Raw genomic sequence first — 288,358 nt, 5'->3', positions numbered from 1 at the left:
AAGATCATCTCACTTGTATACATTCAGATGAATCCACAGAAGAGATATCAGATATGACAGAATACATGGATGTAGGACAGTTCAAAGGGATCAGATGACAGTTCACAAGTAAGCTTTGCCATCAAGTCCAAAGGGGGAGATTGTTGGCATTATGGCTAAAGTGTTGTCCTTGATGGCAACTTATACAGGTGATGGATCACAGTACAACCAGTCAGTAGCAGAGATTGATGATCAGCTCTCAAATATTGAAGAAAATAAGGGGTACGCAGGTACACCGTACAAAAGGTGCGGACATGCAGGCATGTCTTAGATAAAGTGCGTACATACACGCAGGTATCCCGTGTAAAAGGTGCGGACCCTAGTTCACGCACTTTCATGCAGTGAAAAAGTATTCTCACGTGGGAATCCAATGGTGGACCATAGTATTTAGCCCGACGTATTTGATCCTATGGTTTGGTCAGTGGTATTGTTTTATATTATTATTATTATTATTGAGCCCCATGTTTTTGGGCCCCTTGTTTTGGTTATCTATGGTATTGATCCATGATTTTAGGAAGAGCTTGCCTATATAAAGCAAAGGAGATCATTTGGCTAGACACTGGTGAAATTAGAAGATCTTAAGAGAAGCTAGATCTGAAATTCTTGTAATCGGTTTGTGAGAGAAAGTTGAATCAATATCAAGGAGAAACATGAGAATTACAAGTCGGATCTACTAATGGGTTGATATCTCCTTGGCGCATGTTTAGATCTGTAGATCTGACAGTCTGGGTTATTCTTGAAGTCTTGAAATTATCTATACCCGCAGGTACGCAAGTACAGTGAAAGAAAAGTGCGCAGATACGCAGGCGCAGAAGCGCTGCAGGTGCGTAGATACGCAGGCCCAGAAGCGCTGCAGATGTGGAGGTGCGCAGGCAGTTCATTGGACACAGAGCGCAGGTACGCAGGAAGTCCGTGAGGCACAGTGCGTGGGTACGCAGGAACACAGTTGGAAACAGTGCGGATGTACGCAGGTGGTCTATGGGTGAAGCTGCGGACTTTTCATGAAATCTATTTAGCTGCCCCTGTTTATTATTGTTGTGTTCTGGGTTTTTGAAGTGATGTCTGGTATTATGTTCTGATAACAGCAGTGATTGATTGAATGATTATGATTAGCTTCAGTATTGATAGATGAATGGATCAGGTTCATAATGACTTATCCTTATATGATCTGATGGACTAGATCTGGTTGATAACTCTCATTGTATATGTATTGATCTAGTGATTGGGTGATTCAGAAGGTTGTTTGATTATGAGCTTCAATGTTGTTGTTGGGTCCAGTATGAAAATTGGATGAAATGTGGCCTTTCAGATTATGTGTTGTGCTTCAGTGTATCCAGTCTGAAAATTGATGAAACGTGGTACCTGGAGGAGAAGAGATTGTAGGCCAGCACCTACGTACTAGTATCTAAGCTAGTACAAGAGCTAAAGGAAATCTTTGGAGCATTGTAGCAGGTAGCAGCCTGCGTACTAGTAAATGGATCGGCTAGTACAAGAGCAAAGGGGGTTGTAGCTCCCGTACTGGTATGAGACTGCACCAGTACAAAATATTGTAAAAGGATTTTCTTATTAAGAAGAAGATTGAGATGACTTGCAGCAGGTGGTTTTCTCCCGCATTGGGTTTCCACCTTATATCATGGTGTTCATGTGTGTGCCTTATTTGTGATGATCTACTCTATGTTACTGCATCTGTTAACTGATAATATGGTTGATAATGTTCTAATGCACTCATTGAAGATCAATTAACTTAATCATAAGAAGTTGTGGAAGTAGCATATATGAATCTGATTATGGAAATGAAAAAGTTTTATTAATGTGATAATACTGATTCACCCCCCCTCTCAATATTATTTCCAACAATTGGTATCAGAGCAGGTCCTTTTGGTAGAAGCTTGATCGCTTGAAGGAGATCCGTGGAACAATGGTAAAGAAGCTTAAGGAGAAAGCTCATAAGAAGAAGAAGACATCTCAGAGGAACTATGACAGTGGGAGAATCGATTGGGGATTAGGTATAAGAAGCTCTTCAGATTCAGAATCATTTCAGAATGAAGATGAACTATCAGGTATGAATTTGATATCCTCTGATGTTCCAGCTATCTTTCCTTTTGGAAAAGATGAAAGTGATAGTGAGACTACTGAATTTGCTCTTATGGGTGAGAAAGAAATATATCAAATTGAGGCAGAATTTAAAAGTCTTACAGACAAAATTAGAACTCAGCAAGATCTGTTGGACAAAATGAACTGTGCTTTTGAAAGGGTAACTGCCGAACTAAAAGCTCATCAAGAAAGAGGAAGCAAGGTAAGGAAGCTATTTAAGGACAAATATCAAGAGTTGTTGGATGAAGTAACATTACTAAGAAATGAAGTCATTGAAAAGAACATAACAATCAAGGAGCTCAGAGATTGATCCAGTTATTATGAAAATCTTGAAGCCACGATCCTCTCACTAAAAGGAGATCTTGAAGAATCAAAGAAGTAGAATGAATATCTACACCAAGCAATTGAAAAACAAGACAACGAAGTCATCAGCTTAAAATCCCAGCTGGAATGTGCCTTTAGAATTCGTCAAATGCAGCAGGATCTGAATGAAGAACAAGAAAAGGAGATACTCAAACTAAGGCAACAAATGGAAGAAGGAAGAAAAGCTGAAGAAGACATGAAGAAGCAATGTCTAGAAAAGGAAGAACAACTTCAAGTTGAGGTAAATATCTTGAAAGGTAAATTAGAAGAAAAGGATAAGCTCTTACGATTTCAAGATAGTACTAAAGTCTTGGATGATATTCTTAATAGTCAAAGGTCTCCTGCTATAAAGACTGGTCTTGGTTTCCATGAATCTGTTGAAGGTGAATCTAGTTCACAAGGTGAGGCAAGGAACTCTAAAGAGAAATCTAAAGTGATCAACGAAGAAATGAAAGATCAATCTCATCATCAACCAAGGAAAGAGATTCCTCAAAGAAAATCCTTTACTCCTCCTATGAATAATGTTGAATGTTATGTATGTCATAATCTTGGACATGTTGCAGCTAGATGTAGAAGAAGAAGGGTTCAAGACCATTATGCAGAAAGATCATCACATTCAAGGTACTTTAATGGATATTGCTTTGCTTGCAATATGTATGGTCATAAAGCTGCTGACTGTTACAAGAGGAATATGAAACATGTAAGATGTTATGCATGTAACAATCTTGGACATATAGCTAAGGAATGCAGGAACAAAGTGTGGGCACCATATCAAAAGGAGAAAATATCATCATCACGCTTGAAGATATGGAAGAAAAAGGAAGTACAGTCAGAAAAAGGCAGCACAGCACAACGTACAGAAATACCAGAATCAGAGGGAGCTGAAAGTACAAAACTTCAGTGTCCTGAATCTCATATGCAAACTCCATAAAGGGAAGTCGTGTATATACGCAAGTTGGATACTGCACAATCGCATATATGATTGTTTGAAGAAAGGCAGTAGGGAAAGTGAAGTTGAATCTATGAAGTATGATCTCTCGAGCACAAGATCAGAACTGGGAATCTGACTGTCAGTGGCACAGAGGAGGAATGTTAATTGGGTTCTAATCAGTGGTACGCAGGTGATACACAGTGAAAGTGCAAGGATACGCAGCGAAGGCACAGTCCCAGTGCGGAGGTACGCGGTGTGACAAGAGGCTCAGGTGCGGAGGCTCAGTGAAAGTACGCGGAGCTACAGAAGCAGTAAAGTGCATAGATACGCGGCGCGATAGCATCTGAGGATGCGTGGCTACAGTATATGTACGCGGCGCGACAGAAGGTGTAGGTGCGTAGATATGCAGTGCAGCAAAAGGCTCTCTGCGGGTATACGCAGGGGAGCAGAAGGTGAAGTGCGGAGCCACGCAGGCCATATAATGAGAAACTGCGGATCTGTCTTAAGGCATTTATTGACTGACTTTTCTTGTTGATAAGATCTGACAGATGGCACCAGTTTAGGGGGAGCATATGTTTTTAATGCATTGTTGGCATTATGGGCAATAGTCCTTGGTGATGATGCTTATAAATGATTCATCTTGCTATGAGATGTTCATGAGTTGATGCGGACATACCTTGATGATTCTTGCACTAATACAAGTTGCTGGTGACAGATGCTATGGAGCAGATCATTCAATGTTGTTGCTGATGTTTATCATGATGTTTGTCATGTATATCATTCGATGTAAAAGTCATATCAAGTCTCATGATGTAATAGTATATCTATTATAGTCATTTGATGAGATCTCTTCAGGTCATGTAACGGCCTATGTTGGTTTCCCCACTATGCCTGGGATGAATGATGTTATTCTTTTATGTTATCATATGTAAACTTTTGGTATATCACCATTGTGATGGGAGATAGATGTATGTATGAGTCTTTGGTGATAGGAAGGTCTTTTATGATATATAGAGTCATGTTCTTCTTGTAGAACATCTTTTTGCAGACCTTGCTTACAGTCAGGGGGAGCTTGAGCATGAACAGCACTATAGCAGAACAGACATTTTAGCTTGTTCTCAGAAAGAGCATGATCAGATTGGTGCACCATGGCATATACAAAGGGGGAGCTCATTCAGAGACTTCAGCAGATCTGTTTTATAGTCAAGAGGAGCATGTTCTTAGGGGGAGCAAAACCCTTTGCCCTTGATGTCAAAGGGGGAGAGTGATTTGGTGTTGTTGCCATCAAGTCCAAAGGGGGAGATTGTTGGCATTATGATGCATGTGTTGTACTTGATGGCAACCCTCTCATAGAAGATCATCTCACTTGTATACATTCAGATGAATCCACAGAAGAGATATCAGATATGACAGAATACATGGATGTAGGACAGTTCAAAGGGATCAGATGACAATTCACAAGTAAGCTTTGCCATCAAGTCCAAAGGGGGAGATTGTTGGCATTATGGCTAAAGTGTTGTCCTTGATGGCAACTTATACAGGTGATGGATCACAGTACAACCAGTCAGTAGCAGAGATTGATGATCAGCTCTCAAATATTGAAGAAAATAAGGGGTACGCAGGTACACCGTACAAAAGGTGCGGACACGCAGGCATGTCTTAGATAAAGTGCGTACATACACGCAGGTATCCCGTGTAAAAGGTGCGGACCCTAGTTCACGCACTTTCATGCAGTGAAAAAGTATTCTCACGTGGGAATCCAATGGTGGACCATAGTATTTAGCTCGACGTATTTGATCCTATGGTTTGGTCAGTGGTATTGTTTTATATTATTATTATTATTATTGAGCCCCATGTTTTTGGGCCCCTTGTTTTGGTTATCTATGGTATTGATCCATGATTTTAGGAAGAGCTTGCCTATATAAAGCAAAGGAGATCATTTGGCTAGACACTGGTGAAATTAGAAGATCTTAAGAGAAGCTAGATCTGAAATTCTTGTAATCGGTTTGTGAGAGAAAGTTGAATCAATATCAAGGAGAAACATGAGAATTACAAGTCGGATCTACTAATGGGTTGATATCTCCTTGGCGCATGTTCAGATCTGTAGATCTGACAGTCTGGGTTATTCTTGAAGTCTTGAAATTATCTATACCCGCAGGTACGCAAGTACAGTGAAAGAAAAGTGCGCAGATACGCAGGCGCAGAAGCGCTGCAGGTGCGTAGATACGCAGGCCCAGAAGCGCTGCAGATGTGGAGGTGCGCAGGCAGTTCATTGGACACAGAGTGCAGGTACGCAGGAAGTCCGTGAGGCACAATGCGTGGGTACGCAGGAACACAGTTGGAAACAGTGCGGATGTACACAGGTGGTCTATGGGTGAAGCTGCGGACTTTTCATGAAATCTATTTAGCTGCCCCTGTTTATTATTGTTGTGTTCTGGGTTTTTGAAGTGATGTCTGGTATTATGTTCTGATAACAGCAGTGATTGATTGAATGATTATGATTAGCTTTAGTATTGATAGATGAATGGATCAGGTTCATAATGACTTATCCTTATATGATCTGATGGACTAGATCTGGTTGATAACTCTCATTGTATATGTATTGATCTAGTGATTGGGTGATTCAGAAGGTTGTTTGATTATGAGCTTCAATGTTGTTGTTGGGTCCAGTATGAAAATTGGATGAAATGTGGCCTTTCATATTATGTGTTGTGCTTCAGTGTATCCAGTCTGAAAATTGATGAAACGTGGTACCTGGAGGAGAAGAGATTGTAGGCCAGCACCTACGTACTAGTATCTAAGCTAGTACAAGAGCTAAAGGAAATCTTTGGAGCATTGTAGCAGGTAGCAGCCTGCGTACTAGTAAATGGATCGGCTAGTACAAGAGCAAAGGGGGTTGTAGCTCCCGTACTAGTATGAGACTGCACCAGTACAAAATATTGTAAAAGGATTTTCTTATTAAGAAGAAGATTGAGATGACTTGCAGCAAGTGGTTTTCTCCCGAATTAGGTTTCCACCTTATATCACGGTGTTCATGTGTGTGCCTTATGTGTGATGATCTACTCTATGTTACTGCATCTGTTAACTGATAATATGGTTGATAATGTTCTAATGCACTCATTGAAGATCAATTAACTTAATCATAAGAAGTTGTGGAAGTAGCATATATGAATCTGATTATGGAAATGAAAAAGTTTTATTAATGTGATAATACTGATTCACCCCCCCTCTCAGTATTATTTCCAACATTGGGGAAGTTTTGCTAAGCTGACACCCCGTTTCTGTGGTCCTTTCCAGATCTTAGCTTGAGTCGGGCCAGTGGCATATTGTTTGGTAATTTAATTAACTTTAAATTACTTGCATAAATTATCGACCAGAGCTAGTAAGCTTATGAAGTGTAAGTGCATTGTATGTGCTAGAAGTCCTTGATTATTCACACCTCTAAATCAAACTGAGTTATTGAAATGTGGATTCTAAATTAAGTTATTGGAATGAACATGAGTAGAGAAATTTCTCCAAGAAAATAAAATGATCACACTCTTTTATCAATTGCTTCAAAAGAAACTTTCATAACTCTGAATAAAACTAAATCAATCCCATGAAAATTAATTCTAATTATGAAATCCATACAACTTATGAAAATTTCATAATTATAAATCAATCTCACACTTGTAAAATGAAGTTTAACTCAGAGAATTACACTCTCTCTCTCTCTCTCTCTCTGTTTTATGTCTGAATTATGCTTTGAAAGAAACTCAATCCTCTAAAGGAATCAAGTCATCTATCATACTAACACACTCTTGCATGAAAATCCAAAATGAATTGAAATTATATTCTCACTTGCTCAAAATCATAAATCATTCTTGCTTGAAATAAAACCTGTAATCAAATCCTTTGTTTTTGAGAATAACAATTTTAATTTTAAATCTAAACTCTCACTGTTGTTATGATTACTCCTTAAACTCAATTCATGTTCTCCTAAACCAATAAAGAAAATTAGTTAACAAGACAATCACACTGTTGTTATTTAACTCAGAAATCAACAAAGGAAAACGATAAAAAAATTATATAGGATGCATCCAGAAAATAAACTTACAAAATGTTATAAGGAAATTCACTTAAAAACATAAAATAACCTTACTACTTGAGGGGGGCCTCCACAAGCAGATGGTCATGAGATCCAATTGAACAATCAACCACGCATCAAAATAAGAAGGATTATTTATAATTGAATTGAAAATAGAGTTTTAATTCTCACTGTCACATAATAAAATCACTGTGTTTTTGCTTGCTTACGAAGTCTTTTTATAAAGCCTGTATCATTAAATGTTCAGAGCTTCATGCCTAGCTTTGCTTAACAAAATACTAAAATTAACTATAAAATATACCATAATGAAATTTGCTAAGGATTTTATATTTAACAAAGCAAATCGTTAACCATATATATCGTTCCTCGCTCACCTGTATAGTTGACAAAGTTGACTTTTTCCTTTGACCATGTAACTGGAAGCTTCCTTGATCGATCTGGTTCATGAAGGTAGGAAGGAATCATGGAGTGCATTGATTTCTAGCCTCCCATATATTTCTCGCTCCAGATGGCACCTTAGAACCTATGAAAAAATGGACTTAGCTGCAGAATTAGACATTAGTTGCAAAAGCATCCCAATCTAGTAGCTAAAACAAATATTAGACTAATAATAAAGAACATTATTAACTTATGAAATACAAGAGTTTCATATACCTGTCATGCCATGGATTATGTGATTTGTTTCCCATTAAATGATTATGATGATAAAAAGGGAGTAAAATAGGTGGAAAAAGGGTGTCAAAAAGAAGCAATTATGAGGTTCAACATTCCCCCATACAGAGGTCATTGCATGTCCTCATGTAAAAATTCAAAAACAGATAGTCTTTCTCTGTCACTGCACTCCTTCAAAATCTTGAGCTAAAACATCCAAGTTTGTTTTCTTTACCTTCTTCTTAGCAATTTCCATCCTAAGCTTCTTCATCAAAATTTTGTATTTCAAACGTATGACCTTTCTCTTGATAGACTTGTTCTTCTCCTTTAACTTTTTGTTATTTTTATACCATAAGCCTAGATGCAACAAAATGTTATCATTATTGGTTCTTTGAATTTCATTTCCACCTTTAATGTCTCATGTTCTTGTTTTAGATGTCTATTCAGTGTCTCTAATTCAAATTTTTCTTGCTTCAAAGTATTCACAATTAAAGGTTCTTGTGGACTGTCAGACTGAATTTATTTTCCTTGAATTGAAGAAGAAGATACCTTTCTTGTATCCTTTTTCTCTAGAGACTCAAGATAGTCATATATTTCCTGTTGCACTGGATTAATCTATGGTGTTCTTCTCACTGAATTATCAGTTGCTGATGACACTGGTAATAAAGTTGGTGATGGAACCTTTGGTTCCTCTTCCTTTTCCAAATTAACAAACTTTGTGAATTGTTGAGATGACTCCTTTACCATTTTGTTAAGTCCTGTGGTTCTCCTTATGGTAGATGAGAGAGAAGTTTGTTTTTGAGTTTTATTTTATTCTATAGTGGCCTTATTTGTTTCCTTTGTTTTCTCCTTAGGTGTATTTCTTCTTTTTCACTGACTTTCTTTCTTCTAACAATTTTCTTCTTTAGATTTTCTAAAACATTTGCAAGAGGAAGTTCATCTTCTGAATGCTACTCTAGTTGAGGTGGGTTATCAGTAGGGTTTTCAAACAATTTTCTTCTACTTCTCCTTATCTTATTGCTACTTGGTTCTCCTTGCTCAACTTCTTTAAAATGATTTCTAATTAAGAAATTCTCCCAGTTATCTCCTAGATTCTCAAGATGGGCTTCAATGAGCATGTATACAAGACCATGATGATATAGAGTGTTTTCAATGGAATGAATTTTTCTTTGTGTATTTCCAGACATATTTCTCAAGCTATTAAGTAGAAAATAGGTTAAATTGATTTCATTTCCTTCAAGAAAGTTCATCATTAAACGAACATGGTAGAAAAACATGCTACCAAATCTACCCTCACAAGTAATGAACTTCTGAATTACTAACAATAAATTCCTCCATTTACTCTTTAGAGTTGTGCTCAGAATACCCTTTTTAAAAATAGTAGTATCCATACCTGGATTCTTTAGAAACACCTTCCATTCATTCCCTTCAATACCTATGTTTTTGAACCACCTTTCGCCAATTCTGGGTAGTCCAGTCACTTTGGCCATGAAGGACTCTGTCACGACAATTTTGATGTCCCCAATTTCTACTTCAGTTCCATCAAAGGCCCGAGCAAAAGATTTGGTTACCTCTCTATCACAGCCATCAATTTTTCTATAAAACCTAGCCATTGTGCTTGTTGTAGCATTTTCTTGACCTGTGGGTAGCCTTCCATAAATTTCTTCCCATTCCTTTCTACTTTAACAATGACTCCCATGTTGACAAAGTCTCGCTTCACAATAGCTTCTTTACATGGTTTTGGAATGGTATTAGGTTCAGAAATATGAGTATGGATAAGAGAGTGAAATGGAAAATGGAGATGAGTGAGATGGCTTAGGGAAATGAGTGAAATAGCTCTTGAGAAACAGAGTATAATGGACACGAGCGAGCGGAATTATCAATGAAGCAGGGTTTCGAAAATGATGTGTTTGCGTGATGATGATGAATAGCAAATGGGATTTTCAAACTAACTTCATTGATATGACATGATATTTATAACTCAGTCCGAAGTTAGAACAGTAATCATTATTTTGAATGGCGGTACAACGTCTATATTATTTCATAATGTAATGTTTTTACCTTTATTATTAAATCCAATATTTGCATACCTTCAACTTGTGATTCTAATACTTGATTGTTCTTATGAAATTATCTTCAGGTGCTTCCATTGTGGACTTGATCATTTCCTTCTGCTACAATCTTCAATCATTCCAGTCGGTGATTCCTATCAATATTAGCTGCAGAATTTCATCAAAGTTGTAGATTCTCAGCAATTATGTAGCTACTTATTCTGAAAATAAAAAGAGGGACATAAAAAAAATGGGAATTAGAATAGAATTTAAGAATAAAATTTAGGGTGCCAAAACTACTTGGTTTTCGCCCTAGATTTTTTGTATAAACATGCCAACAAAGTTGATTTTCATGTTTATACAATTTTATTATATTTTTTATTTTTATTTTTTATATATATAAACAAAAATATTTACAAATCAAGTTGGAGAGGAAGGAAAATCCTTCCTAATCATCTTCAAATCAATATTGTCTTGCAAGTTTTTAACAAATTCCTCCTTTGTCAATGGCTTGTGATAAATTCTCAATCGATGACCATTTACAAGGAAGGTCACTCTTTCTTCATCAATGGTTCTGATCTTGACTACACCATTATCAAAGACAGTTTCAATCTCATAAGGCCCAAGCCAATGAGTTTGAAATTTTCCTTGAAAATCTTTAAACTTTGAGTCAAAAAGTAATGCCCAATCTCCTGGCTGAAATTTCCTTTCCTTTATGTACTTGTCATGCCACCTGGATCTTTGTTGTTGAACTATGTTGGTTCTTTGAATAACATCATGTCTTATCTCATCTAGTTCATTCAACTGCTCCATTCTTTGTTTTTGTGCTTCAGATAGATCAAGACCTAATTTAATTGTTGTCTTGAAGGTCTTTACCTAGAACTCAATAGGAAATAAGACTTGCTTCCCATAAACAAGTTCATAGGGAGTATGTCCTATAGTGTTTCTCCATGTGGTATGGTATGCCCATAAATCTTCTGGAAGCTTTTCTGCCAAGTCTCTTCTATGCAAATGCACAGTCTTGGTAAGAATTGCTTCAATTGCTTTATGGGTGGATTCCACCTGCCCATTTTCCCATGGATGATATGGAGTGGACTTTTGATGTTTGATTTTACATTCCTACATTACATTTTGTACCAACTTGCATGTAAATTGAATTCTTTGATCTGTCACAATCTCCCTTGGGACACCAAAACAAGTAAAAATATCCTTGAAAAGAAATGAAACTACAACATTTTCAGTTGCAAAAGAAAGTACTTTAGCTTCTACCCATTTTGTAACATAATCAGTGCAAACAAGAATGTACCTTTTTTGTCTGGATGGTAGATTAATTGGACCAACAAAATCTAGAGCCCATTTCTCAAAAGGTTTAATGAGTACCTGAGGTTGTAGAGGCATTTCATCTAAAGGAATAGGTTTCCCCATTCTCTGACAACTATCACATCTCTTTAAATATTCTTTGGCATCCTTGAAAAGGCGAGGCCAATAATATCCTAAGAGAAGGACTTTGTAAGTAGTTATTTGTCAGCGAAGTGTCCTCCACATGGCTCATCATGACAAGCTTTTAGTATTTCTTGGTACTTCATATTCTCTGATACATCTTCGAATAATCAGATCTAGCCCTGTTTTGTACAATTCTCCATTTATCCATGAGTAAGATGCACTAATTTGAATTACCTCTCTTTTCTCTCGAGGAGACAAATATAATGGTAACTTCCATGTAGACAAATAGATAGGAATATTTGCAAACCAAGGAGATTTAGTAGATACTGCAAATAAATACTCATAGGGAAAATTGTCTTCTGTAGGTACATCGTTATTATAATTTTGAATCCTAGATAGAAAGTCAGCAACTATATTTTGTTTTCCAGGTCGATCCAAAATAGTAATATTGAATTCTTGTAACAACAATAACCATCTGGTAATTCTGCCATTAGTAATTGGTTTATTCATTAAGTACCTAATTGCAGAATGATCAATATGTACAAAGGTTTCGTAGCTAGTGATGTAATGTCTGAATTTGTTGATGACTTGGGAAACAACTAAAAACTCATTTTCTGTTACAGTATAGTTTAACTCTGAAGGAGTCAAATTTTTACTCGTATAATAAATGGCATAAGGAGTTAAATTTTTTTGTCCTAGTACAAATCCTAATGTTGTATTTGAAGCATCTGTTGAAATTTGAAAACGTAATTTCCAATTTGGTCCTCTTAGAATAGGTGCTTCAGAAATCTTTTCTTTCAATGTTTCAAATTCTTTTTAGCAATCAGAACTCCATATGAATTCACAATCTTTTGTGAGCAATTTGAAAAGTGGAGATTCAATTTTTGTAAAGTTTTCTATGAATCTTCTATAGTAACCAGTAAAACCAAGAAAACTTCTAACATCTCATTGACAAGTTGGAATTAACAATTTAGAAATAACTTCTACTTTAGATGTGTCCACTCTAATTCCATTTCCTGAAATATGGTGTCCTAAAACAATCCCCTCAGTAAACATCATAAAACATTTTTCATGGCTTAATGAGAGATTTTCTTCCTTACATCTAATGAGAACTTTTTCCAAATTTTTAAGAGCTTCTTCAAAAGAATTTCCATAAACCATAAAATCATCCATGTAAACTTCCACACAATCATGAATTAGATAATAAAAAAAATCCTAAAACTGCCCTTTGGAATGTTGTAGGTGCATTACACAACCCAAAAGGAAGTACTTGGTAAGCATAGGTTCCCCATGGATAGGTAAAAGTGGTTTTATCTTGATCTTCTGGAGCTACTTGGATCTGGTTATATCCACTAAAACCATCTAGAAATGAGAAATATTTCTTTCCTGCCAATGTGTCTAAAACTTGATCTATGAAAGGAAGTGGAAAATGATCTTTTAAGGTAGCTTTATTCAATTCCTTATAGTCAATGCATACTCTCCATTTTCCATTATTTTTATGAACAATTACCAATGGTGAAACCCACTCGCTATCTGATATTGGATAAATGAAATTCACATTTAACAATTTTTGTAATTCCTCTTTAACAATTTCTCTCAAATTTGGATTCATTATTCTTTGAGGTTGTCGGATTGATTTAGAATTTTCTTCAATGTAAATATGATGTATACAAGTATTAGGATCAATTCCTTTCATGTCAGTATACTCCCATGCATAAGCAGCAGAATGTTCTTATAACATCTTTATCAAAAATTTCTTTTGAAATTCTTCAAGATTATTATTGATATTCAAAGCTTTTTTTAGGAAGATTTCTATTGAAGAGTTGCCAAATGTTTCCATAGAATGTAAAGATATTTGACAAGATGATAAATATTCAATATTTCATTGTTCTTGAAAACTTTGATTAGATTCACAATATGAGGAAAACTCATTATTTTCCATTAAATTCAAAATCTGATCTTCCTCATCTATTTGTGAAGTAACAAAGACTGGTCGTATATCAATATCATCATTTATCCATTCTTCACTTTCTACTTCTATTGTTGTTTTTCCAGGAGGATATAACATGAATTTATTTGTTTAACTTCCATAAAAAATAAACATATCACCAGATCTACAACTTATAAATGCATCAACTGTAGTTAACCGTGATCTTCCTAGAATCAATGGATGTGCTCCTAAATTACTCTTGGGTATTAGAATCATAAATCAACAGGATACTCCCGGGAATCTAAGGATACAAATATGTCTTCTAATACACCATCAGGTTTAATAACAGATCTATCTGCTAATTGCAACATGTAGGTGTATATTGAAGATTAGGAAGTTTCAATTGATTCATAGTTTGTTTACTCATGATGTTTATAGCTACTCCTAAATCAACCAGTGTATTTGGAATTTCAATTTCACTTTGTCCCTGGTCTTTTAATACTCAACTCCCTAAGTGTCTTTGCAAAAATTGGTATTTCCTTAATGGCTTGTAGCAAAGAAAATTTTATACAAATATTCTTTAGCTCATCTAACATATCATAATCAAGCAATAAAATATGTTTTTCTATACCTTCATCTATTTTTAATCTTTCATGAAAAGGTGGTTTTGAAACAGATATTGAAGGTTGATCCATAATAGGAGTTGGAATGTCATCATAATGTGTAGGGGTGACTTGCTTTTGAAGGATTTTTTTTCATTGAGAGGCTCCTCTTTTTCAGAGGCATTTTCTTTTTTAGATTCCTAAATAACAACTGTCGGGGATTTCTTTTCTAATACTCTACTAGATCTAAGTTGGACATTGTTTAGATCTTGTGGACTTATCATGTAGGTTTGGAAATTTTGTGCTTCCATGTTGTAAACAGGTCGTATATTTTTATTATTATTCAGATTTGGAAGTGGTTGAGCAGGCAATTGATTTGGTCTTTGCAGAAATAGTAATCAATGTTGTGGATTTGGATTATGAGGTTGAGTTGGCTGAACATGTTGAGGAAAATATTGTGGTGGAAAGACATGATAAGGTTGTTGATATTGAGGATATTTTCCATAAGGATTTTTCCATCCTTGTGCCCAAGGTTGAGGCCAAGATTGCTAAGGCATGGTTGCAGTCCAATTGTTTGTGATGGTTATGCAAATGTTTGAGTGTTAAATCCCTGGGTCATATTTGGTTGCGAATTTTTCCATGGTCTCTTAGCAATAAAACAAAGAGGAGCTATCCGATTTGCTATCATTTCCTCTTGATAAATTGCTTTAAGACCTGGTATTAAAGGACATTCTTTTGTATCATGATTTTCTGCACATATAACACATGTTTCTATACTTTTTAAATCAAGAGGGAATTCTCTCATAGCATTGGGACAAAAGATTGACAATGCAACATTTTCAACATTTTGCTTGTTTTTCACTTTAAGGGTATCTATTTTCTCACTAAGACTTCCCAAAATGTTTGTTTTAAAGTTGTCAAGAAAATTACCTAATTCAGCCCTACTTACAGTCCTAGCTACAGATTTATTAATCCTAGACATGAGAGGATCTCTTGGATTTTTCCTAGTTCTTGCCTTACCTCTTGAAATGTGTATGCACAACTCACAAATGTCTCCAAATGATAACTGAGAAATATCTCCCTTACCCATCAAATTGAGGAGATCAATCCACTCATCTCTGATGGATTTTAATAAGAGAGCTTTCAAAGTTTCTTCATCTAGTTCATGCATTTTAGCCCTTTTAACATTATAAGAAAATATTTCAATGAAATATTCAAGATTTTCATCTTCTTTCTACATCATTTTAAAGAATTCATCCTTAATATTATGGGGCATACAATAATCCTTATATTTCTCTAAGAATGTAGTTTTCATTTCTTCCCATGTTCTTATAGAGTGTGCTCCTAAGCCCATGAACCATTTTAATGTTGCATCCTTAAGAGTTGCTGGAAACAATTTCAACTTTTGAGGGTCAAGCAGATAATCATAAGATCTACACAAGACTTCAAACTCAAAGAGAAATGTTTCAGGATCCTCACTTCTTAATCCATGAAAGTTTGGAAGGATGGAGGGTGAGATGTTTTTCATTGTAGTTGTTGTATCTTCATCGAGGATAGGAAATCCAAAGGGTTTTGGATCTCCCCTACCTCCTCCTCTCCCTCTTCCTCCACCTCTATTTCCTCCTCTTCCTCCTCCAATCCTAGGTTGTTCACCATTAACATTATGTACCTCCCCTTCCCCTTCTCCAACCATTGTAGATTCTTCAGAACTAATATAAGGTTCCAAAATTGGGTTTTCTGGTTCTTCTTCTAGCTCTTCTAGTTCTTGTTCTTCTATCAATGGTAATTTAAAATAAGTTTCTTCCTCCTCTTCTTCAGTAGGGATCTCTAGCTCTTGTCCTAAAAGTCTTTCTCCAGTTGAAGATAGGAAAACTACTTCTTATGTTTGGGATGTCGGATCTTCTTCTTCTATTACTGCTTTGGTTGATGAGGTTGGTGAATCTCTAGGTTGGATTTCGGATCTAAGTACCTCATGAAGTTTATGTTTACCTTAAAATGATGGAAAATGAGTTTGAGTGGGTGGTGTGGCACTACGAGGTCATTGTAGTATAGTGGTGAGTATTCCCCCCTGCCACGTGGGTGACCCAGGTTTGATCCCCGACAAGGGCGCCAAAATTTTTGGTAATTTAATTAACTTTAAATTAATCGCATAAATTATTGACCATAGCTAGTAAGTTGATGAAGTGTAAGTGCATTGTATGTGCTAGAAGTCCTTGATTATTCGCACATCTAAATAAAATTGATTTATTGAAATATAGATTCTAAATTAAGTTATTGGAATGCACATGAGTAGAGCAATTTCTCCTAGAAAATAAAATGATCACACTCTTTTATCAACTGCTTCAAAAGAAACTTTCACAACTCTGCATAAAAGTAAATCAATCCCACACTTATGAAAATTAATTCTAATTATGAAATCCACACAACTTATGAAAATCTCATAATTATAAATCAATCTCACACTTGTAAAATGAAATTTAACTCAGAAAATCACACACTCTCTCTCTTTGTTGTATGTTTGAATTATGCTTTGAAAGAAACTCAATCCTCTAAAGGAATCAAGTCATCTATCATACTAACACACTCTTGCATGAAAATCCAAAATGAATTGAAAATACATTCGCACTTGCTCAAAATCATAAATCATTCTTGCTTGAAATAAAACCTGCAATCAAATCCTCTATTTTTAAGAATTACAATTTTAATTTTAAATCTAAACTCTCACTGCTATTATCATTACTCCTTAAACTCAATTCATGTGCTCCTAAATCAATAAAGAAAATTAGTTAACAAGACAATCACACTAATGTTATTTAACTGAAAAATCAATAAACGAAAACGATAAGGAAATTCTACAAGATGCATCCAGAAAATAAACTTACGAAATGATATAAGGAAATTCACTTAAAAACATAAAAGAACCTTACTAATTGAGGGGGCCACATGCATATGCTAGTGACATATCCAAGCAATCCTCCATGCCAATGACAGATCATGACCAATAAACCACATGTCAATCTAGGCAATCCTCCATGCCAGTGATAGATCATGACCAATAAACCACATGCATATGCCACACATGCCAAAACTAGTGAGGAAAACATACATGCAACTAGGTACTTGCAAGCCAAATCCATTGTAGATGTTGATCTAGATGTCCTCTTGCGCTTTCCTGCTCTTCCTTTACCTTCTTTCTTCAAAACTCCAAGTATGCCACACTCCTCCAAGAGTTCCCCAAGAAAACTATGTGTCCAAGAATAAGAGAGAGAGAGAATAGGGAGAGAGTTCCAAAACTAAACTGAAAAAAGTTTGTGTACTAATCCTCAGAAGCCTTTTTATTAATGAGGCCTCTATTTGCTTCATTTTCCATTATTTTCCTTCATTTTCCTCCTCACATGCAACCTGTGACCTTTCACCTCCATTTTCTCCTAATTTTCATAATTTTCATAAATAAATGTGTCCAAAATGCCATTTTTCATTTCTAAAGCCTTATCCATTTCCTTTGCCAATTTCCTTAACCATTAATTAACCAGAATTGGTCCCCATCACTATGATTTTGACAATATTTAACTTGGAATAAGTGTCCCATCAACCATTACATGGAGTTTCACGAGGGATGTTACATAACCCTTCCCCCTTGGGGGAACACCATCCTTGGTGTTCAACAACACCTATAACCACAATATTGATGTAAGAAAAATATATTGCCTTGGAGCTTTATAACTTATCTCGTTGAAGTATTTACAATGATCATCCTACTGAGAAGCAAACCAACATGACAACATAACACCCATAACATCATAATGGTATGACACCCATACTGCTTATTGGAGCTTTATAACATACCTCATGGATGTATTTACATCCATATACACATGGACATATACCAAACATCACCTAAAACATGTACCAAAACATATACTAAAGAAATATACCAAAACATCCGCTCAGCTAGCGAATAAGGAAGGATACATAGCCTGCATCTGATCTTCCATCTCCCATGTAGCTTCATCAAGCCCAAAGTGCTTCCATTGCACTTTAACCTGCTCGATTTTTCAGTTCCGGAGCATGAGAATCTTTCTCTGAAATATACATTGAGGCTCGGAATGGAATTCTCCACCTGGGTCCACATGCAATACAGACCAGTCAAACACGTGATCAACATCTTTAACATACTTCTTAAGCAATGATGCATGGAAAACATCATGGAATTTCACTGTCAGAGGCAGTGCAAGGCAATAGGCTACTGACCCGATCCTCTCAATAATCCTAAAACGTCCATAAAACCTGGGTGCCATCTTGGCACATGATCCAATCCGCAAGGAGCTCTTCTTTGGTTTGATGCACAAGTACACCTGTTCCCCAACCTGAAATTCCTTGAACAACCTATTCGATATGCATATCTCTTCTACCTATCTTGTGTTGCTTTCAAGTTCTTCTTGATTACCTGCATTTCTCACTCCATGTCTTTCAGCATGTCTGGTCTAATCAATACCCTATTAACTGAATCACTCCAACTGATGGGAGTATTGCAACTCCGCCCATATAATGCCTTGAATGGACTCATCCTCAAGAATTCCTGATACCCATTGTTGTAAGCGAACTCTACCAGTGGAAGGTACTATTCCCACTTCTATTGTTGATGCATCACATACACCCTCAACATGTCCTCCAATATCCTTTTGACCCTCTCAGTCTGCCCATCTATCTGTGGATGATAAGTTGTACTGAAGGCCAACTCTATGCCCAAACCTGCAAACAACTCTTTCCAAAACTTGGAAGTGAATTGTTCATCCCTATCTGACACAATATTCTTTGGAACTCCATGCAATCTAACCACATCTCTAATGAAGACCTGTGATACATCACTCACTGAGAATGTAGACTTCACTGGAATGAAGTGCGCTACCTTTTTCAACCTGTCCACCACTACCATGATGGAATCATGATGTCTCACTATCCTCAGCAAACCTGTGATAAATTCCATGGAAATGACCTCCTATTTCCACTTTGGAATCACAATCAGTTGCATCATTCCACCTGGACGTTTACACTCTGCCTTTACCCACTGACAATCTAAGCATCTAACCGCAAACTCTGCTACATCTCTCTTCAAATTTGGCCAATAATAGAATTTCAATGTCTTATGGTAGCCTGTGTGACCTGAATATGGTTTCACAAGAAACTCCCTCAAGATCACCTTCTTGAGCTCATTGTTGTTTGGTACATATATCTTGTCCTTGAATCTAACCAATCCATCCACTGTGAGACAATAGTCCACATCCTATGCACCTGCACCTGAACCTGTACCACTATCTGTACCTATACCTGTACTACTACATGTACCTATACCTATACTCTACTTCAACTTGTGCATAATATCCATATATCTGACACCCTGCTTGCAAGATCCTATCCTGTAAGTTTGTCCCATAGGATCTCATAATTGCTATGTGATTTACCTGTATTCGCCTGCTAAGAGCATATGCGACTTTGTTCTCCTTTCCTTTGATGTACCTAATCTCGAAATCAAACTCACTAATCGTGGCCAACCATCTAGCCTATCTTCCATTCAGATCTAGTTGATCAAATAGATACCCCAAACCATAGTGATCACTCATCAATACAAACCGCCTGCCCAGAAGATAGTGCCTCCACATCTTCAATGCATGTATGATCGCTACCAACTCAAGATCATGTGTGGGGTAGTTCTGCTTGTGCTCATTCAGCTTATGTGACTCATAGAATACCACATGTCCATGTTGCATAAGGACTCCACCAAGTCCTCTCTTGCAAGCATATGTACATACTACAAACTCTTTGTCGAGATCTGCAATCTTTAACACTAGTGCATGTGTCAACAATTGCTTGAGCTGCTCAAAACTAGCCTCACACTCCTCTGTCCATTCAAAATTCTTACCCTTCTTGATGAACCTCCTGTAATAGCTTCCAACCCCATGAATGATCTCACCTCATCTACATTTCTAGGAGCTTCCAAATCCATGATAGATTTTATCTTTTATGGATCCACTTCCATTCAATCCTTGGAAACCACATGTCCCAACTAGTGTACTTCAGTTTGAAAGAAACTTTACTTGTTGAGCTTAGCATACAATTAATGTTATCTCAACAACCTCAACACTGATGTTGAATGATCAGCATGCTCTTCTTCATTTTTAGAATATACCAATATGTCATCAATGAACACAATAACAAACTTATCCAAATACGGACACAACACTCTATTCATCAAGCACGTAAAAGTAGCTGGAGCATAGGTCAAACCGAATGGAACTACAACAAACTCATAATTCCCATACCTAGTCTGAAAAGATGTCCTGTAAATATATTCTTCCATAATGCATACCTGATGATATCCAGATCTCAAATCAATCTTCGAGAACATTGCTCCTCCCTTCAACTGATCGAACAAGTAATCATTCCTTGGTAACGAATACCTATTCTTGATGGTCACTTTGTTCAACTGCCTGTAGTTAATGCACAACCTCATAGTACCATCCTTATTCTTCACAAACAATACCTGTGCACCCCAAGGTGATACACTTGGCCTAGTGTATCCCTTATCCAATATTTCCTTCAACTGCAACTTCAACTCTACCAACTCAGGTGTACTCATCTTGTAAAGTGCTTTTGATGTCGGAGCTGCCCCTGGCACCAACTCAATAGAAAATTCTACTTCCATATGAGGTGGCAACTCTAAAATATCCTCAGGAAAGACATCTTGAAACTATTGTAGAACTGGTTACCTACTCAAAACATTTGCATCCTCAACTTCCTTACCTTTGTCACTAGAAATGTGCACTATAAATAATACACACCCTTTCCTGCGACTATGCTTTGCCTGCATAGTTATCACCATCCTAACTGATGCCACTCTCTTCTTACCTCGCATAACTCTTTGTTCCCCATTTTCATCCAAGCACTCAATGGATTTTTCATAACAATCCACCTTGGTTATATGAAGGTATAACCAATCCATGTCCAACAACATATTGTATGATCCCAACGGTAATACATTCAAATGTGTTGCGATAGGGATACCATTCAAATCAAATGCACAAGCTCTTACCCAGTGATCAACTCACTTCTTAGTACCTGTAGGTAGTTGCATTAACCAAGACTTTGTATGCACTTCTTTATTCAAACCACAATTTCCACCAGGTCAGGATTAACATAAGTATAATTAGATCTAGGGTCAATCAAAATAGAAACAAATTGATCCCAAAGCTTACCATCCATCTCAATGATAGATTCCTGATAGTATGCATGTTTGATATCCAGCACTGCATAGATATAAGTAATGCACTTACCAACATCCCCAACAGTCTACACCTCCTGTGCACTATATATTTAAGGCCTACCACCCTAATTTTGAAGATAATATTTCCTGCAATGATCTTTGCCACAAGTCCAACACTCTATAGGCTTCCAGCTTGCATCTTTGTTCCGCTCCTCAGATCAATGTCCATGTCCTCTGTCAGATGCATTGAACTTCTTATATGGCGCTATATTCTCTTTATTACCTAAATCCAGAGGTCTCATTCTTTTCTTGTCCCATTTTCCTTTGTTCTTTGCATTACCTTTTCAATCCTTCTTAGTCTCATATATGCGCTTTGATTTCTCATAGTATTGCTTTAGCTTTCAGATGGCCTCCTCCAATGATCTAGGCTCATCGAATTCAATCTCATCTTTCAATTCCATTGGTTACCCACTAGTAAATATTTGAATATTTTCCTTATCCTCCTTGAGGTAAGGCACATACCTCAGTAGCTCCAAGAACTTACTAGTGTACTCCTCATCTATCATTGATCCAATCTATAGCTCATAGAATTTTTTTGCCTTGTCATCAAAGTATCTATCTGATAGGTACTTCTTCTTGAATAGTCACTCGAACTCATTCGAAGTCAATTCCTCCTCATGAATACCTCTGACATACTTCACGTCTTCCCACCAAATGTTTTCTTTACCTTTGAGACTAAATGTAGTTATTTTGGCTTTCATGTTCTCTGAATAATCATGCAACCTAAATAAATTCCTTGTGTCAATCAACCATGCCTCAAAATCCCATGATTTCTTCATCTCTCCATCAAATGTAGGTGTTTTGGCTTTCTTAAACGCGTCCGACAAATATCCCTTGCCACTTCTCTTGTAAAGATGATAACGATGTTGATAATCATGCCTGTCAGAACCAAAACTAGAATAATACTTGTATCTGTCACCTCTCCTATCTGGAGTATCCAATGATTTTCCATCTCTAACTGTGTCATCTCTATCTTACCTATGACCACCATGATACCTAATTCCATATGCCCCTTTGGTTTTTTCCTCCTACTCATGGCTGATCCTAAGTGGTCCATGTCATTGCAATTCTGACAAAGTCTGAAGTATCACTGCATTTAACTCTGCTTGTTTCTCTCGTGCTTGTATGATTTTGTCATTGTTTTCCTTGCAACTCCTTATTTTTGCCTTTAAGCTTCTCAATGTGTCTACCAAATCAGAATAGTGCCCAGCACCACGTTGCTCATCTTATCCATAAGGAGAGTCTCGAGAAATGTAGTCTACCATCTTGCTAGTCATCTTTGATATTCTTCCTACAAGGTATATCATGTCAGCTAAACCAAATCATAATAAACCGACGTACCTTAGCATAATTCGGGGAGGATACCTCGTCTGCAAGATCAACTAATCAGCATAATACATGTATAACATTATCATAACAACATCTATACATATAATACATAAGCATATAACCATATAGATTCTAGCTAGATTCCAGTCATCAATGCATGACCATATCAACTAACATACTATGACCTCATGCATGACAACAACCACTACATCATTGTACACTTGACCACATGTGAACACTAACATGCATAAATGATTCATAATCAACCATACACTCATGACAACGCACTCTACAACAACACTATTAACTTCCCATGGTGACATCACAATAACCATGACCCATACCATACAAATGCAACAAGCACATGGTCTTACAACACAAGAAACACATATGCAACTAACATGAATTCATGACCAACACACAAGCCATCCAGTCTGAGGGGTGAACCATGCTTTGATACCTCTTTGTAACACCCTCCTCCCACATCTACCCAAGTAACCAACCAAGCTAGGTAAACATGTGACGAGAAGTTATTATGATATGATTCGACCTCCTAAGTCACATTAAGGAAGTGGAACCAACGTAAACACACCATACAAACCTTCCACATCAGCAATACGACTCCTAGGAACCATCCCAACCTTTCTGGTAACCAACCCCTGGGTCCCACCAAGATTTTAGACCACTTAACCCCTGGACTCTCCCATTCTATGAGCATGCCAGCATCCAAAGGGCTCTTGATGCTCCCACAACATGACATGCCAGTGTCCACGGACTATTTTTTTCAGTGTTGTACCAACGTCCCAGGGATTTGATCCACTTTTTTAGGCCCAGAACCAGGTCACTGCCCATAATTCATTGAAGCCTTTAGAACAAAAAGATAAAAAGGGAATGAAGATACAAATGAAATTACTTAAACAAACCCTTGAATGGACCCCTACTAACCATGACAGGCATTTCATCAAACATGTCACAAATAGTAATCTACATGTGTAAACAACAAATATAAGCATAGAGGTCTCATACTTATCTGATAATCGATAAGGAGCATTGTTCCCCTATCTCATTAGCCGCATTATCATCTATTAGGTCATAGATACATTGTTCATTCATTCACAAGTAAAAACATGATGAGATCCATACATAGCCACTGTCATAAAACATATACATAACCAAAATAGTAGCAACATAAATACCAAGGAAATCACAACCATATGATCCACATATAAACCAATATAATACTCATGAAATAAGAAGGAGAAATAACCTCTTATTAATGATGCAAAGTCCAACCAATTGTGGGACTTCCATGAACCACCCGACCGTAGACATGGCTAAGACAAAACTCCCTTCAGCCAGTCACCCCCATGCCATATTCTAAGCATGAATGTGGTATCTCATAAAACACATCAATCCAAAACCATCTAGAGCTTATAGATACCCACCACCTCAACCTATCAAATAGTGATTCCACCTCATGGTCGAAAATCACCAAAACCATAATCAGATTGGTCTCTACCCAAGCCTTCCAGGGCTCCAGAGTGTTTGTCCCAACCAAGGCTTCCAGGACTAATAACTCAACCCACAGCTTATTCCGAGCTTCCAGAGCATTTGTTGAACCAAGGCTTCCAGGACTAGTAACTCAACACACTAAGGGATTCCGAAGCGTTTTTCCAACAAAGGCTTCTAGGACTAGTAACTCAACCCAAGCTATTACAGGGATTCCAAACCGTTTTTCCAAACAAGGCTTCCAGGAACTATTAACTCAACCCAAGCTAAAGCAACATGAGAACCAACCAGAAAAACAAAGAAATAAATCCACAACACCATGGCTATCCAGGAAATGACAAGGCTAGGAAAATCCACTGTCAATCCAGGCAATCCTCCTTGCTAGTGACAGATCATGACCAATAAACCACATGCATATTCCATGCATGCCAAAACTAGTGAGAAAAACATACATGCAACTAGGTACCTACAAGCCAAATATGTTGTAGTTGCCGATCCGAATGTCCTCTTGCGCTTTCATGCTCTTCCTTTGCCTTCTTGCTCAAAAAATCCAATTATGCCACACTCCTCCAAGAGTGATCCAAGAAAACTCTAAGTGTCTAAGCATAAGAAAGAAAGAAAATAGAGAGAGAGTTCCAAAACTAAACTGACAAAAGTCTGTGTATTGATCCTCAGAAGCCTTTTTATTAATTAGGCCTCTATTTTCTTCATTTTCCATTATTTTCCTTCATTTTCCTCCTCACATGCAACATGTGACCTCTCACCTCCCTTTTCTCCTAATTTCCATTGTTTTCATAAATAAGTGTGCCCAAAATGCCATTTTTCCTTTCCAAAGCCTTAACCATTGCCTTTTCCAATTTCCTTAGCCATTAATTAACCACAAGTGATCCCCATTACTATGATTTTGCCCAACATTCAGCTTGGAATAAGTGTCCCATCAACCGTGGTTAGTATTTTTCCTTTATTAACTTTTATTACATGGAATTTTCACCAGGGTTGTTATAGAAAGCTCACCCTAGGTAGTTGGGCGGTTACAAGTGAGGTGGTTACCTACCCAATCTCTCCATGGGAAATAATAAATCTCACGAAGATAAAGTTGAGAGGGTATTAGGAACCTGAGGTAAGAGAGGAGAGTGATCAAAAGGAAATATGAAAAAAGGGTTTGAAGGAAAACTTCGACCGAAAAGAGGCTCTAGTGCTGGTTAGCTAGTGGATTTAGTCAGGAGCTTGGAAGCTTAGACCTTACTATTAGCTAAGTCTAGTTATGATTAGATAACCAGGTTCAGTATTTCCCTGTAAGCTACTATGGGTGTGAAGCGAGCTCAGGGAGAGACGCAATGAGAAAAAGACTAATCTCAAGGCTAGATGGAGCATTGCCTTCCCAATGGTTGGGGTTCGTTGTTGACGAAACCGACCAGGATTCAAATAAGTACCCATAAATAATTCTGTAGTTTCTCTTAATATGATGATATATTAATAGAGTAATGTTTTAGTAGGAGAAATACAACTAATATAGGAAATAGTAAGGGCTTGAAGCATTAGGGCTTGTATAAGCTGAATAATTCATTCTAGTAAACAAACTATAAACATAACAAGGTTTTATTATTAAAATGTGCATGTCGTAGGTGATATAGTAAATGTGTTTAATACCTTAACGGTGGGCGAAGCCTTGGGAGGTGGGTTAGTCCCTGGCCGGTTTCTGCAAAGGCAACGACTCGGGGAATAGTCCCACTCCTACGAGGTTAATCACAAAAAAAGAAACTATGAATGTAAGTTATGTTAAATCAGTAAAATGTGGAATTATAACAGAAAGAGAATAACCTAGTAATCTAGGGTTCTATAAGAGGAAATGTTAGTTTCCAGGTCTGACCAAGGGTTCACAACCCAAAAATATTCCTTACCTCGCCAAAATGGAGGGAACCAAGGGAAACTTATCAGGAATTCCAATATAATGTAAAAAAGACAAGAATCCAAATATAAGTTAACTAAAAATCAAACTGGCAAATGTAACTTTCGACAAAACAAATTATTCATAAACTGAGATTTGTCTTCATAATTTTCGTGATGGTTTATCATAAATTGATAACTGCAAAATAAAAATCACATAAACAGACACTAAAATTTATGTGACGATTGAGTATCTACACAGTTACTGGAAAGGGTTGAACTCAAAAAAAGAAATGTACATAATTTAGAACAACCATCAATATTGAAGTGTAAAAAAAAACGATAGTGTAACAATTGCAAGCTTTACTCTCTAGATTAATATGCGATTCTTATAACATGGTGAGAGTCGAGCTCAAAAAATTAAACAGTAGTACACACATTTTCCTTTAACAAGAGTCCTCTTCAATATGCGACACCAAGTTACATTTGAGGGTTGTTAAACCCTTGCTACCTCTAATCTAACCTTCAAAACCCCGTAAAGAGGGATAATTAGTAGAGACAATGATATTTAACCTAACCTTGTTAGGGTTTTTCCTAAGATATAAACTGTAAAGATATATATATCTCAATCGGGAGCCAAAAGAGGAAATCCACACCTAATACAAAAGAAGGTGTTGGTCACTTCTTAGGATGATGGAATGATTAGATATGAACTGAAAAATCCTTAGAGAAATCATACCTGTGTAGAGTCAAGAAAAAAAAAGAGCAAGATTTTAATTGTCAACCCTATAACAATGAAAAATTAAGGAAGTCATTATAGGAAGGTAGTAAAATAAGGAGCTCACACTCACCTCACATACTTGCGCACTTACTAAAGGAAACCCAGGCTGAGAAAGTTGGGTCTACAACCAAATACTCACCAAACACATGAATTATAAGGAATACCCGATGTAAAGAACATAAACTCCATTTGCTAAGCAAGAAAGCATATAAATGCAAAGGCGTAGGTTCCTTGGGTACCGTGTGTCTCGTTGGGGAACCAAAATGCAAGAAGAAAATATCTTTGCAAGGAAGACCAATCCAGTTATCAACGGGAGAAATGAAAAACGAACAAACAATCCCAAATAAATTTCAGTAACATGCAAGAACAAGGCCTTGAAACCTTACTAGATAATTGGATTCCACACCATTCCATCTGTAGATTCTTGGGTTGAAGAGAAAGAAGTCAAAGAAATATGGCTGAGACAACCTTCAAAACAACAAACCTTCACTGGTAGCAGAAAGAAAGAAATTGGTTCAAGAGACGAGTAACTGAGGTCTGAAAGTGGGAGAGGGGTAGGTTAATTGCTCTATTACCTCCTCGATCAATCGACATTGTTCATTGAGCTAGATTGTGGAGAACCATTGATCGACCAACACATCTTGAGAAGCTACTTGCCAAATGGACAAACACAATGCACCATCTGGAGAATTCAGAGATATGTCGACACATGGGCAAGGCACCATAAATATATTTTGATGTTAACTTTACCCCATCATGAACCATATCATAGAAAGATTAAATGACACATGAAGTAGTTGAATAACCATTAGTTATGTGGTTATGACTTATGCAATATAGAGTACATGTTTATCGTTATGTTAGCATATGAAATTTTTTCAGCTCGTGTGTTGGTACTATTTTATTGCCATCCTTTTTCTTCTAAAAATCCATCATTCATCCATCATTTTCTTCCATAAACCCCTCATAGTCCATTGAAATTGATCAATTAAGCATTATAATTGTTATTTTACATTAAATTTAATTTGTGGATTTTTATGTTAAAAATTAGAAATTTTCAACAAAATTACGGGATGTCATGACTTCCTGTAATTGGTTTATGTTGTGACACGTGGCATGGCAGGAAAATCAAAACCGAGGATAGGGACGTGATCACAGATGTACATACATGGCGAAAGATCTATTTGGCATCGCATCTGGAGCTCCTGGATACATGGTCAATGCTGGTCAAACCCAGCCTTTTTGGTCATAAAAGCAGCAAAAAGCCAGAGTTACCTAAACTGATTTCGTTTTGCTTTGGAAATCAGTTAAGATTAGAAAAAAAACAAAAATCGCCTTTTGATTGTAAAAGCAGAAACATCTGCGTGATAATGTATGTACATTCGATTGCAAATCGGACTGCGTGATAAGAGACATTAAGCGTATCATATTGTATGGTATTGTTACCAGAACTCTGTTCTTGCATGTAATTGATTTCCAGACTTTAATCACAGGCAGCGTTTTATCATTCTAGTGTTTTATGTGTTAATGTTTTCGACATCTGAAGCTTCCTAAGTGTACCATCAACGCGTGGATGGGCCCTACGTGGGGACTGGTATACTTCCATTTTATTTTCATAGCATTTAGACTTCAGATCTGAATAGCGTTTAATGCCATTTCTTTGCTTGTGAATTCATTAATTCGATTAGAAGTTCTTGGGTTATTGTATGATTCATGGTGATCGCTTGAAACTTCAATTGCTAAATTATTGAACAAGATCTTGTAAAAGATTTAATTGAGCACTGAATTTTGAAGTATCTCTGTGGACTCTGTTTTCATGCATTTGAGTCTTAGTATGCTTAAAAGAGTTTTTGGTTTTCATGAATGCTTAGTGTGTTAGCTGGAAAGAGTTTTTGTGAGCGATATCCTTGTAAGAGGATTGAAAACTCAGACTAGTAACACTTTGTTTCCTTAGAACAGTTGATTAAATTAGGTAATATAAGTGTTTGAATTGTGAAAGGAAACATATTCCAATCTCTTGTAAAAGAGTGTTGTAGCCTGTCACAGTAGACACTTATCTAGGTAGATGAGATCATTTTAGGTCTATAGATTGTAGACACATGCCTCTAACTTTACCTACCTTGGTTGACATTAAATTTAGTCTAATCTAGACCCCTGGATTGGTCACTACATTTTGGCGCTGTTGCCGGGGAGGCGCATCTAGAGGATTTCTAAAAACAAAATATAAAAAAATAAGTAAATAAATAAACAAAAACATAGATTTAATTTTAATTCATTATTTTAGAAGTCATGTTTACTTATGTCTAGATCTAGAGATGATAAAGGTAGATTCATAAAAACCCCCCATCCAAAAACTAACCTACCACTAGGAGCAGACCCTTTAGGAAAAGTTGAACACACAACACCAGATAGGAAAGTCACCATACAAACACTAGAGGATAAACAGAAATCAGGGAAAAGACTTACACTCATTGAGAGGCTAATTCTATTAGCACACGAATCACAGCAGAAACATCTCCCTGAATCCTCTATAAAAAGAGAAAGTAGCACAGTAACTCAACAATCTCTCCTTGAACTTCTCTTTGAAACAAGTTACATTGAACAAGAAACTAAATAAACAGAGGAACCTATCAAAATGGCTGAGGAAGGAGATGGATCAGCAAGAGGACCACCAAATCAAGGTTGAAGAGAGGAGGAAGAGTCAACCTTTAAATTTCCTATTCAAGAACCAGAAGAAGATGACGAAATAAAAATGAAAAACATACCTCCATCTGTGCTACCAAGCTTTTATGGCATGGCTTCAGAAGACCCAGATTCATTCTTGTTTGAGTTTGACATAGTATGTTAAACATATGGTTACACTGATGATGCCCATAGGCTCAGACTCTTCCCAGCAACATTAAAAGCATCAGCATTAAGATGGTTCATGGGACTTGGGGAACATGCAATAACTGATTGGGATGGCATGAGAAGAATATTCCTAAAGAAATACCAACCTTATTGCAGATCGAAAGATTCTAAAGATGATATCTTTAGGATGAATCAACAAGAGGATGAAAATTTAGAGGAGTATTTGGAACGATTTGTTTACAATTTGCAAAAATCAAAACATAGGACCATGTCTCTTGATCTGATTCGAACAATATTTTTGAAGGGCATTCGAGAGGAATACTTAGATGATCTTAATTTGATGGGCAAAGGTGATATTTCCACTTTACCTTTCGAAGAAATTGCTGATTTATGTGAAAAGTACTCAAGGAGCAAAGCTAGATATGGAAAAAGAGCTCTATCATCTAAAGCCACAAAATCTACTTCAGCAAGTGTCACAAGGGCTGAAATAGGAAACCTGTTAGAAGAATTCAAAACAGATCTATTAAGTACCTTAGGAACTCAAATTGACACTCTGAAAGCTAAGAAAAGACAAGAAGAGGAAGATCAAATAATGGTTGTATTTTGTCCAAAGTTCCGCAAGAAACATGCCTTGAAAGACTGCCCATTAGAAAACATTCAAGTTTGTGCCTTTTTTACTAAAAATCATGATATATTTCATTGCTCTAAATTCAAGATTTTTCATAATTGTAATGTGGAAGCAGCTAATACTGATATGGAGAATGTGTATTTCATGGGCGCTAAGAGACCGTGGCAACCTAGACCTCCACCTCCAGGTATGTTTCCAAACCAAAATTTTCAATTTCCTGCACAAAATCATATGTATGCTCAGAATTCTTGGAATGTGCCCATGCCATGGCAACACCAAAATTACCCACATCAACCATGGAGACCATTTTAGCAATACTCTCAACAATATCAACCATATCCTCAACCATACCAACAGTATTCTCAGCCATATCAACAGTATCATCAGCCACATTCGCAATATCCTCAAACATATCAGCAATATCCTCAGCAGCAAGTTGTTTATCAGCCCCAAAACACTCAACAAGCATTGCCTGCTCCTCCACCAATAAATCCACCCCACTTACAACTTCCATCTAATCAACAACCTCCTAGACCCACTCAGATTCCTGCTCAGCCTGTACCAAATCCAAATATCAGAGCAGAGAGACCAGCCTATAATGTAGATGAGGGACCATCATATCCCACATTACCTTTACAAAATATCAATCTGAGGTCTGGTAAGGTACTTCAAAAGGAACCTCCAATAGCTGAAAAACAAGAAGAAAACGAAGAAAATGAAAATGAAACTCCAACTCAAAAGAAACAAAATGATGACATCAAAAATAAACAAATGCAACCGTTGCATCCACCACCTTTTCCAGAACAATTGGTCCAAGCAAAACTTCCCATGTCTATACCACAGTTTGATGTTTTAGATGAGCTAAAGAATGTCTATATAAAAATTCAACTATTGCAAGCCATAAAAGACATTCCCATATATACTAAAGCAATCAAAGAACTGTGCCTCAAGAAACCTACTAGGAAAATAATTGATCCACAAACTATTCGTGTTATTGGACATTTAGCTGGCCTTATGACAAACACCATTTCAATGGAAAAGTATGTTGACCCTGGTATTCCTAGAGTCACTACAATCATTAACAACATACATATTCCAAACACCTTAATTGACCTTGGGGCCGCAATAAATGTGATGACTCTTGAAACAATGAAAACACTGCAGCTCACAAACTTGCAGCACACAACAATTGTTCTAGAACTAGCTGATAGGTCTAAAGTGATTCCTGAAGGGATTTTAGAGGACATAATTGTCTCATTGGACTCCTGGGAGTATCCAGTGGACTTTTTAGTTCTTCAACCAAAATCTAATTTAGGAGGACACCCCATCATCGTTGGTAGACCATGGTTAGCAACTGTTGATGCATTCATAGGATGTAGATCGGGTAATATGATTATTTCACGAGGAACTGAAAGAAAACAACTCACCCTTTACCAATCAGCACAATCACCAGCAGTAGCACACAATTTATGGCTTGACGATAAATACAATGACAAGGAAGAAGTTCAATATGTTTTCAACATCAATCAAATCTATGATTTTCAAGAACATAATAATGATGATTTGGTAGAATTGTTCCTTTCTCAACCTGATATTTCTGAAGAATTAAGAAATGAACAATACCATGTTGCAGATGAACTTTTGGCACAGAATTTTCAGGAAACATGCACTATTCAATCTTTGCAAACAAAATTTCAAAACATTTTTCCCATTCAATCTATCACAAACACACAAAGCAAGACCATAGAGATTAGTCCAGGAAAAACTTTGAATATTAGCACTCACCTAGACTCATCTCAGGAGGAAAAATTGATCCAATTATTGAGAAAATACCAGAGAGAATTTGCTTGGGACTACACCGATATGCATGGAATTCACCCTGAAACATGCACTCACCATATTTACACGGATAGTAATATCAAACCAGTGAGGCAACCGCAAAGAAGAATGAATCCTATGCTTCAGGATATTGTTAGAGATGAATTACAAAAACTATTGAAAGTCAATTTTATTTATCCTATCTCTGACAGTCAGTGGGTATCCCCATTGGTAGTAGTGCCCAAGAAAAATGGCAAGTGGAGAATTTGTGTTGATTACAGACAATTGAACAAAGCAACCCTCAAAGATTATTTCCCACTACCATTTATTGACCAAGTGCTAGACACATTAGCTGGGAAATCATCATTCTCTTTTCTCGATGGTTTCAGTGGCTATAATCAAATCAGGATAGCCTTAGAGGACCAGGACAAAACCACTTTTACTTGTCCCTGGGGCACTTATGCCTATAATGTTTTACCATTTGGATTTTGCAATGCTCCAGCTATATTTCAGACAGTTGTATTAGCTATTTTTGCTTATTTAGTTCATGACTGTGTTGAAGTTTACATGGATGATTTTTCAGTGTATGGTAATTCATTTGAGCATGCATTAGAGAATCTTGAAAAAGTTTTGAAGAGATGTATTGAAGCTAATCTATCCCTGAGAAATGAAAAGTGTTTTATGATGTTAAATGAAGGGATAGTATTAGGACACTATATTTCTTCTCAAGGCATTAAAGTTGATCCATCAAAAATCCAGATCATTGTCAATTTGCCAATTCCGAAGACTCAAAAAGAGGTAAGAAGTTTCCTTGGGTATGCAAGCTATTACAGAAGGTTCATTGAACATTTTAGTAAAATAGCTTCACCTCTGTTTAAGCTTCTAGCAAAAGATACACCTTTCAACAGGAATGAGAATTGTCAGCAAGCTTTTGAAACACTCAAAGAAAAGTTATCAACCACACCAGTCTTAAAAGGACCTAACTGGACCCTACCATTTCACATCTTTACAGATGCATCTGATACTGCAGTAGGTGCCTCATTAGGCCAAAAAGAAGAGTCTTTCAATTATGCCATCTATTTCATTAGCAAAAATCTAACACCTGCAGAATTAAACTACACAGTCACTGAAAAAGAAATGCTTGCCATCATACATGCTGTAAATAAATTTCGACATTACATCACTGGTTATGAGGTTTTTGTACATACTGATCACTCTGCCATTAAGTATTTAATGAATAAACCAATCACTAATGGCAGAGTTACCAGATGGTTGTTATTATTACAGTGTTGGATAAACCAGGTAAGGAGAATCAGGTGGCAGATTTTCTTTCTAGACTGCAAATTTCAGGTGAGGTTGTTCTGGTTGAAGATTCTTTTCTAGATGAAAATTTATTTGCAATTTCAATAGCGAATCCTTGGTATGCTGACTTAGCCAATTATTTATCCACAGGAAGAACACCTCCATATTTTACTCCAAAGGAAAAGAAGAGGCTGATCAAACAAAGTGCTAGATACTCATGGGTTAATGGCGATTTATTTTACACTGGTTATGATATGATTATTAGACAATGTGTAAGAAATGATGAAATAATTGATATTTTAAAATCTTTCCATGATGAACCGTGTGGTGGGCATTTTGCAGCCAAAAGAACAGCATTCAAGATTCTCAGTCTTGGATACTATTGGCCATCTATTTTTAAGGATTCCAAGAAGTATGTGAAAAGTTGTGATAGCTGTCAAAGAATGGGCAGACCAACAGCTACAGATGAAATGCCCCTTCAGCCTCAAATACATTTAGAGCCATTTGAAAAATGGGCTCTAGATTTTATAGGACCCATCAATCCAACTTCAAAAGGTAAAAAGTACATCCTAGTATGTACTGATTACGTGACAAAATGGGCTGAAGCCAAAGCACTAGTCCGGGCAACTGAACAAACAGTGGTAAACTTCCTTTTTGAGGAAATTTTTGTAAGGTATGGAGTACCAAGGGAGATAGTGACGGATCAAGGTACTCAGTTTACCTCAAAGCTGGTCAAAGACATCACAGACAAATATAAAATCAAGCACAGGAAAAGTATACCTTACCATCCACAGGCCAATGGCCAGGTGGAATCTACCAATAAAACATTGGAAGGAATTATCACCAAGACAGTAGTAATGAACAGAAAGAATTGGGAAGAGAAGCTCAAAAATGCACTCTAGGCTTACAGAATCACGTGGAAAAACACTACAGGATTTACACCATATCAGTTGGTGTATGGAAAAGAGGTAATGCTTCCTATTGAATTTCAAATACATACTTATAAGATGGCTGCAGATTTAGGAATTGATCTCAATGAAGCACAAAAACAGAGAATTATGAAATTGAACCACTTAGATGAAATGAGGCAGCAAGCAGAGGAGACAGTAATCCTAATGCAGAAACAAAGGAAGCAGTGGCATGATGCACACATCAAAAAGAAACAGTTCAAAGAAGGAAACTAGGCTTTACTGTTTGATTCTAAATTCAGAGATCATAAAGCCAAATTTACCACACACTGGATGGGCCCATATGAAATAGTTCAAGTCTATGAAAATGGATCAATCAAGCTTACTACCATTGATGGAGAAGGCAACACCTTTCTTGTCAATGGCCACCGGTTGAAACTCTATCATAAGCCCATCAACAAGGAGGATTTTATTCACACTGTATCTCAGCAAAGGGAGGTTGAGATATTGCAGCCTTCAGCTGTGATATCTCTACCTTAGTTCATTCAACTTCATTTTATTTTTTTAAACACATAAAAATAAAAAATGTACATATAAAATAAAATAAAATAAATAAATAATAATAATGGTTTAGATGTGAAAACCAGACTCTGGCACACTCTAACGGAGAATTCTTACTGGAAAACCATTCATTTGGCTGGTAAGAATTCCTTGTTCTTCTTATTTACTGTTTTGTTCATCACTTCAATAATGACTTGAGGACAAGTCAAAGCTTTAGTGGGGGAGAAGAATCAGAAGAATCAGCATTTTGTTTTCCCTATCTCATCTCCTCATTTGTAAATCTTCAAAGAATTTGTTTCAGTACTTCAGTATTCCAATAAAAGAGTTGTTCTTGTTTTTTGTTCTAATCAAAGGGACCTGTTCAAGCAATATGTAGTGGGACCTGTTCAGAAGACTATGTTACCAGTACCAATATTAGAGGGACCTTTTCAACAAATATCAAAGGGACCTATTAAAGATTGCATTCAAGATACATCAGGCTACTTAAACAAAGTTTTCAAAGGATGCTTATCATCAAGGCTACATCAACAACAAGGATAAAAGAAGCTGCACAAACATAGTTCTTCAGAGTTCTTTAGAGTTCTTCAGATTTTAAAGGGACCTGTTATATCCAATTTCATTTCAAAGGGACCTGTTTTGGACAGTGAAGACCAGTCATATTTGGACAATGAAGATCAGTCCTACCTGTGCACGCCAACTCAGCCATTGTCAACCAACAAGTGTAATGTATTGGTGAAGTTTTTATTTTTAACATTTAAAATTCTTGAATTATTTTAGTGTTAAAAATGATGATTATGATTGCTTGTTATCAATTTCAAAAACCCCTATACCCATCACCCTTGTAACATTCCTAACTACTCAACTCTGCTATCACTCTGCTATCATAGCCTATTGCCATATTCCTACTATGATTTTCAAACCTTTTCTTACACCACTCTTCAAACCTTGTCATCAACTCCTCATTTTTTTAAAATCGGCCATCAAACCTTGTCATCGATCCATCATTTTTCAATCGGCCAAGTACCAACACGTAGTAGACAAGTGGCAAACCATTGGAAAGACAAGTGGTAAATCATTGGAAAGACAAGTGTTAAATGGTTTCGTTCATTTTTGAATGTGGGAATTATAAATAGTCTTTTGACCCAAGGCGGCAAGGTGGCTCATGAAACATATATCCGTTATCATCACCAGAGCACTCCTTACATGTATATGGTGTTCTCATGATTGTACCTATGCAAATCAGTACCACTCCTCTGTCTTTATGATGTGAATGCGCCTTCAAATCTACATTATCATTATAGCAATTGGGTGTCGGCTGTTAAGTTTTCATTTTATAAAACATCAGCTCATAAAAGTGCGTTACCATGTGAATGTTTAAACTCTGAGTTTTCAAAGAGGCTGAGCGTTACCATGTGAGTGTTTACACTCTGAGTTTTCAAAGAGGCCGAGACAGCAGGTGCTACAAAGGGATGCTTACCACAAGTTTCTACCATTGCCCAAGCAATTAAAGAAGGAAACCCTAAGAATCGAGGGCGTTACCAGGTCGGCCAAGTGGAACGCAAGAAAAGAGGTAACACGTTACAAAACCCTGATTGAATTGCTAAGCATAAACAAAAGGGTTAGAACAGAGATTTTTTTTTTTTAAATGACCAATAGAGCAGAGCCTGAAACGTTTGATAGTTCACAATATCATGATGACTGTGTCACGATTTTAAGGGAAAAACATTGGTTACCCTTTCTATAGAAATTCAATGGAAACAATGAAGAAGTGACAAAGCAGTTTGCATTCACATACAATGGAGAAAAAGAATTAATAGGAAACTTCTCTTTTAGAATTTCAGAGGATGCCATCGCACAAACATTGGGAATCAGTCTAGAAGGGGAAAAGTATTTCAAGACCAAACAGTTTAAGGAAAAATCATGGACCCAATTTATGTCTAGGTCAAGGGTTTCCTCTGTCAATTGGAAAAAGGGTGTTCCCAGAAGTTGGCTAATTCACCCTTGGGACGAAATGGTATACATTATTCAGAAATTTGTTACATGTGAAGGGCATTATAGTATAGTGTACCTATATCACATCAAACTTCTGTTGCACTTAAAAGGTCAATGCACCATCAGTTTACCTTACTTCCTCTTACAGAGTTTGACTAAAATGGAAAAGACCATTCAGAAATGAAAGGGTAATGAAGATAAGAGTTTATGTCATTTTGGGTTGATCAAAATTCTAATTGAATTTGAGTTGCAGAGGAGAGGAAAAACATGGAAGGAATTCTTAATTGCCAACCAAATTAAAGAAGATGAACAGGAACAGCAGCAAGAACGCACTGAGTTTATGCTTGATATTGATGAGGAAATCCCTGAGCGTAAGTCAAGCAATGTTCCTCAACCCAGCAGTGGTGTAAGGACAAGAAAGATGAGGCAAGAAACTGCCAAGAAAATTGAACAAGACAAAATCTTCACTACTTATACAAGAAGATCAAGGAGAATACAAAAGAACCAAACACAAGATGATCAACCGGAGTCAAATGCAAATGCACCAATGGACATTGAAAGCAGTGCTCATTCACAGCCAGAACAGGAAGTAGAAATGGAAATTGAGAGTAGCAAGGGAGAAAGGAAAGAGCCAGTACCTACAAACAAGAAACAGAGAAGGTTAGAGAAACAAATTGAAGAGCTAAAAGAGGAATTGATGGAAGCAAACATGCTGGAGAAGGTCATAAAGAAGGAGAATGAAATGCTGAGAGCTCAGAGCAAGAAGATTCAGCAGAAAAATGAGAAACTGAAGAAGCAAATCAAAGAACTTAAGGTTGATCAAACTGAAACATGCAAATGGGCAACAAAATGGTACACTCAGAAAAAAGCTCTCAAAGAAAAATATAAGAAACTGAAACATGAGCTCCAAGTTCAGAAGAATGCCCAAGTTCAGAGGAGTATAGATGTCTTGCTACAAGCGGCAGAGGCACAAGCAGGAATAGAATATAAAGGGAGCACATCAGGAGCACATCAGGATTAGCATGAGGACATGCTAAATCATTGAACTTGGGGGAGATGTTGGTACTATTTTATTGCCATCCTTTTGTGGTTTTTTATGTTAAAAATTAGAAATTTTCAACAAAATTACGGGATTTCATGACTTCCTATAATTGGTTTATGTTGTGACACGTGGCATGGCAGGAAAATAAAAACCGAGGATAGGGACGTTATCACAGATGTACATACATGGCGAAAGATCTATTTGGCATCGCATCTGGAGCTCCTGGACACATGGTTAATGCTGGTCAAACCCAACCTTTTTTGTCATAAAAGCAGCAAAAAGCCAGAGTTACCTAAACTGATTTCGTTTTGCTTTGGAAATCAGTTAAGATTAGAAAAGAACAAAAATTTCCTTTTGATTGTAAAAGCAGAAACATCTGTGTGATAATGTATGTACATTCGATTGCAAATCGGACTGCGTGATAAGAGACATTAAGCGTATCGTATTGTATGGTATTGTTACCAGAACTCTGTTCTTGCATGTAATTGATATCCAGACTTTAATCACAGGCAACATTTTATCATTCTAGTGTTTTACGTGTTAAGGTTTTCGACATCTGAAGCTTCCTAAGTGTACCATCAACGCGTGGACGGGCCCTACGTGGGGACTGGTATACTTCCATTTTATTTTCATAGCATTTAGACTTTAGATCTGAATAGCGTTTAATGCCATTTCTTTGCTTGTGAATTCATTAATTCGATTAGAAGTTCTTGGGTTATTGTATGATTCATGGTGATCGCTTGAAACTTCAATTGCTAAATTATTGAACAAGATCTTGTAAAAGATTTAATTGAGCACTGAATTCCGAAGTATCTCTGTGGACTCCGTTTTCATGCATTTGAGTCTTAGTATGCTTAAAAGAGTTTTTGGTTTTCATGAATGCTTAGTGTGTTAGCTGGAAAGAGTTTTTGTGAGTGATATCATTGTAAGAGGATTGAAAACTCAGACTAGTAACACTTTGTTTCCTTAGAACAGTTGATTAAATTAGGTAATATAAGTGTTTGAATTGTGAAAGGAAACATATTCCAATCTCTTGTAAAAGAGTCTTGTAGCCTGTCACAGTAGACACTTATCTAGGTAGATGAGATCCTTTTAGGTCTATAGATTGTAGACACGTGCCTCTAAGTTTACCTACCTTGGTTGACATTAAATTTAATCTAATCTAGACCCCTGGATTGGTCACTACATCATGCAACTAATATTTATGTAATAGTTATAAAATGCTCATAAATCATTCTTTTTATTATATTTAAATTGTTTTATAGTTGACCTTTGTTCTCTATGCATATGAATTTTGTTGTTGAACTTAAGTAAATTTTGGAGTATCATAAAGGGATGTGACAACCAACTTCTAAAACAATATGTTAAAAAAAATAAAAATGAAAGAATAATAATAAATAGGGTGTCTTATTGTCTCATATAAATATTTGATGGTACACAGACACTTGGCTTGAATTCAAATTATATTAGCCCACCCTATATAAAAATGGCGTAGTCTAACTTATAGACGAAATAACCTTTTTCACCGGAATTCACCAAAATCCGGCAATACAATTTCAATATTTTTTGTTGTTTAAAATACATTTTTGAATGCATAAATGGATGCAGCACCCAAAAAAACCTCTAGGGCACTCAAATTATGCAGATTAAATAATTTAAACTCTAAGTTTTTAAAAATCTCTCTCTCGAATTTTCAATAAAATTAACTAGAAAAATGGTTGTGAAAAAGGTCATTTCATCTATAAATTAGGCTATGCCTATAAAAATTTGATGATACACATAATTAATAGTTAAGACACGTGGTGATAATAGATTTTCTTAAAAATAATTTTAATTTCCGACAATTCTATTTGAAGTTACATAAAAATAGTCATTTCTTGTGCATCCCCCAATCAAATGATAGAAATTTAAATTTTAAAAGTTTAAAAACTAATTTTTAATTTCTAAAATATTCAATTTAATATTTAAATTTTAAACTATTTTAATAGACTTTAAAGTTTCTTTTCAAAATTTTAATAAAAATAGTTCCCCTTCATTTTTAAGTGGTGGGAAAACCTATCATAACTCAGTTGTCAAACCAGCAGTGAGGACAACCATATCTAGTTGCTAATTGCGAGTGTAGGCTCACTCATCACCGTTATTCAAGGAAACGTACGCCACCTGGAATAACATGTTGGTGGTTCGTAAGGTGACAGGCTTTCACTCCTGCCACATGCCTCTAGGTCTTGGGCCATTAACCTGTTTCCTTACGTCCGAGGAAGATGAGCTCTTAGCCAAGCAGAAGCAGTTTTAGGGCACACTCCAGGCCCTAATAGGTACCCTTGATATTAACAAGTAGAAATCATTTCTATATTCCAACCACATATTAAATTATAACCCACATTGAATTGTGAAAATTAAGATTTTCACATTTGGAAATCATGTTGTTAAAATTTTCCTTCTAGAAGGACCTGTGTAGTTTTCATAAAACAACCACATTGAATTTTTTGGTTATTAATATTTTTTAAATACCACATTTATTTATAGTCCATATTGAATATTTTATTATTATTATTATTTTTTAAATATCACACATCCTTTTCATACTAAAAATTGAATAAACTAGCACAATCACATTAGTAAATACGGTTGATATACTCATATGGACTTCTAAATGCCATTTGTTATTTGTTGCCATTTACCATTTCTTTACCATGATGTAATATGCTATTTGATAATTTGCATGGTAATCTCATAATTGTATTTAGTAAATGTGAAAAGGAAAACATAGATATAAAAATGCATGATAGTTAATATTTGAATTTTTTCCCCTTGATATAGAGGAGATAATGGTAATACACTGTAGCAAGCTTTGTGGAAGCCCTAAGCCCCTGCTGAAAATTGGTATCGGAGCCAGTAACGTCTGGTTCAAGAGGTTGGTATTCTAAATCATCACTCATATTAATGGATCCATTTAGGAAGTCTATATCCTTCCATGAATTAGAAGACAGAGAGTCATCCGCTACAGAGAATCCCCTTAGGGATATGTTTGCATCAAGTTCTAGTCGAGTCTTAAATCAAGCAGAACTTGAATATGAAGAGCCACAACCGTCTGCTCGATGGAAATTACCTAGTATCTCTGCATCAGAAGTTTATGATGATTTGTCTATATCCCATTTAAAAGCCACCACTAGAATTAGTATAAAAGAGTCTATTAGTCAGGTTTAGGAGAAGTCTGGCAATATTCAGTCTATCCCTCTTCTGGATCCAAAAACTTTATAGGCCGAAGCTAAAAGGTTAAAAACAAAATATTTGCACTTGGGATGCATAAGGATCGGGATCAACCCTTTGACTCATCAAGGGTTAAATACTTTTGTGCTAGCCACAGTCCGAGATCTTACTCATAATAAGTATACCGATTCCTTAATAGGAGGTATAGTTTCCCCTCTGTCACATGGCCCAATATACTTTGACTGTTATCCTAATTTTTCAGTCTATGTCTTTGACAAAACAATAGATCAGATCTTGCAGTTGTAGATCCAAACTTCAGGGTTTGATATGCACCAGAAAAGACATAACATAGCCATACAATCCAGAGGATGTTTCTAGCACACAAATACCTTATGGCCAGCCATATGCCATACACCCAGTCAGGATTCAAAAGCAAGTGTCGTTGTTCTAACAGATTCAAAGAATCAGAAAATAGAACATCAGACAATTCGATGGGAAGATCTTACATTCCCTGAACACTGGGTAGTTTCTAATCCCAAGCCTCCAGCACTTAAAAGAATAACCTCTGCTGATATCCAAGAGAACCAATCCTCTGCTATTTTTTCTTTCCCTAGAAGATCTACTATTGATTACAGAGGAATTGAAAGAGCCTGCAAAAGTTCCAAATTTTATAAAGATCCATCCACTGTTGATACCGCTTGTTCTAGCTCAATTTCTTGTAAACATATTTCTTTGTTTGAATTTGCCCAGCTAGTCAATTTCAATTCCCTAGAAGTTACATGTCCTGAATGTAAAGCTGTTGTAAATTTATGTACCCTTGTTGAATCTGTCATCCATGAGAATCACCATCCAAGAACTGGAGAAGCTCCTCATTCCACATCAGTTAATCCATGCACGAACCCAAAATGTTCAGACATCCCTTTTCCCCATGAGCCGGAGTCTGACCATGTTCTAATGATGCATGAGATTATCACCCTAGAAGGGGAAGATCCCAGATTGACAGAAATGTTCAATATAATGAGGCCAGCCAAGCCCAAATATGGACTAGGCTATCTTGAGCAAGCAAAAGGCCTGATTCCTTCATGTAAATTTGGTCCTTTTCCAGATGACTGTAAAAAGCCTGCAGTCATGGAAATACAGAAGTTCTTTACCTTGATGAATGGCTGCTTAAAATCATAAATAAGCTCTAAATGGATGAAAGCCATGTTGAACTGGGACTTATTTACCAATCCAGAAGCAGAGCAGTTTGGCCTTAGTCATACTATTGAGGAGAAGATTAAATTATCTAAAGATTGGAAACATTATATGGAAGTCACAAATTCTTGGATTTCCTTTTATGAATGGAAGAAAAATGTTTCCCCTGAAGTTGTGTTGACAGGATCATCATCTTCATCATGCACCAAACATGCTTGGATTGCTTTAGATGGCAGTAGAGTAGAGACTCCATGTACTTTTCCTCCCTACAGAGGAATTATCATCGGAGAAAATCAAAATGCAGCAAAGGAAATTCCTTTGGTTCAAAAGGATGATAATACATTAGGCATAGATGGAAGGATTCAGAAAGCCAGTGAACAAATCAACTGGACTAATACAGCAATAAAGGGTCTAGAGATAAATATAGCAAAAACGGTAGAAATAAAAGAACAGTTTGACACTGTTCAAGGCTCTTTAACAAAAACCTCAATGATGTACAATATAGTTCATCTGTTGTTAGATCTTATGCCAAAGAATCTTTAAATAAGATAGAGGAAGTGGAAGAAAAGATAGTAGATCATATTGATACTACTAAAAATTTGATATCTGGTTTAACCGAAAAGGTTGAAAAGATAAGTCTGTCAAAAACAGATAAACCAGTTCCCACCTCTTTTCTCTACAAAAGAAATATAAAGATTCAAGATCCTGTTAAACCAATCAACATGTTCCCGGCATTGTTTCCCAAGGAAGTAGCCACATCTTCTACTCCAGAGGCTACATAAAAAGTCACCATTGCTTCCTTATTCAAGGAAGAAGAAGATGAAAAGAAATAATCTGAGTCTCAGATATTTCCCATATATGAACCACTTGAAAGTAGGTTCAATAAATATCCTACACCTGATCTTGAAGGCAAAGGCAAGCTTCCTGAAGCTCATACATTTTTCCCTGAATCACACAGAGAGTGGAATATTGATAATCTGAGTGTTGGTCAGATTAGACAATTAATTGATATGATGTTCACAGAATATAAACTCATGTGTCTTAGAGGAAAAAGTGAAATAGAAGCATGCAAGACTATTATTCAGTGTTTTACAGGAACACTGCTCAGGTGGTGGGAGACTGAATCATCTCCAGCACTATTGATAAAAATGGAAGCAGAAGTGCTTAAAGATGAAGCAGGAGATGTGATTCACAATTCAGATGGCTCAACTACAAGCAACATGATAGGAGCTCTGACATCTATGATCTTGGAGCACTGGTGTGGCAGTGAAACAGAGATTGCAGATAAGAATGAAGTTATTCTCATGAATCTCAAGTGTCACAAGATGTCACAATATGAAGACTTTCATAGGGATTGGATGCAAAGAATCTATGAAGTGAAAGATTCAAAAAATCTGCTATGGAAACAGGTTTATCTTGCTGCTCTTCCATCCAGGTTTTTTTATTATATCAGGTTGCAAGAGATTTTTCAGTTGCCATTTGAATCATATACTTGGGGTGCAATTTATTCTCACATTACAAAAACAATAGTGAGCTTATGCACAAGTTCCAAAGTAAACAAATCTTTGGAAAAACTTTCAAAGCTCCCAGACTAGAAGTCCATTTGCAGCAAATATGGACTCGCAGTCGATGACCCTTTGGTCAAGAGAAGAAAAGCAAAGAAAAGGGATAAAAAGGAGTATAAACAAAACGCTAAAGGCTATAAAGACAGAAGAAAGCATTCCCAGTGATCTAAAGGTCACTCCTCCAAATCCAGAAAGGGCTACTACAGGTATGTCCCCAGGACACATTATTATAGACCCTCTGACATTCATCTGCATACATCCAAACAAGAGAAATGGAACAATCTCACTTGTTGGTTGTATGTCAAAACTGGACATACATCCTCAAGATGTCCAGAAGGAGAAGAAGCTAAGAAAAACAGAGGGAAGAAGTCCCAAGCCTCTTTTAAGAGAGGTAAAAATATCAAGCAAGAGGTACAAATACAATGCATGAAGTGTGGTGCCCGCTCTCACAGAACAGAACACTGCCCAAATGTGGTAATTAAAGACCAAATTAAGCAGCAACAACTTGAAGAATCATCTTTTGATTCTTTTAGTTCTTCGTCTCAAGAAGAATTACAAGCACACATGGAAGATTGTTCAGATTCTAAAACAACATCTTGTTCTTGTCCTGAATTTGAAGAATGTGCTTGTCAGATGCATTATGATTCTGATTCAGAATCATACAATGATTCTGATTCAGAATCATACAATGATTCCAGCTCTGAAGAAATATCCTTCAGACCACAGAAAGAGAAAATCTTAATGGCGGCCACAGAAGAAGATGAGATAAAAAAAATTTCTTAGATTCGAGCAATGGAAGATGGAGAAATGAAGAATTGACTAACAGAGGCATTCATGGACCAGCTCAAATCCAGTTCTTCCAGAAATACAGGTAAAAAGCCATTATTTGTTGATGCTTCTTTTGAAAGGAATACCAGATCCTTCCAGCGACATCAAGAGAAGCCAGACAAGGTGCGTTCACTCACCTTGGGAGAAGTAAGTAGAGAGATCCATAATATTAAATCTGAAATCTCTGCCTTGAAATCCCAAATTGCTGAAATAAAGAAAGGTAAGCAAGTTATAGAAGAAAATTCTCATTCATGGGACACAGCAGAATATGCCAAAAATCTTAATCCAAATCTTGAAATTGTTGAAGGAAAGAAAGACCCTGTCTTTGGATTTCAAGAAATGAGAATTCTCGCCATCTCCTACCAGCAACATCATGTAAAAGTGAACATCTGCATAAAGGGATAAATGTTTGAACTCACAGCACTCCTTGACTTAGGAGCTGATGTGACATTTAAATAAGAAAGTGATACCAGCAAAATATTAGGTTTCTGCAAAAATAAATGTTGTAGGATTGGGTAATAAAACGCTCAAGTATGAAGTTCCTAAGGCTTCTATTTTTTTTGAACAATCCCAGTTGACTGTATTCTAGGAAATATATTCCTAGCAGCTGTTGAGCCACATGGGTCAACCAGATTAAAAGAAAACAAAGTTGGTTATTTTATTTCTGTTCCTACTTGAAAGGAATAACAAAAAGGATTGAGTTGCCCTATATATCAAATCCTAGAGTCTCTACAATGGTCCAGACTGTCCAAGATTTGGACAAAGCAGAAGCCAAACTGACAGATCTGAAAGATCTGAAATCTACACTTAAGGTAGAAGAACAGCTGAAGGATCTTCAGGTTAAGAGGAAAATTGGGGAACGAAAGAAACAAATTAAAGATGAATGTTGCTCAGAAGAACCAAATGCATTTTGGCACCGAAAGCAGCATACTATTGAGCTCCCATACAAAGAAGGATATACAGGTAAGCCCTGTAAAAGTAGAGCTATTCCTATCAATAAGGAATATAGAGATCTCTGCGAAAAAGAGATCAAACAGCTCTTAGAAAGAAAGCTCATTAGAGAATCCGACAGGCCCTGGAACTGTTATAGATTTTATGTCAACAAAAGAGCAGAACAAATCAGAGGTATCCCAAGGCTGGTAATAAATTTCAAACCTCTAAATTTTGTTCTTGCAGATGACATCTATCTGATTCCTCACAAAGGAGACCTAATGAGTAGGATAGCTAGAGCTAAAATATTTTCAAAGTTTGATTTGAAAGCAGGATTTTGGCAAGTTGCCATTTCAGAAAAAGATAAGTTCAAAACTGCTTTCAGTATTCCGGCAGGCCACTATGAGTGGAATGTCATGCCTTTTGGTTTAAAGAATGCTCCATCAAAATTCCAGAAGGTAATGGATAAAAAATTTAAGCCATATTTTGATTGGCTTATAGTTTACATTGATGATGTTCTAATCTTCTCCAAGAACATCCAAGACCATTTTAAGCATGTTCATACATTTAAATAGCTGGTAAAACATAATGGTCTAGTTTTGAGTAAGAAAAAGATATAAGTCTTTCAAACTACTATCAAATTTCTTGGCCATACCATATTCAATGGCCAAATCTCTCTACAGAAGCATGCGCTTAAGTTCGCTGACAAATTCCCAAATGTTATTACAGACAAGAAACAGCTTCAGAGATTCCTGGGGTGTTTGAATTATCTCAGTAATTTTTACAAAGATTGTGCCGCAAACAGAAGTGTGCTAAATCAAAGACTCAGAAAGGAGCCACCTCAGTGGACAGGAGAACACACCAAGGTTGTTCAGAACATCAAAGCCAAGGTAAAGTCTCTTCCCATTTTATATGTCTCTAATGATAGTGCATTCAAGATTGTTGAAATAGATGCCAGTAATATAGGATGGGGAAGTATCCTGAAACAAAGAAAAGATGGCACTGAACAAGTCGTCCAGTTTGCATCAGGCACCTGGAATCCTGCTAAACAGAATTATTCCACGATTGAGAAAGAAGTAAAAGCTGCATGGAACTGTATCAACAAATTTGATATTCATTTAATAAACAAACAGTTCTTGCTTCAAACTGATGCTTCAACCTTGCAGAAAGTCTTAACTAAGGTCATCAAGAAGCTAGGAGAGGCCAAATTTTCCAGATGGCAAGCACTCTTTGCTAACTTCGACTTTCAAGTCGAACATATAAAGGGCACAAAGAACTGTCTCCCAGATTTTCTCAGCAGGGAGTTTATCCAGCCACAAGAACATATCATGGTCATAGCCATAGAATGGGACCAAAATCAGAAATGAGAAGTCATGCACACCATACCAGACAATTAGGACTGGGAAGAATACAGGGTCAAGTGGAAGCCAACATGGCAGTTGAGAAATACCAAGGTGTTAGATGCTAATCTACAAGCACATACTGACATTCAGCATCTTGTACCAGAAAGAAGGGTGTATCCAAAAGGGAGTAAATGGATACATGACATGATCTACACAAAAGCCAAAAGGGATGCATTATATGCAGAAGATGCTCTTCAAAGAGACTTTCATGATATTTCAGGAATTTGGTATCATGGAGGTAACTGCCGAGGAATTTATGAAAAATATTTCTACATCAACCAAACCAGGAATCTGGCAAGGCCTATGCCTACTCAGACTTCTGCATTATGGCCAACAGGAGATCCTAAGCTAATCTTTCCAGACACAGTGTATGATTTTGCAGCATATAAAAAGCTATGGTGGGATTTTCTGACTATAGATGACAAGGAAGAAACCCATTATACTAAATTAAAATTTAGTACAACGGGAATAATGCAAAGAAATCAACAATGTGAATGGCTGCAAAATTGGTGGACTGATTTCGACGTTAACAGGACAGCAATGGATCCACTCTATCATGACTCACACTGTAGATTCCATTATGACATATGTTTCGAACATAACATCCCAGATTGCTTCCACATCCCATACAAAATTGTCAAAGAAATGACAGCAGGAGAATGGTCACCTTTTCATGATGACAATAAAACTCTAAGAGAATATATGACCCGTCATTATCAATGGCTAGTTTTAACCAAGGTTAAGCATCAATTCATTTTGGGGAAACCTTTGATTGTTCGGAGAATTTTTACCAAAGCATGGAACATGTTATTGTACAAAAAGCATAGATTCCCTGAATTCACTGTATTCTGACAGTTCTCATGGGCTTGACCAACAAAAGCATCCATTATTGTAATAATGTTGTCCAGTCACAAGGACTTAATTCTGGCCAGCTTTTCTCGTGGGCTTTGTTGTACAAAAGAATCCACTATGTAAACAATACAGACAGTGTATTTTCCCGTAGGATTTACTTTTCTGGACTGGAATCTTTGTGCGGATGTCACCTCGGTGTTACCCGAAAGCAATGATTCCATCCAGTTGTTTGATACTCAACATGAATGTTTGTCCACTCTCATTTGTTATAAATTGAGGGTAAGGCTCATTCTTGAGGCATGGTCATTTTGGAGAGTCTTAGAGTCTTAGAGATCTGAGAAGTCTGCATATCAGTGTGCTCGACACTGGTAAGAACCTAAAGTAGCCAGATCTATTAGAAGTCTGAAATCAGTCAAGTCAGTATATCAGTCGAGTCTGTATATTCTAAGGCAAAGCCTATCTGTTGCTAGGAAGCCTTCGGTATTGCTTTTTCCTCTGTGAAAATCAAAAGTCTGATAAATGCAAAAATAGTCGATCTCTGATAAAGAATACTCTTTGTAATCTGTAATCTATACCCATTTTTGAGAAATAATATGAGAAGGCATTTTCCGCATTTGAATACCTATGCGCTTTTTTATATCATCTGTTGTGTAGTAGCATGTAGCAAGCTTTGTGCAAGCCCGAAGCCCCTGCTAAAAATTGGTATCAGAGCCAGTAATGTCTAGTTCAAGAGGTTGGTATTCTAACTCATCACTCAGACTAATGGATCCATTCAGGAAGTCTGTATCCTTCCATGAATTAGAAGACAGAGAGTCATCTGCTACAGAGAATCCCCTTAGGGATATGTTTGCATCAAGTTCTATTCGAGTCTTAAATCAAGCAGAACTTAAATATGAAGAGCCACAACCGTCTGCTCGATGGAAATTACCTAATATCTCTGCATCAGAAGTTTATGATGATTTGTCTATATTCCATTTAAAAGCCGCCACTAGAATTAGTAAAAAAAGAGTCTATTAGTCAGATTCAGGAGAATTCTGACAATATTCATTCTATCCCTCTTCTGGATCCACAAACTTTACAGGTCCAAGCTAAAAGGTTAAAAACAAAATATTTGCACTTGGGATGCATAAGGATCGGGATCAACCCTTTGACTCATCAAGGGTTAAATACTTTTGTGCTAGCCACAGTCCGAGATCTTACATTCCCTGAACACTAGGTAGTTTCTAATCCCAAGCCTCTAGCACTTAAAAGAATAACCTCTGCTAATATCCAAGAGAACCAATCCTCTGTTGTTATGTCTTTCCCTAGAAGATCTACTATTGATTACAGAGGAATTGAAAGAGCCTGCAAAAGTTCCAGATTTTATAGAGATCCATCCACTGTTGATACCGCTTGTTCTAGCTCAATTTCTTGTAAACATATTTCTTTGTTTGAATTTGCCCAGTTAGTCAATTTCAATTCCCTAGAAGTTACATGTCCTGAATGTAAAGTTGCTGTAAATTTATGTATCCTTGCTGAATCTATCATCCATGAGAATCACCATCCAAGAACTGGAGAAGCTCCTCCTTCCACATCAGTTAATCCATGCCCAAACCCAAAATGTTCAGACATCCCTTCCCCATGAGCCGAAGTCTGACCATGTTCTAATGATGCATGAGATTATCACCCTAGAAGGGGAAGATCCCATATTGACAGAAATGTCCAATATAATGAGGCCAACCAAGCCCAAATATGGACTAGGCTATCTTGAGCAAGCAAAAGTCCTGATTCCTTCATGTAGATTTGATCCTGTTCCAGATGACTGTAAAAAGCCTACAGTCATGGAAATACACAAGTTCTTTACTCTGATGAATGGATGCTTAAAATCAGAAATAAGTTCTAAATGGATGAAAGCCATGTTGAACTAGGACTTACTTACCAATCCAGAAGCAGAGCAGTTTGGCCTTAGTCATACTATTGAGGAGAAGATTAAATTATATGAAGATTGGAAACATTATATGGAAGTCACAAATTCTTGGATTTCCTTTTATGAATGGAGGAAAAATGATTCCCCTAAAGTTGTGTTGACAGGATCATCCTCTTCATCATCCACCAAACATGCTTGGACTGCTTTAGATGGTAGTAGAGTAGAGACTCCATCTACTTTTCCTCCCTACAGAGGAATTATCATCGAAGAAAATCAAAACGCAGCAAAGGCAATTCCTTTGGTTCAAAAGGATGATAATGCATTAGGCATAGATGGAAGGATTCAGAAAGCCAGTGAACAAATCAACTAGACTAATACAGCAATAAAGGGTCTAGAGATTAATACAACAAAAACTATAGAAATAAAAGAACAGTTTGACATTGTTCAAGGCTCTTTAAATGAGGTTAACAAAAACCTCAATGATGTACAATATACTTCATCTGTTGTTAGATCTTATGCCAAAGAATCTTTAAATAAGATAGAGGAAGTGGAAGAAAAGATAGTAGATCATATTGATACTACTAAAAATTTGATATCTGGTTTAACTGAAAAGGTTGAAAAGATAAGTCTGTCAAAAATAGATAAACCAGTTCCCACCTCTTTTCTCTACAAAAGAAATATAAAGATTCAAGATCTTGTTGTGGAGTACTAAAGAAGGTATGTTTTTGGTAATTATTTCAGCATCTTTTCATTAGAACTTACAAACCTTTTGCATCATGGACTAGGAAAATGATAAGGAATTGTAATAAAACCTATGAGATTAATGTGCAAAACGAAAACACTGACAATTGTCATGTTCTTATGCAGGAAGAAGGAAAAACGAAAAAATGTCGTTCCAAAGGAAAGGACAAGGATGGGTTAACCGTTGTGCCTTTGACGGGGAACCGTATGCAAACAAGGCAAAACAAATCAAAGTGAATGAGCCCTGGAAAGGAAGTGGAGATATCAGCTCGGCGCAAGAAAGAAAAGAGATAACTGAGGACTAACGGTTCGGCAAATCCCTCAGGATCCTTTCATCCTGAGGGATTGCTGCTTTAACTATTTTTGCACCTAGACACCTCCACCTTCACCATTATAAAAGGGGAAGCACTGTTAGCTCGAAGGGTCTGTCGAGTCTGTTATGTTTTATGTAATTCTCTTAAGATTGAAACTTTGATCATCGAGTCTCGTTGAGAACTGATCTACTGTAATTCCGCCTTATGCGTTAATACAAACTTGGTTGCTATTTCATCTCTGAGTCTGGAATAACTTCAAGCGGTGTACCCCTGGAGGCTAAGGGCCCGGCCTTGGAGGACACTTGCTCCTGTACTATTACGTTTGGTTTATGCGTGGTTTGCTTATCAGTGTTATTTGGTAATCTGATGTGTTTTGTTATTTTGCATTGCATGCTCTGTTATGTTTAATTTACTGAGGTTTCTAAAGACAGAACTATTGTATTAACTTTGCAACGTATCACTATTCTTTTAAGTGTTGATATAATATTGCCGGTCTTTACAGAATACTGTTGTTGTTTAATTACAGAGTATCTGTGTTGTACACTTATTTCATTGGTACTATTGAACTCATCTTAGGGATTATGTTCTTTGCGATTGTTGAATCTATAGACCTTACTGTTCCATTCTGAAATACAGTCGTAATATTTATAACTGAGATTGATAACTGGTTTACCAAGATCAAGTTACTATTAAGGTGTGCCGTGTGCATATATGGTTTTCAAGCGCTGTTCTATAGTCCAGCATTAATCAGTGTTGTTCCATTTTTGTGTGTTGTTCAATTCGTCCTTAAAAGTGAAGGATTTCCATTTGATTCCTGTAGGTCACGATTAGTGCATTTGATCTTGTAGGCTAAGGTATTCCTGCTTGTTAGACTTAATTGTTGTTACAGTTTCTCGTTTGTTGTTCCATTTCAGGTTTGTTGTTCTATTTCTTATTTGTTGTTCCATTTCTTATCTATCGTTCCATTTCCTGTCATTTGTTATTTTGGCGTGAAGAATGACCTAAGGCTGTAATGAGCATTGACATTTACTGTCCGGCTCCCAGATCCACGATCTGTTCCCTGATTTCCTTTAGTTCCATCAGTTTACAAAGGGATGAGTTACTGCTACTGAACCCTTGACTGATAAATTTCTTAGTTTTCTGAAGGTGTGGTTTAATCTTTTGAAGTAGTTTGCTGTAAACAAGCATCCGTTTACTATTGTATTTTTTAGCACTGTACTACTAGCATTACTCTGGCAAATGATAGCCTTAGACTGAGACACTCTTTGAAATAACAAAACGTTCCTGGATTGACAAACTAATGTGAGGTAATTAGAGGTGAAAGAGACCCTTTTTATAGCTCGACATTTTGGCGTCGTTGCCGGGGAAAGAGTGTAGCCATTTGTTCTTTTTCAGAGTAGTGTAAGAACCTGCTAGGGAAGAATTGGGTTTTAAAAACGGAAGGTAAGAACCTACATGTGGAGCATGTAACAGCCCTGCTCCTCTGCCCGCTTTCCTACAGATTTGCTGTTGTTTTGTTTGGGTAGAATCTAGCAGTTGATTTGTGTGCATGACTAAGTAGAAAAAGCCAGAAAAGAATTCCAAACCTCTACCCAAGCCAGAAAAAGCTAAGGGGCCGGTGACCCTTGGCCGATCAACCTTCATAGACGAAATCTTCAAGAAAGTAGAATCTCAGCCTTCAGTAGGACCCAGAAAATTTATTTCTAGACAACCTACTAGTTCCCTTCAGGCCACAGGATCACCATCTGTAGCCTTTGCTGAGGTGCATAGTCAAACTGAAGAGCAAGACTTTCAAGAAATTGAAAATTCTACTCCAGAACTATTGCAAGAAGGGAATTTCAGCAATCTTTGTGAAGGAGGAGGAGAGACAGGGGAAACTGAGGAATCGAGGTCTCCTCTTGGGACAACTCAGCCATTGAACAGCCTAGACAAGGGAAGTGCTGCAAAAATCATTGTTGAAGAAACTCAATCTCCTCAGACATTAGGCACTCTCATTATCCTAGATAGAGGAAGTGCTATTAAAACCATTCCTGTTAAAGCCATTCCCTCTCAACCTAGGAATACCCTCCTAGATATCCCAGAAGGTTATTGGCATATATTCGACCAAATGGCTCAAAACCAGCCAAACACCCAAACCTCTACATTACAATACCCCATAGTGGATACTGCAGCAAATGCGCCTATGAAAGCGATCCCTCTTCAACATATCCCTACATTCCATGGTCTTACATCAGAAGATCCGGATTCATTTCTATTTGAGTTCGATGTGCTGCGTAGGGGATATGATTACACCACCGACCCCCAGAAACTGAAATTATTTCCCTCTACATTAAAAGGGGCTGCCTTAAGATGGTTTATGGGATTAGTTGGCGGGGTTGTAAATAACTGGGATCAAATGAAAGAATCTTTTCTAAAAAAAGATCAGGACTATTGCAGGTCTAGAGAACTGAAGGACAAAATATTCCAGATGGTAGCTAGACCAAATGAAACATTAGAGGAGTATGTGGAACGTTTTCAGTATAATCTTCAAAGATCTCCTTATGCATCACTATCTTTACCTGATAATGTGTCAAAAACAACATTAATTAGGGGCATGAAGGAACAATGGATTGAAACATTAAAAATTATGGGAAAAGGAGATATTTATCAGGAAAATTTTGCTGACATTATTGATTTATGTATCAGGAGCTCGAGAGGCAGCACAAGATTAAAACCGGTAGAACATGATTGGTTTTTAAGAGATAATAAGATTCAACAAAAGGAGTAACACGTGCAGAAATTGGAAATTTATTGGAAAATTTTAAAACTGATATGCTAGGGACACTAACTACACAACTTGATATTATGCAGGCCAAATAGAAACAAATGGAGGCAGAACAGAATTTGGCGATCTTCTGTCCCCGATGCAGGAAGAAACATAGCCATAAGGAATGTCCACTAGATGCAACCCAAACATGCGCCATCTGCACAAAAGATCACCTTACGGAAAGTTGTCCCTCACTTCCCGGATTAAAAGCAGTATATAAGGAAGTAGAAGAAGAGCCAGAATCGGTGTATTTGCTCAACCAGCGCCGTCAGTGGCAGCCACGACAGTCTGGTATGTTTTCGGACCCAACCTCTTCTTTTCAGTCTCTGCAGTATAATTCTCAACAATATAATATGTGGCAAAGTCAATCCCAACCCCCGTTTCCAAACTGGTCACCATAGTCGTTTCCTTCATCAACCCCGTGGCCGAATCAGGCAAGCCAATCTAGTTGGCCGAATTTTCCCTATGCCCCACCATATTGGAAAAATAATGCATACCCACCACAATGGACTCCCCCTACTTCACAAAGTCCAGCCTGGCAAACAAACTTGCAAAGACCGATGCATCAGCGAGTAGGAACCATTCCGCTCCCTCAACCTACATTTCCAGCCTTACAACCAAATCCCCAGTCTAATCTGAGACTGCAACTCCCAGCCCAACCCAACCCCAATCTAAATAACGGACCGGTCCAATCTGTCCAAATAGTAGAAACATTAGAAATAGGAGCTAATCTGTGGGAGTGTAATGATCTTCAGCTAAGATCTGGGCGTATTATTGAAACTGAGGGAGATAAGACAGACCATGCTGAAAATCAGTTACCCAGAGAACACCTGTCACAAGAAGAGGATGTGAACAAACAACAAACTTATAACCAAGTGACCACATCCTCTCCCTCGTTCCCAGAACGATTAATCATACCTCGACCTACACAATATTCTGATTTTGACATTCTGGGAGAATTACAAAATTTGTACATAAAAATTCCATTCCTCCAAGCCATTCAAGACATCCCGATATATGCAAAGACTATCAAAGAATTGTGTGTAAATAAACCAAGGAGGAATATGGAAAATAATCCAAGAGTCCAATTAGTTGGCACTCTATCTGACTTATTATCAGGAAAAGAAACACCCATTAAATACGAAGACCCAAGAAATCCAATAGTTACCGTACAAACTTATGGTCAAACCTTCCTAATGCCTTAGTGGACCTAGGAGCTACAATCAACATCTTAACAACTACTACTTGCCAAAATCTAGGCATTACATCTGTAGAACCCACCTCTACCTTGCTAGAACTAGCTGACCGATCTGTGGTTAGGCCAGAGGGTACACTACATGATGTCATGGTATCTATTGACTCCTAGGAATATCCGACCGATTTTCTGATAATAAATCCCAAAAGCCGACTTGATGGACACCCATTGATTTTAGGTAGACCTTGGCTTGCAACTGTCGATGCCTATATTGGCTGCCGACAAGGCAATATGACCATAACGAGGGGAGCGAATATCAAGAACTTAGCCTTATATCCTCCAGCACAGCCAAGTGTCACAATGATCAAAACTAATAAGCACCCTCTATCATACCTTACTAATAACATTAGATCTCCATTAACTATACAAGAGGCACTTGATTTTAAAGACCAGACAGAGGACGATGCCATTAATAAATTTATTAGTCAAACTGAATTCAGATCCCGCACACAGTGTCACATGATAGAGGCAGCATTCGATAACGAATTAGAAGAAGATCCTCTTAAAGATACACATGATCAAACAATACCTGTTACCTCTGTTGCAAATAGTAAAATTATGGAAATCGAACCGGGAAAAACCTTAAACATTAATGCCAACCTCACCTCTGAACAAGAAACGAAGCTCATCCATTTGTTGAGGAGAAATAAAGAAGCATTTGCATGGGACTACCCTGATATGAAAGGAATTGACCTCCAATTATGTACACACCACATTTACATAGAAAAAGATGCGAGACATGTTCGCCAGCCTCAGAGGAGACTTAATCCTCATCTAAAAGATGTGGTAAAAGCTGAACTTCAAAAACTTTTAGATGTAAATTTCATCTATCCTATTTCCAATAGTAAATGGGTCTCTCCGCTTGTGGTGGTACCAAAAAAGAATGGGAAATGGAGAATTTTTGTGGACTACAGAGAACTAAACAAAGCAACACAAAAAGACCATTACCCTCTCCCATTCATCGACCAAGTATTAGACACTTTGGCAAGAAAGAAATTCTTTTCTTTCCTGGATGGCTTCAGTGGATACAATCAGATTCAGATTGCCCCTGAAGACCAAGACAAAACCACTTTTACTTTTCCTTGGGGAACATTTGCCTACAGAGTTCTACCTTTTGGCTTATGCAATGCTCTTGCCACATTCCAAAGGGCTATCCTCAGCATTTTTGCAAACTTAATAAATGAAGGACTTGAAGTATACATGGATGACTTTACACCATACGTAGACGATTTCGATCTAGCATTGGATACACTGGAAAAATTCCTACAACGCTGCATTGCTACCAGGATTTGTTTAAGCCATGAAAAATGCTATATGATGATGACTGAAGGACTTATTCTAGGACACTATATTTCAGCAGCTGGCATTCAGGTAGACCCAGCCAAAATCCAAATAATTTTGCTTATTCCCACTCCTACCACTCAAACGGAGGTACGCAGTTTTCTTGGATTTTCTGGTTATTATAGGAGGTTTATAGAACATTTTTCGCATATTGCTGCACCTCTGTATGCACTAACTGGTAATGTTGATTTTCTTTGGACATAAAAATGTGAACGTGCTTTCCAGGATCTGAAGAAGCTTGTGTCCACAACCCCAGTCCTTCGAGGACCAAATTGGGATTTGCCATTTCAGATATCATCTGATGCCTCAGATACAGCCATTGGAGCAGTCCTTGGGCAAGAAGAGGATTAAAAACCATATGCAATTCATTATATCAACAAAAATTTATCCCCTGTTGAATTAAATTACATTGTTACTGAGAAAGAATTTCTAGCTGTAATACATGCTGTCAATAAGTTTAGACATTACATTACTGGATATCCTGTTATCTTATATACAGATCATTCTGCCATCAAATATTTAGCAAACAAGCCTATCACAAATGGCAGAATAACTAGATGGTTGATTTTATTGCAGGAATTTGATATTACAATCAAGGATCGACCTGGAAAAGAAAATCCTGTAGCCGATTTTCTCTCAAGAATTCCAAAGCCAATCAATGTAGCAGCAGTTGAAGATCAATTTCCGGACGAGCATCTATTTGTTGTGGCTGTTCAAACACCCTGGTATGTTGATGTTGCCAATTACCTAGCAGTAGGTAAACTACCGAAACATCTAACCCCTAATGAGCGGAAACAGATTGTTCAGCGGAGTGCTCAATTCTCTTGGGTTGGAGGCTACCTGTTCCACACAGGGGCAGATATGCATATCAGAAGATGCGTTCGAGAGGATGAAATCTTCGACATTTTAAAAACATGCCATGACGGACCATGTGGCGGACATTTCGCCGATCACAGAACTGGACATAAGGTGCTGCAAACAGGGTATTATTGGCCTACAATTTTCAAAGATGCAAAGAAATTCATCCAAGCTTGTGACAGTTGCCAGAGAGCAGGACGCCCTGGTCAGTCCGATGAGATGCCCTTGAACCCACAGCTAGTCATTGAACCATTCGAACGATGGGCCCTTGATTTCGTTGGACCAATTAACCCACCCTCAAACTAGAAAACATATATTTTGGTGGCAACAGAATATGTCACCAAATGGGTTGAAGCAGAGGCATTGCCGAGAGCTACAGAAGATTCTGTCATACAGTTCTTGTTCCATATATTTGTGCATTATGGCCTTCCAAGAGATATAATTACAGACGGTGGACCACAGTTTGCTGGGAACAAAATAGCTGCAACACTCAAAAACTATCATGTCCAACATAAAATCACTACTCCATACCACCCACAGGCAAATGGTCAGGTAGAAAGCAGCAATAAAATAATAGAAGCAATCCTAACAAAAACAATTGCGTCACATAGACGTGATTGGGCTGCCAGACTACCAGAAGCACTGTGGGCTTACAGAACAACATGGAGAAGTACCACTGGTTACTCACCTTATCAATTAGTGTTTGGAAAGCAACCCATTTTTCCCATAGAATTTGAAATCCAAACATTGCGAACAACACAGGAAGTTGGCTTAGATCTAATTGAGGCACAGATTAATTGATTACAGCAGATCAATGAGCTCGATGAAATCAGGCTCTCTGCACTCCAAAACACTGCACTTATCCAACAGTAGCGAGCTAAATGGCATGATGCTCTCATTAAAAATAAAGTCTTCCACGAAGGAGACTGGGCACTTTTGTACGATTCCAGGTTTCAGGACTTTCCCGGGAAACTTTAGACTCGTTGGTTGGGACCATACGAAATCCAGAAGGTACATGACAATGGTACTCTTACTCTAATCACTATTGACGGTTCTGGATATGCCTTCAAGGCAAATGGCCACCGAGTTCATCTTTATCGCAAACCACTCACTCGGGAGTTCTTCTGCCAGCAGCTACGCCAAAACTCTGATATGGAAATTTTGGGGGAGGGAGAGAAGTCTTCCTCACCTGTGATCCATTAAGTAATTTATCTATTTTCACAGTTTGTACATAAATTCTTTTGTTTTGTTGAATCATTTTTGTACATATTTTTGAATCAATGCTTTGCCGTTACTTTTCGAAGCAGCAGCAATGTTATTATTTTTGTTGTTCCTTTTCTCAAAGGGACAGCATTTTCGTTCTGCTGTTCCTTTTTCAAAAGAACAACACCTTTTGGATCAGCCGTCATTTTGCTTTAATTTTGTTCTTTTTCTTTACTTTTGCTTTCTGTTGTTCCTTTTCCAAAGGAACAACACTTTTGCTTTTTGTTGTTCCTTTTCCAAAGGAACGACATTTGTGTGTTTTGCTGTTCCTTTTCCAAAGGAACAACATTTTCGATTTTTTGCTGTTCCTTTTCCAAAGGAGCGGCACTTGGGTGTTTTGCTGTTCCTTTTCCAAAGGAACAGCATTTTCGATTTTTGTTGTTCCTTTTCCAAAGGAACAGCATTTTCGATTTTTGTTGTTCCTTTTCCAAAGGAACGGCATTTCTGCGTTCTGCTGTTCCTTTTCCAAATGAACAACATTTTCGATTTTTGTTGTTCCTTTTCCAAAGTTTCCAAAGGAACGACATTTGTGTGATTTGCTATTCCTTTTCCAAAGGAACAGCATTTTCGATTTTTGCTGTTCCTTTTCCAAAGGAACGGCATTTGTGTGTTTTGTTGTTCCTTTTCCAAAGGAACAGCATTTTCGATTTTTGTTGTTCCTTTTCCAAAGGAACGACATTTGTGTTTTCTGTTGTTCCTTTTCCAAAGGAACAACATTTTTGATCTTTGTTGTTCCTTTTTCCAAAAGGAACACCACTTGTATTCTTTTGCTCTTCCTCTTTGAAACAGCAACATCCTCGTATTCCTTTTACTTATGCTTGCTCCCCTTGCTGTTTTAAATTAAGGATGCTTACTATTCCTGTTCTTTCAAGTCTTTTGGAATACAGCTATGCACTTATGCAATGGATACAAAATCACAACATACTAAAATCGGTGAATTATAAAATCGTTATTTTTATAAGAAATTGCTCTGAATTGGTAAAAGGACAGAGGGAAGGACACACTTACCCATTATCTTTTGCTGTCATTGTTCCACTAACTCTGCTCTGATTGGTTATCTTTATCATGTTGGTTCCTTTTAAATCCTCTTTGATTATTATTCAAGAATAAGAGCAAAGGGTTTATATCTTCCTATTGAGATGTTAAGACTTCTTCCACCATTCCTACTCTTAAGGAGTGTTGAACCACCCTTTGTGTATAAATGGGAAAGTACTTTATGAAAAAGAAAGAAAAAGGAGCAAACTGACTTGTTTATATAAGTTGTCAAATGCAGGATAGGGGGTCTCATCAAAGAGCCAGCCTACCATGATCATGAGGAAGAAAGTGAAGTGGCATTCCCACTATGGCCACCACACTAGGGATATGGTCCAAAAGGTATATCAAATAAAGAACCCTTGGAACAGGAGGTCTCATCACGAGCCGGCCTGCCCACCTTTCGCTCCTTCCTCGTGAATGGCATTATGGCTAACTGGTCACCAAGCCAGCATAATGGCCTACATTTTGACATCACACAACATTTCCTAAGCATACACAAAGGATCATGGTTCCATGGGTGAAATAAACAACTCTGCCAAGGTTATGGACACCTGTCGGCAGCAGAGCACTGTTAATGGTATTGAAGTCACATTATTTACACCAATAGGTAGTTATTAGCACCCTTCTGTTTCTTATACCTTAGTAATCAATCACATAAGAAGAATATATATTATTTTTCGAACCATAAAACGCATGTAAATCTATTATCACCAATCATGACAGAACAATTGACAATCACCGCATGGGACTCCGTATCCACAGCAGATGTCCTATCCTCCCAGCCTCACATCATATCACAGCAGTTTCTTACGTATTAAATGATCCGACTCTATGCCTCGATTTCGGTAATCTGCTACTTTTGTAAACATGGCATATTGCCATACACTGTTCCTTTATGACTCTGCTCCAGAACAGAACGGCACGCCGCTCCTTTATTTGACGACCGGAACGGCCTATCACATTGCGGGGGGGGAGGTTAACCTCATCATTCCTTGGATTACGTGTCAGACCACTATTCGGGAAACTGCGTAGTTGGGAATAGCACGGATCAACGATATACTATTTTTTATTTTTTGCATGACTTGCTGTTCCTAATCCATTTCCATTGTATACTTTGCGGCATTAGATTTTGAGCAAGTCTTGCGTCTGTCAGCCTCTTTGTGTTTTAACAGCGTGAACAGTTGTCGTTCCATTGTCAAAATTCTTAGATTTTACAACGAAACCATAAACATGGGAGGAAGATCGATTCGGAGAGAACCACATGTGTTAACAGTCTCTGGTGCTGCATGGGAAATCCTGGCAAGAGCAGGGTAGCTAACTTATCTCAATCACTTACAGGAATCCAACGAGACTGTAGCAATTGAATTCTTGCAGAACTTGCAAGAGGATCACTCCACAGTGAGGGGGAGACACATAGCAGTCACCGATGACATAATCGCAGAAGTCTTGGGACTGCCAGCCGCTAGACCTGTATGGACGTTAAAGAAGGAGAGATTGCAGAAGATCATAGAAACCTTCCAAGAGGTAGGCAAGAGCCTCACAATTAGAGGAAAGGGGGTTTTGCCAGCAGCATTAGGAGAGCCATGGGCGGAATTGGCAAAGACCATTCAAAGCTACATCACCTGTGCAGGCAGAAAAGACGTGGTAAGACCACGACACCTTAAACTCTTAGCTGTATTAAAGCAAAAATGCTCAGTAAATTTACCTACATTTTTGAATTCATTACTTCATGACGTTGCACGGAGCATAAAAAAGGCACAGCATGTAGAATCAGTTGTTAGTCATCATGGGTTGATACGGTTGATAGTCAGTCATAGCCTTACCCAGCAGCAGAGCAACTAGAAAGAGCTAATTGCCATGATAGATGGAGGATTGACCACACCATCCCCAAAATGTAAACATGCCACCAGTACACCTAAGAGTCCAAAAAAATGAAGGAAATCGGACTGACTAGCACGGCTAAGAGGGAGGCTGGAGAATCCCCAAGGAGATACCAGCCAACCGGTAGAGATAGAAGATACAGGGGATGAGCAACCCCCACGATTAGAAGAAGAAGACAACGAGAAAGGAATGCAGGAAAATGAGGAAGGAGAAATGGAGGAAGAAACCGAGCAATCTGAGCAGGAGGAGGAAACGAAACATCAGGAAGGAAGCATAGTGCAGAATCCATTGAGAGAAGAGGAACTAGCCAAAATTCTGGCCAATATGGGCGAATATGGCCAACCTTCCAGCACATCATATCTCCATGCTGAAGAAGAACCAAAAGAACACTCTGCTCAGGAGGGAAATGCACCTGAAGAATTACATGCAGAGGAGGTAGAAGAGGAGAGTCAGCCTATTCACGATGAAAATATGACTGGAGATGCAGAACACGAACAATTCGTTCCTAGCCAGACGACACCAGAAGAAATTCCAGAAGAAGAGGGGGCAGAAAAGGAAGTCACCCAAGAAATAACAGAACCAGCTAGGGTTCTTACCCTGGAGCAACCAGAGCAGAGCAACAAAGAAGCACCCCAGAGAGAAAATCAGGGAATTAATCCAGGTCATAGTCCAGGCCGCAGTGAACAGTCTGTTGTTCCTTCTAAGGAAATTGAGGAAATTAAGAAATTACGGAAAGAACAGCAAAGACTACTGAATGTAATAGTTCAGCTTCGACAGCAGATCAGGATTTTGAAAGCAAGGAAAAGGGTAAAAAGGACTTCGGGAAGGAAACATGCAACCACTCCAGCAAAACCCCTCAAGACAAAGGATCGGAGGACCAGAGTCCATCCTGCTGTTCAAAACCCTGTCGAAAAGCGGGTTGTTGTTCCAAATGTTGTTGAGGAACAGTCTGTTGTTCAAAATCAAAAGGAACAGCATTTGACTGTTACCCATGTTGAAATACAAACGGATGATATATTGACCTGCGATAAAGAAATTCAGACAGAGGCACCACCCTCGGGAGTGATACGGGCCATGAACGCAAGACAACGCAATAGGAAAATTCAGGTAAAACTCCCGGTCTCCACCGCCGCATGGGAAAGAGATCCGAGAATGGTAACCCTACGAGAGGGTTTGACGCAAGCTCAGCAAGCAGCAGAAAAGCTCATAGAGCAAACGGTCCCTCGAGAAAGGTATGAAGAGCTACAACAACAGCTTAGGAACATCAATCTATCCGAAAGCCAGGCCTTTGAAGGGTGGCGAAGGGAAGAAGAAAAAGTCGTGAAGGTAACTCGTAGGTTAGATATAGTTATCAAGCAGATGGATACCTTATGTTCTTTGTACAATGACGTCCTAGCATGTAGAGCCCCTGCTAAGAATTATGCCTTGTTTTTAATGGAACGATATTTGCAATTGAAAATAAAGGCTATTAAAGCAGGTTCTCCCATACAAATTAATACCATCGATGATTTTATAAACTGTTGTAAGAACTACGGGGTAAAAGTTCAAAGACTACTGTGTGAGTTTTATTTGCATAACCTTGTATTAGACCAGGAGACCGAGCTGAACCCTGGCCCTTTTGTTGGGGATATCCAATTACAGGCATTTATTTCATTTGGGGTTAATCAAATTAAATGGCTTAAAGCCTATAATGCTTTCCAAAGGCAAGAAAACGGATTAGATTTGTGGGTAAGAGCTGAGCCTAGGGATCTAGTACAGTTGTGGAGAGAACATAGGAACCTCATGAAGACTCCAGGTGTAATTGAAGCATTAGGACCCATTCATACAGCAATCAATCGGCAGGGAATAGAATACTTTTTCACTATCAAAGACCTTGCCATTGATGCGGCTAAATTTCGATATCAGATCTCTAATCCGAATATCCAACTCAGGGAACCATTTAAGTATGAAAATTTTAAGTTAGTCGCCAACCGCTTGCACCTCTATGGCGAAGTCATTTTGAGGGCAGGGCCATCCTAGTTAGGATATAGGTTCCGGAGTCCAATTATTTGGCACCCTGCACCTGGATACCAAGCCCTGTATGAGATGCCTGAGGGTCAGACAGGCCATTTCTTTGAACACCTAGTTATGCATCATGGCTGTAGACCTCCACATGAGATTCCATCTCCAGCCTACTCTCTCACTGCCTTACATGTCAACTACAATGTTTTCATGAGGGCATGAAAAAGGGTAAGCAGGGGGGTGTGTGGAGTACTAAAGAAGGTATATTTTTGATAATTACTTCAGCATCTTTTCATTAGAACTTACAAACCTTTTTCATCATGAACTAGGAAAATGATAAGGAATTGTAATAAAACCTGTGAGATTAATGTGCAAAACGAAAACAATGACAATTGTCATTTTCTTATGCAGGAAGAAGGAAAAACGAAAAACTGTCATTCCAAAGGAAAGGACAAGGACGGGTTAACCGTTGTCCCTTTGACGGGGAACCGTATGCAAACAAGGCAAAACAAATCAAAGCGAATCAGCCCTGGAAAGGAAGTGGAGATATCGGCTTGGCGCAAGAAAGAAAAGAGATAACTGAGGACTAACGGTTCGGTGAATCCCTCAGGATCCTTTGATCCTGAGGGATCGCTGCTTTAACTATTTTTGCACCTAGACATCTCCGCCTTCACCATTATAAAAGGGGCAGCACTATTAGCTCGAAGGGTCTGTCGAGTCTGTTATGTTTTATGTAATTTCTCTTAAGATTGAAACTTTGATCATCGAGTCTCGTTGAGAACTGATCTACTGTAATTCCGCCTTATGCATTAATACAAACTTGGTTGCTATTTCATCTCTGAGTCTGGAATAACTTCAAGCGGTGTACCCCTGGAGGCTAAGGGCCCGGCCCTGGAGGACACTTGCTCCTGTACTATTACGTTTGGTTTATGCGTGGTTTGCTTATCAGCGTTATTTGGTAATCTGATGTGTTTTGTTAGTTTACATCACATGCTCTGTTATGTTTAATTTATTGAGGTTTCTAAAGACAGAACTATTGTATTAACTTTGTAATATATCACTGTTCTTTTAAGTGTTGATATAATACTGCCGGTCTTTACAGAATATTGTTGCTGTTTAATTACAGAGTATCTGTGTTGTACACTTATTTCATTGGTACTACTGAACTCATCTTAGGGATTATGTTCTTTGCGATTGTTGAATCTATAGACATTGTTGTTCCATTTTGAAATACAGTCGTAATATTTATAACTGAGATTGATAACTGGTTTACCAAGATCATGTTACTATTAAGGTGTGCCGTGTGCATATATGGTTTTCAAGCGTTGTTCTATAGTCCAGCATTAATCAGCGTTGTTCCATTTTTGTGTGTTGTTCAATTCATCCTTAAAAGTGAAGGATTTCCATTTGATTCTTGTAGGTCATGATTAGTGCATTTGATCTTGTAGGCTAAGGTATTCCTGCTTGTTAGACTTAATTGTTGTTACAGTTTCTCGTTTGTTGTTCCATTTCAGGTTTGTTGTTCTATTTGTTATTTGTTGTTCCATTTCTTATCTGTCGTTCCATTTCCTGTCATTTGTTATTTTGGTGTGAAGAACGACCTAAGGCTGTAGTGAGCATTGACATTTACTGTTCGGCTCCCAGATCCACGATCTGTTCTCTGATTTCCTTTAGTTCCATCAGTTTACAAAGGGATGAGTTACTGCTACTAAACCCTTGACTTATAAATTGCTTAGTTTTCTAAATGTGTGGTTTAATCTTTTGAAGTAGTTTGTTGTAAACAAGCATCCGTTTACTCTTGTATTTTTTAGCACTGTACTACTAGCATTACTCTGGCAAATGATAGCCTCAGACTAAGACACTCTTTGAAATAGCAAAACGTTCCTGGATTGACAAAATAATATGAGGTAATTAGAGGTGAAAGAGACCCTTTTTATAGCTCGACACCTGTTAAACCAATCAACAGGTTCCCGGCATTGTTTCCCAAGGAAATAACCATATCTTCTACTCCATAGGCTATAAAAAAAGTCACCATTGCTTCCTTATTCAAGGAAGAAGAAGATGAAAAGAAATAATCTGAGTCTCAGATCTTTCCCATATATGAACCACTTGAAAGTAGGTTCAATAAATATCCTGCACCTGATCTTAAAGGCAAAGGCAAGCTTCCTGAAGCTCATACATTTTTCCCTGAATCACACAAAGAGTGGAAAATTGATAATCTAAGTGTTGATCAGATTAGACAATTAATTGATATGATGTTCACAGAATATAAACTCATGTGTCTTAGAGGAAAAAGTGAAATAGAAGCATGCAAGACTATAATTCAGTGTTTTACAAGAACACTGCTTAGGTGGTGGGAGACTGAATCATCTCCAGCACTATTGATAAAAATGGAAGTAGAAGTACTTAAAGATGAAGCAGGAGATGTGATTCACAATTCAGATGGCTCAACTACAAGCAACATGATAGGAGCTCTGACATCTATGATCTTGGAGCACTAGTGTGGCAGTGAAACAGAGATTGCAGATAAGAATGAAGTTATTCTCATGAATCTCAAGTGTCACAAGATGTCACAATATGAAGACTTTCACAGGGATTGGATGCAAAGAATCTATGAAGTGAAAGATTCAAAAAATCTGCTATGGAAACAGGTTTATCTTGCTGCTCTTCCATCCAGGTTTGTTGATTATATCAGGTTGCAAGAGATTTTTCAGTTGCCATTTGAATCATATACTTGGGGTGAGATTTATTCTCACATTACAAAAACATTAGTGAGCTTATGCACAAGTTCCAAAGTAAATAAATCTTTGGAAAAAATTTCAAAGCTCCCAGACAAGAAGTCCATTTGCAGCAAATATGGACTCGCGGTCGATGACCCCTTAGTCAAGAGAAGAAAAGCAAAGAAAAGGGCTAAAAAGGAGTATAAACAGAATGCTAAATGCTATAAAGACAGAAGAAAGCATTCCCAGCGATCTAAAGGTCACTCCTCCAAAGCCAGAAATGGCTACTACAGGTATGTCCCCAGGACACATTATTATAGACCCTTTGACATTCATCTACATACATCCAAACAAGAGAAATGGAACAATCTCACTTGTTGGTTGTGTGGCAAAACTGGACATACATCCTCAAGATGTCCAGAAGGAGAAGAATCTAAGAAAAACAGAGGGAAGAAGTCCCAAGCCTCTTTTCAGAGAGGTAAAAATATCAAGCAAGAGGGACAAATACAATGCATGAAGTGTGGTTCCCGCTCTCACAGAACAAAACGTTGCCCAAATATGGTAATTAAAGACCAAATTCAGCAGCAACAACTTGAAGAATCATCTTTTGATTCTTTTAGTTCTTCATCTCAAGAAGAATTACAAGCACACATGCAAGACTGTTCAGATTCTGAAACAACATCTTGTTCTTGTCCTGAATCGGAAGAATGTGCTTGTTAGATGCATTATGATTCTGATTCAGAATCATACAGTGATTCCAACTCTGAAGAAATATCCTTCAGACCACAGAAAGAGAAAATCTTAATGGCTGCCACAGAAGAAGACGAGATAAAAATTCTTTCTCAGACTCGAGCAATGGAAGATGGAGAAATGAAGAATAGGTTAACAGAGGCATTCATGGACCAGCTCAAATCTAGTTCTTCCAGGAATACAGGTAAAAATCTATTATTTGTTGATGCTTCTTTTGAAAGGAATACCAGATCCTTCCAGCGACATTAAGAGAAGCCAGACAAGGTGTGTTCACTCACTTTGGGAGAAGTAAGTAGAGAGATCCATAATATTAAATCTGAAATCTCTGCCTTGAAATCCCAAATTGATGAAATAAAGAAAGGTAAGCAAGCTATAGAAGAAAACTCTCATTCATGGGACACAACAGAATATGACAAAAATCTTAATCCAAATCTTGAAATTATTGAAGGAAAGAAAGACCATATCTTTGGATTTCAAGAAATGAGGATTCTCGCCATATCTTACCAGCAACGTCACGTAAAAGTGAACATCTGCATAAAGGGAGAAATGTAAGAACTTGCAGCACTCCTTGACTCAAGAGCTGATGTGAACATTTTAAATAAGAAAGTGATACCAGCAAAATATTGGGTTTCTGCAAAAAGAAATGTTGTAGGATTGGGTAATAAAACGCTCAAGTATGAAGTTCCTAAGGCTTCTATTTGTTTTGAACATCACTGCATCAATTTGAAATTTGCAGTAGCAGACATCCCAGTTGACTGTATTCTAGGAAATATATTCCTAGCAGCTGTTGAGCCACATGGGTCAACCAGATTAAAAGAAAACAAAGCTGGTTATTTTATTTATGTTCCTACTTCGAAAGGAATAACAAAAAGGATTGAGTTGCCTTATATCTCAAATCCTAGAGTCTCTACAATGGTCCAGATTGTCCAAGATTTGGACAAAGCAGAAGCCAAACTAACAGATCTGAAAGATCTGAAATCTACACTTAAGGTAGAAGAACAACTGAAGGATCCTCGGGTTAAGAGGAAAATTGGGGAACTGAAGAAACAAATTGAAGATGAATGCTGCTCAGAAGAACCAAATGCATTCTAGCACCGAAAGCAGCATACTATTGAGCTCCCATACAAAGAAGGATATATAGGTAAGCCCTGTAAAAGTAGAGCTATTCCTATGAACAAGGAATATAGAGATCTCTGCAAAAAAGAGATCAAACAGCTCTTAGACAAAAAGCTCATCAGAGAATCCGATAGTCCCTGGAACTGTTATGGATTCTATGTCAACAAAAGAGAAGAACAAATCAAAGGTATCCCAAGGCTAGTAATAAATTTCAAGCCTCTAAATTTTGTTCTTGCAGATGACACCTATCTAATTCCTCACAAGGGAGACATAATGAGTAGGATAGCTGGAGCTAAAATATTTTCAAAGTTTGATATAAAGGCAGAATTTTGGCAAGTTGCCATTTCAGAGAAAGATAAGTTCAAAACTGCTTTTTGTATTCCAGCAGGCCACTATGAGTGGAATGTCATGCCTTTTGGTTTAAAGAATGCTCCATCAAAATTCCAGAAGGTAATGGATAAAATTTTTAAGCCATATTTTGATTGGCTTATAGTTTACATTGATGATGTTCTAATCTTCTCCAAGAACATCCAAGACCATTTTAAGCATGTTCATACATTTAAACAGCTGGTAAAACATAATGGTCTAGTTTTGAGTAAGAAAAAGATAGAAGTCTTTCAGACTACTATCAAATTTCTTGGCCATACCATATTCAATGGCCAAATCTCTCTGCAGAAGCATGCGCTTGAGTTCGCTGACAAATTCCCAGATGTTATTACAGACAAGAATCAGCTTCAGAGATTCTTGGGGTGTTTGAATTATGTCAGTAATTTTTACAAAAATTGTGCCGCAGACAGAAGTGTGCTAAATCAAAGACTCGGAAAGGAGTCACCTCGGTAGACAGGAGAACACACCAAGGTTGTTCAGAACATCAAAGCTAAGGTAAAGTCTCTTCTCATTTTATATGTTTCTGATGATAGTGCATTCAAGATTGTTGAAACAGATGCCAGAAATATAGGATGGGGAGGTATCCTAAAATAAAGAAAAGATGGCACTGAACAAGTCGTCTAGTTTGCATCAGGCACCTGGAATCCTACTGAACAGAATTATTCCACAATTGAGAAAGAAGTAAAAGCTGCGTGGAACTGTATCAGCAAATTTGATATTCATTTAATAAACAAACAGTTCTTGCTTCGAACTGATGCTTTAGCCTTGCAGAAAGTCTTAACTAAGGTCATCAAGAAGCCAGGAGAGGCCAAATTTGCCAGATGGCAAGCACTCTTTGCTAACTTCGACTTTCAAGTCGAACATATAAAAGGCACAAAGAACTGTCTCCCAGATTTTCTCAGTACGGAGTTTATCCAGCCAAAAGAACATATCATGGTCTTAGTCACAGAATGGGACCAAAATTAGAAACAAGAAGTCCTGTGCACCATACCAGACAATTAGGACTGGGAAGAATACAGGGACAAGTGGAAGCCAACATGGCAGTTGAGAAATACCAAGGTGTTAGATGCTAATCTACAAGCACATATTGACATTCAACATCTTGTACCAGAAAGAAGGGAGTATCCAAAAGGGAGTAAATGGATACATGACATGATCTACACAAAAGCCAAAAGGGATGCATTATATGCAGAAGATGCTCTTCAAAGAGACTTTCATGATATTTCAAGAATTTGGTGTCATGGAGGTATCCGCTGAGAAATTTATGAAAAATATTTCTGCATCAACCGAACGAGGAATTTGGCATGGCCTATGCCTACTCAGACTTCTGCATTATGGCCAGGAGGAGATCTTAAGTTAATCTTTCCAGACACAGTGTATGATTTTGCAGCATATAAAAAGCTATGGTGGGATTTTCTGACTGTAGATGACAAGGAAGAAACCCATTATACTAAATTAAAATTTAATACAACATGAATAATGGAAAGAAATCAACAATGTGAATGGCTGCAAAATTGGTGGACTGATTTTAGTGTTAACAGGATAGCAATGGATCCACTCTATCATGAGTCACACTGTAGATTCCATTGTGACATATGTTTCGAACATAACATCCTAGATTTCTTCCACATCCCATACAAAACTGTCAAAGAAATGACAGCAGGAGAATGGTCACCTTTTCATGATGACAATAAAACTCTAAGAGAATATATGACCCGTCATTATGAATGGCTAGTTTTAACCAAGGTTAAGCATCAAATCATTTTGGGGAAACCTATGATTGTTCGGAGAATTTTTACCAAAGCATGGGACGAATTATTGTACAAAAATCATAGATTCCCTACTGTATTATGATGGTTCTCATGGGCTTGACCGACAAAAGCATCCATTATTGTAATAATGTTGTCCAGTCACAAGGACATAATTGTGGCCAGCTTTTCTCGTGGGATTTGCTGTACAAAAGCATCCACTATGTAAACAATACAGACAACATATTTTCATGCGGATGTCACCTCGTTGTTACCCGAAAGCAATGATTCCATCCAGTTGTTTGATACTCTACAGGAATGTTTGTCCCCTCTCATTTGTTATAAATTGAGGGTAAGGCTCATTCTTGAGGCATGGGCATTTTGGGGAGTCTTAGAGTCTTAGAGTCTTAGAGATCTGAGAAGCCTGCGTATCAGTGTGCTCGGCACTGGTAAGAATCTAAAGTGGCCAGATCTATTAGTAGTCTGAAGTCAGTCAAGTTTGTATATCATTCGAGTCTGTATATTCTGAGGCAGAGCCTATCTGTTGCCAGGAAGCCTTCAGTAATGCTTATTCCTCTGTGAAAAACAAAAGTCCGATAAATGCAACAATAGTCTATCTCTAATAAAGAATACTCTCTATAATATGTAATCTATATCCATTTTTGAAAAATAATATGAGAAGGAATTTTCTGCATTTGAATACCTGTGTGATTTTTTAAATCATCTGTTGTGTAGTAGTTGTCTCATAATCGTCACTCGAAGTTCATTAAGGGTTCGCCAAAGGTTCGAAGGGACGCCAGATCGTTGAAAGGCGAGGAAGTCGTGTGTAAGGTCATAGAGCGTGAAAGATCCGAGTAGGTTCGCACTAAGTTTACCAGAGGTCGATCAGTGAAGACAAAAGAAGAGACACAGCAAGGCCAAGACAGTAGAGCACAACAGCATAGCACGCGGAGCGCGCAACACTATAGCAGCACTGTAGCAAGCTTTGTGGACGCCCGAAGCCCCTGCTGAAAATTGTGTCCATATTTGGGCTTGGCTGGCCTCATTATACTGAACATTTATGTCAATCTGGGATCTTCCCCTTCTAGGGTGATAATCTCATGCATCATTAGAACATGGTCAGACTCCAGCTCATGGGGAAAAGGGATGTCTGAACATTTTGGGCTTGGGCATGGATTAATTGATGTGGAAGGAGGAACTTCTCCAGTTCTTGGATGGTGATTCTCATGGATGAAAGATTCAGCAAGGGTACATAAATTTACAACAACTTTACATTCAGGACATGTAACTTCTAGGGAATTGAAATTGACTAGCTGGGCAAATTCAAACAAAGAAATATGTTTACAAGAAATTAAGCTAGAACAAGCGGTATCAACAGTGGATGGATCTCTATAAAATCTGGAAATTTTGCAGGCTCTTTCAATTCCTCTATAATAAATAGTAGATCTTCTAGGAAAAGACAAAACAATAGAGGATTGGTTGTCTTGGATATCAACAAAGGTTATTCTTTTAAGTGCTGGAGGCTTGGGATTAGAAACTACCTGGTGTTTAGGGAATGTAAGCTCTTCCCATCGAATTGTCTGATGTTCTATTTTCTGATTCTTTGAATCTATTAGAACAACGACACTTGCTTTTGAATCCCAACTGGGTGTATGGCGTATGGCTGGCCATAAGGTATTTGTGTGCCCGAAACATCCTCTGGATTGTATGGCTATGTTATGTCTTTTGTAGTGCATATCAAACCCTGAAGTTTGGATCTGTAACTGTAGGATCTGATCTATTGTTTCATCAAAGACAGACTGAAAAATTAGGATAACAGTCAAAGTATACTAAGCCATGCAACAGAGGGGAAACTATACCTCCTATTAAGGAATCGCTATACTTATTATGAGTAAGATCTCGAACTGTGGCTAGCACAAAAGTATCTAACCCTTGATGAGTCAAAGGGTTGATCCCGATCGTTATGCATCCCAAGTGCAAATATTTTGTTTTTAACCTTTTAGCTTCGGCCTGTAAAGTTTTTGGATCCAGAAGAGGGATAGACTGAATATTGTCAGAATTCTCCTGAATCTGACTAATAGACTCTTTTATACTAATTCTAGTGGCGGCTTTTAAATGGAATACAGACAAATCATCCTAAAATTCCGATGCATATATACTAGGTAATTGCCATTGAGCAGACGATTGTGGCTCTTCATATTCAAGTTCTGCTTGATTTAAGACTCGACTAGAACTTGATGCAAACATATCCCTAAGGGGATTCTCTGTAGCGGATGACTCTCTATCTTCTAATTCATGGAAGGATACAGACTTCCTGAATGGATCCATTAATATGAGTGATGATTTAGAATACCAAACTCTTGAACCAGAAATTACTGGCTCTGATACCAATTTTCAGCAGGGGCTTCGAGCTTCCACAGTGCTTGCTATAGTGCCGCGTGCTTCGCGCGCTATGCTGTCGTGCTCTGCTGTCTTGGCCTTGTTGTGTCTCTTCGTTTGTCTTCACTAATCGACCTCTGGTGAACTTAGTGCGAACCTACTCGAATCTTTCACACTCTGCGACCTTACACATGGCTTCCTCACCTTTCAACGGTCTAGCATCCCTTCAAACCTTTGGCGAACCCCTAATGAACTTCGAGTGAAGATTATGAGACAACTACTACACAGTAGATGATTTAAAAAAGCACACAGGTATTCAAATGCGGAAAATTCCTTCTCATATTATTTCTCAAAAATGGATATAGATTACAGATTACAGAGAGTATTCTTTATCAGAGATAGACTATTGTTGCATTTATCGGACTTTTTCTTTTCACAGAGGAATAAGCATTGACGAAGGCTTCCTGGCAACAGATAGGCTCTGCCTCAGAATATACAGACTCGAAATATACAAACTTGACTGACTTCAGACTATTAAATGATCTGGCCACTTTAGGTTCTTACCAGTGCCGAGCACACTGATACACAGGCTTCTCAGATCTCTAAGACTATAAGGCTCTCCAAAATTCCCATGCCTCAAGAATGAGCCTTACCCTCAATTTATAACAAATGAGAGGGGACAAACATTTCTGTAGAGTATCAAACAACTGGATGGAACCATTGATTTCGGGTAACACCGAGGTGACATCCGCACAAAGATTCCAGTGCGGAAAAATAAATCCTACGGGAAAATATGTTGTCTGTACTGTTTACATAGAGGATGCTTTGTACAGCAAATCCCATGAGAAAAGCTGGCCACAAATAATATCCTTGTGACTGGACAACATTATTACAATAATGGATGCTTTTGTCAATCAAGCCCATGAGAACCGTCAGAATACAATGATTTCAGGGAATCTATCCTTTTTGTACAATAATTCGTCCCATGCTTTGGTAAAAATTCTCCAAAAAATCATAGGTTTCCCCAAATGATTTGATGCTTAACCTTGGTTAAAACTAGCCATTCATAATGACGAGTCATATATTCTCTTAGAGTTGAATTGTCATCATGAAAAGGTGACCATTCTCCTGTTGTCATTTCTTTGACAGTTTTGTATGGGATGCGGAAGCAATCTGGGATGTTATGTTCGAAACATATGTCACAATGGAATCTATAGTGTGACTCATGATAGAGTGGATCCATTGCTGTCCTGTTAATGCCGAAATCAGTGCACCAATTTTGCAGCCATTCACATTGTTGATTTCTTTGTATTATTCCTATTGTACTAAATTTTAATTTAGTATAATGGGTTTCTTCCTTGTCATCCACAGTCAGAAAATCCCACCATAGCTTTTTATATGCTGCAAAATCATACACTGTGTCTGGAAAGATTAGCTTAGGATCTCCTCCTGGCCATAATGCTGAAGTTTGAGTAGACATAGGCCATCCCAGATTCCTGGTTTGGTTGATGCAGAAATATTTTTCATAAATTCCTCGACGGATACCTCCATGACACCAAATTCCTGAAATATCATGAAAGTCTCTTTGAAGAGCATCTTCTGCATATAATGCATCCCTTTTGGCTTTTGTGTAGATCATGTCATGTATCCATTTACTCCCTTTTGGATACACCCTTCTTTCTGGTACAAGATGTTGAATGTCAGTATGTGCTTGCAGATTAGCATCTAACACCTTGGTATTTCTCAACTGCCATGTTGGCTTCCACTTGTCCCTGTATTCTTCCCAGTCCTGATTGTCTGGTATGGTGCACAGGACTTCTTGTTTCTGATTTTGGTCCCATTCTGTGACTATGACCATGATATGTTCTTGTGGCTGGATAAACTCCCTGCTGAGAAAATCTGGGAGATAGTTCTTTGTGCCCTTTATATGTTCAACTTGAAAGTCGAAGTTAGCAAAGAGTGCTTTCCATCTGGAAAATTTGGCCTTTCCTGGCTTCTTGATTACCTTAGTTAAGACTTTCTACAAGGTTGAAGCATCAGTTCAAAGCAAGAACTGTTTATTTATTAAATGAATATCAAATTTGCTGATACAGTTCCATGCAACTTTTACTTCTTTCTCAATCGTGGAATAATTCTGTTCAGCAGGATTCCAGGTGCCTAATGCAAACTAGACGACTTGTTCAGTGCCATCTTTTATTTGTTTTAGGATAGCTCCCATCCTATATTACTGGCATCTATTTCAACGATCTTGAATGCACTATCATCAGAGATATAAAATGGGAAGAGACCTTACCTTGGCTTTGATGTTCTGAACAGCCTTGTTGTGTTCTCCTGTCCACTGAGTTGGCTCCTTTCTGAGTCTTTGATTTAGCACACTTCTGCCTGCGGCACAATATTTGTAAAAATTACTGACATAATTCAAACACGCCAAGAATCTCTAAAGTTGATTCTTGTCTGTAATAACATCTGGGAATTTGTCAGTGAACTCAAGCGCATGCTTCTGCCGAGAGATTTGGCCATTGAATATGGTATGCCCAAGAAATTTGATAGTAGTCTGAAAGATTTCTATCTTTTTCTTACTCAAAACTAGACCATTATGTTTTACCAGTTGATTAAATGTATGAACATGCGTAAAATGGTCTTGGATGTTCTTGGAGAAGATTAGAACATCATCAATGTAAACTATAAGCCAATCAAAATATGGCTTAAAAATTTTATCCATTACCTTCTGGAATTTTGATGGAGCATTCTTTAAACCAAAAGGCATGACATTCCACTCATAGTGGCCTACTGGAATACTAAAAGCAGTTTTGAACTTATCTTTTTCTGAAATGGCAACTTGCCAAAATCTTGCCTTCAAATCAAACTTTGAAAATATTTTAGCTCCAGCTATCCTACTCATTAGGTCTCCTTTGTGAGGAATTGGATAGGTGTCATCTACAAGAACAGAATTTAGAGGTTTGAAATTTATTACCAGCCTTGGGATACCTCTGATTTGTTCTGCTCTTTTGTTGACATAGAATCCATAATAGTTCCAAGGACTATCGGATTCTCTGATGAGCTTTCTATCTAAGAGCTGTTTGATCTCTTTTTCGCAGAGATCTCTATATTCCTTGTTCATAGGAATAGCTCTACTTTTACAGGGCTTACCTGTATATCCTTCTTTGTATGGGAGCTCAATAGTATGTTGCTTTCGGTGCCAAAATGCATTTGGTTCTTCTGAGCAGCATTCATCTTCAATTTGTTTCTTCAGTTCCCCAATTTTCCTCTTAACCTGAGGATCCTTCAGTTGTTCTTCTACCTTAAGTGTAGATTTCAGATCTTTCAGATCTGTCAGTTTGGCTTTTGCTTTGTCCAAATCTTGGACAGTCTGGACCATTGTAGAGACTCTAGGATTTGAGATATAAGGCAACTCAATCCTTTTTGTTATTCCTTTCAAAGTAGGAATAGAAATAAAATAACCAGCTTTGTTTTCTTTTAATCTGGTTGACCCACGTGGCTCAACAGTTGCTAGGAATATATTTCCTAGAATACAGTCAACTGGGATGTCTCTACTGCAAATTTCAAATTGATGCAGTGATGTTCAAAACAGATAGAAGCCTTAGGAACTTCATACTTCAGCATTTTATTACCCAATCCTACAATATTTCTTTTTGCAGAAACCCAATATTTTGCTGGTATCACTTTCTTATTTAAATTTTCATATCAACTCCTGAGTCAAGGAGTGCTGTGAGTTCAAACATTTCTCCCTTTATGCAGATGTTCACTTTTACATGATGTTGTTGGTAGGAGATGGTGAGAATTCTCATTTCTTGAAATCCAAAGACAGGGTCTTTCTTTCCTTCAACAATTTCAAGATTTGGATTAAGATTTTTGTCATATTCTGTTGTGTCCCATGAATGAGAATTTTCTTCTATAGCTTGCTTACCTTTCTTTATTTCAACAATTTGGGATTTCAAGGTAGAGATTTCAGATTTAATATTATGGATCTCTCTACTTACTTCTCCCAAGGTGAGTGAACGCACCTTGTCTCGCTTCTCTTGATGTCACTGGAAGGATCTGGTATTCCTTTCAAAAGAAGCATCAACAAATAATGGCTTTTTACCTATATTTCTGGAAGAACTGGATGCCTCTGTTAGCTGATTCTTCATTTCTCCATCTTCCATTGCTCGAATCTGAGAGAGAATTTTTATCTCATCTTTTTCTATGGCAGCCATTAAGATTTTCTCTTTCTGTGGTCTCAAGGATATTTCTTCAGGGCTGGAATCACTGTATGATTCTGAATTAGAATCATAATGCATCTAACAAGCACATTCTTCCGATTCAGGAAAAGAACAAGATGTTGTTTCAGAATTTGAACAGTCTTGCATGTGTGCTTGTAATTCTTCTTGAGATGAAGAACTAAAAGAATTAAAAGATGATTCTTCAAGTTGTTGCTGCTGAATTTGGTCTTTAGTTACCACATTTGGGCAGTGTTCTGTTCTTTGAGAGCAGGCACCACACTTCATGCATTTTATTTGTCCCTCTTGCTTCATATTTTTACCTCTCTGAAAAGAGGATTGGGATTTCTTCCCTCTGTTTTTCTTAGATTCTTATCCTTCTGGACATCTTGAGGATGTATGTCCAGTTTTTCCACACAACCAACAAGTGAGATTATTCCATTTCTCTTGTTTGGATGTATGCAGATGAATGTCAGAGGGTCTATAATAATGTGTCCTAGGGACATACATGTAGTAGCCCTTTCTGGCTTTGTAGGAGTGACCTTTAGATCACTGAGAATGCTTTCTTCTGTCTTTATAGCCTTTAGCATTCTGTTTATACTCCTTTTTAGCCCTTTTCTTTGCTTTTCTTCTCTTGACCAAAGGGTCATCAACTGTGAGTCCATATTTGCTGCAAATGGACTTCTTGTCTGGGAGCTTTGAAAGTTTTTCCAAAGATTTATTTACTTTGGAACTTGTGCATAAGCTCACTAATGTTTTTGTAATGTGAGAATAAATCTCACCCCAAGTATATGATTCAAATGGCAACTGAAAAATCTCTTGCAACCTGATATAATCAACAAACCTAGATGAAAGAGTAGCGAGATAAACCTGTTTCCATAGCAGATTTTTTGAATCTTTCACTTCATAGATTCTTTGCATCCAATTCCTATGAAAGTCTTCATATTGTGACATCTTGTGACACTTGAGATTCATGAGAATAACTTCATTCTCATCTGCAATCTCTGTTTCACTGCCACACTAGTGCTCCCAGATCATAGATGTCAGAGCTCCTATCATGTTGCTTGTAGTTGAGCCATCTGAATTGTGAATCACATCTCCTGCTTCATCTTTAAGCACTTCTGCTTCCATTTTTATCAATAGTGCTGGAGATGATTCGGTCTCCCATCACCTGAGCAGTGTTCCTATAAAACACTGAATAATAGTCTTGCATGCTTCTATTTCACTTTTTCCTCTAAGACACATGAGTTTATATTCTATGAACATCATATCAATTAATTGTCTAATCTGACCAACACTCATATTATCAACATTCCACTGTCTTTGTGATTCAGGGAAAAATGTATGACCTTCAGGAAGCTTGCCTTTGCCTTCAAGATCAGGTGTAGGATATTTATTGAACCTACTTTCAAGTGGTTCATATATGGGAAAGATCTGAGAGTCAGATTCTTTCTTTTCATCTTCTTCTTCCTTGAATAAGGAAGCAATGGTGACTTTTTCTGTAGCCTCTGGAGTAGAAGATGTGGCTACTTCTTTGGGAAACAATGCCGGGAACCTGTTGATTGGTTTAATAGGATCTTGAATCTTTATATTTCTTTTGTAGAGAAAAGAGGTGGGAACTGGTTTATCTGTTTTTGACAGACTTATCTTTTCAACCTTTTCAGTTAAACCAGATATCAAATTTTTAGTAGTATCAATATGATCTACTATCTTTTCTTCCACTTCCTCTATCTTATTTAAAGATTCTTTGGCATAAGATCTAACAACAGATGAAGTATATTGTACATCATTGAGGTTTTTGTTAACCTCATTTAAAGAGACTTGAACAGTGTCAAACTGTTCTTTTATTTCTACAATTTTTGTTGTATTTATCTCTAGACCCTTTATTGCTGTATTAGTCCAGTTGATTTGTTCACTGGCTTTCTGAATCCTTCCATCTATGCCTAATGCATTATCATCCTTTTGAACCAAAGGAATTGCCTTTGCTGCATTTTGATTTTCTCCGATGATAATTCCTCTATAGGGAGGAAAAGTAGATGGAGTCTCTACTCTATTTCCATCTAAAGCAGTCCAAGCATGTTTGGTGGATGATGAAGAGGATGATCCTGTCAACACAACTTCAGGGGAAACATTTTTCTTCCATTCATAAAAGGAAATCCAAGAATTCGTGACTTCCATATAATGTTTCCAAGCTTCAGATAATTTAATCTTCTCCTCAATAGTATGACTAAGGCCAAACTGCTCTTCTTCTGGATTGGTAGATAAGTCCCAGTTCAACATGGCTTTCATCCATTTAGAACCTATTTATGATTTTAAGCATCCATTCATCAGAGTAAAGAACTTGTATTTCCATGACTGCAGGCTTTTTACAGTCATCTGGAACAGGACCAAATCTACATGAAGGAATCAAGCCTTTTGCTTGCTTAAGATAGCCTAGTCCATATTTGGGCTTGGCTGGACTCATTATACTGAACATTTCTGTCAATCTGGGATATTCCCCTTCTAGGGTGATAATCTCATGCATCATTAGAACATGGTCAGACTCCGGCTCATGAGGAAAAGGGATGTCTGAACATTTTGGGTTCGGGCATGGATTAACTGATGTGGAAGGAGGAGCTTCTCCAGTTCTTGGATGGTGATTCTCATGGATGACAGATTCAACAAGGGTACATAAATTTACAACAGCTTTACATTCAGGACATGTAACTTCTAGGGAATTGAAATTGACTAGCTGGGCAAATTCAAACAAAGAAATATGTTTACAAGAAATTGAGCTAGAACAAGCAGTATCAACAGTGGATGGATCTCTATAAAATCTGGAACTTTTGCAGGCTCTTTCAATTCCTCTGTAATCAATAGTAGATCTTCTAGGGAAAGACAAAACAACAGAGGATTGGTTCTCTTGGATATCAGCAGAGGTTATTCTTTTAAGTGCTGGAGGCTTGGGATTAGAAACTACCTAGTGTTCAGGGAATGTAAGATCTTCCCATCGAATTGTCTGATGTTCTATTTTCTGATTCTTTGAATCTGTTAGAACAACGACACTTGCTTTTGAATCCCGACTGGGTGTATGGCGTATGGCTGGCCATAAGGTATTTGTGTGCCAGAAACATCCTCTAGATTGTATGGCTATGTTATGTCTTTTCTGGTGCATATCAAACCCTGAAGTTTGGATTTGCAACTGCAGGATCTGATCTATTGTTTCGTCAAAGACATAGACTGAAAAATTAGGATAACAGTCAAAGTATACTAGGCCATGTGACAGAGGGGCAACTATACCTCCTATTAAGGAATCGGTATACTTATTATGAGTAAGATCTCAGACTATGGCTAGCACAAAAGTATTTAACCCTTGATGAGTCAAAGGGTTGATCCCGATCCTTATGCATCCCAAGTGCAAATATTTTGTTTTTAACCTTTTAGCTTCGGCCTGTAAAGTTTTTGGATCCAGAAGAGGGATAGACTGAATATTGTCAGAATTCTCTTGAATCTGACTAATATACTCTTTTATACTAATTCTAGTGGTGGATTTTAAATGGAATATAGACAAATCATCATATACTTCTGATGCATAGATACTAGGTAATTGCCATCGAGCAGACGGTTGTGGCTCTTCATATTCAAGTTCTGCTTGATTTAAAACTCGACTAGAACTTGATGCAAACATATCCCTAAGGGGATTCTCTATAGCGGATGAATCTCTGTCTTCTAATTCGTGGAAGGATACAAACTTCCTGAATGGATCCACTAATATGAGTGATGATTTAGAATACCAACCTCTTGAACCAGACATTACTGGCTCTGATGCCAATTTTCAGCAGGGGCTTCGGGCTTCCACAAAGCTTGCTACAGTGCCACGCGCTATGTTGTCGCGCTCTGATGTCTTGGCCTTGCTGTGTCTCTTCGTTTGTCTTCACTGATCGGCCTCTGGTGAACTTAGTGCAAACCTACTCGGATCTTTCACGCTCTGCGACCTTACACATGGTTTCCTCGCCTTTCAACAGTCTGGCATCCCTTCGAACCTTTGGCAAACACCTAATGAACTTCGAGTGAAGATTATGAGACAACTACTACACAGTAGACAATTTAAAAAAGCACGCAGGTATTCAAATGCGGAAAATGCCTTCTCATATTATTTCTCAAAAATGGATATAGATTACAGATTACAGAGAGTATTCTTTGTCAGAGATAGACTATTGTTTCATTTATCAGACTTTTTCTTTTCACAAAGGAATAAGCATTACCGAAGGCTTCCTGGCAACAGATAGGCTCTGCCTTAGAATATACAAACTTGACTGATATACAGACTTGACTGACTTCAGACTACTAATAGATCTGGCCACTTTAGGTTCTTACTAGTGCCGAGCACACTGATATGCAGGCTTCTCAGATCTCTAAGACTCTAAGACTCTCCAAAATGCCCATGCCTCAATAATGAGCCTTACCCTCAATTTATAACAAATGAGAGGGGACAAACATTCCTGTAGAGTATCAAACAACTTGATGGATCATTTTCATTTATGACCATAAAATAAAGATTTGGATTAAAAGAAAGATTACTTAATCTGCATATTGAAATATTTTATTTATAACTCACATTGATTTTTTTTGTTATTAATATTTTTTAAATACCACATATTTATATATAACCCACATTGATTTTAATATCAAATGTTAATTTCATATTAAGAATTGAAGAAACTAACACAAACACATAAATATGGTTGATTATTATTATTATCCAATTATAAGGTCAGGGCCAAGATATACACCAAATTGGTGTATGAGACCCCCTTATTTGTGGGACAAGGGACACACCAAATTGGTGTATGAAACCCCATTGTTTGTGGGACAAGGGACCCACCTTCGCGCATTGATTTGACTGCCAAGTCTACAAAGGCATACATACTCTACCTCCCTCAGGTTTTGAACCTGTGACCTCTTAGGAGGAAACACATGCTCTTAACCGTTAGGACCACTCAAGCTGTATACTCAAATCCACGCCATTTCACCCTTTTTAAATACCACTTGTCATTTGTTATTTAATGCCTTTTACCATTTGTTATTTTATGTCATTTTCCATTTATTGTTCAATAATTTGCATGGTAATTTCATAATTGTATTAAGTAAATGTGAAAAGATAAATATGGATTTAAAGATGCAAGGTAATAAATATTTGAAATTTCATTTAAAGAGGATGGAGAGAATATGCCAACATTTTCATTCATCACCATAAAATAAAGATTTAAATTAGAAGACATATTACTTAATCCGCATATTGAAATATTTGATTTATAACCCAATTTGTTTTTTAATTTTATTTTTATTTTTTAAATATTTGTTTTTTGCCCAAGTTGTGTGAATCTTGAGATGACCGAGCCTTCAAAATCACTGGGGTATCGCACCCAGCCTGAGCCACACTAGCCCTTAACAAGGCTAGATTTTTTTCCCACGGAGTTTCGAACCAACAACCTTCACTTTTTTTCCCATGGAATTTCGAACTAAAAACCTTCACATCATGAAGTTCCTTAACACTACACCCCATCACCATCTATTCTATTCCGCGTGGACTTTTTAAAAACCACATATTTATTTATAACCGACATTGATTTTCTTTTGTTATTAATATTTTTTTAAACGCCTAGTGTAACTAATAGACGAAATAACTTTTTTCATGCATTTTTTTCGTGGTTAATTTTAATTAAAACCTAGAAGATTTTTTTTTAAACTTAAGTTTAAGTTGTTTAATCTATAGAATTCGAGTGCCCTAGGGGTTTTCCAAGGTGTTGAATCCACTTATGCATTCAAAAATGTATTTTAAATAATAAAAAAATACAATCTTGCTTGAAATTGTATCACTAGATTCCAATAAAAAATGTCATTTCATCTATAAGTTAGATTACTCCATTTTACGTATCACATATCAATTTCATATTTAAGAATTGAATAAAATAGCACAACCACATTAATAAAAACTGTTGATGTCATTTTCCTCCTTTTTAAAGGCCACTTGCCATATGTTATTTGATGCCATTTTCCATTGTTTTACCATGATGCCATTTGTTATTTGATAATTTGCATGGTAATTTCATAACTGTATTTAGTAAATGTGAAAAGGTAAGCATAGGGGAGAGATGTCTAATGTTGTGGAGGGACCAGTAATTGATATAGTACAGTCCCACCAAACCACCAGAAGTTGAGACTTGTGCAACCAATATTTAAACAAAAATAAATAACATTAAGTGCAAATATGCTTTAATTTATGTCCAAAATTTCCCAAAACATTGACTGCGCCACAACTTTCCATAAATAGTATCTTAATACTTAAGAGTACAAATCATATTGACCCAACTAGAAAACAGATAAAACCATAAATCCTTCCAAAATGGTATATTCCAGAAGTACAAAGTAGCAGTCACTTCAACCCCCACTCATCAGAACTGAAGCTATGTATCCCAAATAAATATCCATACCTACACATAATAAAAGTGAATGTATGTCAGCCATAATTGTTGTGTTGTTCAACATTTAAACCCACCATGTTCAATAAATGACACACAACCCAATAACATTTAAACCCAATGTGTTCAATAAATGACACCCAACCCATTCTATTTCCCATTAAAACATATCAAAGCACATGGATCAACAAAAAACAAATTCCCAACCATTGGATCACACATTCAAAATGAAGCCATTGCAATCCATGTCCAGCCTTTCAACCAATTAAATTCAAGTGCAAAAAACTATAAAAGAAGTTCAACCACTACTGAAGTTGCATGTTTAACATTCAAACTATTCACCAGCCCTGGAGACAAACCATCACAGAACATTTGATAGTATATTTAGGTTAGTTATTTCAATTACAACACATTTTTCTTATAGTTTTATTTTCATTTCTCATAGTTTTTATTTCAGTTCTTATAGTTTCATTTTCATGAAAATATATATTTTTTCTATTTTTCTATATTCTAAATCATTTTAAAGTTGATTGGAAAATATGACACAACCATAATGAAGAGTATTGGCTAGTATGGCTAGCTACAGATGAAAAAGAACAAAACTCGTGGAGATAAGCTTTAAATTGAATTGACAATTACAATAACATATTCTAATTCAAATAACAATTTATAAAAGGGGACTAAACCATACCGACATCTTAACTAGAAATATCACTTTGTTTAGTTGAAATTCCTAGGATGTTTGTGAGTGTCTCCAAAAGTGTCAGACTTTACAGTTTTCAACATTTAAGGATTAAATATGATTTAAACAATAGTAAGTCAATGCACTTTATAACTAGGTCTAAGAACACAGCGAAGTCTACCCTCAGCAGCCAAACGAAAGAGAGAATTTGTCAAATTGATGTTGCATGGATTGGGATTGCACGGTGTCATTTCACCGTCCCTTGGTAGCCTATCATTATTACACACTCTAGATCTTTCTCAGAATAAATTGATAGGAAGAATTCCAACAAATATTGGGCAGTTAAAGGCGTTGGAAGTTCTCAACCTCAGCTTTAATTTTCTCTATGCTTATATTCCAAAAGTGCTATGTAATTGTACAAAGCTGCAATTGATCTAATTCTTAGTAAACAACTTGGTAGGGAGTATACCAACAGAAATTGGTCATCTAGTCCAGTTGGAACAACTCTGCCTGAGCAACAATAATCTTAGTGGAAGTATTCCAACTTCTCTGAGCAGCTGCACTTCTCTCCATGTGTTTTCCATTGGATAAAACGATCTCACTGGTCCAATCTCCTCTCTACCCTAAACCTAGTTGAAAATAGCATGATGGGTAGCATACCTGAAGCTATTAGCAATTTGACTAGGCTCATCTACCTAAATCTTGCTCAAAATAACTTTACTGATAGCATACCTCAAGCCATAACAAAATTGAGACAATTGACCACCTTAAATTTAGGGACAAACAATCTAACTAGAAAAATACCAGAGGGCATTGCCACTTTGAACCATCTTCAACAACTTTTTTTAAATTACAATCATTTGACATCTACAATTCCAAACGGCATAGGAAAACTTCATTCTCTTACAAAATTATTTTTGAATTCAAACAATATTTATCGGAGCATTCTTGAAAGTATTGGTGATTTGGTTTCACTTCAACAATTAGATATATCTAAATTGAGTTCATGTATTGCTGGTGTTGAGACCTCTAAATATTTTTTGGGGAGGATGGCAGAGGAGGGTTTCGTTCCTGAAGCCCTAGGCCCTAGGCCTAGGTAGAGCAGGCTTCCGCAGGCGACACGCAGGTACGGCGAAGGCAGCGCTGGCGAAAGTACAGTACTCAGCGTGGTGGGAAGCCGATGGCGACAGCTAGGAAGGAAAAACCCCTTTTCAAACGGTGGTTTGTTGATTTTGCTTTACCTGGTCACGGGGGCGGTTTCAATACTTTTAACCTTTCAGTAATTTTCGTGGAAGTTATCACTGTTCTGGCCAGCTGCAACCCTAAGAGCATAAGCTGTAAGCGGTTTACCAAGCGACTGTCTCGGGCTGTGGTTGGAAGGCTATATTCCCGGTCAAAACCAAAACAATGGTAAACTCGAGCGAAGCGTTGGAGCTGGAACCCTCTCCGGAAGACCTGATAACCGTTTGGGGAAGGGAGTTTGCTGCACAGGCTCTGGGAGAGTCGTTTGGCAAGAAGAAAGAAGGGTCAAGAGTTGCTGCGGGCGTGGGGGATACAACCAGAGCCACAAGTTATGTCAAAGTTCTGTCGGAAGCAAGTTGGGACCTGTCGGGGTTGTTGGGAACTCCTGGGAAAGAAGCTGTAAAAGGCTCCACCTTTGACACGAAGCCATCATGGGAAGACGAGGGCACTCATCCGCAGTCTGGTAAGTTACCATCCCCTTCAAAAATTTTCTCCCCATCTGGGGGTTTAGAAGATATTATAAACTCGGTTCAAAATGTCGGTGTCTGGAGACCTGTTGGGGGTATAAAATCCTCTGGAATCGAATCTGGGAAGAGTTCACAGCAGTGTGCGGTCAATAAGGACCTGTTCCCTAAAAATTTGGATCAGGGTTTTTTGGGGCCGAAAGTAGGGGAAGCGGCCAGAGAAGTCAGGCATATTTTGGGTGAAAGCCCCGGTTTGCCTCATGTTCTTGCCGGGGAAGGGAATAGAGGCAGTCCGATTGAAGGGCTTGTCGAGACCCAGACAAGTAATAGGATCGAGCATGCAGAAGGAGCGGATAATGGAGACCGAAGGAGGTATGAAGAACAATCTCAGGAGCCTGGAGACAAGTTCGAGACATCTGATGTTAGAAGATTAGGGGGAAACGCAAGAAATCAAAACCTTTAAAGACAAGGGAGTTTGAAGAGGTGGTTCTGGGGATGGATATGCAGGTTGAGGATGTTTTAGATGTGGATGGGGTCACGCTGGTGGGCAGAATTAGAGGTCAGCCTGTTTCAGGTGTAGCCTTTAGGCGTTGGGCGGAGAATCAGTGGGCGGGTTCGATGGCGGCCACCTTCAAATCAAATGCGCTGGTCAAGGGTTGGTTTATGGTCAAATTCGACTGTAAGGAGGCTATGGAGTGGGTCGAAGGACAGAATTGGGCATATGGGAATAGGCCGGTTTTTTTCAAGAGATGGACGCCTCTCTTTGATGCTGAAACAGAAAGGATGGACGAATTTCCGGTTTGGGTAAGAATACCAAATCTTCCCCCATACCTCTGGGCGGACTCGGTCTTCAGGTCGATTGGGAATGTGTTGGGGACTTATCTGGATGCAGATAGATCCTACCTACAAACCTTTGAGAAAAGGGTGGCACGGATTCTGGTTAAACTCAATCCAAAGGAGGGCCTAGCAAAATCTATTCCTCTTCGTTATAAGGATTACAGAATTGAGCAGAAACTCGATTACGAACATCTCCCGTTTCGCTGTCACTGTTGCCACGAATATGGTCATTTGGCGCGTGATTGCCCGCTGGGAAGACGAAGGAGGAGGTTTCAAAAGGAGACAGAGGGCTGGGAAGAGCCTATAGGGCAGGATGAGACTCAGGTAGAGGAGCCTGTGCGCGCGGGGACTCACGGGGAGGACCATTCTCATCAGACAGAGGCAGTTTTTTCCAAGGAGGAAGGAGAGCCGATGGATCTTGCAAACAATCAGCCGATGGAGGACACCACCATGGAGCCGAATGTCGAAACAAACTGCAATCAATCGGGTATGCCGTCCACAGCTTTAAAGCATTCCTCTATTATATCTGATTCTTGTATTGGGGGGCTTTCTGTTTTGAACACATGTAACGATGTGATGAAAAAAATTGATAACCTTTCTATTGAGTCAGTCTCCATAAATCTGGGTGGTGAGGACTTTCCCCCTTTGAAGACTGGTGGTGAACCTAGCTCTGTATCACGGCCCTATAACCTGAGATCCTCTAGCAAAAAACCGATTGTCCCGAATGAGGTCATGGAACCGGTAGGAGGATTAGGGTTAGAAACTCCAAAATGCCACACAAAAAAGAGCAGAGGTAGAAAATCGAGATTACACATTACTCAGGAAAAAGCAATTTTTGATGTTGCTGATGGGAAACAGATGACAATCCCTGGGGCGCTTAGAGCAGCAAAACCCCCTGAGACGGTTATCAAATGATCTGCCTCTCTTGGAACTGTAGGGGTTTAGCTAGTAAACCTAAAAAACTAGCTCTAAAAGACCTTATTTCTCGCTGCAACCCTGATATTGCTTTCCTCCAGGAGACTTTAGGAAAGAGTATGGAAGTTGAAGCAGCTCTCTGCTCCCTTCTCCCGGGATGGGTTTTCATGGCTGCAGATGCCTCTGGTCACTCGGGAGGTATTGCTATGGGTTTCAAAAAAGGAAAGTTGAAAGTGCTATCCTCATGGGGACTCCAAAATGTCCTGGGAATGGAGGTTGTATCATCAGAGTTTGATTTCCCTCTGACAATTGTAAATGTCTATGGACCATGTCAAGGAAGGGCAACGTTCTGGAATGAGTTTCTCTCCAAAAGTTTGGTACAGGACAAGAATCTCATCATTGGAGGAGACCTTAATTTTTCCATGGGAACTTCGGAAGCCTGGGGACCTCTTGCAAGGGAGGATCCTTTGACGGATTTCTTTACAAATGCTCTTTTGTCTCATCAGCTGATTGATGTAAACATCATAAAAGCTAAACCTACTTGGAGAAACAGGAGGACTGGGGAGCATAGAATTGCTAAAAGGTTGGATAGGTTCCTCATCAGCGAGAGATTGGCATCTCTGGTTCCGTTATTCAGGCAGTGGGTAGGGGAAGGTGGAATTTCAGATCACTTCCCCATTCTCCTTGAGTTCTCAAAGCCCCCTCATAAGCCGGCCTCGCCTTTCAAATTCAATGCTCTCTGGCTCCAGGAGGAATCTTACATAAAGCTTTTCCATGAAACTTGGAGGCACCCGAGACCTGACCTTGAGGGGAGCAAAGCTGGGAGGTTCATGGAAAATTTAAAAAGGTTGAAGAAAGCAACCATTGTCTGGGCCTCTGAAAGGAGGAGGAAACAATCTGAAGATTTAGTAAGCATTGATGAAGCCCTGAGGGTTCTGGAAGAACCAGAGGCTGACGCCTATGCATCTTTGGAATCTAAAGAGAAAATTTTGGAGTTGGAAAAGAAGAGGGCGAAGATTTTATTGGATAAAGAAGAAGAGTGGAGGTTGAAAAGCAGAGCTATCTGGCTAAAAGCAGGGGATGAAAATACAAAATTTTTCCACAACTATGCAAAAGGGAGGAGGAATGCAAACACTATTTGGAAGCTGAGGGACTCGGAAGGTAGGGAGGCATCTTCGTTCGAAGATCTGTCTGCTATGGGGAAAGATCACTTTCAGTCCCTCTTTGCTGATCCGGGGGATATTAATCTACCAGAAATCATCAGAACTGCTCAGGCCTTTCCTCGTTTTGTGGAGGAGGAGGAGGCAAAAGACCTCTTTAGAGAGGTGACAAAAGAGGAGGTTGAGAGTGTTATAAAGTCCATGGCCAAAGACAAAAGTCCTGGACCTGATGGCTGGTCCATAGAACTTTTCACTCATTTCTTTGAATCCATTGGGGCAGAACTTTCTGAGGTGGTGGAGGAGTCTAGAATTAAAGGAGAAATATATGGGCCGTTCAATGCAACTTTCATTGCCCTCATTCCGAAAAAAGAGGATCCTGGCTCCTTTGAAGATTTCAGGCCTATCTCTCTATGCAATACCATCTACAAGATTATAGCAAAGATTATTGCGGTACGCCTGAAACCTATCCTATCCTGCTATATCTCAAAGGAACAATTTGGCTTCCTAAACGGGAGGCAGATCCATGAGGCTATTGGAGTAGCACAAGAAACAATACACAGTCTCAGGCAGGCAAATAAGAAGGGGGCAGTGCTTAAAATTGATCTAGCCAAAGCTTATGACAGGGTCAATTGGACATATCTCAAGATGCTTTTGATGCACCTTGGTTTTCAAGCAGGTTTCATTAGATGGATCATGGGATGCATCACAAATGTAAATTTTGCTGTTCTGATAAATGGAGCTGCTTCCCATTTCTTCAAGAGCCAAAGAGGACTTCGCCAAGGGTGCCCGCTTTCCCCTCTGCTCTTCCTCCTTGCGGCAGAAGGTCTAAGTAGGCTTATCTCAAAGGCTAAAAGTTCAGGTTTGATCAAAGGTTTGGAAGTTGCTGTTAACCTTTTCATCACCCATCTGCTTTTCGTTGATGACATTCTGTTGTTTACAAATGGGAATATATCTGAAATATTAGAGCTAAAGTCTATACTTGATCTGTTTCTAAAAGCAACAGGACTTAAAATAAATGACAGAAAGTCTCAGCTGATTTTTGAGGGTTTCAGTAGGCAAGAGGAGACAACAATTGAGACTCAGCTGCCCTTTGGAACATGTAATATGGAGCAGCCCTTTAAATACCTTGGGTTTTGGCTCAAGCCAACCTCCTACAGGAAGCAGGACTGGAATTGGTTAGTAGCAAAGATTGAACAAAAAATTGCCCATTGGAGTTTCAAATGGCTGTCGAGGGCTGGAAGACTCACTTTGGTGAATTCAGTACTGCAGGCTATACCAGTTTTCTGGGCAGCCTTGACATGGATACCCAAAGGAATCCTCCACAAAATAAAGCAGCTTTGCAGTAGATTTCTTTGGTCGGGGTCCAAGGAAGAGTCTGTTCTCCCATGGGTGGCATGGGACAAAATCGCAAGGCCAAAAGATTGGGGAGGTTGGGGGCTAAAAAATCTTGTAGATTTTAGCCAGGCTCTAGCTGCTAAATCAGGATGGAGAATCATAACAATGGAGAATCTTTGGACGAAGGTGGTAAAAAGGAAATACATTGATCCCATCCCGATTGAAGATTGGATAAGAAGGCCTAATAAGAAAGGGAGGAATTGCTCAGTCATTTGGAAAGCCACTTCGGAGGCTTTTAAGGTAATTGAACAAGGTTTGGCATGGAGAGTTGGGAATGGAGAAAGTCTGAGGATTGGCAGAGACCCTTGGGTAGGTTGCAGTGAAGATTTTGCCCTTTCCCCGGAACTGATTACTCATCTGGAGGGCATGGGTATAAAAAGTTTAAATCAGATAGCTAGTATGGAGCAGACTTCTATTTGGGGCCAGGCCTGGAAGACTGGAGAGGATATTGGTCTAAATGTCTTTTGGCGAGATGATTGGCAGCGTTATATTCAGGAGTTGAGAAGATCAAATGTCAGAATTATGGATAGGCCAGATTCTCTGGTCTGGGCACATGCTGAATCAGGACTCTACTCCCCAAAGGCTGGCTATATCTTCTTGGTGAAGAATAAAGGATGGACTCCTCCTGTTTGGTGGTCAAAACCTTTGTTTAAGCTAAAATGCCCAAAAAAATCTAGGATTTTTTTCTGGTGTGCTTTAAACCATAAAATCCCTTCCTGGGATGTTCTGCAAGCTCGGTTTAAACAGGGACCAGGCAGATGCCCTCTGTGTTTCGCGGATGAAGAAACCATTGACCATCTTTTCTTGCTATGTCCGTTCACAAAACAGATTTGGATAGAGGCAGAAAGGCTCCTGAATGTAAAACTAAGATGGGAAGGGGTCGATTTAAATGCAACCTGGGAATACTGGTGGAATCATTTTCAGGAGAGGAACTTGAGGAATTTGCCCCCCATCATCTGCTGGGGTGTTTGGCTTGCAAGAAATCGTAGCATTTTTAGAGAAAAGTTATCTCCCGTGGCTGCAGTGGCCATTCAAAGCATCGCCATTCTTGATAGCATTCCCTTGAATGAGCAGCAAAACAATCGAAATCAGAGAACAACACCAAATATTCGGGAAGGGATCCCGTGGGCTTTTTTCGACGGTGCTACTCAAAATAACATTACGGGTGCTGGGATATGCATTCACATTAATAACGCTCACACTCTCAAGGCTGCGGTTGGAACTGGAACGGGATCAAATAACTTTGCCGAACTCTCTGCCTTAAAACTTCTGCTCTGTTGGCTCATCCAAAAAAACATCCACACCATTCAGATTTATGGAGACTCTTTGAATGTTATAAACTGGGTCATTGGGAAATTCAGATGTCAGAATTATATGTTGTTGCCCCTTTTAGAAGAAATACAATCTTTAAAACAGCAGTTTAATGTCTTCTCCATTGAACATATATACAGGGAATTCAATGAGGTCGCAGATGGGCTTTCTAAGGTAGGTCTACAACAAGATCTGGGCTCGTGGAGAATAACTGAGCAGATCCAGGAACAGATCCGTGTGTCGGATCTCCCTCCATATGCATAGCTTTTCTTTTTGCTAGTTGCTCTAGAGTTCTTTCTGTTGTTTTTTCATGGAAATCTAGTAGCACTAGTCTAAAAAACTCCTGTTTATTTTACTACTTTCAGATGCATTGATGCTCCGTTTTTGTTGAGTTGTTGTGTTTATGATACTTGGGTATGGATCAGCTGGGTTGTTTTCCTTTTGAAAGGAGGCCCAGCTGGATCTGGGTCATCTGGACTATGTTTTCATCCTTTGGTTTCGGCTGTCTAGGCCGAGGGCTTGTGTTTTTACTTCTGGGCAGCACGAGGTAGGTGTGCTGAGGATCCTCTCTAGAGGAGGCTGGCCTTTTATTAGGCAGACATTTCAGAATGTTAACTCATCTGCATGTAACTTTTTTTACTTCTTATAAAAAAACAATTAGATATATTTGAAAACAATCTAGAGGGACCAATCCCAGATCATATTGGCCAATGTGTGGGATTAGAAATGTTAGATTTGTCCAAAAACAAGTTGAATGGAAATATTCCTTCATCTTTAGGAAATTGTAAATCTATGAGGAATTTATTACTGCACCAAAACAACTTGTCTAGGATATTACCACCAACTTTAAGTAAATGTACTATTTTACAAAGGTTAAAGGTGTCAAAAAACAAACTGAGTGGAAATCTAGAAATAATATTTCCAATTTCTATGGAAGTTCTCTCTGCTTATTCTAATAACTTCTTTGGCCCAATGTACCCAACTTCAACTGCTAGATTTAAGCAAAAATAGATTAACAGGTCAACTACCTAGCTACCTTGTAACTTTGTATGAATTAAGAGTTTTAAGTGTTGGTTATTTAGATGTTTCATCTAATGAACTCTATGGAAGAATCCCACTAGGAACACAATTTGACACTTTCAACGCTACTTCATTTCAAAGAAACAAATGTTTATGTGGTTTACCTTTACAAATATGCAAGTTAATAGAAAAATAGTTTATAAAAAAGAACTAAACCAGATCAACATCTTAACTAGAAAAGATCACTTTGTTTAGTTGAAATTCCTAGGATGTCTGTGAGTGTCTCCAAAAGTGTCAGAATTTACAGTTTTCAACATTTAAGGATTAAATTTAATTGAAACAACAATAAGCCAATTCACTTTATAACTAGGTCCAAGAACACAGCTAAGGCTACCCTCAGCAGCCAAACAACTTGCAAAATTACCATCTCTTCCCAATCCAAACCTAGGATGTATATGGTCACTATGAATAACAATAATGACAAACATGAGTCTAAACAAATTAATTCAAACAACAGTAACTACTAGATCAACATCTTAACCAGAAAAGGAACCAAGTGACACTTTTTATAGTTGAAATTCCTCTTAGAGCTTCCTTCATGTCTGAAGAGTGTTAGTTATAGGAATAACAACAATATTGACATTAGGTCTCTAAGTTGCCAAAGAACACAAATGAGAATTCAAGGATAGCCCCAAAGAAAACAAGCAATGTAGAAGTACCTGAAGCATTACAGTCAATAATAAGTAGAGGGGTCTTACTCATAGTACCAAAAGAAGGTGGAAACCTAGGGAAAACAAGAAATGCAGAAGTTTATGAAGCATTACAGTCAACAATAAATAGATGGGTCTGCTCAGATGACAAGAATGTAGAAACCCAAACGATCTTTTGGGCAAATTCAATACTAAAAGCATGCAAATATGTGAGTAGAGGCAGACATGGTACTTAGAGACCTAATGAAACTAAACAATATTGACAAACATGAGGCTAAACAATTTAATTTAAATAAAAATTTATAAAAAAGAACTAAACTAATTGTTTATAAAATAATAGTTGAAATTCCTAGGATGTCTGTGAGTGTCTCCAAAAGTGTCAGACTTTACAATTTTCAACATTTAAGGATTAAATTTAATTGAAAAAACAGTAAGCTAATGCACTTTATAACTAGGTCCAAGAACACAGTTAAGGCTACCCTCAGCAGCCAAACAACTTGCAAAATTACCATCTCTTCCCAATCCAAACCTAGGATGTCTGTAGTCACTATGAATAACAATAATGACAAACATGAGTCTAAACAAATTAATTCAAACAACAGTAACTACCAGATCAACATCTTAACCAGAAAAGGAACCAGGTGACACTTTTTATAGTTGAAATTCCTCTTAGAATTTCCTTCATGTCTGAAGAGTGTTAGCTATAGAAATAACATCAGTATTGACATTAGGTCTCTAAGTTGCCAAAGAACACAAATGAGAATTCAAGGATAGCCCCAAAGAAAACAAGCAATGTAGAAGTACCTGGAGCATTATAGTCAACAATAAGTAGAGGGGTCTGCTCATAGTACCAGAAGAAGGTGGAAACCTAGGGAAAACAAGTAATGAAGAAGTTTATGAAGCATTACAATCAACAATAAATAGATGGGTCTGTTCAGATGACAAGAATGTAGAAAGCCAAACGATCTTTTGCACAAATTCAATACTAAAAGCATGCAAATATGTGAGTAGAGGAAGACATGGTACTTAGAGACCTAATGAAACTAAACAATATTGACAAACATGAGGCTAAACAATTTAATTTAAATAACAATTTATAAAAAAAGAACTAAACTAATTGTTTATAAAATAACAGTTGAAATTCCTAGGATGTCTGTGAGTGTCTCCAAAAGTGTGAGACTTTACAGTTTTCAACATTTAAGGATTAAATTTAATTGGAAAAACAGTAAGCCAATGCACTTTATAACTAGGTCCAAGAACACGGCTAAGGCTACCCTCAATAGCCAAACAACTTGTAGAATTACCATGTCTTCCCAATCCAAACCTAAGATGTTTGTGGTCACTATGAATAACAATAAACACAAACATGAGGCTAAACAAATTAATTCAAACAACAGTAACTACTAGATCAACATCTTAACCAGAAAAGGAACCAAGATAGCGCCAATAGAAAACAAGCCTCACTTAGAAGTTTATGAAGCATTAGAGTCAAAAATAAGTAGAGGGGTCTTCTCATGGTACCAGAAGAAGGTGGAAACCAAAAATAGTTTTCCAAGTACAAATGCAGTCATGGTATTTTAAGTGTAAAAACAAGTTATCAAAACAACAATCAGTAATAATTTTGAAGACACACAACAAATTCATTTTATAGATTTGATTTTTAAAGGACACTAACATACATGTTGATAATTGCCTGTAATAAAGCAGAAGTATTTTTTCCTTGTATGAAAACATAATTTTCAAATATTCTTAACTAAATGCATGCAATAATTTTGCAAGTTGTTGCATATATGGCAAGAGTTAGTTATGTTGTTCATATAAGGAGAAGTGGCAGGAGAGTGACAAGGGGTGCCCAACTGCGATGCACATCGTCAGATGAGGACATGACAGGTGATGTGAATGTCAACAATGCCCCAAACAACGTTGTTGAGGATGACCATGCGACTAAAGTTAATGTTGTCACACCATCACCCACAGGGCCATCGTCAACAACAGTCCAAGGGTCAAGTTCAACTAAAAAGATCAATCATATAAGAGGTTGGGAAAAAAGAAGAAATGTTAGTTGGAATTGACGACATAAAGCTTAATGAATACTCAGTTCAAGCATCCGCAAAAAAACATGGTATTCCTCCCTCATTAATACATTATTGGATAAATGGACTAACTCATACAAAACGTAGAGGGCCTCTTATAGTTATGACTGAAGAGGAGGGGGCCGACGTGGTTGAGTGGTGTAAAGAGATGGTCCAATTGGGACGGGCCAGAGTTGCTACAACTCAAATCCACAGTAGCTCAAATCTCTCAAGGGAGGCCAAACCCATTCAAAGATGGGTTTCCTCGTAAATCATGGTGGTTTGGGTTTAAAAAAAGGCATCCAAACCTTGTATTGTGTACAACTAATTGCCTTGATAGAGACATAGCATTAAATTTGCGCCCTGCAGTTGTATGTAAGTTATATGACACTCTTTCTAGTGCTTACAATAAACATTCTTATGGTGCAGACCATATATAGAACTGTGATGGAACGGGTTTATAGGCAGGGAGGAATTGTGGCATGCAAGTAATTGCCAAGAGAGGGAGCTGAAATGTGCCAAATATTTTGCCTAAGAGCAGGGAGTGGATAACTATTTTATGTTGTGTCAATGCAATTGGTACTTCAATCCCAGTATTTTATCTATTCAAAGGTAAATTTAACTGAAAAACTATATACAAAAATGCGAACCAGGTGCATGCATGGCTGCACATCCCCTTGCATGGATGACTAAAGAACTGTTTTTAAATTGGCTTTGTCACTTTGTTGCATATGTACCAAGTGGTATCTCACCTAATAACATACACGTATTGATATTAGATGGCCATGGAATCCACATGGTTGTACAAACAATTGAGGAAGCAAACAATTTGGGCATCGAATTATTGACATTGCCCCCTCATACCACTCACAGATTTCATCCCCTTGATGTTAGTTTGTTTGGACCTTTCAAGAACTATTTCAGGTCAAAGCGTCCTACATGGATGGCAAAGAATCCAGGGGTTGAGGTGAAAAGGTTCGAACTAGCAGAGATTGCAAGTAAAGCATTTAAGAGGCTCTGACACCATCAAATGTAAAGGCTAACTTTATGCATGATACTTGTTGTAGCCAAGTGTTTCATGTGGATGGTCAGGAATAAGGGCATGTCCAAACAGGTGTTGAAGTGAAAAAAGTAGATGAATAAGATGATGGGATTGCAGCTGGTAATATGATTTCCCTCTCTCAAGGACACTTATATGGTGAACATGATGAAATTATATGTGAAACACACTATAATCATGAACAAATTCACAGTAACATGGAGATCGTTCTACCAACTCAAGAACATGAAACTTCTATTGTTGATATTGTAAATGACATTGTTGAACATGCAGCTAACAATGAATAATTGACATTGCCAAGCCAAGTAACCCCATCATCATGGATGGCAGAAGCCATGATTAATTTGAACGAACATAGTGTCTCAACAACCAATGAACAAAGCATGAACATGCCTTCACAACCAACAGAATTGAACAGTGAAATTGTTCATTTTTTTGTGGACAATAGATCAATGGAAGAAGATGAAGCACATAATGAGGCATCAAATGAAGATAACAATATAGTTCAATCAGTTGTCTCAGATACTGAAAGGGAAGTACCAAGTAATGACATGCAAGTGGGAGGGATGGAGAAGATACTTGATCGGTTCCTAAAGATACTAGTAAAGAGAGTATCAATGAAAAAAAGCAAGGTACACCGGGTAGTCTTCATTTGGGCTGAAGTTCATAGTTACTCACCTTAGAAGACTATATAAACCTGTTAGTTGAGTCTGAAAAAAAAAAAAAAAAAAAAAAAAAAACAAATTTGAAATGCAGGAATTAAAACAGAAAAAGAAGGATCTAACCAAGGAGAAGAAGGCAACAAGGATTGTTGCAACACAATGTTGAGCAGATGAAAGGCTTGAAAGGTATAAAGCAAGGCAAGAGACGGACCAACAAAAACAAATGGCAAGATAGGAAAAGGAATCAAGAAAGGCACAACAAATGCTTGAAAAGGAATAAGGGATGATCAATATGGTTGACAATGATGCAAGCACAACTGATGAAACCAGGATTATGTCAAACACATTGGAAAATATTGTAGATAATACACCATTATTCCAAGACCTCATAAACATTCAAGTGCCTCACTATCAAAATGAGGGTTTACCCACTTGCTTTATTCCTACCAGAGGAGGTGTCAATTCTATGTATGCTCATCACACACCTCCACTTAATGCAGGGGTTAGTAGTGCAAATGTGAGGTATGGGTACTCAATTCCTCCATGGTTGGAAGGTGAAAATTGGACTCAATCATATGGAAACAATCAACCATTTCCTAATCAACCCTTTTTAGGTAGGCCAACCTACTTGGCTCAAGCAGGTAACTCAGGGAGTTTTGGCACTGAAGATTCTCAAGGCCATAAAGAATAGGGGTGTCATATGTTTTTGGTTGTAACCACATTATGATGTGGATTTTGGATGGATTGTCTCTTTTTCTTGTCACAAAAAGATTTTGGCTTACAACCTAGGTTGTTTTATTTCATATTGTTTACAACATTGTAACCAAAATCCATTTTAGAAGGAACATCTATAGTCTATTATAATGTAGAAATCTTACTTGAGAATGCAAATGGGATTTTCTGTTATGCCTCTACACACCAAATGATGTAAAACACATTTATAACTGAGTTGTAAATATGATGACAAACAAATGAATAATGAAATCTTGAACAAGTCACTTATTTAAATATGAAAATTCCATAAAACAATGAACTGTAAAAGTACCTAACCTCACACCACATATGAAACCTCATTTACTGCAAGATAACTTAGAAGACAAACAGAGTGCATGTGCTTCTTGCTTCTTGCTTCTTTAAAGCTTTGAATGTAAAAAAAAGAAGCAAATAAGAGCTAACAAATATTGTTTCTTTAAAGTTGTGTATTACCTCTACACACTAAATGATTTACAACACATTTATTGTAGAAATTTTGAATAATTAAACACTTATTCACAGAGATTATCCCGATTATGCACTATTGCGGAATACATGCACAATACATAACCTCCTCTACGTTGATCATCAATTTAGCAGCATTAAAAACAATGAAACATCAATCGCATGCGCACATTAACACAGTATGTAATCTGGGGAAAGCATACAGCTGAAAACCCCACACTATATGTATATTATAATGATTGAGAACATGTAACAATACATAGTACAATACTCCTCACAAGTACTCAGTACTATCTCCACCTGTTACACACAAACTAGCTCAGATCTGAAGCCTCAAATCTCCTCCACTGTTTGCCTGCCTCCACTGCGCAATCCTACAAGAGAATAATGATGAATGGCTGAAGCAAACTCGTATTTCCTTGGCTGAACCACGCAATCCTCATTGGAACTACTCAATCCCACTAATTGTGCAAGATCTCATGCACAACTATAGTCACAACTGATAGCAATCCCAACCTCTAACACCTGTCTCCACTGAACTGTCCATGCACTGAGTTAACTGATGTATTCTTTAGTTTCTTTATGAGTTAATAATTAGTGAATTAATTAATAATTAATTCACATCACTCATCACTAGTGCATTCTGCAGTTAGACTAAATACAACTAGTTTAACCAAGTCAAACTGAACACAACTTCATCAACTCCACAATCAACTCCACCAAAACTCAACCACTTGAGTTCTAACTGAAGTCCACCATGCAATAGCTCAACTGACCCACAAGAAAAGCATATTTCCTTCTGACAGCTGCATGTGCCACATTTGTAGCTCAAACTGAAGTGCTCCAAGAGGATAAGATAATGTTTATAGTCCAAATATTATTATGAGCTAATAATATTCGACTATTCTATTTTTAGCCTGGCAGTCTAAAAATAGAAACCGCCCATATGTCTAAAAATAGAAGTCCATCTATTTTTACCAACATGACCAATCATCCACAAATAGCATCCTGCAACTCATAGACCATGATCCATATGTCTAAAAATAGACATAGTCTAAAAATAGACTTTGCGCCAAAAATAGCTTGCGGGACCACTTAGTGAAGGCGACTCCTTTCCACTAAGCTCCATCATCTTGTTGCATTTTCAACACTCCCTCTCAACAAGATATGGATTATCTGCAACCCCTATCCTGCAACTCTGGAATGTTCTGCATGCAACACATTTGCCCGGTCCACTTGCTCCAACAACACTTGGAACAAAAAAACTCCCAACTGACCACTCTGTTGGGCTAGGAACATACTCTGATGTTGAAGCTCTACCTACTGCTGACAAGTGCTCCCTCTCTGACATCCGCGCTACTACAACATCTCCATGCATCTCGCACCATTGCACACCTCTCTGTGCCACCTAGCATTGTGCAAAACACTTGCGCCTCTCGCATTGCTACAGCTTGCTAGCTATGCGTTGTCCTGGGATTCCTTGCACTGTCGCTCTCTCTACCGCTCCATCCGCATCTGTCTCTACCCAATCAGTCAGTTCCAGATACTCCACATTGGGGCTCCTGTAGCAAGGTCTCATCCAAGAGGTTAGGTACCTCAAGGATCCTGCCCCTCCTCCTTGGAACGATTAATCCACATCACCCCACCTCCTACCTAGAGGTATGGCTACATGCGATCCCTCAGCCCACCTGGCTCGAAGTTTCCCCTACTAGAGGTCTTTGCATGAGTAGATGTCTCTACTCGATCTCCTCTCAGCTTCCCTTGTTGTGGCTGCTCCACAACCTCCTGAAGCTGCTGCACTAATCGTGGCTCCTCCACAATCGTCTGAGACTTCTCCTGGCTCTGCATGTTGAGAGGTAATATACGCTCCATCTCAACCACCAAGTCTCCATCAGTTGCCTCGCTGCTCAAGGCTTTGCATGCATCTTGAACCTCAAGAGCATACAGGTTCTTGACCCGTGAACCAATCTGCTTCACCTGTCTAGTGATGATGTGTCTAAGGAAAACCTTTCCCTTACTGAAGACTACATCGTAGCCTCTATCTTCCAGCATCGCGATCGACACCAAGTTTCTCTTCATTCCTGGTACATACTTGACATCGGTCAAGGTAAGGCGAGCTCCATGCTCCCTCTGAAAAATAACCGTGCCTACACCTGAGACACTATACTTCTCATCATTACCCATCGCTATGAGTATCTGGAGATCTTTCTCCTCCAAATTACTGAACAAACTCTTGTCACCGGTCATGTGGAAAGAAGCTCCACTGTCAAGAAACCAACCACTTCCCACCATGGATGAAACCATGCATGCGAAGAGTATGAAATCCAACTCGAACTGTGAAGCAAGTGCCTCACCTTCAGATCCTTCCCCGGATCCCTTCTTGGATTTCCTCCGTGGACAATTTACAGCATAATGGCCCACCTCATGACAACGAAAGCATCTCACTTTCGATTTGTCGACCTTCTTCCCATCATTGGAAGAACTGGATTTGGAAAGAGAACCCTTCTCCTTCCCCTTCTTTGCTTTGGCAGCCAAAGTGCAATTTTCTTCATCAAATGCCTTTGATGAAGATCCGTCCCTGGTATTCCGCTTGATCTCCTCTTGCACAAGATCCGATCAAAGTCTCTCCCATCCTGGCAATTTCTCCCGACCGTTGACAGAGTCCTGATAGGAATGCCAACTCTTCGGAAGACCAAGGAGAGCCAAGCTCACCAAGTCCTCATCATCGACAGTCACCCCCACACTTCCCAGCTCATCCCGACACTGGGTGAACTTCGTGAGATACTTGGGCATATTGTCTCCATTCTCACACTTAATGTTTCTGAGTTTATCCTTGAGCACCAACTTCCTCTAGTCGCTCTTGCTTTGGAATAAATCTGTCAACGCTTTCCACATCAAGTATGGATAAGCCTTTCCATGCAGGCTGGATACAATGTGATCCTTCACGCACTCCAACAGAATCCTTCGACACTTTGTTGTCTTCTTTTGCCAAACCTCAACGTGAGCAGCATCAGTAGGCTTTGGGACTTCAACATCTATGAAATCCTTCAACCCATTGTCATATAAAACCGCCTCCATCCTGTCTTTCCATGCAATATAATTCGAGCTGCCCTCAAGGGCATACTCTAATCAGAATCCATTGAAAGACATTTCAACTTTGACACCAAGAAAACACTGCTGCAAATTCGAATTCCACCAGCTCAAAACTCAACCGCCTCTGATCTAAAATTCGTGAGAACAAAGTATTTCTCGTACAGAGATTGACTGTATGGGCTTTTACCAGATATCTCACCTTCCAAAGGAAGGATGAATCCAGAGGCTACCTGGCCCGATTACAGACTCTGCCTGAAGAAATAAAATGTAAACACTTTCTGAATAATAGATCTGATGATCAACGGCTCTGATACCATGTAGAAATTTTGAATAATTAAACACTTATTCACAAAGATTATCCCAATTATGCACTATTGTGGAATACATGCACAATACATAACCTCCTCTACGTTGATCATCAATTTAGCAGCATTAAAAATAATGAAACATCAATCGCATGTGCACATTAACACAATATGTAATCCGGGGAAAGCATACAGTTGAAAACCCCACACTATCTGTATATTATAATGATTGAGAACATGTAACAATACATAGTACAATACTCCTCACAAGTACTCAGTACTATCTCCACTTGTTACACACAAACTAGCTCAGATCTGAAGCCTCAAATCTCCTCCACTGTTTGCCTGCCTCCACTGCACAATCCTGCAAGAGAATAATGATGAATGTTTGAAGAAAACTCGTATTTCCTTGGCTGAACCACGTAATCCTCATTGGCATTACTCAATCCCACTGATTGTGCAAGATCTCATACACAACTATAGTCACAACTGATAGCAATCTCAACCTCTAACACCTGTCTCCACTGAACTGTCCATGCACTGAGTTAAATGATGTATTCTTTAGTTGCTTTATGAGTTAATAATTAGTGAATTAATTAATAATTAATTCACATCACTCATCACTAGTGTATTCTGCAGTTAGACTAAATACAACTAGTTTAACCAAGTCAAACTGAACACAACTCCATCAACTCCTCAATCAACTCCACCAAAACTCAACCACTTGAGTTCTAACTGAAGTCCACCATGCAATAGCTCAACTGACCCACAAGAAAAGTGTATTTCCTTCTGACAGCTGCATGTGCCACATCTGTAGCTCAAAGTGAAGTGCTCCAATAGGATAAGATAATGTTTATAGTCCAAATATTATTATGAGCTAATAATATTCGACTGTTCTATTTTTAGCCTGGCAATCTAAAAATAGAAACCGCCCATATGTCTAAAAATAGAAGTCCATCTATTTTTACCAACATGACCAATCATCCACAAATAGCATCCTGCAACTCATAGACCATGATCCATATGTCTAAAAATAGACTTTGCACCAAAAATAGCCTGCGGGACAACTTAGTGAAGGCGACTCCTTTCCACTAAGCTCCATCATCTTGTTGCATTTTCAACATTTATAACTGAGTTGTAAATATGATGAAAAACAAGTGAATAGTGACATCTTGAACAAGTCACTTATTTAAATATGAAAATTCCATAAAACAGTGAACTGTAAAAGTACCTAACCTCACACCACATATGAAACCTCATTTACTACAAGTTAACTTAGAAGACAAACAGAGTGCATGTGCTTCTTGCTTCTTTCTTCTTTAAAGCTTTGAATGTTAAAAAAAGAAGCAAATAAGAGCTAACAAATATTGCTTCTTTAAAGCTTTGTATTACCTCTACACACCAAATGATTTACAACACATTTATAACTGAGTTGTAAATATGATGAAAAACAAATGAATAATGAAATCTTGAACAAGTCACTTATTTAAATATGAAAATTCCATAAAACAGTGAACTATAAAAGTACCTAACCTCACACCACATATGAAACCTCATTTATTGCAAGTTAACTTAGAAGACAAATAGAGTGCATGTGCTTCTTGCTTCTTTAAAGCTTTTCATGTTAAAAATTGTATAAATTGTGCTTGCATCATTGTCAACCAAATCATGTATAATTGTGACATGCCAACTCTCCAAATCTAGAAGGTAAGGAAATTTGCCCCCATCATTTGGAGTTGATGAAACATGATGCAAGCACAGTCGATGATGCTTCTTGCTGATATGGTTGACAACACTAGAAGGTAAGGAGATTCCTAAGGAACCTTTAAACAAAGAGAATAGTTCTTGTTGTGTAGGGTAATGGAAAAGAGTGCCATATCTATTAGATGGTTGGACAAGGGCTAAAAGAATTTATCTAGAGCAGATTGGCTGAATCATGAGAAATGAATTGCACTAAATAATGAGCTTAAAGACGTATAGTAGCTTTCCTTTGCACTTGTGGCATCAAAGCATGGATTGGAGGTGCAATCCATTGCTGATTCCTACAATTGGGTAGTGAAATACTTAGTAACTACCTTTGCACTAGACATCAGAGTCTTGATTAGAGTTGCAATTCATTGTTGATTCTAACAGTTGGGTAGTGAAACACTCAGTAACTGGTTTGGAATGTTGAAAATGCAACAAGATGATGGAGCTTAGTGGAAAGGAGTCACCTTCACTAAGTGGGCCTGTAGGCTATTTTTGGCGCAAAGTCTATTTTTAGACATATGGATCATGATCTATGAGTTGCAGGATGCTATTTGTGGATGATTGGTCATGTTGGTAAAAATAGATGGACTTCTATTTTTAGACATATGGGCGGAGTCTATTTTCAGACTGCCAGTCTAAATATAGAACAGTCGAATATTATTAGCTCTTAATAATATTTGGACTATAAACATTATCTTATCCTCTTGGAGCACTTCAGTTTGAGCTACGGATGTGGCACATGCAACTGTCAGAAGGAAATATGCTTTTCTTATGGGTCAGTTGAGCTATTGCATGATGGACTTCAGTTAGAACTCATGTGGTTGAGTTTGGTGGAGTTGATTGAGGAGTTGATGGAGCTGTGTTCAGTTTGACTTGGTTGAACTAGTTGTATTTAGTCTAACTAACAAATACACTAGTGATGAGTGATGTGAATCAATTATTAATTAATTCACTAATTATTAACTCATAAATCAACTAAAGAATACATCAGTTAACTCAATGCATGGATAGTTCAGTGGAGACAAGTGTTAGAGGTGGGTGAAAGGGCAAGACAACTGTGAGTGGTGACTCTAGTTGTGCATGAGATTTGCACAATCAATGGATTGAGTATTGCCAATGAGGATTGTGTGGTTCAGCCAAGGGAAATACGATTTTGGATCAACCATTCTCATCTATTCTCATGCAGGATTGCGCAGTGGAGGCAGGCAAGCAGCGGAGGAGATTTGAACCTGTGATTGATTCAGATCTGAGCTAGTTTGTGTGTAACAGGTGGAGATAGTACTAAGTACTTGCGAGGAGTATTGTACTATGTATTGTTACATGTTCTCAATCAATATAATATACAGATAGTTGGGGGTTTTCAGCTGTATGCTTTCCCTGTGATATACTGTGTTGATATGTGATTTATGCTTCAATGTGCGCATGCGATTGTTTTTGAATACTGCAAATTGATGATCAATGGTAGAGGAGGTTATGTATTATGCATGCATTCCACAAATAGTGTATAATCAGGATAATCTCTGTGAATAAGTGTTACATTATTCAAAATTTCTACATGGTATCGAAGCAGAGTTGATCATCAGATCTATTATTCAGAAAGTGTTTACATTTATTTCTTCAGGCAGTCTGTAATCGGGCCAAGTAGCCTCTCGATTCATTCTTCTTTTGGAAGGTGAGATATCTGGTGAATTCCCATACAGTCAATCTCTGTACGAGAAATACTTTGTTCTCACGAGTTTTAGATTAGAAGCGGTTGAGTTTTGAGCTGGTGGAATTCGAATTTGCAGCAGTGTTTTCTTGGTGTCAAAGTTGAAATGTCTTTCAACGGATTGCGATTGGAGTATGCTCTTGAAGGCAGCTCGAATTATGTTGCATTGAAATACATGAATGGCGGTGTTAGATGACAATGGGCTGAAGGAGTTCATAGAGGCTGAGGTCCCAAAGCCTACTGATGCTGCTCACGTTGAGGTTTGGTAAAAGAAGACAACAAAGTGTCGAAGGATTCTGTGGGAGGGCGTGAAGGATCACATTGTATCCAGCCTGCATGGAAAGGCTTCTCCATACTTGATGTGGAAAGCTTTGACAAATTTATTCCAAAGCAAGAGCGACCAGAGGAAGTTGGCGCTCAAGGATAAACTCAGAAACATTAAGTGTGAGAAAGGAGACAATATGCCCAAGTATCTCACGAAGTTCACTCAATGTCGGGATGAGATGGGAAGTGTGGGGGTGACTGTCGATGATGAGGACTTGGTGAGCTTGGCTCTCCTTGGTCTTCCGAAGAGTTGGCATTCCTATCAGGACTTTGTCAATGGTCGGGAGAAATTGCCAGGATGGGAGAGACTTTGGTCAGATCTTGTGCAAGAGGAGATCAGGCGGAATACCAGGGACGGATCTTCATCAAAGGAATCTGATGAAGAAAATTGCACTTTGGCTGCCAAAGCAAAGAAGGGGAAGGAGAAGGGTTCTCTTTCTGAATCCAGTCCTTCCAATGATGGGAAGAAGGTTGACAAATCGAAAGTGAGATGCTTTCGTTGTCATGAGGTAGGCTATTATGCTGCAAATTGTCCACGGAGGAAATCCAAGAAGGGATCCAGGGAAGGATCTGAAGGTGAGGCACTTGCTTCATAGTTTGAGTTGGATTTCACACTCTTCACATGCATGGTTTCATCCATGGTGGGAAGTGGTTGGTTTCTTGACAATGGAGCTTCTTTCCACATGACCGATGACAAGAGTTTGTTCAGTACTTTGGAGGAGAAATATCTCCAGATACTCATAGCGATGGGTAATGATGAGAAGTATAGTGTCTCAGGTGTAGGCACGGTTATTTTTCAGACGGAGCATGGAGCTCGCCTTACCTTGACCGATGTCAAGTATGTACCAGGACTGAAGAGAAACTTGGTGTCTATCGCGATGCTAGACGATAGAGGCTACGATGAAGTCTTCAGTAAGGGAAAGGTTTTCCTTAGACACATCATCACTAGACAGGCGAAGCATATTAGTTCACGAGTCAAGAACCTGTATGCTCTTGAGGTTCAAGATGCATGCAAAGCCTTAAGTAGCGAGGCAACTGATGGAGACTTGGTGGTTGAGAGGGAGCGTATATTACCTCTCAACATGCAGAGCCAGAAGAAGTCTCAGACGATTGTGGAGGGGCCACGATTGGTGCAGCAGCTTCAGGAGGTTGTGGAGCAGCCACAATAAGGGAAGCTGAGAGGAGATCGAGTAGAGACATCTACTCATGCAGAGACCTCCAGTAGGGGGAAACTTTGAGCTAGGTGGGCTGAGGGATCGCATGCAGCCATACCTCCAGGTAGGAGGTGGGGTGATGTGGATTGATCGTCCCAAGGAGGAGGGGCAAGATCCTTGAGGTACCAAACCTCTTGGATGAGACCTTGCTACAGGAGCCCCGATGTGGAGTAGCAGGAACTAACTGATTGGGTAGAGACAAATGCGGATGGAGTGGTAGAGAGAGCGACAGTGTAGGAATCTTAGGACAGCGCATAGCTAGCCGGCTGCAGCAATGCGAGAGGCACAAGTGTTTTGCACAATGCTAGGTGGCACAGAGAGGTGTGCAATGGTGCGAGATGCATGGAGATGTTGCAGTAGCGTAGATGTCAGAGAGGGAGCACTTGTCAGCAGCAGGTAGAGCTTCAGCATCAGAGTATGTTCCTAGCCCAACAGAGTGGTTAGTTGGGAGTGTTTTTGTTCCAAGTGTTGTTGGAGCAAGTGGACCAGGCAAATGTGTTGCATGCAGAACATTCCAGAGTTGCAGGATAGGGGTTGCAGATAATCCATATCTTGTTGAGAGGGAGTGTTGAAAATGCAACAAGATGATGGAGCTTAGTGGAAAGGAGTCACCTTCACTAAGTGGGCCCACGGGCTATTTTTGGCGCAAAGTCTATTTTTAGACTATGTCTATTTTTAGACATATGGATCATGGTCTATGAGTTGCAGGATGTTATTTGTGGATGATTGGTCATGTTGGTAAGAATAGATGGACTTCTATTTTTAGACATGGGCGGAGTTTATTTTTAGATTGCCAGTCTAAATATAGAACAGTCGAATATTATTAGCTCTTAATAATATTTGGACTATAAACATTATCTTATCCTCTTGGAGCACTTCAGCTCGAGCTACGGATGTGGCACATGCAACTGTCAGAAGGAAATATGCTTTTCTTATGGGTCAGTTGAGCTATTGCATGATGGACTTCAGTTAGAACTCATGTGGTTGAGTTTGGTGGAGTTGATTAAGGAGTTGATGGAGCTGTGTTCAGTTTGACTTGGTTGAACTAGTTGTGTTTAGTCTAACTAACAAATACACTAGTGATGACTGATGTGAATTAATTATTAATTAATTCACTAATTATTAACTCATAAATCAACTAAAGAATACATCAATTAACTCAATGCATGGACAGTTCAGTGGAGACAAGTGTTAGAGGTGAGTGAAAGGGCAAGACAATTGTCAGTTGTGACTATAGTTGTGCATGAGATTCGCACAATCAATGGATTGAGTATTGCCAATGAGGATTGCGTGGTTCAGCCAAGGGAAATATGATTTTGGATCAACCATTCTCATCTATTCTCATGCAGGATTGCGCAGTGGAGGCAGGCAAGCAGCGGAGGAGATTTGAACCTTTGATTCAGATCTGAGCTAGTTTGTGTGTAACAGGTGGAGATAGTACTGAGTACTTGCGAGGAGTATTGTACTATGTATTGTTACATGTTCTCAATCAATATAATATACAGATAGTTGGGGGTTTTCAGCTGTATGCTTTCCCCGTGATATACTGTGTTGATATGTGTGATTGATGCTTCAATGTGCGCATGCAATTGTTTCTGAATACTGCAAATTGATGATCAATGGTAGAGGAGGTTATGTATTATGCATGCATTCCGCAAATAGTGTATAATCAGGATAATCTCTGTGAATAAGTGTTATATTATTCAAAATTTCTACATGGAATACTTCTTTTGATTTTAAATGGTATTCATATTCATCTTTGTATGGAATGCTTGACGCTTGTAATTTGTTGTGTGATCTGTGAACTAAATTGACAATGAATAAATTATGTTTATAAAATAATTATCTAGATAAGATTGATGACATTCTCCTAAGTCATGCTTGTGATTAAATCTGATTGTAAACAAAGTAGATTGCCCCAGTGGCCAAAGAAGGCTCTGGGTATGTGATAACTCAATTGTAGGATTAAAAGACAACATAACTTACTTGATAATACGAGTTGGTGCCTTTTCAAAACAATGTTTTCAGAGGATTACTTAAACTTGATAAATGATGTTGTTTCTCAATAACATAAAAGAAACCGGATAAATGATTTTGTTTCTCAATAACATAAAATACGTGACTGCTAGTTTTCTTATTGATTGAAACAACCCCTGTTAATGCCTAGGAGATAAACAATACTTTAAGAAAACCAAATAGATAATAATGGATGAGGGGTTGACTCTATAGATCCTTGGCACTGCCTTTCTGAACAAGGAAGGTCATTTATTTATTTATTTTGAGATATTACATGTTGGATGTTATTTTTTTAATTAGCTTAGCCACATATGTCATACAGACACGGAGGTTCATCCACCCTGCATTGCAAGACCAGTTCACTTCTCTCAATGCACTAATATAATTTTTTAATATAGGAAAAAAAATTATTACATTAAAAAACATCCTACATCTTTGGCTTGTGACATTTGACCAACATAGAAAATAACCCCCATTATCTTGGTATGCACTCCAGCAAAGACTTCACCCATTGGCCACACTATAAGCTACTTGTTAACTCCACCCAACTCTCACTTGCCTATAAGTTTCACAAATAACTCTATAAGCATGAATCTACAACTTGTAAACTAAGCCATCAAATATCATCAACAAGCTCACTGATCCACTTGCTACTGCCACTACCTTGCTACAAACATGATCTATAGGGGGATGCCTTGCATGAGGGTACATAGAAAGGGGCTCAATGCTCCCTGACAAATTACAATATTCCCCCAGGAAGAAGGGGGGCAGAGACAACTTGCCACCCCTAAGTTAATTTCAAGGACAAAATTTCAAGAAGTGAAAAGGCTGCAAAGAGCCCACACCAAAGGGCATAAACATTACTAATTAAAATATAAATAATTTGAAATGAACAAGCCTTATGAAAGGGATGTAATTTTTATAAACAGATACCAATAAATATATGTATTATGGACATCTATATGCCTATCATATGAGGCATGTAAAATTAGTAATCAAACGTAGCTCAAACATCTTTTACTTTGGAAAGAGAACATGTATACAAGTCGAATGTAACTTTTATAAAGAGATACCAATAACTATATGTATTAAGGACATCGAGATGCCTATCATATGAGGCATGTAAAATTACTAATCAAACTTAGCTCAAACATCTTTTGCTCTGCAAAGAGAACATGTAGATAGCTCAGATGTAACTTTTATAAAGATATACCAATAATGATATGTATTAAAGACATCTCGATGCCTATCATACCAGGCATGTAAAATTAATAATCAAACTTAGCTCAAACTTATTTTTCTCTGCAAAGAGAACATGTAAATAACTCATGCTATAAAGAGGCTCTAGGTCAATGTACCCCCAAATAAGAGAGATACATCTACAACACTGTCTCCAATTACAGGAAACATGAAACAACAAGAAAAGAGTTTCTGGAAATGAAAATAGCTAGGGTATAGTATCGAGGAAATGTGAGGTAAACATCTTAATAAACTATACTAAAGGAACAAACCCTAAACCGTAAGTAACAAAGGAACAAAGGAACAAACCCTAAACCGTAAGTAACAAAGGAACAAAGGAACAAACCCTAAACCCTACAAGCAAGTAGTGAAATCGTAACAAAGGGCAGAAATTCACAGGAATTCATAACAAATTTAAACATATGGCAAAAATTCACAACAAATTTAAGTGTTGCTTGTTTGATGTATGGGAAAACCTTCAAATTACCAAATTCCCAAAGTCCAGACAGGGGAAAACCTTCAAATTCCCAAATTCAAGAACAACAACAATGTAACCAGAGCTAAATTCACAAATTCCAGACAACAAAGTGGTGAAGAACACAATAGCCAAATTCGCAAATTCTAAATAGCAACAGTGCAACGAGAGCTAAATTCACAAATTCTAGACAACAAATTTAAGTGTTGAAGAACACAATAGCTAAATTCCCAAATTCCAGACAACGAATTTAAGTGTTGAAGAACATAGTGGTTGGTAGGATTTAGAATCCTATCAGGAGAGCCACAAAAGCCACCAACATGTCCAAATGTCCCCCAGAACTCACCACACCTCTTCTGCAATAACCACCTGCAACAAAAACTTGCAAACACAGGGAAAAATTAGAATTTGGTAAAAAAACTATTTTTTTTTGAAAAAAACCCATGATTTTGCAAAGTTACCTTCATTGACCTTGAAACCTGCATGTCGACCACCGAACTACATAGAATATCCAACTGGCTCCTTCCCAAACAACAAGTCGCGAGGATGAAACAACATGGCAGGTATTTGTAAACCCCCGACAGTGAAAAACAAACAACAACAATGACAACCATAAACCCCCCTCGAAACAGGTCAAGCAACCACACCAGCAACCCTAAACCACAAATGAACCACTGCAAATAGCAATGCCAGGCACGGTTAAGCAACCACAGGATAAACCCTAAACGACCAAAGAACCCCTGCAAACAACCTCACCCGATGAGCAACGCCAGAATGGTGGACAAAGCGAACCAGTACCGAAGTCGAGAGGAGCCATCGCCGGCGGAGCAGATTGCCCACACACCGAACCCAAGCGAAATAACACAGAGTTGCGAAGACATGACGTAAAACACGACAAATGAAACCCTAAACCCCACTTAACTGCGAGTATTTAATGCAGGCACCTACCGCAACACGTGGCAGGACCCATTGGCCACCTGTTGTACGACATCTGTGGTGTCTCCACGTCGGCCGGTGAGGTAGACGGGAGGGCGCACAGGTAATGGCATCCCTCCCTTAGATATAAAGATAAATGGTAGTTAATGTTAGAAATTCCATATGTTAAGGAGATGACGAAAATATGCCAACATCTTCATTTATGCCCATAAATTAAAGGTTTGGATTAAAAGAAAGATTACTCAATCTGCATATTGAGCTATTCTATATATATATATATATATATAAACTAACACAAACTTATTAGTAAATATGGTTGATATACTCAACTTTGTGCCATTTACTCATTTTTAAAGGCAAATCTAACTTATAAACATAATGACCTTTTACTGGAATCGTGATACAATTTCAAGCAAAATTGTAATATTTTGTTGTTTAAAATACATTTTTGAATGGTAGATGACTCGAATTCTACAGATTTAACATCTTAAACTCAAGTTTTTAAAAATCTATACCAGATTTTGGCTAAAATTAACTAGAAAAAATGTGTTGATGTAAGGGGATGCCTATCAACGTAATTACACATTTCCCACACAATGCAAGTGAAAATATTAGAATTTTTTTAATTTCAATTTTTATTTTTTATTTTTTTCACCATAAAGTTATGTTGCTTAATATTGACATTGAAATATTTTATTTATAACTGGCTTTAAAATATTTTTTTGCTATACACACACAACACATGTCAATTGAACATGGAATGAATTACACATCTCCTTTATACTATACTGTAATATCAATATTATCACAACCATATCAATTAAATAGTTGGTAAAGACCAATATGATCAATCCATAATAAACATTAAAACACTTATTTCATGATATGTCTCACTTTGTTAAAATTTAAAAATCATATAAACCAACTGAATTATAACTTTATTGCCCCAGAGGCACTGTACAACCCATATTTTTGCTATACACACATCACTGTCAATTGAATATGGAATGAATTACACATCTCCTTTATACTAGACTGTAATATCAACCACATGTCAACTGAACACATAACAAATTACACATCACCACATGTCAACTGAACACATAACGAATTACACATCTCCTTTACACTATACTATAATATCAATACTATCACAACCGTATAAATTAAATGGTTGGTAAAGGCATATCAATACTATCACAACCATATAAATTAAATGGTTGGCATTGTACTACAAAGTATAGCAATTGTGTTGTTAAACATTATGTAATGTTATGTCTACTTTGTCAAATTATTTAAAATAAAATTAAAATTAAAAAATATTAATTAATACTTGATATAGTTAGATATGTAATGTTATGTCTACTTTGTCAAATTATTTAAAATAAAATTAAAATTAAAAAATATTAGTTAATACTTGATATAGTTAGATATCTAGTGGACAATGGATACATTACATGAATTAATATAAACAAATAAATATAAATAAATATATACTCATAGAAATACATATATTTACCTAGAGTTACTGCATACCATAATTGATATGGTTGGTAAAGGCATATCAACACTATCACAACCATATAAATTAAATGGTTAGTAAAGGCACTGTACAACCACATGTCAACTAAGCACATAATGAATTACACATCTCCTTTACACTAGACTGTAATATCAATACTATTACAATCATATAAATTAAATGGTTGGTAAAGACATATCAATACTATCACAACCATATAAATTAAATGGTTGGTAATGGCATATCAATACTATCACAACCATATAAATTAAATGGTTGGTAAAGACATTGTACAAGAAAGTATAACAAGTGTGTTGTTAAACATTATGTAATGTTATGTCTACTTTGTCAAATTATTTAAAATTAAATTAAAATAAAATTAAAATGAAAAAAATATTAATTAATACTTGATATAGTTAGATATGTAATGTTATGTCTACTTTGTCAAATTATTTAAAATAAAATTAAAATTAAAAAATATTAATTAATACTTGATATAGTTAGATATATGGAGAGATGGACACATCACATGAATTGATATAAACAAATAAATATATACTCATGGAAATACATATATATACCTAGAGTTACTCGCTACCATAATTTATCAGGTTGGTAAAGGCATATCAACACTATCACAACCATTTAAATTAAATGGTTGGTAAAGACACTGTACAACCACATGTCAACTAAACACATAACGAATTACACATCTTCTTTACACTGATTCTAATATCAATACTATCACAACGATATAAATTAAATGGTTGGTAAAGGCATATCAATACTATCACAACCATATAAATTAAGTGGTTGGTAAAGGCACTGTACAAGATATCTACTCGAGAGATGGATACATCACATGAATTAATATAAACATATAAATATATACTCATGGAAATACATATATTTACCTAGAGTTACCTACCATAATTTAAGCAAGTCTTTCCAACAAAATATGTAGGATTTGTTTGTAATTAAGAATACTTACTAGGAGTTAGATTATATACATCAATATTAGGTTTAAAATCTCATATGACAATTCTTTATATCACATGGATTAATATAAACAAATAAATATATACTTTTATAAATAAATATGTTTACTTAGAGTTATTGCGTGCCATTATTTAAGCAAGTCTTTCCACCACTTACCAGATATTAAATTATATATCACATAGATTAATATAAACAAATAAATACATATTCATGTAAATAATATATTTACCTAGAGTTACTGCCTACCATAATTTAAGTAAGTCTTTCCACTAAAATAAGTAGGATTAATGTAATTAATCATACTTACTAAGCTAAATCCATTTTAACTTCGGATCTACCAAGCTACAAGAGGGATCAAATCTCTTCTCACTCTCAAAGAGACTTGCATCTCAAGAGATTTAATCCCTCTTGGTGCATGTAGGTCCAAAGTTAAGATGGCTCTAGGCTACTTTAATTCCCTTTTTAAAGAGGCTACATTCCACATGAATACCATGGATTCTCAATAGCGTGGGTCATTTTTATTTTATTTTTATAAGGTTATTTTTATTTTGTTATTTTTATTCTATTTTGACTGAGTTAAGATGTTTGCATTACATTAATTTTTTTACTTAATTTAATTTTTATTTTTATTTACAAAATATTACATTACAACATTTTTACCATATTTAATTGAAGAGCCTTTTTGAGATAATTAAGAATTACTATTTGAGCAACTAAGAGTTACTACCACTATTATTTATAATTTTTTAATAAAGATTAAAATATGATAATAATAAGCGATATAATTATAGATCATTTCTCTTCATATAACCATATAAAACATATAAATAACCAAACATGTTCTATAATCCATCTACAAGATGTTCTTCAATCGAGTAACGAGACTTATAGGAATCTGCACACGAAGGAATGGCCATGATCCAATAGCGATACTTGTCGGTAAGCATCACACAATCCTAATCTTCTTGTTCTTTTTAATTAGTATGGCTCGATTGAATATTGATTGAATTTGATCTGATATTATTAAATTCCACTGCATAATTTCAAAAATCGTAATTATGTCAATATGCCTGTATTTTATGATAGGGTTTCAAAAAATATTTTAGAGTATATTTTAGGCTTTCAAATTTATTTGAGTAATGTTTCAAACAATTTAGTGTTCAATGTTTAATTTTTATTTCAAAAATTTATTTTTGAGTAATGTTTCAGAAAATTTAGTGTTTAAGGTTTATTTCTATTAAATATTTATAGAATATTTTTAATAATAATTATAAACTATTTTATATTTATTTTAATTTTGGAGGTTAAAAAGATTTTTTTGATATGTAATTTTTTTTCAAGTTTTGCATTTAAAAAAGAGGTTTATACTTTGAGAGATTTGATCTCTCTAAGTGCTTGATAGATCAATAGTTAAGAGGAATTTAGGTTGATTTTAGGTTATTTATATTATTAATTATAAAAATTATAATTAATAATATTAATAATTTAAAACCAACTTAGATCTATATGTATATCTAATAGCCCTTAAGCTAGATATATTAAGAATTTGTAACTTAGCAAGATCCATACTCCACTTGGGTGGGGAACCTACTCCTTGAGCCTTATCACAATGGGCCAAAAGTGTCCCCCCTTGTGATTTGAAACCAAGTTGAAGGGATAACATACCATTATAACAACCACTTATGTAGATTCTTAATATATAAATGTGCTTTCTTATAATACCATAGGCCAATATCATGGCTTATTAATAATTAATCAATTTAATTAAAAGTTCAAAAAGAGAATAACTACATTGGAGATATATCTCAACCTTCTATTTGTATAAACTACTATGAATATTCTAGACTATTCCATGGAGGTTAAATCCATACCATGCAACTAATAATTATTGATAATTCCAAAATAGATTCTAGAAGCTCCATTCCAAAACAGAGACACCTATCCTCATACTCATTTTTAGATGTCATGAATGAATTACATACCTCCCTCATATTCAAAAGTAAAAGACAATTATAAACTAGTGCAACTATATAAATTAAATAGTTGGTAAAAAAGTAAAGCATAAATGTGTAATATTTACCTCATAATACATCTCACATTACCAAAAATAATTCATAAACATTAAATAAATTACAACCAACTTTAAATTATTGTTATTACTTTAAATTACATGAGTTAAATATCTATACATCAAAAAACTCACACACCAACAAAACATATAATTCAAGTTTATGTGATCCATATTGTATTAAGTAAAAATCACATTCAAAATGTTGGGTAAACGCATTTGACCACCCATTGTGGTTCATCATCAAGACTAAGATGAAAAGTTTATGTGATCCATATTGTATTAAGTAAAGTTTTTTTTTTGATAAAAATCACATTCAAAATGTGTAGTTCCCATCAAGACTAACCCTGAAAATAAATAAATAAAAACATAGTAAAACGACAATAAACATAAAAGTCCAATATTATAAGTAAAACCGAATTTAAGACTTGTGAATATGATATATATTTTAATTAAATTGAAAAGCAAAAATAACATAAATCTCTATCCTCATTACTAATATTAAACTTAAAATATTTTATTTATAAATCCCAAAATCACACCATATTTTTTAATTTCTTAATATAAATATTATTTTATTAATATATTATTTTTAAATATAATGCTACAATAATTTTTTTTGAATTTTATAGTTAAACAGATATTTAAAATTTTTTTTAAGCTTGGTAAGACTCTCATTTTCGATTTTTCGGGTTCAATTCACCCCGCAACGGGGAGGGTAGTACAAGATTCGAACCCAAGATCTCGGGTTCAAATTCACCAAGCAACCAGGGAGGATAGTACAAGTAAAACTTCATTCCACGACCATCGCCACTTGAGCTACCCAAAGTAAACTAAACAGATATTTTTTTTTTTTTGTAAGCTGAGGTGGAACCCTTTCTATTACTGTATAGAAAATAAACCATTACATAGTCTCAAAAATATTGAAGACCCGCCCACATGGGGAAACCGGGTACTTAAACCATCTGTAGTTTTTGATAGCTGCCCAAAAGAAGTAGGCCCATAATCTGATAATCTTAGCTAAATAAACAAGGCAATCCTGAGATTTTCTCATACTACTATTCTGCAAGAAGTATATGTCTCTATCTAAATCAGACAAAAAACTGATACTATAAAGATTATGGGATTTCCTAAACATATCTCGTGTCAAGCATTATCCATAGCTGGAGGCGGACTTGCTTCTCGCTCTGCATCATGTTGATTCCCCTTCAGCAGCTGAAGAATAGTGTCCATCTTTTCCTCTTGTTTCGCCATCGTAATGCGAATGTAGCTCAATTCTCTGCGCAGATCCGGATCTCCCTTAGCTAACTCGACCATCTCCTTGGCTACTTGTTCAAGGGCTTTTGCCATCAGCCTCTTCATAACCCAGTATATGTGCAAGGATTGCTTGAATAAGGACATTCGTCCCCTGGTATGGCCTGGATCGTGAAGCAGAAACTCCCAATCCTCCATTTCATCCTCAGACTGGTCTTGGAGGGACTCTTCCTCCAGGAACTGCATGACTCTTCTGACTGCCGGGTTTGTGTTTCGCTGGTAGGCCCTTTCAGCTCGCCGGACTCTATGATTCACCGTCCTCCTTGGCGGTCTAACGGGTTTCGAATCTTGCCCAGAATTCTCCCCTTTCTCCTGCATCCTCCTTCCCTGTCCACGGCCCCTCTTCCTGCTCTGGTCCGCACCTTTGTCAGGGCTCATCGCTCGTTTTCAACTAAACAGATATTTTAATTATTATTTTTAATTAAATTTAACATTATTACACCATCTCCTCTTTCAACCACATTTACTTATTATTATTATTATTATAATAAATAAATAAATAAATAAATTAATTAATTAATTACAACATTAACGTGTAATGGCTATGAATAACACTTAAAACACAAAATACACAATTGCCATTCAAACAATCGGTACTTAAAAATTTGGTACAATTGGCAACGAAGTGTGAACGTCCATATGTGGTACCTGTCAAGTCTCCAACCATGATGGATCAATGCAGATAGGACTCCATATGCTCTATATGTGAGAGCTGTTTTCGGAAAGATATGGCTATATGATCCTTTCGGTGTGGGTCGGTTCTCATATCTCAAATGAAACTGAGCTCAGCTTCTTGTATCATCGATTCACACTTCATTTTGGGTGCTGCCTACCGATTTGGACGGTAACCTGAAAACTTTTCAGGTTCCTAAATGCGGTATGTTCATCGTTTTTACGGCTTATCAAATAAATTTCAATGAATCATCACAGCACTCTAGCTTCCATTGATTCGAGGGCGTTTAATTGTTCTTCAACTGCACAAACCATTTAAAGTGTGCATCTAAAGTCAGGCCTGATGGGAGTTTATATATGTTCTCTGTATGATCTCTCTCTCTCTCAAATAAAATTCAGTGAATCATCACAGCACTCTATGTTACACTGATTCCAGGGCTTTTTTATTGTTCTCCAACTGCACAAACCCATCTAAAGTCAGGCCTGATAGGCGGTTATATATATTCGGTTTCAATATTTAATATTTTGTTCACTGTATGAGCACTCTCTCTAGATATATATCCTTTGAGGTGCATAACAAAGGTTTACAATGAGATAGATCTCTGTTTGTATTCATATTTAGTCCATTCTTGTTACATACACAGGTCCCCACAGACATGAAGAAAGTTTATTTATCATTTCACCTACACCAAGGCATAAATAATCTCGATTTTCTATACAACGATGTTTATTAGGAGCACCAATGATCCAGGTGGATATTGGTGGCCACCTGCCTATTCTACTTGGACCTCCAGTTGGTTTGATCAGTTTCCTTGATTATAGCACAATTTACTATTTTTAACAGTTTTTCGGGTCTTGAATTTCTGGAGCTGTTTTGACCCCCTAAACGATTTTTTTTGAGGTCCACAACAAACTCATAACATGGGCCTGCCGTAAATATTGTAGTGCTCAGAGAGACCTTTTAACAAGGTATTATACATGCCAAATGAAGATGATATGACCAAGTTATGATCCTGAGAAGTTTGCTATCCAACTAACTCCAACGGGGCCTACAAACTCTTGGCATTCCATCCCCTAGGGTTAGGGTTTTGGGTATTAGGGTTTCCCTTTGTTGGTCAATAATAAAAAGACTTTTGAGCCTCATTGTAACACAATTCAGAAGACATGTAGCTGCCACATCTCTTCTTAGAGATAAACTACTATCCCCTGAGCTAGTTTATTTCCATTTTGCATGTAACAATTTTTTAGTACTTTGTTATTAATAAATTGAAGTTTTGTTTTTGCTGTATCTCTGTGTTTCTGTTCATATTTGTATTTCATTTCGTTCCTTCATAAATCTAGATCAACCAACAAGTTTGGAAGCCTAGGAAATTCACTTAATTATTTTTGTCCAATGGACCCACGTTGGCTCAAATCTATATTGAATTTCTAGTCTTTTTTCTTACAGCCAAAATTTCCAAAGTAGGATCTAATCTAATAATAGATACAAAATATTATCTCGCTAAGTAAATTATGATAATTTATCATAATTATGAAGTCCATTAGAGGAGCTCTATAGGCTTTCCAATCAAAGGTGAGTCATACTTTACACAATTGCATAAAAGAAGCATCAAAGACCTAGAAACAAATCAATGTAAGGGTGCTGAAATAAACTTATTGTCCTGTCAAACTCGATCCTCTGTATGACAATGTTGAACTTGAAATTTAATTTTTGTGTGGTGGATATCATACTCCCATTAGACTTGAACTAACATATATCTTTTTATTTATTTTATTTTTCTGAAGATTTCATTAATCAAATAAAATTGCTCAAATGAACCACATTTCATCTGCTCGATAGAGCCTACAATAAAAGGCAAGCCAAGGCTTCTATATTCTTTAAGATTAGAGAAAATCCTCTAAGCTCCTGAATCTATCATCCAGTCATAATCCAAAAAGTAGTCCCATAATAGCCTTGAACCATAATGTCAAAGATGGCGATTACACATGACCAAAAGTCTGCCAAAAACAAAACACAAAAAAAATCGGCAAAGGTCAAGTGTTGTATCTTATCCATAACCAAATCCCCAAATGGTACCATGTCCTAAAATTAAAATTACGTTTCTACCTTTTCCAATGCCTTTTTGAGCTTCTGGTATGGGAGCTCGAACATGGGGAGGGTTCTAAAATGGAGGATCTAATTTTCCATACTTACCTGAGATGGCCATTGCATCTGAATCCTAATCTGACTAATGCACCATCAATGAAGAGGAAGGGGACTTTTGCTTCATATTAATATGAATCAAGATTGATATTGACATTACAATATTCTAACATTACCAATTATGAAAACATTGACCTAAAACCCTTGCTCAAAGTTGGGGGGAATGAATTAACATTCTCAATAAGTTGGGATAACTCCACCAGTAAGTAGTTAATGGAGCTTCCACACCTAGCTAGACGAGAGCCACCATGTCATCCACTTCTAAACCCCATGAAAGAGGGGACAAAGGACTTGCCTTGGAATTAGATCTGATATTAGACTCAAAGGATACAAAACTCTAATTAATCCTTGTCTTGATCTTGCAAGAGGATGGATTGATTGATCACCCCAATTTTAGTGGAAATATGCCTAGATAGATTATCACTGACAACGACACAAATGTTTGTGTAAAACTTTGAAGCATCCAAGCTTGCCACAACCAACCTACCTTCCATTTATGAGGGAACCAAGGATATTGACTTCTCCAACTTCATCTCTGTTGCATTGGCTGAAGAAAACCTTGAGGATCGAACAATGGACAATCCTAATCTTCCTTTCACATCATATGAATCGAACAAACAAATAGTCATTACGCCTCCCTCACCAACCAATTGAACCACCTCCAATCCTAACCAACTAGTGTTGCCACATTGCCCAAAGGGGATTGGACTACCTCTATAATCAAGGCAAGAACTATTGGAATTTGGAATACTTATCTAATCAAGGCAAGACCTATTGCCTTATCTGACTTTACTCTTGTCCCGCCTTTGGATTCATCTCCTATTTCTATTTATTAGCAACTTTCCCCTCCAAAGTGACTTTATCCTTAGTGTTCTTAGATGTTGAATGAGGAACCTCGAGATTCCCCACATCTTTGGAAGAAGGACGTGATAGAAGGACAACCTGATCACCTACCTCTCTCCCTCCATCTCTTGCATGCTTGGAACTCTTCCTCAAAGCTAATTCTTTTTTGGGACAAACCCTAAAGTTTAAACAAATGACCATGTGAGAAGTAGAATTGACAATGAAATGGAAAGTTTTCATAGTCTACTTGTTGAAGCCATTGATTCTTTTCCAATTTGAGTACTATTTCATTAAGCAACCCTTTGTCATTATGTAATGGAACAAGTAGATTTTTGCCCTAGTTTTCCTAGGGTTTCAATGATTTTTTTTTCTTGTACAAAAGTCAATTCAATACATTTGATAAACTTCAATAGATTGTGTTGGCTTTCAATAATATAATAAACCCACTAAATAATCCACAGTTTCGTCAACCCAATTAATCCAAATGCAATAGATACACATCCAGATAAACCTACTAAGCTCAATAGAGATATGAGTTTATCTATAGACTAATAAACCCTATATGAATTCTATCTACTCAAATACCGAGTTTGCCTCATGTCTGAACTCGTTATCTATCTTAGTCCTCCTCAACAATACCACACACTTCCTGAGAAACCCTTCCTTACTCTGCTATAGGATCCACACTTCAGCTCTGTAGCACTGGCCCCAGAAACCTATTATTTATCACAACAAGTGGTCTGATCTACTACAAGACTCCAGGAAAACAATCATAGAGGGATTCACTTCAAAAGTTCAACTTAGTGGGCTTGAATGACTAGCCAAGTCACTACAGGAGTTTTGGATTATTGCAACAACTCTTCAACAATTTCGGTCTGTCACATGGACCTTGAATTTGTTCCTCACTTGATCGAAGTATACTCGGTCTCCTTCAGGAATAATCAAAGAGCAAATTCGTATGCCTCCATATGAGTCTGTCCCAGAATTTTATTTGAGCTCCAGATCAACTCACATGGCCTATAAGTGTACTTGGATTGTCTTGCAATAGATGGACTTGTCTTAGAAAGAATTTGCCTGTCTTGATGAACCTCCTCAGACCAAAAACTTCCTTCAACAATCATGTGTCAGAACAAGTAGAAAATAGAAGAATAAAGAGAAAATAAGTTTATCAACTAGGGTGGAATCTTTCACCACTGAAATTGATAGGAGAAAAGGGTAATGTTAAACATTCTTTTACTTAAATTTTTAACATTACCATGAAATGACTTAGGATGTTTGAGAGTGGTTTTGACCTCATTGGATTTCATATGGAGAAAGTAGAATTTTAGATCTCACTCAAAATCTAGCAAAGTTATCAGTTTTTCAGGATTTCAGGATTAGGGGGATTGAAATGTTTCCATTGGATTGTGTCATATACTAGGGTATGGAACTCGTATTTAATCAATAGCACCAAGCCCTCTATGTACCTTGATGTTAGTGACATTGGTTGTCAAACTCCTCTTGTGAAAATTCCTTGATTGCAATAATTGGAAACTATTCTCCTAATTGATGTAGTTTATTTTTCTTCAGTTAATTAAATTAATGGAAAATAACGAATAGCTCACTACTGTAATCTTCACAATACAATAATATACGTTTCGGAAATAAATCTGGAACTGAGAAAATAGATGCACTCAGTTAACACAGTTATTTTGGACTAATGTCCCCGAGAAAACCCCGAAGGGAAAACTGGTGCAACAGATGAGGGTTTATATTATTATGCAGCAGTAAAATTTGATTACAATAATCTGGATGCCTCACTAGAAATCCTCCGACAAATAATCTGGCCAAATAATTTGGAGAAAAATTCTCCCTTCTGAAAAGTAGCTCACACTGCCTCTTGGCCTGCTCGAACTGCCTCTTGGCTGCTCACTTTGCTGGCATGCGCAAGTCTGGAAGACCTTTGAAACTACCTCCAACTAGGTCGTCTAGCATCCCTTGGTCTCTGAAAAATATTAGCTCTACCTTCCCTGCTTAGATCTAGCCTCTGACAACTGAAACAAACTTTTCCTGGCACTCGCACTGGGGTTTTTGGCTCACTCGCATTGCCTGGACGAATTCTCTCCAAAAAAACTCAACCTCCCTTTTTTTGCCTCTCTAGCACTGGAAAAACACTAGGAAATTCCTTCAGAATTTCTTTCTGTTCCCTCTCTCCTGCTCTCCTTCTAACTCGAACTTTCTTCCTTGCTGAAAGGTCTCTAGGTGTTTTGTCCTGAAACCTTTACTGAGTTTTGGTGATCTCGTGTTCCTTAGTCTCTTAGACACAAATCGAGACTAGAACACTTGTTTGATGCTACAAAAACTAACACTCTCTCTTAGCGAGGAAGTTGTTATTTCTCTCCACTACTATACCCTCCTGGACTTGGACAATCCCGTGCTGTTGATGTCTGATTGACTTCCTCCACTTCTCCAAGCTGACCAATCCTATCACTAGAAATCATTGCGAAGAGAATGTTGCCCATCAAGCTGCTGCGCAAACTCTGATTTACTCATATTGCTACTGCTACTGCTCTATTGCTGCTTTTGCACTGCTGTTGCAACTACTGCAATAATGAGTATGATCTCCCCAGATATTGAAGTACTAGCTTTCATAGGGATGCTCCCTCTGAAACTAGACTCCCTTTGAGTCTCGATCTCCCTATGGGAAATCTCTCAACTCCCTACTGGCAACTCGCACTGTCCTCTTGCACTGAAAACTGGACTGCGTAGCTTTGTGCTGGGAATCTGCTGGCTGGAATTGCAATTGCAATTCACATTGCCTGTGTCGCTGCAACTAGTTCTGCAATTGTCTCTCGATCAACTAACTGCAACTAGCTCTGCGCTTGTCTATCTGACTGCATCCTGCTGACACTGTGTTACTGCAACTAGCTCTTCAACTTTCTAATGAGCATCTGACTGCAACTAGTTATGCTAACATTGAATCCTACTACTGAATACCGTGGACCCCTATAGCAACGATAATGATCTTGCTGCAACAACTGGAACTAATCAACCTGATCTCCTTGCAGCATCTGGATCTTTCCCAGCTTGACACCCTCATGTATCAAGCTCCTCCTCCACTTGGAGATATGTTTGCTATTAGTGCAAACTCCTCTAATTTGGCGGTTAGCTCATCAATATTTGCCGAAGCTACTGCCTGCTTATGCTTCTCCTTCTTGTCCTTCTTCCTTTGAGGTCAATGGGTGACATAGTGGCCATACTCACCACACCCAAAACACTTGATATTCGACATATCTTCTTCCTCTCGCCTACTCCTGAGCCTTGTCCCTAACTGGGACCTTTCTTCGCTTTTCCCTTACTTGCAAGGGCCACATTTTCCTCATCCTCCTCCTCCTTTGGTCCCTTGTTGTTGTTGCTGGTAGAATCATTCGCAAGGTTGAGTCTCATCTCTTCTTGAGTGAAATCACTCCACAGACGATCCCATCTAGGTAGCGTATCTCACCTAGAAATAACTTGGATGAAAGTATGCCACTCCTTGGTGAAACCATTGAGATTTTTTTTGACTAGCTTGCTATCTGATGGTTTTTCTCCAATCGCTGCAAGTTCATCTCTGACATTTTGAATCCTGGTGAGGTAGGGTGTAACGCCTTCTCCCTTCTGCATTCTAGTGGTCCTCAACTTCTCCTTGAGAATCATCTTCCGATTCTCTGATGGATTCTCATATAGCTTGACTACAACATCTCACATTTCCTTTGCTGTGTTCAATGTAGCAACATGCGAAACGATATGATCCCGAACCTCGTCTAGGATCATCCTCTTAGCCTTGGCCAGTTCTTTCTGGTACATTCCTTGTTGTTGAGCATCTGTAGGTATGGCAACATTGTTTTCTGCATACTCCTTTAGACCATACTCATCTAACAAGAATGACATTCTAGCCTTCCATACACCAAAGTTAGAGGCTTCGTCAAGTCTGTCTTGGTCCCTGAGTCTTGCTGTGGCCATCTCTGTGAAATTCAAGTAATCTGGAGACCAATAAAATGGAACTCCCTTTATCTTTCTGGCAACTGAATCTGGCTTCTTCTACTACTTGCACCTCTCCTGGAATGCACAAATTTGATCATGCACTAGCAGATTTGTTCCTACACTCGCTATAGAGATCCTACACCAGCCTCTAGAACCCTTCCCGAAATTCGTATTGCTTGCAATCTCATTGGGCAACTCGCACTGCTGATCTTAAAACTCGCACTGGCTAAGCTGGCTAGTCTATATGACCTTCTGCTGTTGGAAAATTTGATTTCCTTCCCTAGACTGGAAAACTGGAAATTCTCCCTCCTGTGTGCTTTTCTCTTCCTTGCCCTGTGCAGATATGCAACTGTAACCTTGCTGCAAATATTCTGCACCCAAATTTGACAAATATGCTCTGCAAAATCGCTGATCTGCTCACCGGAACCTTGCTGTTACAGATCTGAGGCAATGCACACTTTTCCACCAATTTGGATATGGAAATCAAACTTTGACTCTCTGCTATACGTATTGCCTGGTTGGTCTACACAGAATTGGAGAAAGTACTTCATATGTGCTATTGAAATTGCACGATCTCAAAATTACATGCATACATATATAAGTACATTGAAGATCTTAAAATGATATGAACTATGAAGAGTCATAACACACACAGTGTTACAGATTAGATACCTAACTAGGGTACTCTAATCGGGTGGGACTAAGCTGTACTCAAGCTTTAGCCACTCTAGGTACCATCAGGCTTTTAAGCTCTAACACCAACCCAGGGATCTAGGTGTGTATCCAAGGTTGGAGCTCCATGACCAACGCCACCCTCCCTACTTCGAGATCTAGACATCAACACATAAGCCGACCATATGTCCTCCCAAGCATCTTGTTGCCACAAGATGCTTCATCTCTCCCTATCAACTAAATCTGTAACATTGACCAATCCAAGCATGCTTCTGAAATATTCAAACTTCTTATTTGGAAGAGATTTCGTCAACACGTCAACTACCTATTCATCTGTCGGAATATATTGTAGCTTCACGACCCCATCTTGTACTAAAATTCTAATGTAATGGTACTTGTTATTGATATGCTTTGTCCTAGCATGAAACACGAGGTCTTCAGACATCTTGATGCTGCTTTGATTATCACAATTTATCACTGTAGGATCTAGAGGCTTTCAAAACAAATCTGACAATAGTTTTCTTAACCAAACTGCTTCTTTTCCTACTTCACATGCACAACATATTCAACTTCAACACTACTTAATGCAACAGGATCTTATTTTCTACTCATCCATGAAATCATTGCAGATCCCAAACTGAAACAACCACCGATAGTGCTTCTTCCATCAATCTCACTGCCACCCCAATTGGAATTGGTAAAACCTGTTAATTTAACTTCCTTTCCATCATACTTTAGGCAGTGATGAATTGTTCCACGTAGTTATCTCAAGATATGTTTGGCAACAACGCTCCAACTGAAATTGACTAAGAATGTTTACAACAAAGCATATGTCAGGTCTTGTATTCACCAAGTACATCAAAGAGCCCACCAACTTATGATAGCTTGTAGGATCAACGAGACTAGAGTCAGAGCTTCTCAACTTCTTGAGATTTGTGATCATGGGAGTAGTCATAGGCTTGGAATCCATCATACCAAACTTTTGTAACATCTTGATTATGTACTTTCCTTGACCAAGATATATCTCACTAGGTTTCTGCCAAACTCTCAAGCCCAAGTAGTAATGCACGAGTCCCTGGTCTTTCATTTCAAATTTTGCTGCCAACATTTTCTTTCGCTCTAGAATTTTTCACTCCACACTTGTAATAAATAAGTCATCCACATATAAAAGTATAATAATTGGTTCATTCTTCATTATCTTGATGTAGAGGTTTGCATCAACATAATTTTTGACAAACCCAATCCTTAAAAGATATGCATCCATCCTTGCATACCAAGCCCTAGGAGCTTGCTTCAAGCCATATAGAGCTTTCTTTAGTTTGCAAACATGAGTATCCCTGCTATTTATCTCAAAGCCTTCTGATTGTTCAATATATACTTCTTCATCAATGGTTCCATTTAGAAATGTTGTTTTGACATCCATTTGATGGATATTCCATCCCATAGTAGCAGCTAGCGAAACCAAAGATCTAATAGTAGTATACCTGGCAGTAGGAGCAAAGGTTTCTTCATAGTATATTCCTTCTTTTTGAGAGAAAACCCTTGCAACAAATCTTGCTTTGTATTTGTCTATGCTTCCATCAATGGCATGTTTGATTTTGTAAATCCATTTGGAAGTGACAACGGATTTGTCACTAGGTCTAGGAACAATTTCCCAAACCCCATTTTTCATGATAGATTGATATTCTTCTTGCATTGCTTTCTTCCATTCTTCTTGATGAGCGGCTTCTTCAAAGGTAGTTGGTTCTGTTTTGATTAACTTCGTCATGTATGTTGCATATCCTGAGTATCTTTTCGGTCTTTTGCTTTCTCTAAAAGTTCCTTTAGTTGCTCCATGTCCTTCGACATCTTCAAGTGTAGCTTTTAACCAATTTGGCCTCTTCTTTGTTTTAGGAATGATTATAGGTTGAATAGGCTCACTTGGTCCTTCTTCTTCTTGGTTTGTAGGTGACTTGTCATGTTGCTCTTCTTCTTCAAATAGAGGTACATCTTCTTCATCAGATTCGATTGGTATATCCTTGGATCTTTTGTAGGCATGGTTTTCATCAAATATAACATCCCTGCTAACTTCGATTTGTCTTCCTTCTTTGATGTAGATTCTATAAGCCTTTGATGAAAGGCTATAACCAACAAATATACCTTTTATACTTGTAGAGTCTAACTTCTTTTGCTTTTCTTTAGGAACATGAATGTATGCGGGACACCCAAAGATTCAGATATGGTCTATACATGGCTTCTTCCCTGTGAATGCTTCTTCCGGTGTCATATTATCGAGGATTCTATGAGGACACCTATTATGTATGTATGTTATTGTCATGGCTGCTTCTCCCCATAGAAACTTTGGTAGATCTTGATCAAATATCACAGTCCTTATGCATTCTTCAATGGTTCTATTCTTCCTTTTTGATACTCCATTTTGTTCGACCTTCTAGGGAACAATGAGCTCCCTCTTAATACATGCTTCCTTACAATATGCTATAAGTTCTTTTGAAGTGTATTCACCTCCATTGTCGGATCTCAAAGTATTTATCTTTCTTTCAGTTAACGTCTCAACTTCGGATCTAAATTCCTTGAACTTTTCAAATACTTCGTCCTTTGTCTTGAAAAGATAGAGCCATGTCTTTCTAGAGTGATCATCAATGAAGGTCACATAGTAAAGGTAGCTTCCAAGAGATTTATTAGACATGGGCCCACAAACATCAGAATGAATGAGGTATAATATATCCTTAGACCTTGTGTCACTGCATGTAAAAGGTTTCCTAGTGTTCTTTCCCAAAACACATCCCTTGCATACTCCTTCATGGTCTTCCTTGATGTTGGGGATGCCATTTACCATTTGAATTAGAGAGGGCATTATCTTGTAATGAATATGCCCATATCTTCTATGCCAAAGTTCGATGGGATTGATCTCCATGTGAACTAGGGCTTGAGGAGATGGTGTTATAACTCTATATAGTCTTCCTTCATGAATTCCAATAACCTTTTCCTTTTCAATACTTGAATCCTTTCCCCAAACCAAAACTTTACCATCTACAAAAGAAACCCTATCTCCTTTATCTTGTAAACAAGAAATGGAAAGTAAATTCTTTTTCAAACCTGGAACATAGAGTATTTTGTTGAGGTGTAGCTTTGCTCCACTTTCTAGCTTCAATGATGTGGATCCAAGGCCCTTGACTGCATAGCTGTTGTTGTCTCCTGGCTCCACTGCATGTGATGATGATTCTCTTGATAGAGTATGGAGTTGTCCACTTTCTCTTGTCATGTGTCTTGAGGCTCCACTATCAATGATCCATGAATTATCATCATCAAGTGTACCTCTAAGTGCAACCAAGAATCCTTCACTCTTGACTCTTCTAGATAGATTGTAGATGATCCTTCCAACTTAGATTCTTGCAATTTTCATGATATTGAATCCCATCTTCAAATAACTTGCCATTGAGGGAGTGACCTTTTCTTCCAAGATTGCTTTTCTTTCCTTCAATTGATAGCCAACAAAGTGATCTTCAACTAGTCTTTATTTCACCTTAGCTCTGATACCATGTTGAGAAATCAATGCTTAGGGTTTGATTCCTCTTTCTTAATAATTACTTGTGATTTATGTTGGCTTCTTTTATTTCTTTGTTAGTTTATCTTTCATAAAACAATTACCAAATTAAATGTATATGAAGATCACAAGAACAAGAGACACAATATGTAGGCACTTAGCCAAGGAAAAATCCCTCCAAGGGGAAAAACCAATCCAACTCTTCCACTAGTAGATTCAAATCAAGATGAGACAATCCAAGACCTTTTAGACCTAGACAAAGACCTCCTCCAATCACTAAGTCAACCCTTCCTTCTATAGTCTCCAAGTGTCAGCTTCACAAATGCAGCTTCAATCCAAAATTTTGGCCCCCAGCTACAAAATTTCGGCCCCTAGCTTCAAAATTTTGGGCCTATAGTAGATTTAGAAATTTCGGCCCCAGCTACAGTCTAGTAACTTTGCACGTGTGAGATAGAGATGCCCGAAAACTCGATCCTTGACTTCCACAACTTCTTCCTTCTTTCTCCTCAACTTCGCTCTTCTTTTCTGCCTTTATCCTGTAGATTGAACTTGTTGAGTGTGTACTACAAATGAGTTGAGCTACCTCTATATATACTCTTCTGCGGGGTCGAATAGCCCTAATTGAGGTCGACTTCATGAGGACGAAGCTGACTTGGTGTGGAGGTGACAAATGACTCTTTTGACTCAAAAATAATTCTTGTCACATGATACAAAAGCCCAAGAAGGGTCTAATAAAAATGACAATGACTCTATTGACTCAAGACAAAACTTAGAAGCGTTCAATGGAGGCTTTGACCTAAAAATCATTGACCCAAGCATGAAACCCATGATTTAATAAGTCGATTTCTTTTACAATAAAATTTGTTTTTCTTTCTTTTCATCAAATACAATTATGAAGACTGACTCTAGTTACGTTCTTCAACATTATAATTTCTCGTTGGAGCTTCAACGACTATGATTAGATCCCCACCAACAACTAAGATCATCTTAGACTTGATCCATGTGAGTCTCTAGAGCATTCTTGATCATCCTCAATTAATTTCCTTTAATTAATTGATTTCCCTAAGTTAGACTTAGACATTTTTAATTATTGAACAATTAATTTAATTGAGTGGTCTCTAGGTGTTTTTCTCCCGAAACCTTTTCTCGGTTTTGGAGATCTTGTGTTTCTTAGTCTTGTAGACACAAATCGAGATTAGAACACCTGTCCAATGCTACAAAAACTAACACCTCTATCATAACCCTACTAAAAATGTACCCATCACTCAAACAAAATCTTGACTTGACATGCTACATTTTTTCTATCCTATGTTAATGCTTAGAGGGTGATATTGATGACAAAGATCCCTAGACAGGCAATGATTTTGATGATATGTAGGTATTTGTTGTAGCATGATTTTTTTGGATGCTAGAGGCCATCTAGAGCCTATTTGTTGATGTATTTTCGGTTCAGAGATGGATTGCACTCGATGCTATTTTGGTTATGTGCACCCTTACATGCTATATAAATGAGAACTTGTAATTTGTGGACCTGTGGTTGATGAAGATTATAACTACTAGATGAATGATGTTATATGGTTTAATCCATGTTTTTATGTTTTTATCACTAATTCATCATTCTACATGCTTTTGTTGACATATATATATATATATATATATATATATATATATATATATATATATATATATATATATATATATATATATAATTCACTCTCGTCCCGGGAGCTTTTGAAAATGTTGCTCCCCGCTCCCGCTCCCAAGTAGCCATGGTTTTGGGTTCTTTTGCCCTAGTCGAACCATTTTTTACCCCTTTATCAAGACTATAACCTGTGAGGTCGGATAGGCTATTTCGTCCCTCATTCACCCTCAATTTGAAGAGGACATTACACATTAGCAACTGACGGTTCTTGGATTTGTGCCTCAAAATGATCCCAAACAATTTCCCACCTAATACAAAATCCTTTGATCCCACAAGTGCAATGGTAACCTTGGTAGCCAAACCCACGTATGTAGTAAATCCTTTACAGTATGTTTTCAATCAACAATATTGTTCTAGTGTCTTACAACCAATCTAGAAAATTCAAAGTTCCATGTATCGCCATTTAAAATCACTTCCTTATTGACCAAAATATCAAAATGTAATGAGTAGAAGCCTCTCTGTGAAGGGGAGATTTGTATCTTACCTCTCGCTACTGATGACTAAAAAGTGTCGATCAAGTCTACCAATTTATTAATCAATAGATTTGGGCCCTAGAAATACCTTATCAATGCCCTTGCTTCAAGTTCTTTTGATTTGTCCAAAATCCACTCAATAGGGTGGGGAGGCCCCACTACATCGGTAGATTGAAAACATTTTTTCCTTTCTGCTGAAACCTTAAAACCATTTTTTATAGCACCACCTCCCCCTTCTTCCTCCTCTATCACCCTCTAGTTAAGATCTAACATATATCTGTCCTTGGTCTTCATGAAGTAGATCTAGGTCTTCAAAAAATGAATTGCCAATAAATGGAATGTTATAAATGCTACCTAATAGTGAAGCTGAAGTCATGGGTCCATGTACTTTTGAATGTATTAGGTCAATAATCTCAATTAATGGATGTTCATTGTTTGGAAAAACAATCATGGCATGCTTCTTGAGTGCGCAACCCTTGCATACTTTGGTAAATCTTGATCTTGAAGTTTCGACAATCCTTGCACTAAGTCCTTCAAGATTGGCAACACTCCATTGTGCAAGTGATCCATCCTCTTGTGCCAAAGCTTGTACAAGTTCTCATTGTCATGCACTAGGGTGCTCCACTAGATTTTCCAACTTGTACAAACCACCGTCTCAAACACCTCTAGCCAAAGCTTATCCTGAATCCAATGATCTCCTATGTATGATTACTTGCTAATCATCAAATTCCAAAACACTTCCTAGATCTATTGTAGCTAAAAGTATAAGTAGTCTTAGTCAAATGAGGAACATATAAAACATCACCAAGCTCAAGAACATCATTTGAGGGCATCCAAAATGTGATATGAATCCCACTCCTGCTACTAGATACATGGTGTCATCACCAAGCCCCACCTGTAAGCTTGCCTCCTGCTCTTGAAGTCTATTGAAAGCCTTCTCGTTGAAGGTCTCATGTTTGGATGTTCCAATATCTACATACCATTCAACACCAAACATGATCCTTCACTGAGTTGAGGATGAATTGCTTTGCCTTTGACATTTTTTAATGTTTTTCCAACAAAGCAACATTTGTAGGAAGTATGACCTTCCTCCAGAAGCATCTACGTCTGGCACTTCCATTGAATGTGTTAAATTTACATGAAACTCAACAATTACTTGGATGAATAATTGAAAACAGAAACTAGTTTACTTTCACCAAGATACAAAGTTTATTAACGATTCATCTGCAGCAGAATAAAAACACAGAGATAAAGACACATGCACAGATTGACAAACTTTTTTAGGAAACCCAACAGGGAAAATTTTCTTGCTTGATGTGGCTTTTTTATTGATTGTTCTTAAGCACTTGGATCTATTACAAAGTAATCTGTCTCTGTTGAGAAAGCCTTCTACTTCTCACACAACTCTCAGCTGATACAATTGATCTAGGCTGCCTTGATCACTACTTGATCTAGATTCTTGCACACAATTCTTCCTGCTGCTACGTCCTTGACTTGCTCTGCAAACCTTGCTCTCTTCTCCTTGATCTTGCGCACTTGTGACTTTCTACTCCTTAGGACACAAGCCCTGTGCACAATCAATATCCTATTTCCTAGTGCTCTTGTTCCTCCTATTTGTCAGGACGCAATTCCTGCGCTCTCCACAATCAAGGCTCTCTCTCACAAACTTGTGAGCTCTGTCTTGTCACAATCATTCGTGCACAAGACAATTGTATTTCATTGTGCCTTCGTCCTCTCTTTATAGATTCAATCCATGCTAAATTAGGCTAGTTTAGATTTAGAACTCGAGTTGTTGATTGACAAGTTAACTAAGAGTGAACTCTTTCTTTCTCCAATCAACACTAGAGTTCTTAACTTGTCCTTCCTTCAATCAAGACTGAAGTCCCTAATTGAACTCGTAACTGCCACCCAATCCTGTAGTTAAACTGATGAAAACTCCTCTTTTAACTGAAGGTCCAACTCTACTCATGCTAACTTGATAATTATTCCAGTATACTGGAAATAACTCATCCTAACCGAAGTCTAACTCATGAGGACAATTCGAGGTCTTCACTGGCTAAGGCACAAGCCAGAAGACCTTGCTTGCTACATATTCAATAGAATGAAGTTGGAAGGGCATTCAAATATGTCTTCATGTTTGATACTAAATATAGTCATACTACTACTCTTGGAACACAATTCTAGGAAAAACAAATCAATAGCCTAACTTATCATATGTCTCTAATGCTTTTCTCAAGCAAGGGCCTTGGGCATCCTACCATTAATATCATTCAACAACTTCCTGTCCTAGGTAGAAGCCCTAGTTTCCATACATAGATTCTTAGAAGGTTTAAGAAAACATGCTCTGACATGGTAAATAGACTTGCAAATTTGTCACCCTAAAAAGTTGGAAAACTTAAGGGACTCTCAAAATTACTTTTGTTTGATCGAAAAGTACATACACTAATTGAAAAGTAATAACATCAATTAATAAGAAATTGTAGACTGTAGTTCTTGGAAAATCATCTTGGTTTTTATTAACTTCGGGAAGAAGGAATCAACGCACACACTTGCTAGTAAATTGGTTGATCAACAATTTAGGAACACCTCTACTAGTGTGCCCTGTTTAATTGAATCAAACCCTTTTCTATTATAGAGAATTGTGTGCAGGATACATGGAGAAGTTGGGTATAATAGAGTGCCTTGCTCCTAGAATGATGCACCTTAGTCTAAAATTGGAAATCTCATCTACCATACACTGTAATTTTAGTTTTAGTACTAAAGATCCAATTTAGAATTGAATTGAAGATCTAATATAGAAATGAACTAAATTGAATTAATTAATTGAGAATTGAATTGAACTGAATTGAAGAGATAAGTTGTTCTCCAAGAATGATGTTCTCACAACTTTGTTTGTGTCAAACTCATAATTGTCCTTTGCTTGTTACAACTCCTATGCCTTCATCCTTGGTGATATTGTGTTCTCTATTGTGTGTTGTTTATGTTCTTGGTGTTCCTCTTTCCCTTGCTACTCCTGCTTTCATCCTTGCCTATTTTTGGCTCTTGTCCTAGCCATGAACTCTCTTCAAATAATGCCCACAATGTATATTTAACCCATTTTAATGTTACTGCTCCTTCTATACTCATTTTGCTCGAATGGCCTCTCTATGTGTGTTTCTCTTGCAAATTCTCGTCCCTTCTTCCTCCCCTACCTTTTTCTTCATCTAGATTCTATACAATGTTGTTTCTATGATTGTCCTTTGCTTGTCTTGCTTATCAATGTATTGCTAACATCCAAATGTCTTATTCCATATTCAGGAGTATCCAAACACTCGTTGACATTAGGATTGCCTCTAGGATGCACTTGAAATGACCCTATATCTAGTCAAGAACATTGGGAACATTCTTGATGACATTTGCACCAAATCAAGGACATTTTGCTTCCTTTAAGTTCCTTGAAATGGGGGAACCTTGGGAATTGGTTTTGTTAGCTTTCGGGGTTGCTTTGAAGGTGTATACACCATGTTTTTGGGTGCTTAAAGAGATGTGGGGTGCATGGTGTATGGTTAGCCCTTGATTGATCCATGAGGGACTTGCACATTGGATGTGGCTTACTTATTGGTTGCTAGATCTCATATGGATGCTTTATTGAAATTCTTCCTTGGAATATTGAAGATCTTTAGATTGATTGGTGATGTTCTACATGGTGGCCACATAGAGGAGGTTTCTTGCTTGATGAATTGCCTGCATTGGAGGAGGAGCATTTGACATTTTAGAGGAGGGTGTTGAGCTTGGATGTTTACATGGAGCCTTGGAGTTGATTTGGGGGACATCTAGGTTGTGACAATGATCATGTAGGTGAAGTGGACTTAAAGGAGCACATGGCCTATGAGAGGCGTTGAACAATCAAAGCCCTTGGACGAGGAGCATTGGACATTGGATGAGGAGTGCCCATTGTGAAAATTCCTAAACCTGGAATCCCTACTGCAACACACTGATGTTACTTCTCCTACTTGTTAATCCATATAAGTTATTTACTGTGTTCTACAGTAAATATCGAATTAAATACTATTACAACCTTCACTTAATTAAAAATAATATGCCGAAACAAGAAACTGAACAGGAAAAGATACAACACAAGTGACAAAGTTATTTTGGACAAATGTCCCCGGAAAAACCCAATGTGGGAAAATCGGTGTAGCAAATCTAAGGGCTTTTATTATTAAGCAGAAGTTATGTCTGAATACAATCTCTGGATGCCTTGCTGGCTATCCAGTACAGAGAATATCATTCGACAGAAGAAATTAGTGAGATTACCTCACTCTACACTATAAGTCACGGCTGATCCGGCAGCTGAACCAACAAGTCCCCGACTATCAATAAGCTGCCCCTACGCTGTCACTGCGTGGGCCTACGTCACTGCCTTTGAGGCACTGTGTCACCTCTCTATTGGATCGATTTGCTCTCAGGATCTTCCACTTCAGCCCTCCCGGCTCAGAATGTCAAAACCCCAGCAAAATCTTAGACTTCTGCTTGGAAGGCACTGTGCTGCTTTGCGTGAGCCCTTCCTGGCTCTGCGTCACCCTCACTGGGTACTGCGCTGCCTCCTCTGTGTCTTTCTCTGCCTCTCTACTGCGTATTCTTGGCTCCGGAGAAGATCATCCAACCAAAACTATCTCTGTCCCTCTCTGTGTGATCACCACGAAATCATTGTGCTGCTCTCTAGCTCAACAATTCGATTTGACTGATCAACTCTTTGTGTATCTTCCAAATGATTCTCAAGCCTCCTTAAATAATATTCTCATTGATATTCAATGGCCCAGATTAGAAGCTAATCAATGGCTAAGATCATTTCTGCTTGATCCTTGTCTTCTTCTAGAAGTTACAACCACAGTTAGATTAATACCCATTAATTATTTTAATTTCCTAAGTTTAGACTTAGGGACCCATTAAAAATAATTAATTATTTTAATAAAATTGTTTCCAGGTGGAATTTCCCAAAACGTTTTCTGGGTTCTTTGGAATACATGTGCCCAAGCCTCCCTGCAAAATTTGAGACTTAGAGCACATCCGATGCTACCAGAAATCAACACTCCCTCTTAGCGAGGAATGTGCTCTAGCAATGCCTCCCACTGAAGCATCACCCTGACTTCATAACATCGTCCTCTGCGCTGCTGATGTCTGACATGCTGTCCACCAACTACTGCGCTATTGCTGACATTGCCAATGTCAACACTGCATCCGTACTACAACTCCCTCTCAAGTGTTGCATCTGTGCTACTGCTAACACTGCCACTGCTAACACTTCATCTGCACTGTAACTGAAAAACATCCCAAAATATGAACAAGTGTTTAGCATATATGCATCTTGATGCTGAAGATCTGACTGCTTCTAGTCCCACGCTATCGCTCTGAAGCCACTGCGTTGCTGTTGCTACTGCACTGTGCCTCCCTGCGCTGCTACAACTGTGCACTACGCTGCTTAGACTTCGCGTTCTAGCCACTGCATCTGTCGCTCCAACACTCCTCTGCACCAACACTGGTCCATCCTGCTACTTCTGATCTGGGCTCTTGTAACAATTGATTAGAGAGGTGGGCTCCTCAAGGATCTTGCCCATCTGTAGCTGTCTGGGGCTACAAAACCAAATCAACCCACCTCACTCCAGGAGGTATGGCTGTCAACATGGTGAAATATGATATACTCATACTGCAACTGCTACTTTTGAACTGCTGCTGTAACTACTACAATAATGAGTTTGATCTCCCTAGATCCAGAAGTACTAGCTTCCATAGGGCTGCTCCCTTTGAAACTAGACTCCCTCTGAGTCTCGATCTCCCTATGGGAAATCTCTCTACTCCCTCCTGGCAACTCACACAATCCTCCTGCATTGGAAACTGGACTGCGAAGCTCTGCGCTAGGAATCTCTTGGCTGGAATTGCGCCTGCATACTGCAACTGGGCAATTCACATTGCCTGTGTCACAACAACTAGTTCTGCAATTGTCTTCCGGAAACTGACTGGCTGCGTCTGCTGACACTGTGATTCTCCAGCTACTAAATCTGTTGGGCTCTCGTAGCAAGCATAGTGATCCATGTGAGAAATCTGCAACAACTAGATCTAATTTGCTGCTCTTCCATGGATCCTGCCCATCTGTGGCCATCTCTTGCAAAAATGTCGAATTGCCTCCTCTCTCCTCTGCGCAACATTGGATTGGCCTACGCACTCCCTTCTGGAGCTTGTAGATCTGCCCCTCTCCATTACTGCTCAGCTAGTAAGAATTCAGACTCCTTAGCTAGAAGTCCTTTGAGGAAGAATTCCCTCAACCGTGTCCCTCTCTTCGCTTTGACATCTTTCTGCCCAACAACTGCCTGCAGAAAACTGCATCCCACTAGAAAACATCCCTCTTCGCTGAAGCTTCTGCTGCACTGCTCCCTTTGCCGCTGACAAATTTCGATCTAGAAATCTTACCTCTCTGTCGACTCACTCAGAGAGAGATTTACCACGAAAATCTAGCCCTCCTCGCCTGAACTGCTCAAACCCTCAGGGGATTCCTTCAATGCTGGGCCTTTCGGCTCTGTTCTTCTTGCTTCACTTGCACTGCTCTGATACCATGTGAAAATTCCTAAACCCGAAATCCCTACTGCAGCGAACTAATGTTACTTCTCCTATTTGTTAATCCATACAAGTTATTTAATGTGTTCTACAGTAAATATCGAAGTAAATACTACTGCAACCTTCACTTAATTAAAAATAATATGCCGAAACGAGAAACTGAACAGGGAGATACAACACAAATGACAGTTATTTTTGGACAAATGTCCCCGGAAAAACCCAATGTGGGAAAACTGGTGCAGCAAATCTGAGGGTTTTTATTATTAAGCAGAAGTTATTTCTGAATACAATCTTTGGATGCCTTGTTGTCTATCCAGTACAAAGAATATCACTCAACAGAAGAAATTAGTGAGATTACCTTACTCTACACTGCAAGTCCTAGCTGATCTGGTAGCTGACCCAACGAGTCCCCGACTATCTCTGTGCTTCCCCTACACAGTCACTGCAAGGGCCTGCGTCACCTCTATGTTGAATCGATTTGCTCTCAGGAGCTTTGACTTCAGCCCTCCCGGTTCAGAACGTCAAGACTCAAAAGCCCAGCAAAATCTTGGACCTCTGCTTGGAAGGCACTACGCTGCTCTGCGTGAGCCCTTCCTGGCTCTGCATCACCCTCATTGGGCACTGCGCTGCCTCCTCTGCGTCTTTCTCTGCCTCTCTGCAGCGTAATCTTGGCTCCGGAGAAGATCCTTTAGCAAAACTATCTCTGCCCCTCTCTGTGTGATCACTACGAAATCACTTCGCTCCTCTTTAACACCCTTGCCTTTGAGTCTTGCTTCTACATTGTCATGATCTTTGATTTTGAGATGTGATACTTGTAGTAGTGCTTCACATGTGTGGACCTACTTGCATCTTGTAGGCTGCTTGTAGTGGAGTAGGTCCAGACTCCATATGACTTGTAGATATCCCTTCACCTCTCATATAAATAGAGGTAGGACAGACTCATTCTCATCATTTATGCATTGGAGAGCTTACATCTTATATATCTTGGGTTTAGAGATGCAGGGGGAGTGCTAGTCTCTTTCTCTCTCTCAATCTTTCTTCTTTGTACTTTATCTCTCTTGTCTTGAAGTGCTAGGGTGTATTGAGCATTCTTGAAGTCTAGGGTTAGTGTTTGATCCTTAAGAAGGCATTGGAGTTAGGTGTTGGAGATAAAACCCTAAGTTGTACTTGTTGGGAGGAGGGGAGGAGATGTTGTGTTTTCGGCCCAAAAGGAATTGCTAGTGTGTTGGAATATTTTTGGTGGAGCTAGGGTTTTTCTTTTTCCCAAGCTAGGGTTTTGGAGAGCTTGGAGGGTTGTACTAGTGTTTCTTAAGTTAATAGTATATACATGAACTTCTCTCTTGTATTAATGCATCTTAAGTTGATAGTATATACTTGCACTTCTCTCTTGTATTAATCTATCTTAAGTTGATAGTATATATTTGAACTTCGTCTATATATGTGTGTGTGTGTATTGGAAGTTTTCAGCTGTCCAAAATTTTTCTTCTTGCAGATTTGATTTGCAACTATCATTGTCTTCATGGTTTGGTAATTTTCAGCACCTATATGTTTCAGTGATTTGACATAAGTTGAAGCTGAAATTGTTAAGGGTTTAACATTGGTTTTGAGGACAATATGACAGAATTTACTACTGTAAATATTGCTTTCATAAAGTGAATTTCAGGTCTGGTTTATGCATGATAAAATTGGCCTAGAGGGATGAAACTTGTGGCATAAGTTTGATATCTTTTCTCTTGAACCGCCCAATGGATTGGGGTTACTGATAAGTGGAATATTGTCCATTGTTTCTGTAGTTTTAATATATTTCAGATAATCCCTAAGGCTGTCAATTCATAGGAACTAGATCCAGGAAACCTGTAGTAAAGAGGTGAAATTTATGAAGTTGCATTAATTGCTCTACAGGTTGGGATCGGTTCTCGTGCTACATAACTTTGCACTATGAGTTGATCAGTGCGAAGAATGACAACCAAATGAAATGCAACAACAATAAATGGAGGATTTGGTGAAAACTTCACTAGAATGATACATTGTGTAAATATGGTTTTAGCTTCAATGGTCTTAAAGAGCATTGCCACCAAGATTGTCTTGATGTGGGCCTACACTCTTTATGTCAAATTGGAACCCAAAATTTGACAACAATAAAGAAGGGAAGGTGTAGCTGAAGCATGAAATAGGTGGTTCATTTTTGGAGTATTTTGAAATTGGAGTTGAATGTGTTGCTTCTTCGATGTTGCAAGTAGCATACCCTTTACTTAATCATAGTTCAACATCCAGAGCTAGGTTGAAGAGAGGGTGTGTTACCACTCATGATGCATGAAGACTTGTACTAGTATTGAATAATTTTTTAGCAGGTTGTTCATGGATGATTTGGTTTGGAGGCCTTTGTTGCAATTTATGATGTATATTCTCTAATTGGATCACCTTTTGAGGCATGTATGCATATTTTGTTACATGCTTCCTTGTTGGCTGCTTTTGAGGGGCATCTCAGATTCCCTGAGGCCCATTAACATATTTGGAGGCATGCCACATAGGGAGATATTGGAGAGTTGAGGAGTGCCCTAGTTTATGATGCCACCATTTTTGCTTTATTGCATATCTTGAGGAGCACTCCATCCCTTGCACACATTTTGAGGGTGTACCATTGTTGAGGCCATTTTGCAAGACGAGTTGGTATAAATGCTCTTAAATCAAGGTCAAAACACACTTTTGAGGAAGTTCCCTAGCTTTATGGAAGGTTTGTGTTATGAAACAAGCTCAAGAAAAGATAGAAAAGATAGATCAACGCCTTAGAATTCAGCCTCTTCGAGGGGGCAACCTCCTTTACATTACATAAATGAACAATTCTTGGATGATTCAAATGACAAAACCTCCTTTCTATATATAGGAGTCTAAGGAGTCACAATATAATCCAGCCGACCTAACAATAATAATATAAAGCCACAAAAATAACAATAGAGGGATTCTATGGGGCACAGTAATAACAATATGGGGGTAATAGGGGCACAACAATATTAATAAGGGGTATAACTACAATAGTAATGGGGTAATCACTAGTATTATAGGGACCCAACATGCCCCTCTCCTTCAAAAAAGTGTTGTCCTCAACGCTTGAGTAGTTCTGGATACTTCTGCATAAAATTCTCATCCTCCCATGTGGAATCTTCAGCGGATAAGTTCTTCCACTTGATAAGATACTCTGAAATTGATCGATTTCGTAGCTGTCGAGTTCTTGTTTCTGTGACTGCTTCCGGTTCCAATATAATTTTTCCTTCCTCGTCAAGTTCTGGCAATATTGTTTGAACTGGGAGCTTGTCGCCTATAACCTTCTTTAAACATGAAACATGGAAAACTGGGTGCAATCGAGAAGCTGCAGGAAGCTCCAATTTGTATGCCATAGTACCAATCTTTTGCAACACCTTGTACGGACCATAATACTTTGGTGATAATTTATTATCCTTCTTAGCTTGCTTGAGGGACATTTGCTTATATGGTTGTAGCCGTAGGAATACCCAATCACCTACATCAAAACTTCTTTCACTGCGATGTTGATCTGCCTGTTGTTTCATTCTATTCTGTGCCAACACGAGGTTATCCTTTAAGAGTTGGAGGACTTGTTGTTGATGTTCGATGTGATGTTCCACTGCCTGAACCTTAGAATTTTCTCTTAAATATGATGTGATGGATGGTGGTTGATACCCATAAAGTGCCATAAATGGGGTCATTTTTGTTGCTGTATGGAAGGAAGTGTTATACCACCATTCAGCCAGAGGCAACCATTTGACCCATTGTGTCTGTTTATCAGATACAAAGCAACGAAGATATCCTTCCAAACATTTGTTTACTATCTCAGTTTGCCCATCAGATTGAGGATGATAAGATGAGCTATGAGCTAACTGAGTACCAAGACAAGAAAATAATTCTGTCCAAAAATTTCCAGTGAAAATGGGATCTCTGTCACTTACAATAATCTTTGGGTTTCCATGTAGCTTTTGAATTGTTTCCATAAATGCAGTAGAAACTGTACTGGCTTTAAATGGATGTGATAATGCACAAAAGTGTGCATACTTGGTAAGTCTGTCAACTACCACCATGATGACACTCTTTCCCTCAGACTTGGGTAAACCTGTGATAAAATCCATTGAAACCTCCTCCCAACGTTGGCTTGGAATGGATAAAGGTTGTAATAGACCTGGTGTCTTAATTGTTTCAACTTTATTTTGTTGGCAAACCAAACATTCCGCCACAAACTTTTGAATATCTGATTTAAGGCCATCCCAAAAAAATTCCTTCTTAACCCTGTGGTAAGTTTTTAAAAATCCTGAGTGCCCTCCTAAGGGAGAAGTGTGCAATTCCATAAGAATCTTTTGTTTTAGCTGGGAATTCTTACAGAGGTATAAGCGATCTTTGTACCATAACGAATCATTTTGCCAGCTAAATGTATCAGAAGTACTGGAATCTTGTTGTAACTTTCGAATAAGTGCCCACACTTCTTCGTCATTCTTCCATTCCTCCCTTGCTTCGTTTATCCAATCTGGTTGGATAATAGAAATGGCGCACAACAATGCTTCCACATCCTCATCCTTTCTTGAGAGTGCATCTGCCACCACATTTTGCTTCCCTTTTTTGTAGATGATTTCAAAGTCATAACCCAACATCTTTGTGACCCACTTTTGTTGCTCTTCAGAGGATAATCTTTGTTCTAAAAAGTATTTAAGGCTATCATGATCGTTTTTACCTTGAAGTGTCTTCCCATTAGGTAGGGTCGCCATTTCTTAAGTGCATGGAGTATTGCCAACATTTCCTTCTCATAAATAGCTTTGCTTAAAAACTTTCCCTTGATTGGACGACTTTCAAAAGCAATGGGTCTTTCATCTTGCATTAGAACAACACCAATTCCATTTCCTGAAGCATCACATTCCACAATAAAGGTTTTTGTGAAGTCCGGTGTAGCTAAGACCGGTGCTTGGCACATTGCCTCTTTAAGATGTTCAAAGGCCTTTGTTGCTTCCGGAGTCCATGAAAATGCATCTTTCTTCAATAATGTTGTTAGAGGTGCTGCTATTCTCCCATAATTCTTAACAAACTTGCGATAATACCCTGTCAACCCAAGAAATCCTCGCAGATGCTTTATGGATGTGGGGATTTTCCATTCCTTAATGGCTTTAATTTTGCTAGGGTCTACCTTAACTCCTTCATGAGATACAATATGACCCAAATATTCCACCTCCTGGACTCCAAAGAAACATTTGGATCTTTTTGCATATAATTGTTTCTCCTCCAATAGTTGTAGCACCCTGTCAACATGTTCAACATGATCCTTCCAAGACTTGCTGTAGATTAGTATATCATCAAAAAATACTAACACAAATTTTCTAAGGAATGGTTTGAAAATTGAATTCATCAAACCTTGAAATGTTGAAGGTGCATTGGTAAGGCCAAAAGGCATGACCAAAAATTCATAATGACCCTCATGAGTTCTAAATGCTGTTTTCGGAATGTCTTCAATCTTCATTCTGATTTGATGATATCCTGAACGAAGATCCAACTTGGTGAAGTAAATTGATCCATGCAATTCATCCAGTAATTCATCAATGACAGGAATGGGGAACTTATCTTTAATAGTGAGCTTGTTGAGCTCCCTATAATCCGGACACATGCGCCATGATCCATCCTTCTTGTGCACCAATACTACTGGAGCAGAGAAAGAACTTTGACTCGGTTGAATTATACCAGCCTCTAGCATTTCTGCAACCATACGTTCAATTTCACTCTTTTGGACATAGGGATATCTGTACGGCCTGATGTTTGGAGGAACACTTCCTGGAATCAGATGAATAGCATGATCATGATCACGCATAGGTGGGAGACCTTTGGGAGTCTCAAATACCTTGGAATGATTGTCCAGGACTTTTTGGAGATCTGGAGAAATAGATGATTCCAATGTGGAAACATCTAGCGAACATAATTGTGCAATTACACCTCTTTGCTCCTTTTTTAGAAGCTTTGTCATACCATTAGAGCTGATTATCTTTCCTGGTTTCCCTGCAATACCCCTTAATTCAACTTCCTTTCCTTCCGTAGAAAATTTCATGAAAAGTTCTTGAAAATTAAAAGCTATTGTACCCAAGGATTGTAGCCATTGGACTCCTAGTACAACATCAGCACCTCCCATTGGAATGGAAAGCATTGGGCTAGTCAATACATATTCTCCCATGGATAGCTTGATATTATGGCACTTTCCAGAGCAATTTATTGTTCCTCCATTTGCAATCATCACTTGACACTCTGGTGCTGGATATAGGAAGCAATTCAATTCTTTTGCTACCTTACAATGAATAAAATTGTGGGTGCTTCCTGAATCAATCAACACTATTACCTTTTTCTTCTTGATTTGTCCTTCTATCTTGATGGTTTGAGGAGTGGTAATTCCCGCCAATGCATTACAAGATATGGTCGGATTTATTTGTTCTTCATCTAGGCTTTGTTCCTGGAGTATATCCTCTTCTTTTGACCTTTCTTGCTCCTTTTCTTCTTCCTCTTCACAATCTATGTAGAATAATTTCTTCTCAGCACACTTATGACCTTTAGTGTATTTGCTATCACAACTGTAACAAAGCCCTTTTGCTCTTTTTTCTTCCAATTGTTGTGGTGTCAACCTTATAGGTTGTGGAAGACTAGGGGCAACAACACTTCCGTCTTTATAGTTGTGAGTGGTATGCTTCCTGGTTGCCATAATTTTGCTTTCCATTTTTCTTGCTAACCTGAATGCCTTCTCTAATGAATCAGGTTCCCAAAGGCGAACATCATGTTGGATATTATCCTTTAAAGACCCTATGAACACATCAATCCTATGCTCCTCTGGAATATCTTTTACCCTTATGTTCAATTTTTGGAACTCCTCAATGTGCTCCATTATTGAACCCTTTTGTTTGAGACTTATCAATTGGCTAAAAAAAGTGTTGCTTTTTGTATCCTCATAATGTGCTATCAATTCTTCCGTAAAAATTGCCCAAGTGATAAATTGTTTACGAGAGCAAAGCCATTGATACCATACAAACTGATTTGGTTCCAAATATAAAGTTGCCATACGTACCTTTTGTGTGTTTTGCACATTATTGAGATCGAAGAATTGCTCCATCTGTAATATCCATGTGGCGGGATCCTTGCCATCAAACTTCCTCATATCGATTTTTGGAATATGGTGAGTCTTCGATCCAACATTAGCATCTATGGAATCATGATTAACATTTTTTTGTTCTCATCATGAGTTTCCTTTACACCCTTTCACCATTAGTGCCCATTTCTTGTAGCAACTTATTCACATTTATCTTCAATTCGTCCATGTCTGTCTTCAAATCTATCTTCAGATCATCCATCTTAGCTTCCACGTCAATCATCTTAGCTTTTACGCCTTTTTTTAAACAGTCCATCTTAGCTTCTACACATTTCTTTAAACCATCCATCTTAGATTCTGTTCCTTTTTGTGTAAGGGACAGTTGTTGCACTTGGTCTTGTAATTTTGATATATCATGTTGCATTTCTTCCTCTTCTTCATGAGTCATGCTAGAGCTTTCAGGTTCCTTACTAGGTGTTTGCATTTTCTTTCCTCGGGGCATCAGTTACCGATAATAATGCTCTACTATGCCCTTTGAATTCCTTCAAAATAAATTTTCAAACCAAGCTTAAGCAAAAATTTAAGAAAATCTACACACCTTTTTTCACTTTGTAGGAGCTCGATATTGCCTCTGATGTATCTTTGTACCTTCCAATCATCTAGTTTTGAATTTGTGACCTGTAGTAGCCCTCTGTGTCCTCTTTCCAATGCCACAAGTCTGACCCAAATTGGATTCTCCAAGGAAGATTTATGCGAAATCTCCCACAGTGACTTGATTATAGACTAGTTCAGTAGAGCGAACTTGTACGACGTGCCACGAGTCACTGTTTCGACCTTTGGATCTGAAAAACGCATAAAGAAACTACAGTCCGTCCTCTTTCTGTACCTTCTTACGAAATTTCAATCCGATCCCCAGAGAGAAAGTTATGACGATTTTCCCCAGGTCACCTGTTTGGAATGTAATTCAGGAGTCTGCAAAAAGACCAACTTCCTCAGATCATATCTCTGCAAATATAGCGCAAAAAGCTCTGAAATTCGGACCCAAGGTTCAACGTGATTTCTTCTCAAATGGGTTTTTTTTGCGACTTCTGAAACGTCACAGAAAAAAAGTTATAGCGAAAATGCCACGATGACCTGTTTGGAGCAGCGAAACCCTAGAATCCAAAGCTTTGATACCAAATGTTATGAAACAAGCTCAAGAAAAGATAGAAAAGATAGATCAACGCCTTAGAATTCAGCCTCTTCGAGGGGGCAACCTCCTTTACATTACATAAATGAACAATTCTTGGATGATTCAAATGACAAAACCTCCTTTCTATATATAGGAGTCTAAGGAGTCACAATATAATCCAGCCGACCTAACAATAATAATATAAAGCCACAAAAATAACAATAGAGGGATTCTATGGGGCACAGTAATAACAATATGGGGGTAATAGGGGCACAATAATATTAATAAGGGGTATAACTACAATAGTAATGGGGTAATCACTAGTATTATAGGGACCCAACAGTTTGTAACATTATTTTAGCATCTCAAGGTGGAGTAACTATATTCCTTGGAGAGTGCTATCTTTGACATGGTCTTTATCATTATTTTAGTGGAGGTGGTTTGTCTGTAGTTCTCTTGATGAGTGCTTGAAGGAATAGGGTGTCTTGAGACACATGTAACCACCATTGCCCACCTTTTGCATATATACCAAGTGGGGCCATTAAATGCATAACCACTGAGAGTCATTTTTTTAGTACATGCTCATAAGTGGTTACGTTTATTGAGGAGACTTGACATCTTTTGGCACATATCCCTAGAGCACTCCATCTTGAGGTCTTGTGGACATCTAATGGTCATTGATCCACACTTACAACACGTTGTTTGACGTTGCCCTATCTTGAGGGGTTGTTATAACAACCAATGGATCATTTGTTGCACATTCACCTATCAAACTTCTTTTTGAAGAGGTCATTGGCTTGGTTTGAGGAGTGTACTAGCTTTGAGGAGCATTTACGACATCATTTTTCATCATTTAAGTAAAGATAAGGGCTTGTTTTGAGGAGCACATCACCTAGTATGCCTCAACATCTATGGGTATGAGGAAGAAAAAATGGTCAAAGGATGAAAATGACCCATTTTAGGAGTGTCACCTTTTCTTGGTGATTGAGGTTGTTACTATGTGGACATCTTGAGGAGCATTCCAAGGAGAATGGAGATAAGCAATACTTCGTCAAAAGAGCATATCCCAGGGGAGTTCTTTGCAAAGGAGGATGACAAGTGGCATCATGTATCCATTCAAACTCTTAATGATGTATATCCTAATGTTATTTCTTAGAGAGAAAAGTGGATCTAAAATCCACTTATTATTATTTTTTTGTAATAAAGGTTGAGCTAAATTTTGTATAAAGAGAATTCCTCACATTTGTTGAGCATGGTTGGATTTGATAGGAAGATCCCCTTCGAGATTAGTTAAATATCCTGTGGTGGATGGAGTTAAAGGACTCGTAGGTGTGAGGCTTGTTGTCTCAAAATCTAGCAGGCCTTGTGAGAGGACTCACAAGGCAAGGTCCAAGCCCTATTGCAACAATGAGGGAGATTTCCATTGTCACCTCAACAATCTTCCTCCTGCTCAAACTAGTCGGTTATATAGGCCTAGGTAACAAACTGGTAGAAAAACTTGGTTGGAGGGCCGGTTTGGTACCAATCCGATACAAATTGACCCTAACTGGCCCAGTTAGATCTCACTTTTGTCTGGGAGTCCGCGACCATGATGGTGGTTTTTCAGGTGGCTTTGGAGGAAATTGGGGGTTGTTTTCCTTCCAAAACAACGGAAAACAACCACCCTAAGCCATAAAACCAACCCTCCCCTCTTAAATCCTAAACCTAAACAAAAAACCTAACTCAACCCTAGAAATGCTTGCAATCAATGGTAATGTTCAATTCTTAAAGTAAAAGCGACGAAAATGAAAAATAAAGGAAATGCCACTTTTTCTTTAAGAATTTAATATTGCCATTGATTTCCAACATTGCTCAGGTTGAGTTAGGTTTTTTGTTATGTTAAAAATTTAAGTAAAAGTGACGAAAATGAAAGATAAAGGAAATGTCACTTTTACTTAATTTTTTAACATATTGACTCAGGATGTTTGAGAGTGGCTTCGACCTCTTTGGATTCCATATGGAGAAACTAGAATTTTAGATCTCACTCAAAGTCCAATAGAATTAATAGTGTTTAGGATTTCAGGACTTGGGGGATTGAAATGTTTCCATTTGATTCTGTCATGTGTGAGGGTATGGGATTGTCATTTGATCAAGAGCATGAGGCCCTTTATGCACCTTGATTTTGGTGGTATTGATTGTCGAACTCCTCTACCGTGGCCTTAACAAAAATGTACCCCTCACTCAACAAAATAATTGGTTAGGCATGTTAAGCTTTTTCTACCATATTATAAGGTTGAAGAGATGGACCCTTCACTCAAACCAAAATCATTGGTTAAGCATGTTAAACTTTTTCAATTTCTACCATATTAGAAGGTTGAGCAATCCAAGTCTGAAGAGTTTGAGCTAGATGATGTTTGTAGCTCTTATTGATGATCAAATTTTTAGTAGTGGTGAATCAATGATGAGTGATCATGTTGATTAGTGGTTTGTAGTAGGTTAGCGGCCCAATAACTTGGTTTTTGGACTCTAGAGGCCACTTAGAGCTTCATTGATTATGTATTTTGTTGTTGATATGTATTGCACTCTGTGCCATTTTGATATATTCACCCTTACATGGTATATAAATGATCAAACTTTGCATATTTTGTCTCGAATGGTTTTGAATCTTAAAAATATTTTTTTCATTAAAAATTAATTAATTTGTGTATTTTTTCATATCCAATTCATTGAATCTGATTCGATCTGGTTCGATATGGTTCTGGTTCGAATCCCGGTCAGATAAGCGATTGGTTCAAAGCTCGGTTCTGATTTTTAAAACCATGAGTCTAAGTCATAGGGTTCAAAGTGATGAAGGCATATGCTAGGTGAAGATGCTCAGTGATGGATAAAAGCTCAATACTTCTTAATAAGGAATAATCTATCATGCATTTAGATTAGCAAGGGCATATGACCTAGGGTTTATTAATGTGCAACAACAGAGGAGTACCTAGGCACATATGAGTTAGAGAAGGGTTTGTTTAAAGATAAGGTCAACAAAATAATAAAGCAAACTCTTAAGATAAGCCTCAAGTTGAAGCTAGGTTAGGGTTAGGGTTTCCAATGCACAAACTTGTCTAGAGAAGGATGACGTTAGCCCTCTTAAGGGAAATTTTATTACGAGAAAGGCTAGATTTGGTATTAAAAAGGATTAGGGTAAAATTTAAGTTTTTATACCACCAAAACTCATCCACAAATGCCCTAGACTAATTTGGCCCTTGGAAAAACCCTAGCAGCTTGCCTTAAAAGGCTTAGAAAAATAGAAAAGAAGGAAAATATTTAGTTTTTCAAGGTTTTTGATCAACACAAAGCTTGCTAGTGCTTAATCCTACTTGGGTGATTCTTTCAGGGCAATTTCAAGAGATAAAGGACAAATGCTTTGAGTAAGGGGGGAAAGCTCTTGTTTCCACTTAAATATACCCTAACTACTTTTTTTGTGAGGGGAGAAATTAAATAGGAGATACACACTTAGAGTTCTCATATGGATTTCAATGAGGAAATGCTCAACATTCAAAAATTAACCATGATTCTCCATAGATAATTTGCATTTAGACATGGATCATAGAAAAACCCTAGCAATTATTTAATAACATGTAAAACAATGAAAATTCTGCAATAAACTTACAATTCTTCCATGAAAAGGCCTTCTTTTAATCCCAAAAAGACATCCTCAAGACAAAAGCCAATCTCCAAACTCAAAAAGCTCGAAAATATTACATCTCCACAAGTAGTGAATTACATAAGGCTAAGTCGAGCTATTAAGAAGCTGAAAGTCAACTGTGATGATGAAAAATTTCAAGCGAGTGATCCTCTATATATATGAGGTTTATCAATCATTTTTACAAAATAAAATTAGCCTACAAGCCCTAAAACAAGTTTAGTTTTGAGTGTTCATCAAGGTAGGGGCTTACAAGCCAACCCCATAGCTCAAAATGATAAAAATATGTCATAAAATCCCACGTGTGGGTCGATATTCTCCACAAGCATGACATCATGCCCTTTTGGAGCAATAAATGCTGTGAAAGTGCATGGATAGGCTAGTGGGATGTCCCATCAAAAAGTGCCTCAAAATGCCTCCAAGTGTCAAAACCATACTCTAGGTACCCCGCGTCACCTTCTCAAGGGCTAGAAATGTGATGTGGCATCATCTCTCTCCAGCATTGGGGCTACAAGTGCTAGTACAAGCCCTCCCTTGTCATCTTGCGAATGACCATCATCATCTGGACTCTGGATCAAGTTATGCCCATCAAACAATGTCAAGGATACCCTGGCGCATGCTGGGTCCACTACGTACCAGTACATCATCAATAATCTCAACACCAAGCAAGAGGAGCTCAATGTTCCAACATTTGGGGGTTCTTTGAGGTGTCAATCATTTGTTGGAGTCATCAAGGTACCCAATGCTCTACTCTGGAGGGGTAATGCTGCACCTGCAAGGTCATCATTGCTCTCTGGATATGTAAAACGACCTAGGCATGATGTGTCCTAGAGACATGAAATGTGCCCTCAAGGCCTATGTTGCTGTGTGAATGACCACTAGGCGAAACTATCTCAAAATGAAGTGAAAGTTACCAATCATTAGGGACAATTACCATAGATGCATCAAAGTGGACCATACTTAATTGTTTTTTTTTTTTTTTTTCTAGGTTAAGCCTAAACTAAGTACCCACGGGGAATTGAACCAGTGACCTATCGCAAGGAGTGCCTTAACAGCGCACCCATTCACCATCAATCCAAAGTCCCGTGGGCTGGACCATACTTAATTGTTAAGTGCATAATAGTACTTCAATTGGGATTACGTTCAAATATCTAACTAGACCAAGTCCCGTAAAAGTGTTCCCTACTATGTTAGGGATGGTAGATGGTCAACCTTATTAGGTGCTTCTAGCCCCTAAGGGGAGGTTACATGTCCAAGGTCAACCCTTCAATTCATAGTTGTTCGTGATAACTTGGCAACGAAGGGGAAATGCTTCATGGCAAGGTGCCATGGTCATGGGACTAGCTGATGGAGGTCCATCATCCTAAGTGTATAGATTCATGGAAGTAGCAATCGTGGAGGCACGAGTTACACCTTTCCTTGACCTACTTTTTCCTCCCCTTTGGTGTGTGTTTTACTTCTTTTTTATAATGCTTTCATATGGAGCATAGCTTAGGTGTCCAGGCTTGCTTTTAATGATATAGTGTCGATTTATCCTTTAGTGATGAGTCGACTTCTCATTCATTTGGTTTGGGACATGCAAGGGTTCCTTTATTATGTGATGGAGCATCTAGTGCTCAGGAATTGAGTGATGGCCAACGAGGGGGGTAGAGCTCATGCTAGGCTTTTTTCCACACACTAATTAATGCCCTGGCCTTCTTTTGCATTTTAACTTTTCTTTTTCTTTCATTGTGGCCATCTTATGCTTTTACATTTCATTTAGCTGCATCAACCTCTAGGGAGAAGTTATCGGCCTAGACTCATGGATGAGGATATGAAGGTGTCAATTTTAATGAACCAATGACAACAAACCCGAAGGATGGACATGAAATTAGAGGAATGGTGAAAAGTGGCAAGTATGGAAATGTTATGGATGTGCTACTTCAATCCAAGTTTCCCAAGTAGTGTCCCTCTTATAACCCTAAGGCCTCAAAGGAGGTTCCATTGGACTCGGGTAAAAAAAACTAACCCCCTAGTAAGGTGAGAGAACAAGTTTATAGTCAATATTAGTTAGTTATCCAGATCAGTGTGGAAAACGTCGTGATAAAATCGGCAAAGTCCGATTTTTTGGTCTAGCCGAGTATTTGGTGATTTTTTTTGAAAATGAAAAAATCGTGATTTTATCGAACAAGTTGGGATTTTATTGGGAGTTGAACCAAAAAATCGTGAAGCCCACCCAGGCCGCGGATAAGTGAGGGAAAAGGTCGAAAATCACACTCATTTTTCACACTTCTTTCTGTCGTTCATCCCTATGGAGAGAGGAGGTGTTTGCCATTGCCCAAGATAAAGGTTTTCTAGTTTTGTGGTGTGGATTTGGAGATTTGTCCACTACTCAATGTGAGAGACTCAAGGTGCCGATTTGTTGCTGCCAGGTATGTATTTTAATCTCTCCCAGTCTTTGTTACATAAATGGCTTCTTAAATCTTTCTATTAGTTTGATTTTAGCTTATTTTTACTTAGAAATTTGAATCAAAACATTGTTTAGAATCTAGATTGAATCAAAACTTCAAAATGTTTAGATTGTTTACATGTTTCAACTTTCAAGAATAAAAAATTCAAACCCTTGTTTAGTGAATTTGAGTGTGTTCAAGTGAGTGAGAAGAGGCATTTAAAATTTAAAATCAACAATTACATTTGTGTTTGCTTCTTATGTGATGGGCATTTAATATTTTTTTCAAATTTTTTTGTGTGCCCTAGGTTCAAATTCAAGTTCAAAGTTTCAAACAAAATGTCGAGGAATTTGGACCCTATGTGGGAATATGGTGAACCTGATCCTATACTCGACGGTGGGGGGTCAATAGACAATATTTGTCTTGCAAGTTGTGTGGCAAGCATATGTCAGGGGCTGTCAACAGTTTAAAATTCAATCCGGGGCAAATTTTGAGGCAAAATATAGAACTTTGCCAAAAAGTAACTCCAAAAATCATCTGGAAGGCCATTAAATCACTGCATGATAAAGAGGATGCCAAAGACAACAGGGCAAAGGAAAAGGCAAAGCCATTTCCTATTCCCGTAAAAAAGGGTAGAGAATCTCAGTGACTGATTACTTTATGACATGTAGATGACCCATGATATACATTTATTATATTTTTTGTTGATATTTTGACTCTTGAGAGTTGACACTGAGTCAGGGCTCAAGATTCAAGGCTCGATTCACTATTTTGATATGTGATATAGCACTAGACTTCATATACATATTATATATTAACTTTCTTTTCATATTTACGTGGAAATGCATTTATTTGATGTTGTGGATACTTTAGATGCTAAGTTAAAACAAAAAAAAATTGAATATTTTTGTATTTTTTTTAATTTTGCTGAGTTTTTGCCGATTTTTTCAAAAACCTCTCAACTTTAACGACTTTTTCAATTTTTGGACCCTTTCCGATTTAATCATGAGGTCAAATTTTTCCACATTGGTCCAGATCAACTCTTAATCCATCATAGAATACCCAAAACATTAAGTAAAAGTACATGATTTCAAAATGGTTAGAGAACCTATCGAATGGTGACCCATCGTCTTTCAAGAGGAATGCTTGTTCGTGAGAGGTGTTTGACCGGTGCAAATGGTGAAGGAATGTGGCATATTATCATATGCTGAGCAAATGTAGGGTTGTTGACTGGCGAGTTGCCCAAAGTAGGAGAAAATTTTCCCCTATGGGGTTACCCACTTTTTGGTGCGTAACATTTGGCTCCAACTTGGGGACATGTGTTCATGGTAGAGCGCATGACCCGTATGCTTGAACAAAGAGTTCATGAGAACCCTAGCAATCCCTAGGCTCATAGACTTGTTATGTACATACTCAAATTAACTTGTCTACTAACATGTGAACGCGGTGTTGAACAACACCCTTGTTTTTATATGATATATATAAAACCAATATTGGAAAGAAAAGTTAGCTAAATGCAAACTAATCTAGTATGTAAACACATCAACATGAATACTTTTTTTTTGTAAGATTGGTGGGATTACATATTCATCATGTCCAATATATCACCCCAATCAGGGCGGGGAATTGAACCAGTGATTTCACATCAAGGAGTGCCTTAATAGAGCACTTGATCACTATCTATCCAAGACCCCGTGGGCACATCAACAGGGATAATGAATAAGTACGATGCACACACAATAATGCAATGCAACTATCTAAATATGAAAGCATCAGGTTCCATTAAACAAAATAAGGTGCTTGCCTCCCATAGTGGAAACTCACCATCAAGTTTAGCAATGTAGAAACATCCTACCCCTACTTTGCCATGGACTCTAAAAAGATATGGGTTGTTGTTGAGAAGGACTAAGTTACCAACTTGAAAATCTTTACCTTGCCTTTGAATCCATTGTTACACAATAATGCAACACACAATTGCAATGCAACTATCTAAATATGAATGCATCAGGTTCCATTAAACAAAGTAAGGCGCTTGCCTCCCACAAGGGAAACTCACCATCAAGTTTAGCAATGTAGAAATATCCTACCCCTACTTTTCAATGGACCCTAAAAGGATATGGGTTGTTGTTGATAAGGACTAAGTCACCAACTTGAAAATCTTTACCTTGTCTTTGAATCCATTATTTCTTTTTGATGTTTTCAGATTTCTATTTCTATTCTTGTTTGCAAGGGTAGTTTTGATTTGATAGAAATTCCCTAATGATGACTCAACCTGCTTGGGTCTATCCAGAATCTTTGGCTTAAACTGTTTTTGCTCCAAATGTGGGTTTTTAGGATGTGAATTGGTTTTGGCCTTGCCAGGAGGTTTGGGAAAGGGAAAGGTTCTATGTCTTCCACATGCTCAAGCATGTGTGGTTCACTTAACAAAATGAATGGTTTCCCATCCATAGTCGGTATGGTGGTGTATGATAAATCCATCTGCAGATGCCCACCTATAGAGGTGTTGAAATATGTAACTAGGTTTGGTCTTCATAATGACATATGTAATCATGATTTTATGTATTTGATATAAAAAAACAAATAAATTTATTATTGTTATTCTTGAGGCAGGGGTTTCATGCTCAAGGGAAATTTACTTTTAGGTCAAGCACCCATTGAGTGCTTCTAGGTTTGTCATAAAGTCAATTGAGTCATTGTCATGTATTGAAGACCCATTTGGGCATGTTACATATTGTAAAGAAAAAATTATTTGAGTCAAAAGACCCTCCAAGACCTCGTCATGGTGCAAAGATCAAGTCGGCCTACACAAATGGACAAGTCAACCTAAAAGGAGCAATTCGACCTAGTGGAAGACCTATATATAAGGAAGACTTTGACCTCACTTAAGGCACTCATCACACACACATAAGTTTGATAAAAAAGGAAGAAGAAGTGCGAGGAAAGGAAGGACAAGAAGAAGAAAAAGAAGAAATAGATCTTCGTACTGTTTTTCGGGCTATTACTCTCTACACGTGCAAAGGAATTAGGGCACCTATTGCAACAACAAACGCTGAGTTGCAGAAGTCGAGTTAGGGAATCAAGAAGTACACCTTGCAAGCCGAGTTCTCTAGGAGAGAGAATCAACTCAAGCGAAGAGGAAAAGAGGAAGAAACTATCATAATCTCCACACATGCCAAGGCTAGGGCTTTTTGCAAAAAAATTTGCTGGGGGGTCGAAGTTGCAGAAGATTCTGCTGGGGGGTCGAAGTTGCAGAAGATTCTGCTAGGGGTCGAAGTTGCAGAAGAATTTGCTGGAGGTCGAAATTGCAGAAGTTGTTGAGGAATTGCTAGAAGGAAAGCTCATCAAGAAGGAAAGATTTGACTTGGTCTTGGAGGGTCTTGGTCAAGGGTCATAGGTCTTGGAATTCGTCAATTGAAGTTCTATAAGAAGAGAAGAATTCTTGTGGGTTTTCCTCTCAAGTGGAGAGGTTTTGGCCCTGGCTGATCGCCTACATCTTGTGTCCTCTTGCCTTATTGTTCTTTATGGTTTGGTAGTTGTTTGATGAAAAGAACACTAAATATAATCAAGAGAAAGAAGAAGCTAATTAAGTTAAGTAAAAACACATCACAAGCAGTTATCAAAGAAGAGAAATCACCTAATCTAGCCGCCCTAGATTTCTCAACAAGAGGCACACCATTTCTTAGACAAGAGCATACCCTAAGCATCTGGCACATCAATGACTACAATATCCGTTAGCACTTAAATATCATTATTAGAAACCAATGACATTTTAACATCCTTCATTAGACCAATGCAGAGGGATAGACCTTGAGTCGAAGCCACACACATTCCTATATGGTCTAGTGATTTGCATTTCCAATCCATTCATGACCCTTAAAGGCATCACATTTGTCGAGGCACTGAATTCAAGCATACAATTGTGTAAGATTAGGTTATTTACCACTAGAGATAATAGGAAGGGTGCATGCTCTCCATTTTTCAAATCATTATATATGTTTTGAAGGATCACAAGAGGGTCTTCAAACTCCTTTTCAAGGTTGAATGCCTTTTGATCTTGTCCTCTTTGGGGTTCAAGCTTGGCTAACTCTAAAAGAGGCACTTGCACATTCATCTTTGCTAAAACACTCCTAGGTCAACATCCAGGGACATGTTAGGACTAGGTGCATTGGGTTTTTGGATGTTCTTAGGAGGTGGGGGTGGTCTAGCACTCTTTTGAGGGATACTATTATTGCTAGTACTTGCTTGAGGGTGGTTTTGTTCATTATTTCTCCTAGAGTAATGCTGCAACCCTTTGGACCTTCCTCTCTCCTCAACAGGCATGATTGGCTCTTCACGATCATTACTAAGCTCTTCAAGGATTTCTTCATGCTATTTTTGAGAAGAGAAGAATGATTCCCCAAGCAAAGTATTAAATGGAGCATTATCATTTATCGTGTTAAGACGCTCCGAGTTTTCTTCTTTTTCCACTTGACTATATGGGCACTCCTCTTGACTAAGAAATTCATTACATGTCTGACACCAAGAGGGTCCTTTGGCAAACCACATTAGTTGGGTCAGGAGTATTAGGCACACTTTGTTGTGAGACATTGCTTCCATTGTAAGGGTTCTTCTGGGGAGACATTTCCTTATTAAATTGTGGTTTAGGAGAAAAATCTTGTCAAGCTCCTTCCCTTTCCAAATCTTCAGAGCTTGTTCATCATGGCCATCTGTCCTTGCATTAACTCTATGGTAAACTTGTCAAACTTTTGGGAAAATGCTTGCAAGGCAGGGTCAACTTGGGTGCTGGGCTTAGCTTTAATTTCAACTTTATCCCTTAGGTAATTAGGCAAGTCGATCTTGGATAAGATTAGATTATGCTCAATTTTCATAGCTAGGTCCCTTGTCTTTTAGAACATCAGACAAATGTCTAGGGAAAGCTTCAATGTATATTTCAAGGATATCTTGGTCAGTTTGTCCATATAGGAAAGGGATTTCCTTGAGTAACTTGTCAAACCTTTGTGTGAACTCCTAAACAATTTCATTCTTGGTTTTCTTGGCTTCTTGGAGCTTATCTGGAAGTTATATGCCTTCCTTTGACTGTGGCCCATCTCTTGTCAAATGCTTGATGGAAATGGTCCCAATTTTTAAGACTACCTGCAGGGAAATCTAGGTACCAATCCCTAGCACTTCCTTCCAAGGACAAGCCAAACAACATCATTACTATATCTTCCTGTTTATTTAGCTTCCCACTCACAACCCAATAGAATTCATGCACAAGTTTCTTAGCTATGATAGCATTAGTACCATTGAATTTGGGCAGCCACTCTTCATATCTTAATATTTATTAGGCAATTTATGAGGAGCATCAGGGAAGCTACTCACATCCAATAGTTAAGTGTTGCAATGAGCCATGATCCAACCATGGTGTCAGGGGTGGATGGAGTGGTGAAGAGGTTCCTAACCACATGAGTTTTCAGTACTATAGGAGAAGTGGAAGTATCAATAGTCGTTTTATAGGTAGCTCTTTTCTTTCTTGGAGCTATGGCTTTGTCAGATGAACTACCAGGGGAAATGGATGCTTCAGGATTCAATGGCGATGCCAAAAAGGATACAATGATGCATGTTACCAAGAGATTCATGGATGATATCTTCAAGCTTGTTGATGTAGAGCGCAAAGAATGTAGGAGAAAGAGGACAACCTTGATTTACACATGTAACGTTGTGGAGATCATCATTGAAATTGACACTAGTTTGGGATTGACCCACAATCTTCTGATATATTCTCTTAGCCATGGACACCACTTACTGTAGTAAGCCCAAACTCTTGAGCTTCTAGAACAAGATGTGCTAGGAACAATATTGAAAGCTTTTAAAAATCCACAAAACATAAACAAACTTTACACTTATTAGCCTCCATCTCCTCCTTAGTAATGGCTGCAAGGGTGAAGATACAATTACAAGTCCAATGATTCCTTTTAAAATTGATTTTCCTTCTTTTTTGGCGTTTCTTCACTTTCACGGTTCACCCATTTGGAGAGGTAATCATCAAAATTTGTAGAGAAAATCTTGGCCAACGTACACAACAATAATAGTCCAATAATTGCTAGTGCATTTTGGTCCCCAGACCTATATATGTCATGTTCCTAATAGAAATTTTACAGTGATAACCAAAGACATGCAATAAATTCAACATAGATAATTTTCAATAAAAACCCATGAAACATAAAATGCTCCCAGAATACCAAAATGGGCAATTTTATTATATATAGAACTGCTGGAGTACAATGGGAAAATAGGAGTGCACCTAGGCTTGCACAAGGCAAGCTACAATCCCAAGGTGGTCAATATATCAGTGCCCAATTGTTGTAGAAGTTTGTCCTCTAGAAATATGCGCTAGCCCAGTTTTTCTGCACTGCTGGCTATCTTGAGACCTTGATTTGACCCCTCAAATCTGCCTAGAAAATTCTGTAAAATTAGAGTTGAGATCCTTGCTAAAAACCCAGAAAGGGTTTGCCCTGGTTTTGATCCTCCAAATTTGGTCCCAAATAGCTTGGCCTTTCTCCACAACTAGAAAATTCCACTTGTAGCAGAGAATGATGTTTGTTGCTCCCAAAATGCTAGAAATCTCCCCACAATTGCCTTGCAACCAAAATCCAGGTAGCCCAACTCCTCAATCCTTCACCCAAGACTTCCCACACTTGACACCCATAAGTGACTGCTCAGGCCTGTAGATGATGACACAGTCCCCACATCTCGAAATTCGTACTGAGTGATGGACTTCCTCTTCTCCTGAAAATCCTCCTCCTTTGGCTGGAATTTGGCCAAGAAACACCCCAACAACAATGTATTCCCAACTCCGGCACCACTCTTCCTCAATGACTGCGTGACCAAGTCTGCAACTGGGTCTAGCTCCCTCTCCTGCTCTGGCTCATCCACAAAGTGAGGCATAGTGGGACGACCAGCCTGCCCATGCTGGGGAGTATGTGGGGGCTGATAAGTACGACGACCCCCTCCTACTCTGGAACCTCCATCACCATGGGGCCCCCTCTCTGACCTTCCATTCATCTGCAGCCCCATCACTTGCTGCATCATGTCCATCATGAGTTGCCCTTGCCTTAACATCTGCTGATTGGTTCTTAGCAACTCCTCCAAAACTTGGTTTTGGCCCATTTGCCTGGGCTGCTCGTTGTCTTCTTGGTTGTCCATCTCGCTTCTAATATTTTCCACTTCGGTGTCCGAAAATGGATCTGGGCCTCCTTCTCTACCTCAACCCCTGCCTCTGCCTCTACCATGACCTCTCTGGAAAACCAACCCTTGATATCTAGGTGGCATTACCTGCTCCTGTTCCCCACCCTGGGCAAGAACATGCTTTGATACCACTGTAATGTTCCTAGTAGAAATTTTACAGTGATAACCAAAGACATGCAATAAATTCAACACAGATAATTTTCAGTAAACACCCATGAAATAGAAAATGCTCCCAGAATGCCAAAATGAGTAATTTTATTATATATAGAATTGCTGGAGTATAATGGGAAAATTGAAGGAGTGCACTTGGGCTTGCACAAGGCAAGCTACAAACCCCAGGTAGTCAATATATCTGTGCCCAACTGCTGTAGAAGTTTGTCCTCCAGAAATATGCGCTAGCCCAGTTTTTCTGCACTGCTGGCTATCTTGAGACCCTAATTCGACCCCTTAGATCTGCCCAAAAAATTCTATAAAATTAGAGCTGAGATCCTTGCCAAAATCCTAGAAATGGTTTGCCCTAGTTTTGACCCTCCAAATTCGGCCCCAAATAGCTTGGCCCTTCTCCACAACCAGAAAATTCCACATGTACGAAAGAATGATGTTTGCTGCTCCCAAAATGCTAGAAATCTCCCCACAATTGCCTTCCAACTAAAATTCGGGCAGCCCAACTCCTTAATCCTTCACCCAAGACTCCCCACACTTGACACCCACAAATGACTGTGCAGGCCTATAGATGATGATGCAGTCCCCATGTCCTGAAATCCGTACTGAGTGATGGACTTCGTCTTCTCTTGAAAATCCTCCTCCTTTGGCTGGAATTTGGCCAAGAAACACCCCAACAACAATGTATTCCCAACTCTGGCACCACTCTTCCTCAATGACTACGTGGCTTCTCCTTCTACATCTCAGCTGAACCAGAATGGCGTGGTACTTGTGTGATGTCTCTCTCCCAACCTCCAAACAAAGATAAAAGCCTTCCTAGAGTGGCACTCAAGGTCCACCGAAGAAAGGTTGAGCTTCACTCCTTGGGAAGCCATTGTGCTAAGCAGCACTTGTAACTTAGCTCAACAACTAGAGCATCAATCAATTATCAAAATGTCAAAAGCCCCAAATGATGCTTCTTCCCTCTTATTTATACTTGTTGGCCTTTGATCTCATGTGGGTCCCTCCAATGACTTCGACCTCCCTTAGGAAATTCGAATTCTCCACCAAGTAGAGCGTATTATTTTGTGGGAAGGTGGCCCCCACATTCCCCTAAAAGGACTTTGACCCACTTTTCCTAAGTATTTTCTCCAAAATTTCCTTTAGGCCCAAAATGAAAAAATTTACAAAATTGGGTTCTCCCTCCTTAGTAAAATATTTAGGAAGGGACATTATAGTCCTCCCCTCTCGGATGTTGCTTGTCCCCAAGCAACTGCAAGGCTGGATGATGTAAGATTTGTTCACTTTCCCACGTGGCATCCTCTTTCGACAAATCTTTCCACTTTACCAAATGCTCTCTGATTACCCTGCTCCTCAATCTCCTCTCCCGGGTCTCCAATATGGCCTCTGGTGTCAAAACTAAGTGCCCCTCGTCATCCAATGGTGGCAACTCAGTTGATGTTGTAACCTGTGTTGATTTGGGGTAGCATCGGATGTGCTCTAGCCACAAAATTTGGTGGAGAGGTTGAGGCACATGAGATCTCCAATACCCAGAAAGGGTTTGGGCAAATTCTAAACAGATCAAGAGATATTAAAATAATTAATATTTTTAATGGAGCCCCTAAGTCTAAACTTAGGGAAAATAAAATATTAATGTGTATTAATATGAATCTGTGTTAGAATGGTCCAAAAGACATGGATCAAGCCAGGTCTAATCTTAGCCATTGATTAGGGACTTAATCACGGTCGTTGATATGTCAACAGGAAAAGTATAAGAGGAGGCTTGAGGGTCACTTGGAGAATACACCAGATGATTAGTCATTCTATTCTCTAGAGCGGGGTTTGCTAAGAGAGATAGAATTAGTGATCGGAGAGTAGCTGAGGGGCATTGAGTACAGAGAGACAGAGGCAGAGATAGTGCTAGGAGAGCAACAGAGCAGCCGGAGATAGTGACGCAGGAGCAGCCAGTGCTCACACAGGGCCACGCAGAGGCAGCCAAGTGCTGTGCAGAGCACCAGAGTGGCTAGCGTATCTGACGTAGAGGCCTAAAGAGCTGACATAGGGCCTCTTGGGGCTGACGCAGGCCAAGATAGGCTGACGCAGGGCCAACGTTGGGCTAGGAGAGGCTGACACAGTCCAGATTGGGCAGACGCTGGGGTTTTTGAGCAATTTTGTGCTGAGGAGCTGCCGGAAGGATTATCCGAGGTTTCAACTAGGAGATTTGTCAGAAACTGAGAGGTATTACTGCCAAGGAAATTCTCTGTTGGGTAGGCCAGTTTCGACACCCAGATTGTACTCTGTTATTGCTTAATAAGAAAACCCTCAAATAGCTGCACCGATTTTCCCACATTGGGTTTTTCCGAGGACATTAGTCCAAAAATAATGGTGTCATATGGTGTTTTTGTTTCTGTTTCTTTTAGTTGTTGATCTGTAATATGTTGAGCATGCACTAGTGTTTATTTTCAGTATTTACATTGTAAATAACTTGTTAAGGAAAATAACAAGTAAGTAGGAATAAATCAGATAAAGGGCATGGAGGGTTTCTAACATGTCAGACTTAGAAATTTCAACAAATTGCTGCACCAACGCCTTTTTTAGGCATGAGACATGGAACACGTTGTGGATCCGACTCTCTGAAGGTAGCTTCAGCTCATAAGATACCTCTCTAACCCTCCTGATCACCTTCTATGGCCCATAAAATCGTCGTCGATGTTTTTCTGCCCCTTTCTGCTTTAGTGAAGACTGTCTATAGGGCTGCAAACATAGGTAGACCATGTCCCCCACCTCGAACTGTATCTCCACCCTGTGCTTATCCACATACATCTTTTGCTGATTTTGAGACACTTGCAAGTTGTTCTTGAGAGCTCGGAGAATCTCCTGGCTCTCTTGAACCCAATCCTTTGCCCTTGGGGCCCTGCTATCTCCAAACATCATATCAGAAAAAGAAAGTGCATCATACCCATAGAGTGCTTGAAAAGGAGACATACCAATCGACATGTGATAAGTGGTGTTGTAGCAGAACTCTCCTAGATGAAGCCACTTGACCCATGCTCTCTGTTGCCTCGTCACATAGTTGCGTAGGTACCCTTCCAACCACTTGTTCACGATCTTGGTCTGCTGGTCTGTCTGTGGGTGATATCTAGTACTGGGCGTAAGCTCTGTCCCCACCAACCGAAACAACTCCTGCCAGAAAGCCCCCATAAATCTGTTGTCCCTGTCACTAACAATGGTCTTGGGAAGACCATGTAATCGGAAGACCTCTCGAAAGAACAACTCGGCCACCTGGGAAGCTAAAGATCTTGATGAGATGGTGAAGAAATGGGCGAACTTGGTCAATCTGTCGACCACAACATAAATGCAATCTCGCCCCTGTGCAGCTGGGAGCCCCGTGATAAAGTCCATGGACACGCTCTCCCACTTCCTCTCCGGAATGGGAAGCGGTTGTAGTAAACCTGCAGGATGTGACAACTCTACCTTGTTCCTCTGACAGTCTACGCACTCACACATGCCTCAGCACGTCTCCCTTGAGCCCCCGCCATGAGAATCTCTCCCTGATGGCATGATATGTGTTGAGGAACCCAAGGTGTCTTGCTAGAGGGGAATCATGGGCTGCCTGCATAATCCTCTCCTTGAGCTGGGATCCTAGCACCAAGTATATCCTGTCCTTGTAGTAGATCACGTCATCCATCACCCGAAACCTGTCATCCCTGTGTGTGCCATCCAGAATCTCACAAGCCTGCCTGTCTTTGGAGTACTCAACCAAAAGTTGAGCCTTCTAGTCATGAGTAATGTCCATCAAAGATAGTATTGTGGGCCTCCAGGAAGTGCATCTGCTACTATGTTTTGCTTGCCCTTGACGTACTCAATCTCAAAGTCACAGGCCTAGATCTTGCTCACCCACTTCTGCTGCCTCTACTCCAATGGCTGTTGCTCTAGGAAAAATCAAAAACTGTTGTGGTCAATCTTTACCTTGAAACGGTTGCCCACTAGATACTGTCTAAACTTGGCTAGCGCATGCATCATGACCAGCATCTCCTTGTCATAGATAGAATTTAACCGCTCGTGGGGTAGCAGTTTCCTGCTCTCAAATGTAATAGGATGGCCTCCCTGCATCAACACGGCCCCAACTCCCTCACCGGAAGCCTCATACTCCAGCACAAATGGCCGTGTGAAGTATGGTAAAGCCAAAACAAGACAGCTGCTCATAACCTTCTTGAGGCGTTCAAAGGTCTCCTGTACCACCTGCTTCCACTCAAAAGGCCCCCTTTTTGTCAAATTGTTGAGGGGTGCTGCAAGCCATGAGAATCCCCTCACGAACCTCCTTTAGTATGTGAAAATGCCCAAGAACCCTCTCAACTCTGTCACATTCCTGGGTTTGGGCCAATCCAAGATGGCCCTGGTCTTCTTGTGGTGTACCTTCACTCCGTCCTCCCCAATCACATGCCCAAGGTACAACATCTTTGTTAGTCCAAATTCACATTTGGGCATCTTCGCATACAACTGCTGCTCCTCTAGTATGCGAAATACTACCTCCAAATGCTAAAGGTGCTCCTCCCAAGTTCGACTATAGATGAGTATGTTGTTGAAGAAAACAAGGACAAAGCACCTCAACTGCCCACGAAACACATGGTTCATACATGACTATAATGTAGTTGGAGTGTTGGTTAGCCCAAAGGGCATCACCAAGAACTCAAAATGTCCATAATGGCAATGAATGGCAGTCTTAGGGATGTCTTGCTCCCTCACTCGGATTTGATGATACCCTGACTCCTGAGCGCAAATCTATCTTAGAGAAGTATTTCGCTTCTCTAAGCTCATCCATCAACTTGTTAATGCGCGAGATGGGATATCGGTTCTTCAATGTCTTCTTATTGAGGGCCCTGTAGTCAATGCACATGCGTAGTGTCCCATCCTTCTTCTTCACCAACACCACGGAAGAAGCGAAGGGACTCGAGCTAGGCCTGATGTGCCCCAACCTCAGCAGCTCCTAGATGGCCCTCTCTATCTCATCCCGATAGACCTTTGGGTTCCTATACGGAGTAGTGATGACTGCGTTCACTCCATCCTCCAACTTAATAGTGTGCTCGAACCCACGATCTGATGGTCTGCTTGGTGGGATCTCCCCAAAACCCCCCTAGTGCCTCTCCAACAAGGCCAACATGTCTGGATGCATAGGCTGTGTCGGAGCCCTGTCTCTGAGATCCTCAACTCGGCTGCCCACTTTATGCCCCCATGTCATAGATCTGCCTCCATCCGGTGGGCTGAAACTGTCCGGGGTGGGTAAGAGTGCATCCCCCTCAATAATACTAGCTTCCCATCTGGCCCCATAAACTCCATCTCTAACTTCTGCCAGTCAGTGGTGACCCTCCCCAACGAGTACAACCACTGGACACCGAACATCACGTTGGTATCTAGGACATCAGCTGCAAAAAAGTGATCAATGAGTGAGTAGTTCCCAATCCTCATAGTCAACCTGGGAACATACTTCGTGCACTGCATGGTCCAGTCTCCTGGCACTAGCACGGAGAACCCCTCAGAGAACCTCTCGAATGTCTCTATGTGAATGCCCCTACGCACCACCATCTGAGCATCAATAAATTTGTGGGTAGCCCCACTGTTTACCAGGATTGACACTCGTTGCCCCTGTACCGTCCCCCTGATCCTGTGTCAAGTACTTTGGTACTCCTCGAAGTGAAGCAAGGACTCCCTCGGATGGCGCAAACGATTCTCCTCTAGGTGGTGGTGGTGGTGGCCCTCCTGATGACTGTCCTCCCTCATCTCCCTACCCTGCTCCCATCTCAAAATCCTCATCTGGCTCACTGTTTGAATACACCTCAATGGAATGGGCCTTGCCCTTGGTGCACTTGTGCTCGAGTGCCCAAGGCTCTTGGCACGTGAAGCACAACCTCCTCCTCCTGAGGTCTCTCCGGGTCTCCTCATCCATTTGGCCACGTCCCCCATCCCTCCAAGGTGGTCTAGTGTTTCAGTTCCCTAGTGGGGTTGTGGGTCTAGTGGGAGCAAAGGCCCGGGTCTTGGGCACTGCGTCAATCATATCCCAGGTCCTAGAGATAGCATTTGTAAGTGATACGGGTTTGTAGGCCCTCACCCAACTATGGAAAGGCTCGACAGGCCCCTCCACAAATAGCATGATCAACTGTGCCTTTGAGATGTCTGTCACCATCACTGCCAGTCTCTGGAACTCAGTAATGTAAGCCTCTGCGCCGGCAGTTTGCCTCAGATGGGCTAACTACCTGAAATGCAGCTCCAGGTCTTTCCTCTCAAATCTCTCCTGCAGACCCCAGGTGAACTCTATGTAAGAAGTGATGTGGTTGTGCACCAACGTGATTAGCCCATGGCACCACCACTCCTGGGCATCCCCCTTCAATTGAAGAGTAGAAAACCGAATAACATCGGTCTCTCGCATGAGGTTCAGGTGGAAATGTGTCTAGCTTCTGAATCCAAGCCCTGACTGAACTCTTGGCACTCCCATCAAAGTTAGGGAGTGTAACCTTCCCTGCTATCTTCTGCACATCCTGGTTAGATGGTCCCCCTCTGTAGTGTGCTCCAATGCTAATAGTACGTCTCTCCTTGAGGTGTATGTACTCCCCAAAAGACATCACCCGCTTAATCCGGGCATCCAACCCCTCATACTCATCAATACTGGATGCAACTAAGTTGACCAAGTCTGCAACCGGGTCTGGCTCCCTCTCCTGCTCTGGCTCATCCACAAAGTGAGGCTTAGTGGGACGACCAACCTACCCATGCTGGGGAGTATGTGGGCGCTGATAAGTACGACTACCCCCGCCTGCTTTAGAAGCTCCATCACCATGGGCCCCCCCCTCAGACCTTCCATTCATCTGCAGCCCCATCACTTGCTGCATCATGTCCATCATGAATTGCCCTTGCCTTAACATCTACTGATTGGTTCTTAGCAGCTCCTCCAAAACTTGGTTTTGGCCCATTTGCCTAGGCTGCTCGTTGTCTTCTTGGTTGTCCATCCTGCCTCTAATATTTTCCACTTCGGTGTCCGAAAATGGATCTGGGCCTTCTTCTCTACCTCGACCCCTGCCTCTGCCTCTACCACGACTTCTCTGGAAAACCAACCCTTGATATCTAGGTGGCATTACTTGCTCCTATTCCCCACCCTGGCCAAGAACATGCTTTGATACCACTGTAATGTTCCTAATAGAAATTTTACAGTGATAACCAAAGATATGCAATAAATTCAACGCAGATAATTTTCAGTAAACACCCATGAAACAGAAAATGCTCCTAGAATGCCAAAATGGGCAATTTTATTATATATAGAACTACTGGAGTACAATGGGAAAATAGGAGTGCACCTGGCTTGCACAAGGAAAGCTACAAGCCCCAGGTGGTCAATATATCAGTGCCCAACTGCTGTAGAAGTTTGTCCTCCAGAAATATGCGCTGGCCCAGTTTTTCTGCACTGCTGGCTGTCTTGAGACCCTGATTCGACCCCTCAGATCTGCCCAAAAAATTCTGTAAAATTAGAGCTGAGATCCTTGCCAAAATCCTAGAAATGGTTTGCCCTAGTTTTGACCCTTCAAATTCAGCCCCAAATAGCTTGGCCCTTCTCCGCAACCAGAAAATTCCACCTGTACCAAAGAATGATGTTTGCTGCTCCCAAAATGCTAGAAATCTCCCCACAATTGCCTTCCAACTAAAATCCGGGCAGCCCAACTCCTCAATCCTTCACCCAAGACTCCCCACACTTGACACTCAAGTGACTGCGCAGGCTCGTAGATGATGACCCAGTCCCCACGTCCCAAAATCAGTACTGAGTGATGGACTTCGTCTTCTCCTGAAAATCCTCCTTTGGCTGGAATTTGGCTAAGAAACACCCCAACAACAATGTAATTCCCAACTCCGGCACCACTCTTCCTTAATTATTGCGTGGCTTCTCCTTCTGCAGCCCAGCTGAACCAGAATGGCGTGGTACCTGTGTTAAATTATGGTATGTTCTATGCTTATAACAGTGTACTTATCTTTCTTATTATTATCCACAGATTAGCAATCACATGTGCATAAAGTAAAGTGCAGATAGAACATTAAACGATCGACAGAAAACAAGCCAAGACAAGAGACACAAGATGTGGCGGCTAGCCAGGAACAAACCCCAATGTGGGGAAACCCTTTGATCAAATCTTCCTTTATCTTCAATAATCCAACAAAGAGAAATAGTACATAAATTTGATTTACATCAGCAGCAGCAAACCCTAGATCAGTCCCAAACTAGGGCAAACAATAACGTGCAAACTGACTGTCGGATCGGCTTGATTCCACCACCAAAAAATGCGGCCTTCAGAGGAGATCCAGATGGACCTACAACGTGGTTCTGAGGAGGGAGTCTTCTGGTCAACGCTGGTCAAACTTTGGTTCTGTAGTTGCTGTCCTAAATTGCGTCCTTCCTTCCACATGTGTGAGAGAGAGTCTCTTTTCTGCGTAGTAGAGAAGAGCCTATTTTCTGTGTAGGAGAGAGAGAGAGATGTGATGAGATGAGTGAGTCCAAATGAGGAAAAGACCTCCTGTATTTATACACAACTGTTAATGTTTGAATAGATGCGACTGTTGGGCTTCTGAGCCTACATGAGTTGTAGGTCGGCTTGATAATTATTCCATAATCAAAATAAATCCATATCTCCATAAATATTTATCAGAATCGGATGATCTTTAGATCAATCATACACCTTTCGACGAGAGGAATCTAATAAAAATATTATCAGCCATGAATAAGATGACCCACATGGAGTTTGGCCCTAGCTGCCAATTTTAACACTCCCTCTCAACTAGGTAGAAATCCATTTACAATTTGTCTGTCGGTCGCTACTATTCATCCATCAAATGCATTGCCCCGTACAACTTGACCCCTGCTTTGCTCTGCTCTATCTTGCCTGCACTACTCTGTTCTGTTCTGCCCTGTTCTGATCTGCTCTGCTCTGCTCTGTTCTATTCTGCTCTGCTCTGCTTTGTCCGAATTATGAAGAGGAATAAATGATTGAGGATGTATCATACTGACTCAAAGTCAGTCTCAGAGTATGTACCATTGGTCCCAGACCAGTCTCAACCGACCTGAAGTCAGCGTCATAGTGGGTACAATTCCTACCACTAGTCCAAGACCGGTATCATCCTCCACTGACTCAAAGTCAGTGTCAGAATGCGTACCACTGGTCCCAGACCAGTCTCAACCGACTCGAAGTCAGCGTCATAGTATGTACCACTCCTACCATTGGTCCCAAACCAGTCCTTCACTGACCTGAAGTCAGTCTCAGAGTATGTACCACTGGTCCTAGACCAGTGTCAACCGACCCGAAGTCAGCGTCATAGTGGGTACAACTCCTACCACTGGTCCCAGAGCAGTCTCATTGATCCCAGATCAATGAAGGTCATCCTAGCATAGGGAGTACGGTAGATACAGCGATGCGTCCATCGGTACTACTATGGTCCCTATCCTCATTTCCCTACTCATTGATCAGATGAGACGTACTTCCCATGAGTCCCAGACTACATGGGTAGGATGCTTTGACAGGAGAACTTAATCAATCTTGTCCTCACAGGAGAAATAATCATCCTGCTACATAATCGCCATGGAGAACACATCATCCAGGCCTCACAGGAGAACTAATCATCCTGCTACATAGTCGCCACGGGGTGTACATGTATAACACCAGGGGATGGTGAATCACCCTGTGATCATATGTCGCTCCAATAAGTACCCTGCACCCCCCCCAGAGCTCCTAGAGCTCAATACATCATACAAGATCCTCATCGGAGAGTCTTTGAACGACACCAAGTCGTTCTCGGAAAGTCAGAAAATTGACCTTCCCTAGGGGTTTTGTCAGAATGTCGGCGACCTGTTCATTTGTACTGATATGTTGGAGCCTTATAGCTCCCCGCTGCACCATATCTCGAATATAGTGATACCTGATATCAATATGCTTGGAGCGATCATGAAATACGAGATTCTATGATAAACGAATCCCACTCTGGTTGTGACATAGGATCACGGTGGTATCCAATGTAAATCCAAACAGTTCAGTTCACTGAAGAGATTTCTCAACCAGACTGCCTCTCAGGAGGCCATGCTGGCAGCAATATACTCTGCTTCGGTGGTGCTCAAAGCCACCGACTTCTGCTTCTTGCTCATCCAGGATATCGAAGCAGATCCCAAGGAGAAACAACACTCGGAAGTGCTCTTACGGTCCTCCACATTGCCTGCCCAATCAGCATCAGTGTATCCAAGTAGTCTCACATCTCTGGCAGTGTATCTTAACCCATATGTAATTGTGCCACGAAGATATCTAAACAGATTCTTGGCACCAATCCAATGTATGTGGTGAGGTTCAACCATATGTTGACTCAATGTGTTGACTGCGAAGCATATATCTGGACGGGAGTTCACAAAGAACATTAATGCTCTGATGAGTTGCCGATACTTGGTAGCATTTCGTAAAACTGGTCCAGTAGCACTACTGCTTAACTTCTTGAAGTCAAGCTCCATCGGGGTAGTTACAGGCTTGCAGTCTACCATACCAAATCTTTCCAATATCTTCACCACATATTTTCCTTGAGATAGGAAAATTTCCCTTGGCTTCTGCCAGACTTCAAGTCCTAGGAAATAGTGCATCAGTCCTAGATCCTTCATTTCAAATTCAGAAGCCAACTCCCTCTTACATTTGTGAATAAGAGGGTCTGCGCCTGTTAGGAAGAGGTCATCCACATACAACACCAGTATGAGAGGTTTGTCATCTTCAACCTTAAAGTAAAGGTTAGGATCGACTTCACTCCTAGTGAATCCCAACTTCATCAAGTAGCTATCGATCCTCTCATACCATGCTCAAGGTGCTTGCTTCAGCCAATAGAGAGCTTTCTTCAACTTGCATACATGAGATTTTTGATCATAAATCTCAAATCCTTCGGGTTGCTCCACGTAGACCTCTTCTTTGATCGAACCATGCAAGAACACGGTCTTGACATCCATCTAATGTAGGTTCCATCCTTGTGAAGCAGCAAGGGCTATAATCGAGTGGATGGTCGTATATCTGGCAATAGGTGCAAATATCTCATCATAGTCTATACCTTCCTTCTGGGAGAAACCACGAGCAACAAAACAAGCCTTATACTTTTCCGTACTTCCATCTGCTGCATGCTTTATCTTGTAAAGCCATTTAGAAGTGACAATTGTCTTGTCCTGGGGTCTAGGAACTACTTACCAGATATCATTCTTCATAATAGACTCATATTCTTCGGTCATAGCATCCTTCCATACTTGATGCTTGACGACATCTGAGAATGATGAAGGCTCATTATATATGATCGTGCTCATGATGGTCGGGTATCCCTGATACCTGTTAGGTTTCTTACTTTCATAGAAGGTTCCTCGGGGTGCAACATGTCCTTCAGCATCATCAAGTAGCCCCTTAAGCCATGAAGGCCTCTTCGTAGAAGAGGAGGGCTCATGTGGAGGAGGATCAATCAGATCCATGGGTTCTTCCACATTAGGCATTGTTTCATCATCCTTTTCTTTTGGTTCCCTGGTGTTGACTTCTTGAGAGCTCCTCAAAGTCGGAAGCTTATCCACCTTGCTGAGAGCCATATATTCGTCAAAGGTGACATCGTGACTAATCACGACTTCCCTTTGACCAGCTACATAGATTCTATAGCCCTTAGTATTTTCTCCATAGCCCACGAAGGTTCCTTTCTTTCCAGATGCAACCAATTTATTCCTTCTCTTTCGGCACATGAAAATATACAGGGCTTCCAAAAATTCTAAAATGAGATACGTCAGGTTTCTTACCGGTGAACATTTTTTCAGGAGTCTTGGAATCCAATGCTTGATGAGGGCATCGGTTTTGCACATATATGACGGTGTTTGCAGCTTCGGCCCATAGAAACTTCAGAAGTCTTTGATCATGGAGCATGGCATAGACAACTTCCACAATCGTACGGTTCTTCCTTTCCACCACACCATTCTGTTCAGGAGTATATGGTGTAGTAGTCTCCCTCTTGATGCCAACCTCTTTACAAAAATCATGGAACTTGTTAGATTCATATTCAGTCCCATTATCAGTCCTTAAGATTTTGATCTTCTTTTCGGTTTGATTCTCGATCAAGGCTTTGAAGTGTCGAAACCAAGAGAACACTTCATCCTTCTTTTTCAAGAAGTATATCCACGTCTTTCGAGAATAGTCATCTGTAAAAGTAAGGTAATATGAATATCCTCCCAAGGAGTTCACAGGCATCATACTAGATATGTCTGAGTGAACCAGTTGTAATATATCGAAGGTCTTGCTTTGGCTTGAGGGGAATGGTCCCCTTTTGAGCTTTCCTTCGGCACATCCTGGACATACACCTTCTTTCTCTACTCGGAATTCGGGCATCCTTGTTACCATTTGTCTTACATCGGGTAGAGCTTTGTAATGAAGGTGGGCAAACCTCCAATGCCAAAGTTCGGACTGAAGAGATGTGTCACAAGACATGACACCCACGAACTTCCATCGACCTAATATAATGAATCAACTCGAAACCCAAGAGTGAAGGCATCTTTAACATTATTTTTCCATATACGTACCTTGCCATCGCTGAAGGTTACCTTGTAGCCTTTATCTTCCATTGCTGAGATGGACACCAGGTTCTTTTTTAGGTCAAGTACATATAATACATCTTGTAAGTGGATTGTATTACCTTGATTCAATTTGAGAGAGACATTGCCTACACCTTTCACGGGATATTTCATATTATCTCCAAGGACAATTTCTAGGTTGGTTTCTTTCTCTATTAGATTATGGAGAACTTCTTTGTAACCAGTGAAGTGCCTTGAGGCATCACTATCAATGAGCCAAATTCCCATTGAGTCTGAAGGAGCAGAGGTAGATAGAGCAGCTGGTAGATAATATTCATCTTGCTTATTTTCAACAATGTTGCATTCATACCTGGATTTCTAGCCTTCTTGAATGGTTGTCCTCTTCCTTGATTTCCAACACTCCTTTTACCTTTGCTATTGAATTTGCCATTCCTTTGTGTTAGGGTCCCACCCTAACCCCCTTATTTATGTAATGGGATCGAGTCATAGTCAAGAGTCAATAAAACCTATATTAATAATTGTAAGTGGTTAACCCGCAATTAATGACGGGACCACAGTTAGTTGCAAATGGGCCGTAGTATTAGATAGATGGTATTAATAAAACCCATGGTATTGATCCTTGGTATTACATGTATGAGTCATATATAAAGGATAGAGACTCCATGCGAGGAGCATCGTGTCTTATTTCTGTATCGAGCTCTGCTCTATTGGAGGTTGCCCCCTCGAAGAGGCCAGTGAACATCGCTTTCTGAATAATAAAATATTTGCTGTTGTCTCTCACTATTCTATGTTCTGGGTATCTTTCTTCGCATATTCTGTATTTGGGTATCTTTTGCAGGTTAAGAGCATAACAAGTGGTATCAGAGCACTTTCTTGGGCAAAAGTGGAGAATTTTTTTTTTTTTTTTTTGCAGGATTTCGGGGGCGGCGAGTTTGCAGATCAGATCCATACGTTTTGGTGCAAGATCTGCAAAATCTAATTGTAGATCTAGATTCTATGTGAAAAAATACCCGTTTTCAAAAAAAAAATCGGCTGAATCGGAGTTCGGATGAAGGAGATATCACTGATCTAAAAATCAGTGGTCTTGCAGACAATTTTTTGGGGCAGCGAATTTGCGGCGCAGATCTGGACGTCCTGGCACAAGATCTGCAAAATTTAATTGCAGATCTAGATTCTTTGTGAAAAAATACCCAATTTCAAAAAAAAAAATCAGTTGAATCGGAGTCCGGATGAGGGAGATATCGCTGATTTAAAATCAGCTCTTTTTTGTAGAAATTTTGGTGACGGCGGGAGAGTTGCAGCGCAGATTTGAAATTCCAGTGCCTGGATCAAGATTTCTATCACATGGGCAGATGCAGAATGATTGTTCCATTTCAAAAAACAGGTCATAATAGGGATTCTGAGCAATATTGACGGAATTGTGACCATTTCAAATTTTCGCCCATTTTTTTTCTTTTGGTGATGGCGGGCCTAGGTCCGAATTTGAGGGACTTGTATAATTTTGATGGCTCTCATCCAGCCAAATGGCTAGCACAAATGGAGAAATTTTTTAGATTGCATTACATCAGGGATGATGAGACTCAGCTGCGTATGGGAAACATATACTTGGACAATGAAAGACGGCAATGGTGGCAATGGCATCAACGTTGCTATCAAAGGCCCTTGACTTGGGACATATTCACAAAAGCTATTATGGACCACTTTGACCGTAAAACTAATCTTGTGGATAAGCTCACACAGACAGACACACAGCCTAGCAAAGATTTTATTTTTACAGAAAAGAAGGAAACCAAGGAACCTAAAGGGTTATTTTCTGCAGGTATCTCCTTATTGCAGGTTCATGGATGGATTCAGAAGGAGAAGATCATTGTTTCTCTAAATCCTAGTTGCAAGCATAATTTCATCAATGTTAATTCGGCAAAAAAATTGCAAATTCCAGCAAAACACATTGAAAACACACAAGTGGATAATGAGGATGTTCTAGTGCATAAGGATTTGAAGATTTCTATGGATAAGTATGTGTTGCATGGTGATTTTTATACTTCAGAGATGGATAATATGGATATTGTTTTGGGATACCCTTGGATGGAATCAGTGGGCACTATCAATATTAATGTACAGAAGAAATTCCTGAAGCTCTGGTATAAAAAGAAGAAAATTACATTACAGGATATTTCTATTAACAAACAGGTAGAGTCCAAGGAGGCTGAAGCAGAAGATGTTCCAAGGTCTGACATATTAGATGATGAGCCAATGATGATAGACAATCAAACACAAATAGAGGCTGAAGCAGAAAAGGTTACAGGTGCTGATACATCAGAGGAGGGCTCAGTGGTTGAAGTCATATTGGAAAATAAGACACCACAACAGGCACCACAGCAAGGTGAATTAAAGAAAAAGCCATCATGGGTTAAAACTTCAACATATCATCACCCACATCACCCCGCAAGACAACCATCAAGATGGCAACCAATTAGCCACACGGACAACAACCCCCGCAGGACAGATAGAGAGGAGCGAAGCTCCACCTACTACACATCAACACAAAAGAGCTACCACAGTCAACTTCCATCTCAAGTGAGCGAGGCACCAGCGAGACCGAGGGTTCACCTTTCTCTTGGATGGCTAGATTCACGTGCATGGTACCAGTGGACTACTCTTTTGAGTAGATCTTATTATTTGTGTTCTTCCCATGTTTCGGGGACGAAACATGCTAAGGGGGGTGGAATGTTATATACCTAGGGGGGATAATATGGGGTACCAAGGGAGGTACCCAAGGTAATAATGTAATAATGGGATGGGCCATAGTAATAAATAAGGTGGTTAACCCATATCATGTAAGGGACCACAAGTAGTTAGTAATAAGGTAACATGCCCATGGTATTAGTTTGATGGTATGAGGGAACCATGGTAATGACCCATGGTATTGTATGTATGAGGCCTATATAGAGGCTAGAGACTCCACATGGAGATTGTCAAGGAATATTGTGAAGGATTATTGTATGAACAGGCATATGGCTTGTGGAGTGTTCTCCTTCCTTAAGGAGTGAATGTATGGTGTTGCCCTACCTTAAGGGTTTGATATCAATAAAGAATAATTTCATATTATTTCTGGGTTATTTGCATTGTCTTATATTTTTATATCAGATCTATAATATTTCCGGGTTAGATCTATAACAAGTGGTATCAGAGCTAAAACAAGTGGTCGCATAGCGAAGCCCCTCACTCAACTCCTGAAGAAAAATTCATTCTTCTGGAATGAGGATGCACAACAGGCATTTACAGCACTCAAAAATGCCATGTGTTCCACTCCAGTCTTAGCACTACCTGACTTCACCAAATCTTTTGTCATTGAATGTGATGCTTTGGGTACAGGTATTGGGGCGGTCTTAATGCAGGAAGGGCGACCTTTGGCCTTCACAAGCCAACAACTAAGTGGGAAAAATCTAGGCCAATCTACCTACGAGAAGGAAATGATGGCCATCTTACATGCAGTAGAGACCTGGCGACCTTACTTATTGGGGCGACGTTTCCAAATCCGCACAGACCATCACAGTCTTAAATATTTTTTGGAGCAACGCCTATCCTCCCCACAACAAAATAAATGGCTCGCCAAACTGCTGGGATATGATTATGAGATCATTTACAAGAAAGGGCAAGACAATAGTGTAGTAGATGCATTATCTCGCCAATTTGAGGAGGAAAGTACTCTGCTAGCAATTTCCCTCCCCATTCCAGAATGGATTGAAGAGGCTCGCAGGGAATGGTTTTCACATCCCGGGCTCTCCCAACTCATTTCTCAATTGCAGGTGGATCCAAATTCCACTAAGGGCTGCTCGTGGCAGGATGAGATTCTTCGCTACAGGGACAGAGTCGTAATATCACCAACATCCACCCTCAAAAGTCGCATTTTGGCAGAATTGCACTCATCCCCCATTGCAGGACATTCAGGCTCTTAGAAGACGTATGCTCGCACCAGAAGATCATTTTTTTGGACAGGCATGAAAAAGGACATCGTTACTTTTGTAGCAGAATGCGATGTCTATCAACGCCACAAAGGGGAGAACGTCAACACACCAGGCACATTACAACTGTTGCCCATCCCGACATCAATATAGACGGAGGTTTCTATGGATTTCATTACAGGTCTTCCAAAGTCAGGAAACAAGTCAGTCATCATGGTGGTGGTGGACAGACTTTCGAAGTATGCTCATTTCTGCGCCCTACCCCACCCGTTTACACCGACTTTGGTCGCTCAATCTTTCATGGATCAGATCTTCAAATTGCATGGCATGCCCACTTCTATTGTGTCCGATCGCGACCCGATCTTCACCAGTAATTTTTGGCAGGAACTCTTCAGGCTACAAGGCACTCAACTAAAACTCAGTACTTCCTATCATCCGCAAACGGATGGTCAAACTGAAGCCGTCAACAAATGTCTGGAAACCTACCTTAGGTGTTTCACTTCAGAAAAGCAACATCTTTGGGTACAGTGGTTACCTCTGGCTGAATGGTGGTATAACACCAACTATCATGTCACCACCAAAATGACTCCCTATGAAGCAGTATATGGTCAACTCCCTCCTTCCCCTACTTCTTATATCAAGGGGTGCTCAAAGGTACAAGCAGTGGATCAACTCCTACAACACCGCGCAACCATGCTCGCCCATCTTAGAGAGAATCTTCATCAAGCTCAAAACCGCATGAAGCAACAGGTAGACCAGCATCGCTCAGAGCGCCAATTTCAAGAAGGGGATCAGGTTGAGGCTGCAACCATATAAGCAAACATCACTCAAAGACAAGGGTTGTCAGAAACTATCTCCAAAATTCTACGGACCATATCAAGTACTTCAGCGCATTGGAGAAGTGGCTTACAAGTTGGCTTTGCCACCTACTGCAAAAATCCATCCAGTTTTCCATGTCTCATGCCTCAAGAAAGTGATTGGGAACAATTGCAGAATTCAAACCAGTCTACCTGAATTGGACGAAGAAGGGTCAATCTGGCTCCAACTTGAACAGGTCCTGGACACACGAGACAGGCACCTGCGGGGCCACATGATTAGGGAAGTCCTCGTCAAGTGGAAAGACACCTCTCCGGAAGATGCAACTTGGGAACCAACCACTATTCTTCAGCAGTTTCCGCAGCTTTAGCCTTGAGGACAAGGCTAGTCTTAAGGGGGAGGGCATGTTAGGGTCCCACCCTAACCCCCTTATTTATGTTATGGGATCGAGTCATAGTCAAGAGTCAATAAAGCCCATATTAATAATTGTAAGTGGTTAACCCGCAATTAATGACGGGACCACAGTTAGTTGCAAATGGGTCGTAGTATTAGATAGATGGTATTAATAAAACCCATGGTATTGATCCTTGGTATTGCATGTATGAGTCATATATAAAGGATAGAGACTCCTTGCGAGGAGCATCGTGTCTTATTTCTGTATCGAGCTCTGCTCTATTGGAAGTTGCCCCCTCGAAGAGGCCAGTGAACATTGCTTTCTGAATAATAAAATATTTGTTGTTGTCTCTCACTATTCTATGTTCTGGGTATCTTTCTTCACATATTCTGTATTTGGGTATCTTTTGCAGGTTAAGAGCATAACACTTTGATTGCCATGAGAAGGATTTTGATCATCGTCTCGGTGTGAGTCCTTTCTATCAGGGCACTCCCTTGCATAGTGACCTGGTTTATCGCAAATGTAACATCGTCCTTTTCTTCCACCCTTAGGTCCAACCTTTCTTTTTTATTTAGTCCCGGAATTATTTCTTTTCTTAGCATGAGAAGAAAAGGCAGCAGGAGGACCTTTAGGCATGGGCATTTCTTGCTCTTCTACCCTTGTTTCTTCTTGAATGCATCTAGCCATTAATTCCTCGAAACCAGGAATTACATTATTGTTCAGAAGAGTAGTCCTGAACACGTACCATTCGGATGGTAATCCTCCAAGAGTCGTGAGTGCCATTTCCCTATCAGTAATAGTCTCCCCAATAGATAGGAGATCGTTCCTGATTTCGGTGATCCTTAAGAAGTATGCTTGCATACTCTCATCTTTACCCTTCTTAATTTCCTTCAGCTTATTTCTAAGAAACAAAACTTGATTTGCATCATTAACTTTAAATAAACTCACCAGTCTATCGTAGATTTCCTTGGAGGTGTTCAGGTCGGAGATGTAGGCCACCAAGCGCTTGTCAATAGAGTCTCGGATGATCTTCTTTGCTTTGACTTCTCCGATTTTCCATTTGTTCCTGGCAGTAGCGGATGCATTTGATGGAGGCTCAACAATATTGCCTCTCACATGGTCCAACACTCCTTGATCTTCTAGGGTTAGATCGATAGACATCTTCCATTCGTGATAGTCAGCTTTCTCACGGAGCTTGTCCTCGGCAGGAAAGAGTGATGAGGACCCCATAGTTCTTTTAGGATAGCCTTGCCAATCTTCTCTTCGGTGATTGCTCTTGCTCTTGCTCGGGCTTTGTCTTCACCTCAGCTCTGATACCATGTTAAGTTATGGTATGTTCTATGCTTATAATAGTTTACTTATCTTTCTTATTATTATCCACAAATTAGCAATCACATGTACATAAAGTAAAGTGCAGATAGAACATTAAACGATCGACAGAAAACAAGCCAAGACAAGAGACACAAGATGTGGCGGCTAGCCAGGGACAAACCCCAATGTGGGGAAACCCTTTGATCAAATCTTCCTTTATCTTCAATAATCTAGCAGAGAGAAATAGTACATAAATCTGATTTACATCAGCAGCAACAAACCCTAGATCAGTCCCAAACTAGGGCAAACAATATCTTGCAAACCGACTGTTGGATCGGCTTGATTCCACCACCAAAAAATGCGGCCTTCAGAGGAGATCCAGATGGACCTATAGCGCAGTTCTGAGGAGGGAGTCTTCTGGTCAACGCTGGTCAAACTTTGGTTCTGTAGTTGCTGTCCTAAAATTGCGTCCTTCCTTCCACATGTGTGAGAGGGAGTCTCTTTTTTGCGCAGTAGAGAAGAACCTCTTTTCTGCACAGGAGAGAGAGAGAGATGTGATGAGATGAGTGAGTCCAAATGAGGAAAAGACCTCCTGTATTTATACACAACTGTTGATGTTTGAATCACTGTTGATAATATCGGCGATATATCGGCGATATTCGGAAATATCGCGATATTTTCGGCAAAACGATATATCGCCGAGAAAATATCGCGATATTTTCTGTTTTGAAAATATCGGCAAATATCGGCAAATATCGGAAAATATCGGCAAAATATCGCGATATTTTGAAAATATCGGCAAAATATCGGCTATATTTAAAAATTTGAAAAAATTATTTTTTATGCTTGCCGATATTTGCCGATATTTTGCCGATATTTTTGCCGATATTGCCGATAAGATATTTTCTGGACCCTCGCCGATATTTTCCCGATACCGATATTATCAACACTGGTTTGAATAGATGTGACTGTTGGGCTTCTGGGCCTATATGAGTTGTAGGTCGGCTTGATAATTATTCCATAATCAAAATAAATTCATATCTCCATAAATACTTATCGGAATAGGATGATCATTAGATCAATCCTTCACCTCTCGATGAGAGGAATATAATAAAAATATTATCAGTCATGAATAAGATGACCCACATGGATTTTGGCCCTAGTTGCCAATTTTAACAACCTGCGTGATGTCTCTCTCCCAGCCTCCAAACAAAGATAAAAGCCTTCCTAGGGTGAAACTCAAGGTCCACCGAAGAAAGGTTGAGCTTCACTCCTTGGGAAGCTCTTGTGCTAAGCAACACTTGTAACTCAGATGAACAATTGGTGCAACAATCGATTATCAAAATGTCAAAAGCCCCAAATGATGCTTCTTCCCTCTTATTTATACTTGCTGCCCTTTGGTCTCATGTGGGTCCCTCCATTGACTTCGACCTCCCTTAGGCAATTTGAATTCTCCACCAAGTAGAGCGTATTATTTTGTGGGAAGGTGGCCCCCACATTCCACTAAAAAGACTTCGACCCACTTTTCCTAAGTATTTTTTCCAAAATTTCCTTTAGGCCCAAAATGACAAAATTTACAAAATTGGGTTCTCCTCCTCAGTGAAACATTTAGGAAGGGACATGACAATATATATGATGGTGAATTTGGCTGTCAAAACTTTTCAAGGTAGTCTTTAGATTCCTGTGGGATTGGGATTGAATGCTAGGCAGATTTTCCAAAGTTGGATCCACAGTGGTCATTTTCAATGTCGACGTTTCGAATCCAGTAATCAGATCCATGTTCAGGACAGAAAAAGGGAAAGTATTCCCTTATTTGGTAGAAGGGAGAAACAAATTCATAGTTTACACTAGTATACTTTGACTCAGCTAAGACTCGTGAGTCTTGCTGAGTCTTGGATAGGGCAAGTACTTGCCTAAGACTCACCCTTGAAACTTTCTATTTGCCAGACTCATGAAAAACTCACCATACTTTCCAAGACTCACCCAAACATGCCATACTTGCCACAAACTAGCCATATCTTTTGTGCACATAATTTATTATATTTTAAGTTTTTTTGTTTTTGTTTTTATTTTATTTTATTTGCCAAGTCTTTGTTGAGTCTTTCCCATGTCACCAAGTCTTGCCGAGTCCCAGGTCAGTGGATCTTTTCCGAATCTGCATGTGACAACATTGATTCACACAACTACAAAATGAAGTGACATTTTAGACAATTATAATTGATAGAATGCAATCATTGCAATGCTAAGCAAGTTCCTCTTGGACAATAAAAATTTCTAAGATACTTCATGGAAACAATTTTAATTATCTTCGATGGCATAGTTCGAGCTTGGAAACACACTTTTGATGAATATCTTTAAGTAAAAGCTGTTACAGTTTTTCCTTCAACGAAAGTGTGATATTTGCTTCTAAACAGGGGTACTGATTATAAACAGGGTTTACTTCAAGTATATACAACTTGTTATGAATATTGTGAAACAATGAAATTTTGTTCAGTTTTCCAAAATATGGTGTGTATCTGGTTCTTACTAATATTGTGTTTCGCAGATCGATATGGTTGCACCAAAAAAATGACGCTCTTGATATGCAGAATTCTGCTTATATGGATCGTTCTGTACCACCCTATATTAATGTGAGAAGTGTTCCAACATGCACTAACTACATTAATAAGCAATTTGTCTGTGCTCAATATCTTAGAAAGATAAATGATCTAAATTTGGGCAGAAGATGCAGCACATTGCCAACAGCGAAACATATAATACGGCAACAAAAAAATAGATTGGGTGTGAGGGTATATGTGCTTTCTGACTTGCACACTGACTATCCTGCAAACATGGCCTGGGTGCAAAGACTTTCCACCACTACATACAAAAGAGACATTCTTATAGTTGCTGGAGATGTGGCTGAAAAGTTTGAGAATTTTGTTTTAACCATGCTCTTTCTGAAGGAAAGGTTTAGGTATGTTTTCTTTGTACCAGGCAACCATGATGTCTGGTGTCGCAGTAAACAGGAACCATATGTAAGGTCTTTCTCTCTCTTGGAGTCTTCGTTGTGTATGATAGAGTGTCAAAGGCATCTGCAAAAAAGACAATTTCCTAGTTCAAAATTCAAATAAGTGAATTTAATTGGAAATGAGAGCATAGATTTTCTAAGCTTCCTTTTTACTAGATTATAATCGATATTAAAGTTGTTTTCATGGTGCTTTAATTTCTCTGAATGTTAGATTGAAAATATATATTGCTAAGAATATAGTTGTTCACATTTTAGGTTGACTCTGTGGAGAAGTTGGGTGCATTAATGGAAGCATGCAGTGACCTTGAAGTAGCCACTGAACCAAAAATTATTGATGGAGTGGGCATTATTCCTCTTTTTTCCTGGTACCATCAGGTACTATATTATATCTGTGCTTTTTGATATTCTTTTGCATTTAATATAAACAATTCCAATTGTTCTAATATCAAGTATTTTTTGCACTGAAATGTTTCCGACTCTTTTGCAGAGCTTTGATAAAGAGCAGGATATAACTGGTTTACGGATTCCTTCTTTGAAGATGGTGATCAGCTTACCTTACATGGATTTGGTTTGTTGTTAGTTAGAGTGGGAGAAATATCACATGCTCAGCGCAGGATTATTATTGTGTTTTCAAGCTAGTCTTGTATTTAAATTCTTCACTAAAGTTGTAATACCCCTTATGAGCATGAATATAAAAAGTATATGGTAAGTGGTTACATTTGATTACTTTGGAATTTATGTAAAATAATAATATAAAAATGTGCACTTGGGATTACTAGATCTATAAAATTGTGCACTTGGGATTTACTAGATTTATAAAAATGTGCAATCGGGATTATATCTAAGTAGGAGCACCGTGGGGCAATGAAACAAGAAGAGGGGAAAGAGGGGGTGGTCAATAGAATAATATTTTATTGAGGTTGCCAAGTGTCTAGCTCCCAAGTCTTAATATCCTTTTATGTAAATTGCCTTGTGTTTATTTCTTTCCTAGGACTTATGAAGGGGCACATGGTCTTCATGCAATTTATATATTTAAGCAAACCTTGGTGAGGGATTCATTCCACCTTTGGGAAAAATAATTGATTCATTTTCTTCTTCGGGAAATTGATAGAGGTTTCCATTCGGGTATGTTGAGAGACAATGTGCAGATGTTGAGAGAGCTACAAGTAGGTTGGGCCACTGGTATGCTAATCTGTGGAGGAGAATACTACCATGTTGGTACATTGTGAGACCATTTGTGTATCCGGAGATAACACTTATGTTGTTTGTTAATGCTAGATTGCATTGTGCCCAGAGGTATGTTGTTGCCATAAGTCTGGTTATTATGCTTATATGAGGAAAACCATGGCTGCTTGCTACATTTGAGATTTCCTAGCTTCCAACATTGGAGATTTTTCTAGCCAGCTTGCATTGTAGCATTCGAGGGAAGTGGGATAACCTGGGGGACTATTTAGCAATGAAGGGGATCTCATTCCTTGTGCTACATAAATTTCTATGTAAAGTTGAGGGGGAAGAGATGCTGGAAAGTGGGATTATTGTAGTTGTAGAATTAATGGGTTGAAATGGAAGTTCCTTGGTCATAAATGTTGTAAACTTGGGTTGAGAGGTAAAATCCCCCACTTAAATAATTAATTGGCCCGAGTGAAGAAACCATAGCTTTTGCCAATAAATCCCCCTTGCTGTTTCATTGCCTGACATGGGGGTGACACTTACTCGATGTAGTGCCTATGTTTACGTGGAAAAACACTCTCGTGGAGCTATTTCCGCAAGTGCAGTTGATGACAGCTAAGTATTATAAACTTTGCTAGGAACATAGTCATTGGGTTCGGCGAATTTTCAGGATGAAAATAAAATTCTGTTGAACTTCAAAGCTGGGTCGAATAAAATCGTTGAGCTTCGGCTGACTTCAAGACAAATTTTAAGTCCATCTTTAATTCAAATTAAAATAATAAGCATGTTTGCCTAATTGATTGAGGTTTTGTTGATACAAAAAGAAAGAAAGAAAGAAAGAAAATTATTTTAATGTCCACGAGGCTAAAGATAGCTTATGGGATAGATTGCTTCTTCATCTGATTGATGTATTTGGCCCTTTTCCTGTGAAGCCTCACAATAAATGCTAATAGCTTCTTGACCAACTCCTCGCTAAATAGATTATCCCAAAAGCTAGCTGCCAGAATATCTGCATAACTTTCCCTATTGTCTTTGAAGGCTTCACATTCTAAAATGAAATGCTTTTCTATTTCCACTTTTCCGGAAGAACAAAAAATACATACTCTTTCCTCCCACACTTCTTTTGGCCTTTTCCAGCGTCCTGTTTCACAACAGAGTTGATGAGAATTAGTCCTTAACTGAGCAATAAGAATTTTGGCTCTCCAAGAAATATTGGCCTCTATGTACGCTTTTTGTTGATGATTATGAGTGGGATTAAACACTTCAATATAGTACTTTTTCTTTCTCCCTAGCTCCTTATCCCAAGTATGCTTGTGGAACTTATCCATAACAAAATATTTTCTCTTTACTGTTTATGGGACATGTGTTCAAGAAAATACCCCATTTACTAAACCATTTGTTATTTTGCTGCATCCAAGTCTTTTTTCTTTTGCACAATATGTCATTAAAGACAACCTTAGGCCATCTGCCCTCTTCCATTTGCTCAATTTTTTTAAATACCTTATGGCTCTCACCATAACAATTGCTTCAATAGGAGTAGCCCTTGTTTCTCTTAACAAGATAGCATAAGGAACTGAACTTTTAATTTTGAATTTGTTTGTAATCAAACGCTTATGAATTTTCTCACTTTGTTTCCATTGCATGTTGGATGTACTACTAGCCCAGAGTTCACTACCATAGAGAATCATCAGAATCACTAGAAGCCCAAAAAGAGTTTGAGTGGTTTTCCAGTCCCATAACTCTGCCTCCCTACACTTATTTTGAAAAGCATAAAATGCTTTCCAACCCCCCAAAGTTCTTTTCTTTCTACAACCATCCCAACTTAGATTTTTGTTGAAGTCAATTCTGAGGTATTTGTAATCTGTAACTTCTTCCAGAACGTTTCCTTGAAAGTAGAACTTATGCTGGTTATGTTTTATTTTTTAGAGAAAACCACTACTTTCGTTTTGCTAATGTTGACTTGCATCCCCACCCTTCTACAAAAATGCTCAAGGGATAGTAAGTGCTCTTGCAAACCAAGAGTAGATTTAGCAATCAGAATAAGGTCGTTTACATACAAAGAAGTCTTATAACAAACTTGCCCAAATAGATACCATCACCCCCTTGCGAAATTAACCACTTTTTAAGCTTGTCGAGATATAAACCAAAAAGGGTAGGAGATAGTGGGAAACCTTGCTTGACTCTGATATCGCTTTTAAAACTTTTAGAAATGCCTGCTGAAGTTCTAATTTTGACTTTCACCTCTTCATACATCCTATGCACAACTACTCTTAAATGTTTAGGAACCCCAAGTTCCTCCATTCTGTGCCAAAGCTTATCCCTAGGAACCATGTTGAACGTTTTTTGAAATCAACAAAGCAACAAAAGACGTCTTCCGTTTTCTCCCAAACTTTTTCAATGACGTGCTTTAAAGTTATACAATGATCAACTGTGAAATGTTTAGGTCTAAAACCTGCTTGCCCTTTAGCATGCTTATCTCTTTCTTCTGCCCACTTGTTGATTTTATTTTCTAGCATGCTTCCAAATAACTTTGCAAACAAAGGGTTTATCATTATGGTCCTATAATTGGAGGAATTATTGATGTCACCACTCTTGAAAAGAGGTATTGCCAGACTAGTTGTCCAATCTGTGGGGAACCCCTGTTGTATGATGTTGAAATTTTTTGTAATGTGAGGTGCAAGAATCTTTGAGCCCCACTTTAGATACTCTACTTGGAGTTCAGCTAAGTCTTTTGTTTTTCCAACACCCAACTTCTTGATACCCATCTCTACCTCTTGCACCGTGAAGAGTTCAGTATCAATGTTGACCAAGGGGGGAGGGTCAACCTTGGGATCCTACTCATAGAGTTGTCTTGCATAGTCAAACCATTTAGAAGCTGTAATACTATTTTCAGTTTGCATCTTTCTCGGTTGGAGATCCTTCTAAAATAATTTGGGATTATTTTTCCCAAGGAAGATTAGTTCTTCCCTCCTTGAAACCATGAAATCAGCCTTTTTCTTTCTTAATATCTGTTTGTAAGCTTTGAGCTTTATGTTATCTTTGTTTGACTCTTTCCACATTCTTCTTGCCTTTTTGCATTCCTCGTCAAACCAAGCATTAACCGGAAAGCAATTTGTTTCAGACTACTTAATTTTTGCTCTTTTGCGCTCCACAACTGCGCTTTGAATTAAATGTGTTAATTCGTGACTATGAAGGCCATGAATTGGGATTTTCTCCTTCTCTAAAAACCTCTCTAGCGTCATTTTGAAGGTACTACAATTTTCAGGAGTCAAAGAATTCTGCCCTTTGAGAGATTTTGTTGAACACACTGAGTTTTTGACTCTAATTGCTTCTTTCTAGTCCAAGAGAAACTTAAATAAATTGGCTTGTGATCTGATTTTAAGTCCCAAAACTGATCTCCAATCAAAAGTTCCTCCATTTTCTCACACAACCCATGCGAGGAAATCACATAATCTACTACACTTGCTCCATTGTAAATATTACAAGTGAAATTACTAGACTTTGCCCATCTAGTCAAGCCATTACAAATGGCTAAATTGAAGGCCCCACATAGAATAAGTAATTATTCACCAAAGAGGTTGCAGCCCTTGTCCTCTGAAATTCTTTCCCACTGATGATTACTCTCTTTTGTAAGCCAAATAGTGCCGTAGTCTTTTTTACAACAAAGAATGCTAGCTTGCTCACTTGCAGTCCTAGCACTGAAATCACCCACTATAAGGACTTCACCTAGCTGAAAATATGTTGCAATATCTGCTTTTAAAGCTGCAAAGGGGTCTTTGTGGTCAAACCCTCTACTTTTGTAGATTTTTGAAACTTGCGGTGCAAAAAAAAACTTGTAGATATATGACCGAAGTTCATTTTTAAGGGCTATTTAAAATAAAAACATAGCATTTCTCCTTCTGTGCGGCACTCCTCCAGCGCAGCATCCCATAGCACACTCCATACCATTCTCCGAGGTGAGCAGTGCCTTCTCTTCATAGACTCAACGCTAAGTGTACATGTTCGTAGAGTTTGGTTCAATGGCAGCATAGGCTAACATCTATATGTTGGTGGTCAGTGATATTATGCGGAGGAAAATCGGTGTGCTGACGTTTGTCCAACCACGCAATACAATCATTTGAATCCATTGACACTTTCCGGAAGTTATTATCGAACTATCTATAAGGTAGATTGGAAGTCAAATTTGTTTATTTGTTTATTTTTTATGGTCATTCCCACGATCACCCACACTCTGTTTTTCTGGGTGTTCATAAAACCTTTTAGATGAGAAATTGAGATGGGAGACGTAATAAACAATGTTTTGCTAATTTCTTAAAAATTAATAATCTAAATTACTGAAGTTTGTTATTTGTATTTTTATTTTTACATATATGTGAAATTAGCTTTTTAATTATTATTACTTCAATTCTAATTTTATAAATCTCTTGAACTTAATGTCAAATTTTATCACCTAAACTTTCTTTGTCAATTTTTTGTCGAACTTCAATGTCACTGAATTTGAACTCAAACACGAACCAGGTGACATAGGTTAGTAATGTGCTGATGTTTAATGTTTCTACTGCTGCTGTATATGAGAATTTGTGCTTTTTCCTGAAAATGCAAGTCTGGAAATTGACAATAGGCTCAAAAGTGCTTTTTGCGCTGTTTGCTAATGATTTCTATGCAGAATTTTGGGGCTGCTACAGCTCTAAACGGTGTTGCAAAGGGCATAATTCTACCTCTGATGTAAATTAGTTTCCAGCCATGCTAGTTTGTGGTAAATGACCCTGTGTGTATGCTAAAAGGGGCCATAATCACGAAGAGAATGTAATTATATGTATGCAAAAGAACTATATATGAATGTTGTTGTAATTGCCCATATATCAGCTGTTATTATTCAATGTGTAAGCGTAAATATATTTTATGTGCTGAGATTGCTGAATGTGCTCATGGGTCATGGAATAATTGTTTATAGGCATTGTATTTCCTCTGCAAAACTGTTATTGTCGATAAATTATATGTACGAATGCTGGTTACAGCTTAAATATGCAATTGTGTACATCACATAGTGGTATGAGAGCAACAAGTTGGTCTGAATTTGGTGTTTTACAAAGTACCCCACATCCTCAATAGTCCATAGAGGGTATTGGGTATGTTATGAAAGGTCTTATTTGCGGATTGTCTAGTAGCTTGAAAGCACATGCTAGGCTCAACTGTGATGGTTGCTAATATGGGAGTGATGTTTATGATAACTTCAAATTATAAAAGTTTGAAAAACATCGAAATAGGAAAACGATGAATATTTTAGAAATGGGATAAATCACAAATATTAACTTGGATTTCTCCCAAGTTTGAGTTTTTTCTGTGAACATATCTGATGCGCCTTCCTATAGGTCATTGATGAGTGATTCGAGGCAAGCTCATGCAAATGTCTTCCTGTTTTTTATGTTGGTCTACCTTTGTTCCTTTCAAGCATGAGCATTGAAAAGGACTATTCAGCACCCAACCTGGACATAAATATTCATAGGATTTCGATATTTTATAAGAAATGGCATTATTCATTAGTTGAGTAAGGTTTTTCTAGTGTCTTGTTTAAATTCCTTCTTGTTCTTCTCTTTAGAATCAAGTCCAGGCATGATTTAATATATTGATCTATCAATCTCTTAAGGTTGAATTTAAATGCGTCCATTAGAGTAGTTTCAAGATCTGTGATTGGTTAGGATAAAAAATTGAACTCAAACAATTAGGTGAATGTATGGAAATAGACTCCCTTAACTGGATGCTATTCTGTGTTCACAGTACGATTTCAAAATGCTCTAGCTACTTGAATCCATGTTTAGATTAAAAAAATAGATTAAGCTTGCACTGTAAAAACAGGGACGGTGAAGTAAGTTTTAGTCATTAAAGTAGACTTTAATACCAGTCTTTTAGCACTGTTCATCATAATGCTTCCTTGCATTGAGTTCTGGGAATTAGCTTTAATTCTTGAATGTTGTTTAATTGTGGCAGTTTTTTCGTTTTTACAAAGGAAGCATATAAAATATCTTAATGCAGGCTTGTAAGGACTTTCATGCATGCAAGTGGCCATCAACATTATCAAGTTCGGATCTTTCTCTTGCCAAATACTTTGATGAAATGAATTTCAAGAAATTTGAGGTGATTCGGGAGATTCAGGAAACAAGCTGCCAAGTCATCACCTTCTCACACTTTCTTCCAAGGTAATATGTTCTTATTGAAAAAGATGAGAGCATTTTTGGAAAGATGCTTTGCTCCATGCCTTTTATGTACTAGACATAAACTTGTGCATGCAAGCATGCTATGTTTTGATGCATACGGTCTCATTCATAAGTCGAATCAATATAAACAAGATGCAAGTTTGACTTACCTGCAATTTATTGGTGGTCCTGATATTTTGATTTCAATGTTCACGCATTTCCTTGGTTCTTCATATTCCTCACACATACAAGAAGAGTTTGTCTTCTGATTCAGCAATGGGTTCCTAATGTGTCATCAAACTCAACAATGTTGCATTTACTATGGAGAGATTAAAGTCACAAACAGAACAAATCAAAGGTAGTAAAATAGGATTATGTCAAATGGAAACTTCTTATAGAGTAAGAATAGGCAAGATACTTGTAGTGTCCCAAATGAGAAAAATTTGGAACAACTCGAATTTTAACTCAAAAAATCCCCAGATAAAAATTCTATCCATAAACAGAAGATTGCCATGTAAAATAGAACATATAAAATGCATGCAATTCTATAACACGATGAGTAGAAACAATCTGAGCTTTATTATAATATAAGTACTGGGGTTTTACATGCTAGAATAACAAAATAGCTGAGATAGTTGGCCTCAACAGATTTACAATAATGCCACAAGGGGCCTCCCAAAACAAACTGAAAAACCAATACACTGCAATCTGTGAACCCTGAATGGATCCACCAAGGGAAGATGGGTGCTCGCCCAATCTTTCTAAATCACCCGAGGTTTTCCGTCCTGGGGCTACCAATGGAGTAGAGAACCTCGTTCTCAACCTCTCATACAAGAAACAATATCAACTCCAAGATGTCCTCCAATGGCCTCCTCCTCCTCTTTTATAGATCTGATGGACCCCTCTAGAGTCTTCTATATTATTATTATTTTAATCATGGAGCACTTTTCCCTCTTTTATTTTTAATTAAAATATTCTTTTTAATGCGGGAAAAGGGTAAGTTGGCCACCATGTCTCCTCAGGTCACTGAAATCCCCATCCAAAGTTCCATCATATAGATATTCTCGTTCCGGTTCCAATGAGCTATTACACTGAGGTGTTCCATCAATTAATCTCCCCGGAATGCCACCTTGAGCATAATTAATTAAGTTATGCACACTAATAATGTTGATTTTTGAAAGTTGTCGAAATGCAATGAAATGAAAGGCAAACTGTGCTGATGATGGAATATGCCTAGCGAATGCCATCAAATCCCATAAAAACTCCTCAAAACTCCATCGGGACCCCTGATGACATAAACCTGCTCCACTAACCTGGTCATCCCTTGTCCTGGAAATCCACCCTAGCAGTACTATGAAGAAGAATAAAAATGGGGACATTACAGTCCTCTCGCCCCAAGATTGCTTGCCCTCAAGCAATCCAAATATGTGGACCAATCTAGTGGCCCAACGCCACTGAGACCCAATGCCCGGATCCCATACGAACCACTGGTCCATGTCACGTCTCCAAGCTATCGAAACATGACTAGATCCTCCAATACTTGGATCCCATGTCCATCTCTAACTCATCCTGTTGCGAGTAGATCCACCTGGATCCCAATGCCACCAAGGAGCGTTAATGCTACATGGCTCCTGCTGTGTTGTAGCTCCGGCTGTGAATGCTACCCTACCAACTGTGTACCAGCTCATCACCTCTCTCCAATCCAATCCTTGGCATACCCCAAGGTCAGTCTCACCATACTGATGCTGCGTTGAGATACTGATGAGTGGCCAACCCACATTCTGCTACTGATTGGAGCACGCAATATCCCCCACCTCTAAGGGCTCCTGCAGTATACTACTCCCAACTAAGAATGATACTCCATCAGTAGGATACCAACTCACGATCTCCTGCCAATCTAAGTCATGGACTCCTATGTAAGGGACAAGTCTACTATGCTGATGCTAGTCCATGCTCAACTATACTGCCCTATCTGGTTGGTTAGCAATATCCATCGAGAAAGCCCTACCTCTCTCCATGTAATTGGTACAAGTAGCCAAACTGAGCTGCAAGCCCTGTCTATGTACTCCTGGAGAGGGCTGCTGCCTGAAAATTTTGCAGCTCGGCTAGCTGCCACTAAAACTGTTTGCACCTCATCAATGGGTAGACCCCAAGACGGATGCACTACCATCTCCCTCCCCTGATAGGAAACCCTACGCTCTTCCAATCCACCAATCTCCTGCCAAACTGTCATGTCATACTCCAACATCTCTTAAGGACAAGTGTCAGCGAACATCGTCTATCTGCTAGCTATCTGTACATGTATCTGCTCCTCATCAACGAATGACCCCAAGGGTGGCTGCTCATTCTCCATCATCACAGGTTCAATATGAACCTCCAACTGGCTCTCCCAAAAAGGTTTGTCATGCACACTGTGTGCCTCATCCTCCTTCGCTGACTGACGCTCCATCATATGCTGCTCATGCTGACTCATCACTGGTGACACACTATCCTGAATGTCTATGGATTGCTCATCATACGAATCTGGCCTGATGTCAATGACTTGCCATGACTCATGCTCCTCTATGTGCTCTTTATGCTGAATCATCAGCTGCTCATCTACTTCCTGATCTCTTCCCCACATGGGAACAATGAGTTGCTCCTCGTACTCCTCTACCACACATGGATGCATATCTGGGCTACTGTCATCAACTCCATATGACTGCTCGTGCTCCTCTAAGGTATCATCGTATGAACCCATGGACTTGTCCAACGAAGAGTCCTCATCTTGACAGACATAAAGAATATCTCCCTGCTCTACTGCTGTCATCTCCTCAGTGTCACTCAAGCATGAGTGGTCAGGTCCCCAAGGTCCTTTGCAGATGAAGCAAAGTCCCTTCCTCCTCATCTCATTCTTGTTGCATGAGCCCCCAATCCTGAGTTGCTCCTCACTGGTCAACTGTCTCCTGAACAACTTAATGTTCTGTTCAACCAACCTCTCAGCTAGACCATAAGCAATAAGTGAGACCAACTGCTCTCTCCTCCAAACAGACAACAATCGAGACTGCAACTCCCGACAGATGGCATCACGGCCTCTCATACATGATGATAAGATGGACTGCATGTGCGCTATGACTGTGTCAGAATGATGTTTCCTAATGCTGAAGAAGCATTGGAACATCTGCAGGATCAAATCATCGCACTCAAGATCAAATATGATTTCACAAGTCCTAGTCACAGTCATGACTTCTAAAATCTCAAGCTTCTTCCCAAATGTAGGACCCGCACTGTTGTGTAAGCCCTGAAAAGTATCCACTATCAGCTTGAAAACTCACCTCATAACATCATCATTGTAAGGAGTTCTAGGGGCGATTAGTCTCATGATGTGACTGAGACAAGATGCAACTGGGAGTCTAACCCCTTCACAAGGTTCCTCCAAGAACTTGGGTTGTATGAGAGCAAGCATAGCTGGCCTTAGCACCCAAATTAGTTTCTTTCTTTTAACTGGTTCACTTTGGAAAAGAGGGTATCAAGTTCATCAAATTTGAAGAGGACTTTCCATGTGACCCTCATGTATTTCAAATCTGTTCCAACTACAAATATTTTGTGTCCTATCTCACACCTTTCCTAGGGCTGGTCTTGTTGAAGAATGGCTTGGACCTCTCTAGACAAGATATGTTGTTCTGCTTGGGTTTTTGGTCCATAGAGGCACCGAGGTCTAAAGAATCAACTGCCGTACTTTTGTGTTGGTTTATAAGGTGTCTTAGGAACTCCATTGAGCAGAATCAAGAAGATGTATGCCTTCTATTATGACATCAAGGCCTTGAAATACACAATCTTACTTGGCATACAATACTTTGTTTACAACATAAAATATTCAGTTCTCCTAGCACAATTGTCACACTCTCTGCTGAACTGTTAGATCCTAGCATAATGCTTGTGACTTTGGCATATACATGGTATCTTTAAGTAACTATGATATAAAGTACCATGCTGCTAGCATAAGATAATTAAATCACTGACTTTTCTTTGAGCAATAAATAAATAACACTAACGAGTTTTAGAGAGCACAATAAAATTTATGAACAATATATTAAAATCTGAACTTGGTACTCCTCTGCAACAAAATACAGCTCCCTTTCTATTATGCTACGAAAGATGATGGGATGACTGCCCACCCAACCCTTCTTCGATTGAAAAACTGCTACATGTACACATCTGCTCGCAGGTCACGAAGATAGCCCACCCAACCCTTATTCGATTGACAAACTGCTACATGTACATATCTGCTCGCAGGTCACGAAGATACGTTCTGTCCACCCATGTGCATTGGATCAAGCAGCTACGATCAAAAACTTCAAACTCTGAAATCATAAACTCAGCAATATGGCCCCCTTATGAATGCACCCTCAATCCTCATGAAACGTTGTCTCTTACTGATAATGAATGTTCCCCATGCATATTCTTAAGAAATTATACCATCTAGCCCAGAATATAGATATCGACATTCGTTTCTCCAATCACTTAATAAACACAACCAATTGCTAATATACGTTCAGGTGTGAAATACAATGCCCAGGAACAAATATCTCCTACGCACAAGCAAGCAAGGGAATACTGCTCAACTAGGCAAGCATTACGACCTGTTCAGGAGATACAGTTCCCACCAACATTGTATATGCCTTTCTCTCAGCCAACAAGAAGCTCTTAAGTCAACCCATTTAGAGAGAATACGCAACCCCCAACACAGTATTATACTAGCTCTCCAACAAAAGTAATTCACGCACAGGATAATGACTCTGCATTTACTGCCCCTTGATAACAGATTTTTGAAGCTTTGTGTAGCCAGGAAATGAGGCAACCATTAATGAGTTCAGTAGAAAGGGAAGTCACAGACTGTAACGACTGTAGGTGACGGTTTGGAAAATCAGGTAGCAAGTCCCATAACAGTAACTGCTTGCTCCAAGAAAATGATAACTCATTTAGCAACAGAGAAGAGGGATTCGTTTCCCTTATTCCTCAGGTAACTTGTCCCTATTACGGTCTCTTGTTTAGAGTGTGAGATAATGATTCGAGCTATCCTGTGGACAGAGAGGGATGCCACGATTCTCTGGAATAGGCAATCTGCTTTAGGAATAAATCGCAGCCAAAGGATAATCAAACTTCACGTAGTGGTCCATTTAAAATTGTAATAATTCGGCCCATAAACCACGCACAGGAAATTGATACAAAAATTAACGACCTGCCCAAGGTCTCAAGAAATCGTTCTTTGGGCCAATGTGGCTAGCTCTTCTGACTGATGGAGAAACTGTACCATGATCAAACTAGATGAGAAATTGCAGCTTCAGATGTGCACAGTTCATGTATGTGTTGGCTGCTCAATCTGATTCATTGGCTGGAGGATGAGCAATCTTCGGCTCCACTGAATCTAAGCTGCTTCAAATATGCGATCCGGCTAGTAAGAAATTGAACCCTCGCCCAGGATCACAGTTCCAGCCAAACAATAGCTCACGACCCTTTAATTAAACTCAGCTGAGCTTCGTCCTCCACAGATGGAAAATTCGGCTTCCTGGCTCAACAATCCGTCTGGCCAACAAATACTCCCACGATGGCAGCTCCCTGGCTCAGCATGTGACGGTTTGGACAAAAGCATCTCAGTCAAAGAGTAGCTTGGTCCTCTACGACCTGCGATTTGGCCATGTTAATAGTGCGATGGCACACAAATATTCGGGCCCACTTTAAAATGATTTGATTCTCGACTTTTTACGAATTTGGTTGGGTTCAAAACATTAAACTGGCCCCACTTGGAAAGTATTTGACTCGGCCTTCAATTTTTCTCAATAAACCCTTGCTGCTTCTGAATAATCAACTTGCAGTTATTTGATTGGCACAGCCAAATAATTGACATGCACAACCTTACAATGGCACTTTGACATTTAAAATATATGCGGCCTCATAAAATAATTTTGACAGCGGCATCCTTCATGGCCTTTTCAATCCTTTTATCAATTAGTGGGATTGTTTAATAGGAAAATTTGTCGAGCCCTCAATTTGAGACCCTTAAACTCAGCTTTTGGCTCGAATTTGATCTGCACGTTAAACCCTTAGGTTGGCAAGAACACCAACTCTGATACCATTGTATTGTCCCAAATGAGAAAAATTTGGAACAACTCGAATTTTAACTCAGAAAATCCCCAGATAAAAATTCTATCCATAAACAGAAGATTGCCATGTAAAATAGAACATATAAAATGCATGCAATTCTATAACACGATGAGCAGAAACAATCTCAGCTTTATTATAATATAAGAACTGGGGTTTTACATTCTAGAATAACAAAATCACTGGGATAGCTGGCCTCAACTGATCTACAATAATGCCACAAGGGGCCTCCCAAAACAAATTGAAAAACCAATACATTGCAACTTGTGAACCTTGAATGGATCCACCAAGGGAAGATGGGTGCTTGCCTAATCTCTCTAAATCACCCGAGGGTTTCCGTCTTGGGGCTGCCAATGGAGTAGAGAACCACGTTCTCAACCTCTCATACAACAAACAATATCAACTCCAAGATGTCCTCCAATGGCATACTACTCCTCTTTTATAGATCTGATGGACCCCTCTAGAGTCTTCTATATTATTATTATTTTAATCATGGAGCACTTTTCCCTGTTTTATTTTAATTAAAATATTCTTTTTAATGCGGAAAAAGGGTAAGTTGGCCACCATGTCTCCTCAGGTCACTGAAACCCCCATCCAAAAGTCCCATCATGTAGATCTTCTCGTTCCGGTTCCAACGAGCTATTACACTGAGGTGTTCCATCAATTAATCTCTCCGGAATGCCACCTCGAGCATAATTAATTAAGTTATGCACAATAATAATGCTGATTTTTGAAAGTTGTCGGAATGCAACAAAACAAAAGGCAAACTGCGCTAATGATGGAATATGCCCAGCAAATGCCATCAAATCCCGTAAAAACTCGTCAAAACTCCATTGGGACCCCTGATGACATAAACTTGCTCCACTGACCTGGCCATCCCCTGTCTTGGAAATCCACCCTGGCAGTACTATGAAGAAGAATAAAAATGGGGACATGACAATACTCCAGTTAAGCCATTAGAAAACAGTCTTATGGGTACACTTGTCTTTCTAAGTTCTGCACTCAAGATAAAAACTAAGAATGATTCGCAGAACTAACCATCTAGGTGTACAGAAAAATCGTGTTAGATGTGTGTTGTATCGGAGTTCACTGGTCACCTGCTACAGACTAATGTCTTAGCTGACAGGTGCAGGTATTTAGCTTTTATTTGTGAAACAATAGAGGTATATATCTATGCTGACCAGAATGACTGCGTGCAGTAAGAGATGAAGCAGGAAAAAGACCAAAATCATATTTTGATTAACCTGCACTTTTGTTTGAACTTTGCCAGATTCATGACTCAGAGTACCTTAGAATACCTCTAAGCAAGGTATTTTAAGCGCAAGTATCCCTCCCCATCTAACCAAAAAGTTCTTAATGATCCATTCAAGCCAAAATTCACGCCCTATACCAGTTTACTTGCTAAAACTTGAAATTTTAAATAAAATCAACATGCGCTGGAATGCAAGGCTGTCAAAATGTATCAAAGCTGGGAACAGTCACATAATAAATTCTTCTCAGTGGTTAGATATGTTTCCTGAAAAATCCAACATGTGAAGACATGAAGAGATTGTTAGATAGGGATATATTATTATTATTATTATGGCATTGTTCTGAATCTTGGATTTTGGCCTTTTTCTGGATTTGAACTGCTGTTGCAAGAATAGAGTATTGGCAGATATTATGATGACAGAACTGGCAGTTTGACAGTACATGTTCAACAGATTGGGTTCCTAATTTCTAGACCAGAGTTAGTTTTCAATTTTCACCTTGATATGACTGTGTTTAATGATGTTTGTATTTTTACTATTTAGTTAGATGCACTTTTGTCAAAGTTTTTAGTGTAAAGTGTCCTTGGTCCTTGGCAATATGTTCATAATCTTAGTGTTCATACTACATAGGCTTAATTGTTATGATACTCTCTAACTCCCTTATTTTACATTCCTTTGCGAAATGCAAATACCATTTGGAGACCCAATTTTTTCTTTTCTTTTTGGCATTGGTCCATGTTGCTGCAAAATCCAGCAGGCCCAGTACAAAGCCTCACTGGGCAAGGGCCAGAACTTTTGGAAACAAAGAGAAAGGGTTGCCACTGTCACCTCAGCAACCTTTCTCCTGCTCTTTAGTGAGATTTAAACCAAGCTTCCTTAAATCACCTATAAAGACATGCTAATACTTGGGCTCAAGGTGATGAGTTTTAAAAGGTCTAAAGTTGGCTAGAGTATTGGCAAGACCAAATATGGCCTAGGTTTTCTATGCTGGGGTTCAAGTACCCTAAGCCTAGACCACTAAATAGGCTGCTATAAGTTAGGGTTTGGATGATGTGCAATAATATGGCATTCAGTGTCATACAACAGTCTTAGAAAAGGCCTAAAAATGATGTTAAATAAGAAAGGAATAAGACTTTCTAATTGAGGTTTTTTTAAGCTAGGGTAGAATCAGATGGCTGTAAGATATGCATAAACAGAAATAAAAGGGGTGATGTCAGCCCTCTTGAGGTGTATTAGACCATGCCCAATGGTAGATTTTGCTTGTAGACAATTTGTAGATGCTATTCCCAAATTATGAGCGACCCACATACATTCAAATTACACCTTTTATGCATAAATCTCATGAAGCACCACCCAAACATGGTGTAAACACTTGTGGAGTAACCTTGAAAGCTAGCAAATTTCCTTATGTTTGGACCCTTCCATGACTTAAAGTGGATAGTGATGTCACACCTTTGAGTTGTTGGGAAATGATCCTTGGCAAATCCTACCAGTTTGACAGGAGGGCACAATATGATTGGTACTTACAACACCTATAGGCTTCACAAGGTTGGTAAGGTCTACAAGCTTACCTTCCCTCCTTCTTCTACTAGTTTGTACTTTGTGGTGGACCATCTTTTAAGCAAGTCAATTGCGACAAGTATATGACCTAAGTCACTTGACACAGGGATTCGGGATTCATAGGATTCGGGATTCGTGGTGTCGGATTCGGACACGTTGACCCCCCGGAACAGGACACGTAGGATTCGTTATATATTATTTTATTAATATATATATATATATATATATATATATATATTAAAAATTAGATATTTCTTACACAAATTTTAATTAATGATACAAATTTATTGATTTCAAATATAGATCTTCATCTATAGCTATTAGCATGCATAGTACATACAAAATTCAAATACATGTCAATCTATTATCTATTTCTTATGCTTGGCCCTCTTGCTACCATGAGAAATGTCTAATTTTTTAGTCTTGTTGGAAAATCAGGGTCTTTGTCATTAATATCACCCTCTAAGCATTAATATCCAGAGGTATCTTTGTCATTACCTCTGTATCTGTATAGGGATCTTTGTCATTAATATCACCCTTTAAGCATTAACATAAGATAGAACAAGCATAACATGTCAAGTCAAGATTTTGTTTGAGTGATGCGTACATTTTTAGGAGGGTCATGATACAAGAGTTCGACAACCAATGTCACTAACATCAAGGTACATAGAGGGATTGGTGCTCTTGATTAAATACAAGTTCCATACCCTAATACATGACAAAATTCAATGGAAACATTGCAATCCCCTAATCCTAAAATCCTGAAAAACTGATGAGTCTGCTGGATTTTGAATGAAATCTAAAATTCTACTTTCTCCATATGAAATCCAATGAGGCCGGAACCACTCTCAAACATCCTGAGTCATTTCATGGTAATGTTAAAAATTTAAGTAAAAGGATAAAAATGAAGATTAAGGCGAATGTCACTTTTACTTTAAGAATTTAACATTACCATGAATAGCATATCAATATTAGGGCCTAGACTTGATCATTAAGCTGCCAAAACGCTTGCCAAATGAAAATATGCGTGGCTGTAATGACCAAATGCGGCCTTTTCATACCTGTGTAGGTCACTTTTGCCGCCTAACGAGTCCTAGAAAACAGGACACGCTGCCAAAATCGTGACACGCAGTCGGATTCGACGTGTCAAAATAGGACACGACGTGTCATGGTTTTTGGACACGAATCTCGAGAGAATCGTGTCGGACATGATGGATTCGGGATTCGTGGGGCCTATAGGACGAATCCGGTTATCTAGTATATGACTCTCTCAAGTATATTTAGAATCGCATTAATGTCAATAGAAATGCCTTTGAAGAACCCAAGGATTTTCGTCACTTTTAGACCAACCAACATTTCACTGACATCATCCCTAGTTCTATCTTGATAACTTCGTTTTTTGCTTTTTTGTTGCTTTGAACATGTTCTCCATTAACCATAAATTTCTATCAATTTCTATTTTGAGGTATTCTCTAATTTTTCGCAGTTATATTTATAGATTACAGTTAATTGGTTGATTAGTGATGTAACAACCTCTTTTGCTACACCCCACATGTGAATATGTAACTGTGTAAATCTTTTCTTTTATGTAAATATATGTGAAAATAGAATTGATGGTTGAAGAGAGGAGGGAACACGGATCTAGAGCTTTGAGGGGAAGGTTGCGTGGATTGTGTGGGAAGGCCTATGGAAGGTCGTGATCCAACCATAACCAGTTTATTAACCCCTCAACTACCATCATGACAATGGATTGGCCTGCGCTAACAGTTAATGAAGTTAGGAGTGCGAAACCGGTGTGGGGGACAATGCCCATACTACCCCCTTCCTTGTGAAGCATTGCTGGGAGGACAACCATTGAGACAACAAGAGAAAACAACGCGAGAGTAGAGAACAAAGAGACAATAGGCAGAGAAGAGCAGAAAGTATTGGATCAGGGGATTGGCGAGGAGAATAAAAGAGAGGAACGAAGAAGAAAGGGTCGATTCGTAGCAATGAGACGCAACAGACTGAGGGAATGCGAAGATAACATCGACGATCAACAAAGAGGAAACTCGTTCGAGATTAGGATGACAATTCCTTGTATGGTGTTGAGAAGGCCCTAGACTATGCGTCTAATTCTATATGGCTAGTGGGAGGCTCAGTGGAGGGTTGAACCACTTAGTGCTTGTTGAAAGAGCTGATAAACTACTAAGTGCTTGTTGAGAAAGCTGATAAACCATTTAGTCCTTGCTGAGTATGCTGGCAAATCACTTGGGTGCTTGTTGTATGGTTGATAAAACCAATTGTCTGGGTAAGCTTAGCCACTATGGTACTTGCTAAAAGAGCTGATAAACTACTAAGTGCTTGCTGAGGAAGCTGATAAACCACCTAGTGCTTGTTGAGTAAGCTGATAAACCACTTCAACAGTGGGTTATAGTGCCTTGCAGTGTTTTCCATGAAAATATAGCTGATAGACCACCTAGACAGTGGATTCAATCTCTTGTAATTGAGCAATACGTTAGCTGGGCCTTGGGTGAAGCCTTGTGTTTGATTTCAGGAAGTAAGAGGGTCATTGTGGTGCTTATTGCTAGGGAGCAGTTGATAAACCACCAAGACAGTGAACTCCTTCTCCTGAGCTAAGTTGCAGGAAACATTGCCCAGGGGTCCATTTCCGGCTGGAAACGAAACGGAAACAAGGAAACCCACACCGTACGGCCTGGAAACTCGTTTCCAGCCGTACTGGCCCGTTTCACTTTGGGGAAACGTGGCTAGTACGGTGGAAACGAGTTTCCAAGCCATATGATGGAGTTTCCAGTTAACATTTGACGTCGTTTTTTTATTTTATTTTTTTGTTTTGTTTTGTTTTGTTTTTTGTTCGCTTCAAATTTTTTATTGGGTGACTAAAATATCTTTTGGATGCTTCTAGATGCCTCACTCAAGTTATAAAAAAGATGATTTTTTGAGTGGGGCAGCCTGATGTTCAAGTAAAAGTGACATTCTCCTTTATCTTTCATTTTCATCCTTTTACTTAAATTTTTAACATTACCATGAAATGACTCAGGATGTTTGAGAGTGGTTTCACCCTCATTGGATTTCATATGGAGAAAGTAGAATTTTAGATCTCACTCAAAATCTAGTAGACTTATCTGCTTTTCAGGATTTCAGGATTGGGGGGATTGCAATGTTTCCATTGGATTTTGTCATGTACTAGGGTATGGAACTTGTATTTGATCACGAGAACCAAGCCCTCTATGTAGGGGAGACTCCCAATAATCAAGAGCACCTAGGGTACTAGGGTATGGAACTTGTATTTAATCAAGAGCACTAAGATCGTTCGACTATGTAGGAGGAGACTCCCATTCAAGCACGAGACAAGAAATTAGAAATTTCTCTTGGCTGATTTTGGATATTGCTATTTTCGTTATGTGATCATTCATGAGTAAATGTGATGTAAATTTAGAGACTTATAGTTTATGCATTGACAATTGACAATTTAATCATAATGTAATAAATTAAAATGTATCATGTATGCTTTATGATTGCACATATTTCTTCAATGTCCTAATATATATATATATATATATGTATGTATATATGTTGCGTTTCCCCGTTTCCAAATTGGGAGGGCGGGGGGGCACATTTCGTACCCGTTCCCGTTTCGGAAACTCATACTTGTTTCCCCATATCGTGCAACTTAGCTCCTGGGCATTTGACCAAGTCTTGGTGTGCTTTTTTTGATAAATTACCCCCTCAGACTCTAGATTTGGCTCGGGGGTGGTCAGCTAAAAGAGAGTGTGCAATATAGTTCGCTTATGGTTGGGTGGAGAGTTGAAGTCCCTCCTTCAATTGTCATCCATCTAAATTCACTTAGATAAGTATATAATTGTGCATATTTGGATGTTAAGCTATGACAACCTTGTTTTGTTAATGATTGTGAACGTGATCTTAAAGTTGTCTTGACATTCATTGCTATCTATCTTTGATATAATGGTTTCAATGATTGGTAGCACCGTGGAGCTGCTACCTTGCTTATGAATTATCAATTATTTGTATCCTGGTAGCCGAGTGTCTACATGGCAGTATGGCATGTTCATATCTTGTGGAAATGGTTGAAATATGTAAATCTCTGCAATATTTCCTTGTTGTTGATTGTTTGGATGATAAATTTGAATTATTTAGGAAAATGTCTTCCAGATCCATCACATGAAAGTATTTTTGCCGACGCGTTTCGAACCAGCTAACGTGGTTCATCATCAGAACGATAAGATGATGAACCACATTAGCTGGTTCGAAACACATTGACAAATAATACTTTCATGTGATGGATTCGGAAGACATTTTGCTAAATAGTTATACTCACAGAAGCCTACATTTAGATAACTTTGAATTACTCACTCATAATCCACTATATTGAGAAAATGCAGATCAAAATCCTTGAAACCTGAGTTATAGGCTTATTTCACCTATTGGAGGCCATTGATTAGGCCTCAACTATCTCTTTAAGAAAAATTTGGCATTCAAGTTAACACCCAAAACCATAGAGAAATCCCCCCCCCTAAATTTCCAGTTTCCCTTGCTTCATTGTGCGCTAAAAAAATCCAATGATCTAGGTATTCGGGGGTGGCCAGGAAGAACTTCGTTGAGTGGAGGCCGGATGCCCATTGGCTAGATATTCCACATTAAATGTTCTCACATCGGTGATCCGGGGAGTCGAGAGGTCGGCAGAGGTCAACACTATGTAGAGGCTCGGATATTGCCTAGGGCCAAATATCTCATGTTGGACGCTTGTTTTGCATTCAGTGATATGAGGAATCCGGAAGTTGGTGGAGGACAACATTTAAGCAGAGGTCGGATCTCATCTGGGCCGGATATCCTTCTTCATAGGTCACTCACATCTGTGGGTTCAAGCTTCGGAGGTGGTAAGCACTATCACAACCATGCACACGACTGGATGCCAGTGGATTTGATTTCGACTAAAAAATATTGTAACAAAGAAACTTCGCAAAACATCAATGGGAAGGACCTAGTGGGTCCTACATCTTGATCTAAGTAGACATAGCAGTGGCCATGTGGATGCCACCTCTCACCGGTTGCCGTCGAGACCCCTATGAATCACACTTAACGAACATGTCATTAAGGGAGGGGTCGACCTAGCTAAGTTTTCAGCGTGGAACCTTGCCACCGCCCACTGCTTGTCGCTGCAAACTTTGCGTGCCATAACTCTTATCACACTCGTCAATGGAGGCTGACTCGACTGTAGTTCTAGCACGAAACCTTACCACTGCTTGCCGCCCACGACCTCTTGTCCCTTGGTTAACGCTCAACTACCACGGGCGGCAACGCATTCGAACTACATGATGTGGACTTGGTCCCTGTTACTGCTCAAACTAGCAGGGGTCCTAAAAGGGGATCCTAGAGGGGCAACTGCTAGGTAAAGGGCAATAATGGAGCAATAACCCACTGTCACCTTAGATAAAGCTCCCTACTCTGTACGAACTTTCATCGATGGGAGGATACCGGGTATGAAGGGATCGCCTAGATGAATTGGTCGATAAAGGGAAAAGAGTGATTCCTAAAGACTCAAGAGGCCTATTCACAAGAGAGGCTCAGTATGGCTTGCTTGCCCAGAGGCAAGATGAAAGGCTCTCTAAGGGCCAAGTGGGTCTTAGGGGCTAGGTTTAGGGAATGAGACTTCTTGAGGAGAGACCTAGTCATAAAAACCCTTATGGAGACTTGGTTTCCAAATGGTCTTTGAAGAATTACCTTCCAAATGTTATGGGACCACACAGGACCAAGTGTACCCAAAGTTGGGTCAAGGGGATAGGATTTGAGCAACCAATGATGTGCTTGACCTAATTAGGGAGGAGAAGGGGATCAAGTAATAATTTTCAATGAAAGGTAATGCAATGATCCTAATGAGGTCGCTAGCCAAGGGAAACCCGGGGAAAGAAACGGTCCTTGAGCTATGGCTTGTAATATCTCGAGATCCCATCGTTGGATTTGCTTCAAATTTGGAGGGCCTCTAGAGAAACCTCCAACGTAGTTGTGGACCAAAAATCGAAATGTTTGGATGGCTAGATTGTGAGATAATTGATGAAATAGGTGACCTATGTAGGCTAGACCTAGAAAGAAAAAGAGAAAGGTGCGAAAAATATGCTTTATGGTGATCACCTATGGAAGACCAGTGCCTAATCCTTTGGGAGAAATGGAGTAAAGATGATTTCCAATGTTTGGGATGGTTTCACTTCATCAAGGAAGCATTTAGAACAATTTCACATGGCAATTAGGGCATGGGACAATTGCTTCAAGGTATTTATACTTCAATGGAAAATATGCGATGACTTATCAAGATAAAATTTCAACAAAATATCTTTAGGAACATTCACTTATTCAAACATGGCCCATGACATGAAAAGCAGCAAATTTCAGCCTAATATAGCAAAATTCCCCAGCAAAATTCCCGCCAATGCATTACAAGATATGGTCGGATTTATTTGTTCTTAATATAGGCTTTGTTCCTGGAATATATCCTCTTCTTTTGACCTTTCTTGCTCCTTTTCTTCTTCCTCTTCACAATCTATGTAGAATAATTTCTTTTCAGCACACTTATGACCTTTTGTGTATTTGCTATCACAATTGTAACAAAGCCCTTTTGCTCTTTTTTCTTCCAATTGTTGCGGTGTCAACCTTGTAGGTTGTGGAAGACTATGGGCAACAACACTTCTGTCTTTATAGTTGTGAATGGTATGCTTCCTAGTTGCCATAATTTTGCTTTCCATTTTTCTTGCTAACCTGAATGCCTTCTCTAATGAATCAGGTTCCCAAAGGCGCACATCATGTTGGATATTATCCTTTAAAGACCCTATGAACACATCAATCCTATGCTCCTCTGGAATATCTTTTACCCTTATGTTCAATTTTTGGAACTCCTCAATGTGCTCCATTATTGAACCCTTTTGTTTGAGACTTATCAATTGGCTAAAAAAAGTGTTGCTTTTTGTATCCTCATAATGTGCTATCAATTCTTCCGTAAAAATTGCCCAAGTGATAAATTGTTTACGAGAACAAAGCCATTGATACCATACAAACTGATTTGGTTCCAAATATAAAGTTGCCATACGTACCTTTTGTGTGTTTTGCACATTATTGAGATCGAAGAATTGCTCCATCTGTAATATCCATGTGGCGGGATCCTTGCCATCAAACTTCCTCATATCGATTTTTGGAACATGGTGAGTCTTCGATCCAACATTAGCGTCTATGGTATCATGATTAACATTTCTTTTGTTCTCATCATGAGTTTCCTTTACTACCTTTTCACCATTAGTGACACTTTCTTGTAGCAACTTCTTCAATTCTTCCATATCTGTCTTCAAATCTGCCATGTCTCTCTTCAAATCTGTCTTCGAATCATCCATCTTAGCTTCCATGCCCTTTATCTTAGATTCCACGCCACTTATCTTAGCTTCTGTTAGCTTTTATGAGCGTGACATTTGTTGCACTTGTTCTTGTAATTTTGATATATCATGTAGCATTTCTTCTTCTTCTTCATGAGTCATGCTAGAGCTTTCAGGTTCCTTACTAGGTGTTTGCATTTTCTTTCCTCGGGGCATCAGTTACCGATAATAATGCTTTACTTTGCCCTTTGAATTCCGTTAAACCAAGCGTACACAAAAATTTAAAAAAAAAACTACACACCTTTTTTCACTTTATAGAAGCCTGATATTGAATCTGATGTATCTCTGTAATTTCGAATCATCCAGTTCTGAAATTGCTACCTGCAGTAGCCTTCTGCATCCTCTTTCCAATGCCACAAGTCTGAGCCAAATTGGATTCTCCAAGGAAGAGTTATGTGAAATCTCCCACAGTGACTTGCTTTTAGACTGGTTCAGTAGGGCGAACTTGTATGACGTACCACGAGTCACTGTTTCAACCTTTGAATCTGAAACACACATACAAGAAACTACAGTCCGTCCTCTTTCTGTACCTTTTTACGAAATTTCAATCCGATCCTCAGAGAGAGTTATGACGATTTTCCCTAGGTCACCTGTTTTGAATGTAATTCAGGAGTCTGCAAAAAGGCCAACTTCCTCAGATCATATCTCCGAAAATATCGCGCGAAAAGCTTTGAAATTCGGACCCAAGGTTCAGCACCAATTCTTCTCAAATGGGTTTTTTTTGCGACTTCTGAAATGTCACAGAAAAAAAGTTATAGCGAAAATGCCACGATGACCTATTTGGAGCAGCGAAACCCTAGAATCCAAAGCTCTGATACCAAATGTTATGAAACCAGCTCAAGAAAAGATAGAAAAGATAAATCCACGCCTTAGAATTCAGCCTCTTCGAGGGGGCAACCTCCTTTACATTACATGAATGAACAATTCTTGGATGATACAAATGACAAAACCTCTTTTCTATATATAGGAGTCTAAGGAGTCACAATATAATCCAGCCGACCTAACAATAATAATATAAAGCCACAAAAATAACAATAGAGGGATTCTAAGGGGCACAGAAATAACAATATGGGGGTAATAGGGGCACAACAATATAAATAAGGGGTATAACTACAATAGTAATGGGGTAATCACTAGTATTATAGGGACCCAACACATTCATGTGACATAAGAAAATTATAAAGTAGCATTAAAAGAGCACATACATGTGAGAAAAAGTATATCTAATCATCATCATATGCCAATATAGAAGCTCCAATATAAAAATGAAGAGATCCAAACATCAATTCATCCATCCATCCAATTTCGTCCTCTGAAAAGAATAGCGAAAATATCTTAAGAGAGAATGATCAATCCAAGTGATGATGAGAGAATGAATCAACTTAGCATCTATTTATACAATGCCTAATGTGTTCGATTTAACTTATTTTGGCATAATTTAGCCCCTAGAATAAAATAATGTGCAAAATAACAAGTACTTTTGGTGATAAGCCCACCAAATAGCTCAATAATACATGAATAAGCCTCTCAAGAGGGTCGAATGATCAACTGAGTGAGTCGTTGGGCCTTTGAGGAGGCCTAATGAAGTCCAAAGGGTGCCATGATGTAGAAATGGACTCCCAACATAGTGGACAAGGGGTTGGCCCCTTGTTTTCCAAGCAAAAACCTGTGGTGCTCCCAAGTGGGTGTGGGGGGCATGAGGTCATCCTCATGGGTCTCCAAATGGATTGGAAGGGCCTGTAGACCACTTGTAAGGGTTGGAATGATGACATAAGCCCTGCCTCTGCAGCAGGGAATAATCCTTTGGGCTCTGGAACATATGCCATGTGTATGGTGTAGCTGTGGAGCCGGCTAGGCATGGTGAACGAGGTGCATCATCCTCGTCCAAAAGGTGGAATAGGAGAAATCAATGAACACTGCTGGGGATCCATGAAGTAATCTCGGATATGGTGGAGGCCCATAACTCTCAACGCCCACCCTACAAGTGCCAATGTGGCCCTCTAGAGGGCTAGGACCCTGTATAGGGAGACCAAGCCCCAAATGGCAATCCACTTGCAATCCTGCATAAGATCCAATGCATCCCCTTGCCCTCCAATACAACAAATCATTAGAATAATCAAGTAAAAGAGCTTACAAGTCATGGAACTAGTGGGGCACTTCATGGTGGCATGCCCTTCCATAGTGGGCTTTGGTATGTATAAGTGTCTCCAAGCTCAATAGGGGGTTAGCCAAGGACCCTATTAGGTGGTTTCAACCTCTAAAGGGGGTGACATGTCCATGGTGCATCCTTCAAGTGGCAGGTGGCAAATGATATAATAATGGAATGGAGTGGGGATCAGGGGAAACATCCAGGCCACATGTCAAGGTGCAAGGGTAGCTATAATAGGGGAAGCCCATACCTGGGTATATAAGTGTAGGAGGGAGCAAATCATGGTACATGAGTTACCCCGGCCTTTGTTTTTCCACCCTTCTTCATATGCCTTTTTCCTTTTATTGATTTTTCTTCATAACTGCTCGGGGCTCCAGGGGATGGAGAGCATGATGTGTGAGATGTAGCAGTGAATACCCCCTTAAGGTGGGGCGGTTCATTGCCCACCAGGGGTTGGGACAATCATGGGTTCCTTAATGATAGAGGGGGCTCATCTAGGGCCCATAGGAACCAGGGTGATGGCCATGGGTAAGGGGTATAACTCATGTTTGGCTTTTGCCCACGGGCTAAATTTATATGTCACGACCATCTTTTGCATTTTGTGGTACATTTCCTGTTTAGAGTGGCCAAATTATGCTTTTACTTTTCTTTTTACTTGCATCAACCTTCGGGGCATCATTCCAGGCTCGACCCAAGGTGTGGACAAGGGGAGGGGGAGGCTAACCCTATGTGGAACCGGATGGGAAAGTAGATGAATGGGGGTAAAGTGAGTGGAAGAGGAGTGATGTGGGTAGTATCGGGAAGCAGGACCACACAACCAAAATCAGTATTTCCCGTGTAGTGTCATCCCAAAAGCCAAATGGTCATTAAAGGAGACCCCACGAGACTAGGATACAAGGGTAACCATGAAATTGGGCAATGGAGACAAGAGTATAAGCCTAACCCACTCTTTCTGCCGAATCCCCCCACCAATCTATGTCCAAAAGTGCCCATGACAAGTAAGGAAAATTACTCATCTGTACCAATGAAAAGCCATACCTTTGGGGTTGGAAGGCCCACCTTTAAACATACATTAATGGCAAGTGGTTGAGGGACCACATGACCGACTCAAGTGGCGAAGAAAATGCACATCGAACTATTTGGTGGCTACAAGAGGCTGTTGGCTACCAATTGAGGACCATCTAGGAGAAAATTTTTCTCCCATACACACACCCACAGGTAGTGGGTGACAGTTCCAACACGAAACCTTTCTATCACTTGTTGCCCACCGCCTGGTCTTGAACTCCTTCTCTAAGGTGAGAGAAAAGGCTGATGGAATATCGCGCAGGTCTGACATGATGTGGGCCTATGGGCTACATTAGAATTGGGATATGGATCAAAATGTGTATAATGGGGAAAACCCGACAAACACATGGGGGAGGACTCTATGGCCCCATGCTCGAGATGACATGGTAGTGGCCACATGGAGGCCACGTAGGTACCTATGAAGAGGTGGACCCCGTTTGTTGACATGGTAGCCCAATGTAGATGTGGCCTAATATGATTTGTTGAACTTCAAATGGGCATAACTTTCATTTCAAGATTCAGATTGAGAGAAAATTTATATCGCCAAAAGGCTATTGATGAATTGAACACAATGGTGGCATTCATTTTGGGTTTTGACGAAGTTGGGAAAAAAGGATTTTTCTAACCTCATCTTCATTACAGTTACATACCTTGGAGGTTTGGGTTAAATTCAGCAAGTAGCACCTTCTGTAGCCCGAGAAAATAAAAGGGGGTGGGAGGGTACAAAGTGGTATCAAAACTTAGGCTTAACAGTGAACCTGAAAAGGCTCATGGACAAAATTTAATATAACATTTTAATTATTGCATATGCTTACTTTCTTTAGATTTATAAATGATGTGGTTGCTAACCTTGCTAGAATGCTTACATGTCTTTTATTCTATGTGACTAACATGGATTTTGATTTTGTGAACAACTCAAATCAACTTGTTTAGTGGTGATAGATCAAGGCAATAAGTTACTATGTCTATGTCAAAATTAACTAACATATATTTGTGTGACAACACATAAGAAAACACATTTCTAGCCGTTGATTTGTGGTAGCATTGAATGTGCTCTAGCCTTGAAATTTGGAGGAGAGGCTAAGGCACATGAGATCTCCAAGAGCTAGATATCGTTTTGAAAAATTCCATTTGGATGAGGAGTTATTAAAATAATTAATATTTTTAATGGGTTCTTAAGTCTAAGCTTAAGAAAATAAAAATATTAATGGGTATTAATAAAGATAAGGATGAGAAGCTTCTAAGAGACGAGGATCAAGTCTGTTTTAATCTTAGCCATTGATTAGGGACTTAATTTCGACCGTTGATTCATCAACAGGAAAAGTATAAGAGAAGACTTGAGGGTCATTTGGAGATACACCAGCAGATACTCAGTATCCCAAGGAAAATCAATTCTCAGAGAGAAGGAGATCGATTTCAGAGGGAGAGTTGCAGGGTGGAGGAAGAGGGGGGATGAGCAGCTGTCAGTGAGCTCATAAGAAGTGACGCAACGACTTTGAGAGACAACATAGATCAGAGAGACGCAGGACTGACGCAGTAGAGAAAGGAAGCTCTCCAGTTTGTCAGAAAGTCTCGGAGAAAAGTCTTAGGTGTTTTCTTCTAGTGTCTATGTAAATTTTTCTGTAAAGGTGATTGTTGCTGAAGACTAATAAAACCCTTTGTTGCATCGGTTTTCCCGCGTTGGGTTTTTCCAGGGGCAATTGTTCAAAAATAACTGTGTTGATGTGATTGATTCTTGTGCATATATTTGTTTTCATATAATGGTGTGGTATCTGCAGTAGAATTTATTTTAATATTTACTGAAGGGATTTCATAAATAACTTATTGGGAATAATAAGTAGGTGAAATAAATCAGTGGCTGTAGTAATAGAATTTCTGTTTAGAAATATTTACATGGTATTAGTTCGGCGACAGGAAGGGAAAATCAATTATGGGTCAAGAGCATGATGCAGAGGCATCCACTCAAGGAGAATTGTGCAGATTTTCAGAAGAATGCACAAGAGACAGAAATTACGATTATTCTATGTTGGCTTCCAGATTGGAAGAAGAAGTTGCTTGCGTAGCAAGCTTTGCCTCCTCAGAGGTTTGGTATATAGATAGTGGAGCTTCTTGGCATATGACAGGAATCCGAGAATGTTTTTCAGATTATCAGGAAGAAAGAATGAATTTTCAGATCACCATGGGGAATAAGGCAAAGTGTACTCCAGTAGGGAAAGGTACTATAGTTTTTCAAACAGAAACAGGAGAGCGGTTCTGAGCTACCAATGTGCTGCATGTGCCAGGACTAGGGATGAACTTACTTTCCGTATCTCAACTTCAAAACAAGGTCTATGATGTTTTCTTCATTAAGGAGAAAGTATACGTCAAACACCCTAGTTGGAAAAGAAGGTCCGGATCAGAATCATAAGTAACAGGTTGTACAGATTACAGCTAGAATCACCAATGACACTGATAGGCAATAATGGAGACAAGGATTTGAATTAACTATGGCACAGAAAGATGGGACATTTGCACCATGCGGCTCTGAGAATTCTCAGAAAAACTGTAATAGGAGTTCTAGATCTTAGTACTGAACGAGAAGATGTATGTAGAGGGTGTGCTCTGTGTAGGAATTTACAGGGTAAGTTCCTCAGAAAGAATACCAAAAGGACACCGCTCACAACCAGATCTCAAATCAATACACCAGTATTTTTGACGTGGTTAAAACCCTCAGAGTGCAAGGAGGGAAACAGTCCACGGCCTGTCCCAACGTGGGTACAGACAATTTATTAATCAAAGAATGAAAATTTACATAAGCTTCTCTCATGCACGGATTACCCGAACAATGACCCTCCATGCGCTTTAAATAGAACTCATGGACCAATCGTGTGTCAAGCCACGGATCAAGTGTCGGTAATACCGAGGTGAGAGTGAACCGTCGGATCACTACATATCGTGACCGTCGGATTGTAAGTTACAAAATGTACAACGGTAAAGAAACACACTTTACCTAACTCTAACCTAACTCTATACTAGACCAAGTTGAACTTAACTATATCCTATGTGTCGGAATATCCTAACATCCCCCCTTAAGAACAACTTGGGATAGGATTGAAGGATTTACAAATATGACACAATAGGAGAAGGAAGGAGGCACTAGAGCCTATCCCCCCTTAGTGACAACTTCCTGAACTCCAAGCATATATCGAAGTTTAGTGAACTTCGCCTCTGTGAGAGCCTTTGTGAAGATGTCTGCAACCTGATCATCTGTTGGACAATATTGCACTTCAAGAACATGGTCATGAATGAGCTTTCTGATGAAGTGCATGTGTAGTTCAATGTGTTTGCTGCGCTGATGCTGGACTGGATCTTTGCATAGCTGAATGGCACTTTGATTATCACACCAAAGTGTGGTTGGATGCTGCTGCTCAAAGCCAAACTCTGATAGGATCTGACGAAGCCACAAGGCTTCCTTACTAGCTTCCACGGCACCACGATACTCTGCTTCTGCTGACGAAAGAGAAATGGCAGCCTGTTTCTTACAAGCCCATGTAATAGGTCCTGAACCAAGAGTGAAGACATAACCGGCAGTAGACTTCCGATCATCAAGGTCACCAGCCCAATCAGAATCAGTGAAACCAACTAACAGAGGAGCTGCTTTGGCACTGTAATGAATCCCAAACTGTACTGTACCTCGAACATAACGAAGTATTCTTTTAGCTGCTTTCCAATGACTTTCACGGGGGTTTTGCATAAAACGAGCAACAAGGCCAACAGCAAAGGAAAGATCAGGACGAGTATGGGTTAAATACAAGAGTTTTCCGACAAGTTGACGGTATAAGGTAGCATCAACTTCAGGAGAAGTACAAGAGACTGAAAGTTTGACTCCAGACTGAAAGGGAGAAGTGGCTGGCTTACAGTCTTCCATGTGAAAATGACGAAGAATATCACAAGCATACTTGGACTGGGAAAGGAAAATACCCTCTTGGGATTGCAAGACTTGAAGACCGAGAAAATAGTGTAAGTGTCCTAAGTCTGTCATTTCAAATTTCTTTTTAAGGCTGGACTTCACATGGTTTATAAGGTTGGGATCACTACCAGTAAGAATAAGATCATCAACATAAAGAACAAGGATGATGAGAGAGTTGCCCACTTTCTTGGTGTAGACAGTATTGTCAGAATGACACCTAGAAAAGCCAGATTCTAAAAGAAAGCTATCCATTTTGGCATACCAAGCTCGAGGAGCTTGCTTGAGGCCATAAAGGGATTTCTTAAGTCGACAAACGAGGCTGGAGTCTGTTTGTATGAAGCCAATGGGTTGTTCCATATAGATTTCTTCCTGCAAGTCCCCATGCAAGAAGGCAGATTTAACATCCATTTGATGGACTTCCCATTTTAAAGAGGCAGCAAGGGAAAGAACAAGGCGGATAGAGTTCATTTTGGCAACTGGAGAGAAGGTTTCAGTGTAGTCAATGCCTTCAACCTGTGAAAAGCCCTTAGCAACTAGACGAGCTTTATGTTTATCAACTTTCCCATCTGGTCCATACTTGGTTCTGTAAACCCATTTGCATCTAACAAGTTTGCGTCCCTTTGGTAGAGGAACAAGATCCCATGTATCATTTGTCATCAATGAATGATATTCTTCATTCATAGCTGTTTCCCAATGTGGATGGCCTGAAGCTTCTGCAAAAGTGTCAGGATCATGATTTACTGGAGCTTGAGCCAGTAAAGAAGAGGCTCTTTCAAACTGAGAACGTGTACGTCGCTGATCTGTAGGATCACCGGCAAGATCACCTGCTGCATCCCGAGTAGCACGGACCCATCTTGGAAGTTGAGGATCCTGAGAAGGTGGGGAAGGATTATCATCCTCGCTTTCATCATCAGAAGAAGAAATGTTTTCAAAGATAGAAGAGATAGGAAGAGGTGGCACATCCGCCGGACTAGGCTCGCAGGCCGATTTATTTTCATCAAATTTTACATCTCTTCTAATGATAACATTTTTGGACTTAAATGGAATAAGTCTATAGCCTTTTACATCTTCAGAATATCCAACAAAAGTACATTTCTCACTCTTAGGTTCTAAGGCTTTATGCTTTTCATCTGGAATATGGGCCCATGCTTCACTTCCAAACACACGAAAGTGACTTACATCTGGTTTAATGGAACTCCAAGCTTCTTCTGGAGTGATATTCTCTAGAACCTTAGTAGGAGTGCGATTGATTATATAATTTGCACAATTAATTGCTTCGGCCCAAAAACTAAGACTGAGTCCTTTAGATTGCAGCATACAATTAGCCATTTCCTTTAAGGTGCGATTTTTCCTTTCAGCTACACCATTTTGTTGTGGAGTGTATGGAACAGTATGTTGCATTTGAATTCCATTTTCGGTGCAAAAGTTGATGAATGCATTTTTAACATATTCTCCACCATTATCAGTTCTTAGCTTAAGAATTTGATGTCCAGATTGTTTTTCAACGAATGCTTTGAAGGCCAAAAAGGTGGTAAATACTTCGCTCTTGAGTTTTAAGAAGTATACCCAAGTGCGTCTGGAGAAATCATCAATGAAAGTTAAGAAGTACTTGCAGCCAGAGAATGAAGCAACAGGAAGAGGACCACATAAATCACTGTGCACAAGCTGTAAAGGGGCTGAGGCGTGCCAAGAGGCACGTTTGTCAAAACTGTCCCGATGATGTTTTTCGAGTACACATCCGGAACAAACACCATCTTTGCAAGATACCATAGGAAGACCTGTCACCATGTTTTCTTTACATAGATGCTGAAGGGAGCGATAGTTTAAGTGACCATACCGCTCATGCCAAAGTTTGCTCACTTCATCATTATGAGCAACAAATACTGAGGGAAGATGGGATGACCCAAAGTTGTGAAACTTATACAACCTTTTGGAATCATCAGCAAGACCAGTAGCTAGAATCTGTTTAGGATCTTTTAGATCCTTGATTACAACATCATGAGGTGAAAATTCAACAATTTTACCTTCACCTGAATGAGTTATCTGATAGACAGATAGAAGGTTGCAGGATAAGTTTGGAACACATAATACATCATTGAACTGACCATTGTCTAGATGAACAGTTCCAGTCCCTACAACATTAAGAGATCTATCATCACCAACATATATATTTTTGGTGTTACAATCATTTAAAGAAGAAAACATGGCTTGGTTTTTGGCCATGTGACAAGAGGCTCCAGAATCAATGAGCCACTCATGAGAATGAGAAGAAGAAGAAGATACATTTAATGCATAACCAGACTGAGATGATTGACGATGACATGCAGAAAATGCCGTTCCGGAAGTTGAAGTTGAAGTAGGCTCCAGATGGATGTTATGTTTCTTCATTGCGGCTTCCAAGGCTTCCATCTTCTTAAAGCATTTAGATTCTAAGTGGCCATCTCGATTACAAAAGTTACAATGTCTGTCAGTCTTCTTCCATTTGTTTTTATTGGTCTTGTCATATTGCTGAAATGATCTTTCATCTTGAGGCTGAGTTGGTTTAGGACCATTCCTTTGAGGATAAGACTTCTTAGGATTCTTTGAATTTGGTTGCTGCTGGGCGGCTAACGCTTTCGAGGAAGAGTTTCCAAGATTAAGAAGACCAAGGTGTAAGAGTTTTTCTTGTTCTCTTATTAAGGAATCACAAAAGGAGTCAAAGGAAGGGGGCTTGTAGTCTTTGCCTTGACAAATGAAAGCTTCCCTGGTAGAATGGAAAGTGGAAACAAATACAGAGTAGGCTGGTCCCAACTTAGTAAGGATGGAATAAATAAGGTTACCATCTTCTTTCTTAACTTTAACACCTTCCAAGAGATATCTAAGGGTCTTGAATTTGGACAAGAAATCTTCAATGCAAGAAAAATTATTAGGATCCAAAGTAAGCAACTCATTCTCAAGTTGATGGGCTCTAATTTCATTTTTAATCCCAAAAACTTTAGCAAGTTTTTCTAATGCTTCATGAGGAGTTTCAATTTCTGCAATGTGGAATCTAAGATCAGGAGAAACAGACATTCCTATCAAACCACGTGCTTGATCTTGTCGATTTTCCCATTTTTCGGCCTTGTCTTCATCTTTGGGTTTCTTCTCTTGGTCTGTGGCTATTCTGAAGAGACCTTTACTTCTAAGTAAATCTCCCATGTAGGCTACCCATTGGAAGTAGTTAGTGCTGTCAAGAATGACTTGGCATGGACTTTCCATTTTTTGAAAAACAACTGAAGCTGAAGATGCTGAAAGTAAGTGGTCCAATGGATAGATCTCGAAAAAATAGGCGGTTTTAAAAAAAACGGCTCTGAAAAAGGCTTCCGGATGAAGAAGTTATGGCTTTTTGAAAAAAAATTGTTGACGTTGCCGGCAAAGTGCGCGAATGTGCGGGAATGAAAAAATCCGCCCCCACAAAATGGAGACTTGAACCCAAGACCTCTACTCTCTTAAAAGGTCTTTGAACCAATTGATCTATACAAAATATTTGAGAGAGAGAGAGAGAGAGAGAGAGAGAGAGGGGGGGGGGGGGCCTCGATTTGCGTGCTTGCCTTGGGAAGACTCTTTTCCCCTACAAAACACAAAACACAAAACCCAACACGAATATCCAAAGAAAAACGAACCTTACGGCTCGAAGTTAGCTTTAGCCAAAAAACTAGAAATTTTAAAAAAAATCTCAAAGTTAGCTTTTAGCCGAAAAATTAAATATTTTTCTCAATGTTTCTGATTTTCCGAGATCACACTAAGGTGCAGGGAAAAGAGCATACGCATGAGAAAAATCCTTTCTTTCTGTTTCTGATTTGCCCAGATCACACAGAGTCGCAGGGCAAAGAGCATACGCAGAAATGAAAGGTATAGATCCGGAAAAAAAAGGCTAAATAAACCGAAACCGAAATAAGCAGAGAGAAAATGACAGTAAACTGCAAAAAAAACACTGTATACCTCCCGATCTGAAAAATGACGCAGCTAGGGCTACCGGAAACCTTTTCGCATGAAACGAAAGGGGTTCCTCACTGAAACAGATGCTCTGAACGCAACAGAGCAGTCATCTCGGCCCGAAAGCAGTCAGAAACAGCAGATCTAGGATACGACAGCCGCATGCAGTTCTACCGGCTTCAGATTTGGATCACCAACGGACGCGGCCCTCAAATAGCTCTGATACCATGTAGGAATTTACAGGGTAAGTTCCTCAGAAAGAATACCAAAAGGACACCGCTCACAACCAGATCTCAAATCAATACACCAGTATTTTTGACGTGGTTAAAACCCTCAGAGTGCAAGGAGGGAAACAGTCCACGGCCTGTCCCAACGTGGGTACAGACAATTTATTAATCAAAGAATGAAAATTTACATAAGCTTCTCTCATGCACGGATTACCCGAACAATGACCCTCCATGCGCTTTAAATAGAACTCATGGACCAATCGGGTGTCAAGCCACGGATCAAGTGTCGGTAATACCGAGGTGAGAGTGAACCGTCGGATCACTACATATCGTGACCGTCGGATTGTAAGTTACAAAATGTACAACGGTAAAGAAACACACTTTACCTAACTCTAACCTAACTCTATACTAGACCAAGTTGAACTTAACTATATCCTATGTGTCGGAATATCCTAACACTCTGGGCAAGTCTGCCAAAGCAGCGTTTCCAAGAAGTAACAACAGGGCCAAGAGTGTACTAGGATTGATACACTCAGACATTTGCGGACCGATGTCCACAAAATCTCTTAGTAGTGCCGAATACTTCGTCACCTTCATCGATGACCATTCTAGGAAAACTTGGATCTACTTTCTGAAGACCAAAGATGAGGTTTTTGGTCGATTCAAAGAGTTTAAGGCTCTAGTGGAGAATCTGACAAGAAAGAAGATAAAAGTGTGTGCTCAGACAATGGTGGAGAGTATGTTGACAAGGACTTCACCGATTTTTGTGCTAGGGAGGGCATCAAAAGAGAGTGGACAACTCCCTACAATCCGGAGCAGAATGGAGTAGCAAAAAGGAAGAACATGACTATTGTGGAAGCAACTAGGGCTATGTTGTATGATCAGGATATGCCAAAATTCCTGTGGGCAGAAGCATGCAGCATGACAATCTATGTCCAGAATAGAACTCCTCATAGGGCATTGGGTAAGATTACTCCAGAAAAAGTTTTCACCGGGAAGACACCTAAAGTTAGTCATTTCAGGATATTTGGGAGTTTAGCGTATTGTCGTATACCCGAGGAGAAGAGGAAGAAGTTAGATCAAACTACAGAGAAAGGATATCTTGTGGGATATAGCGAGAATGCTAAGGCATATAGAGTCTATCTTCTGGGAGCAGGAAGGTAGTAGGTCGGCGAGATGTAAAGTTCATGGAGGATAGAGCTTTCAAAAAATCTCGAGAAATGCCTTCCGAGGAGCAGTCAAAAGATGAGCCGTTGGTCAAACCACTTCAACCAGCGGAAGCTAGTACCGGAAATTCTCCTTCAGAACAAGAGGAATCACATGAAGAGGAAGAGCTGACAGATGCACCTACTACTAGAGGAAGAACAAGCCAGGAACTCCAACAAATTCTGCGGGATGCAGAAGAATTCATTGGTGCACCCAGGAACAGTAAAAGGGAGTGAAGACAACCAAATAGATATCAGGCCTTAGTAGCTCAGGTTGGGGAACCCTCCAGTTTTCAGGAGGCCGTTTAGCATCAAGTACGGGTGGATGCGATGGTGGAGGAATACAGCTCTATAATGGTGAATGATGTTTGGGAAGTGGTGCTTAGGCCTCAAGGCAGATTAGTGGTAGGTTCGAGATGGATCTACAAAATCAAATATGCTGCAGAAGACAATGTGGAGAAATACAAAGCCAGGTTTGTGGCTAACGGGTATGCTTAGAAGGAAGAAATAGACTACGCAGAGACCTTCGCCCCAGGTATACATCTATTAGAACCGTGATATCTCTTGCAGCTCAGACGAGGTGGGAGATTCATCAGATGGATGTCAAGACGACATTCTTGAATGGGGTAATAGAAGAGGGAGTATACATTGAACAACCGGAAGACTTTGAGACACATGAGAAGAAATCTCATGTATGCAGATTAAAGAAAGCCTTGTATGGGCTTAAACATACACCTAGAGCATGGTATGGTTGAATTGATGGCTACGTGAAGAAGATGGGGTTCTTCAAGAGTGATGCAGATCCTAATCTCTACTATCTGGTTGTAGAGAATGAACCTCTAGTCCTAATATTATATGTGGATGACCTCTTCCTGACGGGATCATCCAGGCTCATCGAGGATTGCAAGAAGAATCTAGCCACAGAATTCGACATGAAGGATTTGGGAAAGATGCATTATTTCCCGGGGTTGGAAGTTTGGAAGTAGAAGGGTGAGATCTTCCTTGGGCAAGGGAGATATGCTACAGAAATCCTGAAGAGATTCAGGATGCAGGACTGTAGGCCTATGGCTACTCCAATGATCACCAACTGGAAGAAAATTGATGCATCAGAAGACAAAGATGTTGATCCCACCTTGTACGGGCAGCTTGTAGGATCCGTGATGTATTTGGTCAATACCAGGTCTAACATTTGTTATGTTGTCAACACCCTCTGTTAGTTCATGGTGGAACCTAAGAGGGCACATTAGGCAGCGGCCAAACATGTTCTCAGGTATATACAAGAAACAGTCGAGCATGGACTATTGTACACTAGAGGCAATGACATCAAGCTGAGTGGGTTCATTGACACAGATTGGGTTGGAAGTTCAGTAGATTAGAAAAGTACCACTGGGTATTGTTTCAACATTGGATCGGGGATGACTTCTTGGTGCAGTAGGAAACAAAAATGCGTAGCTCTGAGCTTAGCAGAAGCAGAATATATGGCCGCTAGCACAACTTTGTGCGAAGCCATATGGCTTAGAAAATTGCTTGTGAACCTATTCAGTAGAAGGATGGAAGCGACCAGGATCATGTGTGATAATCAGAGTTACATCAAGCTCTCTGAGAATCCAGTATTTCATGATCGGTCGAAGCACATTGATATCAGGTGTCACTTTGTCAGAGACTGTGTCCAAAGAGGAGCAGTACAATTGAGTTACACTCCTACAGGAGAACAGGTGGCAGACATCCTCACCAAGGCTCTAGGAAGAACAAAGTTTGTTCATTTCAGGGAGAAGATGGGGATGGTAAAGAATCCATTTCAATAATGGATAAGTATCAGAAGTTGCAATGCAGCAGTTAGCAGTGGCAATGCTATGGGCAACATGATGCAACAGATTGAGAGGGAGCTGCAATACAGATGTAGCAGTGACAGTGGCAGTGTCATGGGCAGCAGTACAGGAAGTAGCAGTACAGATGATGTAAGGCAATAGGTCAAGCATCAGCGCAAGTACCGATGCGGAGGATCAGTGTGATGTTTTAGTGATGGAGCATTACTAGAGCACATTCCTCGCTAAGAGGGAGTGTTGATTTGTGGTAGCATCAGATGTGCTCTAGCCTTGAAATTTGGAGGAGAGGCTAAGGCACATGAGATCTCCAAGACCCAGAAATCGTTTTGAGAAATTCCATCCAGATGAGGAGTTATTAAAATAATTAATATTTTTAATGGACTCCTAAGTCTAAACTTGAGAAAATAAAAATATTAATAGGTATTAATAAATATAAGGATCATAAGCTTCTAAGAGATGAGGATCAAGTCTGTTTTAATCTTAGCCGTTGATTAGGGACTTAATCTCGGCCGTTGATTCATCAACAGGAAAATTATAAGAGAAGACTTAAGGGTCTCATTTGGAGATACACCAACAGATACTTGGTATCCCAAGGAAAATCGATTCTCAGAGAGAAGGAGATCGATTTCAGAGGGAGAGTTGCAGGGTGGAGGAAGAGGGGGGATGAGCGGCAGTCAAGGAGCTCAGAAGAAGTGACGCAGGGACTTTGAGAGAACGGAGAGGGAGACACAAATCAGAGAGACGTAGGGCTGACGCAGTAGAGAAAGGAAGCTCTCCAGGGTGTCAGAAAGTCTCGGAGAAAAGTCTCAGGTGTTTTCTCCTAGTGTCTATGTAAATTTTTCTGTAAAAGTGATTGTTGCTGAAGATTAATAAAACCCTCCTCTGCTGCACCGGTTTTCTTGCATTGGGTTTTTCGGGGACAATTGTCCAAAAATAATTGTGTTGATGTGATTGATTCTTGTGCATATATTTGTTTCTGTATAATGGTGTGATATCTGTAATAGAATTTATTTTAATATTTACTGAAGGGATTTCATAAATAACTTATTGGGAATAATAAGTAGGTGAAATAAATCAATTGCTGCAGTAATAGAATTTCTGTTTAGAAATTTTCACAAATTCTTGGTTTGCTATCTTGGCCCAAAAATCTCGCCCTGTCTGCCTATATGTTGAGCATAGAACTTGGTTCTTTCTCCTTTGTTGTATGCAGTCTCCTTAGTTATTTTCTTCCTCCTCTCAAGCTCCTCCACCCTTCTCCAATGTTACTCATGAAGAATTAATAATAAACCATTGCCTTTTCCCTTTTTGTCTTTCATTAGAGAGGGAAAACCTAAACCTAATGATCAAGGGCTGAGATTAAATATCTGCCCATGAGATCAATGGATGAGATCAAGTCCCCCACTTGATCTCTTCTCTCATGTGGTTCCCCTCACTTAAAGAGCTCATAGTCACTTTTTAATGTTTTGTACCATGTGCACTTTTTCTCTCTTAAAGTCACTTTAATATTAAAAGACACTTAGTACTTTTGTCCCTAAAGTCACATATAAAATATAAAGTGACTTTATTCAGTACTTTTGTCCCTAAAGTCACATATAAAATATAAAGTGACTTTATTAAAAAGATACCTAGCACATATACCCATAAAAAGTGATTTTGCTCCATGACATTAATGAAACTCATAATGTCACTAGACAAAAAGGTTATTGATGTGTCTTCCTAGCCAAAAAGGATAAATGCCTAGGAAACACTTCCTTGGTATCATTTTTCTCAACACTCCCTCTTACCGAGGAAGTTGTTTCCCACCACTGCAACTTTATCTCTAAAGTGGATATGCTCACCCCTTGGTATCATCTTGTCATCCACTACTCTCGCCACATCACCACCCAAACTCTTCGGTGGTCTGCTCTCCTTCACTCACTCATGTGATTCCTTCAAAGTACCATAAAGCCTTCTTGACTTCCTCTTCCCTGAAGAAGTTTCCTGCACAAGTGTGGCAACCTCATCTCCATCCCTTGGAACCTGTGATCTTGATGAAGATACCCCTGTGGCCTATAGTGATCATGGTTCTTGCACTTTGAGATTCTATCATCCCAAAAGCCAACAATCATCCCGACCTCTGTGGACGTGTACCAGTGGACCTTGAAACCTGTGGTGTGGCCCCTGCTGAGGAGCCTGTTGCTCTACACATTCATTCTCTCGTGACTTCCTCACGGTCCTGGCAAGCTAAAACATGAACCTGTAAAGTCTCCCCTCACAGACACCAACCACTCTTTAATCAATCCCAAAGAAAGCCTCCTCATGCAAAAATCCACTCAATGAAACTACATTGCGCCCAAGTACAAAAGAACACAGGAGCTAGTGCACACTTACAAAGAAGAGGAACTGTGATGAATGATGATGAAAATAAAAGTGACTCACCTCTATTTATATGAGGGTAACCAAGTCACTTTTTAATGAGTTTACAATAAAATCCCTAAAACAAGTTTATTTGAGTGTTCAATTAGGTCAACGGTCACAAGCCGACCTTGAGATAGCTCTAAAACATAACAAAATGCCAAAAATATCCCAAATGCTTGGGAGAAAAATGGTCTCCACCATGACGTAATAGGCAATGATGCATCATGTAAGTGAGGTAATGGTCCAAGAGTTCTCCTCACTCCAAGAAAACCTCAAAGTGCATGTGTACATCTCCAGAAGGCACCTCCTCCACCATGATGTCATCCAAAAGGAGGCCTACATCACCCTTTCCACACATGTAGGAGTGACGTGGCACCACTGAGGGCAAGCATTGCCATCGAAGGGGGATGTGCTAGCCCTCCCAAGTCAACTCAGTGACAACCATCCTTGTCCGAGCTTGGAACAAGGCATTGTCCACCAAACATGGTCAAGGCCAGCTTAGGGGCACCCTAGGCCTATCTAGGCATATCATCAAATAGTGTTTCAACATTTGGAGGCTCATCAAGAAGTGTAGAAGCATGTGGAAGTTGCTTAAGGCACAATGCTCATCTCTGGAGGGGCAATATTGGGGCCACAAAGTCATCTCCTCTCACAACAGGCAAAGAACGCCCTGGAAGGTGCTGAAGAGGAGTCAAGCTATTCCTCAAAGGATCTTTGTTGCATATATGATACCTGTTAATGCTCAAACTAGCAAGGGACCTAAGGAGGATCCCCAAAGGGCAAATGCTAGGCAAAGGGCAAGAAATGGAGACTTAGTCCACTGTCACCTCAGCTAAGGCTCCCTTCTATTTACATACTTTCACTGATGGGAGGAGACCCGATATATATGGAGTCACTAATGAATGATAATTCAATGGATATGAGTGACCTGAACAAACCCTTTCCAAGAAAAGGTTGAAGGATGGAGCTTGCTTGCTTTCTAAGCAAGGTAGTATGTGTTTTAGGGAAAGGAAGAGAGGATTTTGAGGGTTAGGTTTTATTGGATAAGACTTATGAAGGAGTTCCCCAATCCCTAAAATCCTTGCTAGAATGGGTATCCCGAATGGTTCTTGAAGAATGATGTTTTAAAGGAGTGGGACCACTATTGATTTGGGGTAGCATCGGATGTGCTCTAGCCACGAAATTTGGTGGAGAGGCTAAGACACATGAGATCTCTAATACCCAGAAAGGGTTTGGGCAGATTCTAAACAGTTTGGAAGATATTAAAATAATTAATATTTTTAATGGAGTTCCTAAGTCTAAACTTAGGGAAATTAAAATATTAATGTGAATTAATATAAAACTGTGTTAGAATGGTCCAAAAGTCATGGATCAAGCCAGATCTAATCTTAGCCGTTGATTAGGGACTTAATCTCGGCCGTTGATCTGTCAACGAGAAAAGTATAAGAGGAGGCTTGAGGGTCACTTGGAGAACACACCAAGAGATCAAGATTTTGACTTTCTGGGGCTGGGTTTGCTGAGAAAGTTGAGAGAGTGATCTGGAGTTGCAGCTGAGGGGCAGTGAATATAGAAGCAGAGAGGCAGAGATAGTGCCGGGAGGATCAACGCAGCAGTTGAGAAAGCTAACGCAAAGGGTAGAAGTCGGAACTGCCGGGAACAACCGAAACTGCTAGAATTGCCGGGAAAGCTGACGCAGAGGGCAGAAGCCGGAACCGTTGGGAACAGCCGGAACTGTTGGGAACTACCAAGAAACCTGACACAGTCCCTAGAGGCTGACGCTGGGGTTTTTCGTGGGGCAGATTGGAGCTGAGGAGCTGCCGGAGTGTTTATCCGGGTTTCAGCAGGAATTGTCAGGAAAGCTGACGTAGAGGGCAGAAGCCGGAATAGCCGGGAACAACTGGAACTGCCGGGAACTTCCAGGAAAGCTAACACAGAGGGAAAAAGAGGCTGACACAGTCCCTAGAGGCTGATGCTGGGGTTTTTCATGGGGCAGATTGGAGCTGAGGAGCTGCCGGAGTATTTATTTGGGGTTTTAGCCGGAGCATCTGTCTCCGAAGGAGAGGTACTATTGCCGAGATTTTTCTCTGTTGGGTAAGCCGGATTTGGCACCCAAATTGTATTCTGAAACTGCTTAATAAATCAAACCCTCAGATAGCTGCACCAGTTTTCCCGCATTGGGTTTTTCCGGGGACATTAGTCTAAAAATAACGGTGTCATTTGTGTGCTTGTTTCTATTTCCTTCAGTTGATGATCTGTAATGTGTTGAGCATGTACTTGTGTTTATTTTTAGTATTTACATGGTAAATAACTTGTTAATTAATCAGAACAAGTAGGAAGGAATAAATCAGAAAGTACATGGAGGGTTTCTAACTGTTAGACTTAGAAACTTCAACATGGTATCAGAGCGTGGTTGCAAATCACAGGAGAACTGAGGACATCAGCCAAGTAGAGCAGCAGCAACAGAAAACAGTTGTCCCGAGTGACAGAAGCTGTTCCTAGCAGCGAAACAACGAGGAAGGGGTCAAGTTCGGGCCAAGAAGAGGCTGCACAGAGGCTGAGGGAGGCAAAGACAGGCTCACGCAGAGGCCAGGAGCGCTGATGCAGTTGGCTTAGGGAGCTAGTTTGTCGGTGCTGGGACTGCACAGAGCCTAGGAGCTCTCACCTTCAGGTTGTTGGGGTTTAGGAGGCTGTGGATAAGTTGCAAAGTGGAGCTGGTGGGGTACTATTGTCAGAACAGTACCTAACAGGGCAAGGCCAAGGAGGAGGGAGTTGCTACTGAGGGTTTCTAGCCGAGAAATCCGGATCAGTGGTGCAGTTGCACAGACGATCAGAGTAGGGGGCATCTCGACATTGACAGAAGGATTTCCAAGAGGGAAATCGAGGCTCAGAGGGAGTCACATCGAGAACTTCCAGGAGAGAAGTAAAAGAGCAGCGGAATGGCACTACACAAAGTAAGAGACTAGGACAGATTGGACAGAGCCTCAAACTTCGTAGTCTGGAAGGCCAGAATCTTATCCGTACTTGACAGAAATCGTGTCAAGCACTTCGCCTTGAAGACGATAGCGGTCCCAGTTGACCTAGCTGACAATGACAGGTATGAGGAAGCAATGGCGAGGGCCAAGAGTATCATTCTTGACGAGGTCAAGGATCATATAGTACCACATATTGCCGAGAAGAATACGGCACGGGAGATGTGGGAGGCCCTGACCAAGTTGTATCAGCATACTTCCATGCAGAGGAAGATGCTCCTAGAAAATCAACTGCGGTCATACCAGATGCAGAAGGGAGAACAGATCGACACCTTCCTCGGTCGATTGAAGGAGATCCGAGATCAACTGACTTCCATAGGGGCCACACCAGATCTAGAGTTGATGGTGAGAACAACCTTGAATGCAGTCTCAAAAGACTGGGAGGTGTTTGTCCAGAGCATACTGGGTAGGGCGACCCTTCTAGATTGGGAGGAAATGTGGGCGGCTCTTCGCCAAGAAGAGATCAGGAGGGTGACCAAGATGGGAAGCAGCAACAAGGGGATCAGAATCAAGAAGGAGGAGGAGGTGGATGCTGCCCTAGCATCTGAGGGTAAGCAAGAAAAGCAAAAGAAGAAGGACCTCTCCAAGGTCAAATGCTTCCACTGTGGGGAGCTGGGTCATTATGTGACCCAGTGTCCGAGGAAGAAGAGCAAGGTAGAGGCTTCAGATACCAAGGCAATGCCAGCAAGGGCAGAGAAGGAAGTGGAGACTGACGATGACTGTGCCATGAGGCACACACACAACGTGAGCGAAAGTGGGGAGACATCGAGATGTAGTCAAGAGGACTAAAAAGATGAGGGGTAGGATCCTTGAGGTACCCAACCTCTTGGATTATACATGGCTACGAGAGCCCCGAAGAGGAGTAGCAGGACTGGTGGATGTCGATAGAGACGGATGAGGATGGAGCGGTAGAGAGAGCTACAGTGCAGGATTCCCAGGACAACGCGAGGCTAGCAGGCTGCAACAGTGCGAGAGGCACGGGAGTGTTGCACCAGTGCAGGATGGCACAAAGAGGTGTGCAACGGTGATAGATGCAGGGAGTTGTTGCAGCAACACAAAGGTTAGAGAGGGAGCACTTGTCAGCGACAGAGGGAGCTTCAGCATCGGGAGTGTCTCTAGCCTGACAGAGATGTTAGAGTTGGGAGATCAGTTACTTACTTCTCAATAACTGAGTTGTAGTGCAACAGTTAGTAGTGGCGGTGCTATGGGCAACACGATGCAGCATGATGAGAGGGGATGCAGTGCAGACGCAGCAGTGGCAGTGGCAGGGCCATGGGCAGCAGCACAGATGTAGAGGGAGCTGTCATACAGATGCAGCAGTGGCAGTGGCAGAGCCATGGGTGGCAGTACGAGATGCAGCAGTACAGATGATGGGCAGCAGGCCTAGCATTAGGGACCGATGCCAGATGATCAAAGTAATACTCAGTAAGGAGTATTGCTAGAGCACAGTCCTCACTAAGAGGGAGTGTTGATTTGGGGTAGCATCAGATGTGCTCTAGCCACGAAATTTGGTGGAGAGGCTAAGGCACATGAGATCTCCAATACCCAGAAAGGGTTTGGGCAGATTCTAAACAGTTTGGGAGATATTAAAATAATTAATATTTTTAATGGAGTCCCTAAGTCTAAACTTAGGGAAATTAAAATATTAATGTGAATTAATATAAAACTGTGTTAGAATGGTCCAAAAGTCATGGATCAAGTGAGATCTAATCTTAGCCTTTGATTAGGGACTTAATCTCGGCCATTGATCTGTCAATGAGAAAAGTATAAGAGGAGGCTTGAGGGTCACTTGGAGAACACACCAAGAGATCAAGATTTCGACTTTCTAGGGTTGGGTTGCTGAGAAAGTTGAGAGAGTGATCTGGAGTTGAAGCTGAGGGGCAATGAATACGGAAGCAGAGAGGTAGAGATAGTGCCGGGAGGATTAACGCAGCAGCCGGGAAAGTTGACGTAGAGGGCAGAAGCCAGAACTGCCGGGAAAGTTGACGCAGAGGGCAGAAGAGGCTGACACAGTCCCTAGAGGCTGACGCTGGGGTTTTTCGTGGGGCAGATTGGAGCTGAGGAGCTGCTGGAGTGTTTATCTAGGGTTTCAGCTGGAGCATCTGTCTCCGAAGGAGAGGTACTACTGCTGAGATTTTTCTCTGTTGGGTGAGCCAGATTTGGCACCCAGATTGTATTATGAAACTGCTTAATAAATCAAACCCTCAGATAGCTGCACCAGTTTCCCGCATTGGGTTTTTCCGGGGACATTAGTCCAAAAATAATGGTGTCATTTGTGTGCTTATTTCTGTTTTCTTCAGTTGATGATCTGTAATGTGTTGAGCATGCACTTGTGTTTATTTTCAGTATTTACATGGTAAATAACTTGTTAATTAATCAGAACAAGTAGGAAGGAATAAATTAGAAAGTACATAGAGGGTTTCTAACTGTTAGACTTAGAAACTTCAACAACCACATGAGGCCAAGTGGACCCGGTTTAGGGTATGAGGAAAGTATTTAGCAACCAATGATATTCTTACCCTAGACAAGGTGGGTGAAAGTATCAAAGAAAGTATTTTCACTCAAAGATGTTGTTTTGACCCTATGAGGTACTAGCCTTGGGGATGGTAGGGCAAGTTTTGATCTTGGAGCTAGGGCTTGGCTTTTCTTCTAACTCCACTGTTGGAATGTCTTCAAAATTGGAGGAGGGCTAGAGGAAGGCCAACGCAGGAGACCCTAGGAGATCGAATGTTTTTGATCGCTAGCTTGTCGGTAATTAATGCCCTGGGTACCCCAATGTAGCTAGTCCTAGAAGGATGTGAGAGATTACGAATTTTAGTGACCACCCCTGGTAGATTAGTGCCTTAATCTTTGGGAGAATGGAGTCTATGTTGAGTAAGAGTAGGATTTCTTGGTTCCGAGTCAAGGAGGCCTCAAGATCACTTCGTTTGCCTTCTAGGTCAAGAGGAAGCAACCTTGTAGCTTTTATACTTCGATGTGCAAGAGGAATGACTTGTCAAGGTCAAATTTTACATCTAGGAGATTTCTCTCACATTACATGGCCCATACATTGAAGGAATGCTATAATAGAGAATGCTATAATGAAGAAGGCGCATAGAACCTGTAGGAACCAGGGTGATGGCCATGATGATGGGGTAGAGCTCATGTATTGGCTTTTGCCCACATGCTAAAATGTATTTGTCCCGACCATCTTTTGCATCTTGTGATACATTTTCCTGTTGATTGTGGCCATATATGCTTTTAACTTTATTTTCATTTGCATCAACCTCCAGGCTTCATTCCAGGCCATGACCCAAGGTGTGGACAAGGGGAAGGGGCAAGCTAACTTTATGTGGACCTAGTGGAGGAATGTGGACCCAGGTGGGAGAAATGATGAATGGGGTAATAATGAAAGAGGGTAATATAAGCGGATAAGGGTGCAGGACCACGCAACCAAAATTAGGGTTTCCCATGAAATACCATCCCTAGAGCCAAATGGTCAGTAAAAGAGATCCCATGGGATTAGAATCTAAGGTTAATACCTTAAAGGGGCTAGGGGACAAGGGCACAGACCTAACCCATTCTTTCCGTCGAATCCCCCCATTAATCCATGCCCAGAAGTGTCCATGATAAGCAAACTACAATACTCAATTTCCAAATGACAAAGCATACCTTTAGGTTCAAGAGGCCCACCTTCAAACATACGATCATGGCAAATGGGCGAGGGACCACATGGCTGGCTCAGGCGGTGGAGAAATGGCACAATGAGCTAGCTGGTGGCTGCAAGGGGCTATTGGTTGTCGACTGAGGACCATCATGGAGAAAAAATTCTCTTAGGGATATTACCCACAAAATGGTGGGTAACATCTGGCTCCAAATGGGACGTGGTCTCTTGAAGAAGTGGGTGAAGCTACTCGAACGAGACGTCACGAGAACTCTAGCAATCTCCTTGTTATCGTAGACCTGTCACTTACACATATAATAGATGGAAAAGCACGGGGTAGCATGCTTTCGCGATGTCTCATGATCACACATGCTAATATGCTAAGCCATAGAATTAATAGAAAACAAAATATGCATCTATCTATCATGAGAAATATCATATGATGTTATTCCTAATGTAGAAATTAGCGTGCAATGCATCCTATCCTAACATGCATATAGTAAGGCTAATTCTAAGTGTAATCATAAAGCCAGTGTAGCGAACATATCATCACATCAATATACATATGCTTGCCAGTATGATCACTCATGGAGTAACTCCCAAATCGAATGTGGACATAGTCACTTGGCGAATGAAGCGGCTAGTAGGCGCGAAAATATGATCTCCATCTGAGGTAAAGGGAAGTCCTAGGAGAAAGAAAATAGGTCAATCTAGAGGTCTCAGTCTTTCCTTCTAGGTATACAATGGTGGAATGAATGATCATTCTCAAGATCTCCTTATCACAATCATTGTCTATAATATTATGCTTTGTAGATGCCACAAGGTTGTGATGAGAGGGGAACAAAAGGCTCGGGAGAGAAGGAGTGCAACAAATGGGTCTCTCAAGGTGATGGTCACATTGGGGAGGGGAGGTCACGGAGTGATCACAACCCTGAGGATGAATCAAAGGGGATAAAGTATATTCAATGAAGGGTTCTTCCTTGACACCATATTCAGAAAGGGGAAAAAGGGCATTGTCACTCAAGGTCATATCCAAGGAAAATTTTAGGGGCTAATATTCGTAGGTGGGCTAATTTTCCATGCTTTTTCCAAAAAAAGATTTGCTAATTTCCATTTTTTTCTAAAATGATTTGCCCAAATTTTATAGTACAACATTATTTTACCTTAAAAATCACCAAAATATTATATCAACTAATATAAAATCATTAGAAATCTAAATATTTCTACAAAAATATCACCAAAAAATTTACAATTTGCATATTATGGACTAGTAAGATTAGCCAAGGTTTCTAAACTTTAAGATAAACTTCCATCCTTTAAATTTTCTTTGGTCATATCAAAAGAGACGAGGGAATTATTCGACAAAGACTCAAGGTGATGAACAAGAGGGAAAGGCAAAGGGGAGGGCGAAATATCATATTCAATGGGATTTCCTTCCCCATAATCTAAAGGCTCAAGTGATTTGGATACATAGTCATAAGGTGGATAGGTGGGAGCCTCATTGCTTTCCTCAATATAAGCATCAAAGGTTGGGTTTTCGTTAAAAGGAGAATCAATCACTTCCAACTGTCCTTCTTCATGCAAGGGAAAATAATAGTTCTCCCTCCCAAAGGTATCGATGGATATGTCATCGCAAGTAATGTCCGGGATAAAGGAAAAACCAATCTCAATCTCATCTTCCTTGTTAGTATCATAAATGGGAGCACAATCAAATTGGGGCCCAACAATATCCCATTTGTCCTTTTCAGTGGAGAAACAATCTCCAATGTCATTTTCCAAGGAAATCACCGGATCACCTTCCTCAAGGTTTTCAAAAGGAGATTCATCATGAATGATATCCTTGAGAAAGGTGAGGTTAGTCTCGTCCTTACATTCCATAACTTCATTCTCCTCAACACATCTGCTCTCAAAATCATCCTATTCGTCCTACAGCCCCAATGAGGACACATCTTCTTGCTCATCACGAGATCCTCAAGGTCATCTTCATCTTGGTTGGTTGACAAGTGGGGCCTCTCTTCTTCTCTCTTCTCTTGAAGAACAATGGCTAAGGTACTTGTTACATGATTTTGGTAGTATGCTTCTATGAGGAGAGCATTAGTAGGGTTCTCTTTATATTCACATTTCATCTTATGAAGCTTCACTTCTTCATCATATAAGCAGGAGAAAAATTCATTAGAATTATATTCCCGTACTGCCTCCCTGCATGACCTACTATATTCATCCATTCTTTCTTGTGTGATTTGGAGGCTTGCAGGATCGAACTCTTCGTCATCCTCAGAGGAGGTATTCCCTTTCACATTGTTATTGATGAGGTTATCCAGAATATTCACAACACAAGTTATGTGAGCAAGGTCAAGGAGATGACTAGGATCCTGTTCGTAAGCACACCTTAATATGTCGAGTTGCAGTTCTTGCCGACCTATAAAACCTGAGCATGAATTCCATATGCGTGCTTTCCAACATATTTTGAAAATATTTTGCATATTCCACCACTTTCTTTTGCAACTCCTGAATCTCTTGGTTATTGAGTTTTTCAAATATAGGACCAAGAGAAATATCCATTTTTTATGATTTTGCATATTAAGATTATGATGGAGTCGCCAGGGTGAATTCAGGGGCCTTGATAGATGCGTGCTCACCCTACAAGCATTAACTTTAAAGCTCAATGAAGAACTAGGGTTTCGTTCTTCCAGTGGAGTCGCCAATAATGATATGTCGATATGTCATACGGGGAACAAAACACACGTCTCGTGTCCCCAGCAATGGCGCCAAAATGTTACCGCTCAAACTAGCAGGGGACCTAAGGGGGATCCCTAAAGGGAAAATGCTAGGCCAAGGGCAACAAATGGAGACTTAGCCCACTGTCACCTCAGCTAAGGCTCCCTTCTATTTACGGACTTTCATCGATGGGAGGAGACTCGATATGTATGGAGTCACTAATGAATGATAATTCAATGGATATGAGTGACCTGAACAAACCCTTTCCTAGAAAATGTTGAAGGATGGATCTTGCTGGCTTTCTTAGATTTTATGGGATAATACTTTTGAAGGAGTTCCCCAATCCCTAAAATCCTTGCTAGAATGGGTACCCTGGATGGTTCTTGAAGAATGATCTTTTAAAGGAGCAGGACCACACGGGGCCAAGTGGACTCGGTCTAGGATATGAGGAAAGTATGTAGCAACCAATGATATTACTACCCTAGACAAGGTGGGGGAAAGGATCAAAGAAAGTATTTTCACTCAAAGATGTTGTTTTGACCCTATGAGGTACTAGCCTTGGGGATGGCAAGGCAAGTTTTGATCCTGGAGCCAGGGCTTGGCTTTTCTCCTAACTCCACTGTCGGAATGTATTCAATATTGGAGGAGGGCTAGAGGAAAGGCTAATGTAGGAGATCTAATTCTTTTGATGGCTAGCTTGTCGGGAAATTGATGCGCTAGGTACCCCAATGTGGCTAGTCTTGGAAGGATGTGAGAGATTATGAATTTTAGTGACCACCCTTGGTAGATCAGTGCCTTAATCTTTGGCAGAATGGAGTCTTTGCTGTGTAAGAGTAGGATTTCTTGGTTCCCAGTCAAGGAGGCCTCATGATCACTTGGTTTGTCTTCTAGGTCAAGAGGAAGCAACCTTGCAGCTTTTATATTTTGATGTGCAAGAGGAATGGCTTGTCAAGGTCAAATTTTATCCCTAATTGATTTCATGCACATTACATGGCCCATACATTGAAGGAAAGCTATAATAGAGACAAATTCGACAATATTAAGCAGTAAATGCATGCAACAATTAGCCCTAGAACAACAAAAATCCCAGTGCAACATATATGACAAAAGTAAACAAGAATAACATTCAAAAGTACATACTTACATGTAATATAGTATATCCAACCATTCACAATTAACAATAAAGTAGCTCCAAGAGAAGATAAACCAATATCCACACATCAAAAGTTCAAAACTCATCCATAAAACTCCAATTCATCCTTAGAAAAAGTGCGAAAATCTCAAGAGAGATAAGAAATCCAAACCAAAGTGATGATAAGCAAATGAGTTCATCTCACTTGTATTTATACACAACTTAGGAGTTCGAATTAGCCTCCTTGGCCTACATAAGCCCCAAAAATAAAATAATGTTTTAATAATACAACTTTTGGTGACAAGCCCACCAAACTAGCTCATAAATGAAAAAGTAAGCCTCTCAAGAGGTCAAATAATAATCTATGCATGTCGTAGGGCCCTTTAAGAGGCATAATGAGGCCCATGGGTGCCACAATGAAGAATAAGACTCTCAAAAGTAGTGGACAAGGGGTTGGCCCCTTGTAATAACCCGTGGTGCTCCAAATGACATGTGGGGGCACACAAGTGTCCTCATGGGTCTCCAAACAAATCGAAGATGCCTGTAGATCGCCTGCAAGGGCTAGGATGATGGTGTAGGTGATGCCACATCATCGTGCAAGTCCTGGATCATCTACCAAGTGTATGGTGTAGATCTAGGGACGGTTGGGCATGATGGATTGGGTGCATCTTCCTCGTCCAATAAGTGAACCACGAATAATCTCTGAATGGTTGTGGGGATCCATGGAGTGCAATCTACTGCTGTGGAGGCCCATGACTATCAATGCTCACCCTACATGTGCCAATGTAGCCCTTTGGAGGATTAGGACCCTGTATAAGAATACCAAAGCCAAGATGGAAACCATTTACAATCCTGCATAAGATCCAATGCATCCCCTAGATTTCTAGTACAACAAGTCATTAGAGAAATCGAGTAGATGAGCTTTCCTAATCATGGACCACAGGTAGGGACTTCATAATTGCCTGCCCTTCCATAGTGGGCTTCAGGATGTGCCAATATCTCTGAAACTCCAAATGGGGTTAGCCAATAATCCTATTAGGTGGTTTCTACTTCTAAAGGGGATAAGATAGTCAAGGTACATCCTTCAAAAGGTGGTGGCATGTGGCAGATAAGTAAATGTAGTAGGGGATAAGAAAGGGCAGCCCTAGGTCACATGCTGGGGTACAAGGGTAGCTAATAAGAGTAAAGCCCACACTTGGGTTTATGATGTATAGGAGGGAGAAATCGTGGTACATGAGATGCCCCGACCTTGATTTTTCCACCCTTCTTTATATGCCCCTTTTGCCTTTTTATGATTTTCTTTGATTAACTGCTTGAAGCTCAAGGGGGAAGAGCATGATGTATAAGATATAGCAGTGAATGCCCCATTTTAAGGTGGGGCGGTTCATTGCCCACCAGGGGTTGGGACAATCATGGGTTCCTATATGATGAAGAAGGCTCATAGAACCTGTAGGAATCAGGGTGATGGCCATGATGATGGGGTAGAGCTTATGTGTTGGCTTTTGCCCACATGCTAAAATGTATTTGTCCCGACCATCTTTTGCATCTTGTGGTACATTTTCCTATTGATTGTGGCCATATATGCTTTTAACTTTATTTTCAGTTGCATCAACATCCAGGCTTCATTACAAGCCACGACCCAAGGTGTGTGCAAGGGGAAGGGGCAAGCTTACCTTATGTGGACCTAGGTGGGAGAAATGATGAATGGGGTAGTAATGAAATAGGGTAATATAAGCGGATAAGGGAGCCAGACCACGCAACCAAAATCGTGGTTTCCTATGAAATACCATCCCTAGAGCTAAATGGTTAGTAAAAGAGATCCCACGGGACTAGAAACCAAGGTTAAGACCTAAAAGGGGTCTAGGGGACAAGGGCACAGACCTAGCCCATTCTTTCCGCCGAATGCCCCCATTAATCCATGCCCAGAAGTGTCCATGATAAGCAAACTACAATATTCAATTTCCAAATGACAAGGCATACCTTTAGGTTCGGGAGGCCCACCTTCAAATATGCAGTCATGGCAGGTGGGCGAGGGACCACATGGCTGGCTCAGGTGGTGGAGAAATGGCACAATGAGCTAGTTGGTGGCTGTAAGGGGTTGTTGGTTGCCGATTAAGGACCATCTTGGAGAAAAAATTCTCCTAAGGATATTACCCACAAAATGGTGGGTAACATCTGGTGCGAAGTGGGAAGTGATCTCTCGAAGAAGTGGGTGAAGCTACTTGAACGGGGGTCACGAGAACTCCAACAATCTCTTGGTTACCGTAAACCCGTCACCTACACATATAATAGATGGAAAAACACGGGGCATCATGCTTTCATGACGTCTCATGATCACACATGCTAATATGCTAGGCCATAAAATTAACAGAAAACAAAATATGCAAATATATATCTATCTTTCATGAGAAATATCATATGATGTTATTCCTAATGCAGAATTCAGCATGCAATGCATCCTATCCTAACATGCATATAGTAAGGCTAATATTAAGTGTAATCATAAAGCTAGTGCAACCAACATATCATCACATCAATATACATATGCCTGTTAGTATGGTTAGTCATGGAGCAACTCCCGAATCAAATGTGGACATAGTCACATGACGGATGAAGTGGGTGGGACGCGGGAAAATATGATCTCCATTTGAGGTAAAGGCAAGTCCTAAGAGAAAGAAATAGGTCAATCTAGATGTCCCGAGATTTCCTTCTAGGTACACAATGGTGGAATCAATGATCATTGTCAAGAACTCCTTATCACAATCATTGTCTATAATATTATGCTTTAAAGATGCCACAAGGTTGTGATGAGACAGGAATGAAAGGCTAGGGAGAGAAGGAGTGCAACAAATGGGTTTCTCAAGGTGATTGTCACATTGGGGAGGGGAGGTCACGAAGTGATCACAACCCTGAGGATGAGTCAAAGGGGATAAAGTATATTCAATGAAGGTTCTTCCTTGACACCATATTCAAAAAGGGGGAAAAGGGCATTGTCACTCGAGGTCATAACAAAAGAGACGAGGGAATTACTCGAGGAAGACTTAAGGTGATGAAAAGGAGGGAAAGTCAAAGGGGAGAGCGAAGTATCATATTCAACGAGATTTCCTTCCCCACAATCTAAAGGCTCAAGTGATTTGGATACATAGTCATAAGGTGGATAGGTGGGAGCTCCATTGATTTCCTCATTATAAACATCAAAGATTGGGATTTTGTTAAAAGGAGAATCAATCACTTCCAACTATCCTTCTTCATGCGAGGGAAAATAATAATTCTCCTTCCCAAAGGTATCGATGCATATGTCATCGCAAGTAATGTTCGAGATAAAGGAAAAACCAATCTCAATCTCGTCTTCCTTTCAGTATAATAAATGGGAGCGCAATCAAATTGGGGCCCAACAATATCCCATTTCTCCTATTCAATGTGGAAATAATCTCCAATGTCATTGTCCAAGGAACTCAAGGGATCACCTTCCTCAAGGTTTTCAAAAGGAGATTCATCAGGAGTGATATCCTTGAGAAAGGTGAGGTCAGTCTCGGCCTTACCTTCCATAACTTCATTCTCCTCAACGCATGTGCACTTAAAATCATCTTGTCTGTCCTGCAACCCCAATGAGGACTCATCACCGAGATCCTCAAGGTCATCTTCATCTTGGTTGGTCTACAAGCGAGACCTCTCTTCTTCTCTCTTCTCTTGAAGAACAATGGCTAAGGTATTTGTTACATGATTCTGGTAGTATGCTTCTAGGATGAGAGCATTAGTAGGGTTCTCTTTCTAGTCATATTTCATCTTATGAAGCTTCACTTCTTCATCATATAAGCAGGAGAAAACTTCATTAGAATTATATTCCCTTATTGCCTCCCTGCATGACCTACTATATTCATCCATTCTTTCTTGCGTGATTTGGAGGCTCGCGGGATCCAACTCTTTGTCATCCTCAGGGGACGTATTCCCTTTCACATTGTTATTGATGAGGTTATCCAAAATATTCACAACACAAGTTATGTGAGCAAGGTCAAGGAGACAACTAGGATCCTGTTCGTAAGCACACCTTACTATGTCGAGTTGCACTTCTTGCGACCTATAAAACCTGATAATGAATTCCATATCCATGCTTTCCAACATATTTTGAAAAGATTTTGCATATTCCACCGCTTTCTTTTGTAGCTCCTGAATGTCTTGGTTATTGAGTTTTTCAAATATAGGACCAAGAGAAATATCCATTTTCTATGATTTTGCATATTAAGATTATGATGGAGTAGCCAGAGTGAATTAAGGTGCCTTGATAGATACTTGCTTCACCCTACAAGCATTAACTTTAAAGCTCAATGAAGAACTAGGGCTTTGTTCTTCCAATGGAGTCGCCAATAATGATATGTCAATATGTCGTACGGGGAACAAAACAAACGTCTCGTGTCCCTGACAATAGTGCCAAAATGTTACCGCTCAAACTAGCAGGGGACTTGAGAGGGATCCCCAAAGGGCAAATGCTAGGCCAAGGGCAACAAATGGAGACTTAGCCCACTGTCACCTCAACTAAGGCTCCCTTCTATTTTTGGACTTTCACCTATGGGAGGAGACCCAATATGTATGGAGTCACTAATGAATGATAATTCAATGGATATGAGTGACCTGAACAAACCCTTTCCCAGAAAAGGTTGAAGGATGGAGCTTGCTTGCTTTCTAAGTAAGGTACTATGTGTTCTAGGGAAAGGGAGAGAGGATTTTGAGGGTTAGGTTTTGTGGGATAAGACTTGTGAAGGAGTTCCCTAATCCCTAAATCCTTGCTAGAATGAGTATCTCGGATGGTTCTTAAAGAATGATCTTTGAAAGGAACAGGACCACACAGGGCCAAGTGGACCCAGTCTAGGGTATGAGGAAGGTATGTAGCAACCAATGATATTCTTACCCTAGACAAGGTGGGGGAAAGGATCAAGGAAATATTTTCACATAAAGATGTTGTTTTGATCCTATGAGGTACTAGCCTTGGGGATGCCAGGGCATGTATTGATCCCGGAGCTAGGGCTTGGCTTTTCTCCCAACTCCACCATCAGAATGTCTTCAAAATTGGAGGAGGGCTAGAGGAAAGGCCAACGCAGGAGACCCTAGGAGAGCTAATTCTTTTGATGGCTATCTTGTCGAGAAATTGATGCCTTAGGTACCCCGATGTGGCTAGTCTTGGAAGGATGTGAGAGATTATGAATTTTAGTGACCACCCTTGGTAGATCAGTGCCTTAATCTTTGGGATAATGGAGCCTATGTTGAGTAAGAGTAGGATTTCTTGGTTCCTAGTTAAGGAGGCCTCAAGATCACTTTGTTTGCCTTCTAGGGCAAGAGGAAGCAATTTTGCAGCTTTTATACTTCGATGTGCAAGAGGAATGGCTTTTCAAGGTCAAATTTTACCCCTAAGAGATTCCGCTCGCATTACATGGCCCATACATTGAAGGAATGCTATAATAGAGACAAATTCCACAATATTAAGTGGTAAATGCATGCAACAATTAGCCCTAGAACAACAAAAATCCCAGTCCAACATATATGACAAAAGTAAACAAGAATAACATTCAAAAGTACGTACTTACATGTAATAGAGTATATCCAATGATTCACAATTAACAATAAAGAAGCTCCAAGAGAAGATAAACCAATATCCACACATCAAAACTCATCCATAAAGCTCCAATTCATCCTTAGAAAAAGTGCGAAAATCTCAAGAGAGATAAGAGATCCAAACCAAAGTGATGATGAGCAAATGAGCTCATCTCACTTGTATTTATACACAACTTAGGAGTTCGAATTAGCCTCCTTGGCCTACATAAGCCCCAAAAATAAAATAATGTTCTAATAATACAACTTTTGGTGACAAGCCCACCAAACTAGCTCATAACTAAAAAAGTAAGCCTTTCAAGAGGTCAATTAATAAACTATGCATGTTGTAGGGCCCTCTAAGAGGCCTAATGAGGTCCATGGGTGCCACAATGAAGAATAAGACCCTCAAAAGCAGTGGACAAGGGGTTGGCCCCTTGTAATAACCTGTGGTGCTCCAAATGACATGTGGGGGCACACAAGTGTCCTCATGGGTCTCCAAACAAATCGAAGATGCCTATAGATTGTCTGCAAGGGCTAGGATGATGGTGTAGGTGATGCCACATCATCGTGCAAGTCCTGGATCATCTGTGAAGTGTATGGTGTAGATCTGGGGACGGTTGGGCATGATTGATCAGGGGCATCCTCCTTGTCTAATAAGTGAACCAAGAACAATCTCTGAATGGCTGTGGGGATCCATGGAGTGCAATCTGCTGTTGTGGAGTGCCAATGATCTCAACGCTCACCCTACATGTGCCAATGTAGCCCTTTTGGAGGATTAGGACCCCATATAGGGAGACCAAACCCAAGATGGAAACCATTTATAATCCTACATAAGATCCAATTCGTCCCCTAGCCTTCCAGTGCAACAAGTCATTAGAGAAATCGAGTAAATGAGCATACCTAATCATGGACCACAAGTAGGGACATCATAATTGCCTGCCCTTCCATAATGGGCTTCAGGATGTGCCAATGTCTCTTAAACTCCAAATGGGGTTAACCAATAATCCTATTAGGTGGTTTCTACTTCTAAAGGGGATAATATAGAATATAGTCAAGGTACATCCTTCAAAAGGTGGTGGCATGTGGCAGATAAGTGAAGGAAGTAGGGGATGAGAAGGGGCAGCCCTGGGTCACATGCTGGGGTACAAGGGTAGCTAATAAGAGGGAAGCCCACACTTGGGTTTATGATGTATAGAAGGGAGAAATCATGGTACATGAAGTGCTCCGACCTTGATTTTTGCACCCTTTTTTATATGCCTTTTGCCTTTTTATGATTTTCTTTGATTAATTGCTCGGAGCTGAAGGGGGAAGAGCATGATGTATAAGATATAGCAATGAATACCCCCTTTTAAGGTGGGGCGGTTCATTTCCCACCAAGGGTTGGGACAATCATGTGTTCCTATATGATGAAGAAGGCTCATAGGACTTGTAGGAACCAGTGTGATGGTCATGATGATGGGGTAGAGCTCATGTGTTGGCTTTTGCCCACATGCTAAAATGCATTTGTCTCAACCATCTTTTGCATATTGTGGTACATTTTCCTGTTGATTGTGGCCATATATGATTTTAACTTTCTTTTCAGCTGCATCAATCTTCAGGCTTCATTACAGGCCATTTCCCAAGGTGTGGGCAAAGGGAAGGGGCAAGCTAACCCAGTGGAGGAATGTGGACCCAGGTGGGAGAAATGATGAATGGGGTAATAATGAAAGAGGGTAATATAAGCGGATAAGGGAGCGAGACCACAACCAAAATCAGGGTTTCCCATGAAATACCATCCCTAGAGCCAAATGGTCAGTAAAAGAGATCCCACAGGACTAGAATCCAAGGTTAATACCTAAAAGGGGTCTAAGGGACAAGAGCACAAACCTAGCCCATTCTTTTCACCGAATCCCCACATTAATCCATGAGCAAAAGTGTCAACGATAAGCAAACTACAATACTCAATTTCCAAATTACAAGGCATACCTTTAGGTTCGGGAGGCCCACCTTCAAACATATGATCAAGGCAAATTGACGAGGGACCACATGGCTGGCTCATGTGGCAAAGAAATGGCACAATGAGCTCGCTTGTGGCTGCAAGGGGCTGCCAGGTTGAGGACCATCTTGGAGAAAAATTTCTCCTAAGGATATTACCCACAAAATGGTGGGTAAGAATACCACCTGAACAAACTCTCAAGATCAAGTTAGATCAACTTCCTCAAGGACATTAAACCATTAAAACATCATAATGGACCATATCTAATGCTAGGGGCACATAAATACTTCACACAAAACTCACCTTCAAATGTCTAACTAGATTAGGATTTGTAAACAAGTTACCTCACTGATTAGGTAAAAAATGCCATTAGGTGTTTCTATCCCCCAAGGGGAATGACATGTCCCATGTTGATCCATCAATTCATAGGTGTGTGTGATATGGTGGTCATGAGGGGGGTAGAGTTCATGCTAGGCTTTTGCCCACACGCTGAATATGTCCCAACCATCTTCTGCATTTTACATTTTCTTTCATTGTGGCTTTATATGATTTTATCATTCTTTCAGTTGCACCAACCTCTGTGGCCAAGTTTTTGGGCCTTGACTCAAGGATGTGGATATAGGGTGTCAATCCCAATGATCAATGACCATCAACCCAAAGAATGGAGATGGCTTTCGGGAGAGATGGAAAGTGGTAAGTATGGATTACCTAGACACGCTATATCAATCAGTGCCCTTCCTAAACCCTAAGGCCTTAGAGGATGCCCCATTAGATTAGATTCAAAGACTAATCTCCCAAGTGAAGTGTGGGAACAAGGATATAATCAAGATTGGCCAATCATCCAGTTTGTCCCGTGATCCATATTAACATGCCCATAACATTAAATGAAAGCACATGATTGCTAGATTGGTTAGATTACTTGTTGATAGATGACCCACCTTCCTTCAAGAAGAATTCCAGATGGGAGAGAGATCTGACCAAAGCAATAGGTGAACTCTAGCATAGTGCTATCTGCTAACCCTCATAGGACTGCTGGCTGGCTGGCTGTCAAATGAAGTGGAAATTTTTCACCTATGAGTTTCCCACTTTTGGTGGGTGACAATGACTATTCGAGATCAAGACATATGGTTCCTAATATGCCATTACTACTTAGCATTGCTCTTAAGCAAGAAGAACATCCAATTGCCTATCATTTAGAGAACTTGTCTTAGACTAATCTCAAGTATAATGCCTATAACAAGGAGTTCTATGCATTGGTCTAAGCACTCAATCAATGGTCGCACTATTTCCTTGGAAAGGAAACTATTATCCGTACTAATCATTAGGCTCCTCAATTCTTGAATTCACAGTCAAAGTCAAGAGCAATGCCATTTAAAATGGGCTTCCTACATACAACTCCATGTGGTTATTCAGTATAAAATGTGCAGCTCCAACAAGGTGGATGACATGTTCAACAGACTTGTTGCCAAGGTCCTTCACATCTTGGATTTGAAATGTGCATCATATGAGGAGTGCAACAACATGTATTCTACTAACCCATATTTTGGTCCTATCGGAGAATCCATCCAACAGCTTGTGATGGTTGACAAGGCCCCCTTTTTAGATGATACACTCTATGACAGCTTGTACTAGTTGATTCAACTTTGAGTTACAACAGGGATAACATGTCTTCTTTTTCTGAAGGAGGTGTGTTCATCATATGGAAGGCAATTTGGTGTGCAACAATCCTTGATGCATTTACAACAGTTTTTATTTTGGTCTTCAAGGAGTAAACATGTGGGAGATTACATTAGGAGATGTTTAGATTGCAAGCCAAGCCTTCTAGTAGGACACTTTCCCTTAGCAGTTCCCTCCAGGCCATTTGAATCCATTTTCATAGACTTCATCAGCATTTTACCTACCACTCAATGGAAACAAGGCTATACCTTCATTTTTGTGTGGATATTTTCTAAGATGAAAGTGTTCATTCCATGCAGTAAGTCTATTGATGCCCCTAAAGCTATGGAATTGTTTTGCCAACATGGTTGGAGCCATTTTGGCTTATTGTTGACCATCATTCCAGATCATGACTCTCAATTTGTAAGTCACTTTGGAAGACATTGTGGAATCTTCTAGGCTATCAGTTGAGGTTTTCTACCTCATTCTATCCCTAAATTGAGGGAAAAACTGAGGTAGTCAATAGGGCCTCGGTCCATGCTCTCTGCATTTACCACCAACAAAAAGAATAGTGGCTTTGCAGCACATTAAAACATGGCAACTTATGTATCCAGACAGCTTTGCCCATTTGAGGTCTATTATGGTTTTCAAATTTCAGGTGATTTCCCCTTAAGAGCTCCCAAATAATCTTCTCCATGCAAATCCCACCAATGGAAGGATCAAGATAAGGCTTCTTCCTCTGCAAAACTTGGCCAAAATTCACAGTAAAGTCCATGACATACTCCAGTAGACTTAGGCCAAGTACAAAGTACTACATGATAGACCTCATTTTTCAAGGTCGTGACAGAGCTTTGCTTCATTTAGACAACCATTGGTTGTATAATCAGCAACGTCACAAGCTCGAACCCAATTTGGTATGGGCCATCTACTAGCACACAAAAGGTGGATTCCAATGCCTTTCAATTAGATCTTCCACCTTGGCCAGGTATCCATGATATGGTGATTGTCAATCAGCTCAAGCTGTATGAGCCTCCTTATTTGCAGAACACAATTTTAATCACATCCAGAGACAACCATTCTTGATTTACAACCTCTTTTAATTCAAGATACATGGACCTTGATAAGTGTACTAGATCTACTACAAAGTGTAAAAGTACCACTTACTTGGTAGGCTGCAAAGGTACTTTAGCTACCCAACCCAAGAGGTTGTTCCAGTGTGCATTTGAGCAAGTCTCCCCACTTACAACAGAAATTGGTGCAATTTCCTTTAATTAGTCTAGTGGAATTGTCCAAATATGTATTGTATTTGTAATTTACCTTTTGTAGTTTGTGTTTTATGGCTGACTTAGTAAAATATGATCACTCGTCTAATGCCTGTTTTCTATATTTGTGCATCTAGGGGACTTGATCAAAGATGATCACTCTCCACCTAAGTTGCAGGAAATGCCCAAGCACCCCACATATCCATGCCTCAAAACGTTTTTGATATATATATGGGTACAAAACACACCTGAAATAACCTGAAGCATTTCAGGCCACATTCTGATGATTTGGAAATGTAGAATGAAACATTTCAGGCCATTTCTGACATGTCTTGCAGTTATTTCATTGTGTTTTGGGCCTTAAAATGTTCATTTAGAATTGTATTTAAGTTTGCATATTTATTTTTGAAGTTAATGTAGATAATTTTCAATATTAATTTAATTTTTAACATTAAAAGTTAAATTGGGACCCCCATTCCAAGATGATTGATGATTGGTGATGGAATCAGACCCATCGGAGCTGACACAAAAAGAGATAGAAATTGTGGTTTTTTTCAGCTTTCAGCACACTTAAAATACTATTTCGGAGTTTCAACAACTAAATGCAAGACCTTGCACTCCTTGAGTTGGCAAATTCATTTGCAGAAATATCGTCTAGTCTTCTTCTATTACACTATCTGTCACTGATCACAGGTCTTTTTCGAGTTTTTTGTTGTTGTAGATGATGAATTTGAGAGTTAAGTATAGTTCACATTGTCTTTTGGCACATATTGCCTAATCTATAAGGCTGGTTTTGGATTTTTCAAATCCATTTTAAAATTTATAATTCATGATAATCTGCACTCAAAGATTTTACCCTATGGCTGAAACTGAAAATGTTAAGAAAACTAATTATAACTTAAACATTTAAAATAAAAATAAAAACATAGTTGTGTAGATTAGGAGTGTAGACACTGCATATTACAATTTCAGATCAATCCAGCAAGTGACAGTGTAGATCTGAAAACTACCACAATTTACAACTAGCATGCAATAAATCTGTAGCAGTGATTACATAACTTCTCAGTAACACTGAAAGAATAATTACAAGGAGTACTAATTTTAAACTGTGCCCTCCATCTCTTTTTCATAGAATAAGGAAGGGATACGTGAATGCAAAATGTCCAAGAATAGAAGTGTGTAACTCTCCAAGTAATGAGCCCCCCATGTGCCAAGAATAGGCAGATACATACCAACACAAAACAAGCACACTCCACATGGTGGCGACATGCCCACAAATGCCAAGCACTCAACTCATTAGTTAAATGCAAAGAACTTATTGAAGCCTAATCACTAGACAACCAATCAACTCTAGTCTATAAATAGAATTGCTAAAATAGTTAAATGCAAAGAACTTACTGAAGCCTAATCACTAGACAACCAATCAACTCTAGTCTATAAATAGAACGCTAAAATAGTTAAATGCAAAGACTTACTGAAGCCTAATCACTAGACAACCAATCAACTCTAGTCTATAAATAGAATTGCTAAAATAGAAAATCCCCAAAACTAGGAAATGACAGAAATTGATGGTTAGAGAGCAAGCTTGTAGAAATAGAAAAGACTAACAATATTAACATGTGCTTTTTATTCAATTGTCACTTATGTCATCATTTTATTTTTCTTGATAATTTTCTATTTACAAAAATATTTTATTTTATTTTTTGTATTTTTTAAACTCTGCATTTCTCTGTGCCCTGATTTTTTTGGGGGTCATCTTCCCATGCCATCCCTGTTTTGGAAACCTGTACTCTCCGCCAATTTTGTACTCTCTCTCTCTACACGTACACACACACACAAGATATCCAACATATACAGTTGTGGCACTTTCCTTTCTAGGACTTGCATCCTTGTGTGTTTTTCTGAGCTTTTCGTGTTGTTAATTGTGCTCATATTAAGAGTATCATTCCTTCTGTTGGGAATTAACCATCTTGTCAACTTACATGTTACCCCTTTCTTCTACACCTCTGACACATGTTCATTTTGAGATTACCTCTCATTGACGAGAATATCAATATTGCCATCGACCTCTTCTTGTTGACACTAGAACTTGGGGATTTGCGACTGCTGCCAGTTTTCATCTCCAAGAGTCTCTCCCTTTACAACCATGTACACCTCTTGAGTTGTGGAATCATCCAATAGTGTAACTTTGCTTCTTCTCTGAATTTGGTTCCATCTATACGAAATTCAATCCCTTGCATTCTCAATGTTAAGTTAGTTTCATAATATATTGCAGTGCCAATACCAAAGCTATATGATATCAAGGAATAATCTATCAGCATCGATATTATGGCCATTGACCATTTTCCCTCCCAAGATAATCAAGAATTCTGTGGGGGTAAAAATTTGTATCGTTCCAAAACATGAAGCCAAAATAACAAGTTTGGGTTGTCAACCTTAAGAGGTAATGATGTTGCCTAAAGTACAATTCATTGCCAGCGATGGGAACAAAACTGGGCATAGATGATCATGAACACACATCTGGCCAATATCCAACGAGTCAAGTGGAATACATCAAATGGGAGGCAGGCATGAATTGAAAGGTTGAACCTAAAAATGGAAAATGTACTGTGCCTTATTACTATGTAGCAACACATGCATTTGTGCAACCATATCAATATCATTCCTGTATGATTGAACTGAAATGGAACTTAGATACATGGGCTTCTATGTGTGTGTGTGTGTTCATTCTCTTTTTTCTATTTAGAGTTTGTCAAACAGTTCATGTTACTTCAATTATTCCACCAAAAAAAATGTTTAAAATGAATTAAAAAAATGTATGGATGCAGGTCAGAACTTTGTCCAGAGAAAAGAATGTTGTTCTACCCTAATCTTCCTAAGGTCATTGGTTCAGATTTGCTTGAGGCCTCGTTGAGAAAGATACACGGACCAAATGGCAATCCATCAGCTTGCCATGTTTTTGGACATACTCATTTCTGTTGGGACTCTGTATTGGATGGAATTAGGTAACATGGTGGTCTCTACCACGTTGTAAATGCATTAAGTATATAATACGTAACTGTAAATTTGTCTTGTATTTTAGACTGGACAATTTCTTTAACCTTTTGCAGATACATCCAAGCACCTCTGGCATATCCCCGAGAGAGAAAACGAAGAATGAATGGAGGTGAAGAGTGGGTACCGTTTTGCATTTATGATTCTTGTTCTGGAGGCATACAAAATGAATCCTTATCCTGCTACTGGTCTGATTACTACCGTATTCAAAAGAGGGAGCCTCAGAATACAGAACTCGCTCCCTGGGTTGCCAAATACTATTACAGGACAAAACAACAGTGATATGGATCGCAAGGGTCAGTTTGTCATTACTACTGGGGTGCGGTTTTAACCTTCAATAAGTTCAACCTGCTAATATATGTCATAGCTTTCTTTTTATTTAATTGTTTTCCTGGCACTGTCATTTGTTATATTTCAGGAGATTTGTATTTAGAAATTTTGCTTTGATCAGTGTACCAGGATACTCTTTCTCCTGAGTTGTCAGATCACTTGTAATCCTTTTTCCTGCCATTTTCTTTATAACAGACGATTTTTTTTGGAATCTTCAGATGAAATTAATAAATTCAGAACATTATTTCATGCCATTGTGATATATTTGGATGCATGCCATCCATCCACACACACACATATTTTGCAGATCATTATTTCAATTTCTCTAATTTCTAGGATGCATGCTACTGTAATATATCTGGAATATAAGGAATGTGATGAGTAGCAATTATTTTTGATAAGAAAGGTATCTCTTTATAGGTGAAATATAGTTGGAGACGCCTTCATTAACAGCTCAGTGTCATTGCCAATTATAGTATACTACATAATATGAGATATCGATAATTACATTTGAGGTAATGAATTTTTCTTCAATATTCTTATATAGAAGAATTTATTTTCATGAACAAATGTGGTTTCCATCAATACATCACTAAATCTGTTTTTACTACTCACATGGGTTTTGTTATTCTGGCTTATACTCTTCGTCCAACAAACATCAGACATCATATTTGTTGAAATTAATTTCAAAAAATGTAAAAGAATCAACATGTTAATTTCAAGGAGGGAAAATGAATCAATATGTTGGGCAGTAAGGGTTTTGCTGGTGCAGAAATTGACGGGCCGAAAGAAATTAAGGTGTTGGAAATTTCCTTGCTAATCTTGATTTTTAGATCTGGTGTTTTCAGTTTGGAAAGAGAATTTGAGAACGCGAGAGTTAAATGACTCAATAACAAATCTCTCTATAAGGCCAGGCATGTAAACAATCTTTGAATATGTGTTTTTTTTTTTTTTCTTTTGCTAATTAAATTTCTGGTGAGTGCATTGCGATTTCTTTACTTGTTTACCTGATTGAACAATGTCTCATTTGATGCCTGAGTGGATGACAAGTTGGTCAATTCTAGCTCAACCTTGTTTGTTATAGTTCTTGCTAAAACACAAATAACGCCGAGTAAACTGCTGAAACCCATTAAGAACAATACGCATTGCCATAAAGCTTTAGTTTTCAATTTCCAATTGAACTTGGGAGCTTATTTTCTTATTCAAAAGCTGAATACACCGCGTAAATGCCGTTCAGAATGGCATGGACTGCATAATGTTTTATTTCATGGTTAGCAATAAAAAACTGGTCACGCAATGCAAGTTTTGCACATAGTATTGGAGAGTTACAATAGTGTTTGATGGAACTGACCAAATGCTCGAGACTATGGAAGTTAAATGTTGGCTTTGTAGCTGATATCATGTCAGGGTGCATTCTAGAAGAGCTACCTCATAAAAATGAGGCGGCCTTTATGATCTTTTAGCATCAATAGAATGGAAGACCATCACAGAGTATGAAGATTGGATTGATAATCATAATGAATAGCTAATCCTTAGTCTGATCTCTAATTAATATTCGGTAAGATAATTGATAAGGATTAAGGTTCTAAATTCCCTGTAAAGTGAAAGATTGGCGAGAGACATGGAGAATTAGTTTCATAATTGCTCCTTTTGGATGAAAAAAAAGGCCTTAGTTTCATATTTCCTTTTGACAACCTATTTGTCAGAATCAGATGCAAGATTCTTGGCCAGTCATTATACTGGTGTAATAGTGTCGGTTTATTAGATTGTCATTACATGCAAGGAAGAGGTAAATTTCGATTTACTAAAAACATAGTGGTGTATTTTTATTCTATAAAAATAACAAACTTTAATAGTTAAAACAACACTATAATGATAGAAAAAATCAAGACAAGTCTACCAAGCATATCACTGCGAATATTTTTTTATGAAACTTTTGAAATTCATTTAAAATTTATTTCAGCATCATCAATTGAAACTGGTCGAAATCACCAGTATAGAATACTTAAACAGGATATACATAGTGGAGACATCAAACTTTTCAAATGAGCTTTGTTGCACATTGTGAGGCTTCTCTGAGTGCTAAAAAGAATCAACTAATAATATAACATATAGTTGCTTCTTAAGTGCTTAATAATTATTGTCTCGAGTAGAAATAGAATAGAATAATAGGGTAATTAAGTTTACATTTGTTAAGTTTTACTACCATTTATGTTTTTCTCACATTAAGAGAGTTTAGAGAGTTTTGGTCTCAATAAGGTAAAAAAATTTTAAGATAAAAAAACATTTTTACATTTTATCATCTATATTAGAATTCTGATTTTCATGTTATTTATTCAAACTAATATATTTCATGTTATTCATTCACTCAAACCATATTTCATGTTTTTGTTAGTTTATACCATTTTCTAATGTCACTATTGTCTTCTGGTTGTCAAAAGCTTTCTAACAATATAAATTTAATCAAATTCCAAGTTCTGTACACAAAGTTATGGCTCTCAAAAGTTTCATTGTTTTATGCCACATCATCAATCGTACCATTGATAAGTAGTAGGCACATGGCAATCCTATGCCCACATGTCTCCACCTCATATTGTGCCATGTTATCTAACACATGGCCAACTTGTGGTAGCCTTGCACCCACATGTCACCACCTTACTATGCCAAATCTGTACAGAGGACATGTGGCTTGCTAGGTCAACATATGGATTTGGGCATTTCCATATATCCTTTTATTAAAAGGGTTATACCTTCAAAGATATCTCTAAATATCTGTAACATCCGCCATCCAAAAGTTCAAAAGAATACATTTAAATAAGAGTTGGGTCCTGATATCCATAATCAACATCTAGAATACTAAAAAAATGCCATTTAAATAAAACCTTGAACCTTAGAATTCCTAGATTCCACGTCACCTTCGCCAAGACCACTGCCACTTTACCTCCACATTAGCATTGTCAAGCCTTTGCGCCACATCATCATTGTGCCACCTCAGCACAAGCAATGTGAGTCAACCTACTCCTCTTTTGGTATCCAAACTATTGGATATTTGAAACATCTAGATCTAGAAAAACAGAGTCTATTTTTCCAAAGTTCTAGAACTCAAACTCTTGTTCTCCACATCATTTGCCACGTTGATTGACACGTCATCTCTTCCATACCAATGTGGCACATCAGAATGCCATGTTAGTATGCTACATCATCCAAACATGTATACATTGTCACATCAGAATGCCACATCACCAATGACACATCAACGACCACGTCAACTACCACATCGAACTCTGAGTTATCTAGGGTCCACCTTACATGGCTTGTTGGGTCCATCGTTTTAGGGGACAAAATTTTGACACATTTTGACCAAATCTGATCGAAAGGCGATTGCACAAAAAGTCGGCGAGGAAAAGGAAATAAATCAGCCAAGATTTGTTAGACATCGAAGTTGACAAGAGGAAAGTGTGGAAAAGTGCAAGTGAAGTGAAGTTCACATAGATTGCCGAAGAGAGGAGCAGTTGAATCCGAGTTATAGAAGTCGTCGAAGAGGAAAGAGTGTGATATCTAAGGAGACGACTGGCAGTTTAGGCGAGCGAGGTTGTGGAAGAAGTCTATAAAAGCTACGGGAAAAGATAATGGGAAGGAGGTGAAGACCCTATGCCAAGATGTTGTCGCTATGTCGAACGAAGCCTTGTTTCGTTCCTCACTCAACTTTCTCTGAGTTGTATTGTGTAGTGTGAATTATGATTTTGTTGTAAGTGTTGCAGTATTGGAATGTAATGATGCGATATCTATTAATAAAATGGGAGTTGCGGGATTGTTCTACATCTCAAATGTTTTGAATTGTATGGGCCACTTTTAAATTTTACTTTTGCAAGAATCTGAATGTTCTTTGTCTTTCTAATTGTATTGTAAATTCCTACTTTCCACATGTTGCATGGATGCGAATAAGACTTTCTAGTATAAATGCTGGTATTGAACTGTCTTTTACATTACTCTTTGATGCTTGTTTCTGAACCCTTCCCTATCTAAGTCTTGGCACTCCTCGAGTGAGATGCCTTACTTCTTAACGAGTAAGGTGAAAATGTCTACGTTTTGCTAGACTACATCAGATCTCTTTGTTGGCCCCTGAGTTCGAACCCAGGGTCTCTATCCATTATAGTTTTGAGCTAGCAAATGATTCCATTGTCAGGATCTGAAGTTTCTCGAAGGGACCTAGAACATGGTGTCAAGGATTTTTAAGGGAGATCTTTAGGATTGGTGGCATGAATAGGTGGATTATTTTATTTCCCAGCAAGCACAACTCTGTCAGAAGGGTGTGAAGCAAGTGAAGGAAGAATTTTTGTATGCGGAACCTGCAAGTGATCAGAATGAGATATTTTGGTGTAAGTTTCCAAAATATCTTTATAACTGGTTGCGAAGGCTACAAACAAAAGGAGGGACAGGTAGTCGACGTAGTTCTTCCCGTATCTGGACTTACGTTGATCTAGTCGAGCTACATCGGCTTGATACAAACCTGACTTGGGCTGTTGATTTCTAGGTGTAAGCTATGTTAGAAAGCTACATCATCGAGTTTGCTGCAGAAGGCCATCTTTTTTTTTCCAAGGCTGAGGTTGTGTTCAGATCAAGGTTGCAGGGAAGGTTGTTGAAGGAGGTTCCCTTGTGGCTTAAGGTCTTGTTGGTGGAAGAAAACCTAATCTTGTTCCAAGGCCAGTCAATGGTTGCTTAAAGCTATGGTACTAGGGTTGGGTATAGGGGGAAAATGTTACTTGATTGTGGGCAGTGACAATGTTGATGAGATGGAAGTAGATGACTTGCAGAAAGGCTAGAGGCCCGCGAGCACAAAAGACGGCACAAATAGTTGCAGAATGGTTGGAGAAGGCTTTGCATGAGATTCATAGGCGACAAAGAGAGCTAAACCAAATAGGAGCAACGTTGAGTAGTTTGGAAGCACAAAGAGGAGGGTCAAGCCGGTTGGAGTTGAGGCACGAGGAGGACAATGATAGGGTGAGTCCTAGCCCAATAGGAGGGGTCAGGCCTATTGCTATGGGGTAGACGAGATGAAGTAGTAGAGATCTCCACACACCCGGAGGGATGGAGATGCCAGATGGATCAGGGCCTACGGATCAAAAGGGTGGGCATGGACGAAGACATGTATTTCGTGGTGAGGAAATTGTTTTCCGAGGATGATGTGTTCCCCGAGAGTAACAACTCATTGCCCAAACACACAGGTAGCACTTCCCCTGACCTCCCCCTAGTACTTTATCAAAACCCTATTCAATTTCTTTCAAAGTTAGTTAAAACTCTGGGATCTTTACAACCTTGTTCGCAGGGGTTCATACTTGTATCGCCCATCCAACCAAAAATCGTTGGAAACATGGCGAGTTCTTTCACTCGATCTCCTGAGTTCTCTAGACGAGGGAATGAGGACGTTGCGCAACATTGGTATTTGTGTGAGGCTATTTGGACAGCTCATCGGACTCTAGATGCCACCAGGCTCATTAAGTTTCAGACCACCCTCAGGGAGAGAGCCCTTAGGTGGTTCATTTAGTGGTCCACTCTGCATCAAAATCCTGCAACAGAAGAGGTTCGGTGGGAATTTGTTCAAGAATTCAAACTTCGATAGACTAATTAGCAGGGGTTGTCTGAGTTGTGGGATATTAAGCAATGAGAAGGGGAGACCACGTGGGAGATGATGCAATGATTTAAGGACGCTATTGGAAAACTAGGTTACCCCATTGATCCCAATCACCAGCAGGATTGGTTCATCAAAGCCTTGTTGCTGCTTACTCAGACACCACTGACCCAACAAAAGATTGACACTCTACAAGATGTGCTTAAACAAGCAGCCATGATTAAGGTTATGGCAAGGTATCCTCACAAGCACCGAGGGGGATCTGTTTCCAATGATCTTTCTCTTCTTGGGTTGCAGCACCGGATCACTAACTTGATTGAGAAGTTGAAATACATGCACTTTGCGTGGCTTGCGCGACCTCAAGTGTGGTGTACCAATTTCCATGTTGAAGGACATCATGCCATAGAGTGCTCGAGATTGAAGGGGCCAGGTACATCTTCCCTGCTAGCGGGTCCTTCTACATCCTTGCTTGCCACCGAAGTTGCGTAAATTAGTACTCAAGGCTTGTATCAAGGTAGCACTCAGTTTCATGCTTTTCCCAATCAGCAAGGTGCATCTTTGATCGAATATTGTGAAATATGTCGAACATATGGGAATCTTCCCCACCTCTATTCGATCTTACAGAAATACTCGAATGTCCCGAACAATGTCTTATGTGAATTTTGCGGCTCACCAACTCACCACACTGATCAGTGTAGAGCCCTAGATGCTCTAGCTAACCGGTTGGTTCGTTCTGCCTTTAGAATCAATGAAACCCCTCGAGGGTGAGGAGGTGGAGGAACAAGCGAGAGTGGGGGGCGGGCGGACACTGGAGGAAGAGGTCCGATAGATTGCTATAATTGTGACCGGGAGGGGCATGTTTCCCGAGATTGCCCGCTACCTAGGAGTCATTGGTGTTCCAAGTGCAGAGTCAACACGCATGCAACAAAGCACTGCCCTGAATTAATTGCTAGGTGGGAGGAGTGCAACTGGTAAAGGGGAGAAAACTTGATTAAGGCAGAATCACAAGAACTTGAACTAGCTCTGATGTCAAATATTAACATAGTTACTCGAGGAGGGAAGAAGATCGATGCTAACTCTGGTGCCATTGTGTCATGTCCCTTCTCAAACACATTTGTAACAGGGTGCTGCTACACAATTTTGCACAATTTTGGCTAAGGAAGAGAACCCATCATTTTCGACTTAGGGACTTAGGAGGCAATTCGACTTAACTGGTTGCTAGTGGAATGTGGGGGCCACCCACACGAGAATTTGAATTGGCCCATTCGAATAGCTTGGAGGGAAATTCGAATAGGTGGATGGAGGGGCGCACATGAGGAAAGGGAGGCCCAAGGAGTTATAAGGAGGGAGCAACTCTCATTTTGGGATTCATTCATACATCTTGCAAACAAAATCACTTTACTGTTCACTCTGTTGTTTCGCTGAGTCAACCGGTTGTTTAGCCACGAATCTCTCAAGCGGGAGATTCAACCTCTACTTCTGGGGACCATCCGTGCCCGCCATAGAGAGGCAGTTCTACAAGGAATTTAGGAGTTTCGAGGCAGTGACATAACACCACCAACCAACGCAGAGCAAGGAGTGTGTATTTCTGGGCAACCAGGAAACACGCAGAGGGAGATTGAGGCAAGCAGAGATCTGATTTATTGTCCAAGAGTTGGGGAGCTAAGGTAACAACATTAGACCAACGTTCTTGCTGGGTTTTACAGCCAGTTGAGCCAGCATTCCAGCAATTCAAACTGTTTGGTTGGGGGAAAACGCAAAGGCCACACAATAGATTTTCGTGGTACTTGGGAGCAGCTAAGTTGGGCCAAGAGGTCATCCGGGGAGTCAGGGACTGGATAGAACGGGTGAAATCAACATTTTGGAGAAGTTTTCAGGTGGATTTACAGGCAGTTTCCAGCAAGTCGAAATTGGCAGCTAGAGCTGAGGTGAGGCTCCAAGGGGGTCGAAAATCAAAAGTCTAAACCAGCCAAAATTCTTTCTAGGTTTTTCTGGGTTTTTTTTGGGTTTTTGACAAGGATCCCAAATATAAAGTTTCATAATTTTATGAGCATCGAAGGTGGGGTTTTAAGCCATATATTTGTAGCAGACAATGTAGAATAACTAAGGATTGAATAGTGCCTTGGGGGGTTGATTTTAGGAAGTCCAAATCAGGCCAAACCATTTCTGGGTTTTTGTGGGTTTTGGCCAAGGAGTCCAGGGTTAAAAGCATATAAATTTCTAGGTAGTTTCAATGCACCTTCCAGCCATTCAAACTTCAATAGAGTAGTAGTTTCTGGGCAGTGCAGTGCAGATTGGTGCAACAGCTGGGCAACCTTCAACTCAACCATTTTCATACTTGGGTTTGGTCTTGCTTGTCCTTTCAGACAAGCCCAGGTGCACCATTCCATCATCTATTGTATTTGACTTGCAGAAATATAAATGGCTCAGAAGTTCTCCATTTGCAGCTTTTATATGGGTGTTTGTTGAATATTTTGTTTTTGTAATTTGCTGCATGTATTATTTTCTTGTTATCACTTGTATTCCTATTAAGGATCATTACACATTGAGCAACTAGTGGTAATCAAGCCTACTTCGCCAAAGCACTCTTATGACTCTAACCAACAAAAGCAATATTATAGAGATGCTACAGAGATTTTCAAATAGTTGATACCGACCAATAACCCACAGGGGGAGCAACTAGAACTATCAAAGCCCATAAGTCCAAGGCTCCTAAGGACATCTCCCAACCCATGATGGAATGGTTCAAACAGTTCATACAAATCATGAATGATGAACATATGTTGGGACAATTACAGAAGAGGCTTAGGGTTGCTGTTAAAAATGGCGAGTTATTGGAGGGGATTATCTCTGCAAATTTGCTTGAGAGGCACACTAGGCAAGTTCGGTGGAACAAGAAAAGGATGGGGAGGGAATTACGTTTCGATGCTCAGATTGCAGGGTTTCAGATCAAGGATTCTATACTAGATTTGGGCTAATATGTTAACACCCTATCAAGGAAAACCTGGGAAGCCCTGGGAAGACACAAACTAGCAGTCTCCCCAATTTAGTCGCGTATGGCTAATTAGTATTACATCCTCCCAGTCGGACACCTAGAGGATGTGGAGGTGGATATTACAGGAGTGAAGACATATGGGGATTTTGAAGTCATGGACGTCATTGGAGACAAAGACCCCTATCCTGCATTCCTAGGGATAGATTAGGCTTTTGAATTGTCTTGTGGTTGATCTAAAAAGGAAAGCAATGACCTTTGAGGTGGACAACGTCAGGGTGGTTCAACCCTTAGATCCTTATCAAGGTCCCATATTTACTGAGCTGGTGGACAACAAAGAAGAGCCAAACTTATTGGATCAATTATATCGGCTCGCAGAAGGGAAGAGAGAAGACTATATCAATCCTACATTAGATGGGTCCATTAGTTGGAGGAGTGTTCAAAGATCAGAGGTCAGTTCAGATGTTGAGTGGGATGATTGGTGGTGAGGTCATGAGATACTCTCCAGACGATGCACAATTGTTTGTCGTGTCCACTGGATTGGTACAAAGGTATAAGACATCCCTACTTTTAATGGTATAGGCTCTGACGTTGACTTTGTCGATGAAGTTGATTAGAGGATTGTAGAGACACACAAGATACCCTTACTGGATGTCGCCCTTCAAGTGACGCCGACAAGGTGGTGGGGATCTCATTGCGACCATCTACAGGGGTGGGAAGTAGTCGCATTAGTATGCCGATTTGGGTACTCAAAGGGTGACTTGGCCAATTTTCCTAAATATGAGGGGTACACCGACCCTCAACAACATATTCAAAAATGCAAAGATAAGTGGGCCAAATATGGACTTTCCAAAAATCTGTGTGTGCATCAGTTTGTTCATACCCTGGGAACATTCCCCTAGGATTGGTATCTTAAAGAAGAGATGAAAAGGCAGACTAATGGGTGGGACCACATGACAACCCCGTTTGCTCGGGATTTTTCCTTTGCAGACGAAGATGAGAGGATTGTGGTTTCCTTGAAGGAGGTCAAGAGGGTCATGTTCCCATCAAGTGATCCTATTGAGGACCACTGTGACCAAGATGTCTTCAACCACGTCTATGACTCAAGGTTCCATGAAGTTGTGGCTTGCGGGAAGGTGAATCTAGAACCCAATGATGATGATTTAGAAGGATTGAGGCACTTAACTTTCAAGGAGTCTAAAGGGGAATGAGACAGAGAGGACGATCCTGTTACAAATGGCTCATGTCTGTAACCTTTGAAACTATGGAAGCACAACATCGGGATTAAAGAAAAACCTAAGTTGGCTACCATCAGCAAATATTAGGACGAGCAGACCACTGAGGAGATCATTGATCTTTTAAAGGAATATGAGGATCTCTTTCCTACATCCGTTGCAGAGCTCAAAATAATTAAACGAGATTTGGGAGAAATGAAGATCATGATGAAGCTAGATACAAGACTAGTAAAACATTAACCATATAGTCTAAACCAAAGAGTCAAAGAGAAGGTAAAGAAGGAAATCAATAAGATGTTGGCAGTTGGCCTCATCTTTTTGATTGATGAAATTGAGTGGGTTAGTTTTATTTTCATACAGAATAAGAAGGATTCAAACGACATTTGGGTCTATGTAGACTATAGTAGCCTGAACAACGCTTGCATCCACGACCCCTTTCCTACTCCCTTCAATGATGAGGTCTTGCATAACGTTGCAGGTAATGAGGCCTATTCCTTCACTTATGGGTTTTTTGGCTATCACTAATTTTTCATTGCAGATGAAGATAAGACAAAAACTACCTTTACAACTGAATGGGGTTCTTATGCTTATCATGTCATGCCATTTGGGTTAAAGAATGCACCTGCAGTGTTTTTGAGGATTGTGATTGCTGCATTTTGCGACTATATTCATAAGTTCTTTGAGGTATATATGGATGATTGGACAATATAAAACTTATTGAAGAAGCACTCCACTTACTCAGGGTAATGTTTGATCGTTGCAATCAATTACAAATTTGTTTGAACTAAAAGAAGTGCATTTTTGTTGTCCCCTTTGGAACGTTGTTGGGGCATATAGTTTGTAAGGAGGGAGTATGTGTAGACCCTGCCAAGGTTGCAATAATCTTGAATATGCCGCCACCGGCTAGTGTCAAACAATTAAGATCGACCCTAGGGCACACAATATACTATCGCAAGTTCATCTGTAATTATGCCCTTATCACTTCACCATTGGAAAAGCTACTGAAGAAATATGAGAATTTTACTTGCATTTTTGACTATGGTGCTGCCTTTGATACACTAAAGGAGAAGCTTGCAAGTGCGCCAATTTTGGTTTACCCGGATTGGAACAAAGAATTTCATTTCCACATAGAAGCGTTAGGGATCGCTTTGGGATATATCTTGGCCCAACTTGGAGATGGTAATTTGAACCACCCAATTTATTTCGCCAGTAGAAAACTTTCTAATGTAGATAAGAACTACACCACAACTGAACATGAAGCTCTTGGTATGGTGTATTCTTTGTAGGAATTTAAACACTATCTTTTAGGTGGTCCCTTTAAGTTCTTTACCGACCACTTTGCACTAAAGTATCTCGCAAATAACCCTGTCCTAGAAGGGAAGATTTGCAAATAGATCTTGTTATTTCAAGAGTTTACATTCGAAGTCATTGTGAAGCCAGGATGAACAAATGTGGGACCTGGCCATCTCTCCCGATTGGATTTGGGTGAAGCAGGGGGGTCAATGTATGACCAGTTACCGGACGCAGATTTGTTTCAGGTTGATGTCGTCCCTGATTACTTGGAAGACATTGCGCTACTCTTGGCCACTGACAAATGCCTAGATGAGTATAAAACAACCCAAAGGAGGCATATGGTGGTTTGGGTTGCCGATTACTAGTTTATCATAAGCCAATTATACAAATTGGGGCTTGATAAGATATTGGGACGATGCGTCCTCGACCATGAAAAGCAGGATGTGCTATGGAGTGCCACTCTAGCATTTCAGGAGAACACGTCGACGAGAAATCTACCGCAAGAAAAGTTTTGCAAGAAGGGCTCTGGTGGCCCACACTATTCAGGGATGCGAAAGATTATGTCAACAATGTGATGTTTGCCAATGGGTGGGGCGACCATCGCACACTGGGATGAGCTTCTGCTGCGTCATGTATGCACGCTCCAAGATTTCGAGAAGTGGGTTGTTGACTTTGTGGGGCCCATTAATACTTCAGTGCTCTACTCTCATGCTCAATACATTATTACTGCTACATACTACTTGACCCGTTGAGAAGAGATTACAGTTGTTAAAGATTGCATTGTTGATACGGTCACACGGTTCATATTTGAGAATATCATCACCCAATTTAGGTGTCCTCGAAGCCTCACTAGTGACCAGGGGACTCATTTCATCAATGAGATGAATGCGATATTGCTACAGAACTTCATGATTCAACATCATAAGAGTAACCCCTATCATCCACAGGCGAACGGTATCATCGAAGCTTTCAATGAGATCCTGGAGAAGGGGCTCACTAAGGTTTGTTCTGCCAAAAGAGATGATTGGGACGAGAGGGTACCAACTACCTTATGGGCTTACCATACCACCATCAAACGATTGCATAAATATACTCCCTTCCAGCTCGTTTATGGTCGAGAGGTTGTGGTACCTTCTGAATTTATTGTTCCCAATCTCTTTATTGCACATGCTACTCAAATGACAGAGGATGAGTCACTTGTTGAGTGACTGAATGAACTATGGGAGTTAGATGAGGAAAGGTTCCTAATTTATTTTCACCAAACTGTCGAGAAGGAATGACAAAAAGCATGGCATGACCAACACATCAAGAGAAAGTCCTTCACAGTTGGAGATCAGGTTTTAATCTATGACAACAAGTTCCTGAAGCATCATAGGAAGGTCCAAATGCATTGGTTGGGTTCGTTCCTTACAGTTACGAAAGTATGAGACTCTAGAGTTGTTATGCTTGCCCAACTGGACGAGGTTCTGCTGTCAGGATGGGTGGACAATACATGCCTGAAGCCCTTTGATGGCCCGCAAGCTTCTTAATCACTTGTTTGATCTTCGAAAGGGGATCGTAGTTAGGTATAGGGTTGAGTTAATTAGTTAGGTTTAAGGCCGAGTTAGTTATGTTGGTTGTTTAGTTGCAAATAAAAGTACATGTGTCTAGTTTGTTAGTATAGTTAGGTGCAACCCTCCACAACTAATTGTGGTCGGGGAAACACACTTGTTAGTCATCTTTTCCATCATAATCCATAATAATTCCCAAAGTATTTTCAAATTTTGATTTAAATCTTCCTCGTAATATCCCTGACACATTATGGTTGTCTGCGTTTCGTTTTGGCATCATTTCTTGGTAATTGATCATAATGAGGACATGCCTTTTGACTTTTTGTGTCATCCACCCCAAATCCAAGTCACAGTGGTTTTTATTACCATGATTTGAATTGAGTATAGCACGTTTCTCATATTTATTAATCAAACAGTCTAATCACAAGTGTCGTGTCAAGTCTCTCTACATGGTCTGCATGGCAATGTTGAACTCTCCATTGTAAAAGGTTAGATGGTCGAGTTGCTCACTCTAGCTCTGGTGTCAAATTCTCCTGGTTCTCAGTTCAAGTTCTGACTTCCTGTGTCCATTGTGCATAGACGATGCATTGCATAGATGACTCGAGTGTCCAAAATAGTTATCCTTGCAAGTTTGTTGGACCCTTGAATTACATAAATTAAAGATCTCCTTGCCAAAGTATGAGAAGGCTTCACTTGTCGACAATGAATTATCTGATACCTTCCATTTCCCTGCGCTCAAGTGCAAAGTCTTCATGGAGCTTGTGACCAAACAAGATGATAGTCATTCTTCCTGACTAAAGGTGGATTTCTGAGCATTACAATGGTCAACATTGATGAATTTGAGGAACTTGCCAATCTTTGGCACTTCCAGCGCGATTATGCAATGCATGAAGTTTCTTATCAGTCGGCTGCATGGGGGCTCCTTATGGATTCACTGAGAGTATTTGATACATGCTAGCGATATCTAGAGGTTCACAAGGTTATCTTCCACTAGTGCCACTGTTTCTTCTGCGTTTCAAACGAACTCCAAGCGTGGTAAGAAGACTGGGGACTATGATTTTTATACTAAATATGTCACTGAGTGAGGAGGTCGAGGAGCCATCATTGACATGATCAACCGACCTTCAATCAAGTTTTCCTATCATCTTGGGTGTGTGTTATATTCTTTTCATGACTGTTTGCCCACGCAGGGGGCTATTTGTTCGTTGCGATCGGTGCAGCAAGGGGGTGGTAGCCCCCCACACGAGGTTTGGGGCAACACCCCATGATTTTTTTTGTGGACCCTATACTAAGTGGGCGGACCTACCTATGGTTTTGTGGATGGGTTTTGCACATAGTTTTGGGCATGATTATTTTCTACCCATGGTATTTTATTGATCTGGTCAAAGGAACTACGGCTATGTTCTAATCCAGGGTTAATGGATTGGGGTTTTGAATGCTTTGGCATGTATATATATGTATTGTAACATTGAAAGGAACATAATGAAAAATAAATCTGGTAGTCCCGGTTTTGGGATCCAGGGGGAAATCTCTATGTATTTGTTTTATATTCTCGTCATTATTTATTTTCTGTTTTTTGATTTCATCTACAGGTAATTTTTGTACAGGGTTAAAACTTACATGTCATGTGATAGCAGAGAAGATTATGTGCCACTACACCAAGGGAAAATGAACTTTAGATACTGTCTCGATGGATAAAGCTTGTGATAAAGGGGAATAGTTGAATTGGTGCAGTTACTTGGTAAATGGATTGTTCGAAGCCTACGAAGATGTTTATAAGCGAGCGACTTACTTCATCTTCAGTTATTTAGTCATTTCTCTTGCCATGATGAAGTGGTGTCCTCCTGAAGGGAGAGAGCCCTCTCCAGTCTTTGATGATCAACCCTTGGCCCTTGCGTTCACCGCATGGCAGACATCAGGGGATCCAAACAGTAAATAAATCAATGAAGCATCCTTCATTGGCTGGTTTGCCAAAATGATCAATGTCACAACAATTATTCCCCGGATCCCACAGTCATCCTTGATGAATACTCACATGTTATATGGTTTGGAACTCACTGTGGCACCACCTAGATTCGGCCCAAGGTTGTCAACCGGAGACCTAGAGTGGGTCACTGAAGAAGTACTCACCCACGTCCTGAAGCAGTTCGAAGAGTCTCTTTACTCATCTCGAAGCACTCTAGCAGCATTTGGCCCTGAACAAGTTCCTTGTCTCTCTTTTTTAAGTTTTCTATCACTAGTTCATTTGGTTCTTCCTCTCTCAGACCGTTATTCGTCTGCCTTCCCATGGTGGGCCCTACTTCTGTCACTGAGCCCACAATGAAAAAAATGCTACATTTTGCTAGCATATCTCCCTCGGTTACTTGGCACAATACCCTATCCCTCTGCCCCAAATTGTCGACCTCATGGGAGAAGAGCCTCACTTCCTCATTGGCACTCAAACAATCGAAGAACCTCTACATTCTGCCCCTACTACTTCCTTTTGATGTCCCACAATCCCTCACCTGCATGACCTCCCCCTCTGCAACCATCTTTGACTCCATCAGACCGACAATCCCTTTACTGGCGAAATTGAAATGGAGGTCGACTTTGTTATTCAATCAATCACCGATACAACCATTGATGCCATCGATGTGAGTACTAATCCTAAGGATACTACCATGATGCCTATCCCACAGACCCTTCTTCTGGTACTAGGCCCTGAACTAGCAAACACTCAGCCCATCCACCCCAGACTGAAACCCGACAAATGCCAAGAAGTTCTAAGCATATTTGCCTAGGCCTCTAACCTTATCTCCCCCTCACCATCACCAATTGTTCCAAAATCCGACACTAACCTCCATGTCGAAAAGGACCTGCTGTGAGAAACATGCCCATAGGGGCATTCTAAAAAGTATGTTACTAGCGGACAACCTTTGCGGGCTCGATTTCCTCTCCCCAATGCCATGTCACCCGATGATCTCCAAAGTTGGTCATTGTCTCAATTGTTTAATTTCATTCAACTTATTGCTCGACAAGATGAAGCACTGCACATTACCTTAGTGGTCGATCATGAGCAATATCAACAACAGATCCATTCCCTAACAATCGAGCGGGATCAGATCCTACATGAAAATCAACCTTTGCATCTACAAGTCAAAGATATCAACGCCAAATTTCAAACGCTTTGGCCCACTATTGCTGAAGTGGTACCAAATGTACTAGAAGATTTTTCAGTTTATACCCTTTCTGATTGTTGCGACCACATTGGGGTCACAAGTACTGAACTTGTTTCTCTGAACCACGAGCGAAAGCACATTATTGTAGAAGCCCAAACAACACTCCCTAATCCAGCCATTTAGTATGCCTTCAAAATTGAGTAGGAAATTGTTGATTTTGCTTCCCTTAAGGCCTCCCTTCATAATGTTATTGGGAAAGCGCAAGAAATATTCAAGCAGGTTCATGATTGGGTTGATTTATTGCGCAGAATAATCAACCTGCCTATACATTGTGTTAACAAGCCCAACACTTGTTCAACCAAGCCCTCCTCATGGTTGACCTTGACCAACATAAGGATTTTCTAACAAAGACTAATTCGCTAGAGAATCAGATCCAACAGATGGAATATGACTCTCGCGCCACCAAGGCTCTATTGTGTGACCTCAAACCACTTGCACATAATCAATTTCAAAAGTTGTAGTAGCTCAGCACTGAAGTCGAGAACCAATGAAGCGCCCTCATGACTTCCCAACCCGAACATCCCACTATCGAACTTACCACATCGTTTCTTGATCAAGCTATTGTTTTGTTGGATTCATAGTGGTTTGTGATCGCTGAATACACTCAGTTCAAAATTGAAGCCCCCTAGTCCATGCCTGATTTGGGTTCTTCATTTGAAGGTGAAATCGCAACATGAGAAGAAATGTCTCAGGAATAAGCAACATAAGTAGGAGCACAACAACAACAAGGGGAACTAGCAGTGTCAACCAAGGATTGACTTGGGGATGAGTGAATCAATTGTGGTTGGGGCTTGTTGGGTCCTTCGTTTTGGGGGATAGCATTTTGACACATTTTGACCAAGTTTGACCGAAAGGCAGTTGGGCAGAAATTCGTTGAGGAAAAGAAAAGAAATTGGCCAAGATTCGTCAAACACCGAAATTGATAAGAGGAAAGTGTGGTAAAGTGCAATCGAAGCAAAATTCACAGAGACTGGTGAAGAGAGGAGTTGTTGAAGTCGAGTTATAGATGTCGTCGAAGAGGAAAGAGCATGATATCCAAGGAGACGATTGGCAGTTCAGGTGAGCAGGTTTGTGGAAGGTCTGTAAAAGCTATGGGAAAAGATAATGAGAAGAAGGTGAAGACCCTATGCTGAGATGTTGTTGATGTGTCGAACGAAACCTTGTTATGTTCCTCACTCATCTTTCTCTAAGCTATATTGTGTCGTGTGAATTATGAATTTTTCGTAAGGGCTACAATACTCAAATGTAATGATGCAATATATATTAATAAAATGGGAGTTTTGGATTTTTCTACATCTATGAATGTCTTGAATTGTATGGGTCCCTTTTAAATTTTACTTTTGCAAGAATTTGAATGTCCTTTGTCTTTCTAATTGTATCATAAATCCCTACTTTCCACATGTTGCATGGTCGTGAATAAGACTTTCTAGTATAAATGCAGGTATTAAATTGTCTGTTATGTTACTCTTTGATGCATGTTCCCAGACCCTTCCTTGTGTAAGTCTCAGAATGCCTAGGGTGAGACGCCTTACTTCTTAACGAGTAAGGTGAAAATGTCGGCATTATTCTAGACTACAACAAATCTCTTTGTTGGCCCCTGAGTTCTAACCTAGGGTCTCTATCCATCAAAATTTTGAGCCAATATGACTCCATTCTTCCACCAGGGGTTTTGCCTTGTTTTCATCTAGCCATTCCAAAGGCTGGAGTTATAAAAAGGTTTTGAATGTCGAGATATATGGAACATCCAATCTTTGTGAAATTTCCACGATTGCTATAAACTAGAATTTAATCTTCTATCTACTGGAGATTATTTGTCTTCTGAATTATTATTCGACAAATAACGATTAAACCACTATTGCAATCTTCACAAATAAAAATGATGTGGAATATAAAAGTAGAACTGAGAAAATATGCGCACACACATAAAAATATGACACCATTATTTTTGGACAATTGTTCCTAGAAAACCCCAAAGGGAAAACTAGTGAAACAGATGAGGGTTTTATTATTATTCAACAATATAGGAGAAATTATAATTAGTTTCCTTTCATTAGAAAACCTCTGGAAGATATTGATCTCCACTAGAAAAATAATCTAGAAGCTAATTGTCTCCCTTTTCTACTCAATCTGACCCTCTCTCGACAACTCACACTCTCCTACGTTATTTGCATTGCCTTAGGGAAATGTTCACTGATACTTCTGGAAATTTGTTTAGCCCCAAAATCTCCCTCTTGCAAGTTGTACTGCCTCCTAGATTTCTGCAGGCCCACTTGCTCTGCCTCCAGACGATGGATCTGACCTTTGTCTCACTGAATGAGCTCCTTTGCGACTCACATTGTCAACTGGCTACTCACACTGGTTGAATATGACCTCCTTTGCAGATAATTTGGCCTCCTCTTCTCCTGAACACTAGAAAATATCGAGGAAGTATCCTCTGGAACTCTGCTCCCAAATATTTGTTGAACCCCTGCTACTGATGCTTCCCTAGCTTCAACTGCACCCTTGCTGAATACCTACAACTAGGTAGTCAAACCGCTCAACTCAAAATTGATTTCATGTCTTCTCCAAACCCTTCGACTTGCTCTTATAGTCTCTCATTGGAGTCTTAACGACCACAATCACATTCTAACTGATGACTAAGATCATATTGACTTTGTCAATTAACTTTTCCAGAAGTCTCTAGAGCAAAAACAAACTTCCCCAATTAATTCACTTTAATTAACCAATTTTCCTAATTTAGACTTAAGAAATATTTAATTGTGGATAATTAATTTAATTGAGGTGTCTCCAAGTATTTTCTCACAAAACAAATTTTGGGTTTTGGAGATCTCATGTTCCTTAGCCTCTTAGACATCATAAAGACTAGAACACTTTTCTGCTACTACCATAATATAACACTCCCTCTTAGCGAGGAAGGTGTTCTCCATTATACCCACCTACTCCCTGAAGTAGACAAAGTTTGCCCTACCCAAGGCCTTTGTGAGTATATTTGTAACTTACTAATATGTGGGAACATGTTGTAGCTGAATTGATCCATGCTATTGGTGTTTGACTACAACTAGTTCCCATAAACCTTCGGTAAATTCATACCTTCACTTCTGCTAGATGATTTGACCTCTTGGAAACTACTCAACCCATCCAAATTGATTTGGCCTCCCTATGAGACCCTGAACTGACCTTTGCAGCTGCATACCGATAATCTCTAACAAACTCGCACTGTTAAGGAAAAAAATTGGCCTCCATTGGAAATCAAATTTCCAAACTGGAAATTACTTTTCCTCTACAAGTAGATATCCCTCTACCATTGTGAAACTGGAAATCTTTATGAAGAAAATTCTTCGGTAATCATTGGCCACCATGCAACTACGCTTACTTTGATTCTACTTCTAACTTTGTGGTTGAAAAAATCTGCACTTCCATTGTGTTACTTTGATCTCACATTGTTGATGCCCCTTCACTGTTGCAATCACTGCAATAGTGAGTCTCAATCTCCCTTTAAATAAGATCTGGGAAATCTCCTCTAGCAAATCAACTCGACATCCTCCCTTCTACTTTCACTCCTACCCAACTAGATTGTGCAGTACTACTACCGAAAAATCATTATATCTCTGGAAACTCTCTTTGAAACCTCCCAACTACTCGCACTCCTACCTACAACATGCATTGTTAATTGTACTGCATAACACTGCCACTAGGGAACTCATTCTTGCCTCTTTTGCTGGAATTGTCAGCCTCCTTTTGTGACTGGGATGCTAGAAACCTGATCTGGCTGGAAACCCCTTCCTAGAGTTCCTCTCTAGTTGGAACTACACTTGCACTCTGCAACTAGCCAATTTACATGGCCAACCCATCCACATGAATTTCCTGCAATTTGCACTTGCAATTGCAAACTCAATCTCTCCTGATATATTGTGTCTCTACAACTAGATTTACAATTCTCTCTTGAGTATCTGACTATATCTTCCTAGCTTTGCATTGTCTCTCAAGAATCTGACTATGCTTTGTCGACCCTTCGATCCTCCTGCTACTATAATGCTTGGGTTCACGTAGCAAAGGTATTAGTCCAACTAAGGAATTACATGCACACCTAGATTTGATCTATTGATCAAGCCCTCTGTTGAAGAAAGTGTAACTAGGTTCGATCTTCATAATTACATGATCTTTGTAATTGATGTAATAAAAGGAAATAAATTATATTTGTAATCTTGCTACATGGGTTTCATGAGCAAGAAGTGTCTCTAGGTGAAAAACTTCTTCTTGATGTTTTTAGGATTTATTTCTATGTCAAAGAGTCATGTCATGAGTATAAAAACTCTTCATGAGTTTATGTAAACGTAATCAAGTCCAAAAAGTTGTGAAGAAGCCCTCCAAGGACCAAGCATAATCCTTCAAAGAAATCTGCAAGCGAAAACAATGAATAAGCCTACATGTCAGCTCCAATTATGAATTAATTACATTAATGAAAGTCATGTCGACTTGGGTAATAGACACAATGGTTTGTGGTTCATGTCGGCTCAAATAGATGATACAAACCACTATAAATACTCAATGAAGTTATCCGCAAATGGCAGAGATAGAACTCGCATTATCTTCTGAAATGTCTATGGGTATAGAGTGCAGGAAGGCATGGCTTGGGTTTCAGATGGGTTGCAGGGAAACCTTGGACATAATATAGCCGCAGGTAAGGATTCAGATAAGACAGTCAAACCCTCTTTGCAATCTCGGTCTAACATGAAGTCTAATGATCTTGGACAAAGGCACAATGATGAGGACGAAGGCACAGTGATGAGGAATCTCGGACGAAGGCACAATGATGATGGTTCTCGGACGAAGGCACAATGATGATGGATCTCACATACCAGTCCTGGCCTATAGATCTGTGATCATGTTATCTCGTCTACCATCCGAAGTGAGGAACGTTGTTCTTGATTACAATCTCAGAAATTGAAGTTGCAGTCCTAAGCATAATATTCTCATATTCATTTCTGTCTCAGCATCAACGTAAAGGTGAGAATATAGGATACTGTCATAGTCTTAAGGGATATGTATTTTGACAATCTTGACATGATCATATCTATCTATAAACATAGATCTAGCATACAATGAGTAGTTGTGATGAAGGTTTCGAGAAGAGCTATGTATATACATAACCTTACCTCATGCATGGACAAAACATGAGATCATCTCAATGATCTCATTGTTCCAAGGATGTAGATAAATAAGGGTCCTGGAACATCAAGTAAAAATGCAGTAGCTATGTGATGTAAATGGCATGATGATCTTAGAACGAAAGATCTCATCAAGCAATATTGAGGATCTCAGTAATGTAGCAATATTGGCTTCAGGGTTGCAGTAAAGATGACGTTCAGAGAAGTGAAGGATTGATGTCTTGGTCTTGGAGTGGCAGAGTGTGTCAAGGGTCATGGTCTTGATATTCCTCAATGGAATCTATATAAGAAGAATTTTTGCGTGGGTTTTCCTCTCCAAGAGGGAGAGGTTTTGGCCCTGGCAGTAAGCCAAATATTTGTGTTCTTGTCTCCTCTATTTTTTATAGCAGTTTGATGAAGCTAACATACACATGCTAATAATGAAGTAAATATCAAGCTAAGATAAAATTGCATAAACACTTCACAAATTGTTATCATGTAACGAAGAATTTTCTTAATTATGCATGCCTTAGATTCTTCAACATCGTATCAGAGGGAGAGGTTCAGCAGTCAAAGGAAGGGCAGAAAAGAGACATGCAAGAATTAAGATTCAAGCATCAAAGCAAGTTCAAAGATGGAAGGACCTATGAACCTTAGATCAAGGAAACAATATAAAACAACACGGCTGCAGGAGTAAGGGTTCTTGAATGACAACAATTTTCAGATCTCAGGGTACATGACAACAGATGCCTCCACAAATACACCTACTTAAATACTTTTCAAATTGATTCAAGAGCAAATGGGAAGGACTCAAATCAGATTAAATACTTTTCAAATTGATTCAAGAGCACATGGGCAGGACTCAAATCAGATGATGTACTATCCTATTACATCATGGAAAGAAACCTCTAGTCGATGCTGCAAGGACCAAATGTTCAAGTCAATTATTCTTGAAGGACTTGAAAAGAAGCTTCAGCAAGGATCCTATCCGAAGGAAGCATCAATGCATCTACCTCAACAACATCCAACATGATCAAGGTGAAGATATTGTCTTCACATATCAAGTAAGTATCTTTTATTCTATAATCAAGTTTTGGTTTATTGACTTCATCAGTGCAAGAAGATCTATGGGTTAGATAAATTTCTTGCAGTAGGATTGACAGAATCCTCATGAAGGAATGAAGTCAGTACCTCAAGGTCTCCTTTGAAGTCATGAGAACTCTTAAGGTTCTATGAAGTAAGAAAGGAAACATAAAAGGATATACTCTCTGAAATGAAGTGCAAAAGGTGCCAAGGAATGAAGAAACATCTTCATGAGATCTCAATTGAGAGATCTAGGAAAATGATGAATAGATAATCATCATTAATAAGCAAGGTGACATATGTATATGAATAAGAAGGTCACCTCAATCAATAGTTTGTGGTCTCTATGTTAAAAAAAGAAAGACAAAAGAATCAATATGTGCAAAGGAAAGGTTGACAAGATAAGTACTATGGAAATATTACTTGAAGGATGGAGAAAGCTAAGGAAAGGATCAAGGGAAAGAGGGAGTAATAGATCTCCACTATGAATAATATGGCATCTCTCTCAAAAGGACCCTATCAGAAGTCCCTGCAGATATGAACATAGTAAGAAGATGCATCGTGGCATCATGGAAGCAAGGGCTCATATGGAATCATGAATAACATAGCTCTTGGGAATCATGTTGTACATTGAAGGAAAGGAAGAAGTCATCCAGGTCAAATGAAACATTTGCTAGATGGGGATATACTAGATCCTAAAGGCTCTCTAATAGAGATCTCAACGGAGGGTCTCCTAGTCCCAGAAGGTAGCAAATGTCTCATCAGAAATTCCAACTCTTGGAACTCATGAGATGGTGGTTCAATGACATGAAGAATGAAGTAGACCAAGGGATTGAAGATCTTTTCAATCAAGGAAGTTGCTGAAAAATACCTAAAGGAAAATGAGGTATGTATGATTGTATTTGTATTTTCATTTGATATTGTAATGTCATGTTATATGGTTGCAGATAAAATGGATCAAGAATGATCAAAAGGGAATAGATCTCCTCCTCTAAAAGGATACAGAAAGACACAAGTCAGATTAGATGAAATCAACATAATATGTCCTCATAATGTAGTATGAGGTAGTTGATGACCATTGAAGAAATATGAGAGCTCCTGGGATTGAAAGATATGAGGATGGAGGAGAACGTGAAGTATGCAACCTTGATGAAGGAAATCAACATCTAGAAGATCAGGAAGGCTTGACTAGGAAATCTCCCCGAAAGATGTGAAGACTTTGATGGAAGTCTGAAAGGATGAGGACCCTTGACAACTGATACCATTGGGAGATGTGTCAACATGTATGCAGGATGATTTATACCTACAATAATATGTCACTGGAAGAAGGCCATCAACAAAAGGTAATATGTAATTTGTTTTTGGTGTTTAGCCTCTTGGAAAAGTCTGGGTATGTGTGCAGGATCAAGGAAAGGAAAGTTGTGAAGGATGTCGCAACTATGTACCTTGTGGTCCAGAGCAATCACTTTTGAAGGAAAGTGAAGACAGATGAGCTTATGAAGGAAGCCCCAGATGTAAAGCCAAGGAGGATACTTTTCAGGAAAGAAGGAACGACATGACAGAGGAAAGTGATGGATGGTTGACCCTACATATGAAGAAATTGATGACATCGAAGTCTTGAATCATCAATCAACTAGAAGACCCTATAAAGCACCGATGATAGAGTCCCTAGGTAAGAGGGAGCTCTGGAAAGTTCCTATGAGAAAAGGAACTCGAGCAAGTTTCGGAGTAAAGAAAAACTTGGAACTCGTCCCTGGTTAAGAGGGAGAGTTAGACACAACATTCTTGTCTTCAGTTTGGAAGAAAGAATGGAGGATTGCATAATCATCTAGCATCCACACTCTTTGAGGATGTGGTAGGGCATCCAAGACAAGAGTGGGCAAGAGGACCAATATTCTTGAGGGCTGGGAACCCAAGATGAGAATAGTCCTAGTAGGGCATACTCGGAGAACACCTGGGTGGGTATGACCCTAAGAGAGACAATGATGATGTGTGTCTATCAGTCATTGGTCTCGCCAACATTGTGCGCTCTAATCTATTTGATAGATAGAGTTGTTAGTCAAGGCCTTGCTATATGGAAACAATGTTGGTTGAAATGATGCTATAACATATGGATTGGAAATCCGATTCTTCTTATGAGAAATTCTTCAGATTGAGAATGACGAAGTACCATTATGAATACCTCCCTAGTTAAGAGGGAATGTTGAAGAAAGTGTAACTAGGTTCGGTCTTCATAATGACATGATCTTTGTAATTGATGTAATAAAAGGAAATAAATTATTTTTGTAATCTTGCTACATGGGTTTCATGAGCAAGAAGTGTCTCTAGGTGAAAGACTTCTTCTTGATGTCTTTAGGATTTATTTCTATGTCAAAGAGTCATGTCATGAGTATAAAAACTCTTCATGAGTTTATGTAAATGTAATCAAGTCCACAAAGTTGTGAAGAAGCCCTCCAAAGACCAAGCATAATCCTTCAAAGAAATTTGCAAGCGAAAACAATGAATAAGTCTACATGTCGGCTCCAATTATGAATTAATTACATTAATGAAAGTCATGTCGGCTTGGGTAAGAGACACAATGGTTCGTGGTTCACATCGGCTCAAATAGATGATACAAACCACTATAAATACCCAATGAAGTTATCTGCAAATGGCAGAGATATAACTCTTATTATCTTCTAAAATGTCGATGGGTATAGAGTACAGGAAAGCATGGCTTGGATTTCAGATGGGTTGCAGGTTGAAGATTTCATATGGGTGTAGGCAGGTGCAACCTTGGACATAATATAGACACATGAAAGAATTCGGATAAGACAGTGAAACCCTCTCTACAGTCTCAGTCTAACATGAAGTCTAATGATCTCGGATGAAGGCACAGTGATGATGAATCTCAGATGAAGGCACAGTGATGATGGATCTCGCATAACATTCCTGGCATATAGATCTGTGATCGTGTTATCTCGTCTACCATCCGCAGTGAGGAACATTGTTATTGATTACAATATCATAAATTGAAGTTGCATTCCTTAGCATAATAATCTCGTATTCATTTATGTCTTAGCATCAGCATAAGGGTGAGAATATAGGATACTATCACAGTCTTAAGGGATATGTATTTTGACAATCTCGGCATGATTGTATCTAGCTATAAACATAGATCTAGCATATGATGAGTAGTTGTGATGAAGGTTTCGAGAAGAGCTTTGTATATACATAACCTTACCTCGAGCATGGACAAAACATGAGATCATCGTAGTGATCTCATTATTCCAAGGATGCATATCAATAATGGTCCTGGAACATCAAGTAAAAATGCAGTAGTTGTGTGATGTCAATGACATGATGATCTTAGAACGAAATATCTCATCAAGCAATATTGAAGATCTCAGTAATGTAGCAGTATTGGCTTCAGGGTTGCAGTAAAGATGATGTTCATAGAAGTGAAGGATTAATGTCTTGGTCTTGGAGTGGCAGAGTGTGTCAAGGGTCATGGTCTTGATATTTGTCAATGGAATCTCTATAAGAATAATTTTTGCGTGGGTTTTCCTCTCCAAGAGGGAGAGGTTTTGGCCCCGGAAATAGGCCAAATATTTGTGTTCTTGTCTCCTTTGTTTTTTTATAGCAGTTTGATGAAGCTAACATACACATGCTAATAATGAAGTAAACATCAAGCTAAGATAAAATTGCATAAACACTTCACAAATTGTTATCATGTAACGAAGAATTTTCTTAATTATGCATGCCCTATATTCTTCAACACCCTCTTGGCTACAATCTAGATATCCTTGCTACTCCTTGGACGCTGCCATATTTGGAATGCTAGCTATAGTCTTATACTCCTCCTCCTCCCGAGGATAATGCTGCAAACATAGTGAATTCATCCTCCAACCTGGAAAACAAATCTTCAATCTCTGTCAAAGTTATTGTTTGCTTCCCTTTCTTGTCCTTCTTTCTCTTCGGACACTAGCTGATATAGCGACCAAGCTCACCACATCTGAAGCACTTGACCTTCAACATGTACTTATTCTTCTTTTATCCTTTAGAGTCTTGTCTACGGTTGGGACCCTTCTTCGAATTTTCCCTTTCCTGCAAGAGTGACGTTCTCCTCTTCTTACTCTACCTTTGGTCCCTTACCACTGTTGCTGGTAGTACCATCAGTGAGACTGAACCTCAACTTCTCTTGAGTGAAGTCACTCCACAAGCATTCCCAATATGGTAGCTTGTCCCATTTAGTAATCACCTAAACGAATGTTTGCCATTCCTTGGTAAATCCATTGAGAGATATACGTACCAATTCATCCTTTGTTGACCGCTCTCCAACTATTGCAATTTTCATCTCTGACACCCTGAATCTTGGTGAGATATGATGTTATGTTCTCACCCTTATTCATCTTGACTGTCCTCAAGTTCTCCTTGAGTATCATCTTCCGACTCTCTGAAGGATCTTGGTTCAACTGGACTATGGAATCCCACATCTCCTTCATTGTTCCTTTTTTCATGATGTGTGGAACAATATCATCTTGTAATTCATCGAGGACCATCCTCTTAGCCTTGGTCATGCCCTTCCTATAATCATGTAATAGGATAGAATTTTGTGGTATATAAATAACTACTTTCACAAATTCCTTCAGATTATTCTCATGCAATAGGAATAACATCCTGGCCTTCTAGATGCCAAATTTGGAGGCTCCATCCAACCTGTCCTTATCTCTCAATCCTGTTGCAACCATTTCTGGAAAACTTTGTGAAACTTAAACAATTAGAGAACAAATGAACTGCGAAATATCCTTCTCTTTCTGGAAAATTGACTCGGCCTTCTCTCTGCAACTCACACTCCTCTTAGGACTATGCAGTTCTACTCCAAGTAATTCACACTTGCCTCAAGGATCCCTTCCAGAACCTCACTTTGCTTGTTGCTTCTCCCAGTGAACTCACTCTACCTTTGGAAAATATCTCGACACTGGCACACACATTTTTGATCTTGAAACACGCACTAGCTCAACTGAAAATCTTGCACTATCAATTCACACTAGCTCAACTAGAAAGCTTGCACTATAAATTTGCATTGTTTGTTGTGACCTTCTCTTGCTAGAAGTCACAACCTCCTTTCCTATCACTAGAATGTTGGAAACCCTCCGAGATTTTTTTTTTGGAAATTCCCACTACTAAAAAGTTTGTGTGCTTTCTTTGCCTTTCCCTGCATTGATCTGTGACTGCAAAAACCTTATGCTAAAAATATATATGCTAAATCTTCTCTACAAATATTTTATCTTCTCACCAAAAACCCTTTATGGCAACCTCACTACCTACTATTGCAACTAAGATAAATCAATTTTTCCTCTAGATCACTTCCCTGGACTGGAAATTAGATTTATGCCCCTGCAAATCACACTACCTAGCTAGGCATGCGCATATCTGGTTTAATGTGATTCAAATTTCTCTCTAAACTGCACAACCCCCACTCCCTTCGCTCTAGAGCTTCTCTGATCTGATATTTTTTTTGATACCATGTGAAATTTCCACGATTGCAATAAACTCAAATTTAATCTTCTATCTACTAGAGATTATTTGTCTTTTGAATTATTATTTGACAAATAACAATTAAACCACTATTGCAATCTTCAAAAATAAAAATGTTGTGAAATATAAAACTGGAACTAAGAAAATGTGCACACACACATAAAAATATGACACCGTTATTTTTGGACAATTTTCTCTGGTAAAACCTCGAAGGGAAAACCAGTGCAGCTGATGAGGGTTATAATATTATTCAACAATTTAGGAGACATTAGAAATGGTTGCCTTTCACTAGAAAATCTCTGACAAATATTCAGATCCATTGGAAAAATAATATGGAGACTAATTGTCTCCTTTTGATACTTGACTTGAACCTCTCTTAACAACTCGCACTCTCCTAGACTATTCGCATTGCTTCTGGAAATGTGCATTATTGCTTTCCGGAAATTCATTTAGCCCCAGAATCTCCCTCCTACAAGTTATCCTACCTCCTGGACTACTCTAAGCCCACTCTCTCTTCCTCCAGATGATGGATCTGACCTCTAGCTCATTGAACAAGCTCCTCTGCCACTTTCATTATCAACTGGCTACTCGCACTGGCTAAATACGACCTCCTCTACAAATAATTTAGACTCCTCTACTGACTCTGCAACACTGGAAACCTCCTGAGAATTTCTCTGGAAATTATCACATATGAATACCTCACTACTAGTGTCTCCCTAGCTTCAATAGTGCCCTTGCTAAATCACTACAACTGGGTAGTCAAATTGCTCAACTCACAATTGATTCCATGTCCTCTCCCAACCCTTCAACCTGCTCTTATAATCTGTCATTGGAGTCTCAATGATCACGATCACATCTCAACCTATGGCTAAGATCATCTTGACTCCATCAGTTAACTTTTCCAAAAGTCTCTATAGAAAAATTAAACTTCCCCAATTAATTCACTTTAATTAACCGGTTTTCCTAAGTTAGACTTAGGAAATATTTATTTATGGCTAATTAATTTAATTGAAGCATCTCCACATCTTTTGTTGTGAAACCTTTTCTGGGTTTTGGATATCTCATGTTCTTTAGCCTCTTAGACATCATAGATACTATAACACATGTATGTTTCTCCCATAATCTAACAATATTTATTGTATCTTCACAATATCCAAAATCATGAATCTCTGAATATCTAGATATCTAGAGCATCTCTTTTATTTTACTTCCACTTTATCAATGGTCTCATATGTCTAGATATCTAGACATCTGAGGCATCCACTTAACTTTGAACCTTTCACACTTCATCCATTTTTCAGTTAGACCCATGGTCATGGTCCCCCTGTCGACCAATGTGACTAAGGACTGGGGCTCCAATTTCAATCCCTAAATTTCATTGTTATTGCAAGGTTCCCAGAGGTAGAAAAAATGCCTCTAAAAAAATTCCTTCATGAAATGGAAATTACTTTGCCTATATACCTTTAAGGGAATTGAGGCATTCCTAGCTTATAAATCAATCTCAAAACTCCATCCTCAATCATTTATTATGCCCTTTTTTTAAGGACTCAAATGTTAATTTTCCATTGAACCTAACACCCGCTAGTTCATTAACCTTGCATATTATCTATCTACTGAATAAATGCACAAATATGCTTGTAACAAAATTAGTGGAAGTAAAATTACACAACCAATCTCAATGACAAGTGACACAAATATATTCTACCTAGTCAACCGTTCTTCATTAATAACTCTAAACCTACTTGGGTTGTTTTATTGAGATAGTGGCCCATGTAAATAAAATACAATTACAACATACCCTGGATCTGACCTTGCAAATCGGGCCCTAGATCTATCCATGATCTCCTTGGTTTATTTGGATCTCCTATGTTGCACTTTTGCACTTTCCTTGAGCACATCACACTTGAGTATCACACTTTTGACTTGAGAAATCCCTTTCTCAATGGCCAATTTCATTGTATGGCTTGTCTTTCTCCTTTCTTTAGCCTAGATTTATAACTTTACATTTAGATAAATACCTAACCCTAATATCCAAAGTGATTGATTTCCAAGATTATATCTCACCTCACTTGAGATCAATGATTGAGATTAAAACATAATCACTAGATTAAGTACATTACTTTTCCTAAGTTTCTTTTGCTCAATAACCAACATAATTAATTATGTGTTTTTCCTAAGTTAGACCTAGGATTAATTACAATAGCAACTTACTCAATATTTAATGAAGTGTAGTAAGGATGCTTTGAGTAACTTCTACATGCTTAGACACTTAGGTCAGTGCAGAAGTATCTACCATAGCTACAAACATCAACACCCCCTCTTAGTGAGGGAGGTACTTCTGCCACCTAGAACTAACTTCAATACTAGAATTACATATGTTACCATGGCTTCTCCCTCTGAATTAGAAGCCTTCCCTACCAACTGGTTTGGAATTATCCTCAAATACCTTCTTCCCTTGGACTCTTTCCTAAAAACCTCTTGTTGTTAAACATCTTGTAAGGTCATCTCATACCAAAATAAATTCTTGACAGACTTGGGAGGATCAACTAATTATCCCTCGCCACTTGAACCAAAAGATTGACTCCCTCTGAGCTTCTCAACCTTCAGAGCTTCCTACTCTTTGTTCTCTGTCACTGTTATGCTTTTTTCCATTGCTCAAGTAGGCTATCCCTTTAGCCCATATATGTTTCTCTCTCTAAATCCAATGGTGTGGCACTTGTTAGAGTTAGATCCAATGGGTCTGATCAATTTCTATCCATCCTAAAATGCTACACATAACTCATTTTTTTTTTATCATAGATACCGAGACAAACTCCACCTGAGTTCTAGCACCCATAGCACGACCTTCACCTCCAACCTGCCTCCTAATTCAAGTTGGAATATAATTGTTCGAACCCCCATCACTGCATGTTTGGTATCAACACCAAAGTCCACAAGCAATTCTAAGTCCCACTCAATCAGACTGCCAAAAATCTCTCATGCCCTTGTCGTATGTAGTGTGGCTCCATTATCTGGTAACCGTGCACCAACTGGTAAGGTGATTGAGGAAATGTAGCAAACATGTATGAACTTATTTTTAAAGTTCTTGGAAAACTCTTCCTGAGCTTCTATTGACATAACTATAATTGATTGCTAACCTTTTCAACCCTTCTTCCTCTTTAAACACTAAAACCTAGTGTCCTCTCTTATGATAGGAAAATACATTAACTTAACCAAATCCTTCTTCTTCTTTTCTTGTAAGGTTGACTCCTCACTTCTACTACTCCAACATTTTTATTTGCTCCTCGTTGCTCAACTGGCAAGAACAAGATTCTTATCATCACTCTTGGGTTGGCCTCCTAATAGAGATTCATCTCAAATTTCTTCTTGTATGAAATCGTTCCATATTCTATCCCAATCAAGAATTTTTTCTCATGCCACAATGCTCTTAATGAAATAAGCTTGTGGATTGGTGAAGCCATTCAGGGTCATCCTTACCATTTGTCCATTTATCACTTTCTCCCCAACTACAGCTAGCTCATCACGAACTTGTGTGATCCTAGTCATGGTATATGATTTGTTCATCTTGGTGTTCCTAATATTTTCTCTCAAAACCATCTCCCTGTTGGAATTATCACTCTAGTATACCTTTGTCAAAACCTCCCATATCTCCATTGTTTTATTTTTCTTAGACATGTGAGGAATCACATGTTTCTTCACCACATCTAAGATAATTCTTCTAGTTTTCACATCCTTTTGATTATGGATGGAAAAATATGCAACATCAATATGCGAGGTGAGCTTGGTGCTAACAAACTCCCATATTCCATTCTCCATGTTAGTCAAATAAACCCTCACCTTCAAAGTAATGAAGTTATAGGTGCCCTCCAATATGTCCTCCAGCACCAAACTAGTTGTAGTTGTCTCCAAATCAGAAACTCAACTAAAATGTTTTGCTTGGTCCTTTAGGAACCCAAATCTGTGGTCATACCCTTGATTAGTATGGTCTCCCTCTCTTCCTTTGTGGTATGACCTCTGCCAATATTTCTGGCTCTACTAGATGCAATATTAGTAACATTGTTGCTATGTACAACCCTTGTATGGTCTGATCACAACACCCTCACAACCCTTGTATGACCATGTTGGCTCACACACGTCACCTTTTCACATTCTCCATGAACCCAACACTATTTGGTGATGGTTGTCACTTGCAACAAATCTCTACTTATCCACCTCTGCTAGCATCTTTATGACCATATTTGTTGTGGCATGTTGACCCCTTTAACATCCCTGCATGATGACTACCGACCCTCAAGCCATGTTTTTTTCACCTCTAGCATCTAACTTCCTTTGCAACAACGACATTGACTCCCAGCTCACACTTCCCTACCAGCCCCCTTCGTTGCCACCCTACTGCATTTTTCGTGTCCTTTCTCCTATCGGCCCAAAGTTCCTCTCTATCGATTCACTTGAGCTCCTTTGTTGACCATCGGCCACCAAAACCTTAGAATCCTTGGCTCTTTTTCTTGGAGGTCACCCTGACATGTTATGTGTTGCTAACTGGGCTCATAGCTAAGCAATGGTTGTTGTCTATTAGTTTTTTGTGCTTTTGTTGCCATCAAATCCTTGTATGCAGGCCTCCCTTTTGTTGGTTTGGTTAACTCATTCACTACCAATGATGGAGTCTGATAGCCCTCATTTTCCAGTGTTGTGGTTGTCGATCATGACTGGTTGGTGACTCACCCTTTTATTATTATTATTATTATTTTAATTTCTTTATCACTTTACTCAGCTAGTAGTTACATCATAGCCTTGTACATATATTTTTTTTCTTTTAGTCATTATACGACCGACTCTAGTTCTTATCTCACTAAAAAAAATTATCCTTCATATAATCACGACCTATCCTGGCTATGGTGATCCCTCTATAAATATATTTTCCTACATTATTAAAATATTGGTTCTCATATTTTTAGCTTTGATACCATGTTAATTTTCCATTGAACCTAGATCTTGATAGTTTATTAACCGAACAAATTACAGATCTATTGAATAAATGCACAACTAGGTTCTTAACACAATTAGTGGAAGACAAATTACACAACAAATCTCAATCACAAGTGACACAAACAAAATTTTCCCAATCAATAGTTCTTCATTAATAACTTAAGACCTACTTGAGGTCTCATCCTGGGATGATGGCCAAACTAAGGAAAATACAAATACAACATACCCTAGATTTGATCTAGTAGATCGTGCCCTAGATTTGTCCTCAATCTCCAAGTTTGTTGATCTGGATCTCCTATGCTTCACTTTTTCACATTCATCAGACCTAGCACGCTTGAGTATCACACTCCTCAATTAAGAAAATCCCTCTCTCAATGGCTAGTGTTATTGTATGGTGAGTCTTTCTCCTCTCTTTAGCCTATATTTTATAATTTTACATTGAGATATCATCCCTTAGAACCCTAATTTCAAAAGTTATTGATGCCTGAGATTATATCTCACCTCATTTGAGATTAATAATTGAGATTAAAATATCATCACTAAAGTAAATACTTTACTTTTACTAAGTTTATTTAGTTCAATAACCAACATAATTAATTATGTGTTTTCCCTAAGTTAAATTGAGGCTAAGTTACAATAGAAAGTTACTCAATTATACTTGAGCAATGGTCCTAAGGAGACTTTAGGTGTCTTCTACATGTCTAGACACTCGGGATGATGCAATGTACTTTCCCAGGCCACAAACATCAACATCAGAATGAGATCACTTATTCATAGTTTCCCTTATGAGTGAAAGCTCTCAATCAATCTCATTTAGATAAACATAGGGCCTCTATCCCAACATGATACCAACTAAAGAATAGCATCAATGCCTATATTCACAAGGAGCATAGTCCTTCTAAGGCACAAACACAAAAATACCTCCAATGTTTCTTAGCCCAAATTCAGGATACCTTTTAGCTCTTCAACCTCGTAGTTGATCCAACAAACACTATTTACAATAACAAGTACTTAAGGGGCCTTAAAACCCAATTCAGTTTTACATCAAATCCATAGAGTCCATCAGTTCACAAGTACATCAATGAACTCTTTAACACCTTAAATTAGATTTTATATGAAGGCAAATCCTTCGGAGTCTTCACTCTAAGATTAAGGATTTTACTTTTACATATAGGTCCCCAACATTAGGGGCACTATGTTCATAAGTGACAAATTTCAAGGCTTCTCTTATTTATCTGGAGCAAACCTAGGTCCAATGGTTATGAATCACTAATTTTCTTCCACATCCAATCAGTGATCATGGCTACTTAGGAGACAAAGGGGTCAACATCCCCTATCTTCTCAGCCATAAGTTTTCTTCACAGAGTCTTGTTACAACCATGCATAAACATCACAATGTATACATTTGGAATTCAATAGGAAATCATATGAATATTACATAGTCATCATAGGAAAAATCACCGATTCATGCCATGAACATATAGACCATAAATCAAGACGTAAATTTGGCAAGTAAGCACATAAAGATACACAATTCACCAACATCATTTCTATTCCATTGAACATAATTTACATTACAAACTTGAAGTCCACAAGGCACTTATCTATTCAGGATGCATAGTTTTCTACAACTAATGAGGGGTGATCCATTTTCCATGCAACCCTAGGCTTAGTTGTTTGGTATGTCCTTTATAGTTGGCCACCATCGAGCCATGACATGAAGCCATTAGGGAAGTATTTCACTCAATCATTAAAGGTAGAGTCATGAAATCCACTCTCCTTCATCAATTCAAACTCAACAATTTTCTCATAATACCACTAAGTCCAGAGCCTACGCAAATGTTACAAGGGTTCGGATTTCATTTTGAGGTCTTTTCCACTATCAGAAGTGTCAATTTTGACCCTTTCCACCCCCTCTTACAACCTTATCACTATCCCTTTTCATCATACTCACTCATGTTTACAAGGAAAATTATCACAACAAGCTTGTGAGGTATGTTGTCAAATATAATGATTTCCCTTATTTTTTATGAATCACTAGAGGTAGAACTTGTTTTTTTCTAATGTGGATGCCATAGCTTGTAACCCCAGTTCAGATTCGGTAACCTGTATTATTGTTTGGCATATTTGCATGCATCCAAAGAAAAATTGCCACATGGAATTTCTCCTAAGTGGTCTAAGTTGATTTGAAGTTGGTTAGATCACCCCCAAGTTAGATGAGGAAGGTGTTATCCCATGGTCAAATATCTTGTAACTCTCCCTCCCACCCCCTTAATGTGTTCCCACTATGGGAGGTGTTATTGCCCTAACTTGACCTCAAAGGTCTGGTTATGAAGATGGGGTTATAAAAAGCCTCTTTTTTCCAGCTTCGTCAAAACTAAAAACTAATACTACCATTGTGTTCACATCGTCGGGAGATTTTGGGGATATAAATTTTATCTCAATCTCACACCTAGATTAAACGTTATGCCCATTCGAAATTTCACTAATTTCATTGTGCCACATCAACAAGGGACCTCCACGTGACATCCACATGTGGCTCATGTGGCCCTACCACGTCACCATGACCACTCCCGCATCACTTGTTATCACAACATGGCACCCACATTGCCATTATCAAGCTTCTGTGTCACTTCCCACCTCAACCCAAGCTAGTGGGTCCCACCAAGCCTGACTCTGTTGTGTTGTGTGGAAATTATTTATTATATTTGGTTCCATGGAAATCTAGGCTATCAAACATTATCCAATGTTTACACACCCCTTGACCCTCAGACCTCCAAATTACTCAGTTTTGTTGTGGAAAATTTGGCTCCTCGGACATTTAGGGCTTCATAACGGTTTGCACCGCTTGCTACCCGCTGATTCTAAATTCCCCAGATCACCCGTAAACTCTAGGGGAAGTATGGTCCTGGTCCCATTTGTGAATTTCTCATATGTGTTAAACTTCGCCACCACTGGATACTCCAAATTTTGGATGAAACATTTATTTGCGAAGAAATTTGATCTTGCGCATATGATCCACCTAAGAAAGACCCACCCCAAATATTCAGTGCTAAATTATTCTCTTCACTGAAATACAGTTTGATTGAAATGTGGCTTCTTGCTAAAGTGCACAAGGCTTGACCCGTCAGATGCCCCACACCACTGAATGCATCTGAGTTATCTAGGTATTCACCCCCTCTCATATATGGATGTTATCTGCTCTTGGGAGATGAAAAAGGTATCTATCTTAGATACAAGTCTACCAAGAGACCATTTAGTCTTGGATACATCGTCTAGATTTCTACCAAAACTTATATGGGGAAGAGCTCAAGGAATTTTATCAAAATTCCTTGAGGCTAAACATCTTCCCAAAACACCAAAATCCATAAATAAGATCAAAGATCTGAAAATTGACCTTTAGAGGTATTAAGGCCATGACCAAAAAGGATTTAATGACACCAGCAAGCCTAACTTACACCAGATCCTTAGCAAAGGGAGAAATGGCTCCAAAGGCCATATTTCTTAGGAAAACCACAGACCATGCTTACTTTGTGAAGCTCAATACATTATGCCAATGTACGAGTGTGCATAACCCTATCATTCCCATGTTGCTCTTAAAATAAGTAATTATAAGATTTTAATTCATCTTTATTCATCATATAGTTCATAGATTATCTCCTTATTATGTGAAGTAGTTTATTGTCCTAAACAAGGCAGTGAGCCATCAGATATATAAACGTATCAAATAATTGAAAACACTTGCAATAATAGGTTAATCGAGGGGATTCAAGAAACTAGTGATGTTCATGTAAATAACTTTGCAGTTCATGAAGATAATAACAATGACGTAGACTTAAAATTTCAACATAACTATGAAGGCATATAAAGCAAATTATTCACCATGAACATATAGTAATATCGACAACCCTCCATAGGTATTGTTGATCCATACATTTACATATCACATATAAGGCATTTTCATCATGCATAGTCCAAATGGATACAAGTAATTATACTTATATGTTAACTTGAAATAAATAGCAATTGAAGGAGAGACTTCAACTTTCCACCCAATTGTTGATGAGCAAAGTTTTTATTTTACTTCTCTGTCAAACCCTTGAATCTCACTGGGCATGTGAGATAGTTGGACTAGGCCCAAATGTTTTATTCCCGGAGTTTAGTGAGTCTTTTTGTATTTACAAGTTTATTTACAACAAAGAAAATAAATTAACCAATCTGCACATGATTAAGAAAAGCACAAAAATTAAATTTATACAAGTTTTGCAGCAACGAAGTGAAAGCATTTACAAATGTATAATATGTAATAGCATATAAAAGTTATGAACAATTTGAAACTGAAGTGAAACAATTTGTGGACAACAGTAAAAAAGTGTTTCATAAGACACATGGCTACGCTAACACTTGAAAAATCCATTGTAAAAATAAGTTAAATAAATTCCACTACAAGTTGCTCATGAAAAATAGACAAATTCAGAGAAATATGCACACAAATATAGATCGCTGGAAAATGACTGATATTTTATTAGAAATTGTGAGTACATCCTTTTGTCTAGAAAGTTTCTACATAAACTATTGGCCATAAGTCAATTCGAAATGTTTATGATGTGATGGAATCATACACAAACATTCAGAGAGTAAAAATGATATGAAACAACAATAAGGAATCCTTTTGGGCAATTTGATAGTATTAAATCAACAAGTTTTCTCTACAAAATTAGTAGCTATTAGCACCAACATTACATGTTATACCTTATATCAACATAATAAAAATGCAGGAAATAAATATCACATGAAAATTCTTAGAAGAATGAGATGAATTTTCCTTCCACCTTATCTCTCCTTTGAATGAGTCTGTCACCATCAAACAATTCAGCTTCTTGAACTCATTGAATAACAAAATAGAGGAAAATAATAACAACTTTATAATTTTTGTGGACCGCTCCTCACAAATCATTTCCTCTTTCCTTCATAGGCTCCTTTCCCTTTTGTATATGTTTGAAACAGTTAAGGAGGTTAATTGTTTAAGAGATTATTTGTTCTTTTATTTAATATATTTTGTTATCATTCAGGAAAGGAGAGTTCTAAAGGAAATGTTAAAATTTAATTCAACTTTTAAATAATTTTTGTACAAATTCCTTGTAGATTCAAATTGCTTATGTAATTTTCTAAAACCAAAGACTTGAATCTACTCTACTCCTTAGTGGAAACAATTAATTGAGCAAGAAATCACAAAGCATACAAAAGAAATAATTCAATCAATACATTACACAATGATTTCCTGGGAAAAGACACAACTAAAAACCCCTGCTATCTGTATATTACATTAATAAGAAAATATGTAAAGATTACAATGCTTTGCTCAAGCCCAAGCAACCTCTGCATTATCTCTATCTGTCTCACAGCTTCCTAGACAAGCCTTGGCCAATACTTAACCAAATTTTGGCTTGCCCAAGCCCTTATTTCCTTGCGTTGTTTCCTTGGGAATCAGCCCCCTATTAATTAGGGAAATTCCTCAATATGAATTGCACAATCCTCATAGGCCTTCCTTTGACTACATGCACCACCTGTACAATTCGGATGATTATACCATTGATAGTACACTGCCCTTGAACTCCAATCTCAACTCGGTAACTCTCAGATTTGAAATGCACGACTTATTTATGAGTGAATCATCATTTAACTGGTTGAACACATGAAGCAACACCCCACTATCTGGCCTCCTACTAGTTCCTCTATCAGTTGGAACCAATTTAATTGACTTTAACTCAGTTAAACTGAATTAATTAATTACAATTAAAAATAAACTCAACCAAGGCTCCTATAAAGTAGGATACACTCTACATGACTCAAGTTCGACCCTCAACTCGAATTAACTGAGCTAACTAAGTCAAATTAACTTAGTTAACTCGTACAAGTTGTCTTGTGATGTGGAATTACAATTTTATTCCTAATTTAATTCAAGGAAAAAATTGAATCAGGATTTTATTGTTGCATTTTCAACACTCCCTCTCAACAAGAAATGGATTATCAGATACCCCAATCCTTCCTCTATGGAAATCAAATTTTCCTCTTGACGGTGCCTTAGTCAAGGTGTCCATCTTGTTCCTTTGTAGGAGTGTACTCCAACAACATGATTCTCCTCTACACACAATCTCGTAGATGGTGATACCGGATGTCAATATGCTTGTATCGATCATGGAAAATTATATTCTCAGAGAGTTTGATACAAATATGATCGTCACAGTAAATCACTGTAGGATCTATCTGCTGACCAAATATCCCAACAAGGATCTTCCTCATCTAGATAGCCTCACAAGTTTCTTGACTAGTAGCCATGTACTTTGCTTCTGTCGAACTGAGTGCAACTGATCTCTGCTTCTTGCTATACCAAGAAATGGTTTCTGACCCAATACTGAAGATTCCCCATAGTGTGCTCTTCCTATCATATGGAGTCCATGCCCAATATTCATCTGTGAAGCCTTGCCGCTTCACTCCCTCTATCTGTTTGTACCAAAGACCAAATTGAGTGGTGTCTATGAGGTATCTCAACACATGTTTAACTACCTTCCAATATAGTTTGGTTGGATTAACCATTGCTTGAATAAGATGGTTAACTGCAAAACATATGTTCAGTTGTGTGTTCACCAAATACATAAGTGAAACCACAAGATTCCTATAAATAGTAGCCTCCACAACTTCACCTGAAGTAGCATCTTCCTTCCTCCAATTCCCTGCTAGAGGAGTCTCCATGGGTTTGATGCTCTCCATGTGGAAATTCTTCAGTATCTTGTTGGCATACTTTCCTTGAGAGACAAACAATTCCTCATCTCCTTACCATACTTCCATACCAAGGAAATAATGCATGAACCCCATGTCCTTCATCTCGAATTCTCTTGCAATATCCTCTTTGAAAGATTTTACCAATTTCTCATCACCTATTAGAATTAAATCATCGACATATAATACTATAATCAATAATTTACCTTCAACCACAATATGGTAAACGTTTGCATCTGCTTCACTTTTGGTGAAACCCAACCTGGTGAAATAACTGTCAATCCTGGTGTACCAAGCACAGGGTGCTTGTTTCAATCCATACAACGCTCGCTCGAGTCTGCACACATGTGACTCTTTGTTCAAGGTCTCCAATCCTTCCGGCTTCTTAATATACACCTCTTCCTCAATCACTTCATTAAGGAATGATGTTTGCACATCCATATAATGTATCTTTCATTCCATCTAGGGTGAAAGTGCTAGCATATAACTGATTGAAGAGTACCTTGCTACTGGAGAAAATTTATCCTCGTAATCAATTCCCTCCACCTGAGAGAACCCTCTAGCCACAAATCAAGCCTTGTGTTTCTCGAAACTCCCATATGCTGCTTGCTTTACCTTGTAAATCCATCTAGAACTCACCACTGACTTTTCTGTTGGTCTTGGGACCACTTCCCAAACACTTTTTTTGATAATGGAGTCATACTCCTCTACCATGGCATCAACCCATACTGGTTGTTGCACTGCTTCTTCGAATGAGGATGGCTCAATCTATACACTCTCGCTCATCAGATCCATGTAGCCATTGTACCGATATGGTGACTTCCGCTGCTTGCGATATGATGTGGGTGCTCCTGCATTCTCTCTGGCATCATGCATCAATATGTTAGCTTCTTGGGTGTGCTTCCTTCCATCTCTAGAAGTCTCTGCATGAGTGGGTGCTTCCACTCTCTGATCCTCTGCATGTGGTTGCTCCACATCATCTTGAGGTTCTTCCTTTGGAGCTAAAATCTCCTCATCTACATGCAATTGAAGCTCACTATCAAGGTAACATCTCATGGCCTTCTCTTCATCGAACTTCACATCTCTACGAACCACTATAATCCTATGAAATGGAAGGTACACGCGATAGTTGTGAGGTGTATCATTGTACCCCACAAATATTCCCAACTTAGTTGTCGATTCTAGCTTTTTCGTTGCATCCTTGATAACATGACAATAAACTGATGAACCAAAGATCCTGAAGTGTGCCACATCTGGTTTCTTACCTGAAAAAGATTCTTCTAGTGTACTCATCCCGAAAATCTGATGAGGACTTCTTTTCTGCACATATATAGTTGTGTTGCATGCTTCAACCCACAAGTGCAATGGTAGGCCCTGATCATGTAACATCATTCGTGTAACTCCCACAATACTTATGTTCTTCTTTTCAGCCTCTCCATTTTGTTGTGGGTTATGGGGTGCTATTAACTCTCGTTGAATGCCTTCTGATGCACAAAATTTCTTAAATTCATTCGACACATATTCTCCACCGTTATCGCTCCTAAGAGCCTTCACTTTCCTACCAGTGTCTTTCTCAACAAGCTTTAAATTCACAAAATTTAGAGAACGTCTGATCTTTCTTCTACATGAAGAAAATCCAAAACTTACGTGAGAGTTCATCTACAAATATTACATAATACATGTGCTTGGTTTTGGAGGCTATCGAGAATGATCCACGCATACTTGAGTGAACTCTTTCAAGGATCGCTTCTACTCGACTGTCCTTATCATGAAAAGTGGCTTTGGTGTACTTCCCTAATGTACACCCTTTGCATGTATCTCTCCGCTCTAGTGCACCCTTGGGAAGTCCTGTAGAAATGTGTTACATGATCTTCAAAGCTCCATAGTGAAGATGGCCCAATCTTCTATGCCATAATTCACCGATGTCTCAGCTTTGCACCTTCTCTGATTTTGTTCTCAATGTTGCACAATATTCTACATCCAATTTGTATAGGTTCTTCACCCGAACCTCGATTCGCTTCACTTGTCTTGAGGTTATGTGATGAAGGAAAGCCTTTCCTTTTCTAAATATCACATCGTAGCCACAACCCTCCTGTTGAAAATAATACTGAGAGGGGGGGTGAATCAGTATTATCAGATCAATCAAACTTTTCAATTTCATACTCAGAAACATATACGCTACTTCAATTAAGTGAACCCGCGTGTACACGCTACTGTGTCTAATGAAACTCGCGTATATCCAGAGATCTTATAATTCAGTTAGCTTAATCTTCAGTAAATGCATCAGATCATTATTAAGCATATTAATAGTAAACAGGTGCAGAATAACAGAACAGAACATCACACAAGAGCCACACACATGAACACAAAGATATAAGGTGGAAACCCAATGTGGGTGAAAACCACCTGCTGCAAGTCATCTCAATCTTCTTCTTAATAAGAAAATCCTTTTACAATATTTGTACTG

General features: G+C 39.2%; 1 protein-coding gene across 2 annotated transcripts; it reads left to right on the top strand.

Annotated features, from left to right (window-relative positions):
- Positions 1-117,602: 117,602 nt before the first annotated feature.
- On the top strand, positions 117,603-246,707 carry LOC149151480 (uncharacterized). 2 transcript variants are annotated; one of them, XM_089438656.1, is made up of 7 exons: positions 117,603-117,870; positions 181,086-181,557; positions 181,806-181,925; positions 182,038-182,091; positions 188,754-188,917; positions 245,903-246,079; positions 246,185-246,707. In XM_089438656.1, the coding sequence occupies exons 1-7, from the start codon at positions 117,866-117,868 to the stop codon at positions 246,408-246,410; spliced, it is 1,218 nt and encodes a 405-aa protein (XP_089294782.1). In that variant the 5' UTR covers positions 117,603-117,865; the 3' UTR covers positions 246,411-246,707. The 2 variants fall into 2 exon arrangements, with proteins under 2 accessions (XP_089294782.1, XP_089294781.1); XM_089438655.1 differs by lacking the exon at positions 117,603-117,870 and adding an exon at positions 117,881-118,031.
- Positions 246,708-288,358: the final 41,651 nt, after the last annotated feature.

The sequence above is a fragment of the Pinus tabuliformis genome, chromosome 9 (genome assembly GCF_031772625.1).
Source record: "Pinus tabuliformis cultivar Carrire ecotype Pingquan chromosome 9, CPIR1, whole genome shotgun sequence".
Taxonomy (NCBI): Eukaryota; Viridiplantae; Streptophyta; class Pinopsida; order Pinales; family Pinaceae; genus Pinus; species Pinus tabuliformis.
This window is presented reverse-complemented; position numbering and strand designations above follow the sequence as displayed.

What these genes read in the sequence shown, in the direction of transcription:
- LOC149151480 (XM_089438655.1), top strand. Translation starts at nt 118,009, where the DNA reads ATGGGAGTTTATATATGTTCTCT. An exon ending in GCAGTAAACAGGAACCATAT is followed by an intron (nt 181,558 to 181,805) that starts GTAAGGTCTTTC and finishes TTCACATTTTAG; the next exon opens with GTTGACTCTGTGGAGAAGTT. An exon ending in TCTGTATTGGATGGAATTAG is followed by an intron (nt 246,080 to 246,184) that starts GTAACATGGTGG and finishes AACCTTTTGCAG; the next exon opens with ATACATCCAAGCACCTCTGG.